This window comes from Rhynchophorus ferrugineus, unplaced genomic scaffold (genome assembly GCF_030347505.1).
Source record: "Rhynchophorus ferrugineus isolate W39M unplaced genomic scaffold, kcgeb_rfMv2 rfM11, whole genome shotgun sequence".
In the NCBI taxonomy this organism is placed as follows: Eukaryota; Metazoa; Arthropoda; class Insecta; order Coleoptera; family Curculionidae; genus Rhynchophorus; species Rhynchophorus ferrugineus.
The window spans coordinates 9,710,952-9,945,914 of record NW_027472590.1 but is presented as its reverse complement, the minus strand read 5'-3'; the positions used below and the strand labels follow the sequence as shown (position 1 = coordinate 9,945,914).

The window sequence follows — 234,963 nt, the reverse complement described above, 5'->3', positions numbered from 1 at the left end:
TTATTATATTTTGTTTGTAATATATTATGCAAAATGTTGAGAATGTTTTTAGGAAGAGAAAAATCATGAATGATTTTGTAGTAGAGTTAAAGACACAACATTATTATATGCGGCAATGGATAAGAATTGTATTAAGAACAAGATGTTTATTATCACTGAAGATCTTGCAGCTGGGTAAGTTGTATTATTATTGCTCAATAATTTAACTGTCCACTGTTTGTCTAACGGCTTTTTAAATGTTATGTCTTTATAATTATGAATATTTTGAGGATTTTTCAGTTTAGTTTCTAAGTTTGGATTTCTTTTATACCATTGTAAATGTTCTAGGTAAATAGTCTTACCTAGAACTAGAAGGCGTTTGTTATCTTTGGGACTCTTGCAGTTTGGTAAGATTAATTATTGATCAGTAATTTAATAAGCCAGTGTTTGTCTAAAGGTTTTTGTTAAATTATCATGTTTTTGTAATAATCAATATTTTAAAGATTGTTCAATTTAGTTTCTAACTTTGGATTTCTTTTATACTATTTAGGTGTTGGTAGAAGCCATAGTGTTATTATGTAGTATTGCTCGAATTATTATATGGAGTCTGTTATGTCTTAATCTGATTGAAGCTTTACAATAAGGTAAATATTTTACATAGTTCTTGTTTTTATTATTTTTTATTGTTTTATTATTTTTCTCCTAATAATAATATAGTATGTGCAGCAAGAACTATAGGGAAGACCTTTAAGAAATCTTTATCTCTTTGGAGTAATGATTTGTCTATTTTTGTATATATAAGTTATTACTAAGTTGTTATTATTCTACTTAATTCTCAAGTCCATTATAACTCTTAAATTCCTATTCATGTAAAATCTACTTTTGAATGAATCACGTTCTGTCACGATGAATATCTTACTCTATTGTCCACTAATCAGATCGTAAAGCGTTAAACGTTTTAATCTTTTTTTGAAGATTTCAGACACATCATCATAACTTTCATAATAATTCTGCGATTGTTTTTCTGTGAAGTATTTATATTTATCTCATCACTGCCTCAGTAACAATTTATATCTTGGTTTATTACATTTTCGAATATGGACCTCTAAAAAGTGGGGCCGTGAAAACCAGAAGTGATATCCTACCCACCCCACCCCTACTCTTTCATTACTTCTTTCTTTCTTTACTTCGTTCGTTCAAATCATTAATTCACCAAATTACATTAGTTTATTTTAAAATGCTCTTAGTTGAATTATTTTAATATTATCCTTTGATAATGTGTTTTGTTTTATTGCACTATAATATTTCTGTATATAACTCCATTTCCAATATTAAATATTTAACAACAATTAAGTATTAACATCATTTGCTATATTTTAGACTAAAAGAGCTTCAGTATAAAATATACTAATGATCTGAATTAATCTATATATTTTTTGTGGCTATTTGTACGTAGAAATTCGAAGAATTCAGTTGTAGGAAGGAAAACCTTCTTAAATAATTTCTAATAAATTAGAGAAAGACAGAAATTATAGTAGCGATAATTTAAATAACGTATTTTGTGTTATCCACATATCGAATCCGTCAATCTTCTTAATATTAGTATTGGGCATAATCGAAACATTTCACTAGATTTATTTGAAAAACATTGAAACATGTAAAGCCAACGGCCAAAAAAGAAGAATCAACGGATATAATTCATTCACGGGTACATTTTTAGATTATGTTCATTAAATATATTCATTAAACAACATAATTTAATACTTAATATAATACTTAAAATTTGTACTTATAGAGGTTCGATTTACTATTGATCGTTATCTTAACATTATCATTTTAAGGTGTGAAGAGTTGAATAACAAAACATTGGGATATAATAAAACATATTAGTTATGCAACTATACATATTGGTAAAATAAGGTGCTGATCAATTAGATTTCCCTTTTCCAATAATATTCTTCTTCTTTTAACATGTTTTTATTGGTTCTTTATATTTTAACAACTCCAGATTAAATCGTAAAAATAATATTAAAATGTTAATAAATAAAAATTGTGTAACTATTTTGTAGCCATTTTCCAACTACTTGAAAAGAAGAAGACTGAATCGCGGGAAAACTTCTGCGGGAACACGAAAGCTTCTGTAAGTTTTTTGTAACAAATTAATCTTGTCTAGATACAAAAATGACTGGGTTAAAACCGGCGCCTAAACTGTATGTAATTAAAAGAAGTAAGTTTAAAGAAAATAGAAAATCATTTTATGATCAAACATCGTTTTTATATAGGCGGCAAGCAAGAAGATGTCCATTTCGATAAAATCACCTCCAGAATTCAAAAGCTGTGTTACGGTTTAAATATGGATTTTATAGATCCAGTACGTTTCATTATCTATTTAGTGATTTCAGTGGTTTTATGTAATTTTAATAATATTTCTAGTCGTCAATAACATTGAAAGTTGTTAGTGGTCTATATCCGGGGGTTACTACTCTAGAGTTGGATACACTAGCTGCGGAAACAGCAGCTGCTATGACGATAAATCACCCTGACTATGCCATAGTAGCTGCCAGAATTGCTATTTCAAATTTACATAAGGCCACCAAGAAACATTTTAGTGGTAAGTTAAAATATCACTTTCTCCTTGATAGTTGATCATGAATCCATTTTTTGTTTTATAGAAGTTGTAGAGGATTTGTATAATATGGTGAACAATAAAACTAAGATACATACCCCAATGATTTCTGATTACCATTATGGCATTATAATGAAAAATGCGGATCGTCTCAATTCATGTATTATATATGACCGTGATTTTTCATATTCTTACTTTGGTTTTAAAACCTTAGAGAGGTCATATTTATTAAAAATTAATGGTAAAATTGTGGAAAGACCCCAACACATGCTAATGAGAGTTGCTATTGGTGAGTAAACAACAATAAGATATTACTGAGGTGTTAAATTTGGCGATGTTCTAGGTATTCATGGAGAAGATATTGATGCAGCTATACAAACTTATAATTTGCTCTCTGAAAAATATTTTACCCACGCTAGTCCAACTTTGTTCAATGCTGCAACACCAAAACCACAATTGTCTTCATGTTTTTTGCTTACAGTACCTGAGGATAGTCTGGAAGGCATTTACAGGTGTCTAACTCAGTGTGCTTTTATTTCCAAGACAGCAGGTGGAATTGGTGTTAATATGCATAATGTTAGAGCAAAAGGTAGGAGTAATGTATATTTTGGTTCTCATTTCTTAATTTTTTAATTCAAGTTTGGACTTTTTTTTTAATTGGGCATGATTAAAGAGAACTAAAACTAATTTATAAGATTCAATTTGTTTCTGAAGAGGCGTATAAATGTTGGCGTATGTAGGTATGTAAGTTTAAATTCTTTGATGAAAATTGCAAATCTGATAATGTTTTGGTAATGTTACTTCAACTATGATTCAGTTACTGTTGAAAAAGTTTATCAAGATATAGAAAAATACTCATAACACTTACTATTCTTTTAATTCATTTAAGTAATTATATAAAACAGGATGAGTAAAATGAATGAGACATCTTTTAATACTTTTAAACAATAAAATGTCATGTTTACCATGTCTATTTGATATAGTCAGTTTCAATCTGTCACAGTCTTGTTGATAATTTAATGCTGGAGTGACTAACAACCTTCATTTATTTATTTTTTATTTACAATTTATTTATACGTACATCTACTGGAATATTACTTTTAATAAATTGCGGAAAGACCGAAAATATAGTTATTGATTCCATTTCAGACATTTAATATATTTCCAGGTTGAGTACTTGATGCTACTATTCACAGTGAGTGTCGCGAGTCATTTTATTGATTGACTGTTGAGTTTTGCATCGTGAATTTTTTGATTGATGGTGCTTTTCAATTTTTAATTCTTCAATTCTCAATATCGTAATAATACCTATATAATGGCCTATACAACTTCTTAAATTGTTGTGGTAAAATTAGTTTATTATTTTCAAGGCATTATCTTAATGAATTTCACTGGTTGAAGTAATCCACATCCAAGGATTTGGATAATTCAGACCTTTGGGAATAATAATTCTCAAACCTCAAAGAATAAGTTATAGCCAGTGTAGTATTTTTTGTTTAAATTACTTGATATTGTTTTTACTATCAATAATACTACAAGATCGTATTAAAATGCTAAACTGAATATATGGTTGAAATTTTTTTAAGTGTTGACATGGTAAATATATTTAATGGTTATTTGCTTTTTCAACTTTATTTTAAGCGTTATATGGGTTAAAATGAACTATGCAGATTCTTAATCATTATTTCATGCCTTTGTTCTGTTTAATTTTCGAGATGGGCGTGAAGGAAATTGTGTTAATAGATACTGATCAATTCCAAAAGATCCATAAAGCTACTACTTGATTAATCATAACTGTATAATTATTTTTGGTTTTTAAGAGCTGCTACTGTAATTGACAGAAAGTTTCTGACAGATATTCCTGCCACCTTTGTTAAACTACTTTGTAAAACTTTTAACGCCAATTAAATTGTTGATAAGCCTGCGCAGTGGTCAAGGCGACATGATGGTCCTCCTACGGTTGCGGTAGTCGCGGGTTGAAATCCTACTGGGGCATGGATGGATGTACTGTATGTTTGTGATTGTAATCGTAAATTTCTTTAAGCAACAGTGGAAAATCCGACAGAGAATAACCAGCCCAACCACGCCAGTAACCAGGCTGGGTAAGACCGGAAGTCTTCTGGGATGGTCTCTAAGTTGGCCAGTCGGTAGGCTTAATGCCGAGTACCGTGGTTCGAAGTCTACGTTAAACTAGGTCCATTCCAGATAAACACTCGTTCGTAAAAGGGAGACTTTAGTATAAAAAGGGAGAAAAAAAATGTGATAGTATCTTCGGTCTCGATAACTTGTCTTTATTCCTTAGTTTTGTTGCTCTCTTCTATTTGTGAATTTGTTCCTCTTAATTTTTTTCATCTTTTTCGTTTACAATACATATTTTTAGGTTCATACGTAGCAGGAACTAACGATGAATCAAAGGGTCTAGTTCCACTGTTAAGAGTATTTAATACCACTGCCCAATATGTGGATCAAGGAGGGAATAAAAGACCTGGCGCATTCGCCGTGTATCTAGAGCCGTGGCATGCTGATATATTCGATTTCTTAAACTTGAAAAAGAACACAGGTATATTGTGAACGTCCATCTAATGATAACGTGGCGTTTAATCCATATATTCTCCTCAGGCAAAGATGAACTCAGAGCTAGGGAATTATTTTATGCTTTGTGGATACCAGATTTATTTATGAGACGAGTGGAGTCTGATGGAGTATGGTCATTGATGTGTCCCCATCAAAGTCCCGGGTTATCCGAGTGCTACGGGGAGGAATTTGAGGAATTGTATCAAAAATACGAGAGTGAGAAACGGTTCATCAGGTAAGATCATAGAGTAAGGTCATTTTTCATGTAACCTAACGCGGTACACTCATTTTTCAGGCAGGTACGCGCTCAAGAATTGTGGCGAGCTATAATAGCGTCGCAAGTGGAGACCGGCACCCCGTATATGCTGTACAAGGATGCCTGCAATAAGAAATCGAATCAGAAGAATCTGGGCACCATCAAGAGCAGTAATTTGTGCACGGAAATCGTGGAATACACGTCGCCCGATGAGATCGCCGTGTGCAACCTGGCTTCGATCGCTGTGAATATGTTCGTGTCGTCAGACAGAAAGACATTCGATTTTGAGAAGTTGAAAGAAATAGCTAAAGTATGCCAGATATTACAGATTTAAAACGAGTCTGCTCATTCATATATTTTAGGTGGTAACAAAGAATTTGGATAAAATCATAGACGTCAATTACTATCCTGTTGAAGAGGCTCGCAATTCAAATATGAGGAACAGACCTATTGGAATTGGGATACAAGGTTGGTTTTTGCATGTAAAAGCTACTGTTAAGGGGGAAAACCTTTTGGAGCCATTTTTAGTGATTGTTTCAAATCATTTTAAAGTTTTTTACATCATTTTATGGGAAAATCAAAATTTTGTTTTTATCAAATGATGAAAGATCTGAAATCAAACCCATCCAAAAAATCTTCCTGACATGAGCAGAGCAAGGGTAAACTTCTAAAATTGTGTAAAAGTATAAAATTAAAAATAAAGTAAGCTGTTTAACAACTTTTTTGCTATCTTGTCTGGTGGCGAGCCACCCGAGATTTTGGCTTAGTCTATTAATAAGAATGAAGGTGATACCTTCATCAAATATTCAAGGGATGTATTTAAGTGTACAATGTGTGTGTTGGATGTAATCGTCACATTATCTCATTAAATGTTTTGTTAACGTTTTAGGTATTAGCATCCAAGCATCTTTGTGGTAAATCATCCCTTAACAAATGTTCATAAACTACAAGTAGTTTTTAGTTTTTCTTCATTTGCGCTCATACCATCATTAGTATGGGATGAGTCTAGGAGCGTTCTTAAGTCATTGTTATTTTCTTTTTTACCATTTTTATCGCGGCGCTGGTGTATTTATTAAGGAGAAGGCAATAACAATAAAAAATATAAAATAGGACATATTTATTAAATAATTTTAATTATACGGTCTAGTATAATAAAATACTATATAGTATACAAAAAACAATAAATAATGAACAAAATAAAGAAAAACTGAAGTAATTATATTGTAAAAATAGATAAACATATCTATGTATTATAACAATTTTTCCGGTACTTTGTGATATAACTTTGTTCTCTGAGTCTCCCAATTTATTCGCTATGGAAATAATATTTTCTTTTGAATTAATTACTATAGTGTATTAAAAAGTCATAATTAGAGAAGGAGGAGGGATCTTTCTTGAAATACGTGGTAATTTATCGCGTAAAAACATTTCATCTGAACGCCACTTAACCCTTATAGTAACCGTATATAGCACATTAAAGGCAACTATATAGTGATAGATTTCATTTGTATCTTCATTTTAACATTTGTTTTGTAGGGTAGTTTTTCTTACATATGTTGTAACCCGCATATCGCATCATTTTGAACTATAAAATAAATTTCAGATTTTTTAGACTTTTAACTAGATTTTTTTAATAATTTTTATTAGTCGTTTGTTTTGTTTTATGATTTTAAATAGCAATATAAAGCAATAAACCAAAGTACTAGGGCTCCTAATTGCGTGTATAAAATTACTGAATATAAGTTGTCTAGAATTAAATAAGTACACAAATGCTGTTTGATAATTTTTAGATAGCGACATTCTTGTTTGATATTTTTGTATAAACCGTGCGTCAGCGAAGCCATACTTCCTCGATCCGAATAAGTACTAATCAGAAGGTGCTATGCCTAGTGAGTTTGATGGGTTTGACAGTACATTCGTTTTTTTTGCAGCAAGGCTATCTTTCACAACTTTTGCAAGGTGTGGCTCATGCAAAAGGATGACTTGTCTGTTATTCGCTATAGATATTTCCCATTTGCAGTCTAAAAATTTGTCGATAGTTTGAGCTGGGTTTTCGTTCGATAAGTTTTGCTCATTGTCTTCCAAGTGTTTTGGTTTTTCAGGCCGTTCTTTGACATCAATATCACACATTTAATCCGTTGAATCCAAAGCCGATAATTGGAATATGACAAATCGCCATTCATAGAGCCTTAAGTCTCTAAAAGTGCGCTATGGTTTCCTGACTTGTTTACAGTATGCAAAGCCTTCTGATAACTGATGCTGATATGATGAACTTCGTAAATATATTTAATATTTGCACTTTTCCTCTTACTTTATTCTAAAAATGTTTTATCTTGAAAATTAGGAAAACATATGTAAACTGTACAAGGTTTTTCCTCCTTAATGAGTATCTGAATATGAGAATGTTGAATGTTCTGTTCAGGTTTAGCCGATGCCTTTATTTTGTTGAGAATGCCCTTTGATAGCGAACCGGCAGCTCTTCTCAATAAACAGATCTTCGAGACCCTGTACTATGGAGCATTAGAGGCCAGTTGTGAACTGGCTGAAAAACAGGGAACCTACCCGACATATGAAGGTAAAACTGACTCTTTATCCGAGAATATTTGTTATGCCATTTTCTTTCAAAGGTTCTCCGGTTAGCCAAGGCATCCTCCAGTACGACATGTGGAACGTGACTCCCACGAATCTGTGGGACTGGGCCGCTCTGAAAGAGAAAATCGCGAAGCACGGGGTGCGGAATTCCCTGTTGCTGGCTCCGATGCCAACCGCTTCGACCGCGCAAATATTAGGAAACAACGAGGGCATCGAACCATACACCAGCAACGTGTACACCAGGAGGGTCCTGTCCGGGGAGTTCCAGATAGTGAACCAGCACCTCCTAAAGGATCTGACGGATCTGGGACTGTGGGACGATTGCATGAAGAACCAGATTTTGGTCAATCGCGGGTCGATCCAGAACATACCGGGCATACCCGAGGACATCAAGGCCATCTACAAGACCGTGTGGGAGATATCGCAAAAGGTCATCATTAATATGGCCGCCGATAGGGGCGCCTTCATCGACCAGAGCCAGAGTTTGAATATACACATCGAGAAAGCCAATTACGGCGTCTTGACCTCCATGCACTTCTACGGCTGGAAGAAGGGACTGAAGACGGGTATGTATTATCTCAGGACCAAGCCAGCGGCCAACCCCATTCAATTCACGGTCGACAAGTCCAAGTTGTTGGTCAATAGTGACTCTAAATCGTCGCCAAAGAAGAACGGATTAAAGCCCGGTTCCGATAATGAGATAGTGAAGGAGAATGGAAAATCGAAGATCTCTCAAGAGGATGAGGACATGGCGGCCATTGTATGCTCGTTAAGTAACCCCGAAAATTGTGATATGTGTGGTGCATAGGTTAATTTTAGCTAATCTCGTACTTTAGTGAAAGTAACTGGAAGACTGTTTTTCCTCGTCGATGAATATTTTTTATACACTTTTTATTTTACTTTTCATTACCAGGAGAGGCTATTATTATACTATGTGATTATTAAATCCATAATTCCTGGTGGGTTCGTTTTATGCCTCACATAAAAAATGTATTCTATAGTTTTACATTTCATTCGTTAAAGGTAATAACATTTGTATATTTTCGTATTTTATGTATTAGTTGTAGCAGTTTACCTGTCTCATTTAATTTTATTTAATATTACATTTACTATTAAAATTTCCTCGTCGATTTTTATTATTTCACCATTACCTCACCTTAACTTCAAACAGGGGTTGAAACAATATATTATTGCCATACAAAGTTTTGGTTTAAGTAGGAATTTGATGTTAAATATATTCGTAAGATAGTGCTACTAGGTTCGTCAATTTATGTCTTCATTCGATCTGATCGTCGAAACCCCCATTAGATTTAATTTATAAATAAAGAAGCCTTAGAAAGCACTAATGAAAAAATGTTCGTGTCAACATGACTTCAAATAAATATAAACAGTCATGAATAAATACAAAAGGCTGGCCTGTAAACTTTTTAGGCTAGGAAAGAAATATCCTCGGGTTTACTGAAGAAATGTATTTTTCATTATTATCATATATTTATTGCTAATAGTTAATTTTAACCTATAACGGGCTAGAATTATTATGTTTGCAATGATCAACTCAGAGTCAAAGTTACGTGGGATTTTAAACATCCACTGTTCGTGATATATAAACCAAAAAATAGCACGTGTACTTTGAGTTTCCACGTTTAGTTTTATTGCATGTTTTTGGTTCTGGTAATAGTTTAGTTTTGATATCATCAACTAGAACACCCGTCACTATGTCAATAGTCTTGTTCGTATAAAAATTAACGAGTACAAAATCGATCACCGTCGTCAAACTCTTCTTCTGATGTTTCTGTTACAAATGAACCTTAAGAACTGCTTGTAGAACAAACTTTTTGCAATCATTTTTGGGTGTGTCCATTATATGCTTGTTTTTCTTTTCTATTTTTTCGTATTACATTTTCTAGAGCCAGCCTTCACGAGTTATAACTTTATAGTTTTCCTGCTAGTAATTAGTCTTTAGAAGACGATTGACTAGAGACAGTAAGATAATTGAGTTTGAAATTAGTTGATATATGGGATTATTTTTCAGTGTCTCTTCATGTATATTAGGAAAATAGTGATCGGTGACAAAGGAACACGGATATAACACCAGATCATTGACAGGAGCATTGGGCATATCCGAAGCTGCGTCTAAATTACTGTGCTACCAAGCGAAATTGCTTTTTTTCGGCGTAATTTAAAATAATGTGAACTTAATGGATCAACCATTGGAATTAGTAGCTAACTCAGAATTTGATAATTGGTATTACAAGTAGCGTACTAGTTTATTGTTAGTTTTTTCGTTTCGATGACAGCGGCACCATCAAAATGACAACGACTATCACCACTCATTCTTCAAAAGTGATTGTCAGTTATTTTCGAACTAAGCTCAACCAAAATCCTCAGTGAAGATGTTTTCTCGAATATTACAACGAAAAATCAAGCATAACTGCATATTTGTGATGAATAAAGGTCTGTATAACACCGACTGCTCGCAAGGTAATAAAAAAGGATATACTGTCACCATACTAGGTAACGTTACGATATATTACAACCATTTGTAAGTTAAATTGAGGTTTTTAGATGGCTGTCACAGAATAGGACGACACACTGCCTTGTTATTAAAACAGTGTCCGCACATTACAGAGTTGCGTCTTTACGACCAAGACAGCTCAATTTGCTGCGTAGCTGAGGATCTGAGCCACATAGATACAAAAACGAAGGTTAAATCGTTCTGTGGCTTGTCAGTATTAAAGAATGCGGTTATGGTATGTCTTATTACGTTAGTGGTCGGTATAGTATAACAAACATCTTTTAGGACTCGGATCTAGTTATAACCTTAGGAGGTTGTAAAATGAAATGTAACGAAAGTGTACCGCAACTATTCGAGAGGAATGTTGATAGTGTCCGTGCTGCAACGTTGCATTGTATCGAATTCTGTCCCAAAACCATATTTTGTATCGCCAAGCCACCAATTGAGGCTTTTGTACCGTTAGCGTCCGAGGTAAGGCGACTGTATCGTTATTTCTTTCTCCTCATACTATTCTTTAACCTAGGAGTATAAAAGAGCCGGTGTTTATGACCACAGAAAGATAATCGGAGTCTCATCGATGGCTTGCATGAGGTCGAATTATTTCATCGGCTTAATAAGTGGCCAGAACGTAGCCGAGATACGGTGTCCGGTGGTGGGGGGTCTGTCAAAAAATTGTCTGGTCGCCTGCGTCTCCCAGAGTAGACCGGAAGGAGTCCATCCGGTACTAGGTTACTTTTTATCGAGTTCATCATCTACCATTTAATTCATTTTTACCAGCAACATCACAAGCTCATCCAAGATTCGATCATAATATCTGAAGACGAGGTTCTCAAAGCGTACGGCGATCGGAACGCCCCCTGTCTGGCTTCAGCGCTGGCCATATCGCGTTTTGTCAATTCCCAGTTGAAAGCTATGACGGGCGAGACGAACTGCGTGGATTGCGCTTTCGTCAAGCAGACCGGACACATCGGCCAGTTCCTGCCGTATATGACGTCGATAGTAAGGCTAGGTAAGTAGCAGTGACGGTCCAAAAGATTAAGAAGAGTCTAGTTCTGGATAATCTCGCATGCGCCCAAGGATTTGAGTTTGCAACGTTGCCAGTTGTTAAAAATTATGCGTATATTTGAAGAATATAATATAAATAAAATAAATTATCTTGAATTCACCAATTAACCTAATATCATCGAACCTAAAATTTCTGTTGAGACCCAAGTTAAATGTTTTTTATTTATCTTTCGTTCCCTATAATATAAAAAATGTAATATGAAGAACCGTTTATAAACATCTTATCCTACCAAGGCCAGGGTCAAATCCAAAATGGCTGTTGTAGTACGTTGAAATCGATCAACAATCGAGAAATTAAATGGCAACGTTGCATAGTTAGGCGGAAACTACCAAGTTTACCGAATACGGTTGGGATTCTCCAGAAGTAGCCACTACTAACAGATTGTAAATTCATTCACAATAGGTCGACATGGTATAATGTCGTCTCACATGCCGAACATTAATGGTTACGAGGCCCACTGCTTGAAGAAAGCCGCCCTCTTTATCAAGGAATACATAAAGCTAGGCGAAGAGTTTGTGAAGGGCGAACAAAAAACAATAAAGGCCATCAAAGAAACGGCACCGAAAAAAGTAAATTGTAATTAATGCGTCAATAAAAATTCCTTGGTTCTGTCAGATTTCGTATCATTTTGCCATTTCGTTGTTTTGTCATCTACATTATTTCTAGAGAAAAATAACTAACTGTAGGTTGTTGAATAAGTTTGAGGATATGGCATATGAGGGCTAACGGAATATAAAAATAATTATATATATTATATCACTAATTATGGCAATGTTACTAAAAACAATATCAATCCATTAATGCTACACATTTGAGGCTATTTGTAGATGATATCATGGCATTCTGTTGTTCAGATCCCAGGGAAGCTTCTGAGATAATGCAAAGTTATTTGAATGGTCCTGTCAACTGGACTCACAATATCCCCTACAAAGTATTCAATAGTGCATTTTTGCAGAAAACGTCATTGTACTAGGCTTCATTCCTTGACTCTGAATAACCAACGAATTTCTGTTAAACAGAGCGCAAAGTTTCTTGGTGTTTACTTCGATCAAAGACTTCCATTTCTTCTTCTACATGTTTATAAAACTATAATAAGTCTCAAACTTGTTCAAAATCATGCCCTGAGACTGGCTCTTGGAGAATATAAATCTAGCCTAGTTGTTAATCTACAATGTCTTGCTGGTATTGAACCGCTTAAATATAGACTATTCAAGCTAATTTTTAGAGCAGCCTCTTTTGATTTTACTCCATACCAAAAAGCAACAAAATAATAAATCTGTCCATTAGGAGACCCATTACACCGTCATGTAGGGCAGGATCTTTCAAAGACGAGTTCTTTAAGGTTATAGACATGAATAAATTATCAACCTGAATGTAGATAAACTTAACATCTCCAACTTCACAACTCTCCCAACATGGACGTTTCTATCGCTGCCCACAAATAGATCTCTAACGATTCACAGCAAGGATAATTTTGGTCCTAGAATCTTCAATGGCCTGTTTGGTCATCTGATATCACTGTATCCAAGCTATAAAATTTTGTACACGAATGGTTCCAAGTCATCCGAGGGAGTAGGCGTAGATCCACTAGAATAGAAACTTGCGAGCTTCATAAACACTCACCCATACTATCGGCAGAATTAACAGCTATCTGGAAATCTCTACAGATTGTATTGGAGATTGAGTCCGGCGATTGGTTGATTTGTACTGATTCCCTGAGCTCTATCCTGGCAATTGAAAATGCAACTTTTAGACACCCTATTATCGTTGGCATCTATAACATCTACCACAATCTTGTTGAACGGAAAAGAATAATAGGACGTAATTGTGGTAGATATATTCCTAGCTTTCCATATTATAAGGATCTATATCCCATTATTACGACATATCTTATGACTGCCGATGTTCTTCCGTTGTGTGATTATTGTAGACTAGCAAATACAGTCCGACATGTTTTACAATCATATGAGATTCTACGGTCTATTCGAGCTAGACATATCTAGAAATCTGGAAATTCTTTTCACTTCAAACCACATCGATAAAATATTTGATTATTAAATTATGATAACTGTCAGTTTTGACGTTTTGATTTGATGCCTAACCAATACTAGGTTGCCAAGTCGACAAAATTATACGAAATAACTTCAAATAAGGTAATATCATTTTTAATATAAAATACTGAACAATGATAGTTTTTACGTACGAGTTTATTTGTGCTTTTTATTTAATGACGAACCAGGTGCGATAAACAAGGGACTGCCTGGTGCGCCAAGCCTGAAATTGCCTTTAGGATGAGGTTCTTTCTTCAAACATGATCGTAAAGGATAACTTCCTCCTTTCACGTGACCAACGGTGGCGCTTTTACGATACAAGCGGATACACTTTGGTTGTTGAAAATGCTTGGTCTCAGCTTTGCCTTGTTTCTCCTTAGTAATTATCAAGGAATCTTTGTGTTTGATGCTGGACACGATTTCTTCGTTATCATTGCTGCTATCAGCTTCGACCGGTTTTTCTTCCTCTTTCGGTTTGATCTTTGGTGGTCTTTTAGAACATGATGATCTCTTTAGAGGGTTGTCTACTGTTTCTGTAGCATCTCTTTGATCAGGTGGTTCATCTACTTTCATAATGCTCTCCGCTAGAACGACAGGACAGTGAGCTTCGGTTTGTATTTCTTGTGAGACGGTATCTGTTTTTTTTATTCTGGGTTGCCTACGTTTGAACAACTTCCTCAGGGTCTTTCGATGATTGGTTGGTTCTTGGATGTCTGTTGTCGTTGGGACAGTCGTGGTTGATGGGGAGTCCTTGGCCGGAGTTACAGGGTGATTTATAGTAAGGAACTTTGTTTTGGTGGTGTTGGTATCACCATGAACTATTGTGACTTTTTTTGATTTGCCTATAAAATGTATTAATGTATAAGTTATGATGATGATAATGACATTTTTTGATACCGCTGTGGGAGTTGGTTGTTGCGCTCTTCTCTTTTACGTGCGCGTTGATGTCCCCTTTTTTCGGTTTCCACGTGGCCCAATATGATTCTTCTAACTTGTCCAGGACGAACTTGGAGGAATTGTTGATGGATCTCTTCGGAGACGAACCCTTTCTTCCCGTGAAAGTATCACTTAATCTTTGATTATAGTTATTGTAACGGCTCGAACTTTTCTTGATATCGTGAATGTAAATCGGACACTTCCGTTCGTTGATGTATTTGATTGACGGCAGCTCGGAGGACTTGTACGGTAACAATGGCGACTTATCGTCGTAGTCGTACTCGATCTGGTTATAGGAACTGGTCGAGAAATCCTGGAACATGCAAAAAGTAATACCTGTGATTGCGTCGACCGGACTATTCGGGCGGTTACGTTGTCTGCCGGATAGTAAACTTCGTCTTCTATGTTCTCGAAAAACATTTTCGTCGTAATTTTTACTGGTTAGGTGCCAAATACTGTCAAACTATCAAAATTAGTGACTTAAGTCATTTGTTTCGTTCAAAAATGTTCGTTTTGAAGGAACTCGCATAAGGAATTATACAATACAACTATCTATTGTACAATTATTATAATGTTAATATAAAGAATAGCGATAATTCTTTGAACTAAGTGGAGACATCTATCGTCTAATTTGTTGAACGACATTGACAGAATTTTTTGATTCTCATTGAATATTAATGTCACTACGACATTTTCATAAGACATTTTCGTAGTGTATAATGATAGGCCAGATGTCAAAGTCAAATAATGACATTGAACGTTTTCCTTGTTTGATTTGCAATTCAAATCAGTTACTTAATGGTTTTATAGTTTTTTTTTATAATGACACCTTATCAGTCCAAAATTTTCTTTTCATAAGACATTTTTGTAGTATGCAATTTTGACGGCTCAGTTGTCAAAGTCAAGTAATGACAATGTACTGCGAAACGTCTTCCATTGGTTGTTTTACAACTTAAATCAAATATTTAATGATTTTATAGTTTGCTTACTTGATATTGAGACCTTTATCGGATTTGATATTGACAGGTTTGTTATACAACGTTTGAAGATATTTATTTAGTTTTCTATTCATAAGAGCATGTAATTTTGACAGACCAGATGTCAAAATCAAATTATGATATTGAATTACAAAATGTTTTCCATTTTAAATCAGTTGCTTAATGATCTTACGTTTTTTTTTATATTGGCAACTTCGCTGGATTTGACATTGACAGACGACAATTGAAAATATTAAATTAATTTTTATCTTTTCTTAAGACATTTTTGTAGTATGTAATTTTGACAGACCTGATGTCAAAATCAAATTATGATATTAAATTACAAAACGTTTTCCATTGGTTGTTTCGCAATTCAAATCAATTACTTAATGGTTTCATAGTTTGCTTTTTTGGTACTGACACCTTGGCTGGATTTAACATTGACAGGTTTGCTAGACAACATTTGAAAGTATTTTTCTTTTCATAAAATACTTTTATAGTCTGTAATTTTCAAAGACCAGATGTCAAAATCAAATTATGACATTGAATTGCAAACCTTTTTCCATTAGTTGATTTGCAATTTAATTAAATTACTTAACGATTTTCAAGTTCTTTTTTTTTAAATCGACACCTTTGTCATTGACAGATCTGTTGGTCTTTGACATTTACAGATGGCTATAGATAACCTTAGAATAAGCGAAACCATTAGAAACAGCGATTGACAGTACATATGAATTGGTATCAAATGATTTTGGCCCGAAGCTATAAAAATATATGACGTTTAGTCTCGCTAATTAATGTTCTTTCCTTAAGGTAGTTGGAAATATTAGATGATTCTTTTCAAGAATCAAACATGATCCATTGCCAATAGCATCAGGCATTTTTCACCAGTATCTTGTCCATATCTATTCTTCCAGTGGCAATATGTGAGCTTATATCAATAAATCGTAAACGGTGGTTTTGTTCCTCATTTAAGTTTAATCAATAACAATGATTATAATCCACTACATATTTGCAATTAGTAGCGACATCTTTCACCTACTCGGTTAAACTACGTAAAACGTCTTTAACTAGTTCCAGAGTATATCTGCTTCTGCTTGATTTCATAATATAGGTAAAATAATACTAGGATTTAGAGAAAATAAAAATCTAGTGTGCTTATAAAATATTTTATTGAGTTCAAGTGATTGGAAAAATTATATGTTATTAAAATTAATATATTTTAACATTGCAACCTATATTAAATGTGCGATAATTTTAGACATACAGAAACGCAAAGAAAATTAAATTTTTATAAAGACAATTATACAACTCAACCCTATCTTAGTTACAATTGAAATAATGTCGCTGGTGTGTACGGAGTAATTTAGGATTCGATACCAAAAGGACAAGCTCGAATGTCTTGTTTTATGACCGTTTTCCATATGTCTATATCTTAATATCACAACTTTATATAAAAAAAATCTTTATAAAGCGCACTCTGTGTACTATAGAAATACTTAATAATTATATCACCGGAATCTAAATTATTCAACAGTGTTGTATTTTCCATTTTTTAAAAAATGTTATTGCTATGACATATAGGCAGGCAGTTCGTTTGATTTGAACTAACGTTACTGTGGTATTGTAGAAATCAACGAGTGCCCTAAAAAATTTTCGCGTACTCCATTGTTTTTCCATCGGCAGTTCGAGTTTGAACAATTTAGTTGGCTGTGGTATATTACTGACGGGTTTGGTTTGGGACAAATTATTTGTGTTATGGAAAATACATTTTGAACTAAAAGGTATACTTAAAACGTTCAGTTTTCCAGTTTGTTGTAAAAAGAAAACCTCCACGAAAAGAAATGAAAAAAACAAAACAAAATATTTTTGCTCTCTCAGTTGCTTTTTCAGCATTTTTTAATATGTTTGTACTTTCATATTCTGACGTGTTCTTCGGCGTCTTTCGAAACGAAAATCGATTCCTATTTCCCAACTTACAGGTTATTATCGACATCTTCCTACTCTCCTTCAGCTCTACTCCATATTCGCATATACATATTACCTTCCTATTACACTCATTTGCACTTCCTAGCACACCACACAATTGTTTCAGTTCAATTTGTTAAAAAGTTCTTCCAGATCCATTTGTCATTGTTACACACAATTTAATGACATCTTACAATAAAAATAAGTTGTAGTACAGGTGGTAAATTGTGGAAATGGATGATACAGATTCATTGTATTCAACAACGGACACATCCTATATTGGTTGAATCAAGTCGAGAAACGTCTGAAAGGTAAAGAAACCCGCACAATTTATTTCAGACAACTTAAAAGTAAACGTTTACATCAGTATCGAGATCATTACAACAGTATCCCTTGAGTTGATACCTAATTCTATGCAAGATATTAAAAATTACAAAAATCTTACACCAAATGTTATCGGTCGTATAGGTGTCTTACAACAAAAAACAAATGAACATCAAATAAGAAACATCAAAAAAATGCCATATGGATTTTTTCTTGTAAAACGACTCTATACAGGTCTCCGGATCAACAGGCACTGTCGATTTCGGAGATGCACAACACTTTAATAAAATACAACTAGTATACCACAAATCACAAATAAAAAACGATCATCATTTTTTTAAACCAGTCTTAGTAGAACGAAATCCGATCCGAATCCGTTATATTTTACGAAAGTGTAGGTTTTAATCACAAAGACAAAAGAAAATTAAAACGTAGCAATATTATCATATAGTATTTACATTTACTTACAAAATATTCCACCCTAGTATTTAACGTTGGTTTTCCGGTTAGAAAATTCAAAAAACGGGAAATTTTTTAGCACCTTACTTTTTGTGATGTGATTTTCTTTCTTCCTAGATTTTTATATATGCAGTACGTTATCAAAAGTTTGGGAAAAAGAGATCTAATAAAATAGTGGTTTATACTGCATATAATAATAAAGAAATCGAGAACTAGTGAATTTATACATTTCAATTTTGTTTCATGACACGCCTAGAGTACAATCTTTATTTGGTAGTGTATAATGTGTTGCATAACGTCGCTGTCAAAATATACAAATTCACCGTAACCTTGACGGAAATTAATTCATATATATATATATATATTCTAAAAAACAATCCTGGTCATTTTTTGTCCATTTTAAAAATCTAAATATCTATTCAGTTCTACAACACATATTTGTGTTTACATATTATACAATATTTTTTATTTTTGTTTAAATGTTCCATGCAAAAATTTTGTTTTTTTTTCGACAATTGACAGACGTCTTGATATTTTGGAAATTCGGACAAAAGCACTTCATTTTTTTTACGAAACAACGAGCTTCTTTGACAAGGAACATTTCACCAAAAACCGATTTATATTTGTAATATAAAGCATTTATTTTTTTCATTAATTTTTGTACTTTAACATACACATCGGTGGCGTGGGCATTTTTCCTTTTTTTTTGGTGATATATATATATAATAGACGATTATTGATATGGTTTTCAGGCTAATGTCAATGGAGTATAAGTGTGAGTAGTTGTGATTGATCGATACTTGAAGTGCTGGATGATTGCGTTTAGTGGATGCTTGTTAGAATGAGGCAACTTGAGAGAGCTTATATTATCAGGTTACGATAATGGATGAAGTTGGCCATGTTTATATCTAAAAAAGTACAAATATATAATAATTTGTCGAATCAAGCCAGCACGGGGTATACATTGAGATTACACCGAGGGAAAATTGTCGGGCTAAGTTTCCCAGTTCGCCAGCAGTGTTGTAATATATGTAGGAAACGTAGCTGGACAATTTAGCTTATGCACTATCAGTTGATTTAACCAGGAAAAACGCCAGCGCGCACCTTTTCGGTTTTAAAAAGTACCTATATCACAAATTAAACAAGATAAGATGTTACTTTTGAAAGACACCGTGAGTGTACATCATATGCTTCCCAGTTGGTCTTGTTCATCGAAATTTTCTTCACAGTAAAAAACAAACGAAGGCCGACAGTATATATATCTACATATATGTCCTGGTTTTTTTTTCATTTTATTTATTTTTTTTTGATTGGTGAGGTAACACGTCCAATTTCGACGTTCGATGATTCGATGTTCTCATTGCGGTCCCCAAACCACTTTAATCCCTTGTCATGGATGGTTGTTCGACCGACGCAACTGGCTCGGATAGGAGGGTCGTCGCGGCGCCACCTCTTGACGCGCGACACATACCGCTGCCCGAAGCGCACGGTTCGGCGATCATCGGCTCGTTCTCGGGTGGAATTCGGGAGCGTTCGGCTTCGTTCGGCCACTCGGCCGGTAGGCTGAGGGGCCGAGCTGAGAGACGGGGGTCCAGGAGCTCTGCTGGCGCCAGCTCCTTTAGCTCGTTTCACCAACAGAACACTGACAGCTCGCCGGTATGCTCGCCGCTCGGACGCCATGACGTCACGGATCGCGCCTTGAGCTGTAACAAATAACGTAACGTTAGAATAGGAACATTTTTGAGACCTGACCGTACGATTATTCAATGAAAGATGCAACGGACGCAAAGGAAAACATTAACTAATCATTTAGTTAACTTAATGTAACGTCCTGCCTATAGATTTCCAATAAAACATTGTATTTGTATTGGTACTTGTCGACCCTGTTGTAAAATGTTCACAATCACGGCTCGTTGATAATATAGTCAATCTACAGCATTAAGATTGAACGAGAAATATTGAAGTTTGGATGTCTTGAAGATTTTTAAGGTTGGGGGTTCCTATTTTAAACTAGGGTTCTTATTACTAATTCCTATTTTTAAATTAAATCAGATAAAAATATGATTGCAACCAAACTAGCTGCTAAGATTCCAGTGGATGCTATATTGAATGAAACTAAACTTATTGACTCATAAAGATTTATATAACGTTCAGCAAGCAAACTAGTTGAATTTCACAGGTACAAAACATAAAGTGACGCTACAGGTGTTGCAGCATGGGTAAATGAGGTTAAAATACAGGATGTGTGTTATATAAGCCACAATCTTAGTTTCTGGGTACCTACCCTACTTTAAATAAAGGAGATTTTTATGTTAATCATAACAAATGAAGGATAATATGAAATTTTAAAAGAATATCCATGAATGTATATATTCTACACATAGGCTTAATGCGTATCGATTTGAACTGCTTTCCTTACTTTTATTGAATGAATTGAGAGAGGTCTCTTGTTAAGATTGCGACGCGCTGAGGTCACATAGTTTGATAATGTGCATTGGCTTTTTTATTAAATAAACTATACATTGTTATTATTGTAATGTGTCAGAAAGGCTTTGACAGCTTCCGATTGGCATACTTTTTTGACATTCTACCTTTATACTTAACATTCTATTGAAAAATACATATTGCCTACTATTGATAATTTAATTGAAACAATGAATTTAATGAAACAACAAAACTTCACTTAAACTCTATAGTTTATTTGTGTTTTACAAGGTTGACAGATCAAGTCTCGACTAACAACATTCCACCCTCCCAGAAACTAACATTTACAAATATAAACTTTATGCTTTAAAATAAGTCGCTATTTCTATTATATTGTCCCAGCCTGAACGCCTTTAGAACGACCATTTTTTTGACACTTGTCATTTTTGACAATTATCCAGATTACAGAAACCTGTAACGTGAATAGTCACAATAACTCTAACAGAATGTTTTATGTTACAAATTGTGACATACAACGAACACACAAATTACTCTTATCCTTAACGTGTGTGATAACATGTAAAACGTCAAAAAAAATCGTTAAAACCGATATAACACCCAAGTCGGTTGGATTGCCTCGTGCTTCGAACAAAGGTGGAAGAGAGCCGTGTATAAATAAGTGAGGAACAAATAAAATTAAAAATCCCATTTTGTTAGAGAGGGCGCTGACGGCGCTCGGCTGTATCGCGCGCTACAACTGGAGTGCTCGAAAAATATTTGGAGTGGGAACGGAGGCTGTCGTCGTTCGGCGAAGGAGGGACCGGGGCGGGCTACGGCACTTTTCACCAGTTAATGACAAAAAAAGAAGATATAAACCGAACGAATGCGGCGAGGGCTCGGATTTGGTCTCCTTTGGCGTTTTTATTTTTTATTTTCGGTAGATTTTGGAAGGGTTAATACAAGAGCCGTACTAACACCCTTTTTTTTTCTTGGAGAGTGAAAATATTTTGTAGCGTAGGTAACTTACCGTACTATCTGATGGTACAGACTCAGCATGATGAGTTGAGATTTATCTTATTCAATTGAATGTCGAAAAAACATTTTTTTTAACATAACCTATTAAATATTACAGACGTGAAAAAAGGATCCAAGTTTTCTAAATTGTTTGAGGGGCTGTGTTATAGTATGTATATTTGAAATATATGACACGTTTGAAAGGTGACGTTCTAATAATCTAATGTCAATACGATTCAATTTGGCGTATCAAATTATCACGACCTTGTATTATGAGTGGGTATTGTATTATTAGTATGTTTTAACTCATTTTTTGGATATAGTTCACATTATTTATTTCTCATTCTCTTTTATTTTATACAGTGTTATATAGGGTGGGGCAAAAGTCCCATTTTGATTTGACTCTAAGGTGGGGCAAAAGTCTCGCTACCATTTTGATTGCGCGCCATCTTGGTTATGTGACGTTTAACTCAGTTTCGCTTTAACCATTGTGTTGTATAGACGTCCAAATTTTATTACGGATAAATATACGCCACGAAAACGAGCAGAAATAGTGACAATATTTATTGAAAATAATCGTTCCATTATTGTCACTCAGCGAAAGTTGCGTCAATGGTAGTGGGACTTTTGCCCCATACTATACTTGAAATATATGATTTTAAAAGGTGGATTAGTTCTTAATACACCGAAGCGGACATTTATTAAGTTGGCGTATCGAATGATTTTTCGTTACGGCCTACTAGATACATATAAAACTTTCAAAATTATTGTTTTTTAGTAAACTAACGTATCAAATTATTACGAATATTGTATGTTCAATATTTTTTACTGATTAGTTGACATTATTTCTTTTTCTTATGTTTTTTCAGTAACCTGTAACATAGTCGGTATCTTCGTTATACCAAGTAATTTTCAGTAGATAATTCTACGGACAAAGCTCAGAAAATCCTAATTTTCATCGTAGTTCCGCCACCGGTAAATTTCCCGGTCCCGACCCTGAGCAATTCATTAACCGAAAACCTTTCATCTTTCGCTATCAATGTTCCAAGTTTTCATTTAAATATTAAAACAATATCAGCGAAATTTCGAAGTCGGCACCGCGGGAGTGAGATATTCGCGAATTTGGCGTTTTTTTCCTCTCCACCGGCTTCACCCCGCCGCCGACCTGCCGGCCCCGTCGCCTCCACCATCGTCGGGTCCCTCGCGCGACTGAAATTTCTTTTTGCCCAAGAGAGAAAAGACCGTTGAAGTGTTTGCATTAAACAGAATGCTCGGCGAAAAAATTCTAAAGCCGAACGAAACGCGAATAAACAGAACGTAAGTTAGATATGTTTATTTTTATTTTTTGCTGTTTGGCGTTTAGGATTTTTTCTGTTCGGGTATTATTTTTCGTTCTCCGGCGCGACTGCACTCTATTCGAATAAAATATGATTAAAATTAAGCGTTACATTACATCGCCAATGGCTGCCATAAAATAGATGTGAAAAATAACTACATTTTTTAAACTGTGGCGCATTTACCATTTTCGAGAATTTTATATTAGTGAAATATTTGGTATCTATGTATGATATCTAGATTTTTTAACCATGACCAATTCCTTGCGCTCGATTCGACTTAAATACGATTAAAATTAAGCGATACGTCGCTGATGGTTGCGACGGAAATTTTGTGAATATAACTACATTTTTTAAAATATAGCGCATTCACAATTTTCGAAACTTCTGTATTAGTGAAATATAATATGAAACATATTTTAACTAATTCTTATTATATATTTCTGTATAATATTTAACATAGCTTAGGAAATACCTAAAAGGAAGAAAAATGATCACCACCCGAATTTATTAAAAGTTCTGTTACAAATCAGTTTTTTAACTGTTTGCCATAGACATATTGTGACAAACCAAATAAAATCTACATTTTGGTAGGAACCACAAAGAGAATTATACTATTATTTGTAATGTTTACTATCAACATAACAACTTGAATGAAGAACTGTAGTAGACAGAAATGCAATTTCAATGGAAGATGTCCAGACTTAACAAAGCAGAAATGTCTAGATATATGTTGCAGAAATACTGAAGATCCGGATTTCTAAGCTAAAATCAATGCATAAAAAAATATGAGATCATTGAAACTCAATGAAATACTTTTCAGAGTCATACACACAAATAACATGGACTGAATATATATATATATATATATATATATATATATATATAATTACATATATGTATTACATAAATGGCCGCCCCCGAATTTCATCCAACAACAAATATCAACTACAAGTTAGAATAGATACGTTAAATATAAATACAGATATTTTATTCAACGCGTGTGCCATGGATAAACAAATATAAAATGTATGAATATATGAAACACAGCAGTGGCCCCGCAGCTATTAATACTGTAATGTAGGAAAAAAAAAGAACGTCAAACAATGCCTACACGTATCTGTATTTCAAGCTGCCTGTGCGTATATATGTCTACAGACCATCATATGATTATTAAATAAATTCCTTTTGATCTGCGAATGTTGAAAGGTAGCAGCAGGGTCCTTTGACTAATGTGGCTTATTAGCTTGTTAGTTACTCTACACTACATGAATTAATTATAATATAACAAAAACTGTATTTAATTTTTTTAACAACTTCATTTAATCTAATTAGTTAGAGGTATAGATAAATTGATGCAAGACAAATGAAAAATAGTAGACAATAAACAAAAAAAAAATGAATATACTATATATTTAAAACAAAAAGAGATAATAAATACCATAACTTTAAAGAGTCATTAACAGATTAAGAATCGCGGATTATATAGAATATTTCATTATAAACATTTGAAGTTCATTTATATCAATGTTGTGGATTTTAGTTTTTACTCAATAAAGAAAAGAAAGGCGAATTTTTGATTGATCAAAGAAACTAATTTTAGTGAAAATAATAAACAAGGAATTCACGAAAGAATGAAGTTCATCTTAACTTGCTTAAATTGGAAAAATATATAAATAATTACTGTGATTACTCAGAGGGAGTGACTGAGCTAGTTCTAATTTGTGCGTTTACAACAGGAACATTTATTTTTGATAAGTTTAATATAAGTTTAACATATAAATTTTTGAGAGAAGTTTGAAATGCAATTTTATTTAACTCATTTTTCCCATCATTTTTTAATATTCTGTAGCAGAGTAACATTAATTTTCGGAATTTAAGTATAATTCAGTGGATTTTTGTTTCGGAGATTTAAGTTGCGTTTTGTTATCTTTTGCATTTGTTGTTGCTGGAGGTTTACTTTTATACTTTTTGATTTATTGTAACCCAGGTCTGTTTCTGGATTCTAGGATTTTCTGTTGGCTATTCTAGAAATATTGGGTTGTATTCACTAAGTGTAGATAATAATGTAAGGAGATGAGAGTTTTGAATAAAGTTGGATGCATTGGTGGTAAATACAATAGGTGACATAATTGAAGTTCTGCAAGTTTTACTAAAAACAATGGAGTCTAGTTTAATCTTCAATGTAAATTATCTAGTTGGACAATATAAAGTCCCTTATTATCCCAGATGATCAATGATGAGTTTGTTTTATCATAACTTGTTAAATCAAGAGGATAATGTAATGCTTTTGATAACTATTCCTGTGGTTTTTATCATAGTTATCTTCATTAGAATCTTGTGAAAGCTGTTGTTGTATCTGTTGAGGTTTCCTTCATTCTACTTAAGATCTTCATAGATGTCTGACTACCATGGATACTTTCTAGTAGTATGATACATAATGACCAGTCAATTTCACAGCTGACTTGATTGAAATTGTTCAAGTGTTATTGGTCTAGATTAGTCTTTAATTTTTGTGATAGATTAAAGCATATGATGGGAAATATTCAGTAGAAAGTTGCAGACTCTACTGCATTGCATCAATTTACTATTAAGGTAAGTGGTATGACAAATATTCGTTGTACCTGCTGCATTTTCTCAAAATCTAGATAGGGTCTTTGCAAATGCGCATGTCTACCATGTTTAGACCGTTTCCTGGGAGAAACCTCGTAGTGTAACAGTTTGGGCGGTGGACTAATCGATCTTCCCTTATTTATTAAAGTCCTACGTCCTGGTTTCACAGCTTCCAATGGTGGGGAGGTCCTAAATTGCACAGGCGTCGTTCTACTAACTAGGAGATTATGAACCTGGGAAACGAAACAAGCGAGGCGTCAACGAAGCGAACGGAGCGTATGTCGTGGAACTTACTTCATCGTCTGAAGATCCGGAATGCTCGATTACCGCACCGTCTTCGCAATTTTTCCAATAGGGTGAACAAGACGATGGAGGGCTTAGATTGCTGAAATGAGACATGTTTTCTTCGTTTTCGGGTCTATACCTAAAAAAGGCGTTAGTTTATATGTGCAATCGCCAGATGTCGACGGGAACCTTACCTACGATGTTCCCCAACTTGAGACCACTTTCTTTTTTCGGGCAAGCATACCGATGCAGCTCTCAAAGGCCTGGGGGTGGTTCGATCGACCTTGGGGTTGCTGTTTATCACCTCGAGCTCTTCCTCGGAAGAGTGGGGATCGTGGGGATCAGGAGCGGGGCTCTCCATTGAACATCCGGTGTCTGCCGGCGACACACTGCACATTCTATCGGATACAACTGGAAAGAAAATTACCATCAATACACTGCACAACAATAAAAATATTTAGGGCTCAAAAATACTCATGTATTTTAAATAGATGTGTTTAAAAATCGCAATATTTAGTTTTTTTAGATTTACATTTAAATTTGCGATTAACTTAAATTTTACGGATAAACTTTTTTATATTATACATTTTCAGTTTGTGGTAAATTCGTTTTTATGATATTGGTACACCTGTTAACTGACAAAATAAAAATATAATTGTTTCAATATTATAAACGATGATACTTTTGCTAGTATCGATCTAGAAGTGACTGTTATACTCTTAAGAAAGTCGTTAGGATACGCATACTGTTGTCCCTTGATGTAATGCCTAGGTTTAATGAATAAGTTTGTCAAAGCAACAAACTGAGAAGGCTGTGGATTTAAATACTTAGTAAAATACATTAAATGATGCGTAAGTCAATGAAGGGATCATTGCTGGGCCGAAAAATTCCTAACTTAAAAAAAGAAGCTTGCGAAGGTTTCAAAAAAATTATGCATTGATTTTTAGAACTAGGATGCAACGTGTCCCTACAAAATCAGTTTTCTTTACTCGATTTTTCTCGATCTCGATGTGCAGCTATAATTGCATGGATGAAGGTTTCTCGTCAAGTGCTTTCTGTAATGGAACGGAGATATACACAGCACTGGATTGAACTTTTTTGAATTTACTTGTTTAATAATAACAAAAAAAGGATATGATGCAATAAGTTCTATTAGGAAGGACATAATTTATTGTTATATGATAACGAGTTGATCATAATATACACATTGACTAATTGGCTGTATTGAATGATAATTGTAATCGATTAGAAATTAACAATAGTGTTGCTTGTGACCATTAGCGGGGCACAACATAAAAAAGTGCGCCTAGAAGTCTACCTCATGGTTGGTGTGGAAAACAGTTTATCGCCAATTTTTTTTATAGAAGTGTAATTTTGATTTTTTTATTGTAATGTTTATATGTTGGTAAATAAATTATATTTGTTATCTTACATATTGTTTTTGTATTTTTTCTCTTAACATTATTTTAAAATTCAATATATTTATAAAAGGTTATCTTGAATAAACTGAACTTGAATTTCAAAGTATAATATGTATTATATTCTTCAAATATACGCATAATTTACAAGAACTCACAACGTCGTAAATTGAAATTCTCGTGCACATGCCACGAGAACATGCTAAATAATCTCTATAATAGTAGTAAGATGTGTCGAAAGAAAATGGAAAATGTATTTATTCAAAGTATTGGCTATTTCATTCTATACATCTTTCCCATTTTTTAGACAATTTATGGATGCCGTCATCATTCACATGCCATTCATCGTGCCATTTTCTAACTTCTTCGAAATTGGCGAGGTACTGCTTTGCAAGCGCGTATTGATGCGAAAAGTGGACGGTCGGACAGGGCGAGGTCTGGAGAGTACGGCGGGTGCGGCAATTTGAGTTTGGGTCGGGTCTTCATCCAATAACACATGTAGTTTCGCATCTTCAAACTTTTGTGTGAACGTTTTTTTGTATAGCACATCGAAATAACCACTTTTGAATTTTCGACACCACGCCTCACATGTTTATAAAGTTAGAGTATGCTCATCGTAATTTCTACCAACAAACGATTACCTTCAGCGGCGGCAAATAATTTTTTTCTAGGAAATTCCTATTACTTTTTGAAGAACACCTCGTAACTACAAACACATTAACCAATGCGATTTAATTTTGCTAGATTTCGTTTCGGTTCGCAAATAATTCGCGGATCCTGAATCAGAATCTTTTTTTATCCGCCAAGAGGGTAATAATCTCCAATTTTCGATCATCAATCTCCCGCATTGACTTACAAATGTACCTCGTGCTTTGTTGTAAAAATTCCACGCGCGAAATGTTAACCTGATCATGTATTTACTCGTTAAATGGTTCCACAGGGGACCGCGCGCGCATATCTCCACGTTTCAGGGTGAATTCTGCATATTTTGCCTACATAAATATCAAGCAGGCCCATAAAAATTCATTATCGGAGATTCCCCACCTTCTCTGATGTAAAGCAGGCCGGTCTTGTGTTTACGTCTTCGACGTCGGTGATGCTTACGCGCATATGTAATCGATTATTCGTTTCCGTTTTTTTACATTCTCCCGTGTGAAATGGGAAAATGCGTTCAGTCATCTGATTCCTAATGTCCATGAAATGAGTAAAACCTTATTTCTGTATAACATTGTCTTACTTATGTATAAATAAATAAGAGAAAATAGAGATTTAACTTTATAGACAATTTCGGACAGATGTTTCGCCACGTCCAATATCTATAGTCCTTCGAATAAAACAGGCAACGCACGTCAACAACACCGTCGAACATATTGCCAAATTCAGTTTATAAAAACGTAAAATCCCGTTTGAAATCGGAGCATTTTTCTTTCTCACTTTCTTAACTAGTATTACTCTAGGTAAAAAGAGACAGAATGAAGCACGATGCGTCCGAACTTGTAACCAAATCAGTGAATAAAATTCGATTTGTATTGGTACTGGTCGACACCATTTGCATATGCCAATAAAAATATAATAAAACAATTCTAACCTAAAAACTACCGTGGCTGTTTAATTCACTGTAGTTTAAACCTTTTAATAAATAGTATTTTGTATATACGTCATCTAAATTTGTGACGTCAAAACGTCGCAATGTTGCCGCATCAACTCTGAGTTTTAGTTCAGTTTGGCTTTGACATCCAAGAAAATTCTAAAATAGATAAAATATTTGAACAAAAATGTTATCAGCTATAATTTATTTTAACATTATAGTACATCTAAACGCTACAGTTAATAATACAGCCATAATAGTTTATAGGTTAGAGTTATAACCTCGTATATTATTGCTTTCAAGAACTTTGAATACGTCTGACAACAGGACGACTTTGACAGACTCATTCGTTTACGCGTTCAAACTAATCACACATCATTGTGTCTTTTTTAACGAGAATAAAATGAGAAGGAAAATATTGTCAGACTCTGAAACGAATTTACAAATTGCGTCAGGCAATACATTAAACATCTTGATGACGTATGTACAAAAAAACTTTGAATAGACTATATTTAGATTTATGAATTTGTATTACTCGAATGTGCGATTATAACCCCATTCAGATATTGGACACCTATTGGGTTCCTCTTTATTATTCTATGTATATTTATATGTTTACTTATATTTTTTTATTTTATACTACCGTTAATATTGGAATTTTCAGTAACTTAATGAATTTTCGTTAAACATAATCTTACTCATAACCTTAGAATAATTTTCAAATTTAGATAAGATATTTTAAGAATATTAGATATTTAAGAATAAGAATATTTTATTTTAGAAAGATGTTAGTTACTATAGCCTTAATTTTTCTAAAATTGGAATGTCAATAAAGTTTCATAATTTTTGTAATTATAGGGCTAATAATAACCCGTCAAATAAAACCTTTAATGCGCGTCTTCAAAATATATGACGCCAGTGCGTTGCAATGTTGCCGCATCAAATTTGGTTTATAACGTTGGTCCGTTTATAACCTCTAATTATTATTTGTTGAATTTGAATATTTTGAAGAATATTGTAAACATTTCGCAATATGGCCAACCAGTACCAACCTAAATCGAACTTGGTCCGCACTCGCCACGGCCAAATTGGTCGAATTGGGCTACGAACTGCTGTCCCGTCCACCATATTCTCCATATTAGGCGCCGTGCGACTTATTTTTGTTGTTTCCGTATTTGAAAGTCACTCGCCGGGCAGAACTTTGAGGCGAATGAGTTGAACGCCGCAACGAAAGCCCACTTTGCAGAGCTCGAGAAAACGGGTTACAGAAGTTGGAAACTCTTTTGAGAAATAAATCGCTACTTTTCCAAAATTTTCGTTTTTCTTTTGTAGACTAAGTAGTTATGGGACCACCCCCGTATATACCTAGATTTAAGTTATTGTAAAGACAACTTGTAAGTTAGTCGGCAACGACTAGTAACAATGTAATATTTAGTAAACGTAATTAATTAATAAAATAAATGAATTTGGATTTTTTAAAAATTTGTACTTGTACTATCGTTAGACACACTATAGGCAAGTAAAAAAGGCGAATTACTTTTTCAGGCACGTAATATTTCTCTAGAAACATGTACGTGCATTTCCAAAGAAGGAATGGTTTTAATTAATAGTATCAGCGATATATATAAGAGGTCAAATAATCGAGATAAATATTCTAAACTATACATAAGATTCTTGGGCAACGCCACATCATCACGCGATGACCGTTCGGAATGGGTTTGAACACAAACCTAAAAATAAAAATCGTCTCGTGGGTCATTCGATATATCGGTGCTGGTTATTTTAATACTTAAAAAATCATTAATAGACCGAGACGATGTTCACGTGCCCGTCCGTCGACACGTAGCCAAGGAGGAATCACTAAAAACCGAAAGATATTCGAAGTTTGGGCCCCAAACCGTTCAAAACGATGATTATTATGTGCAACTGCACCAAAGCACTGTCGGATATTGTTATTTCATCAATTTTAACACGCTTTTAATAACTTGATAATAACGTATGACGACTCGACTCTATTTTAAAGATGAAGATGAAAATGCAACAGAAATAATAAAATACACATTAGCTGATGCGAAATCCACGCGATTTTCTATATTTAGAGTCAGTCTTGTTATTATTCACTTAACAAATTGTTTGTCAAGCAACGATAAAATTTATTTTAACTACTCGCTAGGAAAATATAAATAAAAGATAAGGGGAATATTTTAAAAAATTAGGAATTTCAATCGTATTTCGATTTTGAAAAATAGTACTCATTTTCTGATGTTGTTTCATTGGTGGAATGCGTTTACGTATAAATGGCATTGTTATGATTTTAAACCTTAGATTACAGGGTGGTGGACAAGTATAGTATAGATATAGTATATGATATGGTAGATGAACTCAATATGTCAATTTAGTTTGGTACGACGTTTCCATTATTTACAGACTCGTATTTGGATGAGAAGTAAATTTAACGATATTTTAGAATCCTGCCGACACGCTGCCAATTCCAACTTTTATACGGTAGATTATTCGTCGTTTCTGTTATACGTAAATTAAATAAGGACGCGTAATTTTTAAAATAAAAATCTGGCAACGTTGTACCCGTCATATGCGGACATTTAATCCCAACATAGATTAACCGATAAATTCGATAATAACAAGAATTGTCTGTCCCCTTATTTTATTATCCTTTTGATTTTATTTGAATAGCTAAGAAAAATTATTCTTGCTTAAGAAATGATAATCATTGATATGGTTCTGGAGACATAGTATCATTGTACTAGAGGTAAAGGTTATACAAATAATTTAATAAGAATGTGTAAACGTATACAGATTTAGCAAATAATAAATATAATCAGATGTACATTACCATTAACGATCCTTCGTCATTTTGAAGTAAATTATTTAACTCATTATTTAGGAATATATGACACCCCTTTTATATTTAGGAATCAGAAATGATCTTTCATCACTTTATAACAAATTTCCCATTAATTGTTGATACTTAAACAAGACGTTTCTGACCCATATTACCGTATTATAACGGATTATTTAACAATCTTCGCAATAAAAATTATATGATATAAACAAAGGTTATAAATCACAAATTCATCATTATTCATTTTTTAAGGTAAATGATTTCGTAGTTACACTTGGAAACAAGAAACAATCCATCGCCATTTTATAACAAATAACATACATAACCTATACAATACAATAGCCAATGCACGTCATCAAAATTTATGACGCCAGCACAGATTCAGTTAGAATTTTAAAAACGTTTTTCTACACATTCTATCTATTCTTATCTAGGATAAAGTGAGAAGAAGGAAAAAAATTTAATACGAATTTTACATTTTTATAAATGTGCAATATATTCAAAGCATTCTATGACGTGCATTAACTGTTTTATTAGACGGGCTATAGTTAAAACGTTTCCAATAAAAATATATACGCAGTATAATACAGAAATCATAAATAATCACTCGCCACTTTATAACAAATCTTGCAATAAGAGTGTAGCGACCTTGAGGCATGTCGAATTTTACATCGTGGAATAACGGTCTACAAAATACCCAGAAATATAATCCCAGATGTTGAACAAGGGCGGGGTGCCAGCAGCGCCAACTAGAACCCGATAACGAATAGCTGGCGGCAACCCCGAGACGTTTACCTGGGATGTTATTGAAGGGTATTTCCAATGATTGAGTAACCAACCATCGTTTGGTTTAGACGTGCCACCATCGACTGACTGCCCAAGTCTCGTCTCCAGGTAACACCGCTGCCATCCGTTTTATCTAGGAATAAAAATGCTCCTTCGCCATTTTATAATTACTCAAGAACCAACGTTAATTGAATGTCTTAACGGTGATGTGTCTTAAGACCATAAACTATAGCCTGACAAACAGGATCGGGATGGTACCGGTACCACGGCACCAACGATTTCCCTATCATCTCGAGTCGATGGAAAGCTCGATCGGGCTCACACCTGGCGAATCTAGCGTCGTGATGGAAGCCATTACGGCGACAATAAAATGTCACGTTGATTTTGTAATTTAAAGCGGCGTACATTACGTCGCGAGCGTGTGGGAAGTTCGAATCTATAATAAATCAAATTAATGTGGTTTTTTTTCCGAGTGTGTGTTTTGTGTACCCACGCGACGTCGTTCGCCATTAGAATGGGTTCACGGACGGAACCGTACCGTACAAGTTCACGCCGGGTCAGCCAGAAGGCCGATTTCTTCCTGAAACTCGTCTTTCGCCGATTAAAAACGGTAAAAATGTATTCGCGTAATAGCGATGGGATTAGATTTGTCGTTAAGGGGCTATACCACGCCAGTAATGCTAGGAAAATTTATTTTTTTGAAAATTCTAACACGTAAAATTATCAACAGGACATCAGGATATCAACAACAAGGACGACTAGAGCAATTCGCTATTTTTTGTTATGTACTAAATTATCGTTTGTGAATGAAGGGGTTCTAAATATAGTTCAAATATTTGTATATAATAGCTGGGAAACACTATCAAAGTTTATTTAGCGATGCTATTAATTTTCACTTAATATATTTTCAACCACACAACTTTATTTAAAAAAAATTGAAGGCAATTGGTGAAGGCGATGGTTCATTGTAATAATTTATCAGAGCCATAGTTAAATACATAAAAGGAACACTTTATATGATGATGTTGATCAATTTACAAACATTTTTCCTTCGGCGCAATAGCAGTACGACTGTACGACATCATTTCGTTGAATATTGACCGACCTTTATTTATAAACAAACCATAAAAAACGCATTTGGTATTGTGGATTTTAATCGCTCGATTAAGTGAAGAGGGCCACACCTTGGCATTGTTCGAAGATCCGATGGCTTTCGTTCGGCACACCATTTCGGGCACTCGGTTGGTTCGATGATCCGGACGATTGTTTCGGACTTTGTCTTGACGGAAAACCCAAAGTAAACAAATACAAATGCTATACAGATCGAAATAGTATCGAAATATCTAGTCATATGTTTTTTCTTAACTATAAAAATATTTTGGTTAAGTTCCTGGATAGCAATATTTATTCTGCGCCAGATGGCAATTTCATGAGAACTGATAAAATATATTTTATACCGATGTGTAAGAATTTAAAATAATCCTTTACCATTTTATAATAAATTAATTTTACATAATTAAACTAATATGAGGTAAATTACCCCATTGAAATTAGGGAATTGATAAAAAAAAAAGATGAAAAGCCAGAAGAGTATGGTACATAACCAGAAATGCTGTAGACAAAACAATATTTAATAGATTTAGTAATCAGACAAATCAAAAGATTAAAGATTATAAATAAAGTTGCTTCGAAAAATATGTAAGTGAACTTAGCCCGGGAGCAGACAAAGACTGGAAAGCCACTCGGATTAATAGTCGGTCACTGATAATAATGGTGAAAACATTTTAACCAAAATTATATCCCTATTAAAAGATTCTAACTCTAATAAAATAATAAATTTCGGGACAGGATAAAGATCCTCCGCCATTTTATAATAAACCACCCAATAAACAGCGATATCGGATAGCGAGCCGCTACTGACCCGGCCCAATGTTATAAAACATAGTTTAAAAGGTTTCCCATTTCCGTAAAGCTTATTAGAAAACTGCGCAGCTCTGTAGAATAGTGTAATGGATTTCCATCAGACATAATTTGAATGTAATCGTATTCCACTAATGAAGAAGTGAAAAAGTCGCGGTCCGAGAGAAGGACGGGAACATTGTGTGGGTGTGGGGTTACATTTTTCTCTCGAACGGCTAAAAGGAGGATGACGACGTCGTAGTCGACGTTGCGGGAGATATTCTAGATGAATCGATTTTTAAATGGTAATTATTTCGCGCTCCGACGTTTACCACTGAAACACAACAGAAATCTCTCTAATACGTTTAATACATACTTTATTGTACGTTAAAAGATCAAAATTATGTCCCAACTATTTTATTTATATTTTCGTTTTATTTATAGATAGTACTCTAACAATATTGGAAAGCCTAATAATATAATTTTTTCTAATAATGAATTTGTATTTCTTTTTATATGTTAAAATAATTCTACATAAATCATTGTCCTTAGCTGCATGTAAAAATATCTCTTTGTCTTAAATATGTTATCTTATCTAGATTATCTGTCATAGATTATTATCTATTATACACATTTTATTTCTAAATCTCTCCATCTCTCTCTGTATAATAAAAACTCATATAAATATATTCAACTTTATGTCTTTATATATAATGATTCTTTATCTAGAAACTCTTTTCTATTTTTGAGGTTTACCACTGAAACACAACAGAAATGTCTTAATACGTTTAATAGACATTTTATTGTACGCTAAAACGTAGTAAAAGATCAAAATGGACGGTTGTCTTAATTATATCCCAACTATTTTATTTATATTTTCGTCTTATTTATAGATAGTTCTCTTACCATGTTGGAAAGTCTAATAATATTGTTTTTTCTACTAATGAATTTGTCCCTGTCTTTGTAATCTCTCTATATAAGTTAAGTTAATTTAATAATTATAAATACATTCCCTTAATTTACAGTTCTAAATTGTAAAAAAATAAATTACACAACTGTGTTCGTTATTGTTTTAATATAAATGCTAAAGGACAGATATCAATTTCAAAATTGTTTTATTCATATATTCTCTGTTTTAATACAAACATTCATTACTTCATTTTATTCCATACTTATGTTTATAACAAAAAAGTAAAGAAAGATCATGTGTACTTACATCTAATGCTCTGAAGTTGTTACAGATCTATCATACTTACGATACTTTGTTATAATGTTCAGTGGCGTAGTAATTTACACTAATTAATACTTATTTCTTAATGGAAATAAGATTTAATTAAATGCAACTTAAACATGGTAGTGGCTGTTTGTTCTTGATATTATAATTTTTTAATATGTTTTATATATCAAATAGATTATATCGAAAATTCTGTGAAAACAAGTTTTAGTAACATATAATTTTTAAATTAGTCTTTTTACTCTAATATGAGAGAAACCTGAGTAATTTAATACATTGTGGTTCAATTTCGACCATAGGGTGATAACTAGTTTCTCTAGAAGCCTTCCAATTTTCAATTGCTATAAATTTGTTCTATCCATAAACCTCTCAATCTCTCTATCTTAAAATAATCTTTTAGTATATAAATATATCCATATATATAAATATATAGTTATTTATATTTGTTTTTACCTATAAAATTTACTTCTTTACTAAACACTATTCTCTCTATAAGCTTTTCCATCTCTCTATCTAAAAATATTATTCCGATTTGAGAACTTCTCCGCTGTATCTAAATGATTATTTATATTTAAACATCTTTCCTCTATATCATTCTGTTTAGAAATCACTTAATATCTCTATCTAAAAAGAAGTTTTATGCTTATAAAGTTTTTCTTCTTTGGTGTAAAAGCTCTAGTTAAAAATGTGGTTTAGTATACGAATATTATATATGCAACATTTTTTGCTTTTATCGACAATTATTTTGTCTACAATTTATTCACTACAATTACAATAGGTTTATATACCATTTTAATGAACGTTTTATGTTAATACTTTCTTACGTCCTTAGGTTAATTCTTTTTTTTTCTATGTGTGTTTAACGTGTACTCGTCTATTATTTGTGTAGATTGTTAACGTGTTTATATTAGTAAAATTCATATCTTGTTTATTTTTCATTGTAGTGGTGAGCGATGCATATTTATTGAACAACAATAAAATGGCGAATGCGACAAGTAAAGCGAGTGCTAGAAATAACTAAGAAAAATAAACGAAATACATTTCATTATGCGATATTTAGCAAAGTTAATTAACATTTCGTGAAACAATAACACGCAAAACCGCAACTTTCATTCCATCATTTATTTTAGGATAGTACCAGCTTCATCCGAACCAAAACGAATACAATCTCATGAATCACCGTAATTTTCTTGTGACCTTAACGAAACCGAAATAGATAAGATCTCCGATATTCGCGGCTAACACATAAACAAGCGAAAAAAAAAACACCATCGTCCGAGTGACATATGGAGCGCGGTAGGCGCGATCCGAAACGTCGAAAATAATGTGGGCCTGTCAAAATAACACCACCGACGGGGCATTGTCACCGGCCGTCCGCGTCGTACGAACGAAAATCGGAATCCGTAATGACAAATTGGATAGGAATTTGTTTTTTTCGAAAACGTCAAGATCGGACTTGCCAAATAGCATTTTTTCGTTTGCGACGTTTTGGCTTTCTATTTCGCAGGTGTTTCGCGACGACTATCGACGAATGCGCCTGTACAGGGCCTGCTTCGATAGTTGTCTGCAGTCCGGTAAATTCGAGAAAAATTCGAAAATGTTCGGATTGTTTTTCGTCATGTATTACACAAAACAGAGAGAATATAGAACAGATATTTTAAACGGAGTTGTAGTACCTGCTACTGAAAGTAGAGTCAACTTTATTAAAGCTGGAAATCATAACGTAAAAGAGAGTTTTATTTGTTTATATTTTCTCGATATTTTTTTATTAAGTCTCCTTTTTAACAATGGGGGTTTACCTGCTTAACGTGGACTCCGAACCACGGTTCTCGACAATAAGCCTACCGACTGGCGAATGACCAACTTAGAAATCATCCTAGAAGTCTTACCTAATAGCTCCAAATCTGTCCACGTTAATTTTGCATTCCTCAAGCAGAATCAGCTAAATACCTTGGAATCCATCTTGACGGTAGATTAAATTGGAAACATCACGTTATACAAAAAGCAAAACACATTAGAACCAAAATAAAACAAATATACTGGTTAGTCGGAAGATACTCCCAACTTGATCTAAAATCAAAGAGGTTGATCTATAATACGGTTATAAAGCCAATTTGGACCTATGTGGTGCAAATATGAGGTTGCACTAAACATTCAAATCAACTAGTCATCCAACGCTATCAAAACAAGGTTCTTCGATTGATTACCATTGCCTATCGCTACGTAACCAACGAAGAACTGCACGATGACCTGGAAATCAAATGGAAGCAATACAGCTACTGGACAGCGCGCAGAATGTCAGGAGATTGAAGCGCACAAAACCATACGTACTTATATAAAGTGTATACATTTAGTGTAAACTATAGCTATAAGTTGTTATAATTTAATAATTGAGGAATACATATTGATGTACTTTCTCGCACCCGTCTTGCTTGTGAATTAATCCAAGTACATAGGAAAAGTAGTAATAAATTAATTGTATTAATTCTATTTGATTAATTTTAACATTATAGTACATCTAAAAACTACTTTTAATTATACAGCCGCAATAGTTTATAAGTTAGAATTATAATTTCTTATCACTATTGCTTTCAAGAATTTCGCATACGTCCGACGACCGAACGACCTTAACAGGCTCATTCATTCAAGTGTTCGAACTAATCAGACAGCATTGTGTCTCTTTCTAACTAGAATAAAATGAGAAGAATAATATAGTCTGACTGTAAAACGAATTTACAAATTGCGACAGGCAATACATTAAACACTTTGACGACGTATGTACAAAAAAAACTTTGAATAGACTATATCTACTATTTTCAGTTAGGTTAGTTCCCAACGCTAGTTTTTTCTTATTCCACCAAAGGAAGCGCCCTCGTAGGATCCACGTAGATCCAGTACATTCGAATCGCGTATCACACATTGTTTACTTTCGGTTTAGGAGTGCGAGAGAGAGAAGGATGCGTTTGGCCCGCGCGTTGGACGGAGACGGAATCGACGTTTGTTTGACATCAGCTAATGTACTCGACTTCGACGTGTAGTACCAAAAAAGCGCAACAATAATTATTAATAATAAAAGTGGAACAAGACTTTTTTGAGGTTAATGACCGGGTTGGCGTCACAATCCGCCACCGGTGGCGTTGCCAAAATAGAGAAATAAAAGAACTCTCTTGGTGCTTTTTTCCTGTCCTTTACAATCGATCTCCGCGCGAACGATATATGAATTTTTTTGTTTGATATTCGGCTTCGTTTCCTATTTTTCGATTTAAACTTTCGGAGCGTTTTAGTTCGTGTTTTGGATTTTTTCAGATCCGTATTTTTATATCACGTGCTATGGTTTATTTTTGATGTTATAGTATTTACCTTGGTTATTTTATTTTATATTTTTAATATTTTAAAGTCTCCTTTTTACCGACGAGGGTTTATCTGGACTGGACCTACAGTTTTTAACGTCGGCTCCGAACCACGGTCCTCAGCATTAAGCCTACCGACTGGCGAGTGAACAACTTAGAAATCATCCAAGAAGTCTTACCTAGCCTTGTCAGATTTTCCATTAGGTTTTTGAAAAACTCCTGTTGAAAAGAATAAAACCGACCATAGATAGAAAAAACCTAATACCAACACACCAGTTTGGGTTTATTAAAAAACACTCACCAGGTCCACAGAATAACAGATGTTATTGAAAAATCCTACGAAAGCAAAAAAGTATGCTCAGCTATATTCTTAGATGTAGCACAATTCTTCGATAAGGTTTGGCATGAAGGCCTTGTTCAAAAACTACAGAAAATATTACAAAAACAACACACCGAACTATTAAAATCGTACATTACAACCAGACTGTTTAGAGTCAAACAAGAAGAAGCTTACTCTACTATAAAAGAAGATAAAGCAGGTGTACCACAAGGAAGTGTATTGGGGCCAATGCTTTATCTACTCTACACTTATGATATACCACAAATGGAAAATATTACGATGGCTACATTTGTTGATGATACTGGAATTATATATTAATTGCAAGGGGGCATGAGGAAAGACTCCATTCTCATGAGAATATTGAAATATTGCAGCTTTTGGATATCACTAGAACAGGACACAGACTCAAAAGAATCAATATAAGAATCAAAATGAGGTGTATATATTAAAAAATTCAGCAGTGACATCTATAAACATTATTTCACCAGAGACTGAGATAGGGTCGATGGTTCCTCCTACTTATATACCTAGATTTTTTAATCATAAAGACAAATTGTAGGTTAGACGGAAACGACTGGTAACAATGTATTAATTAAATAATAAAAAAATGATTTTTCACTGTTGCCTATGAAGACATTTACAATTCCAACTATAAATATAAAATACATCCATGCCCCAGTAGGATTCGATCCCGCGACTATCGCAACAGTAGGAGGACCGTCCTGTCGCCTTAACCACTGAGCCAACGGCATTTTATTTAATATTAATATTGTACTACATTAGTTTCAATTATGTCGTAAAGTTAATATTATATATAGTGAATATAATAAAATATACCAGGTCTACCGGAAAGTCATTACCGTTTTTTTTTATCGCGCGTATCCCATTGATGCGAAAAGTTGATAGTTCGACGGAGCAAGATCTGGAGAGTACGGCGGGTGTGACAATATGTCCCATCCAAGTGCTTTCTACGCTTCCTTGTCTGGTTTTGCTGTATAAGACGGCGCTTTATCGTGCTGTAAAATCACTTTACCGTGTCTTCGGGTAATGTATGGTTCAAATTGCTGTTGTCCGTAGCGATCACTATTAACTATTTCACCAGGTTTCAGCAGTTCGTAATACACCACGCCACTCTGATCCCACCAAACACAGAGCATTGTCTTGCGACGTCTTTCGCCAGGTGATAGCCATGATTTCTTGAGCTTAGGGTTTTCAAAATAAATACATTTTTCATCTCCCGTCACTATTTGATGTAGAAATAACTTCCGATCATATCTTCGAAGCAGCAGCAATTTTGTGAAATAAATTTATGGATCAATGGTATACACAAACTAAACATTTAACATTTTTCAATGTAGTCACCTTCGTGCTCTACACACTTTTGCCATCGATTTGGAAGCTTGAATATTCCTTCTTCATAAAAATTTTGAGGGCGAGTTGTCAGCCAATTGCGCACATACTCCTCTACTTCTTCACTGCGTTCAAGTATTTTGCCTCCAAGTGATTCTTTCAAGAGCACAATAATCACAAGGTGACAAGTCAGGGCTATAAAGAGGGTGCTCGTTGTGGCCTGGCGTTGTCATGAAGGATGACGACGTCTCGAATGAGCATACTGACGGGGGTTTGCTTTGATCGCGATCTTTGCGCGATGGTTAACCGGCGATCACCTTCAATAAGTTCCTGAACAACACGGATGTTGTAGTATGTGAGACTTGTGAGACCTCCTCATAATCCAAAGGACACTCGAGTGTCGAATCCTCTAGATCGGAATTACGTGCTTAATAGTAAGAGAATTAAATCTAAATAGTGACATTTCCGTTTACATTTGATTCCCTCTTGTATTTATATTCATCGGAAGTTTAAGACATTCGTTGCTATTCTTCATATTTCAGACTATTTTATCTCATACACAGGTGGTATTCTATACTTTCTTCCTGCGACGTTCTTAAAATAGAAAAAATACTACTTTTATCTACACATATCTAGCACCGAGCCTAACTCATAGATTGCGCTAGTTTTATTGCATTCACCGCTTCAAAAAAAAGCTGTTAAAATTTTAAAATATTCCACTCATAAGTTTGTGAGTTATTGTGCTAAGAGTGACACTATTTTTGTTATTTTCAAAACAATGGATTAAAAACAAAATCGTGTTTTAATTTTACACTGCTTGTTGACGGGAAAAATACCGCTCAAGTCAAGCAATGGCTTGAAAAGTGTAATAAGGACTCCGCTCCATCAACAACAGCAATAAAAGGTTGGTTTGCTGATTTCAAACGTGGTCGTAGAGACACCGATGATGCAGAACGCAGTGGACGTCCAAATGAGGTGGTAACACTAGAAAACATTTTAAAAAAACGACAAAATCGTTACGAATGATCGAAAAATGAAATTGTGCGAGTGAGCTAATATCGTAAAGATATCAAAAGAACGTGTTTGCTTTATATTGCATGAAAATTCGACTATGAGAAAACAAGAACGTGTTGATTATTCGGGGCAGTGCTTGGCAATGTTGGAACGTAAGAAACCGGAATTTTTGCGTCGATATGTGACAATGGATGGAACATGGATCCATCACTTCACTCCGGAATCAAAACGATAGAAAACTGAGTGGACAGCAACTGGCGACAGGCCTATTTTGAGACAAAAGATGAATCGTTCTACAAAAGTGATATTGAACAAAAACTCCGTGTGGATAGACTAAGTAGATATAGATCGAAATAGCAATAAAATCGTTTTTAAATATATGGAAATGTATTGATAAAAGAAAGAGACAACAGAAACACGTACATCCTGAGTCGACCACTATCAAACGGGCGATTAAATCGAATCTAATTTACGTTCCTCTTTAATGGATTAATAATGGCAAAGATAAGCACATTAATAATAAATATGACATTGTTTGGAACACTAATTAATGCGGTCGGTAAATTTATTTACTCGGTGAGTCAAAGCGTATAAATAAAAACAAAAGTTTAAAGTATTAATTTATGCGGGGATAACCTTGACTTTGTCGTCTTATGACGAATAATGGCCATCGTAAGACATGTGCGTGTGTTCGTGAACGTTTTTAAAGGCTGGCAAACATTTAAATTCAAACCGTGACCAAAAATTACGCGATCGGCCATCGTTCATTTCTCGTTTCGTCGTCGTTTGTTGTTTATGTTTATTAGATCTGAGAAAGTATTGCGTTTTTTGTAAGTCTTCGATCACATCAATCATTTATCGTATTAAGCCTCACAACAAGCGTAAAGCTCTAACACTATTTCAAAGCACTTAACCTAAACACTTTGAACTACACTCCTTATCACTGTATCACTTCATTTGAGACATAATATGAAGCATCGACAATGGAACGTAACACTTTATTTTGGATACTTCATAGTTGGATTTCATTTCATGACCAAATATGTTTATGTATTGATGTGCAGAAACACCTTTCTGTCTAATGATATCTTAACCAATACATTTGACATAGTTAGCCCAAGTTGCTTTCGTTTTGCAAGTATGTGCTTCTTCCTAGTTGAGCATCGATGTAGATGCACGCCAAGATATTTTGCATCCTCGGCTTGGGGAAACTGATAATCTTTTATGTTCACTGGTTGGCATGTTCTTCTACGCAGTGTAAAAGTTGATAAAAGTGATGAAGAACCGCTAATAATCAGTATCAGGAAAGATGGAGAACTTCGCAAGAAGTTGGGTAAATATTTTTCGACATTTTTCATCAAGCTGAAGACTGGTATGCCACAGGCAATGTTCATGAGGAAATGGACAATTTATTAACGATTTTCTTATAAAGTTTGGTGAATGCTCGACATCATAGCAACTTTAGAAAGCAGATTGACATTTAGGAAATAATGTTAGCTATGGACCAACGAAAACAAAGATTCATTGTTCGTTGAATTATTTACAGTATTGTGTTATTACCAAATTATAAAATTTTTCTAGTTTTTCTAGTGTTTGGCTAAAATTGACATTAAGTTGTAGTGTCTTGATTGTCACCACTAAGCCACTTTGAATCAAACTGACAATATAAGAGAGAGCTTCGATCTATTTTTCAATAAATTTTCTTTCACAGTTTATCAGATTTAGGTTACTTTGCGCTTAATAAAATTTTAAGAAAATATATATTATTTACTCAATTTGGCTTATTTAATATTAAATTTTCTAGCTTTTATTGACAAATTACTGCTCTTTAGTCCTAATGTTTTAGGGAACTATTTTTTAACAACTTAAATTTTGATTAGAACACATTATTTTCCAAGGGGATACAGCTCATGTAGGGTGGGAGCAAAAGTCCCGCTACCGTTTTGATTGCGCGCCATCTTGGTTATGTGACGTGTAGCTCAGTTTCGCTTTAACCTTTGTGTTGTGTAGACGTCCAAATTTTATTATGAATAAATATACGCTACAAGAACGAGCAGAAATAGTAACAATATTTATTGAAAATAATCGTCCCATTATTGCTACTCAGCGGAAATTGAGCCAATGGTAGCAGGACTTTTGCCCTATATATGACTTCCAAAAATAAAGAATGAAGAACTTTATGGAGTCTTTTATAATAATTTATGCTTGTGATTGTTTAAAATTGGCAAGAGTGTAAAATCCGACAAGAAAAATGATCCCAGTCACGCCAGTAACCAGGCTGGGTAAGACCGGATGTCTTCTGGGATGATTTCTAAAGTTGGTCACTCGCAAGTCGGTAGGCTTAATGCTGAGGACCGTGGTTCGGAGCCCTCGTTACTTTAGGCCCAGTCCAGATAAACCCATAGTTGGTAAAAGGAGACTTATAAACCTCTCATTTTTATTAATTATAATATGTTATAAAATATATTTGTGGTCATAAAAAAGGTAAAAATAGGAAATAAGCTTTCACTACGAATCTTTCGGTATAGTAATATAAATTGTTATTGATGTAGTAATTTAGGCAGCTATAAAGCCAACAAGAACTTATTTACACAACTTTATATCTAATACCATAAAAAATTTAAAAATAGAAATTATGTATTCTTCTATATAGAATGATGTAGCGATCCAAAATATTTCATTTTTTTTAAATATAAAAAGTGTTACTGTAAATTAAACAATTTTTTTCATGTTTGACTAAAATATTAATAGTAGTTAAATAACACATGTTTTATTTAAATTCTATTCTTTTTTTTATTTAACTTATTTTATATTCATTTATTATTATTTTAGTATATAACATATACTCTCATGATAGTAATTCATTCAGTTTCCTGATTTTGTTTACAATATCAACATTGCGGCACTATTTATTCAATTAATTGTTCACATTATTTGGCAATCTGTACGCCTTCATGTGATATATATGAGCACCTATATACGTGGGAGTTTCTATCTCGTTCTATCTCATTTCTAAAATAAAACAGTTAAAACGTAATAAGTTATAGGCCAGCTTGGTGGCGGACTGGTAAAGGCGATGGGATGGTCCCTTTACTGTTGCGATAGCCGGTTCGAGTCCTGCTGGGACATGGTCCTAAATTTATGTTTGTGGTTGTTTAAAATTTGTTAATGTTCTGGGCAAGAGTGTAAAATAAAACAAGGAAAATGATCCCAGTCACGCCAGTAACCAGGCTGGGTAAGACCGGATGTCTTCTGGGATTATTTCTAAAGTTGGTCACTCGCCAGTCGGTAGGCTTAATGCTAAGGACCGTGGTTCGGAGCCTACGTTAAACTTTAGGCCCAGTCCAGATAAACCCATAGTTGGTAAAAGGCGACTTTAAAACATATTTTAAAAAAGTTATAGGTTATGTTTTGTACATTTTATTCACTTCTATAGATGGTGACTAATTATAGGTTATATTGTGTATATCTTCGTTTTTCTATCATCTTCTATTAAAATTAATACAGTTATAAATTGAGAATACAATAAGCGCAAATACATAAATATGAATAATTTTCCTTTATTTTGGTGTTTTCGTTTTATTTATGTATCTAGAAACGTTCAGTAGACGAATGGGAAATAAAAATGCACTCGAAACGGTGTCGAGTTATTTTTGGCAGAATCTTTTTTTCGTATTTTTGAAATTCCAATTATATTTTATTTATAGTTGACATTTCCATATAATGAATTTTGTGGAATTGCTTTGAAATTATAACGTATTGTATATATTTCCTTCAAACTGTGGTAATTAATTAGAATTTAAGTGAACTAGACTATATGGACTGGTTTCAGTGTCCATAGTGCGCAAAACTTATACGGATTTTTGTAATAACACACAAAAAATTCCTCATTCAAAGCAGTAGATGTCAGTATATGATCAGATGACCCCTTGATCTTATCAATGTTCTCTTTGAATGTAATTAATAAGATGTTCTCTTTTGTAATTTTAGATTAGGGAAAGTCACGTGGTGTTATATCAGGTGAATGTGATGCTTGATTGATCATGTGTTTGCCAAAAAGTTTTTGTGTTAAAACATTTGGAAATAAATATTATGAATGTACTTATAAGTTATATTTTCTGAGCGCACGTTTCTTGATTTTATTTCGATGAAAGTTCGGATAAAGTACCATTATATAGCAGTTCTAGACCTTCTTCGGGTACTTACACCATTCGTATGTTTATGTTTTTGATAAGCAGGAAACGTTTTGCTGATTTTATAATACTTAGTGATAGAACTAGCACAAATGGCATAATCTGGAACAGTGCTACGACTTGCAGAAGAAAAATTGTGATGATCTCTGAGCTGCATGAAAATGCGTACATTTAATGCAATATAGTGTTGCGTTAAAGCGTTTTTTTTTGGCGTACATCATAACTTACTCAATTTTCATTGCAGTGACCTGACAAATAAATTATAGTTTCTCAGTTCACAACAGACTATTTGAGAATAAGTCTAATAAGTTGCCCCATGTGATATGGAACCCACATGTAAGTGATATTCTTGCCACCATCGTAAATGATGATGTTTAGCTCCCGAATGCACAATATTAATGGAAGATGTGTCTGTATTGATCCAAAACTCTGCAGGGAGCTCATGGTATCAGTGACAATCACCACCTAGATCACATCTAGGCTGTTTTGAATACATTTTAGGGCTTTGTGGATGACTAGCAATTCGGCAGTAAAAATGCTTGCCAAAGAGGATGAAATGCTTTAGATCCATCTGTGTAAACCAAGACATGATTAAAATATTTTTCTGAGATTATTTTTTGGATCTACTAAAAACCCATACCATACTTGGGAAGAAGTCTCATCGAAAGTTCAATGGCCATAGCCGCATTCTGCCAGGATGGTCTTCTATTTATAAATGTATAAGCAGTAGGAATCTCTAATGCTAAACGATTACAAATTCCCTGGAAGTAATGGCAAGACCCTTTATATATTCTCCCTTCATAGTGGCACTGCAGCTGGTAGGAAAAAATATCCCATATTGAGATAGGCTTGGTTTGAATCTTAAAGAGCCTGCATACTTTAGCAACAAGAGTTCCCGCCGAGAATTTACAGAAGAAATCTCCTCCTCGCAAAATAAACTGTCAATCGGACTGGTATGGAAGGCTCCTAGAGCAATCTTTAGTGCTGTGTCTTGGATTGAGTTTAGTCTTTTTATATATGAAGGGGTTACAGAAACGAAGAATTGGCAGCCATAATTAAGCATACTCAACGTCAGTGCTCTATAAATGTTCAAGAAGGTGGCATGGCATTCTATGGGCACCCTAATGAAAGTTGGCAAGAGATCGAACTAGACTAATGTCGGCCAGGCATCTGTTCTTTATATATATTTGATGTGTTGCAAAAAAACTTTAGAACTAATTTATAAGCCCAATATTTTTTTCATTATAGGGTCTTCAAATTTTCTCAGTATTTTTTTCCTTTATTAAATATTTTTTTTATTTATATTATTTAATTATTACATTGTTACTAGTCGTTTCCGACTAATCTACAATTTGTCTTTATGATAATTTAAATCTAGGTATATAACTAGGAGGACCCATCTCAGTCTCTGGTGAAATAATGTTTATACATGTCACTGCTGTATTTTTTATTATATGCACCTCTTTAAACAACACTACATAAGATCAGATGGTTTGATTCTTCTGAGTCTGTGTCCTGTTCCGGTGGTATCCAAAAGCTGCAATACTTAATATTCTCATGAGAATGGAGTCTTTCCTCATACCCCTTGTAAATCTCTTGATTTCTTGACTGACTGTGGGTATCTGAAGGTCTCGATGAAAGTAATCAGTCCTATAGTATTTGGGTGCCCCCACAATACCTCTCAGGACTTAGTTCTGAAAAATTTGTATTTTATATATGTTACTCTTTGCAGAACATCCCCATAATTGAACACAGTATTTGCTTATATAATAGCATTTTATTATGTGCTGATAATTGTGATTTTCTTCCAATTAGCCAGTTCTTTTCATCTTTATATGTTCCTTCCCTCGAAGTTTTGCATCAAGATTTATGCCGAGATATTTAGCGTTTTTGCTATATGACATGACAGTATTATTTAATGTTATTGCTGCTTGTACGGCCCGATTGTAGGTAAACTGCACATGCACAGATTAACTTTCGTTAATTCAGTAAATGTAATCATCGTAATATTCCCCATTTGTGGTAAATCACAAGTGTACAGTAGATAAAGCATGGTCCCAGTATACTTCCTTGTGGTACACCTTTAGCTTCTTTTATTGTAGAGTAAGCTTCTTCTTGTTTGACTCTACATTCTGGTTGTAATGTATGATTTTAATAGTTTGGTGTGTTGTTTTGGTAACATTTTCTGTAGTTTGTGAACAAGGCCTTCATGCCAAACCTTATCGAAGGCTTGTGCTACATCTAAGAATATAGCTGAGCATAATACTTGTTAATAAACCCAAACTGGTGTGTTGGTATTAAGTTTTTTCTCACTATGATTTATTAAATAATAACGCAAAAAACATGTTCCTTCTCAAAAACCATTTCTGTTAGGCTGATTTTTCATTTTCGCTTTAGAGAACGGCAACCGAAGAAACTGGAGAGATCTGTTGTAAAACCTCCCCCTTTCCCATTGACATCAAAGAGCCAACGAGGCGACATAGGGGCGTCAGAACTAACGCCTGAATATTTTCCTCTACGCGCGCAGAAAGAAACTAAACCACTAGCGGGGCGTTAATTGCATTAAGTTAACGTAATAACAGCTTAATAACGATCATAAGATGGCGATAATAGAGTTCTTGCCGGGTGAGATTCGAGTGGATAAATACACGGTTTTGTACGGTTCGACATAATTCACATCCTTAACAAACTGGCTTCATAATAAGTAGCTTAACCATAAAAACAGAGTTCGTTGGAATATATAGATCCAGTTGAGAACAGAAAAAGTCGTTATATCTCTATAAAGACGGTTCCACACTTTTTCAAGTAGAAATAAATGATGTTACAATGCAAAATCATTTTATCCAAAAATATTATTCAATTTTTGTTATTCCTTTCTGTTGAAATTTATTTATTTCAGACCTGCTGCTGATCTGAACGTAATACCTGATGACACATACAGGCTAGATATCACGAGGGCATATCAAAGTCAATTTAATCCAAACATGTAGAAAAGCTCCTTTTCTCAGCAGCATTAACTAAGAAAATATTCTTACATACATAATTACATAACAATAATAAAATAAGTTATTTTATGGTATAGAAAGAAATACTGTAAATAAATGAATAACTAACGTTCAACAGCTTTAGTGAGTATTGATACTTTTGGATATCTGCAAGATATATGGATGTACCAGTGTACGAAGCTGGTGTTATTATATCGCCACCAAATAACGTAATTTGACACCATTGGACTATTTTGTTTGGCATTGTCTGGCGTTGGTGGTGTCAAACTCATAAAAACAGTCCTTAATAGCTACTTGACTTATCGATGAGATAGAAACACTGTTATACCAACAAATGTTAATTATACTTCATGTAAAAAAGACATTATTTATGTAAAAAAATATAAGAAACAGAACAAAATAGTTTTAAAATGTTATAATTTCATAAATATAAAGGAGACTTTAAAAAAACGATAGCGCTTCGATACCAAACTGATTCATCCATGTGGAAAATCACCACCACTATCTTAAAATAAGACCAAGGTCGGAGTTGTGAATAATTTGCAATATTTGAAGACGAAACCTTGAACCAAATAACCATACAACATTGCCATTGCAAAAAGAAAGTTAATAAACTATCAATATACAAATATAGTTCAATGAAATAATAAAATATATTTTTATTTAATTTTTGTATAGATCATTAAATATAAATGATGGGCAGGGCACGCGACTAAAAAACGTGAGCAATCGATAAGGACATAACAAGACACAACGTTAAATAAACATTTTCTGAAAAATAGGAGAACATTTTTGAAGGTCTACAGAAATTTCACTAAACGTTTTGAAAAATCTCTTTTAAATAATCTCTTATACTTCTTAGTATTTTGAAGAAAGCCCGTTTATCCTATAGAAAAAAGAGGATTTTTAGCATTGTAAATATATTGAAAAGTTATGAAAAATGGACAAGAAACAAAACACCGACATCTCTGTCAATCACCGACAGAATCTCGACATTACTGCAAATTGTGTATGGTTATTCAATTCCAATGAATGTCTTTAATTTGTTAACCCAATAAATTATTGAATTATTAATTATTTTAATTCTCCAATTTGGTTTCCTCTGATTTCAAACTTTGTTTACAACTTCAAATTACATTTCAAATTTCACGCTAACGAATTGTGGAAAACGATTTCATCAAACAAGATATAGAGAAATGTTACATTCTTCAGGAATCCACAGGGTAGTGTCTTGGGTCACTCTGCATCTGCTCTATACTGTTGATATCCAAAAACAAAAGAAACAGTACTTGGAACATTTGTCGACGACACAGTTATCATGTCAAAAGTATGTATCTCTATCTAAGGCTGTAGAAAAAGTACAAGTAGCGATCAACAAGATCTATGAATAGACTAGAGACTGGAAAATACAGCTTAATAGCTCCAAATCTGGCCGTGTTAATTTTCGTTATGGTGAAATGACAAAAACCTAATTATATCACTTCACGGATGCCCGATTCCTCAAGCAGAATCAGCTAAATCACCTCTGAATATATATCCATGGTAGGTTGAATTGGAAACATCATGTTATACAAAAAGTAGAGCAGATTAGACTCAAAGTCAAGAAACTGTACTGGTCAGTCGGAAGATACTGTCAACTTGACCTAAAATCATAGAGATTGGTTCATCAGTCAATCAAAAAGTCAATTTGGACCTATTGAGGTGCAAATATGGGGTTGCACTAAAACATCAAATGAACTAGCAATCCAACGCACCTAAAACAAAGTTAATGAACCAATGAAGAGTTGCAAGGTGACCTCGAAATCAAATTGGTAAGCAAATTGAAAGTGATCCAAGATTTCACCTTAAAACATGAAATAAGTTCGCTAAATCACAGCAACGTAGAAGAGATACAGCTGCTGGACAACACGCAGGAAACCAAAAGATTGAAGCGAACCATACCACACGAACTTGTTTATTGTATAAGTGTATTATTAACTTTAGCTTAAGTAATTTAATTTTATTTTAATTTGGCAAATACATACAGTAGTAATACAGAACAGTAATAATAAATTAATTTGTAAATTAAGATTGTACTAATTGTACTAAGCATATCTAATGTAAGATGTAATTAATAAACAAAAATTATCTTATAGAAAAAAACAGAGGATTTTTAATATTGTAAATATATTGCATTTTGGTTATAAAAAATGACCAAGAAACCAAATAATCTCAGTCAATCGTCGACAGAAGCTTTACCTTACTGCAAAATATGTATATAGTCCTACAATTCAAATAAATCTCGATTAATTTGTTGGAAATCGATAGAAACGATATACTCAAAATAGGCAACCTACGATATAGTGATTATCATCATCAAGACAAAGCACCTGCCCATACAGTCTCAAAAAATATATTAAAAACCAATGAATTTAAAGAACTAATTGTTTTAACATTCAGCTTATTCTGCAGATGTCTTTCCTCTGATTCCAAACTCTTCTTACATCTTAAAAAAATTCACAATAACAAATTGTGGAAAACGATTTCATCAAACAAGAGTTATGGAAGTATTTTACTCATCAGGAAAACAACTATAGTGATGGGGATCCATAAGTTATCAGTCTAATCAACAGTGTAATTTTACAACTATAAATCCGACCGATTTTGCAAAAAAATCATAAAAAGACACTTTTCTCGATATTTTCTAATGCCTCTCGGTTGTTTTACAAATATTCCGGCCGGTACGTTCGAGAAACCCATAAAATGTATTCTGTTTTATCACATAGCATTCTGCAAAAGCAGAAATAATCATAGCTGAAAAACCAGTAAGCGTTTTACCGTTTTAGTTTGCGAATGTTGTAAGCCGACGGAAAAAATCTTTAATGGTCGCTGTGAACGTGTTCAAACCAAACTGAAAATAGTGTCAATATTTACTCACACTGATGCCATCGTCGCTGCTGCTGACAAACGCTCGAGAATCAGATTACGTTACCTGAAAGGAAAAAAAAATTTAGAATAAAATCAATTACGTTTTAAGCGCCAATATCATCGGTATATTCCCTTATTATTTATAAGATGGTTTTAAATATGAACTAGTGATTGCTCTATGGTCGAAATTCGACCACAATGTATTAAATTAATCATGTTTCTTTCACAATAGAGTAAAAGGACTAATTTAAAAATGATATCTTACTAAAATTTGTTTTTACAGTATTTTCAATATAAGATTAGGAATTTATTTGATATTAATAAAAATAATATATGTCTGTATATTAAAACAAGTAACACTCAGTAACATTTTTTAAATGGCATTTAAAAAATCTAATTTCCATTAACTTTCAATGATTCAAAAATTCAATTTCAATGAACGTTAAAACAAAGTATAATAAGTAGCGTTGGGAACTTTCGACTGAAATTGACTTATCGACTGTTTAGTAATTGACTACTTTTTACTATCGACTGTTTCAGTCGCTATTTTTGGTTCGACTGATTTTACTACTTTTTACTAGTGACTGTTTCAGTCGCTATTTTCAGTCCGACTGATTTTATTACTATTTACTATCGACTGTTTTAGTCGTGTACTTTTTTTAGATACTATTTTTTGTTCTACTAGTTTCATTCGAAAGATTTTTAACGTTCTGGCTCTGTTGTCCTAGCCGCGACCCTGACAAAAATGTACCTAATTTATGCTTACATAGATTTATGTGTAATATATATGATTTTTTTGGTAGTTTCCTTGTAAGTAATAATATATTGTATATTAATATAGCTGCATTTTGGAATCATATTTTTTAAGACTGTTAATGTATTAGAATAAAAATGTTTAAATTGTGAATGATAAATAGTAAAATACTTTTGACTCTTTTATGGCAATAATAGGTAATTTTCGTTCAATAATAAATAAAGCATTTATTTTATTTAAAAAAGCTCTAGTAGATATTGTGCGATCATTTTTAATTATGTCAAGGATTTTTTTTTCTATGATTTTTTAGGTTTTATTTAAGTTTTATTGTATTGTCTATATTTATCATAGTATATTATTAAAAAATAACAATTAACATATTAAAATACGATAAAATATTCCTGGGGTATTATTCCATTGCATAAAAAAATCCATTCCTTTTTACAGATCCACAGAACATTCAAATATAAAAGTAATTCGACTTCCTTTAAAATGAAATTATTAATTGCATGTTAATAGTATTCAGTTATTATTTCTTTCATTTTCTTTTTTAAAGTTAGTACGTGAAGGAATATGTACATCTCCGTCTCGCTTATACTACCGTTAGAAGATATAAGCACATATAAAATTAACTGATCCAAGCAATTATCTCCGTCCTTTCCTACCTTACAATTTATACAGGAAAGGGTTCGAACATCTTCGTCTGACATCACGAATTGCAAAAAAAACTAAGTAAGTACTATTTTCAGTGGCTAGTTTTTTGACTATCGACTGTTTCGACTATTTTCAATCGATAATTCCCAACGCTAGCTACAACTATATATATACGTGAAATGAGAGCCTTCTACGCATCTTTATTTTGTGTAGTTTGTAGAAGTGGAAGAAGGTCCAATCCTCAAGTTTCTTTGAACGCTTCAAGCTATAAATGTCATAGTTCTAATATACAGAATTCACCATAGCTCCTCTGCAACATGTCTAATTATTCTAAACTTTTTGCTGAATTAATTTATACATTGTAAAATACTGAGTAACTTATCTTTTCGGAGTGTATGTAACAATAGCGGACTTGGTTTAGTTTGCCTTATTCTCCTTTGACTAAAACCCTTTTTGATTTTTCTTTTAAAGCAATTTCAATCAACACTATCTGGTACACCGTCTACGTTCTTTATTTGATTGATCGCTCATTAGTGATAGCTTGCTTAGGACAATCTCAGTATCAAAGCTTCCGTCTTGAACAATTTGTAATGATTACTATGTAAGAACGAGGATACTTTCATCGCTTTGCTGTACCAAGAAATTGGAGAGACTAATATCATAAAGATATCTATATATAACATTGGTAAATAGGTGCTGTGTTTGGACTAATTCGTGCACCAAACAAGACTTTGCATCCCTAGTATTTGACAACAGATTAAATGCTTTAATTATACGGGTTGTACTCAAAAATATCTTAGTCAAATTGATATGTTTTCTTGTTGATGTGTTGGCAAGCATGCCTAGAAAATCGCTTTAAATTTTCAGTCCTGTTGGTTATTTAAATATAGTAAATTTTACGATACTAAATAAGAGCAAGTAGGGCAAAACAATGTTGCTATATTTTATCTTTTTTTGCACCCTTCACCAAGTAGGCAGAGAATTCCCCAAAGATGTCATATCAAGCCTAATTATAAATACATTTTCTTAATCTTTGTAGCAATCTTTGTAAAAACCCCCAAGTTTACGTTATAAAGTGTTTTTTTTTAGAGTTAATCGCCAAAATTAAAGTCCAATCTAACCTATTTTTATCGCTGTATATCGTTATAAATTACTCATTTTCATTGTTCTCTACGTGATGTAGAGAAAAACAATTGTTTCTGAAACTTTTTCGGTTCTGGCGTGTAACAAATACCTCATATAACCCAGATTACTATACAAATAGATTTAGACAACGAAGATAAATAATGATAATTGATAAAAGGAACGACCACATGTGTCGTTATCGTTTATATTTAGACTCTAGTATTAGAGTAAATCGTTGGAAATCGATCTCAAAAATCCTTTGTTCTGCTTTATCGTTTTTTAATAGGCGTACAAATAATAACAAAGAATACGGCAGGTCTCAACAAGTTAGTTCAGATAAAGAAATTCGGTACGAGCTATCCTGAATTAACTATACATTATATTATCAATTATAATAGCTTAGTTTTTATGTCTCAAAGCACTTATTTTCAACTACCAGTTGGTTCGACGTGGAAAAACATGAGGACAGTCCAAGATCTAGTAAAAAAAGTAAGAGATGTTATTCGTGGGACTCTACATTCGTACAAGAGGTGATGTTGTTGTCAAAGAACCTCTTATCCTCTTAAGTGCTTTCTTATCACTTAGACAACGGACTCTGCTCTTGTCAGTGATTGTTACTGTAGTATTATAGTAAATCGTTGGAAATCAATCTTAAAATCCCTTCGTTATACTTTATCGTATTTTTGATTGACGTAAAAATAATAAGGAATATCGCAGGTCTCAACTCTCTAACTTAAACTAAACAAATTCCGTTTGAATGACTCTGAAATTAACTATGTATTATGTTTGTATGTAAATCTGAATAAAATAATATTCAACCACCAAGCTAAAACTAACGTTCGCAGCAGTAGTATTCAATCAAAAAACAGCTGCGCAACTGATAATGTGACAAAATCTTTCGTTCAAGATGTGATGACATTCTTTTACATTGTAGACTTTCTGTTGTAGCGCAAGAACTCCTTAGTGTAGTCAATTGAAATATCAGTAGATGTGTCTTCTTATGATACCACTACTTCATTCATTGAGTGCAATATGTCTTGTGTGTGTAAAAAATATTTGATTTTGAATAAAATTTGATGTATAAGTAATAAAATAACTATTATATTTTTGTTATTTAATTAGTTATTGTCCAGCCAAAAAACTCGCCGAATAGTTATGTATATAAAAGTGATCTAAAAACGGAGAAACTAAATTGACACGTTCAACGTGATGTAAAGTATGTGTGAAGAACCTTAATGTAATAAATATGGACAGTCTGGTGGACTGCATGTGGTATGTTTTATATAATCTTTTTAAAACGTTGCCAAAATATTAATTTGTAGATCTATTGCGTATCAATGTTTGACGTACTCTTTGGCTTCAACAGACAGTATGATCATTATTATCCTTTAACAGTTGTTCTTAATGTTGTGTGGAAATAGTACAAAATTCCTACCAAAAAAGCAACAAAGTGATGTGAAAGTTAATAACAATTTCAATGTATTAAATTATTGAACATTTTCTATTCTTTAATTTTTATTCTCACTCTTTTCCCTTGTTCCATATAGATATAAATTTATTATGTATATATTTTTATTAATAAAAATTCGTAATTAAAATATATTTTTCAAACAATCCCGCTTGTGGCGCCCTCTACGGTATTTAAGCGCATAATTCAGTCACAACTTTTTATAGTCTATCCAAAGTTAATTTGTACATAGGTCATCAAGATGTTTAATGTATTGCTTGCCCCAATTTGTAAATTTGTTTTAGAATGAGACAGTATTTTCCATCTCATTTTATTCTAGTTAAAAAGAGACACAATGCTGTCTGATTATTTCGAACACGTAAACGAACGAGCCTGTCAAAATCGTCCGGTTGTCAGACGTATGCAAAATTCTAGAAAGCAATAACTCTAACCTATAAATTATATTGGCTACATAATTAACTGTAGTTTTTAGACGTACTATAATGTTAAAATAAATTATATTTGATAACAATTTTCATCAATTATTTTATTTAGATCAGAATTTTGTTGTATGTCAAGGCCAAACTGAACTGAAACTCAGAGTTCATGCGGCAACATTCCGACGTTTTGACGTCATAAATTTAGATGACGTACGTACAAAATAACTTTGAATAGACTATATATGGGAGATCGCCTTCTACGCCTGACTATTCCACGATTATAATTATAAATATTATTACGAGACAGTCGACGCGCACTCCTAACTAATCACGAATTTTGAATTTTCTTGACACTGGAAATAGTGTCTCAAACTAAATACTTATTAAACAGTTCAAAAGTTTTAAAAAAGTATTATTTTTACATATAACTAATATTCAAAAACATAACGTTCTTCTTACGTATCGACCTTTGCCAACAATCACAATCCACATCATGTAAACCTGGAGCCTATTTTGCAATTAACAATATATCGATAAGATATCTAAACGAATAAAGAATTCATACAACTCACTCTGTACGTACCAATTTCTTATTTAAACAAGCAATTATTGATAAAAGAGAACCGTATTTCTAAAAGGTTGTGTCACGTAACCCGTATAGTTTTACGATGTTCGTTTTCCATGGCCATCTTAAAATATTTACGCGATGGATTTTCAAAGAGACTGTACATGCATTAATTACAGTAGTTCAAAATCGAACCGAACACACGGTGCAGGTCGAATAACAGTCCAATAAGGATCAATCATCAGAACTATATTAACGATGTAGAAAATCAAGTCTGATATGAACGATTTTCAAATGTTACTGTTCATTTTTGTTTAAATTATGAATATATTATTACTAGTAATTACCGATTAATTTACAATTTACCTGTACAATGACTTAAAACTTCAGTAAGAGGTCAATTGAAAATTCCCCGATCTGACACATAGATGGCACTACTAGAATTAAATCCATATGTTTTTTAGTTAGCGCGTGTATAAATTTGACAGCTGTCGGATTATTAGTTTGTGAATTATAGCATTTTGAGTGAAGCAACTTTTGTTATTGTGAAAAAATGGATAAAAAGGAATTTCGCGTGTTGATAGAATATTGCTTTTTGAAGCGAAAAAATACAGTTGAAGCAAAAACTTGGCTTGATGTCGAGTTTCCGGACACTGTCCCAGGAAAATCAACCATTAAGGATTGGTATGCTAAGTTTAGACGCTGTGAAATGAGCACGGAAGACGGTGAACGCAGTGGCTGTAAAAGAGGTTGTTACCGACGAAGACATTAAAAAAATCCACAAAATGATTTTGAATTACCGTAAATTGAAATTGAATGAAATAGCAGACACTCTAAAGATATCCATTGAACGTGTACATCATATCATTCACGAATATTTGGGTATGAGAAAGCTCTATACATAGTGGGTACCGCGCGAGCTCACCTTTGACCAAAAACAACGACGAGTTGATGATTTGGAGGAGTTGTTTGAAGATGATCAAGCGTAATAAACCCGAGTTTTTGCGTCGATATGTGACAATAGATGAAACATGGCTCCATCATTTCACTCCGAAGTCCAATTGACAGTCATCCGAGTGGACTGCACAAGATGAACCCGCTCCAAAGCGTGGGAAAACGCAACAATCGGCTGGCAAGGTTATGGCGTTTTTGGATGCGCATGGAATAATTTTCATTGACCACCTTGAAAAAGGAAGGACCATCAACAGTGACTATTACATAGCGTTATTGCCCATTAGACAATGCACCAAGTCAGTGAAAACGATGGCAAAAATATTTGCACCGTATTCTCCAGATCTGGCCCACAGCGACTATTTCCTGTTGTCAGATCTCAAAGGAATGCTCGCTGGGAAGAAATTTTCGTCGAATGAAAAGGTGATCGACGAAACTGAGGCCTATTTTGAAGCAAAGGACAAATCGTACTACAAAAATGGTATCGAAAAGTTGGAAGGTCGCTATAATCAGTGTATCACCCTTGAAGGGAATTATTGACTAAAAAAAATAATTTAGCCAAAAAAATGTGTTTTACTATGGTAGGCCGGGCCGGTTTTCAATTGACCCGTTAGGTGGCCAAATTACTAGGATTTGTTTGAATAAATGATGATTTTGTATATTTTGTAGTTTTTATCGTCCCAATAGATTACCGATACAAATAAAAAATATATAGAAGACCCCCAACTAATAATTTGTGACAGAAATCTTCTTATCTACTGTTCAAATAACAATAGTTTTCTTCAAAGAAAAATGAATCCAACCTGAATTCAAACGAATTCGATTTATTCAGGTCAACTATATCGGGTGAATCGAACAGTTGACTGGCAAAAGGTGTATTTTTTAATCTTGCCGAACGAGTCCTGCTTGTTTGTTCTTTTGTCATATCTAACATCTTCCAGTTCCTCACCGAAGTTGTATAATATTGCCTTAAATAACTCGTGAGGCCCTGTGTGCGCGTTAGCTTGGCTTTCACATATGACATCTTGTTGAAATAGCGGTTTCTGAGTTAGAGCAGGTATTATATTGCGATTTTCTGCTAATATAACTGATTATAATGTAACATACAGGAGAATAGACAAAATAATATGAACACCATGCAATATAGTACATATAGTACATATTGTCTCATAAAATCCACGGTCCATGTTAGAACAGACAGTTAGGAATACATTTCTACCACCATATCGTTGTATTGGTCGACTCTTTGGTACAAGAATCGCACAGCATTCTATTGGAAACTATTCAAATACTCTACCAATCTATTAAATAAATATAATACCTCATTATTAAAAAATATTGTAAATATGTGATCTGATCATATTATTTAGACCATTCCATGTAGTTACTACCGGAGCTCACACAATGACAATGAGATAATAGAAATTAAAATATTTATGAAATTAAATGACACTTCATTTATGCTAGGGATGCAGAAAATAAATAATATCGATATTAAAGATCCATCAAAAATATCACTACTTTTTAGAATATTAAGAAAAAACATATATTTTTAGGCTAATAATTTTTAAACTTGTTGCAAAAAATATATCGATATTTTTTTCGGTGGCCAACACCCACAATTTATACTAGTAAATCACATAACATTTAGAAACATTGCGTTTCAGTGACGCAACGTACTGGTATTGATATATTCGATACAACGAAAAAAAATTGATATGTGTTTGTGTTGATTAAACATTGATTTATTTGATTTTATGGGAGAAACACCGTTAAAACAAAGGACTCACTTGATAAGCACCGTGGTGTCATTGCCCCATTATTGATTGATGTATTATATATTTAAACGTAGCTCAATAACGAGAACGTTCTCATCGCTCTGATAGCTCAAAAAGTTGAGAGGTCTAATATCCTAAAGATATCTATAGACAACTTTGGTAAATACGTGCCGTATTTAGACTAATGCATGCACCAAACCAGACCTTGCATCGCTAGCATACAGAGCAAAAATATGTTAGTCCGATTGACATGTTTTCTTTAAAATTTCATAATTTCTCTAATAACATCATTTTGTTATAATAAAAATGCTGTAAAGAACTACTACATTTTGAGACTGCTACAAGTGCTACCGTCATTCTTAAAGCGCGCGTAAAGATGTCGAAAATGCGTTAGTACATCAACAACTAATAAAAACGTGAAAAAACTGAATTAATATTAATAATAATTGAAATTAAATGCGTTTATTCATACATCTTTGCTTGCTAGTGAATATTTAAGAAAAAACAATACTGTAGTCTTGCTACAGCCTCCATATTCGCCAGCCATGGTCCCGTGTGATGATTTTGGGGAATGTAGTGTATAATATTCTAGCACTGACTTAAGGGGCACTTATTTGAAAGTGGTAATGAATTGAAATAGCTGGATTCATAAAAAACGCTCAGAACCTCTGAATGTTATTAAAAATACAAAAGCAAAGTTATATTTATTATATATTAATTATATTTATCGGCTTTTTTTGAAAACTTCCATCAATCACTGCTTTCGATGGTAACATTTCATAAATGCAACAATGGATTTTTGCTCATTCAATGTATTCGTTAGAAATTACTATTTTTATATTTAAAAAAATACCGCAGAAAATAATACAGGTCAAATATCAATACTAATGGGATTCTAACTAAACGATTCTTGTCATACAAATGACATTATGTTAGAGACTTTTAAAAATGGTAATGGTAACTAAAATAAATGTGCGCAAAAACGAACTGTGCGCTCTTGTGTCATATTCATATAGTTTCGTATATCTAAAACATCCAACTATAAAAAGTAAATTTGGCTCAGCAAGCCTACTGTACATTAAATACTAATACTATATTGTCAAAAATATTCAGAACTTTTGTAATTGACCAATGATTGATGGAAAATTAAATTAAATAATACCGACATGATCAAAATGTGACGTAATTCGTTCTGATTAGAATATAGCTAGAACATGTACTTCAAAAACAAATTAACCAACATATAATTGATGATGTAGATATGATATGTGATGATGATATATATAATATGATAAGTGGTCCTCCTGGGGCATCGAGTGGCCTTAATCTCACTGTCGTCACTGAATAGTGACGTAATTCGTTCTGATTAGAATACAGCTAGAACAGGTACTTCAAAAACAAATTAACCAACTTATAATTGATGATATAGTATAGCTGATTCATTTGAGGGTTTTTGAAAAGCTTAAAACAGCTTCATTACTTCCACTATCTAGCTGTACAGTAAATAAAATGAAATGGCAATGAATAGACGGAATTATAGTTGTAGAGCATATAGTTATGACTATGTGTACAATATTCGCCAACCTCAAATACATTTATTCCAACAATTATTGCAGTGTATTGACTTTCTGACGAAAATGGTTTCCCATTTCGAAATCAATAAGAGCTAAATCTGGCGATTAAGTCGTATTATTGAAATAATTTGTACAATGACAATTTCAATGTATTAAATTATTGAACATTTTCTATTCTTTAATTTTTATTCTCACTCTTTTCCCTTGTTCCATATAGATATAAATTTATTATGTATATATTTTTATTAATAAAAATTCGTAATTAAAATATATTTTTAAATTTCTCGCTACAACAATCCCGCTTGTGGCGCCCTTTACGGTATTTAAGCGCATAATTCAGTCACAACTTTTTATAGTCTATCCAAAGTTAATTTGTACATAGGTCATCAAGATGTTTAATGTATTGCTTGCCCCAATTTGTAAATTTGTTTTAGAATGAGACAGTATTTTCCATCTCATTTTATTCTAGTTAAAAAGAGACACAATGCTGTCTGATTATTTCGAACACGTAAACGAACGAGCCTGTCAAAATCGTCCGGTTGTCAGACGTATGCAAAATTCTAGAAAGCAATAACTCTAACCTATAAATTATATTGGCTACATAATTAACTGTAGTTTTTAGACGTACATTATACGTAAATTAACCAACTTATAATTGATGATATAGTATAGCTGATTCATTTGAGGGTTTTTGAAAAGCTTAAAACAGCTTCATTACTTCCACTATCTAGCTGTACAGTAAATAAAATGAAATGGCAATGAATAGACGGAATTATAGTTGTAGAGCATATAGTTATGACTATGTGTACAATATTCGCCAACCTCAAAAACATTTATTCCAACAATTATTGCAGTGTATTGACTTTCTGACGAAAATGGTTTCCCATTTCGAAATCAATAAGAGCTAAATCTGGCGATTAAGTCGTATTATTGAAATAATTTGTACGTTTAATAACATTTTGTCACTGTAAATTGTTTTCAATCATAATTTTTTGCATTCTATTCCATTGTTTTAACTGATTGAATGAAATTTAGGAACAAAATTCTTTTTGAATCCAAAAAAAAATTCCTGGATGGATTCCTGGTCACAAACTCATTCGTTAGTCTCTTGATTCGATTCAGAATTATGATGGTGAACCGAAATCAAATCCAAAGTGATAAAACCAGCGCATCGTTTTGTGCAAACACATAAATTTTGGTTAAACTGTAATAAGCAATAAAATAGTAAAATAAATAGAAGAACATATTATATAGTAAATACAACAACGACTATAGTGAGCAATATTCTTTTAGTCGTCAATAATCAACATATCCTTGAGATCCAGGACTTGTTATGTTCCTTAAACAAACAAACCGGAGCGTCGAACATTCCTAGCTGGCGATGATAGACGCTATTAATTCAATTAAATGACCGGTATCCACTTTAACTGCGACCGAATGATCCAGTACGCGGGATCGCTCTATCTCACTCGCTCGCGTGAGACCGTTCACGTGTGAGAGAAAGAGAAACACGGATATATATATAGATAGAGAGAGAGAGAAAGAGAGAAAAAAAAACGAGCTATCAGTTTTGCACAACCGTTTTACTCATGTTCTAACCGAAAGGCCATTATTCATTTTGGCAGGTTCGCATTTAAAAATACTATTAGAGTTCATTTAATTTGATGTTGCTCTTTTGACAGAACAAAGGCGACTTGATGGAGAAATATGATGTTGGCAAATCGACAAAATATAGGCGGGTCAAAAACCAAGAACCTATAAATAGTGTGGCGAATATTACTTAACGTTTTTAGCGAAAATCGTCGCCGTGTTAGGACGCGGGGCGGCGGCGGAGGGCGAGGACGGGGAAGTAGGAAGTACAGCTGTCTTAAATTAATAATTACGACCGATGCCATTAATTCCGATCTAAAATTGTATCGGCGATATATGGAGCGTGTGTTCAAAGTGTCAAATATAACTAGAAAATACAGTAATCCACCATTACTATTCAAAATGTCAGTGACTGGAATGTTGATTCTGGACTGGACCATAATGTGTCTTTAGCATTAAGCCTACTGACTGGTCAGTGACGAACTTTTGTACAATAGTGTTTATGGAACATTACCCTTACACAGAGAAATTACATCTATGCCCCAGAATTTTGATGCAGGTGTACGAAGATGAAGCTTGAAACCATGATAGAAAGGCGTCAATTGCAATGTATGTGTCTAAGCTGAAAATTGAAAGACAACCTGTGTTTATACAAATAGAAATGGGATTATATGCCACAAAATCAGTGAAAACCTACAATAAGCACGCATGGGTGAAATATTCACCCACCATATTCACCAGACAATGTGATTTTCGATTATTATTTGTTACAGACTAATGCCATATTATCTGGCTGAGCATCACATCAATTTTCACCACAAAACCCGAAAATGGCCCAACCAAATCATCGACAGGGCCACAATATGTATTTCTTCGATCTGGAATTCAAACATAGCCACTTAAATATCAGTAATCACAATTTGATGTAAAAATATATTTTTCGACGATTCACATCAAAACATTCGTAAAGAAATCCTTAAATGAGATACATAATATATGTTTATATTAGCTATTCAACAAAATCTTACCGACTATTTATTTGAAACAATATTTACATCTTATCTGAAATAATTCATGATAAAATACCACACCTGTTAGCCCGAAGACTTTTCACCCGATAAGTTAAACCACACGTAATCTAATTCATCAAAATAATGACAAAAATGTCGACAATTTCTATTACAACCAAATGAAAAAAAACCCGGGTCTTGCTATTTGCATTCACATGTCCACTTTACATAAATCTACGCTGGCTTTTTAAGGTTAGCCGTAATTACTTTTTATGTAACTCGGAGTCGCCGTTACGTAAGGCTTTCAATAAAGAGATTTTTCAAAAGAAATTCTTATAAAAATAACGGCTATAATTATCGGTTATTTTCTATCTTAAGGTGGGACAGGTGTATACGCAATACCCGTTTTTTTCTGTTGTGTTTTGGAATATTCAATAGGTGGTTTCCTTCTAGAAAAAAAAGGATATATTACTATATAAATGTTAAAATCGCACGACAAGAAATACTTGATATTTTGCTGTCAGTTATGTAAGGGATATTGTATTGTACAAAGATTATACTAAAAAAGAGATTTACTAAGTTTTTTATAACTGGATAAGATTTACCTAACGACTTCAAAAAGTATTTATATCATAATAAGCAATATATATACATCTACTCATTCATGGAAATAGACAGGTTACTAGAGAGATAAATATCCTCCAACTTGCTCTTCATTATTTCATTGTTCTTCTAATTTATAGAAATATATGAAGAAAAACAAAAATATTTCAGTAGAAAAACAGTATAACAAAAACAGTAAAAATACAGTATATCTTAGGGGATATAAAAGAAAACTTACACCATACTTATATAAATAATTGTAAATTAGTAATATTAGTAGTATGTTTCTTTTTTTTTACTAAAATTGTAGACATTATTATTATTATAACTATTATTATAATGTAGGTAATAGGTACTAGGTACAAAGAGAACTTAAATAATTCCGTCATGTCATTATCTAAAGAAGAAAAACAATAAAAGTAATAATAATAATCAAGTTGGCAAAAGCTATAACGAGTGTTATTCCACACTGACACACCATTGGACTTGGCAAAATGATAAAATTGTTAATGTGCTGTGATATGTGTATCTCTCATGTAGAAAATTGTATTCATTGTATTTTTAAAAATTATAGAGTCGTGTTAGGCAACTAGAGTTTATTAGGAATGGAAAATATCCGCTATGAAAGGAAAATAGCTTGGTTACTGAGAGGACTGCATACGAGGGTCGCTATTTATACTTCGGGAATAGGAAAAAAACAAATAGTGAAGCTGCGAATATCTTTTTATTGTTTTTCAAAGTACTCGCCACGATGATCGATACACTTTTGCATACGCTTAAACCAATTTTCAAAGCATTTATTCCATTCCGAAAGAGGTATCATTAAAACATGATTTTTGAATGCTTCAATAGCTTCTTCGGGCAATGAAAATCGTTGACCAGGCAGTTTATTCTTCACGGATGGGAACAAAAAGAAGTCATTCGGTGCCAAATCAGGGCTGTACGGCGGATGACCTATCAATTCGATGTTTTGAGTGCTCAAATAGTCTCTTGTTTGAGCCGATGTGTGAGAGCGCGCATTGTCATGATGAGAAACAATCCGGCGTCTCTTGTTCGTTTTCCTTATTTCACTGAAGACTTCGGGCAAACAACTAGTTGTATAAAAATCAGAATTTACTGTTCTACGATCCTCTAGAGGCACTGTTGCAATATGATCAATTTTCCGGAAGAAACAGGCCACCATTTTCTTTGAAGTGCTTCGTGCGCGAACAACGTTTGTTGGATTTGGTTCATCTTAGAACACCAATAAAATTATATGATGTCAGGAAAAGATAGCCCTCCAAAAAACATTGGCATCTCCACATAAAGTTCTTTTACCACCGCTGCACGTCCAGTTGGTATTGACTGCAATTTGTAAAACCATTTCCTAAAGATGAAAATTGCTTCAAATAAATAGTAGGGTTAAAAAGGATTGCTTTTAAGGAGGTCACAGAGAAATTTTTAGACAATCATAGAGACCCTACCTATATCAAAAATCAAAAGTCAAGGGTACTAAAAATATTTCAAGCTTTAGGTTGTCTAATGAGTTTAAATTGGCTTTTTCATCAATGTAATCTCCATCAAGACTCACACAATCATTCCAGTGCCCCTCTAACATTTCGATACCACTTTTGTAGAACGATTTATCTTACGTCACCAGTTGCTGTCCACTCAGATGAAGATCATGTTTCATCCATTGTCACATATCGACGCAAAAGTTTGAAATCAGCAAACCAACATTTTATTGTTGTTTCTGATGGAGTGGAGTCCTTATAACACTTTTCAAGCTATTGCTTGGCTTGAACTGATTTTTTTCCTATCAAGAAGCAGTATAAAATTAAAACACTAAATTATTCACTCTTAGCAAAATAACTCACAAACTTATGATTAGAACCTCATGGAATTTTAACTTTTAGCTTCCTTTTAAAGGTTAGTACTAACTGAAAAAGTGGTGAATTCAATAAAACTAACGCTATCTATGGCTATTAGGCCCGGGACTTTTCAGACCATGTGTAATTCTCTTTTATTTTGATGTAATAACTCTTTTAATATATTTACCTAAATTGTTAAAAAATGTGTGGTCCTATGGCAAAAATGAAGTCATTTTCGTATTCAAAACTTCGAAAGACATAAAGATTACCTCACAAAACCAAAACAGCTTTTAGAATTATTTCTTGCGAACTGTGTAATTAGTCAGCTGGCACGTGATAGAAAGAGCAATGGCGCAATATTTACAGTATGGTAATGGCCTGATCGGCGTGCCATCAGAAAAATGCGATTTATTTTCGTTATACAAAATGCTTCCAGCGAAACAATGACGTCACCCGTTTGGCCAACAGAAACTGGTCCGGTGACTGATGCCAAATTCTTTTGTTGTCCGTTCGGCTGATATGAATTGCAAATTTTTATGTATATACACGTTGTTAAATATTTAATATGGCGCGTTTTTTTTCCGTCGATTTTTTAAATAAAAACACGCTTTAATTTGAATGCAAATAAATGTAAACGATCTTCGGGCTCCTAATTGGCCGAGGAGGTTTATAAAGCGCCAATTGGCGAGAAAATTGCGCTTAAAGTTTAAGGAGGACGTGAGTTTAATTGAACGCGGTTGCGGTAGATGGCGCGGCAGCTTCTCAATTTTCGGTTTCTTTATTTAGCGCGCATTTTAATTATTTATCGGCACCGTTCTTCGCAATGTAGTAGGAATATTTTCTGATAGTAGGCTAGATGATTATTTTTCAAAAACTACTTACCCAGATACTACAGGGGTATTATTTACATTAGATACCTTCAGATACCGACTGTCATTTAGGAAATATAGAGAATACATCAAGGAGAAATGAAGACACACTCCATTCCTATATCAATATCGAAGTAATACAACTCTTGGATAACACAGCAGGACACAGAGATCAATCAAACTAGAGATCTTCTAGAATAACGTTATTGTAAAAACAAATCGGTAACGACTAGTTATAATGTTTTAAACAAATTACATTATTTTAAATATTGTTTTACCATTAATCTGCTCGGGGTCTTCTTAAAACTAACCATTTCACACGAAAGATAAGAAAAAGACAAGACAAAGATATAGACAAACGAAAATATTCCAAGTAATTTTTGTAGATTGTTGAAGTTCTGAGAGATTAATAAAAAAAAGGTGCCCGTATTGCTGATAATTATGTCAGCCAGAGAAATCAGTCGAAATACAAAGAAATTTATAACGAAGATGACAAGTCCACGCAGCAATAACTCATAGACCAACATGTAATAAATTCAATAAGAATAATAACGCGATAGAATCGGTACTAGCAGGAAAAAAATATGCAGCTTTCCAACCGAAGGAGCAGCAGCAGCGGCGGCACCAGTTCTCGTCGTGTGCACAAAAACCTTACTTAATCACGCAGAACAAAAAGAATCAAACAACAACAGCGCCGTTACGGGCTTTTAAAGCAATTTACATAATTCGTTGCGGTAAGCCACCTGTAAATTTTCAATTTCAAATCTCGTCCCGACCCGTCTCCTGCCCCTCCTGCTGGTTCTAACGCGAATTTAAACAGTCCCGGCAATTAGTAGTTGATAGATGTGCATTTCTATCGACGTATATAGATAACAGACCATCAAAATTGTTCTATTTTGCACTATTTTTAACTCTAACTCATCAACTCATTACTTTTCATTATCTATTAATAATTCATTTGACTTCTTGTTCAATAGCTTCTTTCCAGTGTGAAAATGCGAAGTATCAATAGAAAAATACACAAATACATACACCGCGGCTGATCAGTTGGTAGTAGTTAAAATAATATTGTAAATGGATAAATAGGTTTAGGTAGATATTAAGCTAAATTATGTGTATATAGTATAATATAAAATACGTGTAGTAGATAGGATAAATAAAATTTTTGTCTATTTTTATTTAGTTATTACAACGATTGTTATGTACATATTTTATTTTAAAATGTTTTTTTTGTGTTAAAAATCTAAGTTTATTTTTTAATTTTTAGTGAGTTCCTTCTTTGTTTTTTGTTAAAATAGTTTATTTTTCACTTTTTAGTGTTTAGTTACTCAATAAGTTACGCAGTTATTTTATTTAATATTACAGTGGGTAGGTTAAGTAAAGGTGCAGCTCGTATGGGGATAAAGAAACAATGATTGAAAATAAGGAGCCTAGGTGATTTGACAAATGTTCTAACTAAACTAGTAAAACAAAAAACTGTGTGATATTATCCGAGCCAGGAATCGAACCCGCGACCTCCGTTTGGGAGCTAAATTCTTTAACAATTACACCATAGAACCGATTGTATGTAAAGTTTCCACGTGGTTATATATGCTATAATTAGTGCTTAAAAAACAAATTGAATGGCTTGTGCACTGAACGATTTTCCGTCACATCAGCTCAGGAATAACATTATACCTAAATATCTTATTCATAAAATTCTGATTCGTGAAAACATTGCATGTGCCTTTGAAATTTGGGCGTTTCCCTCCATTTCCTAACCAAGCCCCCCCCACCCTTTCCCTTCCCCTAACAGATCCTGACTTGGTTCTAATGGGACCACCTCGGAAGCACACTCTTTCGAATAAAACCAGAATTTTGAAAATCGGTCCATAATTGGCAGATAAATCGACAAACATACATTTTAAAAAAATATATACAGCCTCCTTCTTTTTCGAAGTCGGTTAAAAACTGTGGATAACTATTACAAGCAATACTTATTTTAATCAAAGAAAAATCTCGTTTACAATTAATCACCGCACCATATGCAACGCTGCGTTTTCTCACCGTTCTTTAAACACCCAGTGAATCATTACTCAGAATAGCCTTTAAAATAGTCGAAAATAAACGATATGGATTTCCTAGAAATACGCAGGTAAAAATAGTTTTGAAGTATATTTAAAACCAACGGATTATCTCCGTTTTTATCTCTTTCACTATGGGCTTATAGTAGAGTAACACGAACGTTGTCATTAAGCGAGTGAGAAAGAGAGAGGAGATAGATAGAGAGAGTGCGAAAGAAAAGAGACCCTGGGCATTATCTAAAAATATACAATGTCTTTTTGTAGTAAGTGAGTTTTAAATACGATTCTTGGAAGGTGTTAAGTACGTTGCTGAATTGTAAGGGGGGTCTGTTTTTTCTTTGGTCAAGTGTCAATAGAAACCTTTCTTTTATTGTTGTCTTTTGTCGCAATTTATGAGAATAGATCAGGTAATCTATTGAATCTATTAGAGTGAATGGGAAACTAATTTTGTTTGGTATTGTTAGGTGTAAAATATTCTGGTTATTCCACGTTCAGTGATCCAAGACCAACTTCTCTGTCTTTTATTTTTAGCATTTTTTTCTTGTTTTTAAATTTCGATATTTTGCAGTATCATTTGCCCGGTATCAAACTTTTTCTTATCTAATTTCGGTATCAACATCTTCTGTTCTTCCCACATGTAGAGTCGACACTTTCAGTGACGCTTATTGAGCAATGTTGCCATTTAAGCGATGAAATCATTGTGAATATTGTCAAACCATCCAATAAGCATTGGGGAAATTTAATCTAGTTTTCATCTCTTCTGTTTTCTTATATATATTTATATTTATTTTATATTGAATTATTTATTCTAATTTCTCAAATATATAATAATATATATTTATATAGAAAGTAAATTTATATAGAAAGTCTACTTTTTGCCAACGCTGGATCTACTATTTAACGTGGGCTCCGAACCTCGGCATTAAGCCTACCGACTGGAGAGTGACCAACTTAGAAATCACCCCAGAAGATATCCGGTCTTACCCAGCCTGGTTACTGGCGTGACTGGGATCATTTTCCATGTCGGATTTTACACTCTTGACTAGGACACTCACATATATTAAAGAATCACAAACATAAATTAACAATATTTTTGAATTTTGAAATATACATGCAATTTACAAGAACCGGCAACGTGGCAAAATGAAACTTTAGTGCGCATGCGAGGCCTCTTATCAATAGACTCCCATTATTTTAATTGGTGTTGGGAACTATAGACTGAAATCGACTGTTTAGTAATTGACTACTTTTTACTATCGATTGTTTCAGTCGCAATTTTTGGTTCGACTGATTTTGTTACTACTTACTACCGACTGTTTCAGTCCTGTCAAAATTAAAATTGTGAATGATAAATAGTAAGATACTTTTGATTGATTTTATGGCAATAATAGGTAATATTTCGATTACTCTCTCGATTTTTGTTATAAATATTTCCGTTCAATAATAAATAAATCATTTACTTTATTTAAACAAGCTCTAGTAGTTATTGTTCGATCATTTTTAATTATGTTATGAATTAGTTTTGTTGTATGATTAGGTATATGTTTAAGTTACCAATTAACATCCTTCCAAGATTCTCAGATTTAAAGGAATCCCTTTAAAAGCCAACATGAGCGTAATTTCAACGTATTAGTGTTAAGTATCCTGAAACTTATGTAACTGCACCTTAATGCACTTCCTGGGCAGTCAAATTTGGGTTTAATCTAATCCAATGTAACTAAAGAACAGATAAATACTTAGAAATACGATAACAATTATTCCTGTTAGAATTATGCTGAAAAAATAACACATAGTTTCTGAAAAGGAATTGTTGGTAACTTGTATAAATTAAACATTCTGTATCATACATTGGCTTGACAAGTTGTTTTAAGTTTAATAGTGTGGAAATAGAACAACATTATAAACAACATTACAAAATATTTTAAATAACAGACGTGTTGGTAATATTTAATTTTACCTACGACCAAAGAAAACTTCTTTAGCTATTATAACTAGGTCACCAGCTTCTACTAGGAGTTGATTGATTAACTGTAGTTTTATTTACTTTTTAATTTATTGTAAATTTCTCCTTTTTGCATCAGTATACTGGTTTTGTAGAAATATCACGAAGCAATTTAAAATAAAACTTTTTATTAATAAGATTCAATATGTTTGTCCAATAACACGTCTATTTATACAGTATTTAATTATTATATAAAGATATGATGGTTTGAAATTAATTTCTGTAATAAAACTTAATGGATATTATGTCTCCAATCTTATTTTAGAAAGCGTTATAATTTAATTGGGTGTATTTGTTTATATTTTAATATAGTAATGTCAGTAAAGGATGCAACCACATAATCATAATAAAAGTTGTGTTTTTATTAACCTAAGTTATCGGCAAGTGTTATTTTGGAACGACAACAACAATATCGAGTTCTTGTGTCCGATTGTTATTACATAAATTAGGATTTTACAACGGTATCGAAAATAATTATGAATGACCACTATATGATTGACGCCGGTGATTCGACAAAAACTTTATATGGCAAGTTAGTTTTAAATCAGATCAGATGCCAAAATATCACCTCGAAATAGCTGTATATTTTCAAACGATAACAAGAAGCAAAGAAGAAAATATTAAGTATATGTACAATAACAGGTTTTAGGGTAATTGGATATGGCTCGGTGAATGGAGGTAAAACGAAAGGAAACGGTGGTGTTTACATTATGTGACCATTATTTATTGAAGGAATATAAAAATGTGGAAAATAGAAAATGGATAAAACGGATGGCAACGGTGTTACCTGGTGACGAGGCTTGGGCAGTCGATGGTGGCACGTCTAAACCAAACGATGGTTGACTACTGAATGAATGGAAATACCCTTCAATAACATCCCAGATAAACGTCTCGGGGTTGCCAGCTATTCGTTATCGGGTTCTAGTTGGCGCTGCTGGTCCATATTTCCAACCCCGTCCATGTTCGTCATCTGGGATTATATTTCTGGGTATTTTGTAGACCGTTATTCCACGATGTAAAATTCGACATGCCTCAATGTCGCTACAAGGTCAACTGAAAAGTCCCCGGTCTGACACATTAGCCCTAACCCTCAAAAGATGCGTGTATAAATTTGACAGCTGTTGGATCATTAGTTTGAGAGACGGTGAACGTAGTGGATGCTCAAAAGAGGTTGTTACCGACGAAGACATTAAAAAATCCACAAAATGATTTTGAATGACCGTAAATTGAAATTGAATGCAATAGCAGACACTCTAAAGATATCAACTGAACGTGTACATCATCATATCATTCACGAATATTTGAGTATGAGAAAGCTCTGTGCAAAGTGGGTGCCGCGCAAGCTCACTTTTGACCAAAAACAACGAGTTGATGATTCGGAGCAGTGTTTAAAGATGATCAAGCGTAATAAACCCGAGTTTTTGCGTCGATATGTGACATTGGATGAAACATGGCTTCATCATTTTATTCTGAAGTCCAATGGACAGTCATCCGATCCCTGTTCCTGTTCTCAGATCTCAAAAGAATGCTCGCTGGGAAGACATTTTCGTCGAATGAAGAGGTGATCGCCGAAACTGAGACCCATTTTGAAGCAAAGGACAAATCGTACTAAAAATGGTATAGAAAAGTTAGAGGGTCGCTATAATCAGTGTATCATCCTTGAAGGGAATTATGTTGAATAAAAAGAAACTAACTTTGGCAAAAAATTTTGTTGTATTATAGTAGGCTTTAGGTATGGTGTCTTTTCAATTGACCTCTTATTATCAACCGAAAGCTGAATAGTTTAGTAGTTAATTCATTAATGAGGTTTATCCATCAAAACTAATGGCAAAAATTCCAATAACTGAACAAAATAGACCTTTATGACACTTTATCATTAGGGTATGATCTAATGACTATTACTCTGAAGGAATGTTTTTATAAAAGTGCATAGGTAAATAAGTTTGGATACTTCTTTTAAGTGAAAACTACGACAATCTGCAACATGAAGATTTTGCTTTAAAATAGATTAATGACATATACAAATATGGTATTTTTCACTCCGTTTTTCTTTCTCAGATATTTGTAATAAAATTTTCTAATAGAATATGACTGCCGGCTTGGTGGCGCAGTGCTAAAGGCGACAGGACGGACCTCCTACTGTTGCGATAGCCGCGGGTTCGAATCCCGCTAGATTGTCCTGGGCAAGAGTGTAAAATCCGACAAGGAAAATGATCCCAGTCATGCCAGTAAATGTGCATATCAGTCCACAGTTAAATATTACATTTATTCATATATATTTGGCTTTTGAACGGTAGTATTTAATTCAAAATATTTCATAGAAAATGATTAATGTTCATATTACTATCTTTGTTAGTCTTTAAACCAGTTCCCACCATTTGCGGAAGTATTAGCACTTCCTCTGCTATCGTAACAAGTGTTTGATTATTTTCATGGGTCTAAATATCTCCGTCACGGAGCGATATACAAAAAAAATGAACTAGAATTTACCATTTACAAAACAAAGTCTATGCGCTTGAACAGAGCTTGCCCGAAGAATGCCTGTCCCCTCTGTCTCTATTAGTTCCAATAAATGAAAATTTGCAGGTGCTAAATTGAAAATTACATTCTGCATATTTTATGTTACGAACACCAAGTTAGTTGTATCAAAAAACAGTGACTAGCGATAAAGAGTACTACGAAGTATGACATAACGTACACAATATCTCAAAATAGGTCTCGATTTCCAGCAAAACAAAAAAAAACTCAGAATTACTTCACTCTCCAACAAGGACTGACACAACTAAATATCAAACACTCATGGTACAAATACAATGAATGAAGAGAGCTATACAACAAAGACATAAAATCTTTATATGCCGACGATCTGACCTACAAATATGACTGTATTTACTGTTCAGTACTCCAACACCGATATACTAACACAAGTGTAAACACCGTAGCCAGGGTACAAGCCAACCCGATTGGTGACAAAAGAATTCGAAATTTCACACGGCACAACGACAAAAAAGCATCTCGATTTCTAAGGAAACTCGAAAGGTGTTAAGACGAAGAGATCACAACAAGCCAATTAGATACCCATTTCTATTTGAATAGCGACCTTTATTTTCCCTCGAGTGAAAGGCGTTCTCGAAAGTCACCCGAAACGAAATTGGCACGGAGTTGGTCAATCTTTGTTGTTGTTTTGTTGGCCACGGTCGCAGTTGGTTATCGAACGAGGGTATTTAAACTGACGTCAAGGTTGTGGCGAGTGATCGAAGGCCCGAAGATCTGGAATAATGCTCTACGAGGATTACCGCTTATACTTTGAGCCTAATAATGGTGAAAAGACAGTAATTTATTAACGAAAATGGCTTTATTGTCTGTCGAAGCATTCTCCATGATGACCAATACATTTTTGAGTGAGCTTGAACCAATTTTCGTAGTAGTTCTTCCACTCTGATTGAGATGACTCCAAAACATAATTTTGAGTGTATCAACGACTTCTTCAGCCGCCAAAAAACGTTTCGTAACAAATCAAGGCTATACGGAGGATGAACAGGTGGTTGTTTCAGTCGATGTGTTGCAGCTTGCATTATAATGATGAAGAATCCCTCGTTGTCGCTTTTTTCGTATTTCATAAAGCACTTCTGGTAAACAAATGGTTGTAAACCATGCAGAACTCACCGTTCCACGTTGCTCCCAAGGCACGGTTGCCAAGTGTCAAGTTATTCCCAACAAATAGGTGATCAGTTGCTTCGAAGTAATTCTTCGAAATCACTTTTGTTGGTTTTCTCGCTTGGATGATACATGGAGTGTATTGTTCTTTTGTTTGAAGCTCATACTCGCAGATCTGACATTCACCGCATGTATAGACAGCTCTCGATACTCCAAGATTGTATTTCTTGGTCATTTCTTTGCACCCATGGACCCCCTTCAAATTATGCAGGGTCTAAAATGAACAAACCCTTTTCCAAGGAATTCCAAATTCCCAAGGATGACACAAATTCAGGGTAAGTCATATAACGACCTTGCAATATCACTTCATGCAAAGCATAAGTAAAAAAAAAAGCGCTGTAAGGAACATAAGTACTGCTCAAATGATAAAACGTTCAAAAGAAGATTACCAAGTGTAACGGAAAGTCTTCACCAGTTTATCCGACAGCCGTCGCTAGGCATAAGTATGCAACATAGAGCAATAGAGATGTAAATCAATAGGGGACTTTAGCGCAAAGATTTGCTTTGCCCAACATCCAGAGGGCACCATAATTGGCCATTCAAGTAATTTGATTTGATTTGATTGAAAATTAAAAGTATTAACTTCTAAAATAAAAAAAAATATTTGATATTTATATATATGAATAAACTTACCCCAACTTAGAACAACAAAACATACTGTAACGATCATAATTTTTCTTTGATACTTAATCCAATCGGTTTGGGATTAATTTTAAACATAACACAACCATTTTTTTTAACGAGAGCCAAATATTTCTTCGAACGAAAAGATTCTGCATTTCTTTACTATCTATACATTCGGGTACACAACACTTCGTAATTCACTTTACTTTACTACCGACTTATATATACTAGTGAACTAATAATTTAATCTCTAAATGCACTATTCCATATGTAAGCCATACTTAAAATGACGCTCAAAATAAATAAACAACAAACGTACCATAGAAACGAAGTGAGCCAGATCCCCTCGGGGCTTATAGAGTAGCGACTAAAGCAAGTTTACATTAGTGCTGTTTACATTTTGTGACCGTTATTTATTGGCTATATAAAAAAATGTGAAAAATATCAATTAGATAAAACGGACGGCAGCGGTGTTACCTGGAGACGAGGCTTGGACAGTCGATGGTGGCACGTCTAAACCAAACGATGGTTGAGCACCGAATGAATTGAAATACTCTTCAATAACATCCCAGATAAACGTCTCGGGGTTGCCGCCAGCTATTCGTTATCGGGTTCTAGTTGGCGCTGCTGACACCCCGCCCGTGTTCAACATCTGGGATTATATTTATGGGTATTTTGCAGACCGTTATTCCACGATGTAAAATTCGACATGCCTCAAGGTCGCTACACAAGTAATAAGTTAAAGGTAGCGACAGCTAGACGTCGCGAAACATTTCCCCAAAATTTCCTATGAAGTTAAATCTCTATTTCTCTATGGTATGCAATGTTCTGATATCAAGCTTCAAAGCTATACATGTTATATTTTGCGATTATATTATGTAACGCCATCATGGATTTATTGCTCTTTGAAAATGTGCATGTGCGGCACGCTTTATTTTTGCTTATTTAATCAAAAGAAAAGAGCCACTGAAAGTCATCGTTTGCTGGTAGAAACTTGCTATTGAATGAAGACCCAACCCAAACCCAAAAACTATTGGCAGAAGCGTAAAATGTGGCTCAAGTAAGGATTAGCGACCCATTACGAGCAATGGGGAAAATCCAAAAGATGGGAAGATTTGTACCACATCAATTGAATGACAAGCAAATGAGAAATCGAAAAATCGTCTGTGAAATGCTTCAAAGGTATGATCGGAAGTCATTTCTGCATCGAATAGTAAGGGATGATGAAAAGTGGATTTGTTTTGAAAACCCTCAGTGCAAAAAGTCACTGTTCCTGGCAAATCCGGCCTTTCGAGTCCAAGGTCAAATCGTTTTGGTCGCAAGATAATGCTGTGTGTTTGGTGGGACCAGAGTGGCGTGGTGCATTACGAAAATGGCAAAACAGTTACTAGTGACCGACAACAAATGATCAATTTGGACGCATTAATATGCATTAATCGAAAAACGTCCGGAATGGGTCCGAAGACACGGTAAAGTGATTTAACTGTACGATAATACGCCGTCTCATAAAGCAAAATCGGTCAAGGAACCATTGAAAGCATTTAGGTGGGACATCTTATCGCACCGGCCGTACTCTCCAGACCTTGTCTGATCTGACTATCAACTTTCCGCAATTTCGAAGAAATTAGAAAATGGTTCGATGAATAGTTTTGCTCAAAGGACAAACAGTTTTCTTGGGATGGCATCCATAAATTGCCTTGAAAGACGGGCAAGATGTATAGAATCAAATGGCCAATATTCGGAATAAATAATTTTTTCCAATTTCTTGAAAGTCATGTAATTTCCGAAAAAAGAAAACGGTAATGACTTTCCGGTACACCTGGTATAGTTATAACGGTCAAACTTTCAACTGGAAACGTCAGATGGAGCCTAACAACACCTATTAGTATTGTCAATGCTCAAATTATGTATAGCAACCCCCGTATTTATCAATTTAATCTTAAACAATTTACTCAGTCTCTCCAAAATAAGATCCACACGAAGTCCCAGTACATTTTCCTACAAGTATTATTTCGATATCGCTTTGGACTTTCGAAATTCATCGATAGACTATAAGAAACGATTTTTAATCATTCGGCAGCGCTCATTTGCATACCGTCATGCGAAATTGAAACGGGTTTTCGAAAGGATCGGGCGGTGGTACGTCACAACAGATGGAATCCAGCGTGTTATACAATAAGGCGATGGTTATGCATGTTTTTTGATGGAGACAGGGTCCGAAAAGTCGACGACATCACGTTTGATTTATCGTTGTATTCTGATCAGAAGCTGGCACAGCAACTTAGATACTTGAAAATTATATTATATTATCTTTTTAAATACGCACTAGAACGTTCAATCAATTTGCAGGGCATAAAAACGAAACCAAACATTTTGCTATGGCGTCTCACAGGCTTTTGACCGGGTGTGGCATTTGGGATTAATCTACAAAATAAGCAAATTGCTACCGCGGAATTACTGTCGACAAATCTATTTCGGCTGGAGTTCCACAGGGTAGTGTTCTCAACAACAAAAGAAACAGCCTTTGCCGACGACAGAATTATCATGGCAAAAGATGTATCTCTGTCTAAGGCTAAAAAAATACAAGTAGCGGTCAACAAGATCTACAAATGGACTAGAGACTGGAAAATATAGCTTAATAGCTCCAAATCTGTCCATGTTAATTTCGCTATATCACTTGACGGATGCGCGATTCTTCAAGCAGAATCAGCTAAATACCTCAAAATGCATTTCATTGCATTTCATGCGAAAGTTAAAGAAAAAGCAGATCAGATTAGACTCAAAGTCAAGCAACTGTACTGGTTAGTCGGAAGATACTCTGAACTTGACCTAAAATCAAAGAGTTTATCAGTCAATCGTAGAGCCGATTTGGGTCTATAGGGTGCAAATATGGGATTGCTCTAAAACATCAAACCAAATACTAATCCAACGCACCCAAAACAAAGTTCTACGATTACCAATGCTTATAGCTACGTAACCAACGCAGAGCTGCATAATGACCTCGAAATCAACTGGATATACGAAGTGATCCAAGATGAAATAAGAAATAAGGTTGCTAATTCACAGCAACGTGGAAGAAGTGCAGCTAAAGATTGAAGCGAACCAAACCACACAAACTTGTTTAGTATGTAGGAATGTTCGTCGGGTCGATCGATCGGTCGAAATGTGTGGCTGCCGCTGCGATTATTTGTCAGAACACTCACTACTATTTTTGGAAGGAATTTGCACGGGAACTAAAAACACTGGTTGAATCAAAGTTGTTTATTTCAACTTGCGATTGATACATGTGGTCGATGGGAGGATTGACAGGATATTAGGTTAAGGTGAAGGAAGTACGGTAGCGCTGTGGAAGTGGTACTGTTACAGGGGGACGGTGATAAGAAAAAAGAGCGAGACGTCGTCCTGATGGTCTTTTATACCCTGGAACTGCATGGTACCAATCCACCGGCGTTGCCAACCTTTGTAGTTGTTGATGGTGAATTGGTGGTGGCCTAAAGGGTCGTGGCGGTCGCCACATAACTCCCCTCCTAGTGGAACAGCCGTGGAACGTACCTATATGTGGTGCAAGTTCCGAAATACACCCGCAATCACGCAAACAAACGCCCGGGGACTGCTGATGAGATGGGGATCCCAACCTGAGCGAGGAGTTTTACGGGATCAGCTGCCATCGGAGCTGTAGCAGGACGTCGTTCGTCTTGAGGCGTTTAGCTTTGTTTGAGGGTATCTGTAAATGTGTTACGTGTCCCGTTTCGTGATGCGAGGGTGCTCATGTGTTGCTGGTATACATGATGGGCTTCTGTGGTTTTCGTCCATCAGGCTAGTCTCGAGGGATGTCGTCGACCATGTGATGTTGATGAGTTCCGTTCCTCGTGCTATCCTTCCATGCACGTGTCAAGCACCTGTCGAGTGGCTTATGTTGAGTTGATTTACCTGTTAGGCACTTTGATCACGTCGGGGTCACCAATTGTAGGAATGTTCGTCGGGTCGATCGATCGGTCGAAATGTGTGGCTGCCGCTGCGATTATTTGTCAGAACACTCACTACTATTTTTGGAAGGAATTTGCACGGGAACTAAAAACACTGGTTGAATCAAAGTTGTTTATTTCAACTTGCGATTGATACATGTGGTCGATGGGAGGATTGACAGGATATTAGGTTAAGGTGAAGGAAGTACGGTAGCGCTGTGGAAGTGGTACTGTTACAGGGGGACGGTGATAAGAAAAAAGAGCGAGACGTCGTCCTGATGGTCTTTTATACCCTGGAACTGCATGGTACCAATCCACCGGCGTTGCCAACCTTTGTAGTTGTTGATGGTGAATTGGTGGTGGCCTAAAGGGTCGTGGCGGTCGCCACATAACTCCCCTCCTAGTGGAACAGCCGTGGAACGTACCTATATGTGGTGCAAGTTCCGAAATACACCCGCAATCACGCAAACAAACGCCCGGGGACTGCTGATGAGATGGGGATCCCAACCTGAGCGAGGAGTTTTACGGGATCAGCTGCCATCGGAGCTGTAGCAGGACGTCGTTCGTCTTGAGGCGTTTAGCTTTGTTTGAGGGTATCTGTAAATGTGTTACGTGTCCCGTTTCGTGATGCGAGGGTGCTCATGTGTTGCTGGTATACATGATGGGCTTCTGTGGTTTTCGTCCATCAGGCTAGTCTCGAGGGATGTCGTCGACCATGTGATGTTGATGAGTTCCGTTCCTCGTGCTATCCTTCCATGCACGTGTCAAGCACCTGTCGAGTGGCTTATGTTGAGTTGATTTACCTGTTAGGCACTTTGATGACGTCGGGGTCACCAATTGTAGGGATGTTCGTCGGGTCGATCGGTCGGTTGAAATGTGTGGCTGCCGCTACGATTATTTGTCAGAACACTCACTACTATTTTTGGAAGGAATTTGCACGGGAACTAAAAACACTGGTTGAATCAAAGTTGTTTATTTTAACTTGCGATTGATACATGTGGTCGATGGGAGGATTGACAGGATATTAGGTTAAGGTGAAGGAAGTACGGTAGCGCTGTGGAAGTGGTACTGTTACAGGGGGACGGTGATAAGAAAAAAGAGCGAGACGTCGTCCTGATGGTCTTTTATACCCTGGAACTGCATGGTACCAATCCACCGGCGTTGCCAACCTTTGTAGTTGTTGATGGTGAATTGGTGGTGGCCTAAAGGGTCGTGGCGGTCGCCACATAACTCCCCTCCTAGTGGAACAGCCGTGGAACGTACCTATATGTGGTGCAAGTTCCGGAATACACCCGCAATCACGCAAACAAACGCCCGGGGACTGCCGATGAGATGGGGATCCCAACCTGAGCGAGGAGTTTTACGGAATCAGCTGCCATCGGAGCTGTAGCAGGACGTCGTTCGTCTTGAGGCGTTTAGCTTTGTTTGAGGGTATCTGTAAATGTGTTACGTGTCCCGTTTCGTGATGCGAGGGTGCTCATGTGTTGCTGGTATACATGATGGGCTTCTGTGGTTTTCGTCCATCAGGCTAGTCTCGAGGGATGTCGTCGACCATGTGATGTTGATGAGTTCCGTTCCTCGTGCTATCCTTCCATGCACGTGTCAAGCACCTGTCGAGTGGCTTATGTTGAGTTGATTTACCTGTTAGGCACTTTGATCACGTCGGGGTCACCAATTGTAGGAATGTTCGTCGGGTCGATCGGTCGGTCGAAATGTGTGGCTGCCGCTGCGATTATTTGTCAGAACACTCACTACTATTTTTGGAAGGAATTTGCACGGGAACTAAAAACACTGGTTGAATCAAAGTTGTTTATTTCAACTTGCGATTGATACATGTGGTCGATGGGAGGATTGACAGGATATTAGGTTAAGGTGAAGGAAGTACGGTAGCGCTGTGGAAGTGGTACTGTTACAGGGGGACGGTGATAAGAAAAGAGAGCGAGACGTCGTCGTGATGGTCTTTTATACCCTGGAACTGCATGGTACCAATCCACCGGCGTTGCCAACCTTTGTAGTTGTTGATGGTGAATTGGTGGTGGCCTAAAGGGTCGTGGCGGTCGCCACAAGTATAACATATAAGTGTATTCTTAACGTAAGTGTTTGTGTATTAATGCAAATATAACAGAACCGTAGTAATAAATTGTATTAAATATATCTAATGTACTTAATAAAAATATGATTGATTGATATATGATCATGGATTGAAAGAATAAGTATGACGCAATTAACGGAGGATAATTTTAAAATCGTTCATCCCGAATGTACAGACCCTTCGAGCCAAGTGTTTTTCGAGTTGTTGAAATTATCCTCGCTCACCTGGTCATACGCATCATGCCAAAAACGACACAGGCACCAAAAGGTGTCGATAAAATTATCATTATGGACGTGTCTGATTATTTTTCCTAATTATTATTTCTATACATGAAATAAACATATTATCGGTATACGCGAACTTGTTATATTATCCTACATCAGTCGATATTAATGTATGTTAACCCCATCAATCAATATACAGATAGTTTTTATGGTCTAGGATTTTAGTTTTATTTTTGGCTTTTGGTCTAAGGCCAATAGTAGGGTGTACAGAGGTGAATAGTATGGACGTGTTTATTTTTTTGTAACTTACGTAAATGAAAGGTGTAAATGCTCACAAATACATTGTGCTTCTCCAAAGAATTGCCAAACTAGTGATGGCGTCATCAAATTAACTAAAAATACTAGGGCTTTTTTTGCTTCATATTTCTAATAGAACTTATTCAACGAATAAATACTATTAGCGCGATTGAAAAATAACAGTCCATAGAATATTTTAGATATAAAGTTAGCGTAATTCAGTTGTTCATTTTCTTCAAAAATGTCATGCATTCTACCTCCACATTGACGCCAAGGAGGATTATGCCTAAGCGATTGATGAGACTGGAAAAATTGTCTATTACAAGCTGCTTGAATAGACTATAGTTCTAAACATAGACTAAACAGTCTATAGAAATAATGAAATAAATAAACTACACGACTCTATCTCTTAAATTAAGATAGTAAATTGGAAGAAACGTTAGCAATTCTTTCTTAATGAGTAACTTCGACAGTACTCTAAGTTAACAACACAAAACTTCAGACGCAAACCCTGTCGATGTAGCCATCTAATTTTTAAAATATGCACCTAGATATCCTGGATATTCACCTGGTTATCTATAATCAAAGTTATTGCCTGTAATGTATTAGGTGCTTGCAGGTAGCCTGAACATTTTTCCATGTCAAGAAGCCCGTTATTGAGGAAGATTAGTACAGTAAATACGAAACGAAATATTTTTCATAATTTCCAACAATTTTTTCCCATCTCTCTGGTAACTGATAATGATTCATCGACTCTTAAGCTGCCAAAAAGTTTTTGAGACTTTGGGCTGGGTTTTCCTCCAACAATTCTTGTAATTCATTGTCTTCGAACTCTTTTTAAGTATTGGATAAGCTTCGCAAGCAGACTTCTTGAAATCAGACAACTATAATAAAGAAAGTCGAAGATGTCATTTTGAGTCTGTATACACTGAAGAACTCGTTAATATTTACTGGAAAACTGTTATTTTATGTATAAAAATGTCAAAATCACCGAATTTGACAGTTAGCTTAGGTCGTTTAGCATTTTTTTATAATAACTACATACAAGCGACCGATATTGATAGATAAAAGTTATGATAAAGACTTGAAGATATAACCAAGAGACTAGAAAAACATTTAAAAAATAGACTGCATCAACTTCTAATGCTCAACAACCTTAGTGAAAAATACAACCATATTAAAATAAAACTGTATTCGTAACGCAACAAACGAAAATTTTACGAAAAAAAAAACTACGGAGGAAAATAAGTTTCACGACGTTCACAAGTATATTCCGCAGCTCCGGAGATGAAGACGGCATATTTTCTGCGAATTCTTTTCAGATATAGCACCCGAACGATTCCCTGCGAAACTACCAACTTTCGCTTTGGTCCTCCCTCATCGCTTTTGTCGTTTCCCTTTGTGTTTTCTTTTGGGGAAACGTGAAAAGTCAGCAAAGACGATACGTTTTCAATGGAGAAGGAGAGCGAGCGGGAGGGGGAGGGAGGGCGGACTAAACTATTTCAAGAGTTCTTTTGTGTGATATGCCGCACGGTATTAGCGCAAAGAATTAGAATTAAATTAGAAAGAAAATACATTTATATACGTTGGTAGAGTGAAACTGAATATGGGAAAATAAATGTATTACTTGGTTCGTCTTATTTAGGGGGTACCGTGTTCTAACATTTTGAAAAAAAATAAAATTTTCAACCTGGTTAATGTCAAATATGTTGCCTAAACTATTCTTACAGCACTAAAATGTACAAAATTATACCTTTTCTTCAGACAACTGTCATTTTGTGGAACATTTTTTTCTCAATCAAAAAACACCCACCACTGAATAATAATTGTCAACTTCAACTGGCCATATTGATGGAAACTTCCACATTTCAGTGAATGCAGCACCAGAATAATTCAACGGTATTCATACGAATGTGTTTTGAAGTGAAAGAAAGGAAAATCTATGTTAAATTATTTAATATATATGACAAACAGAAATCAGTTCATTTTTTGAAAACATCCCTTTATAGCTTAAAAATAAAGATTGTATAAAAATTATTATATCACTGTTCGATTTGACATGAAATTCTTCATCACCCTTGTAGTTTCAATTAATCCGCTATTATCTGAACGAAAATAATAGCAAAAAATGGCCAAAATCGCAAAATTTCACGAGTACATATAAAGGTTTCAAGGTAAATATAGTTCTCAAACTTGAACCCACTTGGTGGATAAAATCTTACGTAAAACCGACATATTAGCACTGAATATTATGGAAATATTAGGTTTTATTTATATTTATTGTTGGAAACCATGGATCCATATCCACCTCAATCAGATTTATTTATTTTTTGCAATATATGATTCAGACTTAAAGTCATATAAACTCATGATCACAAGTCAACATTAAGTTGAAAAAATATCTAATGGCACAAACAAAAGTTAATACGAGCAAAGTTATAATAGCAAAGCTTAAATTGGCATTATTATTATGACATTAATATTTCATCAACAATTATATAAAAATTTATATTTTTTTTATGCGGTCTGTACAAACATCTTGTTAAGTTAATAAGACTCGAACAACAAGAACCCACCACACTGTGAGATATCAAAACTATATAAAATAAATATTGCGACTCACCTGGTGAAGACAGTTCCATGGGATCGATCTCTTCATCGCTTTCTGTTCCAGAATCGTGATCCTCATCTCCCTGAAAAAGATAGTTGTCAGTATCAATAATATAGTGTTAGGTTTCGTCTTTGATGGTATTGATGTAATACCTCAAAATTACGGAAACCAAAAAAAGCTGAAATGTCACGTTTAGCAATGCATTTAATATTATATAATATGCTGGTATATAGATGTCTATGGTCACTTAATATTTGTATATGCTGCTTAGTGCAATTTTAATTTACAAATTAATTTACTACAACTGTTCTGTCGTACTTGCGTCAATACACGTGTATATTTCCCAAATTAAAATAAAATTAAACAATTTAAGAGTAGCACTTAACATGTTGTAACATGTAACACCTGCGTGTTGTCCAGTAGCCGTATTGCTGTAAGTTTATTGAGTTATAAATCGAAGAACTTTGTTCTGGCAGCGTTGGATTACTATTGGGCTTTATGTCTTTGGGTAACTCCATATTTATACCCGATAAGTCCAAATCGACTGATTCTTTTGCAAAAAAAAGACATTTTTTCAAAATTTTGAGTCCGATCTGTTCCGTTTCTTGTCTACTTAAACTGTGTTAAACTATTAAAATAAATAATTAAAAGCTCAAATTAGAAAAAAAAATATCTGGATATGAGAAATTAGTAAAATTATGAAACCTTTACAAGGCTAGCTAATTAGATTAATTAGTTAAATTGACCAAAAGATGTTAAAACTACGTTTCTAAACAAACATTGTTTTATTATCTCGGAATGATACTGCTTTGATCATTAAAATTAGTTTAGGACGAACTTTAACGATATCTTCTTAACACATCTTAAAAATTTGTAATGCATTTTTACATATTCTGTTTTGTCGAACAAGTTTTATTCGCTCGAGTACAAATCGAATTCTAGAGCAGAACACTAAATATACCGAATATTAGGATAAATATTTGTTCTATATACGTTTAAAATGTTACCAGTATCCGAATTTGCAATAAAAATCAAGTTTCAATGCCAACTAGTAACTATTTTTAGCAGAATTAAAAAGTAAACATTATAATTGAAGACCGTGTCATAGTTTGTACAACGATGAACCACTAGCCGCCAAGTTAATATACGGGGTTGACAAGAGAGTTTTTACGATATTTTTGGCATTACACATATGTCAGACTTTACACGATCATCAGTTATAAATATTTACTATTAATAACATGCGGAATCATTAATTGACAGTTAATAGAGAGATAGAGCAATATCAAGGACAAATCCAAAAAATTTGGAATTCTTTCAAGGTTTCATTCATTTCAGAAAATCCAACAGTGTGGTGGTCTGTTGTGCTAGAAATAGAAAAACAGATATAGAACAAAATAATAAAACCTGGAGAAACTAGCTGAAAGAAAAGTCGGCTGAAAACTAGGAACTATACACAAAAAAAAGCAAAGCAAGAGGGAAAGGAATGATACAAGATTCAAGAAAGAAAACATGGATGCAATTCGAAGAAAGACAAAACAAACTTGAAACAAACTGTGCACTAAACCTGGAACGTTCGAATAGAGAAAAATCATGTAATTATAACACGTACAACATAAAAAGATAAGATATATAGAAATAAAAAGGACTGTACTAAATATAGAGGATATACTTAGTTAAAAACAATAATTGATTGGAAAAAACATTTGACAAAGTAAAAAGAAAAATAATAGGGGTTATATTAGAAGAAAGAGCAGTAAGTAATAAAATTATATAGTTCAAGAAATATATTATATATATATATATATATATATATATATATATATATATATATATAATATATATATATATGTATACCAATGAGGTCATTACACCATGAAATCAAACTCCAGCAGGCCAAAAAAACAAAAAAAAAGAAGGCCAAAAATTAAGCCCAATCCTATTTATAAATTAAGGGATGAAATAATAAAAAATGTAACTGGTAGACTAGACCAAATCAAGACCCAGAAGAAGTAAATATCCAAATTGAGGATGTTAAAATAGAAACATTTAAATATCTGAAAATGGGTGCCAAAATTGGAAAAACCACGAATAAATAAACAGTAAAATGGAAATGTACAAAGCAATATGTAGACCAACCATAATATGGGTTGGAGATGCGGATATTGCCAAGGGGTGATAAAACAAGATACAACCAGTACTTCAGTAGAATCAGGGGTTCAACGAGTATGAACAGGATGAGAAGTAAGGAATCAGGAAGATATTACAGAAGAAAAGAAAAACAAAAAAGAACATTTGTACATGGAACAAGACAAAATAGACATTAAATATAATACAACTATTAGTGGCACACAAAGACATAGATGAAACCACTTCCTAAAACGTAACAAACCTCAAATATTTCCACAGATATTTGAAGGTTATAAAAAACATTTTAAAACCAAAATTATTTATTTACCAATCATTCAAAGCAACATCGAACAATATATCGTTACTTATTTCCGAACTTTTTAGAAGATTCTGCGACTGACTAATCCTCAAAAAAATAGTGGTGACTGGGTTCTTGTGGTTTTTGGCGTTCGTTATGGTAAAACAAAAAGCACGCTCGCTCGTTGAATATATATGCGCCAAAGAAAAAAAAACAAACAAACAGTAATGATTCATTTTCCTTTTCGGGTTTATCTTTTCGCGGAAATCAAAAAAAAAATAGATTCTAATAAAATATTCATTTCACGGGTCTATATTATTACAATATTATATCGGAGACATTTCCCTTGTATACTTATTGATAATCTTCGTACTACCATAAACAATCCGTCGTTCATTATCAGAATAAATAAACAAATATTAAATATTGTTTTTAATGTCCGAGATTGTTCTTGTCAGGGTTATCGCCTGCTTGGCATCACGTATGTTCTATAATAAAACACTTAAGAAATCCAGCAGCACTCTAGATAAATCCACACTAAATATAATAAAAACATCTGCCAGCTCTCTAGGATAAATAAAGTATCGAGTGGAATTTTGACGTTTTCACTTGGCAAAACTAAACGATAACATAGTAAAGGAGTTCCTAGTATTCGGTAATTCGTACTACGAGAGTTAGCTTGCATAAAGTTACGCGAAAGCTCTGCCAAAATAAACAAATAACTAAAAAATCCAATTAAATTCTAAAACATCTTTATGCCATCACAAAAAAACATAATCCCGTGACAAAAAAAAGAAAAGTTTCACTAATAAAAGATATTAAACTGCTATGCAATAAAAATAAAATATTACAAAAGAAGAGTAAGTGAGAAAACAAATACAACAATATTATGTATACAAATACAAAATATTTAATGGCCAAAATATCTAGAAAGTTAAAAATAAATTCCACAAAACAAGGCCAAATCATAGTCTTTAAAAGTTGCCCGTTAAATATCTAGTTGTCATTAAAATAAAAATGATAAAATTTTAATATTCAGATTCAAAATAACAGTAGAAAATAATTTGACATAATAATTTACAGAGAAAATATCTGTAATTAAAGCTAAAGCGAAATAAAATGAAAATAATATGTGCCAAGACAAAAGAAAACGTAGAAAACAAAAATCAATTAAAAACATTTAATTTAAGGATTCTCTAAAAATATTTTTTCTACTTAAAATAACATTTTAATTAATTAAGCCTCGAAGTTATTGTAAAAAACAATTATACATTTATAATGGTATTTTAGATGAAAAATGTATTAAAAACTTAGAAGCAAATTCAACTCCTCAATATAATTAATCGAATTCAAATATACATCAAGTGTCTATTTGTCATAAAAAGTAACGTATGCCAAAACAAAAGAAAGCGTAGAAAACCAAAACTAACAGAAAATATTTAATAAAATTGAAATATAACGATTTCCTAAAAATATTTATTCGGCTTCAAATAACATTTCAATTAATTAAGACTGAAAATAATTGTAAAAAATAGCTTGACATTTACAGTCATCTGCATTTCAGAGTAAAAATATATTAAATAGTTAGAAGCAAATTGAGCTCAATGTCATTGATAGATAATGTATGGAAAGAATATCAAAAGTTAACTTGTTATGTTCTAAATATATACATGGAGTGTCTAGTTGTCATAAGAAATAATGAAGCAGATTAATAAGACTGAAGCTATTTAGTAAAACTGAAATCACAATTACTACAACTTTTATTACTGATTAAATTTGATTAAAATTCAATTAATTAAGAATAAAATAATTGTAAAGGATAATTTAAAGTTTACGACACTGTGGATTAAAATATGTATTAAATAGATGGCTAAGTAAATATCATTATAAGACTATTTATGGAAATAACATTTAAAAAGTTATAATAGAAATGTAACAAAACGAAAAACATCACAACATAGAGTCAAAACCTGTTCTACTCGTCGAATACACATCAAGTGACCATTTGACATAAAAATAACATATGCTAACACGAAAGAAAGCGTAGAAAACAAATCCATTTAATAAAATCGAAATTTAACAATTTCTAGAATTGAACTTTTCTAGAAATAACGCAAGGATTACTAAACCACATTATTTAACTAAATTTAGATAACAACAGATAAATATTAAGCATACGCGGTTTGTATTGGGGCCATCTGAGGATGAACATGAATCACAGTTAAATCAACCAATTATATACCCATAAATATTAGAATTGAAAACAACACGTCCCTATTATTTCGGATCTCTTTGTCGCATCTGATCGTTTCGGCTAATTATGGAAAATAATTTGACACTTTAGATTAGAAAAAAAAAACATACTAAATAGTTAGAAAGTTGAGGTTAATGTAGTTACTAGATAATTATAGGTTATGGTCTTTGTTACCGTAAAATTGAACGATGTGCCGTAATAATATATAGGTTTTGGTGGTAACATAAACAATATTACGGAGTGTTTTTTAGATTAGGAATCTTGCCGGTTATTTGTGGGATACAGCTGTTGCGGTTGAGGTTATCTCCGGCTGGGAATCTACGTGTCGAATCAACGGGGCCCCTCAGGCAGCCGCAAATGTCACGATAGACGGAAAAAAAGGGGGCGAATCAAGGGAATACCCCCCGTTTGGATAAACAAAGGAAGAACGTGCCGTCCGAAACTATTTATAGAGACCGGCAGAGGACCATCGTCGGCCGCGATGCCCGGTGGAACATCGAAAATTAGAAAGCAGAATTCTACCGGGTACGTCCTCAAACGTGCATTCCTTTGTTTAGATGGTTCTCGGCAGCAGCCATTTTTTTCTACGCTTTCTGTGACCTTCAGAGAGGTTACTATGATTTTACACACACAGTCACTCGTACACACACGCATACACTCGCACACAAATAGAGAACAGCTGAAACTGGACGATATTTCGGGGGGCTACGAACCTTCTGATTGTAGTTCTCCTCGTTTATCGAATGCGTTCTTAGTTTGTGCGTGAGGAATTTTAGCATGTCTCTTCTCCGGTGCGCCACTTTGACGATATTTTCAAGCCGATGACGGAAGGGAATTTTCACGGTCGCTACCACGACGTACTGACGGGAAATAATCGCGAAACTGTACAAATTTAGAGCCAAAATGCTGCCATAATAGATTGTCTTAGGCCACGTCCGTTCTCTACCCGGTTCTTACTACTACTGATTTGTACGGAAAGCTAGTTCAGCTGATCTCCACTATCACATCAGAAAAGTCCATTATTACTATCAGGTACGGAAGCAGGGCAATAATTTATACACTCGCGATCATCCCCGAGCTAAGCCGGTAACTTCTGAATGTTCGCTAAACGAAATCCTTCCGGAAAATCGCCGAATATCCTGTCAAAGTCCTTAAAAAATGCTAAATATCATGGAAAATTCACTTGAACACTCTACCGACTTCCCCCGACAGTGCGTAATAGACTCGCCCGCCGTCCATTGATGACAAGGTAAGCCTGGTTCCTAAATGTCTGTGATTGGCTAATGTTTACTATGCATTCATGCTCGCCCACATAACCATCTTCCGTCTTCGTCGCTCGCGAGAGTTGCATAACATATAACAAGTTGTTTCTGAAATCGGTTGCTCTGGAGCGGTGTTGCCAAATCTAACGACGATATTACTTTGACTTTTCTTTAAATAATGAACGTTTTGATTAATATTTTTGAACTTTTTGATTGTATGGCATCGTTTAGAGCGATATTACGTTAATAATAACGCAATTGTATACAATAAAATCTAATCAGTTTAATATTTCCAAATAATTATAAATTTTTACGCTATAAAAAGCATTTTTATTTCCAGAATCTTACCATTTCATAATTATGTAATTGTGAAAATGTATTCACCACTTTTAGTTATGTTTAAGTTCTCTGTCAATATTTTTATAGGATTCATATTGTACTAAACATGTAACATGACTAAACATGACTCTAATAAGTAATATGTTGTTATAAATGTATTGTTTTTGGCCATTTTTTATAAATATAGGTTATGGTGCAATCCCTAAATTTCCTACATTTAAAGGTTATTACAGGAAAAACATTACGATACAACGTTGCCAGATAAAAAATATTTTCCGGTTTTCTCGATAAATTAACTCGGCCGATATACTTTTTACTCTTTTAAAGACAATGTTAATCGATCGACGTTAACTACTCGAAAAATACAAGCTTACCCATCTTTGAGGCCTTCACCTTAATCAGATTCTATAATTCAACGACCAGAAAAAACCTTCACATAACGAAATGTTTGTTATAAAATCGATTCCAACTGTTTATACATATTTACAAGGGTCAAATTACAAAATAAACATTCCTCTGTGTTATAAACGAACACGTTAAACTACCTATTTATAATATTTATCGGTTTTATAATGGACCTACTTAAAATAAACACATAAATTATTAAAATGTTGATACTGTTTAAATCGGTTTTATGCTCATGTATGAAATAATGATTCTCAAATTACATAATATGTCTGGAAATGTTTTATTTTTTGTAATCGATCCAATTAGATGTTATGTTTATCGGATATTTCCCGTTCAGAATGTTGGAATAATGGAAAAAATATTTAACCTAACTTTCTGGTTGACATCTCTCGTCATTAAATATAGCCGCAAGTAAGCTTGTGTCCGGATATTTTATCGTATTAAATCCTAGAAATAACAAAGACAATCGACGATCTAATACTGCTCAAGGAAAGTGGGATTTTTCCAATGGGGAATAAAAAAGTGAGTAATAAATTGTATTTATTATCAAGACGATTTCAAAATATTTACACAATATCCATCATGATATAAAACTAAATATTTACAGTATTTCAATTGTTCTATCGCGAAAAAAAAAACGGTTTTTAGTATGAACACAACTGGAATTACAGTGAATTATGAATATGAATATTTCATTCCTAACGCTGACTCACATTAGAACCATGTACAGCTCGTATATTTACAAAACAAAGGCACACTATTATAGTATCACATAGAGCTGTTAAAACATTTGCGAAGATCAGTATATATATATATAGAAATTAGACTTAATATTTAGTTGGACCTGTTACTGTTATTTTTACACGACATTCGAATAAATAGTTCTAAAAAAAGTACAGGTTTTAAAAACTAAAATTGTCACTAAATAGTATAAAAATATATGTACAAATATGCGACCATACGAGTATGGTTTAGTTAGGTTATAATTTTTTGTATTAGGATGTTTTGGACGGCGGTCAAGGCACGTTATGATGGTCTATAAGAGGTTACCTAACCTCATTTCAGTCTTTTTTATGAAAAAATTAAATTGTAATAGTGTTCTTAACAGCAAACATACCGCAATTGCCACCAACATTCAAGATTATATACTATTCTGCGGTGTTGTCACTTTGTATGCATTGTAAGCGGTGTTAGGGGTATATAACAAAATAGTTGCGGCCAATTTATCAGTTAAAATTTAAATAAATATTGTATTAGATGAAATCAGATGCTTGGATAAATATGTGTTTTTATAAATATACAGAGTTAAAATGTATTCTTCTTCATTGTAATTATAGTGAATGAGGCTATGTCGAGATACATGAATTATACGAACGATAGGTAGCCTGGAACAGAGTCAATTTCAAATATAATACATAAATAGATGAAAATGAATTGTAGTTAGCATCCTAACGTTTTTTCTTGTAAATCTTTCTCTAGGATTTTAAAGTTTTTTTTACAATTCTAAAATTATTTAATCATACTGGTATCACTGGTATTTTCTTGGATTTTTATCAGTGCTATTTCTTAATATTCTGTTCTGTATTCCGCATTGTTACATACAATTTATACAAGATGGCAATACCGCGCAGTTTGGTATCTACACTTTTTGAATTTTTGGTTGCGTGCGCATCTATAGAATTATTACGTTCCTGTTTTTAAACGTTCTTACATGGCAGTTTCAAGCGGTTGACTTTTACTTCTCCCCGAGTCTCCCAGGGGCGGGTTGAATGCATCGTCATCATCATCAGGCACGTAATCGAAATCGGTCTCTAGCAGTATCTCGCTCTTGGCTCTTGTTTTGGCTTTGGGCTTCTCGTATTCTACCTCGTCGTAGACAGATCTGGATCGGTCCACGTGCGCTGGTCGATCCAAACCGATGGTGGAGTATTCCGGACTGTAGGTCATCTCAGCAAGCTGACTGGAATACGTGGGCGAGTAAGGTTCCGCGGGCGGTTTGTTGAGTTTGGACTGTAACTCCTGCATCAGACCTCGGGGTTTCTCGCTGGCGTAGCTCCTCTCCGAGGGATCGTGTAACGGCAGGGTGTCGGTGTTGAAGTATTCGCTGGGCGGGTAGGACGTGACGCCGTTGGAGACGTAGGGCTGGATAATGGGGGTCTCGTCGTTGATCGAGTCTTCCTGGATGCTTCCCGCCTGCGACTGGTAGTTGCTGTTGGTGGCGAAGGTGGAGTTGTCGCGGAAGCCGTGATTCTTGAACGTCAGGTCGTAGGATGGTTTGGCGTACTTGGGGGGGCTGTGATTGTACTCCAAGGTGGTGGTGATGGTACCGTTGGGGTTATCGGGTTCGTACGTGTCCACGGACTGGGTATCTTCTATCGAAGAATTATACACAGATTTCTCTATGCTGTCGTTGGAGTCGTTCCTTATCACCTTTTTGTAGTCCGGATTTTTGGTCAATGTTTCTGTAGATCTGGCACTCTGAAAAATAACAGTAACGTGATATTTTCGAAAAATCTGTTTTTAACTCAGTTTTTGTTTTTTAAGTTGACAAATGAAATGATTATTCCTAGACATTTTTTTTAAAAAACAATTATGTGTACAAATATTTTTACAAGTAAATAATTTTAATAGTTCATTGAAAACAACTTGTTGCCATTTATTGCAAAAATGTTTTCTATTTTTTTTTTTTGTAAAATAGTTCAAAACTTTTGTATATTAGCTCTGTGGCAAAGTCGTAAAATTAAATTTTTAAGGGTTAAACCAGCCATAGCAAGACTCATCTTCACCGTCGAAAATTCTGGATATTTTTCATGAGCCTATACTGCATTTTTCCCTTTCTGGAAGTAAGGAAAGCAAAATATGACGAAAAATATCTTCTGGAAAATGAAGATTCAATGTATAGCTTTTGTTTAGGCAAATGAACAATGCTACCATTATATCTAGAATGTTCTATGGACTTTTGCCTTTCAAACGCGCTATAGTATGGCTTCATTGAATAAGTACAAGGATAGCCTTTTGACACCTGTATCTTGTATCATTCATTTCGGTAAATTCATCGGAAATATTATAGGTTATATAATTTCTGGAAAAAAATTAAGGTAGGCTGATTACTTTTTGCTAGAATATTCTTGATGTTAACTTTGAAATACGCTATAGTATGGCTTCATTAAATAAGTATTACTAAGGGCTATTCGACTTAGAAACCATCTACTAGGAAAAAAAGCGAAATTACTTTTTCCCCAACCTAATAAAGACTTTGGTATTTTTAAAAATTCTTTGAAGATTACTTATTTGCAATAAACATGAGTTTTTACAAAGAAAGTATTTTGACATTTGTACCCTCATTCGTTTCATTAAATTTATGGGAAATATTACAGATTATGTAATTTCTGGAAAAAACCTAAGGTATGCTGATTACTTTTTACAAGAATGTTCTTGATGGTAACTTTCACACAAGTTATAGTTTGCTTTAATTAAATAAGTGTTACTAGAGATATTCGACTTAGAACCATCTACTAGGAAAAAAAACGAAATTACTTTTTCCCCAACCTAATAAAGACTGGTATTTTGAAAATTCTTTGAAGATTACTTATTTGCAATAAACATGAGTTTTTACAAAGAAAGTATTTTGACATTTGTACCCTCATTCGTTTCATTAAATTTATGGGAAATATTACAGATTATGTAATTTCTGGAAAAAACCTAAGGTATGCTGATTACTTTTTACAAGAATGTTCTTGATGGTAACTTTCACACAAGTTATAGTTTGCTTTAATTAAATAAGTGTTACTAGAGATATTCGACTTAGAACCATCTACTAGGAAAAAAAACGAAATTACTTTTTCCCCAACCTAATAAAGACTGCTATTTTTGAAAATTCTTTGAAGATTACTTATTTGCAATAAACATGAGTTTTTACAAGGAAAGTATTTTGACATTTGTTGTACTCTCATTCGTTTCACTAAATTTATGGGAAATATTACAGGTTATGTATTTTCTGGAAAAAACCTAAGGTATGCTGATTACTTTTTACAAGAATGTTCTTGATGGTAACTTTCACACAAGTTATAGTTTGCTTTAATTAAATAAGTGTTACTAGAGATATTCGACTTAGAACCATCTACTAGGAAAAAAAACGAAATTACTTTTTCCCCAACCTAATAAAGACTGCTATTTTTGAAAATTCTTTGAAGATTACTTATTTGCAATAAACATGAGTTTTTACAAAGAAAGTATTTTGACATTTGTACCCTCATTCGTTTCATTAAATTTATGGGAAATATTACAGATTATGTAATTTCTGGAAAAAACCTAAGGTATGCTGATTACTTTTTACAAGAATGTTCTTGATGGTAACTTTCACACAAGTTATAGTTTGCTTTAATTAAATAAGTGTTACTAGAGATATTCGACTTAGAACCATCTACTAGGAAAAAAAACGAAATTACTTTTTCCCCAACCTAATAAAGACTGCTATTTTTGAAAATTCTTTGAAGATTACTTATTTGCAATAAACATGAGTTTTTACAAAGAAAGTATTTTGACATTTGTACCCTCATTCGTTTCATTAAATTTATGGGAAATATTACAGATTATGTAATTTCTGGAAAAAACCTAAGGTATGCTGATTACTTTTTACAAGAATGTTCTTGATGGTAACTTTCACACAAGTTATAGTTTGCTTTAATTAAATAAGTGTTACTAGAGATATTCGACTTAGAACCATCTACTAGGAAAAAAAACGAAATTACTTTTTCCCCAACCTAATAAAGACTGCTATTTTTGAAAATTCTTTGAAGATTACTTATTTGCAATAAACATGAGTTTTTACAAAGAAAGTATTTTGACATTTGTACCCTCATTCGTTTCATTAAATTTATGGGAAATATTACAGATTATGTAATTTCTGGAAAAAACCTAAGGTATGCTGATTACTTTTTACAAGAATGTTCTTGATGGTAACTTTCACACAAGTTATAGTTTGCTTTAATTAAATAAGTGTTACTAGAGATATTCGACTTAGAACCATCTACTAGGAAAAAAAACTAAATTACTTTTTCCCCAACCTAATAAAGACTGCTATTTTTGAAAATTCTTTGAAGATTACTTATTTGCAATAAACATGAGTTTTTACAAAGAAAGTATTTTGACATTTGTACCCTCATTCGTTTCATTAAATTTATGGGAAATATTACAGATTATGTAATTTCTGGAAAAAACCTAAGGTATGCTGATTACTTTTTACAAGAATGTTCTTGATGGTAACTTTCACACAAGTTATAGTTTGCTTTAATTAAATAAGTGTTACTAGAGATATTCGACTTAGAACCATCTACTAGGAAAAAAAACGAAATTACTTTTTCCCCAACCTAATAAAGACTGCTATTTTTGAAAATTCTTTGAAGATTACTTATTTGCAATAAACATGAGTTTTTACAAGGAAAGTATTTTGACATTTGTTGTACTCTCATTCGTTTCACTAAATTTATGGGAAATATTACAGGTTATGTATTTTCTGGAAAAAACCTAAGGTATGCTGATTACTTTTTACAAGAATGTTCTTGATGGTAACTTTCACACAAGTTATAGTTTGCTTTAATTAAATAAGTGTTACTAGAGATATTCGACTTAGAACCATCTACTAGGAAAAAAAACGAAATTACTTTTTCCCCAACCTAATAAAGACTGCTATTTTTGAAAATTCTTTGAAGATTACTTATTTGCAATAAACATGAGTTTTTACAAAGAAAGTATTTTGACATTTGTTGTACTCTCATTCGTTTCATTAAATTTATGGGAAATATTACAGGTTATGTATTTTCTGGAAAAAACCTAAGGTATGCTGATTACTTTTTACAAGAATGTTCTTGATGGTAACTTTCACACAAGTTATAGTTTGCTTTAATTAAATAAGTGTTACTAGAGATATTCGACTTAGAACCATCTACTAGGAAAAAAAACGAAATTACTTTTTCCCCAACCTAATAAAGACTGCTATTTTTGAAAATTCTTTGAAGATTACTTATTTGCAATAAACATGAGTTTTTACAAGGAAAGTATTTTGACATTTGTTGTACTCTCATTCGTTTCATTAAATTTATGGGAAATATTACAGGTTATGTATTTTCTGGAAAAAACCTAAGGTATGCTGATTACTTTTTACAAGAATGTTCTTGATGGTAACTTTCACACAAGTTATAGTTTGCTTTAATTAAATAAGTGTTACTAGAGATATTCGACTTAGAACCATCTACTAGGAAAAAAAACGAAATTACTTTTTCCCCAACCTAATAAAGACTGCTATTTTTGAAAATTCTTTGAAGATTACTTATTTGCAATAAACATGAGTTTTTACAAGGAAAGTATTTTGACATTTGTTGTACTCTCATTCGTTTCACTAAATTTATGGGAAATATTACAGGTTATGTATTTTCTGGAAAAAACCTAAGGTATGCTGATTACTTTTTACAAGAATGTTCTTGATGGTAACTTTCACACAAGTTATAGTTTGCTTTAATTAAATAAGTGTTACTAGAGATATTCGACTTAGAACCATCTACTAGGAAAAAAAACGAAATTACTTTTTCCCCAACCTAATAAAGACTGCTATTTTTGAAAATTCTTTGAAGATTACTTATTTGCAATAAACATGAGTTTTTACAAAGAAAGTATTTTGACATTTGTTGTACTCTCATTCGTTTCATTAAATTTATGGGAAATATTACAGGTTATGTATTTTCTGGAAAAAACCTAAGGTATGCTGATTACTTTTTACAAGAATGTTCTTGATGGTAACTTTCACACAAGTTATAGTTTGCTTTAATTAAATAAGTGTTACTAGAGATATTCGACTTAGAACCATCTACTAGGAAAAAAAACGAAATTACTTTTTCCCCAACCTAATAAAGACTGCTATTTTTGAAAATTCTTTGAAGATTACTTATTTGCAATAAACATGAGTTTTTACAAAGAAAGTATTTTGACATTTGTTGTACTCTCATTCGTTTCATTAAATTTATGGGAAATATTACAGGTTATGTATTTTCTGGAAAAAACCTAAGGTATGCTGATTACTTTTTACAAGAATGTTCTTGATGGTAACTTTCACACAAGTTATAGTTTGCTTTAATTAAATAAGTGTTACTAGAGATATTCGACTTAGAACCATCTACTAGGAAAAAAAACGAAATTACTTTTTCCCCAACCTAATAAAGACTGCTATTTTTGAAAATTCTTTGAAGATTACTTATTTGCAATAAACATGAGTTTTTACAAGGAAAGTATTTTGACATTTGTTGTACTCTCATTCGTTTCACTAAATTTATGGGAAATATTACAGGTTATGTATTTTCTGGAAAAAACCTAAGGTATGCTGATTACTTTTTACAAGAATGTTCTTGATGGTAACTTTCACACAAGTTATAGTTTGCTTTAATTAAATAAGTGTTACTAGAGATATTCGACTTAGAACCATCTACTAGGAAAAAAAACGAAATTACTTTTTCCCCAACCTAATAAAGACTGCTATTTTTGAAAATTCTTTGAAGATTACTTATTTGCAATAAACATGAGTTTTTACAAAGAAAGTATTTTGACATTTGTACCCTCATTCGTTTCATTAAATTTATGGGAAATATTACAGATTATGTAATTTCTGGAAAAAACCTAAGGTATGCTGATTACTTTTTACAAGAATGTTCTTGATGGTAACTTTCACACAAGTTATAGTTTGCTTTAATTAAATAAGTGTTACTAGAGATATTCGACTTAGAACCATCTACTAGGAAAAAAAACGAAATTACTTTTTCCCCAACCTAATAAAGACTGCTATTTTTGAAAATTCTTTGAAGATTACTTATTTGCAATAAACATGAGTTTTTACAAAGAAAGTATTTTGACATTTGTACCCTCATTCGTTTCATTAAATTTATGGGAAATATTACAGATTATGTAATTTCTGGAAAAAACCTAAGGTATGCTGATTACTTTTTACAAGAATGTTCTTGATGGTAACTTTCACACAAGTTATAGTTTGCTTTAATTAAATAAGTGTTACTAGAGATATTCGACTTAGAACCATCTACTAGGAAAAAAAACGAAATTACTTTTTCCCCAACCTAATAAAGACTGCTATTTTTGAAAATTCTTTGAAGATTACTTATTTGCAATAAACATGAGTTTTTACAAAGAAAGTATTTTGACATTTGTACCCTCATTCGTTTCATTAAATTTATGGGAAATATTACAGATTATGTAATTTCTGGAAAAAACCTAAGGTATGCTGATTACTTTTTACAAGAATGTTCTTGATGGTAACTTTCACACAAGTTATAGTTTGCTTTAATTAAATAAGTGTTACTAGAGATATTCGACTTAGAACCATCTACTAGGAAAAAAAACGAAATTACTTTTTCCCCAACCTAATAAAGACTGCTATTTTTGAAAATTCTTTGAAGATTACTTATTTGCAATAAACATGAGTTTTTACAAGGAAAGTATTTTGACATTTGTTGTACTCTCATTCGTTTCACTAAATTTATGGGAAATATTACAGGTTATGTATTTTCTGGAAAAAACCTAAGGTATGCTGATTACTTTTTACAAGAATGTTCTTGATGGTAACTTTCACACAAGTTATAGTTTGCTTTAATTAAATAAGTGTTACTAGAGATATTCGACTTAGAACCATCTACTAGGAAAAAAAACGAAATTACTTTTTCCCCAACCTAATAAAGACTGCTATTTTTGAAAATTCTTTGAAGATTACTTATTTGCAATAAACATGAGTTTTTACAAAGAAAGTATTTTGACATTTGTTGTACTCTCATTCGTTTCATTAAATTTATGGGAAATATTACAGGTTATGTATTTTCTGGAAAAAACCTAAGGTATGCTGATTACTTTTTACAAGAATGTTCTTGATGGTAACTTTCACACAAGTTATAGTTTGCTTTAATTAAATAAGTGTTACTAGAGATATTCGACTTAGAACCATCTACTAGGAAAAAAAACGAAATTACTTTTTCCCCAACCTAATAAAGACTGCTATTTTTGAAAATTCTTTGAAGATTACTTATTTGCAATAAACATGAGTTTTTACAAAGAAAGTATTTTGACATTTGTTGTACTCTCATTCGTTTCATTAAATTTATGGGAAATATTACAGGTTATGTATTTTCTGGAAAAAACCTAAGGTATGCTGATTACTTTTTACAAGAATGTTCTTGATGGTAACTTTCACACAAGTTATAGTTTGCTTTAATTAAATAAGTGTTACTAGAGATATTCGACTTAGAACCATCTACTAGGAAAAAAAACGAAATTACTTTTTCCCCAACCTAATAAAGACTGCTATTTTTGAAAATTCTTTGAAGATTACTTATTTGCAATAAACATGAGTTTTTACAAAGAAAGTATTTTGACATTTGTTGTACTCTCATTCGTTTCATTAAATTTATGGGAAATATTACAGGTTATGTATTTTCTGGAAAAAACCTAAGGTATGCTGATTACTTTTTACAAGAATGTTCTTGATGGTAACTTTCACACAAGTTATAGTTTGCTTTAATTAAATAAGTGTTACTAGAGATATTCGACTTAGAACCATCTACTAGGAAAAAAAACGAAATTACTTTTTCCCCAACCTAATAAAGACTGCTATTTTTGAAAATTCTTTGAAGATTACTTATTTGCAATAAACATGAGTTTTTACAAAGAAAGTATTTTGACATTTGTTGTACTCTCATTCGTTTCATTAAATTTATGGGAAATATTACAGGTTATGTATTTTCTGGAAAAAACCTAAGGTATGCTGATTACTTTTTACAAGAATGTTCTTGATGGTAACTTTCACACAAGTTATAGTTTGCTTTAATTAAATAAGTGTTACTAGAGATATTCGACTTAGAACCATCTACTAGGAAAAAAAACGAAATTACTTTTTCCCCAACCTAATAAAGACTGCTATTTTTGAAAATTCTTTGAAGATTACTTATTTGCAATAAACATGAGTTTTTACAAAGAAAGTATTTTGACATTTGTTGTACTCTCATTCGTTTCATTAAATTTATGGGAAATATTACAGGTTATGTATTTTCTGGAAAAAACCTAAGGTATGCTGATTACTTTTTACAAGAATGTTCTTGATGGTAACTTTCACACAAGTTATAGTTTGCTTTAATTAAATAAGTGTTACTAGAGATATTCGACTTAGAACCATCTACTAGGAAAAAAAACGAAATTACTTTTTCCCCAACCTAATAAAGACTGCTATTTTTGAAAATTCTTTGAAGATTACTTATTTGCAATAAACATGAGTTTTTACAAAGAAAGTATTTTGACATTTGTTGTACTCTCATTCGTTTCATTAAATTTATGGGAAATATTACAGGTTATGTATTTTCTGGAAAAAACCTAAGGTATGCTGATTACTTTTTACAAGAATGTTCTTGATGGTAACTTTCACACAAGTTATAGTTTGCTTTAATTAAATAAGTGTTACTAGAGATATTCGACTTAGAACCATCTACTAGGAAAAAAAACGAAATTACTTTTTCCCCAACCTAATAAAGACTGCTATTTTTGAAAATTCTTTGAAGATTACTTATTTGCAATAAACATGAGTTTTTACAAAGAAAGTATTTTGACATTTGTTGTACTCTCATTCGTTTCATTAAATTTATGGGAAATATTACAGGTTATGTATTTTCTGGAAAAAACCTAAGGTATGCTGATTACTTTTTACAAGAATGTTCTTGATGGTAACTTTCACACAAGTTATAGTTTGCTTTAATTAAATAAGTGTTACTAGAGATATTCGACTTAGAACCATCTACTAGGAAAAAAAACGAAATTACTTTTTCCCCAACCTAATAAAGACTGCTATTTTTGAAAATTCTTTGAAGATTACTTATTTGCAATAAACATGAGTTTTTACAAGGAAAGTATTTTGACATTTGTTGTACTCTCATTCGTTTCATTAAATTTATGGGAAATATTACAGGTTATGTATTTTCTGGAAAAAACCTAAGGTATGCTGATTACTTTTTACAAGAATGTTCTTGATGGTAACTTTCACACAAGTTATAGTTTGCTTTAATTAAATAAGTGTTACTAGAGATATTCGACTTAGAACCATCTACTAGGAAAAAAAACGAAATTACTTTTTCCCCAACCTAATAAAGACTGCTATTTTTGAAAATTCTTTGAAGATTACTTATTTGCAATAAACATGAGTTTTTACAAGGAAAGTATTTTGACATTTGTTGTACTCTCATTCGTTTCACTAAATTTATGGGAAATATTACAGGTTATGTATTTTCTGGAAAAAACCTAAGGTATGCTGATTACTTTTTACAAGAATGTTCTTGATGGTAACTTTCACACAAGTTATAGTTTGCTTTAATTAAATAAGTGTTACTAGAGATATTCGACTTAGAACCATCTACTAGGAAAAAAAACGAAATTACTTTTTCCCCAACCTAATAAAGACTGCTATTTTTGAAAATTCTTTGAAGATTACTTATTTGCAATAAACATGAGTTTTTACAAAGAAAGTATTTTGACATTTGTTGTACTCTCATTCGTTTCATTAAATTTATGGGAAATATTACAGGTTATGTATTTTCTGGAAAAAACCTAAGGTATGCTGATTACTTTTTACAAGAATGTTCTTGATGGTAACTTTCACACAAGTTATAGTTTGCTTTAATTAAATAAGTGTTACTAGAGATATTCGACTTAGAACCATCTACTAGGAAAAAAAACGAAATTACTTTTTCCCCAACCTAATAAAGACTGCTATTTTTGAAAATTCTTTGAAGATTACTTATTTGCAATAAACATGAGTTTTTACAAAGAAAGTATTTTGACATTTGTTGTACTCTCATTCGTTTCATTAAATTTATGGGAAATATTACAGGTTATGTATTTTCTGGAAAAAACCTAAGGTATGCTGATTACTTTTTACAAGAATGTTCTTGATGGTAACTTTCACACAAGTTATAGTTTGCTTTAATTAAATAAGTGTTACTAGAGATATTCGACTTAGAACCATCTACTAGGAAAAAAAACGAAATTACTTTTTCCCCAACCTAATAAAGACTGCTATTTTTGAAAATTCTTTGAAGATTACTTATTTGCAATAAACATGAGTTTTTACAAGGAAAGTATTTTGACATTTGTTGTACTCTCATTCGTTTCACTAAATTTATGGGAAATATTACAGGTTATGTATTTTCTGGAAAAAACCTAAGGTATGCTGATTACTTTTTACAAGAATGTTCTTGATGGTAACTTTCACACAAGTTATAGTTTGCTTTAATTAAATAAGTGTTACTAGAGATATTCGACTTAGAACCATCTACTAGGAAAAAAAACGAAATTACTTTTTCCCCAACCTAATAAAGACTGCTATTTTTGAAAATTCTTTGAAGATTACTTATTTGCAATAAACATGAGTTTTTACAAAGAAAGTATTTTGACATTTGTACCCTCATTCGTTTCATTAAATTTATGGGAAATATTACAGATTATGTAATTTCTGGAAAAAACCTAAGGTATGCTGATTACTTTTTACAAGAATGTTCTTGATGGTAACTTTCACACAAGTTATAGTTTGCTTTAATTAAATAAGTGTTACTAGAGATATTCGACTTAGAACCATCTACTAGGAAAAAAAACGAAATTACTTTTTCCCCAACCTAATAAAGACTGCTATTTTTGAAAATTCTTTGAAGATTACTTATTTGCAATAAACATGAGTTTTTACAAAGAAAGTATTTTGACATTTGTACCCTCATTCGTTTCATTAAATTTATGGGAAATATTACAGATTATGTAATTTCTGGAAAAAACCTAAGGTATGCTGATTACTTTTTACAAGAATGTTCTTGATGGTAACTTTCACACAAGTTATAGTTTGCTTTAATTAAATAAGTGTTACTAGAGATATTCGACTTAGAACCATCTACTAGGAAAAAAAACGAAATTACTTTTTCCCCAACCTAATAAAGACTGCTATTTTTGAAAATTCTTTGAAGATTACTTATTTGCAATAAACATGAGTTTTTACAAGGAAAGTATTTTGACATTTGTTGTACTCTCATTCGTTTCACTAAATTTATGGGAAATATTACAGGTTATGTATTTTCTGGAAAAAACCTAAGGTATGCTGATTACTTTTTACAAGAATGTTCTTGATGGTAACTTTCACACAAGTTATAGTTTGCTTTAATTAAATAAGTGTTACTAGAGATATTCGACTTAGAACCATCTACTAGGAAAAAAAACGAAATTACTTTTTCCCCAACCTAATAAAGACTGCTATTTTTGAAAATTCTTTGAAGATTACTTATTTGCAATAAACATGAGTTTTTACAAGGAAAGTATTTTGACATTTGTTGTACTCTCATTCGTTTCACTAAATTTATGGGAAATATTACAGGTTATGTATTTTCTGGAAAAAACCTAAGGTATGCTGATTACTTTTTACAAGAATGTTCTTGATGGTAACTTTCACACAAGTTATAGTTTGCTTTAATTAAATAAGTGTTACTAGAGATATTCGACTTAGAACCATCTACTAGGAAAAAAAACGAAATTACTTTTTCCCCAACCTAATAAAGACTGCTATTTTTGAAAATTCTTTGAAGATTACTTATTTGCAATAAACATGAGTTTTTAAAAGAAAGTATTTTGACATTTGTACCCTCATTCGTTTCATTAAATTTATGGGAAATATTACAGATTATGTAATTTCTGGAAAAAACCTAAGGTATGCTGATTACTTTTTACAAGAATGTTCTTGATGGTAACTTTCACACAAGTTATAGTTTGCTTTAATTAAATAAGTGTTACTAGAGATATTCGACTTAGAACCATCTACTAGGAAAAAAAACGAAATTACTTTTTCCCCAACCTAATAAAGACTGCTATTTTTGAAAATTCTTTGAAGATTACTTATTTGCAATAAACATGAGTTTTTACAAGGAAAGTATTTTGACATTTGTTGTACTCTCATTCGTTTCACTAAATTTATGGGAAATATTACAGGTTATGTATTTTCTGGAAAAAAAACCTAAGGTATGCTGATTACTTTTTACAAGAATGTTCTTGATGGTAACTTTCACACAAGTTATAGTTTGCTTTAATTAAATAAGTGTTACTAGAGATATTCGACTTAGAACCATCTACTAGGAAAAAAAACGAAATTACTTTTTCCCCAACCTAATAAAGACTGCTATTTTTGAAAATTCTTTGAAGATTACTTATTTGCAATAAACATGAGTTTTTAAAAGAAAGTATTTTGACATTTGTACCCTCATTCGTTTCATTAAATTTATGGGAAATATTACAGATTATGTAATTTCTGGAAAAAACCTAAGGTATGCTGATTACTTTTTACAAGAATGTTCTTGATGGTAACTTTCACACAAGTTATAGTTTGCTTTAATTAAATAAGTGTTACTAGAGATATTCGACTTAGAACCATCTACTAGGAAAAAAAACGAAATTACTTTTTCCCCAACCTAATAAAGACTGCTATTTTTGAAAATTCTTTGAAGATTACTTATTTGCAATAAACATGAGTTTTTACAAAGAAAGTATTTTGACATTTGTACCCTCATTCGTTTCATTAAATTTATGGGAAATATTACAGATTATGTAATTTCTGGAAAAAACCTAAGGTATGCTGATTACTTTTTACAAGAATGTTCTTGATGGTAACTTTCACACAAGTTATAGTTTGCTTTAATTAAATAAGTGTTACTAGAGATATTCGACTTAGAACCATCTACTAGGAAAAAAAACGAAATTACTTTTTCCCCAACCTAATAAAGACTGCTATTTTTGAAAATTCTTTGAAGATTACTTATTTGCAATAAACATGAGTTTTTACAAGGAAAGTATTTTGACATTTGTTGTACTCTCATTCGTTTCACTAAATTTATGGGAAATATTACAGGTTATGTATTTTCTGGAAAAAACCTAAGGTATGCTGATTACTTTTTACAAGAATGTTCTTGATGGTAACTTTCACACAAGTTATAGTTTGCTTTAATTAAATAAGTGTTACTAGAGATATTCGACTTAGAACCATCTACTAGGAAAAAAAACGAAATTACTTTTTCCCCAACCTAATAAAGACTGCTATTTTTGAAAATTCTTTGAAGATTACTTATTTGCAATAAACATGAGTTTTTAAAAGAAAGTATTTTGACATTTGTACCCTCATTCGTTTCATTAAATTTATGGGAAATATTACAGATTATGTAATTTCTGGAAAAAACCTAAGGTATGCTGATTACTTTTTACAAGAATGTTCTTGATGGTAACTTTCACACAAGTTATAGTTTGCTTTAATTAAATAAGTGTTACTAGAGATATTCGACTTAGAACCATCTACTAGGAAAAAAAACGAAATTACTTTTTCCCCAACCTAATAAAGACTGCTATTTTTGAAAATTCTTTGAAGATTACTTATTTGCAATAAACATGAGTTTTTACAAGGAAAGTATTTTGACATTTGTTGTACTCTCATTCGTTTCACTAAATTTATGGGAAATATTACAGGTTATGTATTTTCTGGAAAAAAAACCTAAGGTATGCTGATTACTTTTTACAAGAATGTTCTTGATGGTAACTTTCACACAAGTTATAGTTTGCTTTAATTAAATAAGTGTTACTAGAGATATTCGACTTAGAACCATCTACTAGGAAAAAAAACGAAATTACTTTTTCCCCAACCTAATAAAGACTGCTATTTTTGAAAATTCTTTGAAGATTACTTATTTGCAATAAACATGAGTTTTTACAAGGAAAGTATTTTGACATTTGTTGTACTCTCATTCGTTTCACTAAATTTATGGGAAATATTACAGGTTATGTATTTTCTGGAAAAAACCTAAGGTATGCTGATTACTTTTTACAAGAATGTTCTTGATGGTAACTTTCACACAAGTTATAGTTTGCTTTAATTAAATAAGTGTTACTAGAGATATTCGACTTAGAACCATCTACTAGGAAAAAAAACGAAATTACTTTTTCCCCAACCTAATAAAGACTGCTATTTTTGAAAATTCTTTGAAGATTACTTATTTGCAATAAACATGAGTTTTTACAAGGAAAGTATTTTGACATTTGTTGTACTCTCATTCGTTTCACTAAATTTATGGGAAATATTACAGGTTATGTATTTTCTGGAAAAAAAACCTAAGGTATGCTGATTACTTTTTACAAGAATGTTCTTGATGGTAACTTTCACACAAGTTATAGTTTGCTTTAATTAAATAAGTGTTACTAGAGATATTCGACTTAGAACCATCTACTAGGAAAAAAAACGAAATTACTTTTTCCCCAACCTAATAAAGACTGCTATTTTTGAAAATTCTTTGAAGATTACTTATTTGCAATAAACATGAGTTTTTACAAGGAAAGTATTTTGACATTTGTACTCTCATTCGTTTCATTAAATTTATGGGAAATATTACAGATTATGTAATTTCTGGAAAAAACCTAAGGTATGCTGATTACTTTTTACAAGAATGTTCTTGATGGTAACTTTCACACAAGTTATAGTTTGCTTTAATTAAATAAGTGTTACTAGAGATATTCGACTTAGAACCATCTACTAGGAAAAAAAACGAAATTACTTTTTCCCCAACCTAATAAAGACTGCTATTTTTGAAAATTCCTTGAAGATTACTTATTTGCAATAAACATGAGTTTTTACAAGGAAAGTATTTTGACATTTGTTGTACTCTCATTCGTTTCACTAAATTTATGGGAAATATTACAGGTTATGTATTTTCTGGAAAAAAAACCTAAGGTATGCTGATTACTTTTTACAAGAATGTTCTTGATGGTAACTTTCACACAAGTTATAGTTTGCTTTAATTAAATAAGTGTTACTAGAGATATTCGACTTAGAACCATCTACTAGGAAAAAAAACGAAATTACTTTTTCCCCAACCTAATAAAGACTGCTATTTTTGAAAATTCTTTGAAGATTACTTATTTGCAATAAACATGAGTTTTTACAAGGAAAGTATTTTGACATTTGTTGTACTCTCATTCGTTTCACTAAATTTATGGGAAATATTACAGGTTATGTATTTTCTGGAAAAAACCTAAGGTATGCTGATTACTTTTTACAAGAATGTTCTTGATGGTAACTTTCACACAAGTTATAGTTTGCTTTAATTAAATAAGTGTTACTAGAGATATTCGACTTAGAACCATCTACTAGGAAAAAAAACGAAATTACTTTTTCCCCAACCTAATAAAGACTGCTATTTTTGAAAATTCTTTGAAGATTACTTATTTGCAATAAACATGAGTTTTTAAAAGAAAGTATTTTGACATTTGTACCCTCATTCGTTTCATTAAATTTATGGGAAATATTACAGATTATGTAATTTCTGGAAAAAACCTAAGGTATGCTGATTACTTTTTACAAGAATGTTCTTGATGGTAACTTTCACACAAGTTATAGTTTGCTTTAATTAAATAAGTGTTACTAGAGATATTCGACTTAGAACCATCTACTAGGAAAAAAAACGAAATTACTTTTTCCCCAACCTAATAAAGACTGCTATTTTTGAAAATTCTTTGAAGATTACTTATTTGCAATAAACATGAGTTTTTACAAGGAAAGTATTTTGACATTTGTTGTACTCTCATTCGTTTCACTAAATTTATGGGAAATATTACAGGTTATGTATTTTCTGGAAAAAAAACCTAAGGTATGCTGATTACTTTTTACTAGAATGTTCTTGATGTTAACTTTCACACAAGTTATAGTTTGCTTTAATTAAATAAGTATTACTAGAGATAATCGACTTAGAAGCCATCTACTAGGAAAAAAAAAGAAATTACTTTTTCTCCAACCTAATAAAGACTTTGGTATTTTTAAAAATTCTTTGAAGATTACTTATTTAAATTAATTTAGTAATTAGTTTTAGTAATTTAAAATTAGTAAATACGGGTTTTTACAAGGAAAGTGTTTTGATATTTTTTGTACCCTCATTCATTTCACTAAATTTATGGGAAATATTACAGGTTATGTAATTTTTGGAAAAAAATCTCAGGTATGCTGAGATTTATAATATGCTTTAGTGTTTTTAAATATTACGAGTTTATATTGGCGAGTTTCTAAGAGAGAAAGTATTTTAGATAATACTGTATTCATTTTATAATTGTTGAGATTTTCAACTTATTTTTTTAATGTAAACATTACGATATATTCCTATTTGTTTTTGCTTCTATTTTCGATGGTCTATATACTCATTTTGGCTACACTTGCAATAAATTTCCATCTATGAATAGCCGGTTTACATAAATAGATTCGCGTAAATATTGATGGCATTCGGCCGAAACCGATTTAAAATTCTGGCGTTTATTTTTACGTCGGGTCGTTGTTTAACCTCATAGAAAAAAAAACAGGCCGTCCCGCTGCCAGTTACTCACCAACTGTCCCGCCTTCCTCTTGAAATTCGGCTCCGGGGTCAACCCCACGGACCTCAACGAGTGCAGGCTCTGCCTGATGCTGTTGCGACGCTCCAGTCTCTGGGCGTGCCTGTACTTAGACTTGTACCAGCAGAATGCGATCAAGACGATGATCAGCAGCACGGCTAAGGAGATGCTTCCGAAAACGGCCATGGTCACGAAATCGTTGGCGAAAGGCTGGATGCTGATGCTGACTTTGGGATCTGGAACGTTTTGATACAGTTAGAATCATTATTTATTGTAATTAAAACTATCTCAAACGCTTTAAAACTCAAAAACTATTAATTTGCCTCAAAATACTATTTAAGGAAAGATGTGGCGACTTGTTGAACTGTGATGCAGAACTATACTGAGGGTTTTCATCTATTAGAAAACAGATTAAACTGAAGGAGATGGTTTTACATTGTTCAGACTTAAACGCGTGGCCTCGGCTCGTTGAATAATGTGCAGTCTGTATCCAGTGTCCATTTTAACATCTTCACATTAAGAGATGCAAGTAGATTCAACTGAATACATTGTTAGTTGCATACTATCAGATTATAATTCCTCATCTAACAATTTGGCCAATTTCTTAGATTCCCTATTGTCTTAATTATTTAAAATACAAATGATATGATACAATTCTGAGAATATGTTCAGAATGCAATTATATAGAGTGCTGTGTGAACAGTTGCAGAGAACAGTCAGATTGGTCAGGCAGTAGCTTCCAATTTTTTAGTACCAAAATACGTCACATCTGAATAAGTTAAAAATATAAATAGAAATGATGGATAGTGAATGAGTCATCCTAGCAGGCAAAATTTCTGATTGAAGCCAAGCTATACTTCCCTGAAAATCCAGACACTCAAGACAAAGAAGGCCAAACTTTGGGAACTTGTTTAATAGTGTGAAGTGAGAACTAATTTAAAGAATATAAAAAAGTTAATAATTGATCTGGGGAACCAACCGTTTGCGCTCCATTCAATTCAAAGCAAAACACTTAATACTCTCAACTCTTGATATCAAGGTTACCACTTACCAATTTCACAAACAAATGGACTTCTTCTGTTACAGTCATCGATTTCCACTGACTGGTAGGCGAAAATTGTGCACCGGTTTATCCTGTCGATATGCTGAACCCAAACTCTGTCCGAGTACAGGTACCATTGATACTGACGGCTCAAGAACGTGAACATCGGTCCATAGTTGATGTTCCCCATTAAATATGGCATCGATGCATTATCCGCCTACAACAAATCCCTAGTTAACTCTGATTCGATTCAAATAATGGTCCACGGCCTACCTGACAGAACGCTTTGGCCTCCCAAAACGTCATCGGAGCACCGACGTACATGTAGCAAGTTTCGCCGACTAGTTCCCAACCAGGCGGGCATTTACCGTCCAATAAGGTTTGGTTGTTCATGTAAAACGGCTCGTAAAGGACCTCCAACAGTTTGGAGTCGTCGTTCTGGTCTCGAATCCGTCCTCGAACCGCCAGGGTCGTGTTGAAGCCCCAGTAGTTGGGAGCGGCATCAATTTTTGTGTCCCATAGTTGAGTGCTTAAAGGAAATAGTTAATGGTTTACTAGGATTTTTAACTAATTTGGGATACAGCCACCGCTAACGTATAATTATTAAAGCAATATAATATATCTACTAATAGTATATGATTATTTATGGATATAAAAAAAAAACAAAATAAATGGCGAATGCGCCAGTCTCTTCAGCTGTATTCGCATATTTTATCTGTCTTGTAATAAACAAGTGAACTAAGAAATATATTTAAGATAAACGAAATAGAATAAATACTGTAGAAATTTTGGAATAAAATTTGTAGACATATTATATATACAGGACATAAACAGTATCAACTACAAACAACATCTGTGTGTTTTTTGATTAGCTTACACAAAAATCACACCCTAAACCAAGAGCAAACAGTGCTCCCCGCCCAACTAGTCACTTTCATAGCATACTTTGTACTTAGTTATAGCTGGTGTATCAATTAATTCGAATTTGGTAGAATATAATTGGTAGCACTCATCACATAGTAAGATTTGTAAAGCAGTAGAGCAAACAATGTTGAAGTGACTAATACAAGTGCACGAAGGGATTTTGATGAAGTCTTACCTGTTAAACTCAAATCTTCATGGTATGCAACAAAAAAATTAATAAATAAAAAGAAAATACTGCTTCTATTATATTATTCTGACGTCTCTGGTGATCTTACTTTTCATAATTTGTTTGGGACTTATTTATAAAGTGTTTATATAAACTTGAATTGACCACAAAAGATTTCAGAATATATTTTATACATTCTTTAAAAAAAATCATAATATATTAACAAATAATACTTATACTTATATCTTATATGACTACAACCACTAAACTATTCATTTATTGTTGAAATATACTTACAGAGATCTATTGACTGTAATAATTTCATAATCATTGTCTGGGTTGAAAAATATGTTATCCACATAATGTTGTCCGGCGGTACCAGCAATTATAGTGGACTTGCTTTCTGGTTTAATTGCATAGTTACTGAAAAATGAATGGTGTTAATTTTTCTCTCATCACTGATACTGTTATAAGAGTATATACTCACTTATAAAAGCCATTGTGTGTGGTACTTTGATAAATATTCAATCTGACGCCATCAAAACCAGAGACTTCCAGATTTTGCTGACCAATGTTCCTTTTGACAAAGTTATAGGTGAAATTCGACACGACTTGTTTCAAAATTATGTTATTGTGATATTGCACGTGGTTCCTGGTGAAATAGTTTCTGTATATGGTCACTTCTTGATAGGGAGATGACTGTCGTCCTTCCACATATAGGGTAGGTCGATTAGAATTGTTCACAAAGAGGTTGTTGTGTATCCAGCCTTGGAGAGACGTAGCTGAACCCCGCGAATCTGCTTTGATGTATAAACCTCCGATATTTTGTTCCACTAAATTACTCTGAAAATAAATCCAGTTAGTATCATTTTAATAGTGACATTAGCTAGAAACATACCCGGAAGAACACAGTTTGGGTATTTTGGACATCCATTTCCACAGCTGATTTACATGTGGTGAAATTGCCATACAACTCGCGACAATTGCTCTTAAACTGATTCCTCTCTATCGTTACGATGGGATTGACTTCACCGGCAGCCATATATAACATAGCTCCTAAAGTGTTGTTGATTACTACTGAAGAAGAGATATTGTGTTGAATGTTTCGACCTAAAATATTATCAATTAAATATCTATGTAATGCATCAAATTTCAGGTGGTTTACCAAGAGCCATGGCTGATATAGGTAACGTGATGACTTCTGCAATAAATCCATGGTCAGAAGAGGCTCCATTGGCGAATAGTTTCACGCTAAGGCTGGGATATTGACTTCGGAACAATTTCTTCGGATTGCCCGATCGCATGGTCACTGTGTCGGTCAGCGTTGATGACTGGTTGTATATATCACCGTTATAAATTGAAACAAAATCGGGTATGCCGTGAGGAACCGAAGAATTGAAAAGATTGAACTGTAAGAAGCGGAGACCCAGAGGTTTGACGTTGAACGCACTGCGGAATATTTTAATACAATTCACCGGGTGGTTATCGTATTTGTAGTAAACTAACACTCTCTCTTCAACCACTATCTCTTTATTTGGATCGCAGACGTCCAGTAGACTGAAGAGATTGTAAGGGATGTTCAGTTCTTTGAGCGGGGTGAAGCTAGACTCGTCGGACTCTCGCCCTTCTCCGGATAAAGATACGATGTTGATACCGACTCCCAGCGAGTCCTGGACCACGTTGCTGACGAGGTTGATGGTGGCCGATGGCGAAATGAGGTTGATACCGTGACTAGCCGACGAGGACACCTCCACATATTGGATCTGGGGGCTCTTGCTGATGCTTTGAACGGCGGGGGATCGCTCATTATGTAAGATCCCGGCTCCCATGATCTTGACGAACTGGAGCGTCGATTCCTTGTCCTGGTGAGTGGTATGAGTGTGGATGTCGTGGACTCTATGAGAGTAGGAGTGTTGTTCGAATTCCGGCTCGACGAATCGCACCCCACCCCAGAAGTTGTACTTGGGCGGCGTGGCCTTGTTGTTGCAGTTGATGAAGACGAACTTGCTGCTCCACTCGCAACGATGTCGGTGTCCGAACTGTTGACCGTTCAGTCTTATGGGACAGTCGTCGTATCGTTTCTCGGTACCTTTGCACTGTAACGGTTCCGGCCAGGTCCAGATTCGGGACAGGGAGTTGCTGTGGAAGTCGATCCTGACGTCGAAATCGAAGAACGCGGCGAGGGGGTCGAAACCCAACTGTCTGCATACTACCTCGGCGTTTCTCTCGGTGAACCTCGAGTCGCACATTGGTATCCATTGCAGGGTGGTCTCGTTGAACCATTCCAGGAAGCCCTCGTACACCATATTTCCCTCGTCATCGTTAGTGCAGTCTCTGTTCTTACAGAGTCTGATGCTGTCCTGACCTACCAGCTCCAATTGACGTTTATCTCTTTTCGGGCGGGGTAGCATCAGGAGATTCTCCGTTTCTCTCAGTGGTCTCATGATGATTTCATTTCCCTCGTAGCCTCGCGCCATCAACGAGCCCAGGACCAGGATACCGATGTTCGGAGCGAACTCTATGACGACACCCGGTTCGATGGTGAGAGTTGTATTGGGCATTACGGTGATGTCGTACAATATAAGGTACGGTGTATCTCTGTAGGTAAGCGTAACGTCTTGCCATAAGCGTCCTTTGAGATTGTTGATGTCTACCGAGGTATTGGTGCTGAGAACCAACGAGTGACTCGACTGGAAGTCCGCGTCCAGCAAATAGGGCCGGAACTGGGCGATGGCGTGATCGTTCCAGTCGTCAAAGTCGAAAATCTTCTCCTGGATCTCGCTTTCCACAGACGTCCCCCACCAGTTCTCGCGCACGTTCAGGAACTCGTTGACCTTGGCGGTCTTGATGCCAGCCAGTAGTTCGTAGCGCAGCGTGTTACCCGAAAACAGATTTCTGTTGATCCGCACTTTCTGTATCCCCCTGAAGCCCACGGTGAACGTGGGATCCTGAGCCCGCTGCAACACACCGAAAGCTCGTCCCAGCGGCACGTACTTGTTGTTATTCATCTCGTTCAGCGTGAAGACGGCGGGGATGTTGCCGATGATCTCCGACTGGCTGTTGCAGCTGAACAGCGCCAGATGCCTGCAGTTGTTGTCCTGGAAGACGTTGTTCCGAATCAGTAGTTTCTTCTCCATGCCTTTCAAAGTCAGCAATCCGTCCAGGCACTTGTTCTCCTTGAAGACGTTACCGGTCATGTTCACCTCGGCGAAGTGCCCGTCGATGTCGATCCCAAAGTTCCGATTATTGATGAAGCTGTTGTTGTCCATGTAAACCAAGTGCGTGAAGTTCTCGTTGTATTGCCACACATAGGGGAGGGCGATATTGAAACCGTCTCCTTTGTTCCTCTCGACAGTGTTGTCTTGTAAGACATAGTGGAATAGGTTATTGGAGGATCTCATATCCCTGGAGAAGTGATAGAATCCCTTCCCGTTATCCGTTATAGTGGATCTGTTAACCATGAAGGTGATTTCTGATAGGTTGCTGTTATGTAAGTCCCAATGTGGTGAGTGCACGAAAATGGCCGCCTTTTCGTTGTTCGTTATTTCACAGCTGAAGAAGTTCAAGGAATCGTTCGCGTGTCTGAGGAAATGGTTGCCCAACTCGTCGAGGTATCTGTTGTAGTACGACGCCTGAACCCCGTAATTGTTTTTCCTGATGACGCTGCTCTGTACCGTTAAGGTTGGCACTGGACCCTTAACGATCCTATTGTATACGCTCTGAATCGGAGCTTTGACGGAACTGAGTATAATAACGGTACCACCTAAGGCGTTACCTCCGCTGGAGTATTCGATCATCACTCCGTGAGGGCTGGAAGTCGTGGGGAACACCGACAAATCCCTGGAAACTCTCCACACGTCGGAATTCGGATTAGCCGACAGGGAATCGTAGATGGTGATGGTTTCAGTACTTCGGTTCTCGATAGGATTCACTAGCTGGATTCCCACGACCCATCCGGGGTCGCACCGGACGCTGTAGGACCTCGCGACCGTCTCGGAAGTCCTGGACGTCACCAAGTATACGGTGTCGCCTCGTTGGATTTGGATGACTTTCTCATCGGACAGATCGGGGATCATCAGCGGATTGTAGTACGTCTCTTCGTCGTTCTTCAGGAACCAGCCGGCGATCTCGCGCTGTTCCAGGCCAGAGATGGTGGGGTTGTGCTCTATGCCGATCAGGTTGTTCTCGATCTTGCTGTTGTAGACGGTCAGTCCTAGTTGCTTCAGACTGATACCGGCGCCCTTGTTGTTCGAGAATTCCGAGTTCTTGATCACGTTCACCGAGTCGTCTGTATAGATGTTGGAGTACAACACGCCCAAGCCATCGAAGAAATTATCGACGACCCTGATGTTCTCGAAGTTGTGTCTGGCGAAGTCTAGCTGGAGAGCCGGCTTGAACGTGGGCGTGGCGTAGTCCAGGAGGCCGCTCCGTTCCACGGTGACGTATTGGAGGTCGGAGCGTTCGGCCAGCGCACCGAAACGCACCCCGGCCCACGAGGGCTTGTAGCATCTCAGCCCCACGTCGTTGCTGTGATCGCAGGAGTTGTAAAAATCTGACGCGGTCTCCGATCTGCACTTGGTTATGTCTAGGTCGTAATCCTGACACTGTACGTTGGATACGATTACGTTCTCCGACGTGCCCGCGTCGGGAATCTCGTTCCTCTCCATGCACCAGTCGAGCGGGTTGAGAACCAGACCCAGCTGCTGACACACCAGGGCGGCGTTCTCTCTGGTCCACCCGTAGTTGCACACAGTGCCCCACTGATTACCCAGTTTCAGCTGGAGACGTCCCTCCGTCTCGGTATCACCGCCCAAGAGCCTGATGGGTACGTTAGTGTCGAAGGGAACGATCTCCGTGTCCGATCCGTCCACCATGTCGTCCGTTTGATACGTCTCATTATCCGGAGAATACATGGAGTTCTCCTTCAGCGTAAACCGAATACTGTTCGGCTCGACCCCCCTGGCCTCCAGCTTACCGCCGACCATCATACCTATGGACGGGGGGAATCTCAGTGTGACCCCTGGCTCGATGGTCAGTTTCCCACCGGGTCTGATGGTGATATCCCTCTCCACGACGTACTCGCCCTTGCTCAGCGTCTCCTCCCCCTCGATCTCCCCGCCCACCTTGTCGGAATTGTGCTCGTTGAATTTGGGCACGTACAACTGGTTGGGGTTGATCCTCGTCGTCAGGAAATTGGAGTTGTGCAGCAGTATCGGCATGAAACCGATCCTGGCCAGGTTGAAGCGGTCGTACCGGTGGAAGATCCGACGGAAGATGACCGAATCCGAGCTCGAGCCCAGCCAGTTGAACGTGGCGTTGATCACCTTGCTCTGGTCCTCCAGGTGGCTGCCCAGCTCGTACGCGGAGTCGAGGTTCTCTATGATGTTCCGGAATACATCAACGTTGTCCGATCCCACCACGATGGGAGCGGCCACCCGACTGCGGGGGTTCAGATTGGAGGTCGAACCGTCGGCCGGTTGGAAGGGTTCCCCGATTCTGTTGTTCTTGACGAAATTCCGCGTGAACAATAGATACTGGTTGGTTCCGTACGGGGACAGCGCGAGATTGGCGACGAAAATGCCCGAGTTGTTGAGGAAATAGTTTTGCTGCACCAGGATGTCGCTCTTCATGACGTTGAACTCCTCCAGGGGTTTGTTCTTGATGAGGAGCGCGCCGAAACTGCCCTGCCTGAAGTGGTTGTAGTGGATGTTGGCGCGGATGTTGAGGGCGGGATAGATTTTCAGCCCGATCTTCTCGTTGCTGATGAACTGGTTGTGCCCCACTAGTACCTCGGTTAAACTATCGGTCCTCTCCCAGCACGACAATATCTCCAGGGCGTCGCTGATGCTGTTCTTGAAGGCGTTGCCCGTGAAATTGAACAGAGCCTCGCCGCAATAATTACCGTGGAGGATCCCCACGTCGAGGTTCTTGTATATCTCGTTGTACTGCACCACGCTGGTCTGGTTGATGAACTCAAACTCCGTCTCCTTCGTGTTGTTTAACCAGATGGCGATCCCGTAACCATTGTTGCTGCTGATGATGGACCGGGAGATGTTCCTGGCGCCGCCGGTGTAGGTGATGTTGATGCCGTCACCCTCGTTGAACGATATCCGACTCTCGGTGACGTTGATGTCCCCCGCCCCGCTGGTCACGTGCAGGCCCGCGACGTGCTCGTTCTTCGCCAGAGAGGTCTTGTGCACGTGCACCTGGGACCTGAGATTATCCACCGACACCCCCCGTCCGACGTTGTCCGAGATGTCCGAGTTGCTGACGTTCAGGTCGAAGACTTTCGATAATCCGGACATGACCCTCAGGAAAACCACCGTGTCCGTGGAGGCGTCGGCTTGATACCGGATCGAAATCTCGTTCGCGGTGGTGGTGACGCTCTGCGGCCTGGTGTTGTTCCGCACCGAGATCGTCTTCAGCAGGCGGTTGTTGAGCATGTTGCCGTCGAACACCTCCAAGACGGCCGATGCGTTCCGCCGCGTCACCACCCTGACGACGTCCAGCGTGAGAACGTGGCCCTCTTGCGTGGAGAAATCCTTGACGCATTCCTGCGTCCTCTGGTTCTGGATGGTTTGCTCGGCGAAGAGGTAGATGGGGTAGACGGGGTTGGTGCTGACGGACATGCGGCAGAAGTCCTCGTAGCCCTTACGGTCGGCGTTCTCTTCTGGTCGTTCCTCGGCTTTGACGTAACGTATCCCGTCGCCGCCGTTATCGGTAATGACGCATCCATCTAAAACAGATATGATTTATTTATCTAAAAAACTAATATATCGATTTCTTTAATCGATAAAACCAAATTATCAATTGCATCGTCAAATTTTTGAAACATTTTTTAGGGTAAATGATGTGGCTCGGTGAATGGAGGTAAAACGTAATGAAACAGTGGTGTTTACATTATGTGACCGTTATTTATTGGCTATATAAAAAAATGTAAAAAATACAACTAGATAAATCGGATGGCAGCGGGGTTACCTGCAGACGAGGCTTGGGCAGTCGATGGTGGCACGTCTAAACCAAACGATGGTTGAGCACTGAATGAATCGAAATACCCTTCAATAACATCCCAGATAAACGTCTCGGGGTTGCCAGTTATTCGTTATCGGGTTCTAGTTGGCGCTGCTGGCACCCCGCCCGTGTTCAACATCTGGGATTATATTTCTGGGTATTTTGTAGATCGTTATTCCACGATGTAAAATTCGACATGCCTCAAGGTCACTACACATTTCATGTCAAAGTCGTCAGTGTATGAAACATTTGGTGTAATTTTATAACAGTGCTCTTTTGCTCTGGCAATTATCCTTTGTCCAATTTCATGAAACAGCTAGCAAGCAATAATTACATGTCAAGCATGGGCACAGAGAAAACTTGAATATTCGTTTTTGATCTTGCCGTGTTCTTTCCCACAATTTCAAGAAGCAGTGGCTAATTCATACGACAGTAAAATGACCACAGCGTGCTTACCGATTGGCCAAAACTACTAAGGTGTCAGATCTGGAGAATACGTTGAATGGGGAAGCAATTGGAAGCTTAATTCATGAATTTTTGCCATCGTTTTCACTGACTTGTGACACGGTGCATTGTCTTGGTGAAGCAACACTTTCTTTTTCTTCAAATGCGGCCGTTTTTAGGCGATCTTGTCCTTCAAACGGCCCAATAACGCTATGTAATAGTCGCTCTTGATGGTCCTTCCTTTTCCAAGGTAGTCAATGAAAATTATTCCATGCGCATTCCAAAATACAGACGCCATAACCTTGCCAGCCGACTGTTGCGTTTTCCCACGCTTTGGAGCGGGTTCATCGCGTGCAGTTTACTCGGATGACTATCGATTAGACTTCGGAGTGAAATGATGGAGCCATGTTTCATCCACTGTCACATATGCGACGCAAAAACTGGAGTTTATTTCGCTTCATCATCTTCAAACACTGCTCCAGATAATCAACTCGTCGTTGTTTTTGGTTAAAAGTGAGCTCGCGCGACACTCACTTTGCACAGTGCTTTCTCATACCGAAATATTCGTGAATGATATGATGTACACGTTCAGTTGATATCTTTAAAGGGTCTGCTATTTTATTCAATGTCAATTTACGGTCATTCAAAATCATTTTATGGATTTTTTAAATGTTTTCGTCGGTAACAACCTCTTTTGGGCGTCCACTGCGTTCAAATTCTTCGGTGCTCATTTCGCCACGTCTAAACTTAGCATACCAATCCTTGATGGTTGATTTTCCTGGGACAGTGTCCAGAAACTCGGCATCAAACCAAGTTTTTGCTTCAACTGTATTTTTTCCCTTCAAAACAATATTTTATCAACACGCGAAATTCCTTTTTATCCAGTTTTATAACAAAAGTAGCTTCACTGAAATGCTATAATTCACAAACTAATGATTCGATAGCTGCCAAGTTTATACACTCCTCTTTTGACGTTTAGGGCTAACTAAAATACATATGAATTTAATTCTAGTAGCGCCATCTATGTGTCAGACCGGGGACACTAATTTTGTAAATTGCTATGAAACACAGGGATATCTGTGTTAAATAATATGAAAATAGAATTTGTTTAAATATTATAATAAAGGTAAGAAGTAGCGCATGAGAAGTTCTAGCCAATCAACACGCACGCTGGGGTCCATTTACTGTCATCTGGCTAATTCTAGATGGTCCTAGCATTCACCGGCATTCGGTAAACTTTGCTAGTTTTCACCTGATATTACGAGGTTGCCAATAAGCGATCGAAAGGTATGTTAGAATCCAATCGGCCAATTTTGTTTTGTCCTTGGCACTGGTAAGAGTTGTACTAGCTCTTGATTGCTTATATCTGTTTATAGTTTATTTGTTGTTGTATTATTCATATTTTGATGATAAATAGTAGGTACTAAGGGACAAATCTTTGGTTATGAATATTGTCATGAAAGCCCTTGTAGAAGTTCTAATATGATGAAATTTCATCTAGGTGCATCTCGATTAAATGTTGATCAATTCAATATCACTCGATGTCCTTTATATGAGTATTTTTCATCCAAATGACAGCTCGTTGATCATATAGAGTTACTACACAATATTAAAATTGAACACGAAACGTTGAAGTTTGACTCGCTTCCTATTTTGGTAAATTTGAGTGTAACTAAGTTACTAGTTACTAGTAACTACTTCTAAATTCGAGTGTAATCGATTATGAATATATAAGAGTGCATTCCGCTTGGTATAAAACTGATACTAAAGGGACGGAAATGTGAAATACAACAATTTTTTGGTTAATTTAAAGGAACATTTGTGAATTAGAGATAATTTGTTCTATTTATATTATATTCTTCACATATACACTTATAGTTTACAAGAACTATTACACTCGTGCATCTAGATTTGCTTGTCGTTGAACAGGTATACTAATATCTCCTATTATGCATATTGTAAATAATATTTTGTCGCAAATAATATTTTATTTTATTTTCTCACTTTCGTATAATAAAAATTATTTTAATATTAAATAGTGTTATAAGAAGTTATTGGTACTACTTTTAATATATTATAAAAAATGACATCGGTACCAATATACTTTTCGAAATTTTAACTTGAATTTAAAGATAATTTTACGTCAATTTTTGAACCCAAGAAAATATATTCTATGTATATTAAATTCTTGAAACATATGTATAATTTACAAGAACTGGCAACATGGCAAAATAAAATTTTATTGCAGATGCCAGGCGTTCGTACCTTTTTCGGATCTTACAGAGTCAATAGAAGATTAAATTTTCCGTTGATTTTTGATAAATATTGTATGGTTTGAATATCCACTCATTACCTGAGAAGAATGCTAATGGTTATTACCTAGCATTAAATGTTCGAAATAGTCGTCTTGCTTTTGCATTGTAAGTTCTTCTTAACAAAGTAACTTAACTTCACAGTTCTATAGTGTCCAACCACTTGTCATCAAATGATCTCAGCAAGCGAACAGAATAGAGGAAGCAGCAGTATACGGCAAGGTTGAACACAAAAAAAAAGATCAGTAAGAGCACAAGGAAGCTAACCAAGGGAAGTTAACCAAATGAAGTGAAGTGAAGATGAGTTTTCAAAGGAAACGAAGGAACATTAGTGTATTTGAGTGAAAATAGAGAAATATTACATTATAATTAGTAGAGAGTGTTGATATGTGTGTAGTTTCGTTTTATTAATTGTATTTTATTTGTGTGGATTTCAACAAAACTTGGTTAAAATATGTATTGTTCAAGTGTTATCTATATTAAATATATAGTTGTAATCGTAAGTAGTTTGATCAGAATTCTAATAATTACTCTTACTAAACACTTTAACCAGATTTTCTCTTACCTATTTGGGCTAGACCAAAAGTGGAATTGATGAAGACGCCGTATCCTCTGTTATTACGTATCGTGCAGTTATTTATCGTTATGGGAACTGCGATATCAGTGACGTTGATCCCGTTGTATAGAGAGCTGATGATATCCAAGTTCTCCAACAGTGGAGGGACGCCCTCGATGTGAAGGGCGCTGCTTGTGTTGTAGTCTCGGCCTGCTCCCGCATGGTAGATGTTGACGTAGCGTAACGTCGACTTGGATACTTGTATGTAACGAGTGTTGAAGAATGACAGTTGACGATCGCTGTCAGCGTATTCGAATCTACGAAGAAAATCCAGTTGACAAGATAATATATTTTCCGGATAGAGAAAAATTTTTCTGAAAATATACAGGGGACGGACAAAATAACATGAACATCTGCTACAGCTACAAATATTCTTGGAGTGTTGTTTTATTCTTTTACCAAAACATTTGTCAATTGCTCCGGTGATGTTGGAAATGGAAATGGAGCTAAATCTGGCGAATAGGACGTAATTGTAATGGTAAAAGCAATTCCAGTTTTGAGAATATAGAACTACAGGATGCATTACTCCACAACATATCCGGATTTGGCGCATGCGCACTTTCCAGCATAGAATAAACCAAAGGGAAGAATAAACTATATTGTCTTCCTTTTCTAATGGCGGTCGAAGTTTTACCATTTTTATTTAGCTCCTGAACCTCTACATTAAATGTAATAATCACGATAAAAAAAGCTGCATATGCGCATGCACCAAAACCGGAGATGTTGTGGATTAACGTATCCTTAGAACTACGGATGTACTAATATCCTCTCGAACGACAAAACTTTCTGAACAACGTAACCCGTTCATACCTTAATCCCCTCCAATATTGTTTTGGAGCGTCATGCCTCGACGAGCATCGAACGCCCAAATCGGGATGATAATCGCAAACCCCGGACCCCATCTCCCTCTTATCCCACTGACATTCAAGCAGGGAGGTTTCCGTTCCCGAACAGCGCGGTTCCTCGAACAACAACCTCGATCTCACCGGCATCTCCCTGTTAAACCACTGGAAAAATTCCCCACCCTGAAATCCCATCTGACGGCAGGCGGTCTCCATGTCAGCGCGGGTCCAACTGAAAAAAATACTTAGTAAAATCACTCTGTACGTTGTAGGGCGGGATTCGGTACTGACTTTCTGGAGTTGGTGCAGACGCTTCGCCATTTCTCGTTGACTTTGACCTGAAGGCGTCCGGCTATGATGGTGGGTCCGTCCACCAGGCGTATGTCCGGGAACATAATGGTTTTAGTTTGTTCGTCCGATGTGGTGAAGATGATGTTTTCATCTTCGGTACCCTAGAAGAAGTTTATCATCAAGTAATAGTGACATACTAAAATTAACTGTACAATCAAAATTAAAACATATGAATTAATTTTCAAAGATTTTTTTTTCAGCATGTTCAAGAATTTGTTCTGAAAAATGTTGTAATTAAAATACTTAATTAACAATGATGCCTGATGTTAAGGTATTTTGTTGTCGTCAGTATACACTAATACCTCAAATACTTCAAAATACATTTGAACATAAATACATTTCGCGAACTTTTCAATAGGTGTGTCAATAGGTGAACAAATAACGCTCAGTAGCTTTCGTAAGTCAGATGGCAGTCTTGACAGTGAAGTGAAGAATAAAACCGATCATAGAGAAAAAAACTTAATACCAACACACCAGTTTGGGTTTATTAACAAGCATTCAACAATTAACCAGGTCCACAGAATAACAGATGTTATCGAAAAAACCTACGAAAGTAAAAAAGTATGCCCACCTATATTCTTAGATGTAACACAAGCTTTTGATAAGGTTTGACATGAAGGCCTTGTTCATAAACTACAGAAAATGCTACCAAAAAACACACCGAACTACTAATATCGTACATTACAGCCAGAATGTTTAGAGTTAAACAAAAAGCTTACTCTACAATAAAAGAAGCTAAAGCAGGTGTACCACAAGGAAGTGTACTGGAACCAATGCTTTATCTACTCTACACTTGTGATATACCACAAATATGGCTATATTTGCTGATGACAAACAAGATATAATGTTTCATCGCTTCCAACTTTTATCTGATTTCTCTTGTCAATATGTCGACCTACGCTTGGTAGTAATTACTAACATAATTTCGATATACATTCTACATCTAAGAATATAGCTCAACATAGCTTTTTACTTTCATAGGCTATTCAATTATATCTATTATTCTATGAACCTGGTCAATTGTTGAATGTTTGTTAATAAACCCAAACTGGTGTGTAACTACTAACTTTTAAACAGGAGTTTTTAGGTTTAGGTTTAGGTTTTTATTTCATTTGGTCAGAAAGTAAAAAAGGTTTTGGAATCATGATAAATTCAACCAACTTCCAAACGCCTGGGACATTTTTTAGTCGAAATGATGCATTGATCATTAGTTGGTGTGCTTTATAATTACCTTTCTTGGTAGTTTTTGCTGTAATTGTCCTGCTATTAAATCATAGCCTGGCGACTTCTTTAGATCAGTATTAACTTTGGTAACATAAATTACTTTATCTGATGTTATCAGTAAAAATTGATGCCTGGATGTCTGAATCTTTAATTTTTTTTTTTTATGTTTTTCGAGACGAATTTATTCTTATAAAATTCAAACTCCAATCAGTGATATATGTGCCGTTTGTTGTCCACCTTTTGTTTCTCTTGTGGTAAAATCATAATTCCATAACTATAGAGTTTCTAACATTTTTTGGGCGAAAAACTAAATCATGCTTTCCAAGCTTCTTTTAAAGCCAGCTTTTCATTATTAAGAGACTACATCATGATGAATCTTTACCCTTTGCAGAATAACTTGTCCATCAGTAAAATTGAATAATTATGAACTTTCGCAAGCAGGCAACGTTAAATATCTGGGTTACGTTAAATATATCTCAACATTATATATCTATAAAACATACAGTGAGAAAACGCAAACAGCTTGGGCTTAAACTAAACCAAATGTATTGCCTGATAGGGCGTAAATCTAAATTATCAATAGATAACAAGGTTTTGCAGTATAAGTCAATACTTAGGCCCATTTGGACCTATGGTATTGAACTATGGGGTGCAACTAGCAAATTTAACATATATATCCTCCAGAGGTTCCAGAATAAAGTGTTGCGAGTCGTCGTCGATGCCCCATATTACGTCTCCAACAAACTGATATACCAGCGCGATATACCTTAACGAGTAACCCATAACGAGTGTGATTCGAAGTACTCTGAAAGACTATTAGTGCATCACAAGGCACTCGCCAAACAGTTAAATGTGCGCGATGACAGTGTAGTGTATAGGCTCAAACGCAAACTACCATACGAACTGATTAATAGACACATAGAGTGAGATTTAATAATCTCTAGAAGTTAGGAATAGTCTTTAGAATAAGTTAGGATAGTCTTTAAAATAAGTTAGAATAGTACAGCAGATCATTTACTGAAACGATCTTCTACATGTCAGGATAGTAATACTTATTGGAATTATTAAATTATTATTACAAAATTAGTGAATAGTCTAGCTTTATTATGATGGAAAACAACATATTCTCTATTAATCAATCATTAGTTGTTGACAATTACATTTTCATTGTTAATTTATGTTCCTTGTTAATTTACTTTTCCCACAACCTATTATTTTACCCAGTTTGCCTTTCTTGTGCACGACAGTAATGATACTAAAATATTGTCTCATTAAAAAAAAAACGAAAACAAAATCCTATTGTAAAAATCAGCGTGAAATAGTTCATTTGCTAGTAAAAATCCATTCATTCAATCGATAATTGTCGGTGTAAATTGGTTCAAGTTCAACAGTTCTTCGTTCTACATGATAATGAACGCGAGTGCTGAATAGTAAAATTCGACTGCTATAGATGGTTAAGGTACTTTGTGTTATGTATTTTCGTTGTAAATGCATCGGAGTAAGAGAAAGACATCAGCTGAGTCACTGCCGAATGACATATAACGGTAAATTCAACAGTGCATAAACTGTAAAAGAAAAGGCTTTCTTAATAAATCTACGGTTTTTTTTGTTCATGCTCTATAATCGTTATTATTATGGGTTGACGCGAAAAGCTTCAGTTATTTTGAACAAAGTCCCGAACAATCTAGATCGTTGCAATTTGAAAACCGTTATAGTTTATGCATTACATTTTATTTCGAATAATTAACCTCGCAAAACCGAGATTGGTTTGGTTTCCTGCTTCAACATATTAATATATAAATTACTAAACAATAATAGGGATAATATTCGTAAGTAATATTTCAGTTTCTAGGTCATCTGTTTCTATATTAGTTTATTTTCTAAGTCACTGGTTGGCATCATCGGTCGTCCGTTAAATTCCGATCGGCGGTCTACTTGGCATTTTGATAGTGAAGGAAATAAACCAACATCAAATCCCACAAAATATTGAGAATTTAGAAGGGTATCTTATATGGCCGCATGTGAAACAATGTTTTAGTTTGTTCATTTGCGGCTAGGTGGCTTGAATGACATATTAAGCTTTCAGAAGACTATTCTAGAAGATAAGAAGTCGTAGAATACGTATTTGGTGGAAATAATCAAGAAGTTAGTGGATATTTTCGACTTTTTTGGTAATTACATAATTCCTATAGAAACAATTTGATTTATATATAAAGAATTTCAGTTTAATTTCGAAATTTAAAAGAGCATTGACTAACAGGGATGAGGTTTCCAGTTGTTATTTAAATTGTAAGTCTTTTATAATGTTAACTATGTGTAACTGATTTAAAAAAATATAACAAGCTTCTATTTTAGCTGTAACCAAGTGAAGTGTGTGAAGTCCAGCAGCAAGCGTCAGTTATTTTGAATGATAGATGTAATTTGACAGTCAGGGAATTTTTTTACTTTGTTGGTAAATGATGTCTCGACTGTTCTATCTAATTCCCGGATTATGTACAAAACTTAACAAGCAGTTGTCCAATATTTCATATCGGCAAATGCCGTATTTTGTATTGAACACTGTGACGATCAACTGTACTGAGCATTCTCAACGAGACGTGATTAGAAAAATAATAGTTGGCACAATAGTTATAACATCTAAATATAACATTACTTATATGTATGACTTACAATTATATACTTAACAGGTTAATTGAAAAGTTCCCGACCTGACACATAGATGGCGCTACAAGAATTAAATCCATATGTTTTTTAGTTAGCCCTAACTTTCAAAAGATGCTTGTATAAATTTAACAGCCGTCGGATCATTAGTTTGTGAATTATATCATTTTGAGTGAAGTAACTTTTGTTATTGTGAAAACAATGGATAAAAAGGAATTTTCGTGTTGATAAAATATTGCTTTTTGAAGGGAAAAAATACAGTTGAAGCAAAGACTTGGCTTGATGCCGAGTTTTCGGACACTGTCCCAGGAAAATCAACCATCAAGGATTGGTATTCTAAGTTTAGACGCGGTGAAATGAGCACCGAAGATGGTGAACTCAATGGACGCCTAAAAGAGGTTGTTACCGACGAAAACATTTAAAAAGTCCACAAAATGATTTTGAACAACCGTAAACTGAAACTGAATGAAATAGCAGACACTCTAAAGATATCAAGTGAACGTGTACATCATATCATTCACGAATATTTGGGTATGAGAAAGCTCTGTGCAAAGTGTTATGGCGTCTGTAATTTGGATGTGTATGGAATAATTTTCATTGACTACGTCGAAAAAGGAAGGACCATCAACAGCGACTATTACATAACGTTATTGGACCATTTGAAGGACGAAATCACCGAAAAATGGTCACATTTGAAGAAAAAGAAAGTGCTGCTTTACCAAGACAATGCACCGTGTCAAAAATCCATGAATTGGGTTTCGAATTGATCCAGATCTCCAGCTCAGATCTGAAAAGAATGCTCGCCAGGGAGAAATTTTCGTCGAATGAAGAGGTGAGCGACGAAACTAATGCCTATTTTGACGCAAAGGACAAATCGTACTTCAAAAATGGTTTTTAAAACTTGGAGGGTCGCTATAATCAGTGTATCACCCTTGAAGGGAATTATGTTGAATAAAAAATTATTAGTACTACTACTATTATTATTATTATTACTTCTATTATTGTTATTAAAATATTTTAAATTTCCCGCTTCTCATATTGTCAATCGCGCCCTCTGGTTGCAAAACCCTTCTAATATCTCTATATTTTGTGTCCAACAATCTGCAACAAAAGTTTAGCACACTACACGTTTTTCATTACAACTCTTAATAAAAATAAATTGTTAAGTTCTAGATTCTACAATTAAAGACGATTAGTCATAGTATCCATGTAAACATTACAAAGAGACAACTATTATTTACTTATCGGTACGACAAAGCTATAGTACACAGTAGGCGTGTCGGCCGGCGAGGAAAATATCGATATATCGGAGAAAAAGAACGCATTTCTTTTCCGATAACTACGATATTAAATGGACGAAATTATGGACCAAAATATACCAAACCCTTAAAATGGGTACTTAACCCATTTTATAATGTTTTTTTATTATGTTTAAGAAATATTTTAAAAAATTTTTAAATATCGGTCAATAACATATTAGCTAAAAATCGATATATAGATATTTTTTCGGCATCACTAGTACACAAGCAGTTTGTAGTTGTCCAGCAAATGATTAATACGTATTGTTTTTGTTTTGTGAATGCCTTACATGCTTAAAAACACTACGTGTTTAAAAATCAGTTCATTTTTTAATATGCTTGCCGGAAAAAGCTTTGGATTTGCTGGACTTCTATCAGTCGCCTTCTCTCATACATATTATATGTGTTGACGTTTCTTTTTGAATTCATCTTGATGGTCATCAAGCAGTATATGAAGTTTCGGGGCATTTATAAAAGGTGACGTGGCATCTGCATTGCACATTTTTGTACTTATATTCATGTTAAAGCATCATCTTTCTCTCTAGAGGTTGTATCTATCACTTCGCTGAACTTAAACAACAGATTGCTTAAAATTATCTATTCATATCAAAAAAATATGTCAATAAGACAGTCCAAAAAAAGGAAACTTTTAAAATACTTCACTGGGATATTCTACCCCAACCACCGTATTTACCAGATACTGTTCGTTTCGACTGTCACTTGTTTCAATGGCTCAAGTCCTTGCAAATAGCTCTTCACTTTTTGCAAAGAAATCTGTTAAAGTACGTTTCTTCTTCTCATATTCTAAGAAATCCTTTGTTAAAACTAAAAATTAAATATCAATAATATTTAGGAACTTTCTTTTTAAAATAATAATAGTTATTTAATTCGAATTAACTTAATATTAAGTCTTCAGTGCAAGCGTTAAACATTAGTTTTAACCATTAAAACACTTGTAACTATATAATTGATATTGATAATTAAGTAAGAGTTATACAGTATAAAATAAGTACAGTTGCTTTAATTAATTGATACAGTCGATGATTTTGATAAGCAGACCCGTCAGAAAACTTAGTAGACCATAAAAATCGTTAAGTAACTTGTGGGAAGTTGCTGTATTCAATGTAAATACAAATGGACTTTGTTGTATAACGTCTGGTAAATTTAAGAAACTCATAATGTTGCCCAACAAGTCGAAAGCAAACCAAAAAAATATTGTAAGGCGATTTCTAGATAATTTTCTTTGTCTATTGTTTTTTTAATCAAATTAGCCAATTTTCTGTGTTGTTTCTCGTATATAGTTATATTAGTTTTATGACTTTATCAATTTTAAGATATTTTTTTTACTCTTTGTGATTCCACAATCTGCCCTATAGGCAATAAGTATTTCTTATCTCTATATTATATATATACATGGCATGTAGAAAATCACTTCATTAAGCGATCTCCTGCATAATATTATATTAATTAATTATTCTTATTCTAAAGTTTATATATGTCCAGTAGTCAGATCAGATGGTGTTAAAGGTTTTAGTCTACGCACTTCACTATCACGTCGCATATTTAGTTGCTTAGCGAGTACGTTGGGATGCACTCGTTGTAGGTCTAGAATATCGTGTTGTATCACTTTATTTGAAATATAGTACGGAGCATCAACAATGGCACGCAACACTTTATTTTGGAACCATTGAGTGATGGATATATTAGATTTGCTCGGGGTACCCCATAGTTGGATTCCATATGGCCAAATGGGCTTGAGTATAGACTCATACAGCAATACCTTGTTATCTAATGATAACTTGGATTTGCGCCCGATGAGCCAATACATTTGATCAAAAATGGTGTACACAGGTAGTAGCAGAAGAAATAAAAACTACAGTGATATTAAGATGACTTGACAGTAAAAACACTATCGAGGGAAACTCTAATAAAAGTAGAATACATTAATTTGATATATAATTGTTAATTAGGTGGATTAAGCCTCCAGGGAATACCATAAGTCGTTTAGAAAAGAGTTCAATATAAATAGAATAAAATAACTCTAACCTACAAGCTATTGTGACTGTTTGATTAACTGTTTAAGCCCTTCGATAAAATAAACTAAAATGCGTAAAATGTCAATCTTAAATGCGGCAACATTGCACCGTTTTGACGTCATAAATTAAAAAGACGGGCGTTCACTGCTAATTTGGATGGACTATATATACTCATCAATATAATATATATTGTGCTGTACTGTGTTATGTATTGTTTTAATAACAATTTATACTTTGTATAAATCTTTATATATTTTATAAAACTTGTACACATTTAAAAGTATAAATTGTTTTGAAAAATAGAAAATTCTTTTTTTATTATTAACTAGCGACCCGCCCCGGCTTCGCACGGGTGCAATGCTGATACTAAATTAAATACACTACAGAAAAAATATGAACGTTGTATATAAAAACATAGCGGCCCGCTCCGACTTTGCACGGGCATAAAATATATATGCCTATGTCACTCAATGAAAACATGATTAAAATCGATCCAGTATTTTTGGTTCATTCATTACTGCCCTTGGCCTGCACGCATTAAATTTGGAGTAAAACAATTCCTCTTCCCCTATACTTACTATGAAGATTTCCTGCTATCTTTGGAATATCTAAATTCATACAATTTTTATTACATTACACATTTTTAAACGCAAATTTTAAATTTGTAATATCTCCGAAAATATTTGTTTAATTTACATGCTGTAAGGAACCATATTGATCTATATTAATTGCACACTGTATTTAAGGTACATAATTCGATAAGGATTAATGCCGTATTGCTTAAAATAGCTTCGTAAATAAGCCATTTTCTCACGTAAAAAGTAAACAATAAAAATGGTTAATGTGGGTTATCCCTAAAAGATAAACATATACCATCGCGGACTTTTTTGTAGACCTTTTTATGATGTACACTACTGTAGTACATTAATTTGATCTAACTCGTAGGGTTAGGCAGCGTTTTTGCTAATTGCTAAATAAGCTTAAAAAATAGGTTAATTTACGGCATCACGTTAGAAACCTCTAAAATTAGCAATGTTGCCTTAGTATATTATGCATGTATTATACATATAACCTTCCTCTTGAATCACTCTATCTATTGAAAAAAACCGCATCAAAATCCGTTGCGTAGTTTTAAAGATTTAAGCGCACGTAGGGATATAGGGACAGAAAAGGCGACTTTGTTTTATACTATGTAGTGATATAAGCTTTTATTATTTCTGATGTATAAAAATTGTTATATTATATAGTGTTTTTGTAAATATTTTTCAAATATTCACTTAAACTATTAGATAAATGTATTTTTACTTTTACGTTTATTTTCACTATTATTATTATCGTTATATTTTAAATTTCCTGGCACAGTCGTGCCCTCAGGTGCGAAAATTAAAATTTAACTTTTAATAATTAATGCATAGAAGATTCCCTTCCATGCTATCTATGTTTTGTGGCGCGAACACACAAAACCAAGAACAAAACGACGTCCTACAAGTCTTGATCCATTTCCATCATCCCGCTGCCGAGTCGTTGACCTTAGATACCGTATTCTAGCTCGACCGTGGGGCAAGTTTGCAGTATTATGTCACTCTGCATCGATTCAGTTCGCTAATTCAGAATCGTGCCCGTTCTTACCAAAGAAAAACTATTACCGTTTTTATTCCATCTCTAATTAGATTTTCTACCATCCGGAAAAAAACGTTACGTGAACAGTTACTCCATACTTAATGTTTTGTATTTAAAACTACACGACATATTTACATATTTACCTCAATAGTATAAAAACCAATTGATAATTGATATTAAATGTTAATAATTTGAGTTTAATTGTCGGTTAAAGGCCATCCACTCGAATTCAGATAATATTGTGTCATTTTTTTTAGATTACCGTCAAGATGATTCATTACTTACTTTCTCTGTATTGGCCGTTAAATGGCGGCAATATTTCTTAATGACAAATTAACCTGAAATCCTTCAATTAACGTCAATTTAAAAAGTAACTAAATTATATTAGATTCTGTTCGATTATTGACAAGGGAAGGATTTGTTAACTTGTCATGTTTCATAGTATTACACCGAACTGTATTATCAATTATTACAATAGTTTAAAATAACCAGAAAAAATCTCTTATATATATACACTAATATCAGAGCTTCATTAATATGAAGATTGATAATAGAGAATCAGAGCCGGCATTAGGAAAGCTTCGGCAGTTTCCGCCTGATTTTGCGACGTTGAAATTTACAAGCTATCGAGAGGTAGGATCCAACGAACTACAGCGGCCATATTGTAGGGTTAAGAATATTGTTGTTTATAGTTTATTTGTTCTTATACTGTTCATATTTTGATTATAAATAGTAGACAGTCATGGATAAATAATCAATTTGTATTTTAGGCATAGTTGAACCTGCAAAGAGTACAGAAAAATATGATTCGATGTCCTTTATGCGAGTATATGTCATCAAAATCGTAGCTCGTTGATCATATAGAACCATTCCAGAATATTAAAATTGAACAAGAAACATTGAAGTTTGGCTTGAAGATTTTGAAGCCTGGAAAGATTATATAGGAAGAATAACTAAGTTTTCATTTGTTAAGGTTGGGGGTTCCTATTTTGGTAAAAATATTACCACCTCTCATTTTGTGGGTAATCGACCACGAATTCATAAGAGTGTACCACAGGATGAGAGTTATTAAAATCAGATAAAAATATGATTGTAGCTAAACTAGCTGGTAACATTCTAATGGATGTTATATTAGAGAATCCGAGAAAATTTAACCAATGACAATTTGAATAAACTAGATTTATTGACTCATAAAGATTTATATAATATTCAACAAGCAAACCGATTGAATTCTACAGATACAACGCATGAAAGTGTTGACGTTACAAGTGTTGAAGCATGGGTAAATGAGGATGAGCAAAAATATAGGATGGGGTAAAAGTCCCACTACCATTTTCCGCAATTTCCGCTGAGTGGCAATAATCGAACAATTATTTTCAATAAATATTGTCGCTATTTCTGCTCGTTCTTGCGGCGTAAATTTCGACGTCTATACAACAAATGCGAAGTGCGTAGACTAAAACGTCTAGCACCATCCGATCTGATTATTGAACATATATAGGCTTTAGAATAAGCTTTAAAATAATATTAATTAATTAAAATAGTATTCTGTAAAGGAGATGACTTAAGGAGAATGAAGTAATTTTCTACATGCCATGTATGTATAATAAAAACATAAGAAATACTTATTGCCCTCTGACCAGATTGTGGAACAACTAGGAGTAATAAAAAAAACGAAAAATGCACTGAAAAATTGTAACTTGAATCTTAACGGAAATATTAGATTAATTTGTGAATTCAAGTTAATTTAATCTATTCATATTATATTCCTATAGCGTCTTAGGACCTCTCCTGTATCTGCTCTACACTGCTGACATTCCAACAACAAAAGAAACACTTCTTGGAACCTTTGCTGATGACACAGTTATTATGGCAAAAGATATATCTCTGCCTAGGGCAATAGAAAAAGTGCAAGTGGCAGTCAACAAAATCTACAAATGGACAAAAGATTGGAAAATTCAACTTAATAGCTCCAAATCTGTCCACGTTAATTTTGCATTAAGGAGAAATAATAAAAACTTAATTATATCACTCAATGGATGCCCGATTCCTCAAGCAGAATCAGCAAAATACCTTGGAATCCATCTTGACGGTAGATTAAATTGGAAGCATCACGTTAGACAAAAAGCAAAACACATTAGAACCAAAATAAAACAACTATACTGGTTAGTCGGAAGATACTCTCAACTTGATCTAAAATCAAAGAGGTTGATCTATAATACAATTATAAAGCCAATTTGGACCTATGGGGTGCAAATATGGGGTTGCACTAAAAATGCAAATCAGTTAATCATACAGCGCTGTCAAAACAAGATTCTTCGATTGATTACCAATGCCTATCGCTATGTAACCAATGAAGAACTGCACGATGACCTGGAAATCAAATGGATTTGCGAAGTTGTGCAGGATTTCGCCTTGAAACAGGAAAAAAGATTACTAAATCATCCTAACGTGGAAGCAATACAACTGCTGGACAGCGCACAGGATGTCAGGAGATTGAAACGAACAAAACCATACGAACTTGTGTGAACATTTAGTGTGTATTATTAGTGTAAACTATAGCTATAAGTTAATAATTAATAAATAATTATAATTTTATGATTGAGGAATACATACTGATGTATTTTCTCGTACTCGTCTTGCTTGTTAATTAATCCAAGCACATAGGAAAAGTAGTAATAAATTAATTGTAATAATAATAATTAAGATTGTACTAAGCGTATCTAATAAAGATGTTATAAAAAAAATTATATTCGTCAAAAGTACGTATAATTTTCAATAACTGGCAACGTTGCAAATTCTAATCTTTGTTGTGTATGCTATGATTTTCCACAATTACACTATTTATTTGCCGACTCTGTGTGTCATACTCCATAAAGTATTCACAATTTATCATGTATTTTATTTGCAACTAAAGGATTAAAATATAAAAAACCAATGCTTATCTACTAATTAAAAGATTAATTAATAAATAATTGCATTATCTTTTAAATTAACGAACATAATCCACGTTAAACGCTGAGTAAAGGAAATTTAAAGAACACCGTAACGTTTTGTAGGTTATATCGACGGTGATTCACCAAAGCCACTTTCTCCGTATCGCCAATTAAATGGCGGCAATTTTTCTTTATAGCAAATTGACCCCAGACCTTCAATTACAACCAAGTTAAAGATCAATTAAGGTAAATTAGATTTTGCCTTATTATTGAGTTTTTTTTTAATCGTGTACTTCCGATGACAAGACATTCAAACGCTCGATATTAATTTGACGTATCTGATATTACAGTGTTCTGTAATGTCAGTTGTTGTGATATTCAAACAAAAGCTTTAGATTGTTTCATATTAGGTATCGTTATATTAATAACAAGAAAAGTATTAGTACAGTTATACAATAATTTTTTGTTTTGTCCATATGCATATCTAAATAAAGTTTAATAATATTGTCGTTAATGTAGACTTAATATGTCTACAATAACATTTGAAGAATTAGTGATTAACTTTATCCATATATTATTTTCGCGGCCACCTTGATATATTGACTCATATTATTGATAGAAGGACATCAAAATGAGCTAACTATCAATATTAGAGAGTTTATTACGGAACTTAAATTTCTAATAATTACTTTTTATTAATTAATTGCTTGGATGAGAAGATTGAACAAAGACCATTATTTTCACAGCCACTTTGATATTAAAAGAATATGGAAAAGATTTTTTTTTATTATTTAATTATTGCATTATTACTAGTCGTTTCCGTCTAACCTACAATTTGTTTTTATAACTTATATCTAGGTATATATCTAGGAGGACCCATCGGCTCTATCTCAGTCTCTGGTGAAATAATGTTTGTACATGTCACTGCTGTATTTTTTATTATATGCACCTTACTACACAGCACTACACAAGATCAGATGTTTTGATTCTTTTGAGTCTGTGTCCTGTTCTGATGGCATCCAAAAGCTGCAATACTTCAATATTCTCACGAGAATGGAGTCTTTCCTCATGTCCCCTCGCAATTCTCTTGATTTCTTGACTGACTGTGGGTATCTGAAGGTCTCGATGTAGGTAATTAGTCCTATAGTATTTAGGTGCGCCCACAACACCTCTCAGGACTTTGTTCTGAAAAATTTGTGTTTTATTTATGTTACCCTTTGCAGAACATCCCCATAATTCAACTGCGTATGACCATATAGGTTTCAGTATTTGCATATATAACAGCAATTTATTATGTACTGATAAATGTGATTTTCTTCCAATTAACCAGTACATTTTCCTATATTTCAATTCACAAGTGTAGAGTAGATAAAGCATTGGTCCCAATACACTTCCTTGTGGTATACCTGATTTATCTTCTTTTATGGTAGAATAAGCTTCTCCTTGTTTGACTCTAAACATTCTGGTTGTAATGTACGATTTTAATAGTCCGGTGTGTTGTTTTGGTAGCATTTTCTGTAGTTTATGAACAAGGCCTTCATGGTATGGTATTAGGTTTTTTCTGTCTATGATAAAAAGGATTATAAATTAATATTAGTATTTAGTCTTATGGGACCTAGAATAAAACAAGAGTTATTTGGTGTGGTAATGAATCATATAGGAACATTTTATGAAATGCAGTTAATTTCCTTATCAGTTTTGACTTCTGATTATGTTAATTGATCCAACAAAGATGTAGAAAAATCGTTTCGAATTTGCAGTGTTTCAAATAATATAAATTTTTTCATAATATCCTACCTCAATTCTAAAGATGTTGGGTTACGATGCTGCAAACGTTTATTTTTGTAATTTTTTAATAGTAATTTAAAGAACTGGAAATTGAAATATCAATCATTTATCAAGTTGATAAAAGATGCCGTTATCAACATAACAAGTTCAAAGATGATGAACTGGATGCTCAAACTGAATTAAATTATGGAGACTCAAATAATCACTTAAATAAGTGCTTTTACTACAGGTGCTATATTCAGCAGATAATGCTCCTTCTACATTTCAAAAAATGAGTTGATTATTGAGATATAAGAAATTCTTTTTTTAACATATAATTCAAATTCCGCAAAATTCAATTAAATATTGTTTCAAAATTAAGTGTGTAGTATTTATATTACACTTAAGTGTATCTCAAAATATATGCAATATTTGAGTGTGTCGTAAAGTGTAGAAAATCCATATAAAATAACAGTTTGACAACTGGAAATTTAGGGCCAATGAAAGTAGACCACTATACGAAAGAATAGTGTCTTTTTAATTGCTGACCTATACATATATCAAGAACAATAACACATTTTGGAGCAAGACCATCTTGAACTCTAGCTTTATCTAACAAAATGCTAGCTAACAAAATGTTTGTATATACTTTTTAAATCAATTTGCCTAAATCTTATGAATTTTTAAGTAGTGAAACCGTATTTGATGAAAAAGAAAGATTGTATACATACTTATATGTATATATACTTATATTTGATGATCTAAGGTTCTTACAGTGCTGAAAGCTTACTTATTATACTTTGTTATAATTATTCAGTGGTGTAATCATTCAAATTTAGCAAGATTTTGTAGATTATTGAAAGTTAATGGAAATTAGATTTAATTAAATGCCATTAAAGGAAGATGTGAAAGATTAGTGAATGTTAGTTCCTGAGATAGTTATTTTAATGTTTTAATATACAGACATTTATTTATTTATTATCATAGATATTTCTGATTTTATATTGAAAATACAGTGAAAACGGTATAACTAAACTAATCCTGATACTGGTAAAGGCTTTGTTCTTGTACTATTTATATTTTGATAATAAATGGCAATTTAGGGCCAGTAAAAGTAGAGCACTATACGAGAAAAGTGTTTTTTTTTTAATTTCTGAACTGTACATATTCAGTGGTGTAGTCAATTAAATTTATCAATACTTCGTAGAATATTAAAACTTAATGGAAATTAGATTTGATTAAATGCCATTGTGGTTTGTGATTGCTATTTATTGAGAGAAATAACTATCTTAATATGTTTTAATATAAGACATTTATTTATTTCTTATCAAATTTATATTTCTGATCTTATATGGAAAATACTGTGAAAACCGGTTTTGGTCTTTTTTAGTACTTTATCTAGCCTATTGTATTATCTATTTAACATTAATTCTTCGTACTTCTTGGGACACCCTATATAATTGCTGTTTTTATGAAACCGAAAAGTTAACTCTATCGCAATATTCTCATCATTGTCTTGTGGTGTACTATATATCCGTGGTAAACTTGCCCGATTACGAAAGAAGTTTATAACGATTTCATTTCACTCTCCCACCATATTTGACCTACTATTGGGACCGGTTGTTTTTGTGCATAGTAAATACTAGGGAAGGACCCGAACTGTACACGCAGCCCATTAAAGTGTGGTGCATCAAAGAGCAACTCAACAACAATCGCTTACGAGATGTACGTCAAAACCATTGTTGATCATAATATGAGCAGAAAAGTCCCCGGCCTAACACATAGATGGCGCTAGTTTTATTGCATTCACCGTTTGATCAGTTAGTAATAACCATCAAAAGAAAACTGTTAAAATTTCATGATACTCTACTCATAGGTTTGTCAGTTATTGTGCTATGAGTGACACTACTTTTGTTATTTTCAAAACAATGGATCAAAAACAATTTCTTGTTTTAATTTTACACTGCTTTGCGATGCGAAAACCGTTCAAGCGAAGCAATGGCTTGAAAAGTGGTATAAGAACTCTGCTCTCTCAGAAACAGCAATAAAACGCTGGTTTACTGACTTCCAACGTGGTCGTAGAGACACCGATGATGCAGAACGCAGTGGACGTCCAAATGAGATGGTAACACCAGAAAACATAAAAAAATCCACAAAATCGTTTTGAATGATCGAAAAGTGAAGATGCGTGGGTTTTCTAATATCGTAAATATATCAAAAGAACGTGTTGGTTTTATATTGTATTATCATTTGAATATGAGAACGCTCTGTTAAATATGAACGCGTTTGCTGATTATTGAGCAAAAACAAGAACGTGCTGATGATTCTGAGCAGTGTTTGATCATGTTTAAACGCAACAAACCGGAATGTTTGCGTCAATATGTGACAATGGATGAAACATGGATCCATCACTTCACTCCGGAATCAAAAGATCGTCATCTGAGTGGGCAGCAACTGCTGACAGGCCTATTTTGAGGAAAAAAAATCATTCTACAAAAGTGGTTTTGAAATGTTAGAGTAGATCTCTAAAGAGATTACGTTGATGAATAAAGCCAATATTGAACAAAAAAAAATCACCTTTTTTCAAAATCGGGACTTTTCAGCCCATGTGTTGTTACTAACACTCACACACAGGTCAGTTGAAAAGTCCCCGACCTGACACATAGATGGCGCTATAAGAATTAAATCCATATGTTTTTAGTTAGCCCTAACCCTCAAAAGATGCGTGTATAAATTTGACAGCTAATGGATCATTAGTTTGTGAATTATAGCATTTACAGTGAACGCAGTGGATGCCCAAAAGACGTTTTTACCGACAAAAACATTAAAAAAATCCACAAAATGATTTTGAATGACCGTAAATTGAAACTGAATGAAATAGCCGACACTCTGAAGATATCAACTGAACGTGTACATCATATCATTTACGAATATTTGGATATGAGAAAGTTCTGTGCAAAGTGGATGTCGCGCGAGCACACTTTTGACCAAAAACAACGACGAGTTGATGATCTGGAGCAGTGTTTGAAGATGATTAAGCGTAATAAACCCGAGTTTTTGCGTCGTTATGTGACTACGGGTGAAACATGGCTCCATCATTTCACTTTGAAGTCCAATGGACAGTCATCCAAGTGGACTGCACACGATGAACCCGCTCCAAAGCGTGGGAAAACAGTCGGCTGGCAAAGTTATGGCGTCTGTATTTTGGGATGCGCATAGAATAATTTTCATTGACTACCTTGAAAAAGGAAGGACCATCAACAGCGACTATTACATAGCGTTATTGGACCGTTTGAAAGACAAAATCGCCGAAAGCGGCCGCATTTGAAGAAAAAGAAAGTGTTGCTTCACCAAGACAATGCACCGTGTCACAAGTCAGTGAAAACGATGGCAAAAATCCATGAATTGGGCTTGGAATTGCTTCCTCATCCACCGTATTCTCCAGATCTGGCCCCCAGCGACTATTTCCTATTCTCAGATCCCAAAAGAATGCCCGCTGGGAAGAAATTTTCGTCGAATGAAGAGGTGATCGCCGAAACTGAGGTCTATTTTGAAGCAAAGGACAAACCGAACTACAGAAATGGTACCGAAAAGTTGGAGGGTCGCTATAATCACTGTATCACTTTTGAACGGTATTATATTGAATAAAAAAAAACTAATGCTGCCAAAAAAAATGTGTTTTATTATAGTAGGCCGGGGACTTTCCAATTGATCTGTTACGATTACAGAAAACCCTGATACTAAATCATATCCTAGAGAATGACGGAATAATTACAACATGAGTCACACCTTGTAAACATAATGTACATCTATTTTATCAACGCTGCTTTATTGATTTATTGTCGATACCGTAAACTTTGTGTTTTATTCCAACTAGTTATTTTAGGTTATGCAACGGCGTATTTTGATAAAAACAGTGGTAGTATAACAAGATCGCGGCGAAGAAGTTTGCACAGAAAGTACCTTTACATGATTATATCATCCAGTACTTAATAGTTGGTAACTTCGGTGACTCATTGATATGATTAATTAGATATACTGTGTTAATATTGCATACTCATATCGAATAATAATAAAAAAACTCGGAAATTGTCCGCATATCTCGACAGAATAGATAAGTATGGATATATATCAACATGTTATCAAGATGTGTAATGTATTGCCTGTCCGAATTTGTAAATTTGTTTTAGAATCAGACAATATTTTCCTTCTCATTTTATTCTAATTAAAAAGAGACACAATGCTGCCTGATTAGTTCGAACACGTAACGAATGAGCCTGTCAAAGTCGTCCAGTTGTCAGGCGTATGCAAAATTCTTGAAATAAATAGTTACAAGAGGTTATGACTTTATGAACCATAAATAATTGTGGCTGTATAATTAACTGTACTTTTAGATGTACTACAATGTTAAAATAAATTATATTTGATAATTTTTTTGTTCAATTATTTTATTTAGGTTATAATTTTGTTGTATGCCAAGGCCAAACTGAACTAAAACTCAGAGTTGATGCGGCAACATTGCGACGTTTTGACGTCACAAATTTCGATGACGCATATACAAATAAACTTTGAATGGACTATATAGTATATTCAAAGTTTTTTTGCATATACGTCATTAAGATGTTCGTATTGCCTGTCACAATTTGTAAATTCGTTTCAGAATCAGACAGTGTTGTAGTAAAAAAGAGACACAATGCTGTCTGATTAGTTCGAACACGTAAACGAATGAGTCTGTCAAGGTCGTCCGGCTGTCAAACTTACGCAGAAAGCAATAGTTATAAGAGGTTATAACTCTAACCTATAAGCTATTGTGGCTGAATAATTAACTGTATTTTTTAGGTGTATTATGATGTTAAAATAAATTACATTTGATAGCATTTTTGTTCAATAATTTTATTTACATTAGAATTTTCTTCTATGTCAAAACTAAACTGAACTAAAACTCAAAGTTGATGTGGCAATATTGCGACGTTTCGATGTCACAAATTTAAATAACGTATGTACAAAGTAACTTGAACACACTACAGATGTTTTTTCATTAAACTGATAAACTATAATCCCCCCATTTTTGTTAGTTAAATTATTTTTTAATGAAAATATAATATTCACGTATATCTAAAAAACGACATAGATCCAATGTTCATCGCAAATATTGATGATTTTACTTCAAATAAAACGGCCAATGCGCGTCATCTATGGCGTTGAATATACTAGGTGTACCGGAAAGTTATTACCGGTTTTTTTGTGTGGAAAAACTATGTAGATTTCAAGAAAATCGAAAAATGTATATATTCAAAGTATTGGACGTTTCAGTCTATGCATCTTGGCCATCTTTCGGGCAATTTATGGAGTACTTTTTGTCCTTTGAGCAAAACCATTCATCGACTCATTTTCGGTTCTTTGAAATTGGCGAAGTGCTGCTACGAAAGCGCGTGTCCGCGATTGATGCGAAAAGTTGATAGTCGGGTGGGACAAGGTCTGGAGAGTACGACGGGTGCATTAATTTGTCTCATCCAAGTGCTTTCCAATGGTTTTGCTTCTAATTGATTTTTTGTTGTCGTTAGCGATCACTATTAACTGTTTCGCCAGATTTCAATAGTTTGTATTACACCACGCCACTCTGATCCCACCAAACGTAGAGCATTGTGTTGCGACCAAAGCGATTTAGCCTTGGAGTCGATCGGCCAGGCAATTTTTCGATTTTTCATTTGTCGTTTGTTTTCCATTTGTTCGTTGGGTTGGGTCTTTATCCAATAACTTTTGCAGTTCCGTTTATAAATATGTAAAATTCGTTTTAAACTCGGAGCGGATTTTTGCTTCTCATTTTACCTTAGTTGAAAAGAGACAGAACGCTCTCAGAATCAGTCTTCCAAACACGATTTGTGGTACTGGCCGACCTTGTTATCAAATGTCTACAAAATTCTTGTTGTTGTAAACCAAAATTTTCGGTAAACGTGGCAACATTGCGACCTGCTGACGTCATAAATTTTGATGACGTGCGTTGCCTTTTTTATTGGAAGGACTAGGGCTATGTGAATTTTATTCTGTCTATTCTTATATTGAAATGAATATAAAGAATGAAATCCTCATGGAAAATCGCCATTAATTTCAATTCATGCTTTTGAAAATGGTCGTTATATAAGCAAAAATGTGACAGAAAATTTCAAAAATCCATAAAAATGTACCAAGAATCTCTTAAATAAGTAGTTTTACTGCAGATGATATATTCAGCAGACTCTGCTCCTTCTAGATTTCTAAAATTACCGTAGATTTTTATTAAATATTTTTAGATTTTTAGATTAACTTAACATCAAGAATTTTCAGAAGTGTATGGTGATGCTATTCTTCAAAATATGAATTTTTTAATAATAATGTATAATACAATGTCAAATGCGATAGTATTATCAATGCCAATAACATGCACTCTAAACATATTTCAACAAACAGCTATATCGTCAAATAGAACCAGGAATAAACAGGTGACGACTATTAACTTAAATATATTTGCACAAGAAACCACTGGCTAGGACAAAAGGTGTAAAGTTCATCCAACCAACTGATAAATACGAAGTAATTAGTATTCATCTCAAGTCATCGTACATATGTATGTATTGTAAAGATATTCACGCGGTGTTTCTTCTACCACCGGATATATTAATATGTGAAGTCATTCAACAGTAACTGTAAGCGTATTCGTTTCGAACCCGAGTCCAATTTCAACCGTCAATCGATGTTCGTAAGTATAAAGAACGAAACACCCCATAATACGCGGTTTACTTTAAGGATTAATCGATATTCGGCCTAACTTCTAGTCGCGGCCTACTTGATGTTTGAAATACGAAGAAAACATCAGGGTAATGTGATTATAACAAACAAAACGTCTTTTGTTATTTGTATTATTTGTCTTGTCACGACCTCCTTGACATTTTATAAACAAAGAAAACGTTAAAACATTATACCGATCCATCGCATTCATTATACTGATCGTCTTCAGATTCATGGAGAATGTTGAAAAAAAAAATGGTTTTAAATTATTTGATGTTGACCTGAAATCCTGTTATATAGGAGACAACCCCCGTAAACTCATGGTAAAAGGTTTTTTTCTATAACATTTTTAGTAAAAAAAAAACGACCTAAGGTTCTGTTTAATCATGGCCTGCTTGACATTTGACATACAACGAAAACGTCAACTAACAGTATGTAGTTAATAATAACAATTTTTATATTCCAGCTTCATTCGTGAAAATCACGGCCAACTGGGCATTTTATAATTAATTAAAAATAACTACCAGTATTCCTTCTTTACTGACCCACAACTACGTAAAACTGTGTTGAAATGTATGGGAAGTACTTAAAAAACAACAAAATGTGGTTTTGACCAGAATTCCCAATATATAAATATATAAATATTTAACAATTTTTTATCCTACTGGAAATTTTCTTCCAGTGAAATAATTTCTCAGTAAAATAACAGTATAACGTTTTGTTTAAATGATGGCCTACTTGACATTTGGCATATTACACCACACAATGTAAATATCAAACAATATGCAGTTAATAACAACAAAATATTTTATATAGAACGCCGCCTACTGAAAATTTCATAACTAACTGTTTTTACTAGTATTTCTTTAATCAAATTATATTTTATTTTTAAACACAAACTATTTTTTGACGTACACGGATGAATGCAGTAATTTTTTTAAAGATTCTAACGTTCTTAACTAAAGAAAACCTGTTTAGAATTCAACCGACCGTTAAAAATGACATGCTGTAAAAGGGAGAAGATAGTAAAGGTAAGGCAGACAAGGACGGCGTTACGAAGGAATCTTCCCTTTGTCTGACGTACAGGTGAATGACTAAATGCGGTCTAGCGTGGAACAATCAAACTGCCTATAGTAAATTTCGAACCGTGTTTGTTTCAGTGATAAGGGCTCCGAGACCTATTTTCAATGTTATGTTGACTTATCCTGGTCTAGAAACCAATATTTTTTGAGAATCTACTTGATCCGATTACCCAATTTCGCCCGATTAATTGGAATGCGAGATATCGTTAAAATTAAATAATTTTTTTTTTAATTTTAACAGTTCATCAATTGTTTTGTATATTTGTATAAGTATTTGAAGTTATGTTTATATGTAATATGAGTAATTTCAATTTGTTTTGATTACAAATGTCACAAATTGAGAATTTAGTTTATGTATTTATGAAATAACAATGATATTGTATAGATTCAGTTGAAATAGTTTGTTTTAATATTAATACTAGTGAGATTAGATGTTATATGCCTATGCAATACAAGAATGTTTTATAACATGTATTTTCCTAGAACAAAATTGCATTTGTTTTGGTTAAAATGTCATAAATTGACAGTTGAAATTATATATTAATTAGTTAATAAAAGTTATGCTGTTATTGGTTCAGTTAAAATTTTGTTTTAACTTAAGTATAATTGATATTCAATGTTATATGTTTATGCAATATATATTTCATTTGTTTTGATTATAAATGTCATTAATTTGACACTTGAGGTTATGTATTTACAAAAAGTGCTATATTAGTTCGATTTAATTTAAGAATAAATTGCATATACTGAGTTAATGCAAGAATGTATTATAAAAGTCATAATATCCGATTTCAAATTATATAAACAACATATGCCATCATATTAAGTCTTAATATAAATAAGTTTTGATATAAAATACTAACCTGGGCGTTTAAAGTTCCTCTTACTGTTATGCCAACTTGTGAATCAGCTTTTATGGTTACACCGGGTTCTATCACAAGTTCAGCACCTCGTTCCACGATCAGATCGTTGCTTAACCGATAGGGACTCTGACTTTTAAGCAACACGACTCGACCGCTTTGCAAAACACCACCCGTAATCTCACTGCTGCCGAGGGAAGAAAATATTTGATCATTGTCATCAATATCTTGACCGAGCACGTAAACTTGCAATAGCACGCACAAATTGATAATCGCAAAAAACGTCCGATTTGTTATACACATTTTATCGTGTCGATTACTCTACATCTAACCGCTCACAGTTTCGCACTTCGCGCACTTAATGTCAGGAACTGGATAAACGTTGTAGTTCACTTCCCTGTAAATTGAATAGCAAAAATTATATCGTTTTTCTTGATAACAGAGATCAGTTTAGATAATGTATTGTATTATTACTTTCGATCATACGGTTTTTCTCTATACTATCTGAGATAAAAATAAATTAAAATAAACCCTACTAATACAGACAATAGAGAAATATTAACACAATACATATTTTTACTTACTACGATACCGAACTTTTAATTTACTGTTAAATTATAATAAAACATTATGTCTTACACTATTCGAAACGTCAGACCAGAATATATTACTTCAACTGTTTTAAGAAATTAGACATACGTCAAACTTAAGACCGAATATATTAATTACTTGTTTCGCACCCGTATAAGTAAATTTAAATCCAAACCGTTTTATTAGGAACTCGTTATGTTTTTGATAAAAACTCAGACGTCTGATAATTGGTGTGCGATATTGTCAAAACAATGAAATTTAAATCTGTACACCTCAAACAAAATTCAAAAAACACCAATCAAATATCCGCTTCGATTAACGGCCAATTAAAATCGACTGTCCACTCACCTACTTTGATTTCGATGTCCGGCGTTGATTTCACGCGAAATTCCAGGTGTTTTGAACGTTATTCCCTCGATGTGGGCACTAATAACGAGTTTTTAAAGACCATAATGTAAGATTATGCATCGCGACGTCGACTGCATTGTTTCACCGCGCCGTATACACTCTCCCACTTAACTATTTCCCAATACCTTGACGTTTCGTACTCGTACCGCGCGATGTCCGTTTAATTAATCGAAGTTTGCGCGTAATGACCGCCTAGGTTAAATCACAGACGAGGGATTCGGACGGGCGTCGAAAATTCTTCGATTCGGGGACAGGCGCGGGTTTTCCGTGAGTGTAGGGGGAAAAATGCGGCTGGTCACGTGACCGCCACGGACCAGGTAAACGAATCTTACCTATCCCCACCCACCTGTGCGACCAGGTAAAACAGGTGGGGTGTTGTCGTTTCTCGCCGAGAGAGGGCGACTCTTGACGGGGATACGCGAAAAGGTCAAGGTTCGGACACGGAATACGAATGTGACGGTTGATGACGTTATTGTTGATATGACCGAAGAAAGTTGAACGGCAGCATCAACGTTGGACACTTATTTAATAGGTTATGATTTTGTTGTCCTTATCGAAACGTCACCATATCCTTTATCGTAATAGAAGCGGATGATTTATTCCTTATAACTTCTACACCAATAAAACTCTGAAAATCGTGAATATCATTTTCGTACGCATCTCGTCTAAAATAAATTAGTCACTTTTATTTAACTTAATTAATGACGCTTATCTTAAAACCACCCGCTTCACCTGTACGCTTTAGATAAGAGTAACGAGATAACGGTGGTATTAAATTACGTGTTTATTTTGCACAATCTGCTTGTTTATTTGACTGTTGATATGTTACATTCCGCAATGCGTAACTGTTAATTTCCTAGTTAAAAACAAATAAATCCAATTACATCAGAAATATGTTATCGAATTTTTGGGGATACGGTTGTCAACGTAATTTTCATTATTATATTTTTTCAACTGTTTTAAAAACTGGACGTGTGTCAAATTTAACAGCTAGTATATTAATTATTAGTTTTTTAACAGTATTTGTAGATTTGTACCATTACCATTGCTTTTATTACCATTATCAATCTTTTATTAATATAGGACTCATTTTTATTCATAATTTTAATATGAAGTTTACAGCTAAACATTTAGTTGGATTTAAAAAAGTCAGGTATTAATGCTGTTATGACATTTGAGGTTATGATTACATTCTACAGTTTTTTTTGTGGAAATAATCTATTTTTCAGAATGCCTTTATATATTTCTATTCCTAATTTTGATTTATACAGTGGTGGTAGAGGATAAATTCATAATAGTGTTTGTAGCGGTATGTAATTAGAATTTCGCACGCTCTTGAGGTGGGGCATAACGTTCAGAAAATTTAGCGAATAAAAACGTTTGGCCATATTGATTACTTCAAGAGGCTAGTGTCGCGCCAGAATGTAGCGTCTTTTTGAAAAATAATAACCGTCGAGAAAAAGAGTCGAATTTGAGAAGCCGAAAATAATAATGTTCACATTGCGTTATACATTAGTTCTGTTAAATGAATTTTATTTCTGTTGGATTTTGAGTTTTAATAAAATAAACTAGATCCCATAGTATTAAAACTGCAAAAAATTAAATATTTTATGTATTTGTACTAGGGGAAATATCATATAACAGCTTTAGAGGTTGTGTTAATATTCTAAGCCTTTTTCAATGTAAAACGTAAGTTATTATCCGAAATGTTTAATAACCGAATTACATTCAGATAAAGTCATAAAACTAATACTATAAAACCATCATAGCTCCTAAACAGTGTACAACGATAAATATTAATTTTGATTAAGCCAGCTTGGTTGGTGCAGTGGTAAAGGCGACAGGACGGTGCTCCTACTGTTGCTATAGCCGCGGATTCGAATCCTGCTGGGGCATGGTCGTAAATTTATGTTTGTGATTGTTTAACAGTTGTGAGTGTCCTTAGGCAAGAGTGCAAAATCTGATAAGGAAAATGATCTCAGTCACGCCAGTAATCAGGCTGGATAAGACCGAATGTGTAAAAGGTGACTTTAAAATACATATAAAAACAATTTTGATTAAAATGAAAGCAGATATAATTTGGAGTAAAATAAAAAACAGGATGTTGAAAATGGTATAATTAAGATGAAAATGAAGCGAATGAAAAATATAATCGATACTACGAATAGAGTAAAAATGAAAGATGCAACATGGTTGTACAGAGGTTAGCTGTAAAAAGAAGTTAAAAAAGAAATACAAACATTAATGAAAGGAAAAGTGGACAATAAAAAATGCAAGAAAAATGTGAGAAAAGATCTATCTAATTTAATTATAGAAAATTAAATAACTAATCATAAAAAGAACGAAAAGAAGCTAAAGAACTAATCATAAAAAAAACAAAATGACCAAATCAAGAGATATATTTAAAGAACAGAGACAAAAACAGGAAAAATAAGAATTAAAGGGAGGTATGAGAGAAAGAAGGGCAACAGTAAAGATAAGGACCAGAAATGGTCCTTATCATATAATAGCTTTAGAGGTTGTATCAACATTCTAAGCCTTTTTCTTATTTAACCTATCTAACCTTTTTACCCATTTAACTACAACTACAAATTTAAAAAAAATATAAGAATTTGGAAAATAGGTAACTGTGATATACCTGGACTGACGGGTGATGAAAGGGAGATGGCATCGAAGAAAAACTATACATTCTGGAAGGAAGAATTCTTCAGAAGAAAGGCGTAGATATTATGTCAATACTCTAAACTTTCTTCTCAAGGAAAAACGTAAATAATTTTCAGGAATACCTTTAAATATTTTTATTGTTTCTTAATTTTGAGTAACACAATGATATGGTAGGAGATAAAATGTCAAGAACTACTAAAGCTTCTTAATTAGGATAAATATATATATTAAATCAGGACTAGTACTGTCATTTTTAACCTATAATGTCATATCTTATTTAGAGGTAACTTAACCTAACCTGATTCATTTTGTGCGATACTCAAATATTCAATGGTGCTCTATAAATATGTTTTTTTTTTGGTAAAATTGCGCAATATAAATAATTAAAGCTCTTAAAATCGAATTCTTCGTACAAATGCGGTTTTTAAAGGATACATCCTACGGGGGTATCAGTGATTCGTTCCCGTTTAGTTGGGGGTTATAGTTGCGATCTTCCGCTTCCAGTTTCAGGAAGAGTTTGATGCTGCACACCACCCCGATGACTTGAAGCACGCTGACTCCCATGGATACGGCACAGATGAGTAACAAATTGAATTTCAATGGTTGGTTGATTTTTTCTTCACATCCCTGAAAAACAACAGCACAATCTTGTTCCGTTCTCGTTATTAGTACTTACGTCATAGTAGATGTTCGATGGATGATCTCTGCGACCGCACTGGAAGGAAGGCGTTTTGCAGCACGAATCTGGCACTTTGTTAACCTCCCTTGTATCCGTCGTTAACCATTTACTGTATTTCCAGTCCGAGTAAGTCTGAGCGCCGCAGCATCTTAACTGGAAATCAGTTTGATATTAAGCAACCATGATAATTATGTCAAAATATTCACGTTTTCCTGGATAAAATCGATAGAAGACGTCTTGTCGTTCTGGTGATAGTTCTCGAGGAATGACGAGTTCAGTCTGGAGTTCACGTCTTCGATCACGCTGTGCTGGTACACGTACGCTAATATGGCAACTAGCGACTCCAGAAGAAATACTAACACCAGCACTAGTATAAACTGAAATAATAAAAAGATCAAGCTGGCGATGGATAATGGATCCCGATTTATTTACCACAAAAATCAGCTTAGTCCTATTTTTTGGTATGGCACAAAATCCGAATATGAAGGCACATATGACTAGAAAACCGGTGATTATGAACAGATACAGCACAGCGGAGTACATATTTAAATCAGCCACAGAGAAATAGTGGTGGGTCTCCATGTATTTCCATATTCCCACTCCAATTATCCCGATCCCAGTTAACTAAAACAAATACAACAATTTATCTATCAAGCGACAATCAAAATTCTAAAACTGGGTTGACAAGAAAATTATACCAAGATTTTGGTAAGTAGGGCGCTGAAATGTTCATATTTAGTTTTCAATTATTTATATTTAGGTTATGTTTCAGATCAGTAATATTTGAATATTAATAACATAGGATTTTTCAAGTTAATTGTAAACAAGCATCATTACAACAATAATTATCACAGCAAAATAATGTTACTGGTAACTATAAAACTACCACTCGATATCTTTTTTATCTATTAACTGTTGACAGTGTTATCATTAAGTCACTTTGCAAGTCTATATCTCAAATTTGAAAAAGCTGTATTTGTAAGTGCGCATTGAAGATATTAAGAGGTTTTTCTTCATCTTTCATCGCTGAGGATGAGACTTACGTCTACCTCTATGACCATAATCGGACACGAAATAAATTAAAGCTCATGCAGAAGAGAATGCAAATGCGATAATGTAAAGACAATAAGCATATAAGCTTAGCATACTACTACACAATTTTTAACCAGTTAGGCTGAATAGTTCGTGGTAAAAGATTTGGTTCACAAAAGAAAAATTAAGATTTTGTCAAAAGGAAGTTTGTTCATGGATTATTTTAAAAGTAATAAAACAATAAACTCATAGTACTATTATAATCTTTTGAAACAGCTACAGTTAACAGTTCATTGTAAACTATAAATTAAATTAATTCTGCAAAAAGCAAAAAAAAACAAAAATTGTGGATTACTTTTTCACGTATATAATATTATGACAATACCGAAGTTACTTTCTTATCAGTTCAATAAAACGCAACCATTAATCAATCATCTAGATTGAACAGTTCGTGTTATAATAGTTGGTTTACAAAAGAAAAATTAATTTGCTCTTAAAACTATATCGAAAAATTGTGCATTAAATTACTTCTACAAAATGCAAACAAAATTCCGAAAAAGATGGATTACTTTTTCACGTATCTCACTATAACAATATTATTATACTATAACAATATTACAGCATTTACACTATAACGATACCTAAATAACTTTCTTGTCAATTCAATAATGCAAAAGGAAGTGTGCTCATAGCTTACCTTTAAACTGGCAAAACAATAAATTCAAGGTCTTACCATGATCTATTGAACCAAAGTTATTTAATAGTTCTCGAAAAAAACTATGAATTATATTACTTCAACAAAATATAAATTCCAAACAATGTGGATTACTTTTTGACGTATCTAATTCTATCACAAAATAACATTCTTGTCAACTCGACCATTACTCCATTGATAAAAGAATTAGCATCACGACTTACCAAAAACACAAACTGGTAAGCGTACAGGATGGCTTTGATCACCGAAACCCTACAACATCCGTCCTCCGAACTCATGATTCCTCCGTTTGGATGTCCTTCGCTCCGTGTCCGTCACCCTCACGAGGCGTTCATTACGTCCAATTGCTGGGCTCGATGTCGCGATCACAAACTGTAAACAAACAGACCAAATTATTCCCTCTCGACCGAATGATTACCGCAGGAAAAAAGTTACACGCTGTGGGCATTTTTCTAATGAACGCAACTGCGTTTGTTTTCGCGAAAGTGCAGCTTTTGTGCTAGGGACCAGCTTTGAAATACGTCCGCTCTTGAATCGGTTCATTCTTATTTTTAGATGAAGATTAATATGTGGGCAGCGCGGCTAGAAACGTTGTAGGTGTTCGCGATCGCTTTAGATCAAAATGCGAGCGTTAATATTAAATTATTTTAAATGTGTTGGCCATGAAAAACATATGTTCCAAAATTGTTTGTTGTGTTTGGTTCGAAACCTTCAACAATGTCAGTGAAAAGGTCGTAGCTTGCATGTTATACAGCTGTACACTGTTTCAAGATTTAATAGTTTTCAAAAGTTTCTTAAGCCAACTTAATATTATCTAAAAATGCCACTTTGACTGATTCTGACGAGTGTTTTGCGAAAACAATAAACAAACAACAAAATTCATCCTTTTTGGATGAAGCGCGTTTTCATCACAACTTAATTAGAACCAAAAAGCTCAGAGGTAAAGTAACAAAAACTACTATAGTAAGGGCTTGAACTGCAATCTCAAGCAGATGAGTTTAGTTCTCTGAAAATTTACGCGGGCGATATGTTATCTTAGAAGTATTTTTACCTAAAACTTTTAAAATTTAAGAATAGTGCTTTTAAGAACATGATTGTAACAATATCAACATCATCATCTGATCACCATTATAACTACCATAGATCTTATAGTTTTTGTTAAACAAGTATACCACGTAGACTCGTATCATGAAGTGGCCTTAGCACCTCCATAATGTAGATTTGATACCTCCTTGATTTTGTTTGACGAGAATACCTCAAACAAAAAGTGTAAATACATAATTCGAGGAATATTAGTTTATATAAAATTATTATTATATTACCGACCATTAAATTGAATCTACGCCAGTGTTATTATTGTCGCGAAGGGTCATCATACAGATGATGTAATTAGAAATAAATAAACATCAATTATTGTATAACAAACTTTTAATTTTATTTTATCTATTCCCTCTAAGTATTTATTGTAATGTACTTCTATTGCACCACCCTGTATATGTAAATTCTGCTAATGAGACTTATATTTGTTTATATAATGATAAAAACGAAAAATAAAATAGATAAAATTTATATCCTAAAAAAGGTTAATTCTAATACAAAATAATAATCCACAAACTTGGAGCAGTGTTTATCTCATAAGTAACTGTGAATTTGTTGAGACCTATTCAAACAAAATTCGAATCACTTAAAAAAAAAACGTCTCCTAGGGTAACTCGATTTTAATTTAAAAAAATCCAAACAATAGTTTGGACTTTAATTTGTTGTAACAATACGCATATGTAGGTTCTATTGGTTTCTTTATTTACCTATTCATAACTTTATTTCCAATGATAACTTGATATTACTGGAAACATATATTTCCTAAAAATGAAGAAAAACCAAGGGTTCAAATGCTAAATAACGATGCACATTGATAGTAATTTATTTCTGAAATAAATACTATATTAAAATATACAAAGTTTATATATAAAGATGACAAAAATAATGAAGCTATATTACATATAATGTTCAAACAATTCACATTCTATAACATACATAATACAAATATATATATATATATATTTACCCATCAATAGTGATTCAACAAAAAACATTTGTACACTAAACATTGATTTGAACGTTTTAAAAAAGGATACAGTATATACATAAAACTAAAATATTAATAAAGCAACAATAAATAATCACAAAATACTTGGTATAAGGGTTTTAAGAAGACTCGCTCGATGTTTTGGATTAAAACAAAGTAAAGCTGCTGGATAAGAGGAGGTTTCTAGTGTAAAATTGTATGGAAATATAAAAATTTGGCTTATGGTTCAAGGGAAAATCAAAATCGAGTCCGTATTTCATGGAGGACTTGATATATTGTGTATGGAAAACAGTCGGTTTTGTCCGTCTACAAACTCCTAGTTTCTTTTAAGTAGATTACAAATACAAAAGGAATGAATAGCCTTGGGCTATTATTATCCGTAAGGCAAGTTTATAATAATGTCCCATGATATGATTAATTAATTTATCCCATTATCGCTACTCGAATTGACTTAGAGTTTCTTCTAATTTTCCTACAATGTTCCTATAAAAGTTCAACTGTTCCTGAAGGAAATCCTTCAGGGCCCGCTTCAAATCGTGATCTCTCTCCTGCTGGAAGTGATTTAATTCCGCGAACACCGTGTAAGTGACCACGTCCGAGCGTTTCCGAACATCGGTCAGCGCCATCTGTTGAATTTGTACGTTCCTTTCGCACTCTCTCTTTTTCTGTTCCGCCATTTTCTGCATGTTCAGCACGTCCGGCAGATTAGACGTGATGCCTCTGTATATGTACAGTTTGTCGTAGAGAGGTTGCCAGTCGATCTTTCCCTGGTCTTCGTATAATTTCGCTATGGCCATGTAAGATACTCCTATGTTTTTAACATCTGAAAAAGATGAGTGTAGTTTCGCATTCTCTGCGTGTTTATTACAATTCTATCTTACCAACTGAAGCTTTAGAGTACATGCCCTGTTGGATGTACTCGAACGCGCTTCCTAGGGCGAAGAACATCTCTCCCATCCTGTGGAACTCTCTCCTGTACATGTTCTCGCACTTTTTCTGTTGATCCAGAGCGGTGCTCATCAGATTCTTGATGCACTGGTCCATCTTGTCTATGTACTTAAAGTTCTCGTCGATTTTCGCCTCGACGACAGAGGGCATGATTTCCTTGTCGGGGGCATCGATGGAAAGACAAAAACTGGCGCCGGTTAGTTGATCTTTTTCGGCGTTTCTTTTACCTTAAACATATCGATTATGGATTATTGTGAAAACTGGTGTGAGCTTATTTCTTAACCTAGTGGTTAAAATGAGAAACTATGGAAAAAGTTGTCAATTATGTCTGATATTTGGCCCAGTCCATGTCAAAGCTTCTTTATTTAGACTATGACCTGCCATCGAAGAGCAGAAAGCATTGATACACAAAACCTAGAAATATAGAATGTGAAATATAGCCTGTTTTGAAATGTGACAGGTTATTTTTTGCTATTTTTGTAAGGAAATTTGTTGTTATAGCGTTATTTTTGTAGCATTTAGGGTAAATATCATTTGTTTAAATGAAAAATTAAAATTTGAGTGTTTTTTTCCGGGATGTGAAGGTTCAAATAAAATTAATTATTTTCCAGATGGTTGTGCTCTAGCGCAGAAACGGTTTTTAAAAGCAAATAGTGATAAACTTTAGGAAACCTCTTGTCATATCCTACATCAAAATTTCGAAGGGGAGGTTTATTATTTGCATTTCAGACAGAACTGAAGATTATGGATTCAAATTTGGAAGATCATTGCTTAACCAAGATGCAATTCCTAATTGTGATTTAAATAGTAAGTCTATATCGATAATTTATAGAGATCATTTCCTATTAAGAAGGAAAATATGACTACAAGTTAAGTGCTGGAGAATTAGCTGTTGCTCAGCCCACTTCTCAGCCAGAATCTTCAAAAATAATTAGCAAGTACAAATATAATATTCTTTACAGAAGTAAATCAAGTTTGAAAACTGAAAATTCTCCTCAGATGTTTTTGAAACAGATCATGCTGGTAAGTATGAATACAGTATAATACCAAGAATACTAAGAACTAAGTGTATAGGTGGTAATATATATTTTTATGATTCTGTTATTATGTAATATTATCTTTTCATTTAACTGTATCCGGAACCTATTTTAACTTGTTTATACGCGAAGCTATCTCTAATTTTTTTATTTATTGGCAAAATAATCTACAAAAACAAATTTAACGAAAATTCTCATTCAGATATTTCACATGTGCTATTTCAGATATGCACAACATACTGAGCAAGGGCAATGTAATAAGAAAAATAATAATTAGGTGTTGCTTGTTTTGATGGTTGAAAAAAATAAACAGAAATACAAAAATAAATAAACCTACATATAATATGGATAGTGTCCAATTAAGAACCTACAAAAATATATAAAGAAGAAAAGCAGGTTTTGGTAATCAAAATTCGCGTATTTACTATATTCAATAAATTCAAACATTGTATTTTTAAGTATATTTTGGACAAATAAGTTATCAGTTCTTCAATTAGATATTGATTTTTTTGTATTTTGAAAATGTTCTATACGAATGTTAACTAGTATTTAAATAAAAAAAATATTTTTTAATTTCCCTCTGTAGTAAATAAACTGCCTTTGCAGGTGGCTCGGACGAACAAAACTTGGTTACAACTATATACATGGGAGATCTCTAGATGTCTATTCTGTGCTTCAATCTATCACTAAATGACACTTTTGACAATTCTCATATGGATAATATGATTTTTGAAAAATTCAACTCAATGCTTATCGAATTTGTTGTTTAAAAAGAGAAAAAGTGCGTTGGCTTGTTCGAGGTTTACTCACCAAGACGGAAAATGATACAAATTATTAAGTGACCGGGATTGTATAATCCACATGATTCAACTAAAGCATAACCTCATTCAACTCGGCTTGTTTCAACTCTCTTATAATTGCTCAAAAACAGCGGCAAAAATTTCATTACGGTCTTTAGCTTAACAACCTAAGCAGTGATATTGACCCAATTTTACCAGAATAATGGAAAATCAGAGAAGGCAGGGTCGAGATTTTGGAACGCAGCTTCCTAGCTAGCGATAACTAACTCTTAGTCCCTTATATACTCGTATTTAACAAAATAATATTTTTTGACTAGATCTTTTAACAAATCGAAAGATTGTTATCCAATCCGACTGGTAAACATGACTCTGACAGAAAACCGAAATTTCTGACAACTTTTCTGGTTTGTAACAGAACAATTTATTAGTTTTACTCACGCATTTAGATTCTAGCTATGAGTATAGAATTGAAAACCGTTAAAATGACGTCACAGATACTTTAAATTCTGTAAAGTCTAAAAGGATAGCTGGTAAGCCACAATGCTTTAAGTGGAGATGAAAATCATGAGGAAATAATTGACAATGACTATTATCAAGAACGAATTACTCATGTACTAGAATAAACAAGTAACAGTATTTGGAAATTCTTGTAGCTTGTGGAGTTAATCGGATTAGAAATGTTATGCTGATTTTTGTCGCCTTCACCAGCCAGTCTTCCAAGTGAAGTATTATTCAGTTTTAGCAGCACTTACTGTTATTTTTATTCAATATCATGCGCTAATTTTGAAATTTGCTACTAAAAACATGATGAAAATTACTGAAAATGTCATCATGAATAAAAAAACTGTTAAAACTACCATTACATCTAATTTGTTCACCCCTAAAGTCCCCCGCATAAACGGATGTGAACCCAAAAACATTCCTGCTTTATAGTTCTTAAGAAACGGAAAAAACATGAAGAAAACACATCTTTCACGTTGCCAGATCGCGTTACCTCCACTGACGCACCGACCTACCTTGTTTCCACTGTTTCTCGTCCGTGCAAGTGAGGAAATGTATCCAGACGTCGCATGTGGACAGGACCGGATGCCTGCACATGTAATTAATGAATTCCTGCAACTGAGCCCGTCTGTGCTCGATAAACATTTCCTCGTACCGACCCGAAACCTGTTTATCTGGCAACGGCGGAATGGCGATGAGATTAAATTTTTCGGTCAGGCGGGCGTGCAGCCAATCGAAATGCTTGTATCTCCTCGAGACCTCGATGTTGGTGAAAGACGGCGTTAACTGGTAGGCGATGAACGACTTCAAACCGCCCATCTTGGACGCTTTTTTCGGCGAGTTGATCTGGACCGTATATGGGTTGGATATGGGCTCCCATCGGCCCAGGCTGTCTTCGCTGTCTCTATAAATTCGGATCCTCTTCGAAATCGCGGAGGTGACGTCCTTGTTTTGGCCTGGAATTTCAATTATTAATTTGCGATATCGGTTTCAGCATCAGATGACTATTATTAGACTAGTCAATTTTTTTAACAAAGTTTTAGATACATTTTTAATGGCATAAACCACAATACCTTATAATAAACTCAATATCTATATTTCAATATATATTTTATACATTATAAAAGTTGATATATAACTTGGAATTAAAAAGTTTGTTTCAAAACATATGTGACAATCAAAAAAGTGACTACTATTTCTGAGATAAGATTATTATTTAAGACAAAGATATGACTCATGTATAAGATCATAAATTAGTTTGGTTGTAAAACATTTTATAACACTAACTGATGGTCCCATACTATTATACAATATACAATATAGCTCACCTAAAATGTATCCCTCAAGTCCGCTTTTTACATAGGTAGAAAAAATATTTAAACTTTTTTTAGTGATTGTTCCTTTGTTGTCACCAGCCGTACTGCCAGCTAACGAAATATTGTCTCCATAATAACTATGTCTATTCGATTGTGAAACCGGTACATTATGGTTTTGGTTATGTTCACTGCCTGAAGGAACAGTAACACTATTAAAAATGGGAATAGGATATAAGTTAAAATTACTACTAACCATAGTGTCCCTGATCGTTTCTCTGGTGGGCATTATTTGGTTGTGGGCCAGAAGGAATCTCGGAATAAGTATCATCGTCCCATTCATCATCCCAATCATCGTCGTGTCCACCCTGATCAGTAACCTGTGCTGACCAGGCCGGCTGAGCAGGAGGTGTTGGTGCGGGGATATTTGGTGGACCCGATTCAATTTTCTCTACGTAAGCTTCGGGAAAAAGACCTGATTGTCCCCTAACAAATATTTGATATACTACAATCACTACAGAAAAAAACATAACTTGCCAAACACTTACTTTGGATTTAAACCTTCCCACCACCCCTCTCCCACATCTGTGCGAGTTACAGTAAGAACTTCCCCTTCATAAACAGACATTTCGGCGGTGTTGGCTTCCCCTCGGAAGTCATACAGGACGCGCACTTTAAAGGTAGACATTGTTCGAATTTATTATAAACTTTCCAATGCGACTTGTTTATTCTAGACACTAATCACTATAATCACAATTTTACATATGATATCGATATAATATATTTGTTAACGATTTTTTCATATCCTGCACTTGCCACGCAGAAAATTCATTTTTCCTCGTAAACAACTCCTACAAAAAGAATTATCAGAGCATTGACAAAATAACTTAATTGTATTTTATGACACAATTGACAAAGATACAAGTCCGATGATTCGTTTTAAAATAAAGGAACCGTTTATTATTCGTGGTGAACTACTTCTCTCTCGCACTCATGAGCTTTTAATTGGAAGTATAACGAGCCGTATTGTTTTGTTGCTATGACAAATGAAAAGAACCGAACAGCTGACGTTCAGCGAGAAGCAGAAAACTGTACACTGTTGAAAAATAATATTCCTTTTATCCATACACACCAACAGATGGCGCATCTAAAATTTATGTTAGGATTATTTAATTAAATTAATAAAACATTGTACAAAGGCCTTTAATAAGTTAGTTTAATAGTAAAGCAGAATTCTTGTAAAAACCTGAAACTAAATGGTTTAATAACAAGGGATTATTTAAACAAAAATTAGTATTTATTAACGAAGAAGTTATTTTCAATTATTTTATCACGGTGTACAATAAAATTTTAATCAAGTTATTGTAAACTTGTTAAATGATAAAGAAAATCGGAATAAACAAGGTTAATTCGATAGTTATGGGGTTTTACGTTCAATTTGTATAACGGGTTATCTAAATATTAGGAGTAAAATATATTCTTGACGTTAAAATATTACCATTCAACATAATATAAAAAAAACATAATTATTAACACAAATTCATGACTAACACCTTGATACTTTAGATTTATTTGATCAGACCTCGTACACAACTTTATTTGGTTTATAGGTTGGGCGTTTGGTGGATTATTTAGGTCAGCCGAGCTATTTTCGACTTAACATTTAAAAGACACAGAAAATAATGGTGCAGGTAAAAATGCCATGACTGTGGGCGGAGTCGATCATTTTTATGGCATTCTGGATCGGATTTATAGTCATTAGTTAAGATGATAAATTGTTCACGACAGATATCGGGCTTTATCAACTTTTTTCGCTCTATAAATAACCTCCGAGGAGATCTATATTTAGGGGAAATATAGCGGAGACTTTAATGTAATGAGGTTCATAATCGTTTCGAATATAATTGAATTACTATAATTATTCTTTGGTCAAATATATGCCACTAAGTGACATAATGAACCGATGTTAATTCAAACACTCTTGAGATCTGTCAAATGGCAGTGTATATTGTAATTGTCAAAATGTTTATGGTTAAGACAAGATTTGATTGAAATTGATATGGAATAGGTGTGCTTAAAAATTATTGTATTTATCACTAAATAAATAGGTATTGTCGTCTTTTGTACATTATACCTTAATTATTTCACATACATTAGGCGCTTATGCTGTTTGGATTAAAAATAGCGTCATATATAGTAAAATTGTATACATATTCGATTCATAGTTTTGTTTTAATTGCGCAATATCTTTAATAATACTCTGCTTTATACCCGTGAGTTTTAAATATCAACTATAAATGACAATGTTAATGCTGTTAGATATCAATACTTGCGTATATGGTATGACCTTGGACGTATATTAAATTGACACTTCAAATAATTATTTTTTTCTGGTTGCTTCATTGACTTTGACACAAAACAGGATCAGTTACGATGAATTTTCGTTCTTTTTAATAGGCACTAAAATATTTAAACAGATATACTTTTTAAAATATTAATATATTTTATTAAATATATACTAAATGATTCATTGAACACGAATAAACGGGACAGTTGAAAATCGTTGAAGCCTTGACCATAAAAGGTTACGTTTTTTTTATATATTTGGGTACACCTGCCGAAATTGTTTGACAGTAGCTCAAAATTGAAGGTCATTCGGTGAGCTTTAATTTTTTTCTATCTGTGCGTGAGTCATACTAGAATTTTGCATATATTTAATGTAACTAAATAATGGTAATGATTGTAAAAGTAGTTTTATTACTTAGGATTAACATTTAACCAGATCATCATTTGTCTATTTTTATCTATCACAAAAATGATAAATCATAGGTCAACCAAAATGATGTTCCGACAAAAGAACAGATTGCTCAACACGCTATAGAGATATGACCCGGAACAGTGTTTCAATAGCTCGTTTATCTTCAAATAAACTGTATAGGACGGGTTAATGGTGATGCCACCAGTAAACAGATCTAATTTTACAGGAAATTAGGTAGCTTTTATGTCCGGTAGTCATCTGTCAATTACGAGGTGTATTTAAATCGTAATCAGTCTTATTATATCTAGTGTGGCTGAACGTACTTCGTAATAAAGGATCTTATAGTCTATTCAAAGTTTTTTTGTACATACGACATCTAGATGTTTAATGTATTGCCTGTTGCAATTTGTAAATTTAAAACGAATCAGACAATTTTTTTTTCTCATATTATTCGAGTTAAAATGAGACACAACGCCGTCTGATTAGTTCGAACACGAGCCAATGAGCCTGTCAAAGTCGTCCGGTTGTCAGACGTATCCAAACTTCCTGAAAGCAATGATGATAAGAGGTTATAACTCTAACCTATAAACTATTGTGGCTGTATAATTAACTATAGTTTTTAGATGTACTATAATGTTAAAATAAATTATATTTGATAACATTTTTGTTAAATTATTTTATTTAGATTAGAATTTTGTTGTATGTTACAACCATACTGAACTAAAACTCAGAGTTGATGCGGCAACATTGCGACGTTTTGATGTCACACATTTAAATGAGGTATGTACAAAATAACATTGACCAGACCATATATACTTTATTTTTGATAAATACACTTTAAGCTTCAGCATAAAAATACCCGTAGCGATAGAAATTGACAATAGTGCGTGAGAAAATGAATTAAATGATTTACTGACTACCAAACCTACCGTTCGATATCAGATGTCGTAGATGATGTCGGGTTTTGACAGCTGTCACTGTCAATGAAACTTCATCCACCAGAGGCGCTGATATCACAAAAAAAGTAGGTGAACTGTTAATTTTAAATATTTACAGTTAAAAGGTTATTGATTAAATACACGTTTCCAGGTACGAAACTTGACATTTTCAAGAGGTATAAGTCTATGACGGTGCACTTTCGCAAAATATAACATTTATAGCTTTGAAACTTGAAGTTAGTAGAATAAAATGAATAGAATATAGAATGTATGTGTCAAATCGTTACATTGTATAATTAAGCGTACGTAATTTTTTTTTACTCTTTGTGATTCCACAATCTTCCCTATAGGCAATAAGTATTTCTTATGTCTATATTATATCACATGGCATGTAGAAAATCACTTCATTAAGCAATCTCCTGTATAAACTATTATCTTAATTAATTTGTCTTATTCTAAAGTCTATATATATCCAGTGATCAGATCAGGTGGTGTTAAACGTTCTAGTCTACGCACTTCACTATCACGTCGCATATTTAGCTGATTAGCGAGTACATTGGGATGCACTGACACTCTTTCGAACTACTTCACACAAACACGTTGAATTATATCGTGTTGTATCACATTATTTGAAATATAGTACGGAGCATCAACAATGTCACGCAACACTTTATTTTAGAACCGTTGAATGATGGATATATTAGATTTGTTAGCCGTACCTCATAGTTGGATTCCATATGATCAAATAGACTTGAGTATAGACTCATACAGCAACACCTTGTTATCTAATGATAACTTGGATTTGCGTCCGATGAGCCAATACAGTTTTTATAATTTTAGTCGATGTTGTTTTCGTTTAGAGAATATGTGCTTCTACCAGGTTAGGCGTCTATCTAAGTGTATACCAAGATATTTAACATGCTCTGCTTGGGGGAGTTGGCAATGATTGATATTAACTGGTGGACATGTTCTTCTACGCAGAGTAAACGTTACATGGGTGGATTTTGTTTCATGGACTTTAATGCGTCATGTCTTCAACCATAATTGTATTTGGTCCAGGTGGATTTGTAGGTTTATTGATACTGTGACTGGATCTTCATGGATGCCAAGATTGCTGTGTCGTCTGCGTATGTTGCCACAGTAGTTATTTTTGTGGTTGGCAGATCGCCCGTATACAGAAGATACAGTACTGCACCCAGTACAGTACCTTGCGGAACTCCTGAATATATGGGTTTAATTCGGTATGTTCATCGCCTTGATTTACAATAAATTGTCTATCAGTGAGATACGATTTTAGTAACTGATAGTCCGGATGAGGGAGAAGTTTCTTTAGTTTAACCTGCAAGCGCGTATGCCATACTTTGTCAAAAGCCTGAGATATATCTAGAAAAGCAGCCGAACAATATCTTTTGGCATTTATGTCAGTGTTTACTTTGTTTACAAGTCTCTACACTTGTTCTACAGTCCCATATTTATTGCGAAACCCAAACTGATGTTCTATTTTGATGTATGGTTTCTCGAAAACTTTCGAGATTATCGGTAATAAACTTATAGGCCGGTAGGAGGTCACATCTTCTGGTATTTTTCCTGGTTTAAGAATCATTAATATTTTAGATACTTTCCAGATGCTAGGGAAGTAATTAATTTGTAGCATAGCATTAAATATACATCTTAAGAGTTTCATAGCCTTTTCTGATAGTTCTTTAAAAATTTTACCAGTAATTAAATCATAACCAGGAGCTTTTTAATATTAATTTCTCTCATTATTGTTTGTTTAACTTTTTTTGACCGTTAATTTCTCATGCGGTAAGTCCATTTGAAATGGCGAATCCAGAAAGGTAGTAATTTTATTTTCGTCATCTTTATGTAGCTGATGCTGGAGAGGTTTAAAGACATTTTTTAAGTATTTTGAGAAAATGTCGACCTTCTCTTTATTGCTTCCAGCTCAATTATTTTCGCTTGTTTTAATATGTGGGTTATGCTGCTGGGATCTCCTAAGCTTTTTTGTTGCTTTCCACAACGAATAGTCTGTAGATGTTGTAAGATGCGTGTATACATTTGACAGCTGTCGGATCATTAGTTTGTGAATTATAGCATATTGTGAAAAAAAATGGATAAAATTGAATTTCACGTGTTGATAAAATATTGCTTTTTGAAGGGAAAAAATACAAGTGAAGCCAAAACTTGGCTTGACGCCGAGTTTCCGGACACTGCCCCAAGAAAATCAACCATGAAGTATTGGTATGCTAAGTTTAGACGTGGTGAATTGAGCACCGAAGTACATGGACGCAGTGGACGCATAAAAGAGGTTGTTACCGACGAAAACATTAAAAAAATCCATAATATGATTTTGAATGACCGTAAATTGAAATTGAATGAAATAGCAGACACTCTAAAGATATCAATTGAACGTGTACGTCATATCATGCATGAATATTTGGGTATGACAAAGCTCTGTGCAAAGTGGTACATAACAGTTGGTCGGCAAGGTTATGGCTCTGTATTTTGGGATGCGCATGGAATAATTTTCATTGACTACCTTGAAAAAGGAAGGCTCATCAACAGCGACTATTATATAACATTATTGGACCGTTTGAAGGACGAAATCGGCGAAAACCGCCGCATTTGAAGAAAAAGAAAGTGCTGCTTCACCAAGACAATGCGCCGTGTCACAAGTCAGTGAAAACAATGGCAAAAATCCATAAAGTGGGCTTCGAATTGCTTTCTCATCCACCGTATACTCCAGATCTGGCCACCAGCGACTATTTACTGTTCTCAGATCAGAAAAGAATGCTCGCTGGGAAGAAATTTTCGTCGAATGAAGGGTGATCGCCAAAACTGAGGCCTATTTTGAAGCAAAGGACAAATCGTACTACAAAAATGGTATCGAAAAGTTGGAGGGTCGCTATAATCAGTAAATCATCCTTGAAGGGAATTATGTTGTATAAAAAACTAATTTTGACAAAAAATTGTGTTTTTTTATGGTAGGCCGAGGACTTTTTAATTGACCTGTTAATTGTATAGTTTGGTTCCAAAGATTTAAAAGTAGTGATGCTGATGTCTGTAACATAGAACGTACTGGATTAGTACTCCAATCCAAGACAATCAAGTACAAGGTTTATTGGTCAAAACCAAACACAAACTCAGCAAAAAATTTCCAACCGTTTAGAAATCAGTAGATGCTCTGTTTCCAGACGTTCATATGTAATGTCAAAAGGCGAGGAAATGGCTACCACACGAATTGGGTGAAAATGCCATTTCTAACCGCTTCAATATCGTAGTTTCACGCTTTGGAAGCAAAAAAACAAACGCTTTCTTGAACGTATTATGAATGGTGATGAAAAGCGGATCTACAACGACAATCCCGAGAGCCGTAAGCCATGGGTTAGTCCAGAAGAGCCGTCCACATACACATTGAAGCGAATTGAAGGAATGTTTAAATCTTTCTGTGTTTATGGTGGGATCAGAAAGATGTAGCGCATTTCTAGTTGCTAAGAATGAATGAAACTGTTAATGCACATAACTATCGATGTCAAATGAATAAAGTGAAGTACATATTATTGTAAAAAGGTCAGAAATAGCGAGTAACACACTTAAAGTGATTTTCTTCGATAGGATATCGCTATGTTGTTAGAAATATAGGGAAAAGTTGCAAAAATTATTAAATTAACACGTTCTCTGCCAATAACGCGCTAGCGTGTAATATGAATAGCAGTGTACCCGTAAAATTGTATCGGTATTATCTGAAGAGTACAAGTGAGTTATTTATGTATTACATAACTGCATATGGAAATATTAATATATCAGGGCCCTCTCATTCTAAAAGTGGAAAAATAGATATGAAACGTGCCCTAACTTTACAAAAAATATTCAGGCAATCGTATTCCAATTTACAACTTTCGTTTGTCTGCCATAAAACGGTTACTAAAAGCTCTGCCCAAACCTACTTCCAGAGCGGTTATCAGCGAACATGTTTTGAAAATACGAGAGAAGAAAGCAGGAAAGGTAATGAGAAAGCAATGTAAAATTTTTCCAAGTTATTTGCAAAAGAAAAAACAGAAAAGGTACTATTTATGTATGCAGTGCACGTCCTGGATATCGTGGTTACTGTTTAGACTGAGCAGAAATTAGTCATGAGACCTCTTATGATTTATCTGAATAGGGTTTTTATTTATTTAGTGAAAATTTGTATTAACTTTTGGTCATTCATTTATTTCTATTGACTTCTCACTTTACTTGAATAGATATTTTGTTTGTTTGTAGTAACATTTATTTATTTATTAATTGTTTTTGCTTGATTTTCTGCTGAATATTTTTTTATCTTATTTTAGTAGTTGATTCATTCCCATTTTAGGATAAGTATTTAATTTAAAGCCTGTTTACAGTGGAAAAGTATCAGAATATATGCAATAAGTATTTATTAATGAGAATTCATTCATACAAATATCAGAGCTCATTATGGCCAATTGTTGTTATGGGACCTAATACTTATTGTTGTTGAATGTAAAAAAGAGCAAAACATTAAACTAATGGTAGCTTACCAAATGAAAAAAAAATCGCTGGTCAAGAAAAGAGGTCCTTCAGAATTATAGTCCAAAGATCCCCGGCCATGGATTTACTTTATTTAAAATAAAATAGGCAACGGCGTAAAATCCGACAAGGAACACATTCCAGTAACAAAGCTATGTAAGGCTGAATATTTTTTAACCGTGAATGATTCCCAGTTGGTCATAGAAGACTTTAAAATATAGCAAAAGAAAATCGTCTTTAAATTTAATAAAAACGAATTAATATAGTCCTTCTAATAAAACAGGCAATGCACATCATCAACACTGCAAAACGTAATACCAAATTCAGTTTTTAAAAACGTAAAATCCCTTTTAAACTCGCAACATATGCCTTTCTCATTTTACTAATTAGCATTACTCTAGTTAAAAAAAGACAGAATGAATAATGCGTCCGGCACCGTTGTCATATGTCAATGTAAATACAATAAAACAACTCTAACCTACAAACTATTGTGACTGTTTAATTCACTGTAGTCTTCAATAAATACGCGTTAGATGTATTATAATGTTAAAATAAATTATATTTTATTACGTTATTTTTTCTTCATTACTTTATTAAGATTATTATATTGTTAGAGTCAAAATAAACAAAAACTTAAATTTGGTGCGGCAACCTTGCATTATAAATATTGATGACGTGCATTGGCTGTTTTATTGGAAGTACTATATGTTAGAGGTCACAACTGAAACATGTTTTGTTGATGGCCTAAAGCACAAAAGGTGCGACTTGAGATCAGTAACATAATTAGAAAGGACATACGTCTTAGCCGAAAATACAGTGTACGTATGATGACAGAAGAGGGCAGGTGACCCACAAGTCATATAAGCAGGGTCGATAAAATCATAAATGGTATGACGTTTTTGATATTAAAAGCAACAATCTACCATGTGCCTCTCTTTATTTTTCGTATTTTAAATGTAATTTCTATTAAAAATAGAAGTGTTAAAAAGTTTGAAACATTTAGAACATTTTAAACGTCATAATTTAGACAAGTGGTGCCATCCATACAAACCGATCGTCACTCAGTGTATTTTAACTTAATTTTTGACAGTTTTAGGACTAAAATTAAAAGTCCAATACTGAATTATATTAAATATGTGATAATTATATATGATTTTGAATTACGACGCTATTTATTATGATTATTTCAGTTTTAGATAATATAATATTTATCTTTCCTGTTACGTGATGTATAAATTAAGTAAAAACATTTTTAGCAAGTATTTTTGCCAAAAATTATCCAATAGTGCATGTTTTTTGATGTTAAAACATAAATTTGAAAGTAACATAAATTAGAACTTGTTTTAAAATACATTTCAATAATTTCACCATTTGAAATGTCATAATTTACACCTGGTGCCATCTATGCAACCCGATGGTCATCACAATGTATTATAGCAGCGCTAACCTCAATTTTGACAGTACTAACTAACATTAAATGTCAAATATCGAATTCTATTAAACATAAAACATCAGTTAAAATTTAATTAAAATCGACAAAGTAATTATTATAAGTAAATTTATCAACCGAGATGTTGTTAGTAACGTAATTATATGGATTATTGTGGTTTTAGATAAAATAATAGTTATCTTTCTTGCTTACGCAGTGTATATGTAATAAATATTAATAATTTGTGCATATATGGTACAAATATAAATAATCTTCAGCGGTATAGATGAAGTCACCCTGTATTGCAAAAGGTAAACTTATGTCATACAGGAAACTATTATTCCAAATGGGTAATAATTATGCAAGTAAGACAGAGATAACGATCCGTTTTCCGATACAACGTAACAAATAAATAATATTACCTCCCCCTTGTAGGTAATATTTGGTTTGATATACTTAGTAAATTGATATTACAATATAGGAACACCCACTATGGACCACAACCGCGTACATTGCACAAACAATGTTGTATAACAACAAACTATACTATTTACAGTTTCTGATATCCGAAAAATTAGTTAAATAACTCACGAATTCAATTATCTGAAAATATTAAGTACATATCGTTGGTATAATGCCGAGAAACAACGAAATCATAGTTAAAACCAACGAAAAATAATAAAAAAACATTGATACTCAATATATATCGCGAGTTAATTAAGGAAAAACAATTATATTCCGTGCTTATACTACCAAATATACTCGTGCGTTACTTACCGGCGGAATAAAACAGCACCCATTCGAATCCGTGCCCGGACAGACAAGGTACACCCCCGTCACCTGTCAAACTCTTAAGATCCGTAACTTGGAGCGGGAATATTTCGTCGCGTACTCTCTTTCCCGACGCGTAACGGATAAATCCGGGGTAAACAAATGCGCGAACCCGCAAGAGTCGAGACTACAGCGTTGACATTGACGTTTGGCAACGTGATCGCCGTTTGAAAAGGACGCGGCGCGCTTCTTTTGTCCCGCCAGTCGGGAGCGAAATGAATTTCGGGTGGCCGTTCGCGATTATCGCGAGTCGGCTTTTCGATGATCTCGGGCGGCCGCGAAGAAAATAAACGGATGGTTCTTGTCGGAGGCTTCGGGTATTGTTTTCGCGCGAGGATCTAAATTATTTACGTCAATATTCGATTCGAATAGACGCTCTTTTATTGGTCGAAAATAATTTCCCGTCCGTACGTCCACGACACTCTGTTAACTACGACCTTGGAATATTTATGTTAATTTGCGGTACTTTCCGGCAATGTTTCTAATTGTTTTTTCGTTTATTTTTTTTATAGGAATTGCAAAAAATATCGTTTTTCTAAATAAATGAATGGTTTTTTTTCTGAAAATCAATGTTAAATTATTTTTATATTGGGTTTCTGACAGATTATCAATATAAAGTGTGAAAAAGTTTTCCATATTTTTGATTGTTTGATTTCAATGTGCTAAGTTGTTTGATAAATTACTCGTCAGAATTAGAAATAAGAATCAACACTATTTGGTCACATCTTCGTTTATAGGAATATAAGTTTGTTAACATCGAAATGTTAAAATTAAATTATTATAGTGGTTGCACGTATTCTGATGATTTTTAGATTTAAAAAGGCCTTTGCTGACAAAAATTGGTATAACACATATGTATAAAAATAGTTTTTATAATCTTCCACAACTTTTTCCCTATTTTCTGGCAACATGACGATATAGTACAACGTGGCGCAAAAGTCCCGCTACCATTTTGATTGCCTATAACTTCGCTCAAAGAAAAGTAAGATAAGTAAGTTTGGTTTTCAAGAAAAGTTTATTTGGTCTTTACATTTCTTCGTTTTGATTGAAAAATTATATCGGCTAAATGGTGACCGCGATGCAACTTTCGGCTCTTTTTAAGGCATTTTTCATGACATCCTCCAACATATGAGGCTGAATTTCTTCAATTTCGTGACGAATGTTGTCTTTAAGATGTTGAAACCCCCATAAGAAAAGTCTTGTGCCGTTAAATCCGGAGATCTGACTGTTCATGCCAAATCGCCACTTCGCGAAATTAGTCTTCGTGGAAAAAAATCATTCAATAATTGAATTGTTGAACGAGCTGTGTGTGGTGTGGTCCCATCTTGCTGAACTTGTATGTCCTCTAGTTCTTGCTTTTCCATTTCAGGCACAAGAAAATTTCGAATCATGTCCTGGTACCGTTCAGCAGTAACTATAACTGCAACACCTTGGTAATTTTTAAAAAAATAGGGACTAATGGTATTTCCAGCACGAATACGACACCATACAGTTGTTTTAATGGATGCAATGATGTTTCAGGAATTAACTGACGATTTTGTGTTCCCAAAACCGACTGTTCTGTTTATTGACGTGGCCACTGAGAAGAAAACGGGCTTCAGCTTTCATTATCAATTTAGACGAAAAATCGAATGCTCGTTCTTGAGGCGTAAATAAAATAAAAAATCGTAGCGGGACTTTTGCCCCACCCTATATTAATAACGCTAATTATCTTGGAACGAATCTTGATCCAAAACTTTGCTGGAAAGAACATTCAAATATAGGAAAATATATTACACACAATTTTCATTAGATAAAAAATTCGGACAGTCTTCATCTTCATGTCAATATTACCGACGTAAAATAATCAAAGCATTTGATCTTGTGTAATGTAGTGTAGTGATGTGTATTTAATAGAAAAACAGTAGTGTTAATACATACATATTATTACACCAGAGACTAAGATAGGGCCAATAAGGTAGATTAGCCGAGAACGACTGGTAAACATGTAATAAATAAATAATAATAAAATAATACTTTTTTTGGGAGTATGTTAGAACTGTTGACATTCTAAAATACCTCTTCATCCTTCCACTCGTTGGTGGTACCTCTTATAATAACAGCAGTTGCCGATAAATTATCCTGCCTTGATGGCCTCGATTTATCCAAGATTCGTCTTTTAATTTGTCCTGATTGGTTTATTGCTAATGGTTTCTCGTTGTTGGTATAAAGTTAGAATTGGATAAGGGTAATTTGTATTTATTTCTTTGAATTTTATACATCCATCAGCCTCGGGGACTGTTTAGGGAATATTTACAGACCTACAATATAACAGGTCAATTGAAAAGTCTCCAGCCTGACACATAGATGGCGCTTCTACAATTAAACCCATATGTTTTTTAGTTAGCACTAACACTCAAAAGATGCGTGTATAAATTTGACCTACCGCATCATTAGTTTGTGAATTGTAGTATTTTGCGTGAAGTCACCTTTGTTATTGTGAAAAAAATGAATAAAAAGGAATTTCGCGTGTTGATAAAATATTGCTTTTTGAAAGGAAAAAATACAATTGAAGCAAAAACTTGGCTTCATGCCGAGTTTCCGGATACCGCCCCAGGAAAATCAACCATCAAGGATTGGTATGCTAAGTTTAGACGTGGTGAAATGAGCACCGAAGACGGTGAACCCAGTGGACGCCCAAAGAATTTGTTACTAAATCTACAAAATGATTTTGAATGACCGTAAATGACACCTTAAAGGTATCAACTGAACGTGTATATGATATCATTCACGAATATTTGGGTATGAGAAAGCTCTGAGTAAAGTGGATGCCGCGCGAACTCACTTTTGACCAAAAACAACGACGAGTTGATGATTCGGAGCAGTGTTTGAAGATGATCAAGCGTAATACACCTGAGTTTTTGCATCGATATGTGACAATAGATGAAACATGGCTATATCATTTCACTCCGAAGTCCAATTGAGAGTCATCCGAGCGGACTAGCACATGATAAATCCATTCCAAAGCGTGGGAATAATTTTCACATAGCATTTTTGGACCGTTTGAAGGACGAAATTGACGGCGAAAAACGGCCGCATTTGAACAAAAAGAAAGTGCTGCTTCACCAAGACAATGATCCGTGTCATAAGTCAGTGAAAACGATGGCAAAAATCTATGAATTGGGCTTCGAAATACTTCCTCATCCACCGTATTCTCTTTAGATCTGGCCCCCAGCGACTATTTTCCGTTCTCAGATCTCAAAAGAGTGCTCGCTGTGAAGAAATTTTCGTCGAATGAAGAGGTGATCGCCGAAACTGAAGCTTATTTTGAAGTAGTACAAATCGTACTACAAAAATGGTATCGAAAAGTTGGAGAGTCGTTATAATTAGTGTATCACCCTTGAAATTATGTTGAATAAAAATATTAATTTTGCAAAAAATGTATTTAACTATAGTAGGCCAGGGGCTTTTCAATTGACCTGTTACAGCACATTTATATGTAAAATCATAGAGATGCATGAATATATGTATACTGCAGTATAATGGTCGCATAACCCATGACAGTGAAAAGTATACAAGATACAAAAAATTCAAACGAACATGATATCACATAGATGCGCACTATTATATTTCTAGAAATAGTCCTGTTACGGTTATAAAATTATAATCAGCTGGTCCAGGTTCTCCAGTCTAAGGCACTGGTCCATCGTCTCCCCAGATTCACCAACCGTCTTTGCGAGTTGTATCTTCTGCATTCGATTAGTACGTGTTTGGTTGATAGTGAGGAACCACATTAGACGCACAGTGATGGACTTCTTCCCTTAATGACAAACTCATGGGTCAATTTGCAGTGACCAATTCTGAGACGCGAGAATAAGCTTAAGTTGTGCCTGCTGATGTTAGTGGTGTTAAGGCCCTGATAATACTCTCTTTTCACCCCCCAATGCTTGTCGTTTTCTGATAAATCCCGACTGAGTTGGTCTATATATCTAAAGATTCTAGTAGAGTGGTGATTCATATATCACTACTATAGAAGAGGAAATATTTAGTAAGTGATCCCTCCCTCTTCTTCGCTAAGTAATCCGCTCTTTCATTTTCAGTGATCTCAAAGTGAGAAGGACACTTATTAACTTTAGTTTTGCCGCTCTTTTCCAACTTAGAGGTTAGTTCACGGATAAGCAATCTTAGCGGATGTAGAGGTAGATGCGGTAGGAACCACTTTAAGGAGCTCATTGAATCGGAGGCGGTAACTGATCGCTTGTCTTGCACATCTTGTACTGAGGTCAGGGCCCTATACATGGCAAACAGTTCAGCCGTCAATACATTCGATGAAACGGGGAGCCTGAAGTGTTCTTACGACATCACCGATGTAAATGCTGCCCCCACATAGTCTTCGTTCTTGGAACCATCCAGTCATATATCGATTGAATTGGGTGTTGATACTGCCAGGGTCAGAACTACCTCTTGGTAGACACCTCATGGAGAAATCGACAGTCACCTGCGATAGTCTCCATGGAGGCAATCTGTCCTCTGAGGTGTATATCAGTAAACTGCATGGAATCTATAGCAGGAACCCCTGTGTTTCTCTCTAGAGGGGTTGAGTTTGGTGCTTGATGGAAAGAAATGCCTGTAATGAGACAGACTTGATTTAAATCTCAAGGAGCTAGATAAGGGTGAGATGATAAGGAGGAGAAAGAAAATGAAGAATATTTCAGTTTTAATTCCAGTTATCGCCGATGGTGAATAGAACAGATCCATTTCGATATTAATAAACTGAAAACCAAATCGGAACGATGACAGAAAATCGAAAACAATCAAGAAAGTGGTCGATTTCGCCCGAACGAAAACGATAAAAGCACAATTAAAGAATCTTCCATGGCTAGCGTGATCCGGAAAACTTACAGTCACGGTTTCGTGTCGTGGCTGTGATGCCATAGGCAATTGTTTACGAATCGATATCAATTATATACAGAGTGACTATTTTATTGTAATCATTAAGACCACAAAAGTAATCCCGTCTTAGATTTTCGTCACTATTATGATTTTGGTATTTATATTTGCCCTGACGCAGAAATCCTATCTTTATAATTTTTTAATAAATAATCCATATAATATTTCATGTTTTTTGTGATATAGCAATCTAATAGATTAACACTAATAAGCTAATTATTTTAATCCTAATTAGGTACGGTTTTAAAATTACAAAGTATTTATTCTACGATTTTTGAGCCTAATATCTATGGTCTCTTCAAAGTTTTTTTGTAATTACGTCATCAAGATGTTTAATGTATTGCCTGTCGCGATTTGTAAATTCGTTTTACATTCAAACAATATTTTCCTTCTTTTTTTAATCTAGTTAAAAAGAAACACAATGCTGTCTGATTAGTTCCAACGCGTAAACGAATGAGTCTGTCAATGTAATCCGATTATCAGACGTATGCAAAATCCTTGAAAGCAATAGTGATAAGAGGTTATAACTCTAACCTATAAACTATTGTGGCTGTTTTATTAACTGTAGTTTTTAGGTGTGCCATAACATTACTCGGCCGGCTTACCATAGTGAAACAAATTTTTTTTTGGCAAAATTAGTTTTTTTATTCAACATAATTCCCTTCAAGGGTGATACACTGATTATAGCGACCCTCCAACTTTTCGATACCATTCCTTTGCTTCAAAATAGGCCTCGGTTTCGGCGATCACCTCTTCATTCGACGATAATTCCTTCCCAGTGAACATTCTGTTGAGATCCGAGAACAGGAAATAGTCGCTGGGGGCCAGATCTGGTGACGCTAGATGAAGAAGCAATGCGAATCCCAATTTATGGATTTTTGCCATAGTTTTGACTGACTTGTTGACTTGTTTCACTGACTTGACACGGTGCATTGACTTGGTAAAACAACATTTTCTTTTTCTTCAAATGCGGCCGATTTCGTCCTTCAAATGGTCCAATATCTCTATGCATCGCTGCTGATAGTCCTTCCTTTTCTAAGGTAATCAATGAAAATTATTCCATGCGCATCCCAAATTACAGACGTCATAACCTTACCAGCCGACTGTTGCGTTTTCCCACGCTTTGGAGCGGATTCATCGAGCGGATAACTCTCGATTGGGCTTCGGAGTGAAATAATGGAACCATGTTTCATCCATTGCCACATATCGACGCAAATCTCAGCTTTATTACGCTTGATCATCTTCAAACACTGCTCCGAATCATCAACTCGTCGTTGTTTTTGTTCAAAAATGAGCTTACGCGGCATCCACTTTGCACAGAGCTTTCTTAGACCCAAATATTCATGAATGATATGAACGTTCAGTTGATATCTTTAGAGTGTCTGCTATTTTAGTCAATTTCAATCTACGGTCATTCAAAATCATTTTGTGGATTTTTTTAATATCTCCGTCGGTAACAACTTCTTTTGGGCATCTACTGCGTTAACCGTTTTCGGTGCTCATTTCATCACGTCTAAACTTAGCATACCAATACTTGATGGTTGATTTTCCTGTGGCAGTGTCTGGAAACTCGGCATCAAGGCAAGTGTTTACTTCAACTGTATTTTTTCCCTTCAAAAAGCAATTTTATCAACACACGAAATTCCTTTGTATCCATTTTTTTTCAGAATAATAAAGTTGCTTCACTCAAAATGCTATAATTCACAAACTAATGATGCGACATCTGTCAAATTTATACACGCATCTTTTGAGGGTTAGGACTAACTAAAAAACATGAGGATTTAATTCTAGTAGCGCTATCTATGTGCCAGGCCGGGCACTTTTCAAATCACTTGTTACAGCTTATAGGTGTTACTATTAACTTTAGCTTAAGTGGTTCAGTCAATGCGGTCAATTCAAGTCTATACAGGTCATCAGTAGGCTATATAAGTAATATCAATAAGTTATTTTTAACCAATAGAGATCCAACTTGATATCACTGTATTAACGATTTAAGGAAGCTGATAATGTATTGAAAAATCACTAATGACTAGAGAATTACTAATAATCTACAAACTAATAGTATGTTTCTCATCATATTCATTCACATGTGCACACTTCAATAATTAAAAATGAAGAACATTAATTTCAATTATAAAAAAAAAATCGTGACGGATTGGCGAATGCGCCGCGTATTGCTACACCTGCACCCTAGAAGAGTAACATCCGGGCCTCACTCTATCGGCTACATTTTTGCGTTATAAATTGGATTATCGTCATTGGTCCAAAAACCAGAATGAACCAGAACTCTGCACCCCGGACGACCTAGTTGCAGCTAGCCGAATGACGTCAGAACTGACGTCACTCATTTGGATATATATTTGTACGGGGCAATTTCGTTCGAATTCGCATACGGGCTAAATGCGATCCCTCTTCTTCCGTTCCGAAGACGGAAGCGTTTCCTTTAATGTCTACTTAATTGTCGTTGTTTTCGTTTTGTATTATTTCCTTTGGTTTTGTCAAAAACTACTGTCAAATTTTAAACAAATTATGTTATACATTTTCATTCTGCATTCTTGTATTTATATAAGTTTTGGACGCAATATTAAATAATTAATAGATTTAATTAGGCTATTATGAACTAAAATTCGTTCTTATAGAATACTATCTTGTCGTTTCATTTAGTTTGAACTTGTAGAATAACTGCTGACAAATTGGTAAAGAAATTTAAAAATGTTAGGTAAAAGAATATTCAATGTGTATTAATACTAATTAATAACAGAATTAATAAATTAATTTATAATTTAATTACTTTGTTATAAAATAGCATTCGTTTATAGTATATTATTATATAATTTCACATTTCTTGTGACAAAAGTACTGTCAAATTAAAAGAAAATTTAATAAACTTAGGTAAAAAATGTTTTCTCTAAATACATTATTAAATATATATAAACTTTAGAATTTATACTGATAAGTCCGAGCAAAAATCGATTTTTCATATAATCATAAGCGTCATATAATTAAACATTATTTGTTATAAAATACGATTTCAATCTAGCGTGTTAGTTTTTTATTCCATTCAGTGTCATTCACGTATTATGTTGATCAATGACAGATAAAAAATGACAATTAAATTACTAGGTTATAATAAACGTCAGTCGAACTTTTAAACATTTAGCCTTCTAGATTTTATGTTTTATTAATTAAATAAACATGTATTTAATGAGAAATAAATAGAGGTTGTTTGAAACAATTTTATTAACGAAATTTTTTTTGCTAATATTATATTCGTTGTATGTCGATCTTTTAAAAATATTTTCATTTATTTTAACCATATTTGGAAAACAGTTAAATGTTAGAATATCCAAAATAGCATTTTTCTCCATCATTATATTTAGATAAGAAGAAAATATTAATCCCTTATCCTATCTTAAACCCGTTTTTGTTTGTATTTTTTATTTTCCTAAATATTCTGAGGAATAATTGTAATTTTTGTTAATTTTTTAATAAGTTTGGTTGAAACAAATATATTTTGATGAATATATTAAAGTACAATACATTTCTATTACAAATTAGATAGTAAATTTGAAATTATTGGCGTTGTAGCAGAGTATGATTTAATAACTTACTTAATTTTAACTATATCTGGCAAAGAGTTAGTTTTATAATAGCCAAAAAATAAGCATGTTATTGTTTTTTCCTTCATAAACGTATTTGGATAATATGTTAATCATTTTGAGAGTTAACTTTTGATTATATTTTGCATTTTCATACTTATTTTCAGGAATAATTGTAATTTTTAGGCATGTAATTTTAATATGTTTGGTTTAAAGATATATAGAGAAAACATCAAAGTTTCCAAATTAGGTGTAAAGTTGAGTATTGTGTATATTTTAGTGTTCTTTTGTCAGTTGCGGTTTAATAAATAACTTAATATCAACAGTAAGATAATGATAATAGTATGAATAATAAAACTATCCAGTTTTTTCAGAAAAAAAGCTGTTTGGATCGATTTTTTGCTATTTTCAAAATTCTTCTTATAATTCTGTTTTATGAAAGATACTGTTGAACGATTAAACCTGTTTTTATTGCTTCTACATCCATTTCATCCCCTCCAGGTGTTTTATCGTTTTTTATCTTTTTTATTTTAAGGTTATGTTGATATCAAAACAAAAAAAATGTTATGGTGATAAGAAAGCCCGAGGTAATAAAAATCCAAATTGAGGATATAAAGATAGAACAAGCATTTACAAAATCGGGGCATATAAATTGAAAACAATGGTAGCCAGATGAGATGGAAAATGAACGCAAGAATTGAAAAATACTTCGATATTAATATCAGATTCATAAATAAAATGGAAATATCAAATAACGCTGGTAAAAAAAAATTCTTCGATTAATTACCGATGCCTATCGCTACGTAACCAACGAAGAATCGTACTAACGTGGAAGCAATACAACTTACTGGACAACAAGCAGGATATCAGAAGATTGAAGCGAACCAAACCATACGAACTTATATAAAGTGTATACCATTAGTGTAAACTATAGCTATAAGTTACTATAATTTTATAATTGAAGAATACATATTGATGTATTTATCTCGCACTCGTTTTACTCGTGAATTAGTCCAAGTACAAATGAAATGTAGTAATAAATTAATTTATAGTTAAGATTGTACTAAGCATATCTAATAAAGATATTATCAATAAATCAAGCAAAACTAACTTTCGGTTGCCGAGTTCATGCAAGGGTTACGAGTGTAACAAAAATGGACGAGAAGGATGATAAGTAAGAGTTCTAAATGAACCTGGTATGCATTTAGAAGAAAGAAGAACCCCCAGTCGAAGCCAGATCATTGAGACAGATAATTATTTATCCACTCTGTACGTATATTGTCGTTTTGTTCATGATTATATGGTACTAATGGTGGGGATTATCGACCATCAGAGCCTATAAATTCTTGCACATATATAGAAACACAGGTAAATTTACTTGCTCGACGTTTTTAGCGATATGGATGAAATCGCCATTACCGGAGTTTCATGTCGCATAGCGAAATGTAACAATTTACAAGAATTCAAAAACGCCTTACTCCAAGGACAAGACCTGGTCACCCACGGCCATGAGAGATGGAACACCGATCTCCTCAACACGCCTAGTTCGATCGGGATCATGAACAACTTGGACAAGTTCGATGCTAGCTTCTTCGGGTGAGCGAAATCTATTTTTAAATATTACGTCGTTTCCACGATGCAATGATTCCTTGCAGGGTGAATCCAAGACAAGCCGATCTCCTGGATCCGCGAACGAGACACCTAATCGAGCTCAGTTTCGAGTGTTTCATGGACGCGGGACTGAATCCTCAGAGTCTAAGAGGATCCAACACCGGAGTTTATGTGGCTGTAGCCGAGAACTCCAATAAAGGGTATATGGAGAGGGCGCTGGGTATAAATAATTAGTTGAAGTAATAATGATTGCTGATGATGTACATATTTCAGCAATTATCGCCAATTCCATCTCGTACTATTTGGATCTGAAAGGGCCCAGTTTTGCCTTGGATGCCGGCTGCTCGTCTAGCGGATATGCCTTGAACGAAGCCGTAGAGGCCCTGATGTTCAGTAGTTGTGATCAGGCTTTGGTTTGTGGCGCTCAGTACCATCTTCAACCCTTTGACAGTATGGAATTTGCTAAATTGGGCGTGTTGAGCAAAGTGGGGAAGTGTCGAACGTTTGATGATGATAGAGATGGGTAATTATGTAACTGTTATCATTTTTTTTGTTTTAATCATAATTTGCTAATGAATCTTTAATATAGTCCGTTCAATAAAACAGTGAAGTCACGTCGATTTAGAAAACGTGGCAATGTTCCCGCATTAACTCTGAGTTTTAGTTTATTTTGACTCTGACATAACAAAATTCTTATCCAAATAAATTAATGAAACACAAATGTTATCAACTGTAATTTATTTTAACATTATAGTACATTTAATGCATATATTATCGAAAACTACAATTAATTAAGTCATAATAGTTTGTAGGTTAGGGTTGTGTTCTAGGAGAATTTTTTATGTAGTGGTATAGGAGGAGGCATAATGTACTTAATTAACATTTGTTTATCCACCTAATGTATTTTGCTTTCATTAGAGAGCATATTTACTTTCTAGGTTTACCTTCGATGCAGTGATTATTTGTAAAATCATTTTGATAACACCGTATTTCTCCTTCGTTTCTTCTGTTATTTTCTGTATCTTTCTTGATTAAACTAAATGTAATCACTACATTCCCCCTAACGCATTTGCTATATCTGATTACATATAAATCTATGTAAGCATAAATTGGGTAAACTTTTGTCAAGGTTGCAGCCAGAACGACAAAGCCAGAACGTTAAAAATCAGTCAAATGAAACTAGTTGAACCAAAAATAGTAATTAAAAGTATTCGTAACCAAAAATAGCGATTGAAACTGTCGATAGTAAAAAGTAGTCAATTACTAAACAGTCGATAGTCGATTTCAGTCGATAGTTCCCAACACTACTATTTTTATTCTCATCTTGCCCAATTCTCAATGCCCAAATCTTGTGATCCAATGTCCCATTCTGAAATAACAAGCTATCCTTGATTTTATTATATGCTTTTAAAAATTGTATTCCTTTAAAAGCAATGTCTGGACCCTTCGTGGTTCCATTAAACCTCTTTGTGGGTCATCTTTATACCATTTAATATATCTGCATATCCTAAGCCTTCTATTGGATATTTTCCCGACTAACAGTCTCCCCTAAAATAGTTTATTAAATTATGTTTATAATGAAAAAACTACTCACTGTTTCTACATATTTCATATATTTGATCTCTGATAGAGCTAACATCAAGCTGATCTTGATTTGCCACCCACTTGGTATGAGGAGGTTTTCTTTTCGGTGAATCCAAGATTATATTTTTCAATTTTCGGGTTGTTTTAGTGAGTGTGTCCATATTAATATTCAGTACAGTTGCAACACGCTAAAAATATTCTAAATAAAAACCGAACAAACTTCTCTTCTCGAAGTCTCCATTATATCACAAATGTTATCAACTGTAATTTATTTTAACATTATAGTACATTTAATGCATATATTATCGAAAACTACAATTAATTATAAAGTCATAATAGTTTGTAGGTTAGGGTTGTGTTCTAGGAGAATGTTTTATGTAGTGGTATAGGAGGAGGTCTAATCTATTTAATTAACAGTTGTTTATCCACCTAATGTATTTTGCTTTCATTAGAGAGCATATTTACTTTCTAGGTTTACCTTCGATGCATTGATTATTTGTAAAATCATTTTGATATCACCGTATTTCTCCTTCGTTTCTTCTGTTATTTTCTGTATCTTTCTTGATAAAACTAAATGTAATCACTACATTCTCCCTAACGCATTTGCTATATCTGATTACATATAAATCTATGTAAGCATAAATTGGGTAAACTTTTGTCAAGGTCGCAGCCAGAACGACAAAGCCAGAACGTTAAAAATCAGTCGAATGAAACTAGTAGAACCAAAAATAGTAACTAAAAGTATTCCGATCGAAAATAGCGACTGAAACTGTCGATAGTAAAAAGTAGTCAATTACTAAACAGTCGATAGTCGATTTCAGTCGATAGTTCCCAACACTACTATTTTTATTCTCATCTTGCCATAAGTGATCCAATATCCCATTCTGAAATATTCCTGTCACATCCAAATACACAAATTGAAATAACAAGCTATCATTGATTTTATTATATGCTTTTAAAAATTGTATTCCTTTAAAAGCAATGTCTGGACCCTTCGTGGTTCCATTAAACCTCTTTGTGGGTCATCTTTATACCATTTAATATATCTGCATATCCTAAGCCTTCTATTGGATATTTTCCCGACTAACAGTCTCCCCTAAAATAATTTTATTAAATTATGTTTATAATGAAAAAACTACTCACTGTTTTTACATATTTCATATATTTGATCTCTTATAGAGCTAACATCAAGCTGATCTTGATTTGCCACCCACTGGGTATGAGGAGGTTTTCTTTTCGGTGAATCCAAGATTATATTTTTCAATTTTCGGGTTGTTTTAGTGAGTGTGTCCATATTAATATTCAGTACAGTTGCAACACGCTAAAATATTCTAAATAAAAACCGAAGAAACTTCTCTTCTCGGAGTCTCCATTATATCACAAATGTTATCAACTGTAATTTATTTTAACATTATAGTACATTTAATGCATATATTATCGAAAACTACAATTAATTATAGAGTCATAATAGTTTGTAGGTTAGGGTTGTTTTCTAGGAGAATTTTTTATGTAGTTTTTAACAGTTGTTTATCTACCTAATGTATTTTGCTTTCATTAGAGAACATATTTACTTTCTAGGTTTACCTTCGATGCAGTGATTATTTGTAAAATCATTTTGATAACACGGTATTTCTCCTTCGTTTCTTCGGTTATTTTCTGTATATTTCTTGATAAAACTAAATGTAATCACTACATTTTCCCTAACGCATTTGCTATTCTGATTACATATAAATCTATGTAAGCATAAATTGGGTAAACTTTTGTCAAGGTCGCAGCCAGAACGACAAAGCCAGAACGTTAAAAATCAGTCGAATGAAACTAGTAGAACCAAAAATAGTAACTAAAAGTATTCGGACCGAAAATAGCGACTAAAACAGTCGATAGTAAAAAGTAGTCAATTACTAAACAGTCGATAGTCGATTTCAGTCGATAGTTCCCAACACTACTATTTTTATTCTCATCTTGCCATAAATGACCCAATGTCCCATTCTGAAATATTTCTGTCTCATCTAAACACACAAATTGAAATAACAAGCTCTCCTTGATTTTATTATATGCTTTTAAAAATTGTATTCCTTTAAAAGCAATCTCTGGACCATTCGTCTAAATAAAAACCGAAGAAACTTATATTTAACAGTAAAAATGCTTACCTCTCTAACAAATTTTACGGGCAAGAGGGAGTCTGTAATTATAACTAATATTTTGAATAATTTTTCAGACGTTTGACAACCGGACAAGTTTCTTAAGGCTGACTGGGTTACATGTTTCTTTGTATCAGATAGTATTGTATCTCAATTTAACTATTATACAATGAGATGCAATAAGAAGGAGCATATTGCCTTATTCTAAAACGAATTTACAAATTACGGCAAGTAATACGTTAAACATCTCGATGACATGGGTTCACTATTATTTTGAATATATATTTTCCTTCACGGCTTCCTATTATTAGCCTATTTCTTATTTCATCATCTCCTATGTTATTCCTACTTCTAACAAATCACGTTTAATTAACTTCGTGTTACCATCTCGATCTTCATCTTCATTATTTTTTCTTGGTATCTCGTCATTTTTCTATACATGCCCTAGCCACCTTTTCTATTCGGTATCCATTTTGTGGGACTTTCTGTTTTTAATTCTTGTTCAATTGTCTTTGGCTCTCTTTTTTATAACCTGTTTTTTTCAACTGCTTTATAGTTTTATCTTTTATGTCTTCCTTTCCTAATTCAATAATTCGTATCCATGTTTCCAATTCTCATTATTCCTGTTTCCTCCTTGTCCTCCATCTCAGTCCCAGATTTTGTCCTTCTGTTAATCATTCTTCTAAGGTTTTCTCTAGTTTATACAGGGGATGGACAAAATAATATGAACACCTGACATATGCGGAAATATTTCTTTATTAATAAGATATTGGGTCTCTATTAACTTTTAAAACAGCTGCAATTCTTTGCGGAATATATTCGTAGAGTGTCTGAATAGTTCCCAACGAGATCTTGTCCAATTCTTGAACCAAAATATCCGCCAACTGATTCAACGACGATGGACATGGAAATCTAGTACTCATTCTCTGCTCTGAAAATACTCATAACTTATTCAATTATGTTAAGGGTTGGCGATTGAGCTGACCAAGGAAGATGTTCATTTGATTTGATGATATTTTGATGCTCAAACCAAGACTGAACCTTTGTGTGTATGAGAGCATTATCATCTTGGAATATGGAAGTGTTTGACAGCAATATGCTACTTATAGTGAGAACTTCATTCTTGAGGATGTCTAGATATTAATGTGCAGTAATCTGTTAGTAAGGCGACGGAATAATAGAAATTATAACGGAACCTTCCCCAGACTTGACTGTAGAAAGCAGGAAATATGAATCGCATGATTCATTTATGGTTATCCACACATAAACTTTTCCGTTTACAGGTAATAATATAAAGGGTGTTTCATCGAGCCATACTACATTATGATGTTCATATTATTTTGTCTACCCTCCGTATCTTCTGTTAATTATTATGCCTGGATCGCCTGTATACTCTAACTATTATCCACCTCCTGAACTTACTGTATTTCTATTTATCTTCCTATATTCTGTCATCAATGGAATAATGATAATTAATAACATTTGATCATTTTTAATCATCAAATTTCACATAAATTTGATATTTAACATGACAAAGAATACTTCGTATTTAGGATTTAATTTTTTAGTTTTGTAAAGTCGGAGGGCATTGTTTGTGTTCTTCTTCAACGAAAATCTGATGCCAAAAGGATATACGCCACCATAAGCGGTATTGGATGCAATGTGGACGGATTTAAAAGCGAAGGTCTCTTGAATCCGTCTTCTGAGAATCAGTTGAATCTTTTAAGACAAATCTACAGCAAGTTTAAGATAAATCCTGATGATGTCGAGTACGTTGATGCCCATGGAACCGGTAAATTAAATCGTTTTGAACTGTATACTCGAGTGACTGAAATATTCTCAGGTACGCTGGTTGGTGATATCAAGGAATGCGATGCTTTGGCTCAGTTCTTTGTGACCGAAACCAGGAAGGAAACGTTGAAAGTCGGTTCGGCCAAAACCAATGTTGGACATTGTGAATCAGCTGCTGCACTGGTGTCTTTGGTTAAGCTTTTGGTTACCATTCACACTGGGGTCATACCAGCTCATATCCATTATGAAACAATGGCTCTGGACATTGCACCAATTGAAAATGGTTTGTTGAAGGTGTGGAAGGAGCTATTCACATTATTCGGCACCATACTAATTCAGTTTGTTTGATGTCCAGGTGTGTAGGACACAGTCTCCATACGGTGGAGGTCTTTTAGCTCTTTCGTCCTTCGGAATTGGTGGTACCAATAGCCACATGGTTATACGTCCATATATCAACAGTCAACCATGTTCAACAGTTAACCGGAAGCGTCTTGTAGTGGTACCCAGTCGGTCCTACGATGGAGTTGAGCGCTGGTTGGATATAATCGAAGAGAATAAAAACAACGAGTCCTTTTTAACATTATTGGATCATATCACGCGAGGTTCACCCATCAGTAACTATCACTACAAAGGATTCACCATTCTCAATTCTAACGTTAGGGCGGTCTTAAAATGTAACGTCTCAAAACCAGTATGGTTTACCTACAGCGGAATGGGCTCCCAATGGCCCAAGATGGGGAAAGATCTGCTCCAACTGGATATTTTCCGAAAATCCATCGAGCATAGCTCCAGTGTCCTCAAACGTTTCGATCTAGATCTGTTAAATACCATAAGTAACGACGATGGTGACGTGTTCAATGATCCTGAAAAATGTTTTCCCGCTATAATCGGTATATCTATAGCTTTGACGGATGTCTTGTTATCTCTTGGCATCCAACCAGATGGAATTATTGGACATTCTCTTGGAGAGATAGGTCAGATTTTAACATAACATTTTTATAGTCCTTATATACACATAAAATATGTTTTATTCCTTAGGATGTGCATATGCTGATGGAGTGATTTCTGCTGAAGAAGCCATTTTAATCGCACACGCGCGTGGCTTATCGACGAAACAAGCGAAACTAATACCAGGACTGATGGCATCTGTGGGCATAACCTTGGAAGAATGCGAGCAACTGATGCCGAAAGACCTCCATGTCGCTTGTCACAACTCCACCAAGAACCTAACTATTTCTGGCCCACAGAAATCAGTGAGGAAGTTCATCAAATATCTGAACGAAAAAGGTGTATTTGGTAAAGTGGTAAATACGCTAGGGGTGGCGTTTCATAGTGAATACATCCAAAGTGCCGGAGATATATTCCTGGAGAAACTCAAGGACATCTTGCCCGATCCTAAGAAGCGATCAAGGAGATGGTTACCATCGGCTATAGCAGAAACCGACTATGACACCTTCCTGGGCAAGTTTCATTCTGCCGAATATCAGCATCACAATTTTTTAAACAGGTACCTAACTAGTGTAATTAAGCTAGTATTAAGTACATTTTTTCGACCAATAAGTCTTTCAATTCATTATCTTCGAACATTTTTGGTCCCCCTGGATGTTCTTTGTCATTCACACAAGATAACTAATTTGAAATGTATAATACAAATGTTATTTTATATAGAAAAATGTAAAAAAAACATCGATTTACCAGTTTGGTTTGATACTTTGAATTTTAACAATAGAAATCGTTGATCAAAGTATGTCCAAATATATAATTAGGATGGCTTTCTAAGGTTTGGTTTGAAAGGTTTGACTCATGAATATAAAAATATAAAATATAAAAGGGCCATTAATCTATTAGTTGTATCATCCAAATTACAGAAAATCTAACTAGACCAATTCTCTTTATTTATATCTCTATATTTGTGAATTACATTCATATATTCTACAATTGAAATTTTGTGCTTATATAATTTTGTAATTGCCTTAGATCGTTAATTTGGAATATAGAAGATAAAATAAATAACTGAGTATACACTAATCTTCTGATTTTCAGGGTTCACTACAAACAAGTCCTGGATAAAGTCCCAGCAAACGCAGTTCTGGTTGAAATAGCACCAAGAGGTCTTTTCCAAGCAATATTTTCCAGATCCTTAAGCAAAGACATCACCAGTATACCAATATCTAGCCAGGATGCTTCAGATAATTTAGAATTCCTACTGGAAAGCGTTGGAAAGTTAGTAGTAGTAATTTAGCTGTCACTGTTCCTTTAGGTTCAATAACTACAAGGTTTTTTTAAAACTATTTTTCAGGATATGCACATCAACTAACGTATGTCTTGACTTATCCAGCATAAATGAGGAGGTACATTCGCCAGTTGATGCTAGGACACCGTTCATATCACCTCTAGTTGAATGGGACCACTCTTCCAGCTGGTTCGTCAACTATTACACTCCGGAGGTGAATAATGGAAAAGAATTCGTCCTCAATTTAAGAAGTCCTGAATATAAATTCCTATGGGGACATGTTATAAATGGAAAATCGATTTTTCCAACAGGAGGTCTCCTGGTAAGATCATTATGTGATTTTTGTATTTATATTTGGTTGATGCATATATTTTGATCGACGATATCCTTTGACGAATATGGGAGGTATCAATGCAAATAGTTTGTTAAACAACATAACCTAATCTTAATTAATAACATAACCTATGTTTTATCAATTTAGAGTGAAAAAATTATCAGAATGCAAGCACCGAATAATTCAAAATTAAATATTGATACTGTATTTAGTTTTTAGTATGGTCAGCTTTTGCTTACAAAACACAGTGCAAACTTCATCAATGCCCAGTCTCACTAAAAAACGTTATAATCCACAAGAGGCCTGAGTTGGAGGACTCCATGATATTCTTCGTCAACATATTAACAAGTAATTATTTTGAGATTGTTTATAAACAAGAAGTTATTGCCAGCGGAGTGATTGGTTCTCTTAAAACTTCTTTGAGGCAAATACCAGAGGAGAGTGCTAATTCACAGTACTTGGACAAAAATGATGTTTTTCTGGAGTTTCATCTAAGAGGATGTGATTATAGCACTCCTTTTAATAACATTGAGGCTTTGGACATAACTGGAACTTTCGCAAAGATCAAATACAACCAACAGTGGATCGTATTTATTGAATCTATGCTACAATGTCTGCTGTTTGAACGTTGGGAGACAACACCAGTTAGTTTTCTTCGGGTCAAAATCAATCCAATAGCACAACAGAAACTTTCCAGTAAAGGGATGATTTTGCCATACTATTACGATAAAACGAACGATGTAGTAACCTGTGGTGGAGTCGAGATAGAAGGCATGGACAGTATTATTTTAAATCATGGAAAAAGTGACGAGAAACCTGATTTATACCATCTCAAGTTCGTTCCTAATAGTGTTAAATATGTAGGGCAATACAAGGACATATTACAGTATAGTCTCCTAATAACGCTTCAGATAGTCCACGAAAACAACCCAAGCACCAACAGAACCAAAATAGTGGAACTATCTCAATCCCAAGATAACCTAAAAGACACCATATTAGGTCTAATTCATAAAAAATACTTGAGACACCACCAGTACTTCTTGGTTCAGAACTTCCACGAAGTTGAAACAGATACCAATTTACTCGTACTGCCTCTAGACCAACTCGTACCATCGATAAACGTCTTGGACGTAGTGGAGAATTCCATGTTCATTTTATGCAAGATGGAAGAATCAGCGCTGGACCAATTAAAGGACCATATAGTTTTCAAATGTTGTGAGGGTGAAATAAGTTATGTTTTGCTGAAAAAGTGTTTGAGAATTCCCGATAATTTCAACATCGTTGAAGCTTTCAACAATAATTTTGCTTGGATAGAGAAAGTGAAGGAGAATCTATCGAAAACCAACTCTGTGACGTATTTGGTGAGCAATACCCTCACCACAGGATTGATGGGGTTCCTAAATTGTCTTAAAGCTGAGAACCAAGCAATCAACTTAAGGGTGTTCATTTTAAATGGCTCAGTGGATTTTTATCCGACATCCGATTTCTACATCAACCAAATCAGGAAGGATTTGACCATCAATATTTATACTGATAACCAGTGGTGTACCTATAGGATGTTGCCTTTACTGAAACCGAACTACAGAAAAAAACTGTTAAATTATCATATGTCCATTAGTCCTGACGGTGTGGATTTGATTGAATCTGACTTATATTATGAGTAAGTATGATGATGCTAATTAAAATGTTAATGATAATGTTAAACTTTTTTTAGAAATAGAAATGTTACTGTTAAATATGCAGTGTTGAATCATTGGGACGCTAGACAGTGGAAGCAAGCAAAAGCTGATGGGAATTTTAATCGGAAATATGCTTTGGAATTTTCAGGAACAACTGACAACGGTAAAAGTGTGATGGGTATATCGTTTGATGGGTGTTTATCAGCGAATATTGATCCACAACTCAGTTGGGTTTTGCCAGATGACCTAAATATATCATTGGAAGAAGTATCGACAATACCACTGGATTATTCTTTAGTAAGTTAATAATGATTAATTTTTGTTAACATTGCATTCCAAATTAATTTTTTGTTATACTATTAAGACTTTTACGTATTCTGATCATTTCTTACTTTAAAAGAACTAACCTACCTTTGGATGGAGGAAGATTTTTTAAAAGTTATTTATTACATTGTTACTAGTCATTTCTGACGAACCCGCAATTTGTTTTTACAATAAAATAAAACTAGATATATATATCTAGGATACGTACTGATAACTGTGATTTTCTTCGAATTAACCAATACGTATTTTTAATTTATATTTTAACCAGTTCTTGTATTTGAGTCGTCATTCTGTATTTTTTGCATTGAAATCGCCACCAACTATAAATTTTTCTCCTAGATTATTTAGGACATTCAAATAGTTTTCGTTTCTTTTGATTGTATCTTGGAAGCGATAAATTGCAACTGATGTAACTCTGTATCTGTTCTATTTAACAGTTACTGCTGTTATCTGATTTTCTGCTAAACTGGTCTCAGATTTTTAATAGTAGCAAACGTTGTTTTTTATTATTATAGGACTAACTTCTCTTGCGGTGCTACAGATTCCTTGGTCAAGTGAGTTTCAGATGTTAAGCAAATATCTGTTTTTGCAATTCTAGGTGTACTTGTACGTCCGGCGATTATTCCCGATTGCAAATTCCGATTTTACCCGAACGCACAGGGTCTACAATTTAACGGATATTACGTGTAACGCGCTGGAGCGTAATTTGGGTCCCGTGAAAGCATCATATTACGCGCTAGCGCGTTATTGACAGCGAACGTATTAAGCTGGACTAGTTTGGTAAATTAGTTGATAAAATCCAAGAAAATTTAATGCAATAAATAAATGTTTAGTATTAGTTTCTCTGTAACAGTTTAAGTCTCCATAATATTACTCATTGAACGAGTATTGCTCAGATTGCAATATTTAGTGATATCCCTGACATATTCTTTTAATTAAATAACCCAACCAGTAGTTTAAAACTCGGTTTTCTTTCCAGGCCTACGTCTCCCTTATCCACCACGGACAACTGAAGGAGCACGACTGGGTACTAGTAACGGGAACCGATCCCACATGCCTAGCAGCGGCGTTTTACGCCATTCAACGAAATTCCAACGTGATAATTGATGCCAAATCGCCAGCGCAAATCGACTCGGCTCGAGATTATTTTGGTGGCCGGGCGAAATTGAGTTTCGTCGATTCGCGGAGCGACACTTTCGTCTCGGACGTCCGCAGGACCACCGACGATAAGGGCGTCAACGTTATATTTACCAGCGACGAGCGAGACATCGTTCGGTCGCACGTAAACGTTCTGGCCGACGTCGGAGGAAAGCTCGTCGCGCTGTACCGCGACAAGTCCGAAATAGACCGCGATATTTTGCACTGGTTCACCCTGAAGCAGTGCCAGATCTATAGATTCGACATAAAAACATTGCTGGGACGGAACGACGGCGCCATGGGACTTTTAAGGTCGACATTGCAGCTATACCTCAACGGGAATGCGTTGAAACCTTTTCCTTACCTTTCGAGGAGGGCCATGGAATTCGATGACGTACTCGAATACTTGAACGGCGAGTCCGAGGAGAAGATGATTTTGCACGTGGACCACGTCGACTGCGATCGAGTCGAAAGGAAACTGTACCTCGATCCCAACAAGTCGTATGTCGTAGTTGGTGGTCTAGGGGGAATTGGTATGGAGTTAAGCAAATGGATAATCCAAAAGGGAGCGAAGATACTAATATTAAACGCCAGAACTACGAATCTGAACAACTACCAAAAATATTTGGTAGAAACCTGGAAATCTCGGGGCATCTCGATCACTATAAACGATTTTCCTTCTCATATCCTCGAGGGAGCCACGAAACTACTGAAACATGCTTCCGACATTGCTCCCGTGGGCGGTATTTTCAACTTAGCCATGAGCATCAGCAACAATTTCTTCCAGGACCTGACGCCGGACGATTTCCTTCATGTCGTGTCGCCTAAACTGCACGTTTGTCAAAACCTCGATCAACTTTCACGAAAAATGTGTCCCGAACTCGATCATTTTGTCGTCTTCTCCGCTGCCGCAGTCCTGGGTAGTCAGATAGTGTCCAATTTCGGTTTCGCGAATTCCTCCGTGGAGATGCTATGCCAAGGGCGCGAGAAACTCGGTTTACCCGCTCTCGCCGTGCAATGGGGCTGGATCGGAGACGTGGGGTTCATCACCAAGGGTGTTCTGAAGAAAAATCAAATCGACAACATGCAAAGCATCTTCTCCTGTTTAGAAACCCTGGAACAATTCATGTTGCAAGACAACGCCGTGGTGTCTTCAACGATATATCAATCAGATAACCTTCAGATCACCGGAAACTCTCAAAACAGCGGTATATTGAGCACGATTGCATCAATAATGGGTGCCAAGAATGAGAAAGATATCGATAACGATGTCAAGCTGGTTAACTTGGGTATCGACTCCATCTCCAGCCTGGAAATCAAGAATATACTGAATGATAGTTTGGGTGTAGATCTTCCAACCTCACAGATCAGGAATTTAACACTGGATGACATAAAACAGTTACAATTGAAAGCTGCTGGCGAATTGAAATAACATTCAACCTATTTTACGAGGAATAATTATCAATGCAATTCATTATAGATGTTGTAGACAATCATTTAGATCTTTTTAGTCTTGTAATATTATAGTCCTTTCTTTCTTTAATATTTATTTATATATATGCTCTATATATAGTACATTCTATATAGAATAAAAATATTTGTAACCATGAAAATTGAATATTAACTATATATTTTCGTGTACATATATATTGATACATAGGCGTACTATAAAAAAATAAATGTTGATACTTAGAGTTGGATTTCTTTTTTAATATAGAACAATAAGGAAAAAAAGGTCTATTGAGACCAAAGATTTATCAGGTAGCCATTAAGCATATAGCATAAAATTTTGACGTTTTCCATTGCACAATATTTTTTGAGTATTTTAGGAAAATCAGTTAATTTTTATATATCGATAACGATGTCAAGTTGCTTAACTTGGGTTGATAGTTTGTTGGTATAGATCTTCCAACCTCAGAGGTCAGGAATTCAACAGTGGATGACATAAAACCACTGAAATCTACTGGTGAATTGAAATAGCATTCCGTCTGTTTTACGAAGAATAATTATCACAACAATACATTATAGATGTTGTAGACAAACATTTTTTCTGTATAGTCTTCTAATATTTTAATCATTTCTATCATTAATATTTCTTTATATAAATGCTCTATATATGGTACATACTGTATAGAATAAAAAATATTTGTAACTATATATCAAAATTTAATAGTAACTATATATTTTCGTGTGCATATATATTGGTACATAGGCGTACTTATATTTATATTAGAGGGTATACTTAAAACACAATATTTTGTTTTATTTCTTCTATATATTCGTCTCTTTCTTATATATATATATATATATATATATATATATATATATATATATATATATATATATATCGTGTATATCTTATACATATATATATATATATATATATATATATATATATATATATATCGTGTATATCCTATACATATGGATGACATAAAACAGTTACAATTGAAAGCTGCTGGCGAATTGAAATAACATTCAACCTATTTTACGAGGAATAATTATCAATGCAATTCATTATAGATGTTGTAGACAATCATTTAGATCTTTTTAGTCTTGTAATATTATAGTCCTTTCTTTCTTTAATATTTATTTATATATATGCTCTATATATAGTACATTCTATATAGAATAAAAATATTTGTAACCATGAAAATTGAATATTAACTATATATTTTCGTGTACATATATATTGATACATAGGCGTACTATAAAAAAATAAATGTTGATACTTAGAGTTGGATTTCTTTTTTAATATAGAACAATAAGGAAAAAAAGGTCTATTGAGACCAAAGATTTATCAGGTAGCCATTAAGCATATAGCATAAAATTTTGACGTTTTCCATTGCACAATATTTTTTGAGTATTTTAGGAAAATCAGTTAATTTTTATATATCGATAACGATGTCAAGTTGCTTAACTTGGGTTGATAGTTTGTTGGTATAGATCTTCCAACCTCAGAGGTCAGGAATTCAACAGTGGATGACATAAAACCACTGAAATCTACTGGTGAATTGAAATAGCATTCCGTCTGTTTTACGAAGAATAATTATCACAACAATACATTATAGATGTTGTAGACAAACATTTTTTCTGTATAGTCTTCTAATATTTTAATCATTTCTATCATTAATATTTCTTTATATAAATGCTCTATATATGGTACATACTGTATAGAATAAAAAATATTTGTAACTATATATCAAAATTTAATAGTAACTATATATTTTCGTGTGCATATATATTGGTACATAGGCGTACTTATATTTATATTAGAGGGTATACTTAAAACACAATATTTTGTTTTATTTCTTCTATATATTCGTCTCTTTCTTATATATATATATATATATATATATATATATATATATATATATATATATATATATATATATATATATATATATATATATATATATATCGTGTATATCTTATACATATATATATATATATATATATATATATATATATATATATCGTGTATATCCTATACATATGGATGACATAAAACAGTTACAATTGAAAGCTGCTGGCGAATTGAAATAACATTCAACCTATTTTACGAGGAATAATTATCAATGCAATTCATTATAGATGTTGTAGACAATCATTTAGATCTTTTTAGTCTTGTAATATTATAGTCCTTTCTTTCTTTAATATTTATTTATATATATGCTCTATATATAGTACATTCTATATAGAATAAAAATATTTGTAACCATGAAAATTGAATATTAACTATATATTTTCGTGTACATATATATTGATACATAGGCGTACTATAAAAAAATAAATGTTGATACTTAGAGTTGGATTTCTTTTTTAATATAGAACAATAAGGAAAAAAAGGTCTATTGAGACCAAAGATTTATCAGGTAGCCATTAAGCATATAGCATAAAATTTTGACGTTTTCCATTGCACAATATTTTTTGAGTATTTTAGGAAAATCAGTTAATTTTTATATATCGATAACGATGTCAAGTTGCTTAACTTGGGTTGATAGTTTGTTGGTATAGATCTTCCAACCTCAGAGGTCAGGAATTCAACAGTGGATGACATAAAACCACTGAAATCTACTGGTGAATTGAAATAGCATTCCGTCTGTTTTACGAAGAATAATTATCACAACAATACATTATAGATGTTGTAGACAAACATTTTTTTCTGTATAGTCTTCTAATATTTTAATCATTTCTATCATTAATATTTCTTTATATAAATGCTCTATATATGGTACATACTGTATAGAATAAAAAATATTTGTAACTATATATCAAAATTTAATAGTAACTATATATTTTCGTGTGCATATATATTGGTACATAGGCGTACTTATATTTATATTAGAGGGTATACTTAAAACACAATATTTTGTTTTATTATATATTCGTCTCTTTCTTATATATATATATATATATATATATATATATATATATATATATATATATATATATATATATATATATATATATATATATATCGTGTATATCTTATACATATATATATATATATATATATATCGTGTATATCCTATACATATATATATATATATATATATATATATATCTTATATATATATATATATATATCTTATATATATATATATATATATATATATATATATATATATATATATATATATATTATACGCATTCCAGACTTCTCATAATGTCTGTCTTTGTTACACCCGTGTCACTTCTGAGGTAATTCATTTCTGTTGATTGTTATCACTTCTTGATAATACCCACGTTTCGCAACCGAATGTTAGTGCTGTACAATTTCATTTTAGTTTTGCTTTTTATTTAATTTTTGTTAAGTAATTTTTAAGATTTTTTTTTTAAATTCTTGAATTCATTTCCATCTCATACTTTCCATACTATAGATTTTCTTCATTAACATTCCCTTCTATCTTAGCCTTATATTTCATCTGTTTAAGATTTCCTGATTTTTTCTTTATGTCTTGTATTGTAGCATTTTTTTCAATGATTGGGTATCAACTAAATATAATATATCTCACTATCTCCAACGAAGTAAAATGGTTTCTTTACAATTTGAATTACAAAGATATTGGGAGATTTTTTTGGTTTCTGATTTACAATGTCCAAAGTGAAGGGAATATTTGAATCAGTCGCCAATGATGCTGAAACTGAAGTTAATAAGCATCCCAAGTGTAAAAAGCATCGGCTAAATCCGTCCTAAATCTAAAATCCCCTACGGACTTGATTTAGCTTGAAACAAAAAGAGATGTTATTTTAATAAAAAGTTTTTTCTAGTTTGATTTAATTTTTAGAGGTCATATTTTATGGTCAAAAAATGCTACGAACTAACTCCAATATCTAATATTTTATTGCAATTATATTTGTTTTTGTTGGACCCATATGGTTCTATAAATAACTAGTTTGGTCACCAAATAACATTTAATCGTTCAGATACCTACAAACCATAAAAATTAAATTATTTATATCCAGAATAAATATTTCCACCGAATAAAATATAAGTAAAATGAATAAAAACAATTCTATATAAATTCTACATAAAAAAAAGTCAAAATCAGTAGCTATTAGGTGTTTGTGCGTAAATTTTGATCACCGATATCTACTAGTAAGTATGTAAAAAAAGTATTTTTAACAAAAAAATTGAACCGATTTCAAAAAATAAATAAGAACCACTCAAAAATAAAAAATTAATAAACTTAAATATTTAACACAAAATAAAAAAGTTTTGAAATAAAATATGTACGTAATAAACGCCGTAATAACTAAATAAAAATAAAGAAGAAATCTTATTTAACCCATTTACTACGAGTATTTTATATTATACTATATACACATAATTTAGCTTAATACCTACCTAAATCTATTTAGCTATTTACAATATTATTTTAACTACTACCAACTGATCACTTGCCGAGTAACAAATTATATTTGACACGAAATTATATTATTATTTCTGTATTGTAAGAACTGAATCTCCATTAAAAATGATAAACTATGGAGCAGCCAGCATGCGTACTTACCAGACATAGCGCCTTCTGATTACCACTTGCTCAAATCGACTAGTTTTGAAATCCTGAAGATCAGCGAAAATGGATCAAAACATTTCTTTATTTGTCATTTTTTAAGGTATCACCATGTCCCCAGAAAGATAAGAAAGGAAACATTTATATAAAACATTGTGATTAATATATATTTATCAAGTTTTTTCAATAAAAGCCCTTTTAAAGTGAAAAAAATCATCAGAATACATGCCAGGACCTGATGATAAAACATTATTTATAAATATTACAGATTTTTGTTCCTAAAAAATATATAGCAAAATAACAATTCAATTGAAAAGTCCCCTGTCTGACACATAGATGGCACTACTAGAATTAAATCCATATGCATTTTAGTTAGCCCTAACCCTCAAAAGATGCGTGTATAAATTTGACATATGTCGGATCATTAGTTTCTGAATTATAGCATTTTGAGTGAAGCAACTTTTATTATTGTGAAAAAAAATGGATAAAAAGGAATTTCGCGTGTTGACAAAATTGCTTTTTGAAGGAAAAAAAATACAGTTGAAATAAACACTTGGCTTGATGCCTAGTTTCCAGACACTGCCCCAGAAAAGTCAACCATCAGGGATTGGTATGCTAAGTTTAAATGTGGTGAAATGAACACCGAAGACGGTGAACGCAGATGACGCCCAAAAGAGGTTGTTACCGACGAAAACATTTAAAAAATCCACAAAATGATTTTGAATGACCGTAAATTAAAATTGAATGAAATGGCAGACCCTCTAAAGATATCTACTGAAAGTGTACATCATATAATTAACGAATATTTGGGTATGAGGAAGCTCTGTGCAAAGTAGGTGCCGCGCGAGTGCACTTTTGACCAAAAACAACGACGAGTTGATGATTCGGAGCAGTGCTTGAAGATAATCAAGCTTAATAATCCCGAGTTTTTCATCCATATGTGATAATGAATGGAACATGGTTCCATTATTTCACTCCGAAGTCCAATCGACAGTCATCCAACTGGATTGCACATGGTGAACCCGCTCCAAAGCGTGGGGAAACGCAACCGTCGGCTGTCAAAGTTATAGCTTCTCTATTTTGGTATGCGCATGGAATAATTTTCATTGACTACCTTGAAAAAGGAAGGACCGTCAACAGCGACTATTACATAAAGTTATTGGGCCGTTTGAAGGACGAAATCGATGAAAACGGCCTCATTTGAAGAAAAAGAAAGTACTCCTTCACCAAGACAATGCACCGTGTCACAAGTCAGTGAAAACGATGGCAAGAATTCATGAATTGGGCTTCGAATTGCTTCCTTATCCACCGTATCCTCCAGATCTGACCCCCAGCGACTATTTTCTGTTCTCAGATCTCAAAAGAATGCTCGCTGGGAAGAAATTTTTGTCGAATGAAGAGGTTATCGCTGAAACTGAGGCTTATCTTGAAGCAAAGGACAAATCGTACTCCAAAAATGGTACCGAACCCTTGAAGGGAATTATGTTGAATAAAAATTAATAATTTTGCCAAAAAAATGTGTTTTACTATGGTAGGCCGCCTTTTCAATTGACCTGTTATATAAACATTAGTATGTTTAAAAGTAAAATATTATTAGTCTTAAATTTATTAGGTTAAAATATCACGAACATCTAATAATAGAAAATGACAGAGAGACAGAGAAAAGATAATTATTTTCTTAAATAGTTCAAGTACATAAAAAAACAACTATAACATAATCAAACTTTGATGTTGATAGGTGGTACATTGCAGTATCGACTCCCAACAAGCGAAACCAGCTACTCGACACCGTCCACCACCTGTAATTCCATGCAGTCCAACCAGAATTTGACGAAACGGTTCGCTATTTTTATTTTTGGAAAAGTTAACTGGCATCATGTTGCCAGATGTGTCGTCATTCGCTTTTTATTTTGTAGTATATCAATTTAGGTCAGTAATGCTCCATTATGCTGGTTGGGTTGGACTGCCTATCGAATTTCACCTGGAAAATTGTACGTTTTTTTCCTAGTACGGTGTTCAGTATTTAATGTCGGAGGCACCGGGAATATGGACTTACAACTATGTAACATTTTGAACGATTGTAAACCAGTCAACTTTGCTGTATGGATTTTAAAAATAGACCCGCAGATCGTTATGCAAGTGTTAAATGTCGATTTCTCAACAGAGCAAAAATTTAACATAGCTAGATTATGTAAATGTGTATTAAATTAATTAGTTTTGATGCTTTATAAAATAGGAATAATAAAAAGTGTTTAAAAGTATTTGTTATAAGCCTTTAAAATTATGTACTAGAACACGTTAAGAGTCTATTATATATTATATTTTTATATATTTTATTATTTATATTATATTTTTGAGAAAAATTTTAAAAAATATATCGATATTTGAATTCTATAAAATATTATGGATCATCATTCTATGATTTTATCATTTTATTAATAACGGTAATAAACATTAACGGTATTAAAGGCTGACTTCAGCAATTAAACACATTTTCTAGGTTTAGTCCATATATACAATCGATTGAACGCTGGAGAAACTATGGAAAAATGTGAAAATTTCGTGCAGTTATTGCATATTTCTATAAAACATACCAAGAATTTTATATCACAAAATTAGATGACGAGTTTTCATATATTTTTTAGCTCATTAAAGGTAAAACATTGGGTGGCAGTATCAAGTTTAACCCATCAAGCAAAATATTTACAAGAAAAACATAAAAAAAGTGTAACGTTAAAATTCGTAACATTATACTATATTCCATATTATATATTTTTTTTATTGTTATTTAATTATTACATTGTTACTAGTCATTTCCCACTAACCTACAGTTTGTCTTTATTATAACTTAAATCTAGGTATATAACTAGGAGGACCCATCGGCCCTATCTCAGTCTCTGGTGAAATAATGTTTATATATGACACTGCTGTATATTTTATTATATGCACCTCACTACACAAGATCAAATGGTTTCATCCTTTTCAGCCCTACTCTGGTGGTGATCAAAAGTTGCAATAGTTCAATATTCTCATGAGAATTGAGTATTCACTCATGCCCCCTTGCAATTCTCTTGATTTCTTGACTGACTCTGGTTATCTGAAGGTGTCGATGTAGGTAGTAAGTCCTGTAGTATTTGCGCGCGCCCACAATACTTCTCAGGATTTTGTCCTGAAAAATTTGTGTTTTGTTTACGTTGCTCTTTGCAGAACATCCCCATAATTGAACTCTGTATGTCAATATAGGTTTCAGTATTTGCTTGTATAATAGCAATTTATTATGTACTGATAACTATGATTTTCTTTCTATTAGCCAATGCATTTTCCTATATTTCAATTCCAGTCCTTTTCTTTTCTTCTTTATATGTTCCTTCCAGCGAAGTTTTGCATCAAGATTCATTTCAAGACATTTAGCGTTGTTGCTATATGGAATGATAGTATTATTTAATATTATTGGTGCTTTTACGGCCTGTCACAGATTTAGTTTCGTTTTTAGAATTTTTATTTTCCAAGCTTGTGTCCAATTATTTATATTGTCACTTGCCTGTTGTAATTTTCGTGTGGCTTCTTCACTAGTGTCTCCGACAGCTGTAATCGCAGTATCATCAGCAAATTTAACCATCATAATATTCTCCATTTGTGGTATATCACAAGTGCAGATCTAGTAGATACATTGGCCCCAGTACACTTTCTTGTGGTATACTTGCTTTAACTTATTTTATTGTAGAGTAGGATTTTAGAGTAAAATTTTCTGTAGTTTGTGATCAAGACCTTCATGCCAAACCTTATCGAACGTTTTTGCTACATATAAGGATATAGCTGAGCATACTTTTTTACTTTCATAGACTTTTTCACTAACTGTTATTCTGTGGACCTGGTCAATTGTTAAATGTTTGTTAATAAACCCAAACTGGTGTGTTTGTATTAGGTATTTCTTCTCTAATGTAAAAATATAAAATAAATATTATTTAAACGGTTGAAAAGCTGGAATAATTTCTAAACTAGAAATTTGTTTATCACAAATATGTCTAAAAATGTTTTAATGCATATAATTCACCAGAGGCGAATTTTAATCACCCATAACATTGATGTTGATGATGTAGTATAGTGAAGTGCTCTTCATAGAAAAAAGCAGTGTTAATACATAAACACTATTACACTGGTGACTAAGTTAGGGCCGATGGGATTAGGATAATTGGAAGGAGCAATCTAGGTTAAATATAGCTGGTGTCTCTTTTTATAATTTAGTTACTTCTTGTTATAAATCAGAGTTTGGCTAGCATCTTTTAATGGTAATTTATGAGATATTTTCAATATTTTTCAGTCATCTAAAATGTTGTTTTCCTTGTTTAACATTAAAATCCTAAAATAGTTATTTTTAATAACAGATATTTTTGAATACATTTTATAGTAATATGTATAGTATTTTTAATAAAATACCAACTATAATTGGTACTTAACAATAGATGTGGGAATATTAAATGTATATATGAAAATACGAAAGATATTTAAAGAGATAATTATTCAGTAAGATAATGATATAATTCGTTTAACACTATATAACTTTAAATTGCAGTTGCATGTTTTTCTTTATTGTTTATAAAATATATTAGTTGTTGATATATTAAACTAAATATTTTAAAAATATGGTTTGGTTGCCGGTGATGTCATAGTCGCGGGTTCGAATCCCATTCATGGTATAGCTGTTCTTAATATATATTTGTAATTGCCCAACAATTGCTGAAATATTTAATGAGCTCATCTAAACTTTAGTTTGTAAAAATTATGTTAAAAATATATTAAAATATATACTATCTTTTATACTGGAACATCGACTATATCATTTGTTTCTACATAACTATAAATATATTAATACTACATAACTGTAAATTGCAGTTGCATGTTTTTCTTTATTGTTTATAAAATATAGTAGTTGTTGATATAAAAAATTAGAGAGTCTGAATATAGTTGAATGTTAACTCACAGCTATATATTGAAAACAAATTAAACATATAAAATATAAACAAACTTTCTTTTGTTTTACATAATCTGGCTGACAATGAACCAAAACTAACACTGATTTATTTTCTTTGGAGTTACGTACACTTCGAAAGATACAATACATTTAACATGTTGTTTGATGATCTATTTTCGATTTTGTCACGATCTGAAACTGACCCCTTGCCTAACGGTATCACCAAGTGTTGAAAGAAATCTGGCAGTGCTTTAAGTAAGTTATCTCTGATGTTTTAAAAATTGGAACATAATAGTTACTGTGTTGTAATATCAGTGTCATAAAAAACCGTCAATTCCGACCTGATTTTATCAAAAAAAAATGCCGCTACAGTTTGGCAAAAATAATTTCCTACGCAAATCTCACTTGAAACAAATGAATAATACCGCGTCAGTTATAAACAAAACTATTTATAGTTCCCATCCGTTTTCCATTGAAACAAAAGCGCGATAGGGAGCTAGCGAATAGAACAACAAGACGTCAATGTATTTTTAATCGATTATTTCGGAAATTTAAAGAGCATCCCAGCCTCAACATGGCGTTGAGTCTCTCGCTTTCTGCGTGAAAACTTATTTCCAGAGCTCAGCTATCTATATTTGTCTTAAGATGTTTATCTAGCTGGCCAATGAGATGATAGGTAGCTTATGCTGCGTTCGACAATTTCACGATTACATTTTCGAAGGAATCATTTCAATATATTAGTCCCTGACATGGTTTCTATAGGACGGGCCATCCGTTACAGAGCTTGACGCATTGGGAAATAATAAGTTCTTAACACATGGACTGAGAAATCTCGGGCGTAATAAAGAAAATACGTTTTTTTTAATTGGCTTATTCATCAACGTAGTCTCCATCCAGAGCCATACAATCATTTCAGCGCTGCTCTACAGCTTTGTAGAACACTTCTTACGACGATTTATCTTTTGCCTCAAATTAGTACTGTCAACTGTTGATGTCCACTGAGATGAGGATCGGTTTGATTCCGGAGTGAAATGATGGATTCATGTTTTATCCATTGTTACATATCTACGCAAAAATTCCGGTTGGTTACGTTTAAGTATGGCAAAACGCTGCCCCGAATAATCAACACGTTCTTGTTTTCTCACAGTCAAATTTTCATGCAATATAAAGCCAACACGTTCTTTTGATATTTTTATGATGTTAGCTAACTCACATAACTTCACTTTTTGGTGAGTTCACAGAGTTCTGCATCATCGGTATCTCTACGACCATGTTTGAAGTCAGGAAACCAACGTTTTGTTGCTGTTTCTGATAAAGTGGAGTCATTTATATTTGTTCAGCTATCTATATTTGTCTTAAGATGTTTATCTAGCTGGCCAATGAGATGATAAGTAGCTTATGCTGCGTTAGACAATTTCACGATTCCATTTTCGAAGGAATCATCTCAATATATTAGTCCCTGATATGGTTTCTATAGGATGGGCCATCTGTTACAGAGCTTGACGCATTGGGAAATAATAAGTTCTTAACACATGGACTAAAAAATTCCGGGCGTAATAAAGAAAATACGTTTTTTTTAATTGGCTTATTCATCAACGTAGTCTCCATCCAGAGCCATACAAGCATTTCAGCGCTGCTCTACAGCTTTGTAGAACACCTCTTTTGTAGAATGATTTATCTTTTGCCTCAAATTAGTCCTGTCAACTGTTGATGTCCACTGAGATGAGGATCGGTTTGATTCCGGAGTGAAATGATGGATTCATGTTTTATCCATTGTTACATATCTACGCAAAAATTCCGGTTGGTTACGTTTAAGTATGGCCAAACACTGCCCCGAATAATCAACACGTTCTTGTTTTCTCACAGTCAAATTTTCATGCAATATAAGGCCAACACGTTCTTTTGATATTTTTATGATGTTAGCTAACTCACATAACTTCACTTTTTGGTGAGTTCACAGAGTTCTGCATCATCGGTATCTCTACGACCATGTTTGAAGTCAGGAAACCAACGTTTTGTTGCTGTTTCTGATAAAGTGGAGTCATCTATATTTGTTCAGCTATCTATATTTGTCTTAAGATGTTTATCTAGCTGGCCAATGAGATGATAGGTAGCTTATGCTGCGTTAGACAATTTCACGATTCCATTTTCGAAGGAATCATCTCAATATATTAGTCCCTGATATGGTTTCTATAGGATGGGCCATCTGTTACAGAGCTTGACGCATTGGGAAATAATAAGTTCTTAACACATGGACTGAAAAATTCCGGGCGTAATAAAGAAAATACGTTTTTTTTAATTGGCTTATTCATCAACGTAGTCTCCATCCAGAGCCATACAAGCATTTCAGCGCTGCTCTACAGCTTTGTAGAACACCTCTTTTGTAGAATGATTTATCTTTTGCCTCAAATTAGTCCTGTCAACTGTTGCTGTCCACTGAGATGACTATCGGTTTGATTCCGGAGTGAAGTGATGGATTCATGTTTTATCCATTGTTACATATCTACGCAAAAATTCCGGTTGGTTACGTTTAAGTATGGCCAAACGCTGCCCCGAATAATCAACACGTTCTTATTTTCTCATAGTCAAATGTATATGCAATATAAAGCCAACACGTTCTTTTAATATTTTTATGATGTTAGCTAACTCACATAACGTCACTTTTTGGTGAGTTCACAGAGTTCTGCATCATCGGTATCTCTACGACCATGTTTGAAGTCAGGAAATCAACGTTTTATTGCTGTTTCTGATAAAGTGGAGTCCTTATAACACTTTTCAGGTCATTGCTATTCTTGAGCGATATTGTTCCCATTAAGAAACAGTGTAAAATTAAGACATGAAATTGTTTTTGGTCCGTTGTTTTGAAAATAACATATATATATATATATATATATATATATATATATATATATATATATATATATATATATTAAATTAATGTCCATCGCCAGCACCATCATGCATTTGAATTCAAAGTCTTTTGATGCTGATGTATTAACAGGGTAATATCTGGTAACTATGACAAGTATAGAATTTGTATACATTTAATTATCAGTTTTAATCAACAGAAATATTCTTCCATGCAGGATTCCCTCGGTTTGTTCTTTCAGTTTAACATTTAATATGTTTTGTTTACTAGAGCATCAGCTGCATCGAAATCACCACTTCTAAAATGGAGAAATCGATGAAGGATATTACAAAGATGTTATATAGAAAAACTATCAATTATAAGGAATGTGTGGAAAGAATTAATGCTAATCTAGGTGAGTTTTTTCTAATGGTCACTCTGGAATAATGAAATTAAATAGACTTCTTCTCCTGGGAAATCAAAATGGACCTCTATAGCATCACTATATAAAATGATCATCGGAGAAACAACAAACAACGCGACTCTTCGGAACCTTTAGAACGATCTTTACGACGATGGACCTTGTGGAATGTCCAACCTAGAAAAATAGCCTTAAAAGTATAGCTCAGGCCTATTCCTATGGCGCGGTAGGTGATCTAAAAATTTCAGAACGTGGTCACTTCCCCGGGTGTGGGGAGGGGGAAGACGGTCGGTCCGAGAGCTTGGTGAAAATCTCAGGAAAAAACAAAACCAGTCAGCACAGGAACTCCTGAGAAGCTGCTCATATTTTTACATCGTTGACACAGGTACGTTTTCCAAGCATATGTCTTATGTAAGTCTGCGCCGCCATATTGGAATCGGTTAGTGACGGATAAGTGCGATCATTCAGTGACAACGGCAGTGAGGAATCGGTGTGATCATTTAATTTCTTTTCGTACATCACCAGTGGGTATGCGCCATCTTTAATTTCGTTGATTTTTTTATGTTCTCAAAGATTTTCGACGAACGTATCGCGTGTCACGTAACCATATTAAGACAATTGAATCGAAACTTGACACCAGGTGACTAGAAAAACAATCATATTACAACTCCCAACTAAATATTGATATAATAACGGTATTAAAAATGTTAAAGTCTTTCAATTTTGAATGATTTCATATAGATGATGAGTAGTGGATCAGTATTATCGATTATCTTTTTATTAATTTTTAATATCCAACTAAACATTGATACAATATAGGTATTAAAAGTTTTAATTTTTTTGAGTATTGAACGATTTCATATAGATGATGAGTAATAGATCAGTATAATGGACTATCTTTTAATTAATTTATAATGTGCATTATTTTTTACTGATTATTTTTTAATTTATTGATAAAAAATGCTTATAAATATTATTTAATTTCGCTGAATATTATTTTTTAAATGATATAAATGATTTTTAAATATAATAATTCAAATATCAGAAATGTCATGGGATATTTTTGAGGTTATAATATACTAAAAAAACACAGCATATTATTTAATGTTTTTTCATATATACTTTAATGACATTTTTATAGCAGTATTAAATGTTTTGATATATATAGTTCTTCTTTCACTTGGTGTATTGTTCCATTTGATTACTAATGAGTTATTGTACTCAAAATGAGTAATCTTTGGTAAAGTATTACAATTCTTTCACAGAACTAGTTAAATGCGTAAGAAAAATCTATTTTAAAAATTTTATTGTACGATTTAAAGATTTTTTTGCAGTTTTATCTCGTTATTGGTATAAATATCGTTGTAGTTTGTTTCTAAAATATCGAGGAAAAGTTACGTGAGAATGGTCGAGTGTTTTGAGGTCGGAACCGGTGGAAACGCATCGAAAATACATTCCCCACCCACTGGATGCCGTGAATACGGTAATACAACACTGAAAATGCCGCGTTCAGAGCCCAAATTAGGTGGCCGTGTGCAACTTATTTTGCTGAAACTTTGGACGCGCGCCAAGTCGTCTTATTTTTATCTCGCCGGTCGGTTTTTCGGTCACTCCTAAAATAGAATATCGTCGTACATACGATCTCTCGGCCCCTCTGCCGTCTACCCGGACATTTGAATCAGAAACACTACCCGCCCAATATAAAATCGAATATAACAACATTCGCCAATTCTTCGTAATTAAGTCCCATAATTACTAAAGATTTTCTTACATTCCAACAGCCATAATAATAACAACATCAGAAAATAACTATATTGCACTAATAATAATACACTGGGTGATAACGATGCACTATGCGGGGTACAATTATAATATATGATATATACTAAATTATTATAATCAATTTACTCCATTTTTATATAAAAAAATATTTTAATTTTTATATAAAATTATAATGGAATAGCCTTATGGTATTTTATTACTTTTTTCGTATCCGCATTTGTCAATTTCCGCGCTTTTTTATTGAATAAGTAGAAATAAGAAAATGAAGAAAGAATAAATATTTAATTTATATTTTGTCGGAGTTTTACGCTATTGTTGAATGTTATATTTAATTTATAGTTTCTTTTTTAAGTTTTGATACAATATTAGAACTTTATAATCATCTATAACTTATGATGAAAAACAATTTTCATCACAGTAACTATTTCTTTTTAGACGCCCAGTATAATGTCAAATAAAGCAATATTGACAAATTCCTTATAATTAAGTCCCGTAATTAGTAAGGATTTTCTTACATTCTAATTATTACTAATTAACAACAACATGAAAAATTAATAAGGTCATACTAATATAATATATTAAGTAATAATGGGGCACTATGGAAAAAACGATGATAATATACGCTACATTATTATAATCGATTTATTTAATTTTTAATTAAAATAAAGCTTTTAATCTTTATATTCCAGTGTATAGAATCATAATATAATATTCTATTATATTTTATTCCTCTTTTTGTATCGGGATTATTTGTCAATTTCGGCGCTTTTTTGTTGAATAAGTAGAAATAAGAAAATGAAGAAAGAATAAACATTTAATTTATATTTGTGGTAGTTTTACGCTATTGTTGAATGTTATATTTAATTTATAGTTTATTTTTTAAGCATTCTTACAATATTGGAACTTTATAACCTTCTATAAATCATGACCCCACAGTAACTATTGCTTTATTAATTTCAATTTTTTTGGGTTTTTTATTTGTCCATTTATGTAAAATTAATCAAATTGCCAAATCAGAAATAATACACGTCCAGTATAACGTTAAATAAAGCAACATTCACCAATTCCTTATAATTAAGTCTCGTAATTAGTAAGGATTTTCTTACATTCTAATTACTACTAATTAATAACAACATGAAAGGTCAGAAGGTCATACTAACATAATATATTAAGTAATAATGGGGCACTATGGAAAAAACGATGATAATATGATATACGCTACATTATTATAATCGATTTATTCAATTTTTAATTAAAATAAAGCTTTTAATTTTTATATTCCAGTATATATAATCACACTAGAATATTCTATAAGTAGAATAAGTAGAAATAAGAAAATGAAGAAAGAATAAATATTTAATTTATATTTTGTCGGAGTTTTACATTATTGTTGAATGTAATATTTAATTTATAGTTTCTCTTTTAAGTTTTTATACAATATCAGAACTTTATAACCATCTATAACTTATGATGAAAAACAATTTTCATCACAGTAACTATTTCTTTTTAAATTTCATATTTTTTTTGACGCCCAGTATAAAGTCAAATAAAGCAATATTGACAAATTCCTTATAATTAAGTCCCGTAATTAGTAAGGATTTTCTTACATTCTAATTACTACTAATTAATAACAACATGAAAAATTAATAAGGTCATATTAATATAATATATTAAGTAATAATGGGGCACTATGGAAAAAAAAGATGAATATATGATATACGCTAAATTATTATAAACGATTTATTCAATTTTTAATTAAAATAAAGCTTTTAATTTTTATATTCCAGTATATAGAATCATACTAGAATATTCTATTCCTTTTTTATTTATATTTTATATATTTTATTCCTTTTTTCGTATCGGCATTATTGTCAATTTCCGCGCTTTTTTATTGAATAAGTAGAAAGAAGACAATGAAGAAAGAATAAATATTTAATTTATATTTTGTCGGAGTTTTACATTATTGTTGAATGTAATATTTAATTTATAGTTTTTTTTTAAGTTTTTATACAATATTAGAACTTTATAACCATCTATAACTTATGATGAAAAACAATTTTCATCACAGTAACTATTTCTTTTTAAATTTCATATTTTTTTTGACATTTTATTTGTTCATTTATGTAAAACTAATCAAATTGCTGAATGACAAATATAGACGCCCAGTATAAAGTCAAATAAAGTAATATTGACAAATTCCTTATAATTAAGTTCCGTAATTAGTAAGGATTTTCTTACATTCTAATTACTACTAATTAATAACAACATGAAAAATTAATAAGGTCATACTAATATAATATATTAAGTAATAATGGGGCACTATGGAAAAAAAAGATGAATATATGATATACGCTAAATTATTATAAACGATTTATTCAATTTTTAATTAAAATAAAGCTTTTAATTTTTATATTCCAGTATATAGAATCACACTAGAATATTCTATAAGTAGAATAAGTAGAAATAAGAAAATGAAGAAAGAATAAATATTTAATTTATATTTTGTCGGAGTTTTACATTATTGTTGGATGTAATATTTAATTTATAGTTTCTTTTTTAAGTTTTTATACAAAATTAGAACTTTATAACCATCTATAACTTATGATGAAAAACAATTTTCATCACAGTAATTATTTCTTTTTAAATTTCATATTTTTTTTGACATTTCATTTGTCCATTTATGTAAGTAACCAAATTGCTGTATGACAAATATAGACGCCCAGTATAAAGTCAAATAAAGCAATATTGACAAATTCCTTATAATTAAGTCCCGTAATTAGTAAGGATTTTCTTACATTCTAATTACTACTAATTAATAACAATATAAAAGTTAATAAGGTCATAATAATATAATATATTAGGTAATAATGAGGCACTATGGAAAAAACTATGATAATATTATATACGCTACATAATTATAATCGATTTATTCCATTTATAATTAAAATAAAGCTTTTATTTATTATATTGCGGTATATAGAATCATAATATAATATTCTATTATATTTTATTCCTTTTTTCGTATCGGCATTATTTGTCAATTTCCGCTTTATTTTATCGAATAAGCAGAAGTAAGAAAATGAAGAAAAAATAAATATTTCATTTATTTTTGTCGTGGCTTTACGCTGTTGTTGAATGTTATATTTGATTAATAGTTTCTTTTTTATATTTTTCTACAATATTAGAACTTTATAAATCATCACAGTAATTGTTGATTTATAAAATTGAAATTTTTTTGACATTTTATTTATCCATTTATGTAAAACTAATCAAATTGCTGAATCAGAAATATACAGACTCAGTATAAAAGCAAATAAAGCAACATTCGCAAACAAACAAATTTTAATTATCATTAATTAATAGTAACAACATAAAAAATTAACAAAATTACAGTAATATTTTATATAATGAAATAATATGCAATAAACTATGATAATATGATATACACTACATTATTGTAATCAATTTTTTCATTTTTAATTAAAGAAAATCGTTTAATATTTGTATATCGGTATATAAAACTATAATAGAATATTTTAAATGCTGTATTTTACATGGACATCATTTTCTCTTACTTCTTGAAAAAAAAGGCTGAGTTTTTTGCTCTAAAAAACTCTTTACATATACATACACTAGCGACCCGCCCCGGCTTCGCACGGGTGCAATGATGATACTAAATTAAATACACTACAGAAAAAATATGAACGTTGTATATAAAAACATAGCGGCCCGCTCCGACTTTGCACGGGCATAAAATATATAGGCCTATGTCACTCAATAAAAACATGATTAAAATCGATCCAGTATTTTTGGTTCATTCATTACTGCCCTTGGCCTGCACGCATTAAATTTGGAGTAAACAATTCCTCTTCCCCTATACTTACTATGAAGATTTCCTGCTATCTCTGGAATATCTAAATTCATACAATTTTTATTACATTACACATTTTTAAACGCAAATTTTAAATTTGTAATATCTCCGAAAATATTTGTAATTTACATGCTGTAAGGAACCATATTGATCTATATTAATTGCACACTGTATTTAAGGTACTTAATTCGATAAGGATTAATGCCGTATTGCTTAAAATAGCTTCGTAAATAAGCCATTTTCTCACGTAAAAAGTAAACAATAAAAATGGTTAATGTGGGTTATCCCTAAAAGATAAACATATACCATCGCGGACTTTCTTGTAGACCTTTTTATGGTGTACAATACTGTAGTACATTAATTTGACCTAACTCGTAGGGTTAGGCAGCTTTTTTGCTAATTGCTAAATAAGCCTTAAAAAATAGGTTAATTTACGACATCACGTTAGAAACCTCTAAAATTAGCAATGTTACCTTAGTATATTATGCATGTATTATACATATAAACCTTCCTCTTGAATCACTCTATCTATTGAAAAAAACCGCATCAAAATCCGTTGCGTAGTTTTAAAGATTTAAGCGCACATAGGGATATAGGGACAGAAAAGGCGACTTTGTTTTATACTATGTAGTGATGATTGAAATGAAATAAAAAATTAAGATATTACACAATTATGATATAATTAACTTAACAAGTATATCCAGATTCAGACACGCGTTGAATAAAGTACGATAGTAAGTTAAATGCGAAAAATTTAGGCTGTTGAAGAATGAGTTGTAAATCAGAAATTAATTGGTTTGCTCTTTCTTCCAGAACAACTAAAACTCTCAACATGGCGGACGATGAGGTTAGGTAAGTACCCCAAACCCATACAACGTTAGTTTTTTATATTTTTTATCCTAACAAGCCCTTTCTTCTTTCCTTTTCATGTACAACAGTATGATCATAAAGTGGGCATCTCTATCACTGACTAAAAAAAGAGGTAAATATTCACGAATGCATGCTTTTGTGTGTGTTTTATAGTATTTTTTTATAGAAATTCTAGGAAAGCCTGCTTAAAATACATAATTTTATCATTATGATAACACAGATTATTCATAAACTCCAGTGGATTTTGGCTTAGTCCTGTTCTGATTGATACTAGAAAATAATGGAGTTTGTGAATTAATTTGTTGGTATTATCCTCTTAGATAGCTTGGTAGCATATATCGAGTAATTTAAAGAATAATGGCTGTATATATTATGGTAGTTGCTTTTTTTCCGTACATATATATTTTAATAAAGTTAGAGTAGTGAGGTAATGAGTAGATCCCCAGCTTGAGTAAGTCTGTTCTTGGGTAAAAACAAGAATCACCGATTTATCTAACATTTTGAGTGCCTTGTTCTGTGTGTTAACTAATTGTGTCAACGATAGGAAATATGTTATTTTATATATTACACATATTCAATTTTGATCAACGTATTGCAACACATAATTAATCCATATTCATATTTATTATAACAAGTCAATTGAAAAGTCCCCGACCTACTAGAGTAAAACACATTTTTTTTGCAAAATTAGTTTTTTTATTCAACATAATTACCTTCAAGGGCGATACACTGATTATAGCGACCCCAAAACTTTTCGATACAATTTTTGTAGTACGATTTGTCCTTTGCTTCAAAAGAGGCCTCAGTTTCGGCGATCGCCTCTTTCTTCCCAGTCAGCATTCTTTTGAGATCTGAGAACAGAAAATAGTCACCAGTGAGGGCCAGATCTGGAGAATACGGTGGATGAGGAAGCAATTCGAAGCCCAATTCATGGATTTTTGCCATTGTTTTCACTGACTTGTGACACGGTGCATTGTCTTGGTGAAGCAGCACTTTTTCTTCAAATGCGGCCGTTTTCGGCGATTTCGTCCTTCAAACAGTCCATTGTAATAGTCGCTGTTGATGGTCCTTCCTTTTTCAAGGTAGTCAATGAAAATTATTCCTTGCGCATCCTAAAATGCAGATGCCATAACCTTGCCAGCCGTCTGTTGCGTTTTCCTACGCTTTGGAGCAGGTTCATCGTGTGCAGTCCACTCGGATGACTGTCGATTGGACTTCGGAGTGAAATGATGGAGCCACGTTTCATCCATTGTCACATATAGATGCAAACATTCGGATTTATTACGCTTGATCATCTTCAAACACTGCTTCGAATCGTGAACTCGTCGTTGTTTTTTGTCAAAAGAGAGCTCGCGCGGCACAAAGCTTTCTCAAACCCAAATATTCTTGAACTTTTCAATTGACGTGTTAGAGGCGTGTGAATTAATTTCTAAGGTTTAATTTAAATTTGATTTAAAATTAATTCACAGCTACATAAATGTGTTGCAGTATTGCCCACAAATGTTTCATCATAAACTTCATACTAATAGTACTGAACATTGAGCACCAGTTTTGTACACAGTTTTTACACTGATTTTGATCGACCACGATGTTTTTACTTACTGCACCTTGAATAAACACGATATTCACATCCCAACACTAAACAAACTAAACAATTCTTGACGCACCATCCGGAATATCTATCTAATTCTCGTTTTCTCTTATTTTTTCCAGAAAAAGAAGTTGGAAGAGGCACGTAACGTTGACCAATCCAGACCGAATCATCACCATCTTCTTCTTCTTTGCGTTTTTCCCCTCACCACTCCATACGAGACGTCAATTGACGGGCTTTCGTTGGTGTCAGATAAAGCCTGTCACTTGACGGCTCCTTTATCGAGGTTAAACGGTGAGATCAGCGTTTTTATTTCGTTTTTGTGATGTTTAGGAAAAGAAGAGGAAACAAGCCGAAATCGAGCGCAAGAGGGCCGAGGTCAGAGCTCGTATGGAGGAAGCCTCCAAAGCCAAGAAGGCCAAGAAAGGTTTCATGACTCCTGAAAGAAAGAAGAAACTTAGGGTAATACATCCGTTTGTCTTGTGAAGCGTTTGCTTAAACTTTGTTCTTTGTACAGTTACTCTTGAGAAAGAAAGCCGCTGAAGAACTGAAGAAAGAACAAGAAAGGAAAGCAGCCGAGAGGAGGCGCATCATTGAGGAAAGATGTGGTAAACCAAAACTTATTGATGAAGCCAATGAAGGTAAAATTTCTTTCTTATTATTTATATTTTTATCGAATTTGAAACCCTATGGGCACGAGTCACACTCATTTGTCGACTTTTCATGTAAATATCTCAAAATCCCTCAATGATTCTGACTCATGCTTCGACATATGCTGGATGTATTCCAATTCTACGAGCATCCAGCAATTTTTAATCAGACCATCTCTTAAATTTACCCAGGAAAATTCTCTTCTTCGTCTCCTCGGACGCAAAACCGACGTCCACGTCGGTCGAAAGCGGCGAATTTTTTTTTTCGAAAAAAAAACGACATTTTTATCAAACCAAATTCATGATTTTTCTGTTTTTTCTTTCATCTGCGTTATTTAGAACAACTTAAGAGTACATTGAGGCAATATCACGAAAGAATAGCAAAACTGGAAGACGCCAAATACGATTTGGAATACCTCGTTAAAAAGAAAGACTTTGAGGTTAGAGAACGAAGCTAATTTAAATTTGCACGGCGGTTTTCTTTCAACAGCTAAAAGACGTCCAAATTTACGCGATCGATGTTGGACGCTACAGAGACCAAATGCTCCTAACGACAAGAGTCTGAGGAATAAATTACAGAATCGATTTTTTCTAGGACTTAGTTTCCTTCGCCATTTCTTCATCAATTAAAGCGCCTTCGCCACTTTTTGAATTATTAAAATATTACCCACTGATGTTGAAAAATTTATTGCAACTGGTTCAGGAAGATGCTGATACCTCCATGGTTATTTAGCCATAAAAATAAAAAAGCACTTTATTGCATAATTAAGTAATAATAACAAAATAATAGTCCAGTAATTTATTTATCAGACTCGACCCTATATTAGCACCACTTTTATTGCACACCACCACAGTCACGCATGTTACTCACACTGGTCCAATATTCTCTAACAAAGGGGGCATTTGATTTTTTGCGAAAATGTAGAAAAATATGTCAGCAAACAGTATCAGTAAATTTGGACTGACCTGAGAGCGATTCTCAAAACAGAAACGGTCACCTATGACGATAATCATCATGGGGTGTCTTATTTGGCTAAATATGAACCCCTTGAGCAGCACTGTATTCTTTTTTTTTGTATATTTTTAACGAGAAGCACCAGTTTTTCCTTTCTCAGCTTCTTGCTTTCCTCTTTTTTTGTTTTAATTTTAACAACTTCTCCATTTATCGGTATTTTTGTTGGAGAACGCGACACGCGCTCGTGGTTAACTTCAAGTATGATGTGAATAGCGAAATAGGGTTGATACGAATTAAAATCAGGATATGTCGTTATATATAGCGGTTGTTTGGTGGATATTTTTTGATGAAATGAGTTGTAATTGCCTGGATAAATTGTTTAAAAGTTATTTTTGATGCTCGAGTGAATTTAAACGATCAAATAGTGGATAGAAATTAATTTTTAATAACAGAAACGAAAGTTTGAACAATTTACCCGGTGTATATGCAACTATTGATCGCCCGCCATATCGAAAATTGATTCGAACGCGGATTCGGACCAGAACCGACACTAAATAAGAGTATATTGTCTAGGTACGATAAAACAAGTATGTGAGGGATACTATAGACGTATTGTCGACCTTGAAAATAAGAAATACGATCTTGAAAAAGAAGTGGAACTCAGAGAATATCAGGTAGAATCGGAAGTCACACCGATGAGAGAGTGTGTGTTTCGAAACGAGAGACGTTTTAATCAGCGTAGACCTCTTAAACGTAAAATAACAAACACCAGAAAACGTAGAAACGCTTTTTTTTTCGCACAAGTTATCCCTATTTTTTGTGGCGAATGCGAGACAGCTATTGTTCGAACAAGACGACCTATCTTTGTCGTTTGCCGATTTGTCGTTACTTTCCCTGGCAAGATGCTGGTGATATTTGGTCGTTTCCGCTCGAAAAAATTCAATTCTTACGTACGTCCTCCAAATTCTCCCTGTCTAGTTCCCCCCGACCGCCAAATATCACCAACCGAGGCATGAACCGACAAAAATACGAGCTCTTGGGACGAGATATTCACGATATTTTTTTTAATACTGATTTTGTTGAACCAAGGCTGATGTTTTTTGCTTAGAGCTTACAGTATGGTCCTTTTTTATCCCATTTTTTATCTCTCTTTCTCCGTCTCCACACGGATCGATTGGGTTTTCGTGCGACTACCAACAAAAATCACGAGACTTTTTTTTGAGAACGTACTTCAAACGAGCGACCATTCAATTCCGCAGCGATCTCGGCTATTGTCGGCTCAGTTCGGAAGTCATCGAATGATTAATATTTAAGATGCATGAAGTTATTACAATCTTGTTACTATACTTAAAATAAGGAGTAATTGATTACCATACATTGTATCAAAACATCACGTGAATTCACAGCAGATCGTTATTTTCAACGGTATGATCCTTAATTATTAGCCGATTGTTTCCGAGTTAAGTCGATCAAAACCAACTTTGCATCGGAATTGACAGTTTGTCGGTATTATCGGCGGCTGTGACCTCGAATATTTTCGGCTCAGTTCGGAAGTCATCGGCTTGAATAATATCATTGATTCCTAAAAATAATAGTTATTTTACTAATATTATTCTTGTTAAATATTTTTTACTATACCTAAATAAAATATGGAATTATTGATCGTTATATATATTCTCTAAAAACGTCGCAAGAATTTATAATAAGTCAATATATTCAACGGTATGATAAACTTAATGTATTAGCCGATAGTTTCCGAGTTGAGTCGATCGAAGCCGACATCACTTCGGGATTCACCGTTCGTATCGGCGATTGACGATCGATAGAGTTCAATCACTATGTAAGAGTTCTGTTGTTTCTTCTAGCCGAACTACAAACGATTTGCCAAAGCTACTACCAAAGAATTTGTAAGCTTGAAGGGGATAAATATGATTTAGAAGTAATCGAACGTATTAAAGATGCAGAGGTACATGAATTTTAATACACGATACACTGGGCCTTTTTTTCAAGTTTGATTATAAAGTATAGGCCAGTACAGATTTAAAAACAATACAGCGAAGAATGACAATTTTTCTGCCCAACAATAACTTGACACGTCACGATACGTTGATTTTTTTGATTAAATGGACGCGGGAGAGTTATTATTGGGTATTGCATTGCTATGTAAAAATCCCTTTGCTTTTAGAGAATATACTTTTCAATTCTCCTTAGTAGACCATGAGAATAGTTCTGTAATTTTTCTTTTTTTGCGAAAGTCCCGCATTATTATCCAGATTTGTTAAAATGACGACACCTATTCAGTGATTTTTTTGCCTAAATACATACACTTTCATTTTATTCAGTCCAAAGCCACTTATTTTGACAGGCTCAGGTAACACGCTTGTCCGATGTAATAATTCTAAGTTATTCATTTCAATAGTTCAGTTATAGTTTTGCTCAATCAGTGAAAGAAACTTATGGTTCCTGAAGAAGTAGTTGTTATACGTATCTTCAATCAATTATGAATGTTGAAAAATTAAGATCATTCAGCTTATTTAACGGTTCAAGAATGTTTTCTTCACACCACTTCAGAATAAATTGTGTCTGGATTTCCATACGTTCAACATCACTTCTTAGTAGTTAATTTTTGGAAAAATCAAGATTGATTTTGTTAAATTAAATAATGTCTTAATGATCTCGGTTCAATTTCTATCAGAACAACTACTTCAAAATTGAAAACTGAAGATTTTCTCATTAGAATCTCTTTCATTTCCAATTTTCTATAGATATCATTACTCCTGAAGTAACACAAAGAGTTACAATACTCCTCAATATCTGATATGCTGGTTTCTTCCTCGCGTGGATACCGCTTGGATGTCATTTATACTTAACTGGGTTATGTTGTTCATTCAGTTTATTTCAACTATGGTTGGTTTAACTGTTAATATAATTTGTCTATAAGCTGGGCGACAATAAATAACTGATTTTGTAAAATAAGTGGCTCTTGAGACTCTTTCATACCTCTATCATTCAACAGATCTTGCTGTACATTGGCCATTCCCATTAGAACATAATGTTTGTACAAATATGCGCAACAAAATGTATTGTGATTGTCGTCGAATAAGTAACAGTTAATTAGTTAATCATAAGACAAACTTATTAAGGGGTAAACAGCTTGTAGCCCATTTATTTACTGCTGGTTCCGCTATTTTCGGTTTCAGCAACTCTAAAGAGGGTAATTAAGGAGTACTATGACCGCATGTATATTTGCGAAGAGCAGAAGTGGGATTTGGAACGCGAAGTTAGAAAGCGAGATTACGAGGTACAAACCAAAATGTCATTTGTTTTTCTCTCATCGCATTTCGAGTGTAGCAATGATTCCCAGACCTCCGGATCGGCTGGCGAACGCGTCTCACCCGTCGCCGTTAGTCACCGCGAAACGCCAGTTCCCTCGGTCCTTTCGAATCATTGATACTTGAAATCCGAGCCCGCCTGGGAAACATGAAAATCGTGCCTTCGCCTTTTCCTCGACAAAACGTCGCCTTCGCCATTTTGTCATCGTTATCAGATGCTTTCGCCACGGTCCGGTGTAAGACAGATGCGGGAGGATTTTGATGTTTCCGAGGTTCGGGATCCTCCCAATTTAATTGATTGGCCACCAAAAAAAAAACAGAAACTTGACACATCGCTTGTTTTCCAAAATTTGTTCATAACTTTGTCAGATGAGAACCTCATTCATGTTACCCACAACTTGTAAATAATGAGAAATGTATGTAATGTGACAGTTTACATGAAGCGTCTGCCGTTTATATATTGTTCCCAAATCCTTGCATTAATTTTTTTCCCCGAATTTTTAACCACTATTTGTGGATTTTTGTATAGATATATTTATTTTTTTTATATTTTGTCATCCTCTACCATCCCGATAGGCCTCGCTTCTGCTCTTGTTCTTCATTTATTTGCGGCTCTAATATCACGCTCAACCTTGCAGGAATATTCCTATGCATTGGTCTGTATTCTTGCACTAATATTTGCCTACTTGGATCACTGCAAAGTCGTTGTTCATCAACTCGTGCGAACAAATCGAGTTTTAACGGTCTGAGTTACATAGACACGACAAAATAAGGGCCATCGAGAAACCGCCAACAGAATGGTGAATGCGCCTATGTAACGATTTTTTTTGCGGTGGTCCACCATCTTAATCACCATCTAACACCTACTGATCTTCAATTAATAACTCGAGAGAATACAGGCCAACGGCGGCATGGCTCTTCATGAATAATTAACACCTACTACATATAGGAAACTATGTTGATGACGAAGGAAACTAGGGAAAAACGTTCCAAATTTCCAGGATCGCGATTAATTTCAGCGAAATAACGGAACCGCAGTAAAGGAAGTGCCATGCTTTTCTTTCTTTTAGATCCCACAGATCCCGCAGCACACAAAAACTATTCTGTACAGTCCCGAAAGAGCTTAGAGTTTTTTTTTATTAATTAATTATTAATAATATCGAGTTGATCTAGACCGCAGACTAAACCCTCATAGAGTCAACAGGAATAAATCATTGTGCGATTGATTAATTCTTGGGTTCACTGTAAATATATCCATCAGGAAGTGAATGCATTTTTGTCTCCGTCTATATATTTTTTTTTGACGAAGTCTATTGTGTATTGTGTAAATATATATATATTTTTGTTTTTTGAAGTAGATAGTACTACCTGCAACTGAAGAACAGTTCCCCTACCATCTTTTTTTACATATATGAATATTTTTTCTTATCGTGTATATATGTTTTTTTGAATCGTTACGTCTATTTTTATTTCTTTTTTTCTCTCTCTATCTATCTCTCTGTCTATCCTTTATTCTTACTAACACTGTATCACCAAAATGGCTGCCGCTTATCTGTCCGGTTTGTAAATAGTTTTTGTGTTTACTAAAACAAAACGATATGTGTGTGAAAATGTGGTTATGTTGCACGTTATTTGCACTTAATTGTTCTTTTGTTTATTCCTCAGTAAATTGATTTACAGTTTCCTTACACTATGTACAATATGTTAAAAACATATTTATCAGTAACAATGATAACATCAATGTGACAACATAAGTTCAACACTAACTTTAATTTTATTGAAAGAGGCTATGAATTAAAAAGATTAGAACCGTAAACGGTACGTTATCTGTTATTTTATATACTAGTGTTAAGAAAATTAACATATGTTTTCTTCCCTACTTCACAAAAAATATTTGAACCACCACTAGGTATTTTTGATTCCCATCTATCTAAATAAACAAATCCATATGTTGTTACGAACATTGTTGAAGAAAATATGTTTTTCACCAAATCCTATATATACTTCTCTTTAGATTCTGAACGATGTCTATAATGTTATTCAAACATCCTCATTTATTATTTTTCACCATATCAACCAATAGTACTAGAAGAATAAACAAAAGAGCAAGTTATCACTGTTTTTTTGTGTTCTATTAGTTGTTTAGTTAATATCTCGTGCATACAAAACTTGAATATACAATATGACGTTAGAATATCGTTGATTGTCTCTCACTCTGTATATACTGTTCATCCTGTATATTCAAAGTCTGGTTTTCTTGATGTCTTACACTATCATCGAACATATCTCTAATCGTTCTTTCCCCACCACCAAATAGATCAACGACCTGAACAGTCAAGTCAATGACCTCAGAGGCAAATTGTAAGTATCCATCCTCATCGTTATTGGACCTTCGCTTAACCATAACCCTTCTCTACAGCGTCAAACCCACCCTGAAAAAAGTATCCAAATACGAGAATAAATTCGCCAAGCTGCAAAGGAAAGCCGCCGAATTCAACTTCCGTAACCAACTCAAAGTCGTCAAGAAGAAGGAGTTCACCCTCGAAGAAGAAGACAAAGAGGTAAGTGTTCGGTTAGAGGTGATACCGTACGAAGATATCGTCCCACTGGATGAAGATCGTAGTTATTCCCCATACTCTTTTTCTTCTAAATTAATTTAATGAGATTCTATTCAAGAAAAAATACAATTAATTGATAGGTTCATCAATTTTTCATCTTATACCTTCATAGGAATTCCAATATTAACTAAACTATTGTAACGAATAGTTGCACTATTATAATTTGACAAATAAAATCAATAATAGTGTTTGAAGAAATCCTTTTTCATGACTTACTAGATCTTCTAATCTTATTGTCATCTATATTTACCTACATATTCGAAATTGTACCTAATTGGCACTAAAATATTGTATATACATTTGATGCTTTCTTAGACTTCTTCACTAGATTCTAATCATATATTCATAGTTAGAAAAAGATTCAACTGAATTATTCAATGATTGTATTCACTTCTTTGAGAATTAGTCCTCTCTTTTTTAAAATTTCTTTTAAAATGTTTTTTTTACTTGTTAATTTTTTTATTGTTACTATATTATACTTATTTAACGTAGTCCATTGGAGCTTGATGATTAAAAATATGGTGGAAGTTTTGATGAAAAATTGATGGAATACATAGGCCAACAAAAGAATGTTAATTCTTATGTTTTTTTTTTTGATGCTGAAAACTTATTTGATATCGATTTTATTATGATTCACAATTTCTCATAATATGATACCCATTACATATATCGAAAAATTGAGAAAACGTCACAAAAATGTACCTACTTTAATATATTAAATCACTAAATTATACATATTTATCATACAATCTTTTCACTGTTTTCAGTTCCTTCTATAGCCTTTTTTCGATGTGAGTGTTGAGTAAACCGTTACCCATCTTGTTGATGTTTTGTCGTCCTTAGTATCGCTTCTTTCCATCCACTTTTCTTTTCACTCGCATTACCCAAATATTCCGGAAATATTCAAGATATTCAAGACAAGACAGTTAAGAAACCTCACATAAAGATCTCTACAAATTGTTTCATTAAGCTCAATTTGTTGTTGTATACTTGTATTATAGTTGTAGCAGAAGCATCATTTTTGGGTGTACATAAATTGTATGAAAAATGCAAAATGACCTTCTTACTGGACATCAAAGTTTTTCTTAGGGACAATTATATTTTAAGCCAATGTTTCTTGCTCTGCTATCTCAGTCTGAAATATGAAGTCATAGTAAATCCCTTATGTTGGCTAACGAATAACTAATTTGCAAAAAACATTCCTTCGCAATGACTGAGCATAAATACTATTACGTAAAAATACATAATTTCATTTATTTTATTCTGAAACACTAAAATATGAGAAATTTAGTTTTTATTATTATTTTCGGAATCAGCATACTAAATAACACATAAATCAGTTTAAATTATTTAAAAAAGATTCTCTATCGTTGGCCTGTGTTATAAAAACAACAATTAGATGTGTCACATTTATTTTCATCGATTATTTTAACGCTGTTCTATTTTAACTGTCCCCCTCTGACCCGCCGCCCCCTCTAAGATATTTAATTTAATAGCACACACAAAAAATATTCCAACGAGATCTGTTTCGCTTTTACAGAAGCCCAAACAAGAAAAGGCTGAATGGCAGAAGAAGTAAAATTCCACCACTAAAATACGATTTTTTAAAATTATTTTTTCTTATCGAATATTTATTATTACGCACACTGTCAGCGGTCTTTTATTTGAACCACAGATTGTCAGCACTATACCATAAAAATTTAACAATAATTTATGTTTAATTTAAACCAAATAAAATTGTAATTCTACGACACTTTGTAGTTTTCATTTATTGGATTTTTTTGTTATTTTTGGTTTTATTTTTTTGGGTACCTTCTGCTACCGGATATTTTTGCGACATTTTTTTTTGATAAAAGAAAAACAAACACAGGCACACTTTTTTACGTTTTGCATCTATTTTTTGTATTTTAACCGATTTTTTATACTTTCTTCTTTTTGTCCTCCTCTCTTCCCCCGCCCCTTTATTTTTGTTACTTCTTATAAAATAACAGGAATAACAGGTGAGACTCTATTTACTTACTTTTGCTACATTTTCATTCTTTTATTAGCTTTAATTTTTTCAGTCTTTAGAAAGCTTTGGTGCTATTTTAATTTAATTTTATTTCTTCTTTTTTTCTAGCTCTAGCTTTGAAAAAATATAAAATTAGCTTTGAAATGCTTTTATTACTACAGTTGATATATGGCAAAACCACACGTTAATTTTTTTTAAATAGTTAGTAGTAGGGATTGTAGCAAGGTTCTTGGTTTTCAGCTTCGAACTTGAAGTGCAACATGATCAATGATATTTAAGATATTTAAATTTAATTTAAGCTAAGCCATATTACATTTCTCCAACTAATAATGTTGCAGTTCAATATATAAATACGTGTTAGAGTTAGTGCCCGAACTGATTATTTATTTGATGTTTCAGAAAAAGCCTGATTGGTCCAAGAAGGGAGAAAAGGTACAGGAAGCGGAAGCATGAACATCATCTCGAACACATCCTAAAACCTCAGTTTTATGTTAACTATTTTTCCATAATTACTAAACGAATACACCCGTTGGAGTGCGACATCATGTATTGTCCTCTACACCGCGACAATCACTTGTATATTTTGTTTATTGTTTAAACCTTACGTGTTTATAATAAATCCTATGATACAATATTAAATTATATTAAGTGTGTATGTACCGTGTCTTATTTGTCGGTTTCCTTTCAGAGATCAGAGTTCTCATTATTTTTTTAATAGAAATCTCATTAGTTAGTAAAACAAATTAATGAAAGAATATGTACATATATTGTGCAAATCAATTTTCGGAAATAATACCAAAAAATAGAATAATACTACATATGTTAGGAATTTCATACATTTATACATTGTAGACATCACTATGTTTTAAAGTTTTAACTTTTGTAAGTGTCAACTTTTCTCCATCTTTGTGACAAAATTTAAATATTATGTTGAACAAACGACACCTCTTTAGAAACTGAAGAAACTACTTCTTCTAAAATATCGATACCAATAATCTTATTATTTATCATTGTTGGAGTAAATTAAACAAAATATTTAATAATAATTATTTTAATAGAAACTGTCCAATTTCCTGTAAATGTAGTTTCAGTGGCTTGTGACCATAACTAAGAAGCTATATGTTAATCAACTTAGTAACAATCAATAAAGTAAAATAACATTGTTTTTTTTTTCAATTATTAATAAATTATTACTGGATGTTGCTCATTTAACTTAAAAATTGTCTCTAAAGTGGCTTAAAACTAGGTACTTATTAAGAAAGATCCATTAGCTCTTACTTAGCTGTTCTATAATAAAATAAACAGAAAATTAGTAACATTTTGTAGTATTTGTAATTGTTAATGCACTTCATTATACAACTTCTAACTTTTTTTTCTTTTTGATGTGCTGTTTCTAACGAAGTTTTGCATCAATATTTATTTCAAGGTACTTAGCGTTGTTATTCTACTGGATAATAGTATCTATATTGGTATATAAACAACTTTGTTGTATGAACGTTCAATATGCAGTGATTTACTGTCGTTGATTTTTATTCTACATGTCCGGGTTCACTTATACAAGTTCATCAACAAATACAGCATAGTAACATTATCTATTTGGGTTTGTCACATATAGAACGTAGGTAAAAGACAGTGCCCAATCCCAACGGCGTACACCGGCTTTTGTTTATTTCATTATTGAGCAAGCTTCTTCTTATTTAACTCTAATCACCCTGGCTGAGATATAGGATGTGACCCTATGTAGCTGGTAAATTGTTGTGTCTTTGTGTATAGAACCACACTGATGCGCACGCATTAGGTTTTTTCTATCTAAAATTGATTTTTACCTCTTATACAGGAGTATTTGGAGAATTTAATAGATAAAATTCTACTTCATTTAGTGACTTTCCAAATTTAAGAATCACAAAAGCATCAACCACTTTCCAAACTTCCGAGATATAACATAACATTGTAACAAGTAAAGTTTGCTGTCAAAGATTTGACACAGTTATAGTTATAAAAAAATTACACGTTAACTTACACCATCCATTGTTTCCGCAACAATAATTCATAGAATTAGTGACAGTAACATACATATTGGCGCCTTCATCACCAGAGTTTATGATGACTTGATACACCTAATCTGTTTATTCCGAGGTGGAGATAATTTACAGTCAATTTCCCATTCAACAAGTAAGCATTTGTGTGGAATAGATTCCTACCAATTGGTGATGATGAGATGACAGAGAATGTGGCAAGTGAGGAAATATCTGCTATAAAATATTGTAATTAAACCTTAACATTATTAACATAAATTTAATTAAAAATAACATTATTTGTTTTGTAATAAAGCTTAAATAGACATAAGAATAATTAAAAAGAGATTATGTCAAACAAGGTAACTTTTTGCAACTATTAAGATACCCTTTTTTAAATATATATGTTTCTGGGTGTTGAACTTACTGAGTACTCGATATAATACTCCCACTACATTTTGAATAAATAGAACTCTGAACAGATTTTGTTTAATAATTTGTCCAGTTTCTAATCCACTGTTTTTAGTCTACGTCAGCTGTTAAACGTATCAATTATCATGAAAAATGTGCATCAGCTGAAACTATTATTTTTTGCAGGAAGCAGGTAAGACCTTAGCATCAATCTTATTCGTAATATTAGAGTGTTAAAAAATCATAAACCCTCGAATTATTAACAAAGCAGAAGGCGAAGCTCCACCGGAAGGTTCGGAAACCGCCGAGGCTCCAGCGCCCGCTGAAGGTGAACAACCTCCGGCCGAAGCCCCCGCAGAGGGTCAACCAACTCCAGAAGGCGAAGCAGCTGAGAGCAAGCAAGAAGAAGCATCAGCAGAAGGTACATAAAGGTTTTTTAAATTTAGCCAGGAATTGATAATTGATGTTTCTGGTGTTGTTCCAGCTGCAGCGACGCAGGAAGCTCCTCCACCAGCTGAACCTGAACCAGCACCTCCAGGTACAAGTCTTGTTTCTTTTTAAACACTGTTTAATACGTTATATGATAAAGTGATTATTGTATGTCTTTTTTTGTTATTGTTGGTGAACGATATTTGAATGGAAATGAATCCCCAATAAAAGGTTTAACAATATTTTCAATGGTATTTTATTCAATAAATGAATAGATACTTTCTTCGTCAACTTAAAAAATGTATTTTTATGATATGTAACCACCAGTACAAATAGGAATGCTGAAAGTTGTTTAAAGTAGGTAGGTCATCTCATGTCATGTAAAAAAATAAAAATTATTCGTTTTTGAAGGAAATGATAATATTAGTTATATATGTTAACGTTTAAAGTGCGATTATTTGGCGTTTAATTACAATTATATTCTCCTACCGAGATCTACAAAGAATTAATTGGTGTTGTATGGCTCTAGTTGTTTTAGTATTTCTTGTAACAAATCAAGATGTCAAATGAGATCTTGCAACACCTTTTAATTCAACATGCGCGGTTGATCATTTTTCCTTCAAAATCATGGTCATGAGATGTTGAAGGCTTGCTGAGCCCTTTTCCGCCTGCACTGTCTTCATTTTCTACTTCCACCTCATAAATTTAGGACGAAATAAAAATAATAAACAGTCTGAATATGTAATAGGTCGAATAACAAGTAGAAAATTCGGATATTGCACTAGTTTTCTCGCTTTTCATACATCATCATCATTAAAAGTGTTAATAATTTGCACAAAAACTCTTCATCTAGTGTAATCACATATAACTTCAATGTAGTTTTCGCATTGTTCCATTAGATAATATTTTCGCCAGTAATATCAACCAATAAGAATATATAATAAGACGTAGATGATAGATTTACGAAGCCTAATTTTTTTATTTCTGCACATACACCAGATACACAAGACTGAGGATGAATTATAATCACCTAATATTGATTATAATTTACCTGCAAGAATATATAAAAGTGCTAAACATATTCGTCTCTGTGTTATGCTCGCAGAAAATGGCTTCAAAACAAACAAACACGTTTTAGAAGTGAAGATACTATCTTGCCTATAAAATCAGCTTCAACTTGTTGATCTACGAATGGTATGATTTTATTTTATATTCATGTATTTTTTAAACATATTTGTTGAAGAATTAATTTTTCTGACTTGATGCGTATACATCCAGTTCTCTAGTGGATAAGACATGCAAAACTTTCTATGCTTCTATATTTTGTCTTGTATAGTTTTTATGTTAATGTCAGTAGAATAAAATGATAACATTGCAATTTTATGGTTAGAGAAATCTGTTACAAAAACCGGAAAGCAATTACCGAAACACCTAGTATTAACCACCAGTCATTAAACCGCCCATTGTTAAACACCCGTCCTTTATATATTTAAAGAAAAACTCAATTTTCTAGGTCCTTTCGAAACGTTTAAACAGCTAATTCTTAGCGAGAACTACGACATAGTCACCCTCCCGGAGACCGTACTGGCCCCAACCGAGGACAAGGAAGCGGTAACCATCCCCAACTATTCTCTGGTGGAGAATCGTAAGAACAGTGGTGATGGAGTCGTGATGTACATCAAAGATTCGTTAAAATATAAGGTGGTCGATTTCGCCGTCGACAAACCCGACATACAAGTCTCTCTCGAAGATCTGATAGAGAAATTGAAGGCAGCTCCCGGTAAGGACTCGCAAAACGAGCATCAGGATCATCTCCACCAGTCCGCTCGATCATCAACATCGGATAAGTGATTCATCGAGTAAATCTGTGACGTAGCATCATTTTCTAGCGTTACCAGCACTTGTTCATCAATAATCTTCACCATAATGGATTATTTGAGTTCAAACAAACAGATGTGGTTGAACGTCATGGTTTAGATTGTTTTGTTAATAAAAAAATTGGTTTTTCAGCTGAGACGACACCGGGAGAGGGAGCACCGCCTGCTGAAGGAGCTACACCAACTGAAGGGGCACCAGCTCCTCCAGAAGGCGAAACACCAGCAGGTAAGAGTTATTGTTGTTGGATGTTAAGCAACCTGCACCTAAAGAGGAACTTATTAACAGTTATTATGTGATAATTAAGGTGTTGTCCTCAATAACTGTCACCAAATTGCCACCAACTTGTATGCATGACATTTTTATTTGAATCTAACTGACGCATATTTGTAATTTATTCTGAACGTCCATCAAACTTGGAGTAATACCCTTCCTTAGGTACAATCCAAAAATATTAAAATTTGAGATTATATTGTTTTTTTATTTTTTGAGATATTTTAGATACCGTGCCCGTACTATTCAGTGCAGCTGCTAACACATATTACATACGCAAAAAAATATTTTCAATAAAAAACGTCGCGATTTGAAATTTATTAAAACAAATCCTCAAAACAACGTTTGCCGGTTTATAACTCGTACTTGACACTCTCGTAACTCGTACTCGTAAAAGGTACTTGCATGTTAAGAAAAGTGGCACCACATAAATGTTAGATTTACTCTAATTGTATAATATTTGATTTAAACTAGCTTATTTTATAAGAAATCAGGAGAGATATATAACCAGGGAAGGGACTAGATGAACAGTGTAGGATGCTTTAGGAACAAGGAAATGATGTTAACCTTGTTTTAGAAGAAAAGCAGACTAATTTTAAGAATTAATTTAAATACATTTAAATAATTAATTCGAAAAAAATCTAAACATTTTATTTTCTATGGTGGACATCAAAATAATTAAGAGGTGCTTAGAATGACTGATACTTGTATGAGTAATCTGTCTCATTATTCTGATCTGTTAAATTCGCTTATCCTAATTTCTTGAGTTTCTTACTAATTAATCAATTTACCTACTTTCCAGCACTACTGTAACGATATTTCCAGCATAATTATTGCTGTGATACTCACCTTAACTTCTCCTAAATAAAAATAATAAATACATAAACTAAAAATAATTACTGCTGCAGCAGGAGAAGGAGCTCCGTCAGCCGAAGGTGCCGCACCACCAACTGAGGGCGCTACTCCTGCTGAGGGAACGGCAACCACGGAGGGAGCTACTCCTGCTGCCGAAGCGCCAGCTTCATCGGAAGGAACTCCGGCTACGGGAGATGCAGCTGCGGCACCAGCACCGTCAGAAACTCCGGCAGCCGAAGCTGCTCCCACGGAGGCTCCACCTGCTGAAGCCGCACCAGCAGAAACTGCCACGGAAACACCTGCCGCACCACCACCAGCCATGGAAGATTTATCAGTAAATATACCACCCGTTGAGTCTCTTCCAGACCAACTCATCATAGAAGGTAACTAACATATTAATTTTAAAATATTACGTTAATATGAGCGTTTTCTGTTTAGCCGCAGCTTAGTAATTCTTCGCAGGAATGTGCTGAAGATGTCGAGTCGAGTGAGTGCCATGAAGGACAAAAAAGTATTAATTTTAAAGCATATTACAGTAAATTATGGTATGTAAATATGAAATAGTCGTTAAACTGTTTGTTGGATTAGATTCTTGTTGAACTATATAAATTATTGTGTGTTGAATATATTATTTTTCAAATTAAAATGATGAGATGTTCTACAGAGTTTCATTTAAATATTTCATTAATTCCTTTACATTTAAATAAAATAAAAAATAGACGATTAAAGGTAATCAAATAGGAAAAGTAACACATAGTTTTATAGGCAAGAAAATATACTAGTGTTAAGAAAACTAGTTGTCTCTTCGTTATTGAAGAACTTATTTGATAGCTCCCGTAGTAATCTGGCTTTGGAGCCCTTTTATTTATTTGTATTGTTAGCACCAGCGATTCACAGACTGAATTGGCCTTGATTGCTCACAGCTGACGATTTCAGCTAGACCTGGATGTAAATCAAAAAAACACTCGCTGTACTTACTATTAATTAATTAATTAACTATTTACACTCAAGTGAATCAAGGCGATCACCCACTCACCTTTAACCAATAGACAATTTTTTTTATTATTTAATTATTACATTGTTACTAGTCGTTTCCGTCTAACCTACAATTTGTCTTTATGATAACTTAAATCTAGGTATATAACTAGGAGGACCCATCGGCCCTATCTTACTCTCTGGTGAAATAATGTTTATACACGTCACTGCTGTATTTTTTATTATATGGCGCCCCACTACACAACACTACACAAGATCAGATAGTTTGATTGAGTCAATATTCTCATGAAAATGGAGTCTTTCCTCATGCCCCCTTGCAATTCTCTTGATTTCTTGGCTGACTGTGGGTATCTGAAGGTCTCGATGTAGGTAATCAGTCCTATAATATTTGGATGCGCCCACAATACCTCTCAGGACTTTGTTCTGAAAAATTTGTATTTTATTTATGTTACCCTTTGCAGAACATCCCCATAATTGAACTCCGTATGTCCATATAGGTTTCAGTATTTGCTTATATAATAGCAATTTATTATGTACTGATAATTGCGATTTCCTTCCAATTAGCTAATAGATTTTCCTATATTTTAACTCCAGTTACTTTCTTTTCTCTTTTATATGTTCCTTCCAGGGAAGTTTTGCATCAAGATTTATTCCGAGATATTTAGCGTTGTTGCTATATGGAATTAATCTTATTTAATGTTATTGGTGCTTGTGCGGTCTGTTTATAGGTGAACAGCACATGTACAGATTTACTTTGATTAATTCCTATTTTCCAAGCTTGTGTCCAATTATTTATATTGTCATTTGCCTATTGTCAATAGACAATTATAAAAGTTTTTCCATATTCCAAATAAATCAGAGTCTAGGTAGCGGCAACAATGTATGATCAACACTGACCGACAATCTATTAGAGAAACTCAAAATACCGTCATAAACTATAAAAATCCAGATATTATAAAAATGGTATTTTGGGAAATAACTATTAGAATGGTATAAACATATTTAACAGATACAGATGGATTTAGCAACAGTAAAAATAGTTGCGAATTGCAAAATAATCTTGAACAATATTTTCCTAAATTAAACTATCTTTGCTTAATAAACTGAATACAATTACCATGAAACTACATATTCTCAACAATGTAAATGTTTTAGAAGTAGTTAATTCGACTCTGTCAACAGAACAGGAACGAAAAGGAAGTATTAGAAGCTTAAGCCAAATTAACCAAACCAAACCCATAGCAAAAAGCCTAGAAATGACTAAATTATAAGCACTATACGGTGTGTTAACCAAATGTTATAACTTTTGATTAGTTAGTTAGTTATTATATTTATTTAATTCGTATCTACTCATATTGGCTTCTTCAAATCTTTGCAAGATATAATTAAACGTGTACAAAAAGGTAATAATTCAGAATGGATATCGAAATCCCTGAACATAAAGTACGTGGTAGAAAATACAGAATGTGGAGTTCTTCTATAAGGTAACTATGAACTATCCACATATGAGTCCACAATCTGCCCTATTGGCAATAAGTATTTCTTCTGTCTATATTATATATACATGGCATGTAGAAAATCACTTCATTAAGCAATCTTCTGTATAAAATATTATCTTAATTAATTAGTCTTATTCTAATGCTTATTCTAAAGTCTACATATGTCCAGTAATCAGATCAGGTGGTGTTAAACGTTTTAGTCTACGCACTTCACTATCACGTCGCATATTTAGCTGATTAGCGAGTACATTGGGATGCACTGACACTCTTTCGAAGTACTTCCGACAAACACGTTGAATTACACTCGTTATAGGTTCTAGAGGAATATCGCGTTGTATCACTTTATTTGAAATATAGTACGGAGCATCAACAATGGCACGCAACACCTTATTTTGGAACCATTGAATGATGGATATATTAGATTTGCTAGCGGTACCCCATAGTTGAATTCAATATGTCCAAATGGGCTTGAGTATAGACTCATACAGCAATACCTTGTTATCTAATGATAATTTGGATTTGCACCCAATGAACCAATACATTTGATATAATTTTAGTCCCAGTTGTTTCCGTTTAGAGAGTATGTGCTTCTTCCAGGTTAGGCGTCGATCTAAATGCATACCAAGATATTTAACATGCTCTGCTTGGAGGAACTATGAACTATGAAACACATTAATATATTGCAAGATACAGATATACAGAATACAGATCAGATTAAACGACTTCTACAACGTTTCCCAAGTTCTAAACGCTAAAAGTCAGAAAGTACCTTAGTTGTAGGATACGTAAAGGGGCAATTTACAAATAATATAAATTAAAGGAATCCTGCCATTTTTTTTAAGGAAATCAGCGATACAGTGTTGCCTTTAAAAGATCTGTTTTACTTTGGCTAACTTCTCATTGTCTTTAAAAGATCTGTTTTACTTTGGCTAACTTCTCATTGTCTAGGAGATGGGAATTTAGTTGATCCGATTTTGTAACAGTTGGTACTATTCCCAGGACTAGTTTTAAGGCTATCTTGGGCTAGATAGTCTTTAATCATATTTTCTAATTAATATTCTCATAATTTTCATTCATAATTAATGTTCATTAAAACATATTTCTATTTACATATCCTAGGCACCTGGTATAGATGACATTTCACCTGGATTATTGAAAGAACTGCCATGAAAAACAATCATCATGTTGACATATATATTTAATGCCTGTTTAAGGCTGAAGTATGTCCCGGAATGCTTTAAAGTTGCACAAATAATTATGCTCAAAAAACCTGACAAATCTGCAGAAAAAGTCGAATCTTACAGGCCTATTTCGCTACTACCTGCAATATCAAAGCTATTTGAGAAACTGATATTTAAACGTGTTAAACATTTGGTAATAATTCGAGATTTCCAGTTTGGTTTTCGAAATCACCATTCAACAATCGATCAAGTGCATAGAGTAACTGCGGCTATTGAAAGAGCGTTTGAAAAAAAGAAATACTGCACTGCAATATTCCTGGATGTCTCACAAGCTTTTGATTCGGTTTGGCATTTGGAATTAATCTGTAAGATGAGCAAATTGTTACCGCGTAACTATTGTCAATTGCTGGAGTCATATTTATTCGGAAGAAAATTTAGAGTATCGCACGAAATGGCATTCTCGACATTTAAAAATATCTCGGCTTGAGTTCCACAAGGTAGCGTCTTAGGACCTCCCTGTATCTGCTCTACACTGCTGACATTCCAACAACAAAAGAAACACTTCTTGGAACCTTTGCTGACGACACAATTATTATGGCAAAAGATATATCTCTGCCTAGGGCAATAGAAAAAGTGCAAGTGGCAGTCAACAAGATCTACAAATGGACGAGAGATTGGCAAATTCAACTTAATAGCTCCAAATCTGTCCACGTAAATTTTGCATTAAGGCAAAATAATAAAAACTTAATTATATCACTCAATGGATGTCCGATTCCTTAAGCAGAACCAGCAAAATACCTTGGAATCCATCTTGACGGTAGATTAAATTGGAAGCATCACGTTAGACAAAACACATTAGAACCAAAGTAAAACAACTATACTGGTTAGTCGGAAGATACTCCCAACTTGATCTAAAATCAAAGAGGTTGATCTATAATACAGTTATAAAGCCAATTTGGACCTAAGGGGTGCAAATATGGGGTTGCACTAAAAATTCAAATCAGTTAATCATAGAGCGCTGTCAAAACAAGGTTCTTCGATTGATTACCAATGCCTATCGCTATGTAACCAATGAAGAACTGCACGATGACCTGGAAATTAAATGGATTTGCGAAGTTGTCCAGGATTTCTCATTGAAACACGAAAGAAGATTACTAAATCATACCAACCAACGTGGAAGCAATACAACTGCTGGACAGCGAGCAGAATGTCAGGGGATTGAAACGAACAAAACCATACGAACTTGTGTGAACATTTAGTGTATAGTATTACTGTAAACTATAGCTATAAGTTAATAATTAATAAATAATTATAATTTTATAATTGAGGAATACATACTGATGTATTTTCTCGCACTCGTCTTGCTTGTTAATTAATCCAAATACATAGGAAAAGTAGTAATAAATTAATTGTAAATTCAGATTGTACTAAGCGTATCTAATAAAGATGTTTTTAAAGAAAGAAAATATACATAAAAATAATAGAAAAAAAATTTACATATCCTAACACCCGACTATAATTTGTAAATTGTATTTTATACTTCAAATACACGACTTAAATGGATTTTGTATTTCGCATTCTAAATAAATGCGAGATAGTAATACGTAATTTGTATTTTAATCTTTTGATTTAAATTGTTTGTTTCAAAACGTGTATTTTGTCCTACAATGCTGCTATTCATATACCTTTTACAATAAGAACTAATGAATTTATTAGGCCTACAAATTTGTTTTAGAGGATATTTTATTTAATTTAAAGCTTTATTGTCGGTAAATCGGTACAATATGTTTTATTCAAAGTATTGCCCATTAATAGCTGCTACTCTCACCCCGTCTTTCAAGCAAATCTATTTCAAAAGAACGATGTAAATTTTGAGGGTATGTACGAATGAATCAAGCCACTTTTACAGTGTACCACAAGGTATTGTATTGGGGCCAATCCTTTACCTACTCTACACATGTGATATACCTACAAAAAAAAATGAACCTTGATACAAAAGTATTGCAAGTTGTTCATTGAAAAGATAGGCAGAGTTGATAAAAATACTATCTTAAATAAATACAAGTTTTCTTGCTCTGGAAGACCGGAAAAACAGTGTAGGTTCACCGAGATACTATACTTCAGATACCGATTGTCACCCAAGAAATAAACAGAATGGCAATATGAGGACAGACTACATTCTCATGCCAATATCGAAGTAATATGACTCTTGGATAACACCAGAACGGGATACAGACTCAAAAGAATCAAATCACTTGATTTTGTGTAAAGTAGTGTGGTGAGATGCATTTAATATAAAGACAGTAGTGTTAATACATAAACATCTTTAACAACTCTACTGAAAAGTCCCCGACTTGACTCATATATGGCGCTATTAGAATTAAATCCATACGTTTTTTAGTTAGCCCTAACCCTCAAAAGATTCGTGTATAAATTTGACAGCTGGCCGCTCATTAGTTTGTGAATTATAACATTTTGAGTGAAGCTATTTTCGTTATTGTGAAAAAGATCTATAAAAAAGAATTTCGCCTATTGATAAAATACTTCTTTTTGAAAGGAAAAAATACAGTTTAAGCAAAACTCGGCTTAATGCCGAGTTTCCGGACACTGTCCCAGGAAAATCAACCATCAAGGATTGGTATGCTAAGTTTAGACGTGGTGAAATGAGCACCGAAGGCGGTGAATGTACTGGATGCTCAAAAGAGATTGTTATCGACGAAACCATTAAAAAATCTACAAAATGATTTTGAATGACCGTAAATTGAAACTGAATGAAATATCAGACACTTTAAAGATATCAACTGAACATGTACATGATATCATTCACGAATATTTGGGTATGAGAAAACATTGTGCAAAGTGGGTGCCGCGCGAGCTCACTTTTGACCAAAAACAACGACGAGTTGATGATTTGGAGCAGTGTTTAAAGATGATCAAGCGTAATAATCCCGAGTTTTTGCGTCGATATGTGACAATGGATGGCTCCATCATTTCACTCC

The 234,963-nt window shown here is 33.6% G+C and overlaps 9 protein-coding genes across 31 annotated transcripts; 4 read left to right on the top strand and 5 right to left on the bottom strand.

Annotated features, from left to right (window-relative positions):
* The first annotated feature begins 1,927 nt into the window (after nt 1–1,927).
* LOC143205283 (ribonucleoside-diphosphate reductase large subunit) lies at nt 1,928–9,149 on the top strand. Its single transcript, XM_076418503.1, has 12 exons — nt 1,928–1,995; nt 2,049–2,206; nt 2,262–2,350; nt 2,413–2,590; nt 2,652–2,894; nt 2,949–3,194; nt 4,986–5,165; nt 5,225–5,414; nt 5,475–5,745; nt 5,798–5,903; nt 7,858–8,010; nt 8,063–9,149. The coding sequence occupies exons 2-12, from the start codon at nt 2,161–2,163 to the stop codon at nt 8,833–8,835; spliced, it is 2,475 nt and encodes an 824-aa protein (XP_076274618.1). The 5' UTR covers nt 1,928–1,995; nt 2,049–2,160; the 3' UTR covers nt 8,836–9,149.
* Nucleotides 9,150–10,324: 1,175 nt separating this feature from the next.
* LOC143205284 (malate dehydrogenase, mitochondrial) lies at nt 10,325–12,222 on the top strand. The gene is made up of 6 exons (XM_076418504.1): nt 10,325–10,541; nt 10,593–10,777; nt 10,828–11,013; nt 11,066–11,263; nt 11,320–11,551; nt 12,011–12,222. Exons 1-6 carry the CDS (start codon nt 10,421–10,423, stop codon nt 12,190–12,192), a joined length of 1,104 nt encoding a protein of 367 aa, XP_076274619.1. The 5' UTR covers nt 10,325–10,420; the 3' UTR covers nt 12,193–12,222.
* A 1,575-nt stretch (nt 12,223–13,797) lies between these two features.
* LOC143204503 (uncharacterized) lies at nt 13,798–15,054 on the bottom strand. Of its 2 annotated transcripts, XM_076417051.1 has the most exons (4): nt 14,968–15,054; nt 14,557–14,908; nt 14,322–14,501; nt 13,798–14,243 (listed from the first exon to the last, which is right to left on the bottom strand). In XM_076417051.1, exons 1-4 carry the CDS (start codon nt 15,013–15,015, stop codon nt 13,816–13,818), a joined length of 1,008 nt encoding a protein of 335 aa, XP_076273166.1. In that variant the 5' UTR covers nt 15,016–15,054; the 3' UTR covers nt 13,798–13,815. The 2 variants fall into 2 exon arrangements, with proteins under 2 accessions (XP_076273166.1, XP_076273165.1); XM_076417050.1 differs by having other exon boundaries at nt 13,798–14,501.
* Nucleotides 15,055–16,725: 1,671 nt separating this feature from the next.
* Nucleotides 16,726–90,701, bottom strand: Reph (Regulator of eph expression). Of its 2 annotated transcripts, none has more exons than XM_076418501.1 (6): nt 90,141–90,701; nt 84,758–84,827; nt 26,188–26,404; nt 26,003–26,132; nt 25,720–25,941; nt 16,726–20,026 (listed from the first exon to the last, which is right to left on the bottom strand). In XM_076418501.1, exons 1-6 carry the CDS (start codon nt 90,204–90,206, stop codon nt 19,952–19,954), a joined length of 780 nt encoding a protein of 259 aa, XP_076274616.1. In that variant the 5' UTR covers nt 90,207–90,701; the 3' UTR covers nt 16,726–19,951. The 2 variants fall into 2 exon arrangements, with proteins under 2 accessions (XP_076274616.1, XP_076274617.1); XM_076418502.1 differs by lacking the exon at nt 90,141–90,701 and adding an exon at nt 51,951–52,004 and having other exon boundaries at nt 84,758–84,822.
* Nucleotides 90,702–91,963: 1,262 nt separating this feature from the next.
* bark (C-type lectin domain-containing protein bark beetle) lies at nt 91,964–147,207 on the bottom strand. 4 transcript variants are annotated; one of them, XM_076418492.1, is made up of 14 exons: nt 146,807–147,207; nt 145,871–146,264; nt 123,559–123,719; nt 123,236–123,499; nt 122,375–122,682; nt 113,208–118,778; nt 112,941–113,152; nt 112,530–112,885; nt 112,340–112,465; nt 112,052–112,066; nt 111,226–111,481; nt 110,962–111,169; nt 109,905–110,146; nt 92,999–93,914 (listed from the first exon to the last, which is right to left on the bottom strand). In XM_076418492.1, exons 2-14 carry the CDS (start codon nt 146,168–146,170, stop codon nt 93,144–93,146), a joined length of 8,790 nt encoding a protein of 2,929 aa, XP_076274607.1. In that variant the 5' UTR covers nt 146,171–146,264; nt 146,807–147,207; the 3' UTR covers nt 92,999–93,143. The 4 variants fall into 4 exon arrangements, with proteins under 4 accessions (XP_076274609.1, XP_076274607.1, XP_076274608.1 ...); XM_076418493.1 differs by having other exon boundaries at nt 146,811–146,950; XM_076418494.1 differs by lacking the exon at nt 112,052–112,066 and having other exon boundaries at nt 91,964–93,914.
* A 2,442-nt stretch (nt 147,208–149,649) lies between these two features.
* On the bottom strand, nt 149,650–169,410 carry LOC143205280 (CD151 antigen). 3 transcript variants are annotated; one of them, XM_076418499.1, is made up of 6 exons: nt 169,074–169,410; nt 152,160–152,328; nt 150,642–150,833; nt 150,416–150,586; nt 150,207–150,362; nt 149,650–150,157 (listed from the first exon to the last, which is right to left on the bottom strand). In XM_076418499.1, the coding sequence occupies exons 2-6, from the start codon at nt 152,232–152,234 to the stop codon at nt 149,969–149,971; spliced, it is 783 nt and encodes a 260-aa protein (XP_076274614.1). In that variant the 5' UTR covers nt 152,235–152,328; nt 169,074–169,410; the 3' UTR covers nt 149,650–149,968. The 3 variants fall into 3 exon arrangements, with proteins under 3 accessions (XP_076274614.1, XP_076274615.1, XP_076274613.1); XM_076418500.1 differs by lacking the exon at nt 169,074–169,410 and adding an exon at nt 152,392–152,527; XM_076418498.1 differs by lacking the exon at nt 169,074–169,410 and having other exon boundaries at nt 152,160–152,413.
* SH3PX1 (sorting nexin 33-like protein SH3PX1) lies at nt 153,862–159,492 on the bottom strand. Its single transcript, XM_076418496.1, has 6 exons — nt 159,190–159,492; nt 158,898–159,127; nt 158,657–158,836; nt 157,844–158,284; nt 154,924–155,217; nt 153,862–154,865 (listed from the first exon to the last, which is right to left on the bottom strand). Exons 1-6 carry the CDS (start codon nt 159,327–159,329, stop codon nt 154,480–154,482), a joined length of 1,671 nt encoding a protein of 556 aa, XP_076274611.1. The 5' UTR covers nt 159,330–159,492; the 3' UTR covers nt 153,862–154,479.
* A 9,609-nt stretch (nt 169,411–179,019) lies between the features above and the next one.
* LOC143205277 (fatty acid synthase) lies at nt 179,020–192,181 on the top strand. The gene is made up of 12 exons (XM_076418491.1): nt 179,020–179,251; nt 179,311–179,486; nt 179,540–179,789; nt 184,560–184,783; nt 184,835–185,076; nt 185,138–185,756; nt 185,821–186,289; nt 186,826–187,005; nt 187,082–187,337; nt 187,562–189,009; nt 189,064–189,325; nt 190,332–192,181. The coding sequence occupies exons 1-12, from the start codon at nt 179,055–179,057 to the stop codon at nt 191,919–191,921; spliced, it is 5,913 nt and encodes a 1,970-aa protein (XP_076274606.1). The 5' UTR covers nt 179,020–179,054; the 3' UTR covers nt 191,922–192,181.
* A 12,789-nt stretch (nt 192,182–204,970) lies between these two features.
* wupA (troponin wings up A) lies at nt 204,971–228,946 on the top strand. Of its 16 annotated transcripts, none has more exons than XM_076418474.1 (15): nt 204,971–205,135; nt 211,217–211,250; nt 212,987–213,004; nt 213,198–213,326; nt 213,382–213,505; nt 217,670–217,770; nt 220,119–220,162; nt 220,221–220,362; nt 222,830–222,863; nt 225,122–225,277; nt 225,341–225,394; nt 226,799–227,065; nt 227,296–227,388; nt 228,342–228,671; nt 228,727–228,946. In XM_076418474.1, the coding sequence occupies exons 2-15, from the start codon at nt 211,236–211,238 to the stop codon at nt 228,735–228,737; spliced, it is 1,518 nt and encodes a 505-aa protein (XP_076274589.1). In that variant the 5' UTR covers nt 204,971–205,135; nt 211,217–211,235; the 3' UTR covers nt 228,738–228,946. The 16 variants fall into 16 exon arrangements, with proteins under 16 accessions (XP_076274589.1, XP_076274595.1, XP_076274590.1 ...); XM_076418480.1 differs by lacking the exon at nt 217,670–217,770 and adding an exon at nt 216,335–216,435; XM_076418475.1 differs by lacking the exon at nt 217,670–217,770 and adding an exon at nt 215,043–215,143.
* The last annotated feature ends 6,017 nt before the right edge of the window (nt 228,947–234,963 follow it).

Bases quoted from the DNA above. Each gene is read 5' to 3' on its own strand.
- LOC143205283 (XM_076418503.1), top strand. From the start codon at position 2,161: ATGACTGGGTTAAAACCGGCGCCTAAACTGTATGTAATTAAAAGAA. The intron at 2,591-2,651 runs GTAAGTTAAAAT...TTTGTTTTATAG, and splicing joins CACCAAGAAACATTTTAGTG to AAGTTGTAGAGGATTTGTAT. The intron at 5,746-5,797 runs GTATGCCAGATA...CATATATTTTAG, and splicing joins AGTTGAAAGAAATAGCTAAA to GTGGTAACAAAGAATTTGGA.
- LOC143205284 (XM_076418504.1), top strand. From the start codon at position 10,421: ATGTTTTCTCGAATATTACAACGAAAAATCAAGCATAACTGCATATTT. The intron at 10,778-10,827 runs GTATGTCTTATT...AACATCTTTTAG, and splicing joins TATTAAAGAATGCGGTTATG to GACTCGGATCTAGTTATAAC. The intron at 11,264-11,319 runs GTACTAGGTTAC...CATTTTTACCAG, and splicing joins GACCGGAAGGAGTCCATCCG to CAACATCACAAGCTCATCCA.
- LOC143204503 (XM_076417050.1), bottom strand. From the start codon at position 15,015: ATGTTTTTCGAGAACATAGAAGACGAAGTTTACTATCCGGCAGACAAC. The intron at 14,909-14,967 runs GTAACCGCCCGA...TGCATGTTCCAG, and splicing joins TTTACTATCCGGCAGACAAC to GATTTCTCGACCAGTTCCTA. The intron at 14,502-14,556 runs GTATCAAAAAAT...TACATTTTATAG, and splicing joins AACAACCAACTCCCACAGCG to GCAAATCAAAAAAAGTCACA.
- Reph (XM_076418501.1), bottom strand. From the start codon at position 90,206: ATGCTAAAATTCCTCACGCACAAACTAAGAACGCATTCGATAAACGAG. The intron at 26,405-84,757 runs GTGAGTCGCAAT...TTTTCTTTCCAG, and splicing joins CATGGAACTGTCTTCACCAG to TTGTATCCGATAGAATGTGC. The intron at 25,942-26,002 runs GTAAGTTCCACG...TTCGTTTCCCAG, and splicing joins CCGGATCTTCAGACGATGAA to GTTCATAATCTCCTAGTTAG.
- bark (XM_076418492.1), bottom strand. From the start codon at position 146,170: ATGTGTATAACAAATCGGACGTTTTTTGCGATTATCAATTTGTGCGTG. The intron at 110,147-110,961 runs GTAAGTGGTAAC...AAAACGTTCCAG, and splicing joins TCCATTTGTTTGTGAAATTG to ATCCCAAAGTCAGCATCAGC. The intron at 93,915-109,904 runs GTGAGTAACTGG...GTTATTTTTCAG, and splicing joins AGAGGAAGGCGGGACAGTTG to AGTGCCAGATCTACAGAAAC.
- LOC143205280 (XM_076418499.1), bottom strand. From the start codon at position 152,234: ATGAGTTCGGAGGACGGATGTTGTAGGGTTTCGGTGATCAAAGCCATC. The intron at 150,834-152,159 runs GTAAGTCGTGAT...TATTTGTTTTAG, and splicing joins CTTACCAGTTTGTGTTTTTG to TTAACTGGGATCGGGATAAT. The intron at 150,158-150,206 runs GTAAGTACTAAT...GTTGTTTTTCAG, and splicing joins CATCGAACATCTACTATGAC to GGATGTGAAGAAAAAATCAA.
- SH3PX1 (XM_076418496.1), bottom strand. From the start codon at position 159,329: ATGTCTACCTTTAAAGTGCGCGTCCTGTATGACTTCCGAGGGGAAGCC. The intron at 158,285-158,656 runs GTGAGCTATATT...TTGAAATTCCAG, and splicing joins ACTTGAGGGATACATTTTAG to GCCAAAACAAGGACGTCACC. The intron at 155,218-157,843 runs GTAGGTCGGTGC...GATATGTTTAAG, and splicing joins CGAGAAACAGTGGAAACAAG to GTAAAAGAAACGCCGAAAAA.
- LOC143205277 (XM_076418491.1), top strand. From the start codon at position 179,055: ATGGATGAAATCGCCATTACCGGAGTTTCATGTCGCATAGCGAAATGT. The intron at 186,290-186,825 runs GTACCTAACTAG...TCTGATTTTCAG, and splicing joins CATCACAATTTTTTAAACAG to GGTTCACTACAAACAAGTCC. The intron at 187,006-187,081 runs GTTAGTAGTAGT...ACTATTTTTCAG, and splicing joins CTACTGGAAAGCGTTGGAAA to GATATGCACATCAACTAACG.
- wupA (XM_076418474.1), top strand. The intron at 220,363-222,829 runs GTAAGTGTTCGG...TTGATGTTTCAG, and splicing joins TCGAAGAAGAAGACAAAGAG to AAAAAGCCTGATTGGTCCAA. The intron at 225,395-226,798 runs GTACAAGTCTTG...TCAATTTTCTAG, and splicing joins ACCTGAACCAGCACCTCCAG to GTCCTTTCGAAACGTTTAAA.